The 284,520-nt window shown below is 36.3% G+C and overlaps 7 protein-coding genes and 3 long non-coding RNA genes across 20 annotated transcripts; 4 read left to right on the forward strand and 6 right to left on the reverse strand.

Annotated features, from left to right (window-relative positions):
• Positions 1 to 5,799: 5,799 nt before the first annotated feature.
• On the reverse strand, positions 5,800 to 29,573 carry LOC117314824. 2 transcript variants are annotated; one of them, XR_004529612.1, is made up of 4 exons: positions 29,439 to 29,552; positions 11,074 to 11,161; positions 9,012 to 9,168; positions 5,800 to 6,803 (listed from the first exon to the last, which is right to left on the reverse strand). It is a non-coding gene; the product is annotated as an uncharacterized LOC117314824 (long non-coding RNA). The 2 variants fall into 2 exon arrangements; XR_004529611.1 differs by lacking the exon at positions 5,800 to 6,803 and having other exon boundaries at positions 8,642 to 9,168; positions 29,439 to 29,573.
• A 2,342-nt stretch (positions 29,574 to 31,915) lies between these two features.
• On the reverse strand, positions 31,916 to 101,767 carry LOC117314825 (nucleolar complex protein 2 homolog). Its single transcript, XM_033868932.1, has 18 exons — positions 101,709 to 101,767; positions 100,249 to 100,359; positions 99,602 to 99,789; positions 98,722 to 98,879; positions 98,203 to 98,349; positions 96,467 to 96,578; positions 93,789 to 93,961; positions 93,044 to 93,154; positions 92,175 to 92,288; positions 91,412 to 91,600; positions 90,629 to 90,768; positions 88,535 to 88,646; positions 36,622 to 36,735; positions 34,902 to 35,003; positions 34,451 to 34,594; positions 33,697 to 33,810; positions 33,360 to 33,556; positions 31,916 to 32,168 (listed from the first exon to the last, which is right to left on the reverse strand). Exons 1-18 carry the CDS (start codon positions 101,747 to 101,749, stop codon positions 31,982 to 31,984), a joined length of 2,454 nt encoding a protein of 817 aa, XP_033724823.1. The 5' UTR covers positions 101,750 to 101,767; the 3' UTR covers positions 31,916 to 31,981.
• Positions 101,768 to 101,775: 8 nt separating this feature from the next.
• Positions 101,776 to 120,298, forward strand: LOC117314826 (cytidine deaminase-like). Its single transcript, XM_033868933.1, has 5 exons — positions 101,776 to 101,957; positions 112,164 to 112,280; positions 115,380 to 115,491; positions 116,051 to 116,108; positions 116,691 to 120,298. Exons 1-5 carry the CDS (start codon positions 101,945 to 101,947, stop codon positions 116,820 to 116,822), a joined length of 432 nt encoding a protein of 143 aa, XP_033724824.1. The 5' UTR covers positions 101,776 to 101,944; the 3' UTR covers positions 116,823 to 120,298.
• Positions 120,299 to 127,149: 6,851 nt separating this feature from the next.
• On the reverse strand, positions 127,150 to 188,383 carry LOC117344441 (NAD kinase-like). Of its 8 annotated transcripts, XM_033907169.1 has the most exons (12): positions 187,986 to 188,383; positions 180,938 to 180,961; positions 176,038 to 176,124; positions 138,252 to 138,381; positions 137,661 to 137,769; positions 137,086 to 137,171; positions 134,936 to 135,038; positions 134,620 to 134,729; positions 132,930 to 133,029; positions 131,678 to 131,835; positions 131,156 to 131,238; positions 127,150 to 130,366 (listed from the first exon to the last, which is right to left on the reverse strand). In XM_033907169.1, exons 1-12 carry the CDS (start codon positions 188,093 to 188,095, stop codon positions 130,192 to 130,194), a joined length of 1,275 nt encoding a protein of 424 aa, XP_033763060.1. In that variant the 5' UTR covers positions 188,096 to 188,383; the 3' UTR covers positions 127,150 to 130,191. The 8 variants fall into 8 exon arrangements, 6 of the variants coding, with proteins under 6 accessions (XP_033763060.1, XP_033763061.1, XP_033763059.1 ...); XR_004536186.1 differs by lacking the exons at positions 176,038 to 176,124; positions 180,938 to 180,961; positions 187,986 to 188,383 and adding an exon at positions 141,882 to 144,004 and having other exon boundaries at positions 127,150 to 128,218; positions 128,257 to 130,366; XR_004536187.1 differs by lacking the exons at positions 176,038 to 176,124; positions 180,938 to 180,961; positions 187,986 to 188,383 and adding an exon at positions 141,882 to 144,004 and having other exon boundaries at positions 127,150 to 127,389; positions 127,428 to 130,366.
• Positions 161,497 to 167,045, reverse strand: LOC117344443 (alpha-L-iduronidase-like). The gene has a single exon (XM_033907174.1). It carries the CDS (start codon positions 166,818 to 166,820, stop codon positions 164,685 to 164,687), a length of 2,136 nt encoding a protein of 711 aa, XP_033763065.1. The 5' UTR covers positions 166,821 to 167,045; the 3' UTR covers positions 161,497 to 164,684.
• Positions 188,384 to 190,712: 2,329 nt separating the features above from the next.
• On the forward strand, positions 190,713 to 263,838 carry LOC117345166 (espin-like). 2 transcript variants are annotated; one of them, XM_033908169.1, is made up of 11 exons: positions 190,713 to 191,279; positions 194,083 to 194,266; positions 199,102 to 199,287; positions 225,952 to 226,074; positions 246,754 to 246,916; positions 248,613 to 248,660; positions 249,404 to 250,181; positions 254,389 to 254,743; positions 255,218 to 255,571; positions 256,384 to 256,463; positions 259,686 to 263,838. In XM_033908169.1, exons 1-11 carry the CDS (start codon positions 190,798 to 190,800, stop codon positions 259,807 to 259,809), a joined length of 2,877 nt encoding a protein of 958 aa, XP_033764060.1. In that variant the 5' UTR covers positions 190,713 to 190,797; the 3' UTR covers positions 259,810 to 263,838. The 2 variants fall into 2 exon arrangements, with proteins under 2 accessions (XP_033764060.1, XP_033764061.1); XM_033908170.1 differs by having other exon boundaries at positions 190,714 to 191,279; positions 249,404 to 250,028.
• On the forward strand, positions 236,914 to 240,932 carry LOC117345168. 2 transcript variants are annotated; one of them, XR_004536369.1, is made up of 2 exons: positions 236,914 to 239,875; positions 239,965 to 240,932. It is a non-coding gene; the product is annotated as an uncharacterized LOC117345168 (long non-coding RNA). The 2 variants fall into 2 exon arrangements; XR_004536370.1 differs by having other exon boundaries at positions 236,914 to 239,671.
• LOC117345169 lies at positions 239,772 to 240,023 on the reverse strand. The gene is made up of 2 exons (XR_004536371.1): positions 239,931 to 240,023; positions 239,772 to 239,892 (listed from the first exon to the last, which is right to left on the reverse strand). It is a non-coding gene; the product is annotated as an uncharacterized LOC117345169 (long non-coding RNA).
• Positions 263,839 to 264,426: 588 nt separating the features above from the next.
• On the forward strand, positions 264,427 to 265,248 carry LOC117344685 (nuclear pore complex protein Nup98-Nup96-like). The gene has a single exon (XM_033907513.1). The coding sequence runs from the start codon at positions 264,427 to 264,429 to the stop codon at positions 265,246 to 265,248; it is 822 nt and encodes a 273-aa protein (XP_033763404.1).
• An 881-nt stretch (positions 265,249 to 266,129) lies between these two features.
• LOC117345167 (alkaline phosphatase-like) lies at positions 266,130 to 276,492 on the reverse strand. The gene is made up of 10 exons (XM_033908172.1): positions 276,225 to 276,492; positions 275,286 to 275,506; positions 273,304 to 273,478; positions 272,492 to 272,661; positions 270,686 to 270,796; positions 269,954 to 270,056; positions 268,795 to 268,935; positions 268,323 to 268,514; positions 266,832 to 266,957; positions 266,130 to 266,445 (listed from the first exon to the last, which is right to left on the reverse strand). Exons 1-10 carry the CDS (start codon positions 276,295 to 276,297, stop codon positions 266,162 to 266,164), a joined length of 1,596 nt encoding a protein of 531 aa, XP_033764063.1. The 5' UTR covers positions 276,298 to 276,492; the 3' UTR covers positions 266,130 to 266,161.
• Between the last annotated feature and the right edge of the window lie 8,028 nt (positions 276,493 to 284,520).

Raw genomic sequence — 284,520 nt, forward strand, 5'->3', positions numbered from 1 at the left:
GAAAACTGACATAGACCCCGTGGTAGGATGACACAGGATCAATAGGTGTGTGACGAAATGTCTAGAAATTGCCAGGTCCGAATGACACGGAACAGCATGACCAGGGAATCAGCTATTTCATCAGCTTAGTTGGGTGGAAAACGTTAGGCATCACGCTGAAATTTTAAATTGCCTTATATTGAGAGATGAAGATGACCCAGATTCTGAGTCACATGACCAACGACCTAAGACGGAGTGTGTAAACAAAGTTCTATATATAGCCGTGATCAAGGGTCGATTTGTCACACGACAAAAGTCGGTAACACACGTGTTTTCACGTGAACGTATTGTGTCATAGATAGTTAACTATTGTTGTAAATACATATATATTGTTATCTGAAGAACATTATAGATTAAATAAACAGAATAAACTGAACTGATGTAGTGTATGAAATAAACATTGTAGTCGCGAATACTTTATATACAAACTTTCTATTTAGTGTATGAAATAAACATTGTAGTCGTGAATACGTATATACAAACCTCTATATAGTGTATAAAATAACATTGTAGTCGTGAATACTTATATACAAACTTTTATATAGTGTATTAAATAACATTGTAGTCGTGAATACTTATATACAAACTTTTATATAGTGTATAAAATAACATTGTAGTCGAAATACTTATATACAAACTTTTATATAGTGTATTAAATAACATTGTAGTCGAAATACTTATATACAAACTTTTATATAGTGTATTAAATAACATTGTAGTCGAAATACTTATATACAAACTTTTATATAGTGTATGAAATAACATTGTAGTCGTGAATACTTATATACAAACTTTTATATAGTGTATGAAATAACATTGTAGTCTTGAATACTTATATACAAACTTTTATATAGTGTATGAAATAAACATTGTAGTCGTGAATACTTATATACAAACTTTTATATAGTGTATTAAATAACATTGTAGTCGTGAATACTTTTTATACAAACTTCTATACAATGTAGAAATAAACATTGTAGCCAATAAATTACTTGTAACAAATTAATGTAGTCGGGAATACTTCCCACATACAGCTAAATATAAAACCCCTTAAAATCTGAAAAAAAATCAGCAAATCTATCTATTAAGCATCAAACATTGTGTATCTAGTATGGACGTCGTTTTGGCTTATTATATAAGAACATTTGCAAACATTATTAAAACTTAATCCTAGAAAAGAGGAGCTCCCTCATAACAATTTGATGTATTTATTTACACAGCCGAGACATAAAACAGAACCTAAAATAACGTCTACACATGAGAGCGTGGAGGTATTCCAGATATATTGAGGTGGATACATATATAAATCATTTTGTATCATGAAAACAGGAAATAGTTCTACACCGATGAAATCTAATTGTTCCGAAAATAGATACAATGTTTATGAAATAAAACCAGACCTCTATCAGACAACACCCCCCCCCCCCCCCCCCCCCCCCCCTCCCGACTCCCTCCCTTCCCAGATATGATGATGATATGTACTAAAACTGAATATCAGTCTATAGGGAACTTTCGATTGATTATGCAAATCAACAAATATATTTTTAAAATCATAAAATTGAAAAAACTCTTTTGGAATCCGAGGAATTGAAACCGATCGTAAATATAGTGGGGAAATATGTTTACAATGTATTCGAGTGGAAAATTTTACTTTCGTTTTCAAAATTAGATCAGCACCATGAGAACATTACAACCTCTAAAAATAGCTTGGTATTTCTATTTTCATTTTCGTATTTTGTAAACAACATTGTTATGTAAACATGTCGGGTTCACAGAGTGTTAGTTTCACTTTACAAGTGTTTACAAATAATGCTCTACATGTCTAATTGAAAATGGTTAGCATATATTAACATCTAAATAACGATAGGGGAACTATAACACAGAGCACCTGGTCATGTTTCACTGTAGTATTCCCTAACATTAGGAAATTCCTTTAGTTTAAAATTTTCCATAGGAAAACAGAAGTAAAATTCCTTATCAACTATAAAATTGGTTTTCTTTCAGAAAATTTCCTTGACTATAAAGAATGTTTCCTTCAATGCAATAATGCTTTTCTGTGCAAAAAAATCAACAAGGAAACACTTTCTTTGGTTATGGGATATTCATGAAACTGGGGCCATATCTTGTCTATTTTGCTTTGCATCTACACAGAGAACTATATGCTAACTAGTATATAGGTCTCTGATCTACATTTATCGAAAAAGATTATAATATTCTATAATTAATATATTCTTATAATATTAAATAAAATGTCCCTGTTTTCTAGTCTGAATAATTGAATGATAAACATAAACAAATAAATTCTTGAATGGAACACTTACGATATTTACTTACAACTACATATGTATTGTAACTTATACACATAACTATCCTTTATCATAAAGGTGTCGCTTATCTATATACGAGAAGGATAAGTACGATCTATTTGTATACATACAACGGTGTTTGTTTCTGTTTAAAGTGCTCACGACACACTTAGGTCATTTAAGGACTAAAGGTTGTTTTTTTACGTCTCCTCCGAAATGGGTCATTTGTGTTCCCTTACGATCGACAATGTAAGTCCCCCCGGTCACCCGGAATGGGTCATTTGTGTTCCCTTACGACTTACAGATCGGGTATGTAACTCTCCCAGAGTTCCCTTACGCATGCCTTTCAGTCCTGAGCGCAGGAAACAACGAGAACCATTTAACGGAGCCCTTCAGGGACATGAAGGAAAATGTCATTTAGAATGAAGAGGTGCTGATATAACAGAATAAGTCCCTTATTGTGGATCGCGGAATGGGGACAGCAGGCCCTATTCTTGCGTCTTTTCTACGTGGACGTACGAACAATGGGAACAAACTTGCATATATATATTTTAATAAAAGGTGGACTCCTATTATGTTTTACTGAGAGGACAGACAGCGGTTGGAAACCTCATTAATAAGATTCCAACACCTGAGAAGAGGAACTTCATATTGGACTTTTTGTACAGTTTAACTTTCACTGTTTAGTGCATATGTCCTGTAATTATATAAGGTTTCAGATCTTATGTTGTTCAATTACATGTTCAAAGTTGTTATGCATGCAGCGCGTTTTCATTATCTACCGTGACGTCAAACGTATAATTGTACTTCATTATAGATCGATTTTCTGTAGGCAAGGGTATCCATCAGCCGTGTGGCTCTTTTATCCTGAAATTTAAATTCAATATCTGATAGCACGCTATAATTACGAACATATTGACGTTTCATCATGAATATGAATTAAGGTCTTGAAAGGAACGTGCGTCACCGAATTCTCACCTTTATAACTACCCAAACAATGATCTTTACCGTGGTCTGAATCAACATGACAACACAACGATTAGAATTCCCAACTGATAAAGACGCGGAACGCTCCAAACAGTCATATTACATACCCAGTAAAAAGGCTCTAGACGACGATGAGGTTTACAATTTTATTTTTATTTCTTTAAGATTTCAATGCAAGCAACGATCATCACAATATATAAATACCACCACCACCACCACCACAATCACCACCACCACCACAATCATCACCACCGCCACCACCACCACCACAATCATCATCACCACCACCGCCACCACAATCATCATCATCACCACCGCCACCACCACCACCACCACCACCACCATCATCACCACCACCACCACTACCACCACCACAATCATCATCATCACCACCACCACCACCACCACCACTATCATCATCATCACCACCACCACCACCACCACCACCACCACAATCACCACCACCATCATCATCACCACCATCATCATCATCATCTAGAGAAAAATCATTAAACAATCGGCAATCATCACATTTTTCCCCTGGTTACGTCTGTACAGTGAAGCTAAGGGGCAATACGCTAGTGTAAAATATCAACGATGGCTGATAATTTCTATAAATATTTGAGAGATGTAAAATAAAGTGCCTTTAATCAAAACTTTATTGAAATGAAGCTGTTAATAAGATAAATACAAGGGGAGGAGAGTGAATGGATTTCATTATGCTACGTACCAACTTGTCGATAATAAGACAAAATATATTTGGGGAATACCTGACTTTATAAGTCGTGTTATGACAAAACTTTTTATCGGATATTATATCATATACTTCCGTAGACAGTGACACAAACAAGGAATAATGATTTGTTCGGTCACAACATTCACACAAGGAAGTTATTTATGGGAAAACATGATGGGAAGCCTGACGGTAGACGATCTGTCAAATGAAACAAGCGATGATCTATACAATGTCTCAAGTTTCACAGCGGAAGTAAAGAGACGTATCAATAGATCATCATGTGACTGGGTACGTTTAACTCGACATGGATTGTTTGTAAATAAACCCTGTACCTGCCGGGAAAACCTCAAGATTTCATAAATCATGGTCTCGTGCGTGTTTGTTCGTGTTGGTTGTATAACGCATTGGGCAGTCTCCCGTTAAACACTTTCAAATCAAGTCACAACACGTGCACAACAAAATGAGTAAATGCTTGAAACACTCAATAAAATCAAAAGATAGTACATTTATATAGTTGTACAGAAATGATTGTAATTATGGGATTAAATAGGACTTTTACACTGTATTTCTACAGTATACATAGATTAGTATACATGTGGCAAAAATACTTTAAATTCAAATACATGTGTACAATGTATATAATATATTGACTTACAACCAGTAAGGGACTATAGATGTTCGTGTATACATATGAAGAAAAACAAAAGATTTTAGAATTTTTTATTGAAAGTTTATAGGTGGACATGAAATTTAGCTGACAAAGACGAAGATAGGAGAGAAACGTACACGTCATCACTCTAAATGATTAGACGTGCATGCTGTTAGTGACGATAGACTAAACTACGTTCTCAAACATCACGTGTAACTGAAACATCAATCTTAGATGTATTGTATTGTAACTGAATAAATAAAGATTGTTTAACTTATAAACCGCTAAATGTCACTAGTTTCCTTCCCAATGGGAAACTACACCACATAAAGAAGCATTCGGCCTCATCATACAGTTCCGACTTGTATACTCTACTATGTAATTGTTAGTACGGTCATTTAAAATGCCCTCAGTGGAAACATTGCTTCTATGTTTAGAAATGTGTCTAATTAACACCAGAGAACTAAGATGATAATAACAACGTTTTAATAATGATTGTTTAAAAGACCGAAACCATCGAGGTGAAGCACGATAGAACTTGTTCGGGATCCAACTAATTATTTATCAATTTCTTAAGCTCAAAATTTTGGAAGATGTTAATAGATTAAAAGTGAGTAACTTTGATATTGTATAAAATATATAGAGGATATCTAACAGTGTTTTCAGTAATACCAAATAGATTTCACAAGTGGGGCTAATATTTTGATATTTTTCACGAGTGCGCAGCACGAATGAAAAATATCAAAACATTAGCCACACGAGTGAAATATATTTGGTATTACTGAAGACACTTAGATATTCTGTTTATTACATTTTTTTATCAACGAAAAACCTACCCCGCATGCTAACTAGGACTACAGCGAAAGTTTGCATACAAAAAAAGTAGTTCCCCCTGTCCAGGTACTGACATATATGTCGGGCTTTCTGATTGGTCAATTATTTTGGTATTTTCTAATCATTAATTTGATTGGTCAAATCAGCAAAAGTGATATTTTTCACTAGTGAAAAATATGATATTCTTCACTAGTGAAAAATATCACTTTTATAGAATGAATAATTTTTGATATTTCACTGGTAAAAATGTAATAAAGAACAATATATTGCTGCTTGCGATCGAGCTTACTTTTTAGAGTACTTTTATGTGAGAATACAGTTAAGAAAATCACAAATTAATCGAGATTTTACCAAAGCTTAGTTATGGAAAATAAAAAAACTATTCAGCTAATTTCCCCACCAACTTAGAATAATTTGGAAATATCAGTGTGTAACATTAAAGTCTACTCTAGGTCGTATCTATGCATTAGGATATAGGTGTCCGTTAAAATTTATCGGGGGACAAAACTTGTACAGTTATTTTCCGTTGGGAAGATTTATGTGTGTTGGTGTTTACATTTGAGTTTCAATGTAAATAAATTGGCAATAAATAATGAGTTTGAATGTTATACTGGACTTGTCCAACCCCCACAAACTGTCCCCGTTACTGTACAGTTGTCCTCTGTATTAAACAAGATAAAGACACCGCGTGTTTACTAAACTCAAACGTAGACCGGTAGAGCGACAGACAAATGCCCCAGTGACGTCACAGCTTTTATGAATGAACACGTTTATAGTTATAAATACTTTCCACCTGACGGTTAAGTAAGGATATACGTATATAGAGGTCACCTTTTAGACCACAGGTACACATTCTGCCCTCTTCTGGGAGTGGCGAGATATCTCGCCTAGCTACGTGGGGTTCCAGTACATTTCCCATAACCACGTGGAGCCTAAGGGATCTCAAAACCACGTGGAGCTTAGGGATTGTCGGTATAACCTCAGAAATGTACATCTGTGAACTAGCAAAAAACATCACATAAAAGTTAATGAATAATAAAAAGAAATGACACAGGTCAATCCTTGAAACCAGACAATAATATTATGATTTTCCATATGTTGTTTGTTCTTTTCACATACATACAAGGTTGAACAATAGACTAACAAGATATTATCACCTTTTCATTATGATAATTGGAATATCAGATAGAGAAGAGCACAAAAATGGATTTAAATGCTTTATATACGTACCTGCTTCGATGTTTATTGTAGACTGAAAAAGAAGAGTAAGCTATTGTCAAGTAGATTTGATGTTTATATTGTTTAGCGTCCCATTGACAACAAGAGCAAGGTTCGACGACGACTATAGGAGGAGGAGGAGAGGAGGAGGAGGAGGAATCACACATATTTAAACAAAAATGTTTTCCTAAAAGCAGGAAGAAACAATTAATAAAACATTGATATTATCTAACCTACTTAGATGATAAATTTTTATTTAGACTTTCTATAGAAAAAAATATAAATGAAACCGGTCCGTGCCACAAGTATGTAAGTGACATTCCTCGCGTTACAATAGACTAGAAACCACCAGGTTGACATTAGCCACCACATGACAGATAGGTATGGAAGTTACAGCCAAGCTACCAACAGCGGAAAAATGTAAAATGTTGGAATCTTCGTGAATCATCATTGCCAAATTCTACATGATACAAAAGAGCCTATACAGCTTAGGGCAAAGAATAGATTCGGATTGCTAAAAGAAGAATTTGTTTAAAAAAATACACCATAAACAATATTAATGCATTTATCTTACTAATATACGTATGTTGTGTACATGTTGTAAACATGTTTATGGAATCATTATAAAGACCTTAATTTCATTCATGTTCATGCCCCAAATACAAAAACTGGGACATACTTACGTCATTTTTCGAAATAGATATTGTCTAAAATAAATCTTGCCTGATTTAGAATTCGGCTGATAAACTGTTCTTACCACATAGACGTTGTAGTTTGACTCATGAACGAATCTACTACTACGAGATAACAAGATTAAGACGCACCTCTGCGTCTAGATAGCTCATGTACATGTATTAGCATCACCATTGGGTCCCTTTTGATATGTGTAACATGATGCCATATTTTCATTTGCCTACTTTCGTTCAAGATCATAACGCCATGCTTTTCAATGCTCTTTCTCCTTGTTACAACACCTTAAAGGGCACTTATATTGGCCTTACTTTCGTTCTGGAACATGATTTTTCAACGAACCTTCTCACTATAATACCTTGTAAGAATATGTTTTAGAACACTTTTCCATTTGTTGAAGGGGCATTCCTTTGTTCGGACATCAGAAACGTGCACAATTTCTATTGATGAATTATATGTCAGAACAATGAGGGTCTGTGCCAACATGGAATGAATTAACGTCGAAATGAATACCATATGTCTTTGTGGTAATTCGTGACACTTAGGGTCGAAGTAAGAATTTTCAGTACTTCATACTCGAAGAACTTTGGTTTATGTTGAGAGTAATACTGCCTTATTAATGGAAAGATTGTAACTTTTTATTACTTGGAAAAATAAGTATTTTCCAGGAAGTACAATTTTGACGATCTAAACTTTATTCAAACGAAGGAAAGCCCCTTTAACTTTCGTTCAGGAACATGATGTCATGTTTTTTAATTATCCTTCTCCTCCTGTTAATAGGACGTTAGACAATACAAAAACTAACCAATGTTATAACATCACTTAGAGCCATTTTTCTTTGACCAACTTTCGCTCAGGAACATGGCGACATGTTTTTTTCAATGCACATCCCCTTCCATATAAGGCCTTGTTAAATTGTCCTGACATGTCTTCTGAAATTGCAAACATTTTGCCCCTAGGTATCACAAGCGAGTCCTAAAAGGACGAAATAACAGTTAAGTTTTGAATTTTATTTTATTTATTTATTGAGATGTACTGTTGTGTTTTGTATAATCCCTTATATTCGTGTGATAAATCATAAATAGGATATTTTGAAAACAAAGAAACGTTTACCAAATGTCAAATCCTGAGCAGATAAATCGACCAACACTGTCTGTTTCTCACAAAATCATGACAATGACTTGTATATATAATATCACAAACAAGCACGGCCTGTCTCGCGCAGCAAGATTAATTAGTTTAATTACTTAGTAGTTGATATAACTTCCAATTGAAGTACAGTGGGATCCAAATCGGACCCCATTGGGACTATATAATCTGGCCGGTTTGTAGAGAGTTAAGGAATTTAGAGAGTCTGCTTTCATATCATTAAATGTTCGACTAAATTATAACGTAAAATCAAATGTACAGTAGTTTATAGACTTATGTAATGAATACATCTAGCTTTTTCAAACGAAAATAAATAAATAGAATGAAGGAACAGGTAAGATTTATTTATAGCGTGTCAAAAAACTTAAATCTACCGAAAGAATGGGAAACATATGCTGGCTACCTATATGCCCTTGTCATCGGAGGACACCTGTACTGGACACTCATTTGCATATATCGGGAACACCCTGCTTTCATCTTCAGAGGCTCCGTTTGTGGGATGAATATGAACAAATCTATCACGCTCGCTTCGTAGTCAGGATGAAACGGAATAGTCAAATCTGAAAATAATTGAAGGAAATATAGTGAAATGCCGAGAACTTAACATGAGTATTTGTAAATGTGTTGTAAGATGAAAAGGCACATTACCATAAAATCTGTATTAATTATTTTCTTCGCAAAACATAGATCAAGATAAAATGTAGGCAAAATAATTATACGCCTGAGTTCGACAGTGGTTTGTGGAAACCTGTTAAAAATGTGTCAAAAAGCTTAAATTTCACTGAGGGAAGGGAAAGTTTACGCAAACTTGATTGCAGTTAAGTTTATTTCTCATCATAATGTACAGTTGGTAAACTTCGCTGGAGATTTAATTTCGCTAAATTCGCGATCACAGGACGTAGCGCGAAAATACGTACCAGGCGAATATTTTTCAAATGTACACAAATGTACAGAAATAGTTACTGCATTATATTTATATTTGTTGCGAGAAATGTCATGCCTACGAACTAGGTCCGACTGAGATAACCGCAAAATATTCGCCCCGCGAAAATTAACAACTATACAGTATGTAAACATAAGGAAAGCCTGACCCGATGTTTACCCTTCCGGAAGACCTGAGCATTTTACTATTTCAAGGGTTTCCATGGCAATCTTTATTTTGTACATATTTTGCTCTTGTTTAATTGATTTTGAGTTATAATTGTGGTTTTATTTGTTTCTCAGTATTGTCTGTTTATGAACGGAGTACTGGTATTCAGAGAAAATGATACGTACTGTCATTACAGATGGACTAGGGATGCTTTCAATTAAGCGTTGCCTTGCCGGAAACGTTTCCTGGTAACGACGGCAATAATGGAACGCGATTTGCCGTGACCCATAGCGACGTTGTCGACAACGTATGGCGTAAAGGAATGGTCGGTTACGTCAGCAACAGCATCACGTCGCGGAGGGGGACGTAGTCACGTTATTTAAAAAATTAACGCCTGTTTCTCTGCATAGATGAGTTATCTTAAAGAAATTGAATTACTATTATTTTCAATTTTCATATCTTATCAAGGATGTATTCATAGTTTGTAATAGTGTCTTCAACGTATACCTTCCATATAGAAAAATACAGAAAAATAGACGGAATTCGTAAATCAAAAACTGGCCCAAGAATGCATACTGTGAAAGCGTAACTCCTACTTTTGTCGATAAAAAGATCGTCAAAAGGTGACCGAGACGGATTAACCACTGGCCCGGTTTATAATCGCCAGAATTAGGACAATTACGTATTGGAACTATTCTATAACAGGCGACCTAAATACCGAGCCAGACAAAGCATATTGTTCCGGAATTGGACCACGGATATGTCCATTATGAAAAGGAAATCCAAATTTTCTTCAGAAACGGAGAATACAAGAGGACATAATATCAAGTATTAACAGATAAAGACTATTGTTATGTGTTAGATAAAGACGGAAACGATCTTACACTTTCTATTCAATCAGTTGCCATACTACAATGACACACTTGCAAGATTTTATTTATCTTAGTATAAGAGAATTAGAGAAAGCTCTCAATAAATTTACCCAAAAGACACATGGATTTTGCTTATAGCACTGTCACAAATGTAAGTCCTATTTATCGAATACCCATATTCATAGCAGAACATGCGAAAAGGCAGGTGCAATTTCGCTACGACGGTACCTGTTTTATAATTGAAGCAATTACGTGACGTCATTCGTTCATGACGTCATAATGGCACATATGTTTCACGGTATCTAAGATAATGACATGTTACATGGTGGCGAATGTATGTTTTCTCATAAATCTGGTAAAATATTGTCTTGAAAAAACCGAGACACGCCTACTTCTGAATGCTTGACACTTCAAGTGTCGCTGTGTCAGTTAGGGAAACATTGTCAATGAGTTGTAATAATCCTAAATTTCGACACAGAAGATGACATTATACCTGTACCTACCTACGGATGCGTGGATACGTAACACCCTACTAACACGGCTACCTGTAATATCATAGTGTCGTCAGTTGTGGGTGCCGTCTCATACAACCTGGATGTAAGAAAGAAAAACAGATAATGTGTTATGATATGAAACTGAAAATTCTTCGTCTGTATTTGCCTTCCTTGTACTTCATTTTCTTTCTGTTTTTCTTTTTTCTTTTCCTCCTGAATTATTTCATTTATTGACTATATAATGTATATAAAGATCTATTGCTGCGGTCACAATGTTGATTATTTGTTTGGGAGAGGGAATCAATAAGTTGCCATAGCTTGTGCCCGATCAATAAAATATATTAAAAACAAGAAAAAACATATCTATTTTAAACATACATGTATATACATCTATTTATATCGTGTTGTTGTAAACAGAAAACCAGACCGAGCACGAGACAGGGGCATGGGTGGTACTCAAACATCTACTTTGACCCTGTGATTTCTTTATATTCAAGTATGCGTAAAATAGCCTATATATATAAAGGCGTGGGAATCGCGACATTTGGCCCAGGACGGCTGTTTGTGGGCTCTGACAGGGGTGAAACTGATTTCAAACACAATGATAAGATAGTTATATAAACAATGTCGACGTTTTGTAATCACAAGAGACCTATGTAATGCATTTTCTTATAATAAACTTCGACTTGCTAAATATGGTCCACGTCACAGATTTTAAAATGAATGGTTACGATCTATCCGTATATTTTAAAACACTGAAACACGTTTTACATTGTTTTAATTAGATTGTATTGATGTTTAACCGCACCTCGACCTCCACTCCCTTACAATAATTCTGAAAATCGGGTTTACAAGCTAAATCATAAGATCACGCACAAGAAATCAACACCTTTCCTAATTCTAAAGTGAGAGAAACAGAAGATATAGAAATAGAATAAAAAAAACAATAAACTTTCCATATACAGCCGACGTTAATGTACTCCAGTGTTGATACCTAGGAGGCAACAGAAAAACAACTCAAAATAGATCGAAAGAAATGTCAAAATCTGGACGAGGGGTTCAATAGCCTATCGATTCAACTCGCGATGTTTGAACCTTTTACTTATTTAACTATTTATACCATGCATCTGTACACCACACCTAAGATGATTTCTAATAGGCCCTCGGCGAATTAATTATCGACCGAGTGGATAGTTTTCACAAGCATAACGATATTTTTAGTTGTTTACCTACTTTTGTTTAGTTTGTAATTTACCTTTGTCTTGATAAAGGGGCAGATCGTCTCGAAAATTCGACAATTTACTTGTCTGTACTGTCGTTATTACTACTTGACACATTATATAAAGAAAAAGAAAAACTCGACCACTCGTCTTTAGCGTTTTCGTCGCATCTCGGCGATTCTTCAAAGTTCATTGCGACGTCATAAGTGATGACGTCACTTCCATATATGTATATAATATTTACATCTCTCCTTTCTTCAGCTTAGTAAACTCTGATTGCGAATAAATTAGCGTATACGCAGTGAAAAAAGGCTCACCGGATTGATAAGCGCTAACCACAGGCATAGGAAATGTTCGTTACCAACTGCGGACATACTACCGTATACGCAGTCAAAATGAGGTACAATCCTTAAATATACCCATGACAGACATTACGCTTATCGTGTAATGAGGTGATTGCTATATTAAGTCGTGGGAGGTCTCCATGTTATAAAACTCACAACTGCGGTTTAGAACACGCTAGTATCACTACCGCGCGGAATCTTCGATCGGTTCTTGGATTGTCACGTGTTTTGGGTATCAGCTCCGTTGTCCAATGGTATAGCTTTATAACACGGTGACTCAGCTACCTGTTGTATTCATCTGATAATTACAATGAAGCAAAAAGTCAAAAATTAAAGAAAATCTATAATAAATATTTGTTTGCATTCCTTAGTTACAAATTCAGAAGGCCAAAGTTATGATCGGAACAAAAAGAGGACATGTCTTATTTAATTTCGTTAACTCCATCAAAAGTCTGTGATGGTGTCAAATATTCACCTTGTAGAAGACGGTTCTGAGTTCTGGGTGTACTAGCCTGAACTTATTCGCCTGTACCTCTAAATAATGACTTGACTGTAAGTAGATATTACACAGAAATGTAATATTACAATAGACACACTGAACATTTGTTTAGTATACGACTCGTAGAAAGTAACACAGCAACGCTATGAGTAATGTTGTTTGGGTACCTCTGATCCATATCGCCTACTGCCCAACCCAATGACATGCAGTTTACACGCTACAGGAGACACGAGGAAAGAAAACGTAATTTTATGTATTGTTATTGGTTCACGTGCTAGTACACAGACTCCCTAGGGATCAGTTTAGATTATCGACGCCGTTTTATCATTTATTGGTATTGCAAGGTTCACGGTATGAATGGCGAACTGAAAATTTTATGAACCTACGTCAAACGTCAATGGAATTTCTGGAGACTGCCTGAAGATAGATGGTATAAGCTGAAGTACAGCCATGTCAGCTGTATAAAAAAATAAGATAAATGATAATGGCTGTCGTATTGATCTTCTGAAATTCTAAGGCTGTAAAATATGGAAAGATATTAATAATAATCATTATTAGTTTATTAAGTTCTTATATATCTCGGTTCATTAATTATCATCCATGGTTACCTGGCTTTTATCTGTCTTTAAGTATGTAAACTTTATTTATTTTATAACAATTAAGAAACAAGTTACATCAACTGTTACATTGGTCACGTTTGTTGTCCCGGATGGAAGAGTCGAGAGGTCGTGAGAGGAAACTGGAGTACCCGGAGAAATCTAGGTGAAAGGCAGGTGTGTTACCACTGTGCCAACGACGACGACGACGACGAAAACGACAACAGTTGAATAACTTTTTTAAGTTGTTGAACGCATTATCTATATATAGGCATAGGATAATCCCATCATTTCGTGTGATTGTAGATATTTTGATTTGGCAAGCATATAGAAAATACTGTACTCGGTAATTAAAAACTGAAATAGAAAATCGGGAAATATTTTCTGAAAATTAAATGTAGATCATACTTAATAATTGGCTTTGTTCAAGTTACAGGATAATGAAACTTTATTTTGAGTCGTGTGTTTTGACATTGACTCTGTACCTGAATACGACCATTTCAACATTTAGTGTAAGTAACGACTATATGTTGATAAAGCGTTCTTAGTCCGGATGTTTCTATAATGGCGGTATCCTGTAAAATGACTTGACCTTTTAATGACCTCAATGGTCTCGGCAGACAACTACATGTAGATACATTGGTCCCTATAATTTAACTACTAATATCTAACAGCTTTCTAATGTCCCCAACACATCCTGCCGTTCCCAACTCATGGCCGGATATTGTTATAAACCTTTCTGTGTGAAATTTATTTTCAGTTGAACTAATCTAATATTCAAATAAGTTCTATTTTTAGATTGAACCGAAACCGTTAAGGAGTCACTTAAGTCAAAAATATTGCTTAATATCTTATAAAGAATCTCCCGCTTTTATATTGCTGACATGATTAGCTTTCCTACCAAATAAACAACCACGCTCATAATCATCTAGTTTATCTAATGTTTTATTCCCTACCCCTCAAGTCAGTAATACCCCTTACCTACCCCCCCCCCCCCGGGTCAGTGATAAGCCTCCCCCCCCCCCCCCCCGGGTCAGTAATACCCCTTCCCTACCCATTAAGTCAGTAATACCCCTTACCTACCCCTTGAGTCAGAAACACCTCTTCCATACCAATTGAATCAGTGAACAATAACCCTTCCCTACCACTCGTGTTGGTGAACAATAACCCTTCCCTTACCCTCGTGTTGGTGGACAATAACCCTCCCCTTCCCCTCGTGTTGGTGAACAATAACCCTTCCCTTACCCTCGTGTTGGTGGACAATAACCCTCCCCTTACCCTCGTGTTGGTGAACAATAACCCTCCCCTTACCCTCGTGTTGGTGAACAATAACCCTTCCCTACCACTCGTGTTGGTGAACAATAACCCTTCTCTTACCCTCATGTCGGAGAACAATAACCCTTCCCTACCACTCGTGTTGGTGAACAATAACCCTTCCCTTACCCTCATGTCGGAGAACAATAACCCTTCCCTACCACTCGTGTTGGTGAACAATAACCCTCCCCTTCCCCTCGTGTTGGTGAACAATAACCCTCCCCTTACCCTCGTGTTGGTAAACAATAACACTCCCTTTACCCTCGTGTTGGTGAACAATAACCCTCCCCTTACCCTCGTGTTGGTGAACAATAACCCTTCCCTTACCCTCGTGTTGGTGAACAATAACCCTTCCCTTACCCTCGTGTTGGTGAACAATAACCCTTCCCTTACCCTCGTGTTGGTGGACAATAACCCTCCCCTTACCCTCGTGTTGGTGAACAATAACCCTCCCCTTCCCCTCGTGTTGGTGAACAATAACCCTTCCCTACCCTCGTGTTGGTGAACAATAACCCTTCCCTACCACTCGTGTCAGTAAACGCGTCCGAGTCCTTCCCATAGTGAGTACTCCGTGGGCTGCCTCCCCCCTCCCCCCCCCCCCCCCCCCCGTCCTTTTCTTGTCCTCCAACTCTGCGGTCATGCACTGGGCCCTCCCTCGGTCTCGACGATCCCCAATAAACATGATAAAGCCGTCTATATCCTTGTTCCCATCAGTTCCTTTTGACCTGCGGTTGACTGCTTTGCTTGACTGCCCCGGTCCCTCTCGGTCAGTAGCCCACTGACCCCTTCCTCTCCCCCTCCTCCTCCTCCTCCCCAGTCGGTGGGTCAAGCACCGCGCTTGAACGTAAAAATGCATTTAAATAAAACAGCTCGTGTTTCATGTCCCAATCGATTCAAAGTCGTACATTAAAGGACACTAGTCGAGGATCGCCTGGTTGGTTGCCCCTCAAATATTTACCGATCGAAAATTAAACTGACATCTGCTCATTTTAGGCGGGATAAGGATTCTCCGCTATTATTAAATGGAAATGAAGTGATATTTAGCATGCATATATATATAATAAATGGTTGTGTAAAAACTAATTTAAATTCTTAATAAAAAGAAAGATACTGGGTGATATCAGAGACTTGTATATCAGGTACGTCTCTGGTGATATATATAGCGTGGGAAATAATAGAAATGGGAAAATCTAATTGCTATATGCTGTGTTTTTTAAATATTTTTTTTTTGCAAATACACCTGTATGCATGTATGTAAACAAAACTAGTTTTAAACAATAAACAAAAGTATATAATTGAATTATGAAAATAAACAAAAACTACTGTATCGTGGGAAATAGTGAACACCTAATATATTATAGATTTCTGCACTCATTAAAGACCCGCCAAATCGATCTCGTTTCACAAACGGCTTGTCCCGTGTTTGTATACACTAGTGACTCAGTAATGTTTTCAAACAAACCCTTTCGTGGAAACCAGGCCACGTGTGTATATACTATTATCAACATTTCCTCGTACTATCTCGAGGCTTCTGATCGCTGATTGGTCAATTTCCCTAGCAATCCTACTGGCATTCCATTCATGCTGATAAGGACATAGGGTAATTCTAATGGATACGAAGGGTAGAACAGATTTTACCTGTGCTAAAGTACTATTTTCCTGTAAATATTTTTGCAAAAGTAAATATGTCCAAAAACGTATTTGGATGTTTGAAATGAATTTGTGCAGCCAGTTTGTGGCCAAAATTTACGGACCTTCTAAACAGGCACAAAACATGATTCTATTTTCCCCGCTCGAGTAGCTGTCATTCATTCTTCAATAGACACGCCCACTGGCTTTACACGAGGGCGCGAAGGAGAAATTGGAAAGCTGCCAACAAGCGGATTGCAACGTGTAGGCCGCTGGAAACTCAAATATTTCAGGGGTGTACTCGTGTAACAAGAACATGTTTCGTGACTTTTCTTAAAAATCGTACAAAATTTCACAAAATTTGTACCAGAAGTGTTTTTCTATAAGTGAATGGAACTAATTTGTATATAAATTTGCCGGAACTCGCGATTAATTCTACTGTGTTTTGTGTATTTTTGTGTAGCTCTGTTGTCTACAAATTGAAATGGACTCGTCGACAACCAGACAGACGTCAATTGAATCGTTGCCAACTTTGGTCTATTGGCCCAGTTTGGCAAGCTAGATAACTACACGACGCAGACGTTAGGCTCAGTATTTGTTGATTAGCGGAGCTGTACAGTCGAGAAGATTTCAGCATTTTCTATAACAACAACAAAACGTTTGTTTATAATCAAGCGATATAAAAATGGCGATGTTTCCAAACGCAAGTCGTGGATATATGCCTTTTGCACCAGGCCACAACGGACACAAAAAGTCTCATGGTGTTAGATTCCCAGCTAAACACGGGAAAAATGAACATAAACGTTTGAAGGCAGGGAAGACTTACCAAGTCACACTTAAGGACAAAAATGGATTCACATACACATACATCGTGAAGACGGACAACAATTCCAAATCTCTTCCAATTTTGTGTGATTCAATGGTCAGTGGACTTGGAAGTACCGATTCACTTACAAATATTGGACTTAAAACTCCAAGCAAGAGAGTGTTGACTAGTTCCATGAACCTGCCTTTAGATACCAAGGACGACGGCGAGAAAAAGGAAGGATTGTTCAGTACTCTTATACGATTTCTGAAAGAAAAGACAGGCAAAAGTAAAAGCGGAAAGTCTAAACGAAAGCCAAAGCCCCAGGTTCAAAGAAAGAGACAGAGAACTGTGTCGGCTATGTCTAACCTGGACCCCATCCAGGAGAGCCCAGACGAGGACGAATATGAAGATGACGACTGTGATTCATATACCCATGATTGCAGTAGTGTTAGTGACTCTGATATTGGCAGTATTGTGTCGACAGAAGAGACAATAGATAAAGAAAACGAGGACAAAAATGTACCTTGACCATAGATGAAACTTTTAGGGTTTCATTTAAGTCGAAAGTGCCAAAATCACTCCCATAATACTTATGGGTCGTTCCTGATCCGGGAAACCAGCCCTCGGACGTTCCCAGTCCGAGAAACCGAAGACGGACCGAGACCACGAAACACCACGTGGTCAAAAACCCAAGAGGCAGCAGAAGTCTTGTGACCTGGGCTTGTAAAGCCGTAACGAAGGACTATTCTGGTTGTGAAGTTATCTTCCGTTGTTCAATGAACAACACGAGAACTTTCCATACTCTGGCCACATGTGAGTGGGACGAGCTCTCCTCGCGAGCTCGCGCATTGAAACGAGTAACAGATGGGTCAATCCTAAGAGAATGTGATGGAGCGGTTTATACCTGGCAACATCTGTACCATTGACAAACTTTCAGATCGAATTCGATACTGGAGAACTGATTATAAATTCATTATTGAAAAAGGAAATTAATGACTGAAAATTCTAGGGAGTTTTTGTGCACTATTTGAACTTTTAGATACAATTTCAAAATGGAACTTATTAGTGACTAAACACATTTAACCTAGTTCGAAGGGACCAAAATTTCAGTTTAAAGTTTAAAGTAAGTTTTTTTGGCGAATGTTTGGTTTTCAATATGCTTAAAAAATCGGTGCTTATAGTAAATATGTGGGCAGCTTTGATGACCGTTAATTATGTATTTGCTAGCTTCAAGATCAGAGATCAATGTGTTCCGAGTATAGGTGTTATCTGGCTTTGTTTAATTATTTATTGAAAATTGTTACGTCAAACGTGTTAAGGTTTTTGTTAGCTAAATTATTTCCACTAGTGAGCTAGAAAGGTGTTGAATCGTGTTATAACCGTGTTGTTGAGAGTGAAAGAAAAAACCGTTACAATGGCGGTGTGCTTATGTTGTCGGACGGTCGGATATGTAGTGGGGAGGATTTCATCATCTTCAGTGTTTGCAGTGAGCGAGTTGTGTATATGATTATTTATTGGTACGAAAGCTAGTGTGTTAAAATCATGTTGTGTAAGTTTTCATATTTAAATATGTAATTTTTGAAAGTGAAAATATGGGTTAAATGCGATACAGATCAGTTCAACCGAGTTCACCTCAGTAGAACCCAGACAGGTCACGTATTGGATCGATATACCAGCACTCGACTTGGCGGTAAAATTCCCATATACATATTCATGAAGTCACGAGGAATCTAAATATAGATCCACGCTACATGATCATGTTTTGTACAAGTTCGGAGAAACCAAACCAAATTGTACCTTTCTTTTCAAACGAAACTTATTTTCGATGTATGTTACATCTTATTTGGACACATTTTATCAAATTTTGTTGTTTGAATTCTTATTCTGGCCATTTTTCCCCGTCTTCATTGATAGCTCGTGACGTAGACGAGGCGGGAAGCCAACCTTACCTTATATGGCACAGCGCTCACCATTGGCAACGAATAAATAGTATTGAATGGATACGACCATGTTTACATTCGTTTTAGACTATTGGGTTTTAGAATAGTGACTCGATATTAACTGATGCTGTTATTATGTGAGGTGTGTTAATGTGTGTACTTGGGCTAATGTGTTCAAGTGTGTAACATGCACAATGCAATGCAATGCTACATTCCCGAACTTGAGAAAAGGGGGGATATGTTGTTGAATATTTAATGAAAAAACAAACTTTGCATCAATTCTTACCGAAAGGTTTGATAAATGCAACTTGTTGAAAAATAAAATTATTAAAATTTATTTACGAATTTTGTTGTATTTTTCCGCCACTTGAAATTAATTTGTGTACCATATGGAGATATTACAATTCATCTTTGACTTAAAGACAGACGTAACAGAAGTTGACTTGTCGGACCAAAGACATAATGACCTTAACTACATCGACATCAATTTAATAACGACGTTTACTTCGATAATGAAAACAAATTACTCTGAGAATCAACAGAAATTAATGCCGGACTTCCCAATGCTGTAAGAGATGGCCAACATTTATAGAATTTTTAATATTTTTTTTTGGGGGTCGAGTCATGATACATGTTTACATTAAAATGTTGGCGCTATATTTGGCTGCGTGTGTATATTTGTAAATACTATTTTCACGCGCACACAGACCGGAGGGGCGGCGATATCCGCTCGTGACTCAACACTTACTCGCGTGGGATATGTAGACTAGAGAAACTACATAACCTGCTGGTGATACACCTCGTGAAGAGGAGCTTGTAGTTTACAGTGTTCAGTTTGTTTACACTAGATCTGTAAACAAAACAAATGATGTGCGGGTTGAAGTTATCCGGAATTGATGCGCATTAAACTTGCATCTCAATGTTCTCAACAATAATGAACACGAAGTGTTGATCATCATGAACGTCATAATCATAAACGCTACCAAAAGACGAGATTACTGATTTCGTTTCAAATAAGAAAATAGATTATTATTCTCACTCCAGGGGTTTTGTACAAATTATTCCAAACACTGTCCTCATTGTACCAAGTCCCTATGATTCTCACCGAAAAATATGGTTAAAACTGAAAATTTCATTTCGAAATCTAGCCAAAGTTTCTTCCGCCTCAACACCAGACATTTTGACGGACAAAATGTCTGGTATCCGGCAATATTCAAAATGTCTAACGTTTGGTGTTGGGTCCAGTTGAAAATCGGACTATTTTGTAATCTTGTAGAGATTCGGATAAAGCTTATACACTTTTAGTCTAATAATGCTTGTTTACTCTATGGACACGTGCCATCCTTTTCAATTTTTTTTTTTTTAAGTATTTGAGGAAATCTTGTTTTCAAACAGGAAGGAAGTTTTAAGCATATTATAAGTATGTAGGACCAACACCACTTACAGGAGGATGTATACAAATAATTGTTCCGAGAAATTCTAGATAGAAATAACAATCTTGTGTAAGTGATAAGGTTCAATTGAGTATTGTCCTAATTCTCCGAAAGAAAGTCAACAGCTTTTTTTTCGAAAACGAGGAGTTTGCTTAAAAATGCGTCTGTTCAAGTTATCGTTTATTAATTTTATGCATACTACAAAATGAAAGAAAGACTTTTAGAGACATTTTCACTAAGAATTGCCTAAAGTGAACTTTAAAAGACGTTTTCTTTTCAGGTCAACCAGTAGTGAAATGGAGCTGTTGATACGGTAACTAGATAAAAATGACCTGTCTAGAAGTTTCGAGCGCAACATGTAATTATGCATAGACATGTATTGCGGTGCATGAAAAACACCAGTATATATTATATAATGCACTGCGACTCTAACACAGGGACCTGGCATGAATTCAAAACCTACGGTCCATATACATGTATATTTATGCCAAGTCCCTGTGGATTCGAGCTGTCGTGCAGGGTACCGGACAAAAGAGCAATAAAGATATGGAAATGAGCGAGACGTATGGTACTAGTCGACCTTAGCACACCGGGATAGTTAATGTTCTCCACGCTCTGTAGCTGTCGCTAACTAATTAATGATTAATCATGTCAGCATGGGATGATAACAGGATTAAGTCAAGTCTATGGTATATAATGCGTGAAAAAATAGTCCAATTCAGAAAACATGTTTATTTTTGTCACATAAATACCGACATGCGAATTGTCATTCTAACTCGAAATCGATAAAAAGAGGGTAAAATATAAAGACAATATAGATCTACGTGGGGCTGTATGGAAAGGATACGACGACCAGGTGTTCCGGCAGGGAAATTTTCAATCGGAACATCTCGCCTCCGTCTGCGAACGAGAAAATGACGAGGGGTTCCGATTGAGCGTTTTCTTCTTCATTGACGACAACTACCACGTAAACCTAGGGCAAACGAGGATGATGTGATGTTCTCAAAGTAATATCAGGGGCAGGAATCGCATGCCATGCAATACAATATCGAATATGACTAATATTTCTTCTTAATTTTACTCTTCACTTTATCCTTTTCTCATTTTAAGATATCTGCGTTCGTTGTAACTAGCCCGAATTAATACATCACCACTACTGATATGGCAGGAAACAACCTTCGAACATTGTGTATACGAGGTTATCATCAGAAATGGGTGTACTGTTGTTCGATATATAATTATCTGTATTAATTATCACCGGGTATCCGGTACTTACGGCATTATTTTACTTGGAAATTACTTAAATGTCTCGCCAATGTATTTGTGTAGATATTGCTTTTATAAGATGAAACAGGAGAAAGGTGACATTTACTTGGGATTAATTATAAATCAGGCGTTAATATATCCACCTCCCGCGGCCAGCGAAAAAGAAATGTATACATACTACGAATTCCCGGCATATCTCTCTTAACGATAACGTTTCTAAATGGATCATGGTGGTAATTATAGACATTTCCTTTCTATTTTCGGGAAAAAAACACAAACTCTAGACTGAAATTAGCATAAGAGATACCAGTATGTGTGTTTCACTCTAATTTGTCAATGTAATAAAAATATCCGAATAACATTTAATTAGAAAAATAATGTGACATATGCCATATGTCATTTCAATGGGGGGAAAAAAAAGGGGGGGGGGGGGGGGGGGGGGGTTGATTGTGTTAAAGATTCAGGAAATACCATATAAATAACTCTTTAGATGATAAATTCAGGGAAAATTATTTAATAATTCTGTGGACGATAATTCTAAGACCACAAATTGACGACGAACTCAAACCGAAGATTTGTCCTCAGAAGAACCTTGACACGCGAGCCACAGACAAACAAGCGTCGTATTGATTTGGATGGCTGTCTTTTAATGAAAAGGGATACTGCAGCAGTGTTCGCAGACATGGCCCCGTGGCTCTCAGACTCTCCCGCCTAATTGATTCAGTATTAGCATCTCTTGGCGGGAAATTGTGCACGAGACAATATCGATCTGGTGACCATGGTTACGCCCGAGGAATTGTTGTTATACACAGTATCGATCTTTATTTACTACGTCGTAGTAACACAGGGCAGTAAAGGCACGCGCTAAATAGTCAGCAGTCACAATAGTTTGGAGTTCTGGAATCCTCCATGTACATACAGTAAATGATGTGTTCCAATGCAGATAGATATGATCTCGCGAATTTTAGCAAACAAGCAAGCCCATGACAAGACAATTTGTTGTTTGATACGGTGTGATAAGCATAATCGACAACACTAAATCAATTTGTAAGAGATAATTTAAAATGATTTTAATTTTTTTTTCCAGATATATTTCATTAATGTGTCAAAAAAACATCTATGTTACGTTAGCACTCATTGATTTAAATTCTACGTTTTACATACATATTGTACACATGTACAGACACCTGTTTATGTTGACATAAATACAGATTTAATACTCGCTATTCCGAGGAATTGTTCCGAAAGCCCTGTACTCTGAAAAACCATCATGCAGCCGTGTCAGTTATCACGATTCGCTAATATTGGGAACTGATAAATATGTCAACCGTGACACATTAAACGAATGCTCAATCGAAAACCATTTCCATTTATAAATAATTTAGTCAAAATCTATCGACACCGCCAAGTTAAAATTAAGATGCATAACTAATACGGATATGATTTTTTTTCAGCACAAACAATAACCAATGGGATTCCAGCATGCTTATTGGTACTTCAGCCAATCAAAACCCAGACGGAAGTACTTGCATCGATAAGGGTTTTATTTCACAGCTGCAGCTCCAAACCTGCAACAATAACTGTTTTCCCGGTCAGTGACGTACGGGATGCTATATTTACGTCAACGTCAACACCGACCGTCTTATCCAGAGCCTCCTATTTCCGGCTTTCCTTACGTTACTTCCGGAATTCCTCTTATACCGGTTGTGGTTTGTCGTAATATATTCCCATCGCTCTACTTTCCACAACCGAACGTAAAAAGTTACTACACCTAAAATACATTCCCGCCGAGTGGCTCATATTAATATTAATAATTGATGGCTCCGTTTTTTTTAAATAACAAGACCAGGATATAACACTACTCAAATTCCGATCCATATTTTTGTTTACAGGATATGAAATTAAAATAACAACTCATCGTACACGGATGTAAAAAGCCCGTGTAAATACCGGTTCTTGTGTGGTGGTTGGAGTTAGCGTGAGAGATTCTGGCAGAATTTGGTAATACTAAAACTGCATCCATGATATTTGGGAAATTACCAAACAAAGTGAATAATATCTCTGTTGCATCGATCTGGTACCAATACGCTTAACATCACTTGGCACTGTAAACTTTTATGAATTTCCATTTTGTAACTTCATTGGGTAAGGAAACGCGTACTGATAGAAAAGAAATAATCTGACATTTTCTAATTTACCAGTCATTCCTTCACGCCGAGCGTCTCCCAATTAAACTTACAGAATCTAGCGAGAAATGTATTGTTAATAACTATGATGGGTTTTATTTGTACTTTTGTAGATATCAATACATGATAAAAGTCTCAAGCCAGAAAATAAATTCGTAGATTTGTAATTAACATTCATAATATCATTCGTTAACCCTACATCCTTCACTAAAATCATTAAAATTTTGTTCTGTAAAAAATGTACGCGAAACTCAAAGCTAATTGTATGTTTTCTCTGTATATCATTAAAGATACATTTAATCAAATTCAAATTAAATTCATTTTAATCCCATTGGTCTAACCGCAAATCAGATTTGTACAAACATGATACATACTACATCAAATTGTACAAAATACAATTGATTTAATTTGAAATACAATTAATTGATTTAATAACATACGAGTTCAAATTTCGACTCCGTTAAAAATCTCTAGTCCTGCAGAAAATGTGTTTTTTTGTTTGTAAGCAATTTTTGATAACAATGTATTATCCACGTCTCTAGTCATAACATTTGTATACACTTGTAAACAACATTTAACTATTAAATGGGTCTCTGTGATCACATTATGTTACGTGTATAACAATTTTGCCCGAAGTATAAAATCCCTGGTCCTGTGGAACAGTCTGGATTATGACTGATTAACACCGTGTTAGGGACGTAATCACTATGCCGACCTCAGCCGAGCAACTACTATTTGACCCGTTACAACAGACCGCCAAAAATTCCTTCCATTGAAAACCATACCATGGTTCTACTTGAAAGGAGCGGCTCTCGCAAAGGAATTCACGCTGCGCGCTGCTGACACACTGGGCATTTTGCCAAAACTTCGATTTTTTAAGAACTTGGCTAAGCTCCAACAATATTTTTATTTTAATCGTGTTATTGATTCCATTGTGTTGTGCATATACGTCTCTGGCGAATTATCGTAGCTACGGAAATTAAAATTAGCAGATATTTTAGCGGTAAAATCGTCTGCAGAATTTGTTATAGACGAAAGGCAGCTCAAATTTTCATAACTTAGGTATTTGACCGACATAATTTCTGTTTAAAATAATCAAAACCGTACTTCATGATGATTTTATACCATATGGGAGGAATGGGGAGGGGGTATCACGCGAGGCCGCGGTAGAGGGGGAGGGGGTGAATTAATTACATAACCTGCTGCATTGCGGTGCTCTCTTGCAGACACATTAGCTCACGTGTCTGGACCCGAGGTGTGATGTTAATGGCGTACACAGGATCTGAGAGAGAAAATCAAACATCAGTCTGGAGGAATGAGCCAACTACCAAGGTGCCCTCACGAGATTAACTTTTACCTGTAAATAAGGTTAAGTCTGCATTTATTTAGGTAATAGCAGATACGTAGATATCACGTATTAGAGGTCGCCCAAAATAAAGGCATCTTTATCTACGATATGGGAAGTATCCCCGACCTTTAGGACGCACAAAGAACAAAACAACTCTCTATATATAGGTCTCTGAAAAGGAAAAACAGCTTTCAGAATTTAGATAAGAAAAGACAGGCATGGTCTTAGTCGGACAGAGGGCAGGCACATACAGCCTGAATCTAGACTAAAAGGTCTACATCGGATGTAGGACAGCCATACAGCCTAAGTAAGACAAACAGTCTAAATCGGATGTAGGACAGCCATACAGCCTTAAGTAGGACAGACATAGTCATAATAGGAAGTCGGGCAGACATACAACCATAGGTATGACCTACAGTCTAAGTTGGGTGTAGGACAGACATACAGCCTTAAGTAGGGCAGTCTAAATAAGATGTAGGACAGACATACAACAGTCTTAAGTAGGACAGACAGTCTAAATCGGATGAAGGACAGACATACAGCCTTAATTAAGACAGACAGTCTAAATAAGATGTAGGACGGACATACAACAGTCTTAAGTAGGACAGACAGTCTAAATCGGATGAAAGACAGACAAACAGCCTTAATTAAGACAGACATAGTCATTAGGACAGACAGTCTAAATCGGATGAAAGACAGACAAACAGCCTTAATTAAGACAGACATAGTCATTAGGACAGACAGTCTAAATCGGATGAAAGACAGACATACAGCCTTAATTAAGACAGACATGGTCATATAGGAAGTCGGACAGACATACAGCCATAGGTATGACCTACAGTCTAAATTGGATGTAGGACAGACGTACTCATTTTAAGACCTGATATATATATATAAAGATCACCGCGTGTGTTGATATATATAATATTGTATTACGGTTAATAAAGAATTTTCTATGGAAATCAAAGATAAAGCAAAGGATAAGTAATACTTAATTCTCATCTCGACCGTCTCATTTCCCGCAGTGTTTGTATATAGAATTTCATTACATAAAATACCAGCTATTTGAGACGTTTTATAAGTTGAGCTGAGGGGAGACAGAGGTCACTTATGTGGTCATCGGCACAAATAAAGCGAAGGCCATACTGGTAGTCAAAAGGTCAGGCGAATAAAACTTAATGAGAAAAGTTAGTAACGTAACGGATACTGGCATTTGTGTCGACGATATGAATGTCAACCTCCTCCCCCTCTCCAGCCTAAAGCTGCTACTTCCCGGCCGTCAAAGTCCGACAAACTAGCGGTCACACCGGACATTTGCACATCACAAACCTCGAGTCGCAGGTGGAATTCAGCACGTGTGATCACAGGCGCCTGTGCGTGTGATCAGAGACGAGCCATACAAAGAACGAAAATAAAGTGTTTTATACGAACATTATCAATCTGATTACAATACAAATCATCATTAAAGTAATCAGATTGGTACATCATATACTATTAATTTATTGGCGTCTTTTTAACACACTGTTTTAGCTCCGGGGTAACAGGTGTTCGGGGATAATTATAAATTGTAAATTGGAAAATTGACCTTTGTAGACCGACGGCCTGTCAAGTTGCAATATAGTTTTGCATAAATGTTTGTTTCAGGGAAATTGTGTCACTGTTTATTTCAACATTTTAGATTACCGAAAATATGTGCCATTTCGTTATTTCCCAAACAATGATTAACATGTTCCATCCATGCGGAGTCGCGTCTTTTTGCAGATAACACGAAAGTAAACGCCATACCTAACATTTCGTCCTTAGTTTTGTATGACTCTGGTTCTGTCGGACCTGTCTTCATTCTGTTACACCACGGGTCGAAATAACGATAGATAAAGTTCGCTGTGATACGCACACAATAACGATAAGTTATTATCGGACGAAATAACGAAAATAATCGTCATTTCACTGCGACAGAATTTGTATATTTATTGTCGCAATCGTCTTGCTGCAGAACGGCGAATATAAAAGATATGGCGAGCTGCTCTAAAAAGCTTTCTTCGTTATTTCGCGACCATAGAAAGAAAAAACTTGGCTTTTGCAGTGAAAAAACCCCCACAAAAAAACCCCACATGTTCAAAGGCGGTTGCCAAGTCTGCGGTTACCTTGACAACCAGAAACGACAATGGTAAACAAATTAGTGAATTACGAAGGTGATCTCTCCAGGAATCAACATCCCATGTACATTTCTCTTATCTTCAAATAATGATAAAAATAGAAGAGTATTTCCTCTAGTATTTTTATTACCTCTTTGCATTAGTCTAGCTTTAGCTTTTCTCTGTGTTAAATGACTTCTTCTCCAAAACCAGAAGACACAGAATCAATAAGTTCCGAGGACTACATACTACTTCTCTTCCAACACACCTGTACATTTGGTTAGGTATTTGGCATACCAGGGAACACGGTTTTGTGTGGGGGAGGGAAGTATGTAAAGTTGTGTGTGTTGGTGGGGGAGGTGTGTAAGAGGAGGGAAGATGTGTGTTTGTGTGTAAGGTGGGGGTGATGTGTGTGTTTGTGTGTAAGGGGAGGGGATGGACATCAAGGTGTTTGTGTGTGTGTAAGTAGGGGTGGGGTGGGGGTGGACATCAATGTTTGTGTTTGAGTGTAAGTAGGGGGTGGGGTGAGGGGTGGGCATCAATGTCTGTGTTTGGAGGAGGGATTGAGTAGCAGGCATAGATCAGGAGACCATGACTGGAGAGGTAGATTTAAAGGTGCTATGACAGAGATATAGAGTATAGGAACAGTGATGATATACTGGAGAATATTGTATTGGTTTTAGAGTCGGTGGGGGATACATTACATACACTGTAATAACATACAGGTGATATTGTACATATTTATGCCAAGCTCTGCCAAGGTCACCTATACCATCCATTACTCCACTACAGTTTGTTGTGGATGGTTAAATTACTAACTCTTTGTTATTACAGACAATTGATAGAATGGTCACCCCCGCACCTCCTTGGTGGAGATACATTACATACACGTGTAATAACATACAGGTGATATTGTACATATTTATGCCAAGCTCTGCCAAGGTCACCTATACCATCCATTACTCCACTACAGTTTGTTGTGGATGGCTAAATTACTAACTCTTTGTTATTACAGACAATTGATAGAATGGTCTAATCACCCCCGCACCTCCTTGGTGGGGATACATTGCAACATATTTATGCCAAGCTCTGCCAAGGTCAGGTATATCATCCATTACTGTTTGTTGTGGTGTGGACAGTTAACCTACCAACTCTGTGTTATTATAGACAATTGATAGGCTTGTCTCATCACTCCTACACACCCCCGCACCTCCGACGACCTCCTCTGACCTTCTCTGACCGATCTTCTCTGACCTATACCAGCCATCCCCATAAGACTGGCCACCAGTCGCTAAATTCCAATACTAGATTATCTCCCCCCTAGTTTGAAACATGATCGACAGGGAGCCATTCTACATCCCCATGCCTACCAGTCACTGGTCCTTTTTGAAAGTTCTCTGTCCCAATAAAAGGTCATTATGTTTGAATAGAATCGAGAAAATGTCAAGGTGACTTAATGTTCTTCTAGTTTGAAACACAAGTCTGAATAAAGAAATTCAAAATCATACTAGAAAATTCTTATGCTTTGTAAACTCAAATTTCTTTTTGAAAATTATTTCAGAGTTGACCTTTAAAGTGAAATGAGGTTTTGTGAAGGAAAACTTTAAAATATAAGACAGATCAACAAAATATATATTACAGAAGAGATATATTTACCTTGATCAAGAATAATATAATTAGTCCAACAACATTTTGTAATAATCCAAGGCAAATTAGTCCCAGATATTCCAGAAGAAAATATAGCTGTACGTCTTTCACATCAAATTTAAGTTGTTTTGAAAAAGACTTTCTGATGATTGCATCATTCTCTTACATATATAAAGACTTAAGCAATATTAACCGGTCCTTATAGTATTGCATCATCATGACCAACCCAGTCACGTCATCAAAATACAAAAACTCAAAACACTGATTCAGTTTCTTAAACTTTTTGGTTTAGTGAGAAAATGGTTAGCAGGAAGGAGGCAGTTGCTTTGATTTTTTGCCTTGTCACTCAAAGCACTCCAAATTTGGTGGTTAGTTTATTTGATTGGTAATGTGTTTATCCATAAAAGGAGGAGCTGGTCTGGTCTAACTTATTGTCAGAGGGGTTAGAAGGGAGTTTGTCTGGTTTGTCCATAGGCGGGTATTTGACTAGTTTATCCATAGCAGAAAATTGGGGTTATTACAAAAGTTATTGCATGGAAACAGATTTTCTATTTATAATAACAGTACCCTTGACTTTTGACCAAAGCAAGGTTTTTGAAGCACAGAACAAAGCATTTCCATGACATTGATCAAAGGAGTAATACTCAAGTCATGTGATATTGACCGCATTATATGCAGCTCAGATTAACATTGAGGCAATGGGAGACTGTGGCGCTAAATGTTAATATTATCGGACAAAAGCAACTGACCAATGGAAAAAAAACCTCTTGGATACATAATCAAGGATGCATTATCCCCATAAAACACACAGAGAAAATCTCAGTAACATGTAGGCAGAAACAGAGGTGGTAGGGATGTGGTGAGGGTTTGTGAGGGTGTGTGGGTACCACCAACACAACCCTCAAAAGTTTTGTTGTGCTGGAAATATGCAGCAAAATAAGATGTCTGTATTGTCTATTTAACGGGAAAGGTGACTTAAATAAATATATCTTCCAGAAGTAGCAGTCGTTAAAAAAAAAAAAAAAAATCAGAATCAAAATATCCTAAAAATAGGTAAATTGTACATGTAAATAACAAGGGGAGGAATAGTGTTACACTTCTGGTGAACTCAGGTACACCAATTCAAATCTAAATGTCTTTTTTTCCTAAGTCGGTCAATTTGTAATATATAGGCCTACACTATTACAGAAAACTTAGCCAATCCCTCCCAGGTAAGAAATTCTTTGTATTTGAATTTCAAGTATTTAGGAAATAAAGGAGACTATGATAAAGATAAAGCATATGATTGGGGTGTTCCTTCAACCATACAATGTTCTATAGCAAAACCAAGACGGTTTTTCCAAGTAAGGCTCAAGGTCACCACCGGTTTTTCCAGTTTGATTCTATAGAAACCTAGAGAGGAGTCGGTATATAAGTTCCTAAAGATATGTGGTGATTTATGAATGAAGCTCAGTGTTGTATCTCTAAGCCCTTGCACGCCTTTATTTACACGCTTGATAATCTTTATGTAATGCAGAATATCTAACATCATTCAAAACATACTAAAAATACCAAAAACTCAATAGAAGAAATATTAGATGATAAGATCAGATAAAATTTCAAAAAAATGTTATCAATTAAATACATTTAAGTAAAATAAGTTTAGCGAAGCTAACAAATCCTAAAAGGTTAGGGTGTCCCTGTAGGGAGTACATGGTACATCCTGACACAGCCATGACTACCTAGGGACTGGTTGTAAACCTGTACACAGAGTGAGTGGGTGTACCTTAATCCCCCTGTGACCGATATAGACCAGGAGTGGAATATTTGTTAAGTACCCATCCTCAAGTGTTCGTACACAAAACTGGTTTACTTTATCTCAGCTAAAACAGCAATCTATGGCCCCTTTTGTCAACGGCCAATAATAGCTTCCAAATCATCTTCATTCATTTTATTTTACAGATGTACGGATCCGAAGAATTAAATTATAATCTGGGATCATACTCAATGCTACTTACCGAAGAAGAGAACACAAACTGTTGTTGTCACATAGTCAATATGGTTTATTTTATCAGTTTACTTAGTTTATTGTTTGTTGAACAGCAAAGATAATTTTTGAGCAGGTTCTCCTTGTAGTAGCTGGTGGCTACCTCACTGAACAAGAAAAAAAAAAAGACCAAATGCAAAATACCCACAGCAACTGGGGAAGCCTCCACCACAACAGCATAGGCAGATCTGTGATTTCAGCTTCCTCAGAGATCCAAAGCAACCTGAGCACTGACCAAACCACAAGATCAAACCACACCCGTCAAATTTTAATTTGATTTTGTATCGTCTGAAGCTCTATTAACTGAGCTTTCATAGCCCTCAGTCAAGAACTGGTCCCACTTTCATCAATTTCACTTAATATGGAAAGTGCATTAAGTTATTGATGAAACTCGGGCCAGAACACCCCAAAATAAAATAGTCAAAATTCCAAAAGTAGACAAAAAACGAAACTGCATGTGTCATATTTTGTATGATAAAACAGATATTTTAATAATATTCGATGCATTTTAATCATTCAATGCATTTTAATCAGAGTCTGACATTTCAAAGTCCTCCACAACATCATCTACATCTGGGATGTCTTCATCATCATCTGAATTACTAGGATTACTCTCATCATGCTCTTCCTCCTGTTCCTCTTCTTCATCACTGTCTTCATCATCCTCATCTGCAGACTGAGCCAACTGTTCCAATTCATCACTGTCAAAGTCACTATCAAAGAAAAATAAGAACAAATTTATGAAGGGTAGAAACAGAAATGATTTCACTAGCTTTTAGGACATGATGTAATACAAACTATTTCTGTATCCATTGTGTAATGATTTTGTAATAGCTAATCTAGCCGACTTCCAAGTCATAGGTTACAACATGAGCATGTTACAAGCAATTTTGTTTATGTGTTTGTAATTTATATTAGTATAAATGCATGTCCATTCATCTGTACCTCTTTGTGATTGCATTTCCTATATTGCCCCATGTGGGCCGGAATTCGATAATAAAGAATTGTATTCCATTGTATAAAGAGAAATATGATATTAAGAGTAATATTAATAAGAGTAATATTATGAAAGAAATATGAAGTTTATATGTTAATAAGATAAATATAATACTAAGAAAAATATAACGTAATGTTAAGAGGAACATGATATCAAGGGGAGCATGACATTAAGGGGAAAATTATATTACCGGGGAACATGATATTATTGGGAACATGACTTTAAGAGGAAAGTGATATTATGGGGAACATGACATTAAGAGGAAAGTTATATTATGGGGAACATGACATTAAGGGGAAACTGATATTACAGGGGAACATGATATTATGGGGAACATGACATTAAGAGGAAAGTGATATTACAGGGGAACATGATATCATTGGGAACATGACATTAAGGGGAAACTGATATTACAGGGGAACATGCTATTATGGGGAGCATGACATTAAGGGGAAACTGATATTACGGGGGAACATGATATTATGGGGAAAATGATGTTTAGATTATTATGATATTGAAGTATAAAAGGATATATTAAGAGAAGTATACAATTGATTGAAATATGATATCAACGAAAGATGTGTCTAAACTGAGAAGTGATTCTGTATGAAACATTTCTGTATGTAACATTTCTTATAAAGAAATTATAAACAGTCTGCTGATAGAATATCTGTCTTCTGGAACTTGAAAGAAAGATTCTTACAATTTTTTAACATATTCGACCCCCATGACTTTCCCGACCAAATATCAGTATCCACTTGCTTTTTAGAAGTTTAATGTTGACAGATAGAAGGAAAGACAAACCACAGATCCTTCACCATAACATAATCATCTGGAAAACAGCCTTCTTGAGGTTTTATTCTTTGTAAAAGATTGACAAACAGCCGCCTGAAAAATATCTCTTTACCTGTAATCATCGCTATCGGAGCCAGCTTTTTTGGCCTTTGTTGTTCGCTCAGACTTGGGAAGAAATCTCATCTCATCGTCAGATTCATCGCTGTCATTGTCAAAGAGTGCAGCGAAGTCCATTTTGTCCTCCTCTGTGGCCTTCTGTGGACCCTTGGGTCTGACAACCACAGGAAGGCCGTCATCAACATCCAAGATCTGAAATCAATCGTATACATTAGGTATCGCAGACTTTTTCCTATTATCCACTTTGTCTATTGACCTTACATAAGCATTATTTCTGAATTTGACATGACCCATATATCTGAATATAAGGTTTACTATTTCAGACTTTGTACCTGTTCTTTAGCTGAAATCTCATGCTGGAGTTCGCGGTCCCTGAGTTTTCTCCAGGTCTTGTAATATTTCCCCAGTGGAGTTCCAGCCTCTTCACATTTTTTCTCCCATGCTTCCTGTAAAAATACAAAGGATTGGTGTAAGAATCAAATGTTTTTAGTTTTTTTTTTTGGTTATACAAATATGGATATGACTTAGAGGCGAAGGCCTATCACTCTCTGGGGTAACAAAATTATGGTAAGAAGGCAAATTGCAATTACATCTTATGCAGTTCAGTAGAAACAAGAATGCTGGGTAATAGGTACTAAAACAATGCATGTCCCCTATTGGCCCCTGCTAAAAATAGTAACAGTAACCTTGACCTTGACCTAAAAACCCTGAAACTTGAACTTGATATGTAGCTATTCATACTGTAGTTACATACCAACTTTCACCAACATACCTTGAAGCATGGCTGAGAAAAATGTGGAAAACAGACAAACAGACGGACGAACAGACGAACGTGGAGGAAACCTAAAGTTCCCTTGGTTCACCGGTAGGGGACTTATAAGAACAACTACAGTTTCACTACCCTGTAATTAGCCCATGTCTTCTTTGAGTCAGTGATTATGCGTCCTGGGCCCCTATTGCAGGATAAATATGTTTATGAGTGAATCTAATGTAAGCTGAATGCAAATTGATGGAAAGGAAGACACTTTGACTGATTTGTATTTAAATAAATTTCCTTTATCAAAGTGTACATTGAAACACACTTACAATGCTTTTGGTGTCGGCAAGATTTACGTTGAAGCTCTTGCGTCGATTGGTGATGAATTTTGAATTCTCCTCCACCTTATCCACGATCTGGCGTATCTGTTTGCAGTAGTTAGCTATCTTACACTTCTTCAGGAAGTCCTTGAGCTAAAAGATTACATAAAAACATTCTTTCTGAGTTTTGCATTTTTAATAACAAATAGTCAATGCCCTTCACCAGGAAAATTTAATGTACATGTACTTTAACAAAAACCACCATTTTGTTTGTATGTTATGTTCTTAATATTTTTTTCTCGAAATGTTAATATTCGGGGAAATATGAACATAGCCGTGATGATAAGGGCTGACACGTGGAAAACGTGAGTGGAAACAGTAAGGATCATTATTCTGAACTTTGACCTCTAATTTCCATAATATCTGGACGATTCCTATTGATTAATGGTAGGAGATTGACCTGTAAAATGGCGGGTAAGGCAAGCTCCGGGAACCCGACAGAACTCTGGTGGACATGTAGCTGGTCGAGGAGCAACTCATAAAGCTGGTCTATTACTCCGTCCTACAGAAAACAAAACATAATAGTTTGACATCATAGCACATGACATCTGTCCTACAGAAAACAAAAAATTAACAGTGTAATTGACATCACAGAACATGTCATCCGTCCAACAGAAACCAAAACTTTAACGGTGTGAAATTATGTGAAATTATGTGAAATTTATATTACCGGAAATAAACATGAAAATTATCATAAATTTACGCATATAGCGCACAGGTACATTAATTTTTTATGTTTTATTTTCAGGAGAAAAGATTCTGATTTTTTTTTTTTTTTTTTTAAACTTTTTAGCATGGTAGCTGAATACTTCAGCATATAAGGCAGTACAAACCTGTAATTTATCAAAGCTACATTATTGACAGCTTAATTGAAATCCATCAACTGTTAGAACCAATATCTTAATATATTATTATCATTATTATTAATAATATCTCTTAATAAGAAAATTTGAAATTGTTGACTAATATGTGCCATTGACAAAGGTAATGTCTCCGAGTCCGAGGTTTGTAGGAGAGTGTTAGGTAATGTCTCCGAGTCCGAGGTTTGTAGGAGAGTGTTAGGTAATGTCTGCGAGTCCGAGGTTTGTAGGAGAGTGTTAGGTAATGTCTCCGAGTCCGAAGTTTGTAGGAGAGTGTTAGGTAATGTCTGCGAGTCCGAGGTTTGTAGGAGAGTGTTAGGTAATGTCTGCGAGTCCGAGGTTTGTAGGAGAGTGTTAGGTAATGTCTGCGAGTCCGAGGTTTGTAGGAGAGTGTTAGGTAATGTCTCCGAGTCCGAGGTTTGTAGGAGAGTGTTAGGTAATGTCTCCGAGTCCGAAGTTTGTAGGAGAGTGTTAGGTAATGTCTGCGAGTCCGAGGTTTGTAGGAGAGTGTTAGGTAATGTCTGCGAGTCCGAGGTTTGTAGGAGAGTGTTAGGTAATGTCTGCGAGTCCGAGGTTTGTAGGAGAGTGTTAGGTAATGTCTGCGAGTCCGAGGTTTGTAGGAGAGTGTTAGGTAATGTCTGCGAGTCCGAGGTTTGTAGGAGAGTGTTAGGTAATGTCTCCGAGTCCGAGGTTTGTAGGAGAGTGTTAGGTAATGTCTGCGAGTCCGAGGTTTGTAGGAGAGTGTTAGGTAATGTCTGCGAGTCCGAGGTTTGTAGGAGAGTGTAAGGTAATGTCTCCGAGTCCGAGGTTTGTAGGAGAGTGTTAGGTAATGTCTCCGAGTCCGAGGTTTGTAGGAGAGTGTTAGGTAATGTCTCCGAGTCCGAGGTTTGTAGGAGAGTGTTAGGTAATGTCTCCGAGTCCGAGGTTTGTAGGAGAGTGTTAGGTAATGTCTCCGAGTCCGAGGTTTGTAGGAGAGTGTTAGGTAATGTCTGCGAGTCCGAGGTTTGTAGGAGAGTGTTAGGTAATGTCTGCGAGTCCGAGGTTTGTAGGAGAGTGTTAGGTAATGTCTCCGAGTCCGAGGTTTGTAGGAGAGTGTTAGGTAATGTCTCCGAGTCCGAGGTTTGTAGGAGAGTGTTAGGTAATGTCTCCGAGTCCGAGGTTTGTAGGAGAGTGTTAGGTAATGTCTCCGAGTCCGAGGTTTGTAGGAGAGTGTTAGGTAATGTCTCCGAGTCAGAGGTTTGTAGGAGAGTGCTTCTGTACCTTGAAGGACTTTTCCACCAACTGAGACTTCGATAGTTTGAGGATGCATGCAAAGTTAAACGGCTTGAAGCTTGGATTCTTGTGTTGCTTATTGAAGTCAATTTGTTCAAATACCTGCAAAGACAAACAATTTCTGAGCATGAGAAACAATAGCAGATCATCATGGAGGACCAACCAACCGATACAATTATACAACATCTACCTGCGGAAACATCTGAATCAAATGTAGATATCTTTGGCATAAAAATCATTTGCTATCAAACCCCCAAACTCCTATGTGTGTGTGATTGTTTGTATGTATATTATATTAGATATATATATATAGATATACGGGTATAAATCATGTGTATAAACTTCAAAACATTGTTTTGATTTCAAACTACCGGCACACATTTTAAATTGATGTTGTTATATTGTATAAGACAGTTTTATTATTCTTTCTTTAATTATTCTCTACAATGAGCGAATTTAACTTAACTATTGATTATTTTTTTATCATTTTGTATTAAGAGAATCAGAATGAACATGAATTATCAGTTAAAATTAAAGTATTATATATATAAAAGGTTGATTGAAATTATACACAACAACACATAATGACCAGAAATGTATTTTTTAATTTTGTACGTGCAGATGTATTTTGTTTTGTTTATCAAAATGAAAATTGAATAAAAAATCATTCAAAAACTTTAATTCACAACAAGGTATAATATATATAGGTTAGTAGCACTTGTTGAGAAAAAAGACAGTTGTATCGCGAGGTCAAATAGAGGTCATCAAACAATGTTTGTACTGTCATTACGTCAAAGGTTTTAAAGGTCTAGAGAGTACAGCGCCTCTGTATCCCTTACATCAGCACAGCTGCATGTAACTAACAATAACCCAGATAACAGAGGTCATTAGGTTACATCTGATGTTCCAGTAAAGGTCAAGGTCACTCCCAAACTGTATCAGTTGTATAAACACAGGTGGGACTTATAATGTTTACAATTAAAACGAGTATCTCTCCCACATAGGGGAACTTTTCAGTTTGAAATTACAAAAAATGTAGTTTTTTTTTTATATTGGGAAATTATATAAAAAAAACCCCATTATAGAGTGCATACTGACTTGTTCAAACCAAATTCAAAGCCATATCAAGGCCTTAATTAAAGGTCAAAGACCCAAGACTCAAGGCAGAAAGTAAATTCAAGGACTTTTCAAGGTCAAAGAACCAAGACTCAAGGCTGAGAGTAAATTCAAGGACATTTCAAGGTCAAAGACCCAAGACTCAAGGCTGAAAGTAAATACAAGGACTTTTCAAGGTCAAAGGAAAAGACTCAAGGCTGAAATAACTCAAGGACCTTTATCGACATGAGAAATACAGACATTGAATTATACATCAGGTTTACCTACCCTGGTCAAAACTCAACCTGTTTAGGAGTCAAATTGTTGTATGATCTCTAAATTAATGTTTTTAGTTGTAAGAGGTATTTAAGCTCATTTATTTGCTGTAAAAGGTGTCCAAACTTACTTTTAGGGAGTAGGGGATTTCTTAATTCAATTTTTGGTTTTAAAAGTATCTTGATTAATTTTTTTTGGTTGTAAGGAGTCTCTAAATTCAAATTTTGGTTGTAAGAAGTCTCTAAATTCAATTTTCAGGTTTTAAGAGGTCTCTAAATTCACTTTTTTGGGGGTTGTAAAGGGTTTCCCAATTTACTTTATTTGAAAGGGATATTTATTCAGTCTAACATTCAATGTGACATGGATTTGTAGATAACACATCCATATCAGAAACGAGAATGAATACACGTAGCTACACATGGAAAAATACTGTCAAATCAAGTGTTATCATGTCGAGTCTCACTGAGTGCATGTTTAAGTTTATAAACAGGAGTTGTTTGGAAACAACTAAACACATCAATCACACAGTGTACTAAATTGTAAGTGTATTTTGTTAAATTATATGTAATGGAAATAATGGTGTCCTTTTTTATTGTAATTTGTGACAATAGGAATGCCATCCTTGTTTAACTGAAAGTTCAAGAACTTTGAAGAGTGTCCTCGTTTAATTAAAAGTTCAGGCACTTTGAGAGTGATTATGTTTTATTTTAAGTTATGACACTTTGGAGAGCGTCCTGGTTTATATGTAAGACACTTTGAAGAGCGTCTTAGTTTAGATGTAAGACACTTTGAAGAGCGTCTTAGTTTATATGTAAGACAATTTGCAGTGCATCCTTTTTCAAATGTAAGAAATGCTAAAATGTGTACTTGTTTCAGCTGAAGAAATATTTAATGGTGTTCTTGTTGAAGTGTAAGTGTGTTTCAATGTAGATTTTAGAGAAAGTAAAACAACGTGAAGGACATCCATATTTCAGTTTAAGTAGTGTATGTATGGTTATGGCACACCTTAATTTGTTGCGGTAAATCCTTGGTCCTTGCCATCTGTTTATATAATACCTGTGCATACTTTGGTCTAGCTCCATGTAAATATTTAACACTTTTATTCTATTCACAATGGCTAACCTCTACAAACTAGTTTTGGAACAGGCCATGTATTAGACAGAAAGAACCACAACAAAGAGTCCATTTACATTGTGGGGATGTCAGCTTATATTTTACAGTCAGTGGGTCACTGTGACAGCTTGTGCATACTACCGAATACCTTATTAGCATACAGGTAAGTTATAACCTTGTCTGGGCGCTTGCTTGCTTTAACACTGAACTGCTCAACCTCATTCATTCATTCATTCATTCACTCATTCATTTAAATGCTCCACCACTCTGATAGGCTTTTGAATAAATCAGTGAGCTGAATTAAACATGACCCGATGTAAAGGATCCTATTATGACAAACTCAAAAACTCCTTCACAAAAATATAACACATTATGATGTCTTTGTTCTTCACCTTTACTGGCCAGTCTCATGAATACCTGAGGTAAAAACCTGAATAAAACTACCATTTACCTGACAGAGCATGTAGACCTATAGGGTATTACTCAAATAGGTATAATAATGCTGTCCCTTTGAATTAGAAAACCAGAGTAGACATGAAATATGGAAGTATGACGTCAATCAGACAACATGTCAGCACAGGTGTACCTGTTAATTATAATAACAGACTGAATGATGTCCTTTTTAAAGTGTAGATACGACACACTGAAGGGTGTACTTGTTTTAGTGTAGATAAGACACACTGAAGGGCGTCCTTGTTTTAGTGTAGATAAGACACATTGTAGGGCGTCCTTGTTTTAGTGTAGATAAGACACACTGAAGGGCGTCCTTGTTTTAGTGTAGATAAGACACACTGAAGGGCGTACTTGTTTTAGTGTAGATAAGACACACTGAAGGGCGTCCCTTGTTTTAGTGTAGATAAGACACACTGAAGGGCGTCCTTGTTTTAGTGTAGATAAGACACACTGTAGGGCGTACTTGTTTTAGTGTAGATAAGACACACTGTAGGGCGTACTTGTTTTAGTGTAGATAAGACACACTGAAGGGTGTCCTTGTTTTAGTGTAGATAAGACACACTGAAGGGTGTCCTTGTTTTAGTGTAGATAAGACACACTGTAGGGCGTACTTGTTTTAGTGTAGATAAGACACACTGAAGGGTGTCCTTGTTTTAGTGTAGATAAGACACACTGAAGGGTGTCCCTGTTTTAGTGTAGATAAGACACTGAAGGGCGTCCTTGTTTTAGTGTAGATAAGACACACTGAAGGGCGTACTTTTTTTAGTGTAGATAAGACATACTGAAGGGCGTACTTGTTTTAGTGTAGATAAGACACACTGAAGGGCGTACTTGTTTTAGTGTAGATAAGACACACTGAAGGGCGTCCTTGTTTTAGTGTAGATAAGACACATTGAAGGGCATCCTTGTTTTAGTGTAGATAAGACACACTGAAGGGCGTCCTTGTTTTAGTGTAGATAAGACATATTGAAGGGCATCCTTGTTTTAGTGTAGATAAGACACACTGAAGGGCGTCCTTGTTTTAGTGTAGATAAGACACACTGAAGGGCGTCCTTGTTTTAGTGTAGATAAGACACACTGAAGGGCGTACTTGTTTTAGTGTAGATAAGACATATTGAAGGGCGTCCTTGTTTTAGTGTAGATAAGACACACTGAAGGGCGTCCTTGTTTTAGTGTAGATAAGACACACTGAAGGGCGTCCTTGTTTTAGTGTAGATAAGACACACTGAAAGGCGTCCTTGTTTTAGTGTAGATAAGACACACTGAAGGGCGTACTTGTTTTAGTGTAGATAAGACATATTGAAGGGCGTACTTGTTTTAGTGTAGATAAGACACACTGAAGGGTGTACTTGTTTTAGTGTAGATAAGACACACTGAAGGGTGTACTTGTTTTAGTGTAGATAAGACATATTGAAGGGCGTCCTTGTTTTAGTGTAGATAAGACACACTGAAGGGCGTCCTTGTTTTAGTGTAGATAAGACACACTGAAGGGCGTACTTGTTTTAGTGTAGATAAGACATATTGAAGGGCGTACTTGTTTTAGTGTAGATAAGACACACTGAAGGGCGTACTTGTTTTAGTGTAGATAAGACATATTGAAGGGCGTCCTTGTTTTAGTGTAGATAAGACACACTGAAGGGCGTCCTTGGTTTAGTGTAGATAAGACACACTGAAGGGCGTCCTTGTTTTAGTGTAGATAAGACACACTGAAGGGTGTCCTTGTTTTAGTGTAGATAAGACACACTGAAGGGCGTACTTGTTTTAGTGTAGATAAGACACACTGAAGGGCGTACTTGTTTTAGTGTAGATAAGACACACTGAAAGGCGTCCTTGTTTTAGTGTAGATAAGACATACTGAAGGGCGTCCTTGTTTTAGTGTAGATAAGACACACTGAAGGGCGTCCCTGTTTTAGTGTAGATAAGACACACTGAAGGGCGTCCTTGTTTTAGTGTAGATAAGACACATTGAAGGGCGTCCCTGTTTTAGTGTAGATAAGACACACTGAAGGGCGTCCTTGTTTTAGTGTAGATAAGACACACTGAAGGGCGTCCCTGTTTTAGTGTAGATAAGACACACTGAAGGGCGTACTTTTTTTAGTGTAGATAAGACACAATGAAGGGCGTCCTTGTTTTAGTGTAGATAAGACACACTGAAGGGCGTCCCTGTTTTAGTGTAGATAAGACACATTGAAGGGCGTCCCTGTTTTAGTGTAGATAAGACACATTGAAGGGCGTCCCTGTTTTAGTGTAGATAAGACACACTGAAGGGCGTCCTTGTTTTAGTGTAGATAAGACACACTGAAGGGCGTACTTGTTTTAGTGTAGATAAGACACTGAAGGGCGTCCTTGTTTTAGTGTAGATAAGACACACTGAAGGGCGTACTTTTTTTAGTGTAGATAAGACATACTGAAGGGCGTACTTGTTTTAGTGTAGATAAGACACACTGAAGGGCGTACTTGTTTTAGTGTAGATAAGACACACTGAAGGGCGTCCTTGTTTTAGTGTAGATAAGACACATTGAAGGGCATCCTTGTTTTAGTGTAGATAAGACACACTGAAGGGCGTCCTTGTTTTAGTGTAGATAAGACATATTGAAGGGCATCCTTGTTTTAGTGTAGATAAGACACACTGAAGGGCGTCCTTGTTTTAGTGTAGATAAGACACACTGAAGGGCGTCCTTGTTTTAGTGTAGATAAGACACACTGAAGGGCGTACTTGTTTTAGTGTAGATAAGACATATTGAAGGGCGTCCTTGTTTTAGTGTAGATAAGACACACTGTAGGGCGTCCTTGTTTTAGTGTAGATAAGACACACTGAAGGGCGTCCTTGTTTTAGTGTAGATAAGACACACTGAAAGGCGTCCTTGTTTTAGTGTAGATAAGACACACTGAAGGGCGTACTTGTTTTAGTGTAGATAAGACATATTGAAGGGCGTACTTGTTTTAGTGTAGATAAGACACACTGAAGGGTGTACTTGTTTTAGTGTAGATAAGACACACTGAAGGGTGTACTTGTTTTAGTGTAGATAAGACATATTGAAGGGCGTCCTTGTTTTAGTGTAGATAAGACACACTGAAGGGCGTCCTTGTTTTAGTGTAGATAAGACACACTGAAGGGCGTACTTGTTTTAGTGTAGATAAGACATATTGAAGGGCGTACTTGTTTTAGTGTAGATAAGACACACTGAAGGGTGTACTTGTTTTAGTGTAGATAAGACATATTGAAGGGCGTCCTTGTTTTAGTGTAGATAAGACACACTGAAGGGCGTCCTTGGTTTAGTGTAGATAAGACACACTGAAGGGCGTCCTTGTTTTAGTGTAGATAAGACACACTGAAGGGCGTACTTGTTTTAGTGTAGATAAGACACACTGAAGGGCGTACTTGTTTTAGTGTAGATAAGACACACTGAAAGGCGTCCTTGTTTTAGTGTAGATAAGACATACTGAAGGGCGTCCTTGTTTTAGTGTAGATAAGACACACTGAAGGGCGTCCCTGTTTTAGTGTAGATAAGACACACTGAAGGGCGTCCTTGTTTTAGTGTAGATAAGACACATTGAAGGGCGTCCCTGTTTTAGTGTAGATAAGACACACTGAAGGGCGTCCTTGTTTTAGTGTAGATAAGACACACTGAAGGGCGTCCCTGTTTTAGTGTAGATAAGACACACTGAAGGGCGTACTTGTTTTAGTGTAGATAAGACACAATGAAGGGCGTCCTTGTTTTAGTGTAGATAAGACACACTGAAGGGCGTCCCTGTTTTAGTGTAGATAAGACACATTGAAGGGCGTCCCTGTTTTAGTGTAGATAAGACACATTGAAGGGCGTCCCTGTTTTAGTGTAGATAAGACACACTGAAGGGCGTCCTTGTTTTAGTGTAGATAAGACACACTGAAGGGCGTACTTGTTTTAGTGTAGATAAGACACATTGTAGGGCGTCCTTGTTTTAGTGTAGATAAGACACACTGTAGGGCGTCCTTGTTTTAGTGTAGATAAGACACACTGAAGGGCGTCCTTGTTTTAGTGTAGATAAGACACACTGTAGGGCGTCCTTGTTTTAGTGTAGATAAGACACACTGAAGGGCGTCCTTGTTTTAGTGTAGATAAGACACACTGAAGGGCGTCCTTGTTTTAGTGTAGATAAGACACACTGAAGGGCGTCCTTGTTTTAGTGTAGATAAGACACACTGAAGGGCGTACTTGTTTTAGTGTGGATAAGACACACTGAAGGGCGTCCTTGTTTTAGTGTAGATAAGACATATTGAAGGGCATCTCTGTTTTAGTGTAAGACTCACTGCAAGGTGTTGTAGAATTCAAACTTTTAACTATTGTGTACTTGACAACATACTCAGAAGGACCTTTAATTTAAGCCCTGGATACCAGCCAATACTCAAATAAACTGAAGAAGAAATTCAACAGACTTTTGAATGGACTTCTGTTGTAAGGATGTGTCTGACGTAGATTCTACGTTTATTTGCTCATTTTACAAAGCCCTTTTACTAACATACCTATTTAATACTACTAGAGAGTACTTTTATATATTTAATCATTTGAACAGCGGATGTCATGAGTGACCTTTCAGAATGCCCACGATTTTCCCAGACACGATTTCCTCTCAGGCACATTTGTAATCCTGTGTATAAATAAAGTTCTCCCAACCGAAAAAATTGTGGTAATTTAAAACTAATTATATTTATATATATATATATTATTAGTAGTAAAGTAGTCACGTCTCCCACCAATGGTTCTATAAATAACCAGAGATCCAATCCTGAAATGTCGGCAATGTTAAAAATGTGTAACAGTTAGTATAATTAGCGTTGTTGGGTAAATATTTGTATTTTCTAAGGTCAGGGGAGCAGACCTTTACACTAAGTCCTCACACAAACACCACTTCAATACCAGGAACGTATTTACAATTTTACCTTTTGACACAGCACTGTAATAATGTTGTTTTTAGTGTTTCATACTTCATACAAAAGTGAAAAAAAGATGAACCTTTGAAAATAAAATTATTTAAATTTTAAATCTGTTTTGTTTTATACATCAGGTAAAGTCATAAAAAATTGAACTCTTGGTACAGTTAATTTGAACAAGTACTGATTTATCTACAAATAAGCCACTGCCCACAAATAAGCCCTCTTCTTCATTTTTGCATAACCATCAATTTCAAAATTCTCATAGTAAGCTAAACTTTGTTCACAAATAAGCCCATCCAAACCTTTATACATTTTTTTTTCATTTGGAAAGGGAGCTAATTTTAAAGTAAATGTGTTAAGATATTCTTCATAAAACTTTCATTAAAAAGAAGTCCTTAGTTACAGTACTTTTATCACTCTGAACAATTCCCTTTTTTCATTGTAATATTCCATAACCCTACTTGTGGTTTAATTTGAGTCTTCTGGTTGTCCTATATGATCTATAGGCCCTTAGCATCAGTGACAAATCCTAGAAGGACAAATTTCATCTGTAGGATGTCTCTAATGCTACTGACGAGTCCTAGAAGGACGAAATTCAGCTATATGATGTCCCTAATGTTACTGACAAGTTCTAGAAGGACTAAACACTGTATGATGTCCCTAATGCTACTGCCGAGTCCTAGAAGGACGAAATTCAGCTGTATGATGTCCCTAATGCTACTGACGAGTCCTAGGACAAAACACTGTATGATGTCCCTAATGCTACTGACGAGTCCTAGAAGGACAAAATTCAGCTGTATGATGTCCCTAATGCTACTGACAAATCCTAGAAGGACAAAATTCAGCTGTATGATGTCCCTAATGCTACTGCCGAGCCTAGAGGACAAAATTTGTCAGGTATAGTATCTACTGACAAGCCCTGAAGACAAATTCAGCTGTATGATGTCACTAACTAAACAAATTCACTGAGTCCAATCACTGCAGTCCTAGAAGGACAAAACACTGTATGATGTCCCTAATGCTACTGACAAGCCCTAGAAGGACAAATTCATCTGTAGGATATCTCTAATGCTACTGACGAGTCCTAGAAGGACGAAATTCAGCTGTATGATGTCTCTAATGCTACTGACGAAGTCCTAGAAGGACAAAATTCAGCTGTATGATGTCCTTATGCTACTGACGAGTCCTAGAAGGACAAAATTCAGCTGTATGATGTCCATATCATCACTGACGAGTCAGAGAAGGAGTAAATAGCTGTATGGTCATTTTGGCCATATTATATTTAACTATCAATTTGTATAGAACAGTGCTTAATATCTTGTGTGTTTTTTGTACTTTTCTTTGAGTCATAACTAAAACATGTTCTGGAATCTCTTCTGTCCTACAAGTAGAGCGATCCTTATACTTTCAGTCATGGCCAATGATTATTCCTAAAATTAATTGAATGTGACGACATTTATGGCTGGTCGTTATATTTGTGAGTGGGAGTAGGAATGTGTTGATGGGATTAGAGAGTAGTCCTATTTGTAGTTGGACTCGTGATAAAACACTCTATTGACCACGTTAAAAGCCACAATGGCGGGCTATCAATAAATACCTACGTAAATTACAAATGACATCCACAAGGTCGCATGGACTTAAAGAATCAATTTCACATACACAGCTTCCTGACATGTTTGGTAGAATCTATGTCTGAAAATTCTGCAATGCTTTCCTACAAGAAAATAAGTTGAAACTGAAGTCTGCCTCTGTACGGAATGGCAACTCCTTCAAAAGGAACAACATTTTGTGTGTCAATTCTTTTTTAAGTTACTGGTATAAGAAGCATGCCTGATTGTTACTTTTTTTTCTGATCAAGATTTAAAGTGTTAGAATCTACACAATACTATCTTAATAATCTTCACTACTTCCATCTCTCTGATGATGGTTTGAAAAAAAAGTTTTGAGTATCATTTAAAAGTTTTGTTTAATGTTTTTAGTCAATGGAAATAAAAATTCATTTGACTGACACTAGTAACAGACTGATATGATTTAGAGGATTACAACCAGGGCCCAGTTGTTCAAAAGGTGATTAGCTTCATCAATTAATTAGTGAAAATCTCATTTCTCATTTACTTCAAAATCTAGGTGTGGGTGGGTGTATTCCTTAAAACAGGCAGGTAGAAAGGGAAACAGGCAGGTAGTCAGAGAAACAGGCAGGTAGCTAGGGAAACAGGCAGGTAGCTAGGGAAACAGGCAGGTAGCTAGAGAAACAGGCAGGTAGCTAGGGAAACAGGCAGGTAGTCAGAGAAACAGGCAGGTAGTCAGGGAAACAGGCAGGTAGCTAGAGAAACAGGCAGGTAGCTAGGGAAACAAGTAGGTAGCTAGGGAAACAGGCATGTAGCTAGAGAAACAGGCAGGTAGCTAGGGAAACGGGCAGGTAGCTAGAGAAACAGGCAGGTAGCTAGGGAAACAGGCAGGTATTCAGAGAAACAGGCAGGTAGTCAGGGAAACAGGCAGGTAGCTAGAGAAACAGGCAGGTAGCTAGAGAAACAGGCAGGTAGCTAGAGAAACAGGCAAGTAGCTAGGGAAACAGGCAGGTAGTCAGAGAAACAGGCAGGTAGCTAGAGAAACAGGCAGGTAGCTAGGGAAACAGGCAGATAGATAGAGAAACAGGCAGGTAGTCAGGGAAACAGGCAGGTAGTCAGGGAAACAGGCAGGTAGCTAGAGAAACAGGCAGGTAGCTAGGGAAACAGGCAGGTATCTAGAGAAACAGGCAGATAGCTAGAGACTGACAAGTGCTACAGTTTCATTAAATTTTGTCAAGTTAGTTTTACCAGAAATGATTTTATCATGATTTTGAAATCTTTAACTTTTTGAACAACTGAGCCCTGAAGATAAATGGTGATACACTCAAAATCTCTTGTCCTAGTTCTCATCATTACTTCCACCTATCTGTCTATAATAAAGGAATCAGACATCTTGATGTTCACATGCTTGTATGCACATGTCCCACTTTACTGTTTGAAAACACTCCTTTGAGATCACGGTCCGAATCCCCCCATCTATATATGGGTCAGCAGACATTTTGAAAGTACAAAGCGTTTCCGCATTTCAGGAATGTCTTTGTTGGGTAATTAAAGGGCAGATAACCCACTGACCCATATACCAATTCAGGCTCCTCCTATACCTTTTTAAGTATCAGTCAGTTGTGAGAAACTTGAAATTTTTTGGTACACATAGTACAGCTTTTAAACATATATCTTAGTGGTATTTGTTTAGATAAAAAAAACCCCCAAAAACTAGATAATGTAAATATTTAAACAGAGATATATGTGAATGAAGCTACGGAGACTTTGTCTGGATTAGAGATGAGAACATGTCCCCCATTCTTGTGTGAATGTTATCAATGATTTAACCAGTGGAGAAAAACAGTAGGCTATTGTGTGTCAGAATCAAAACCGTCTATGAGAAAAATACTAAAAGACGTCATTGCTAAACCATCGCTAACTGTTGTAAGACATAGTTAATTGTAGTCCAAGGAAGGGATATATGCAATGAAATTGAAGTACAATAGTGATTTTAAAGAAAATATTCATAATGAATGGAATTTAACAGTACATGTAAAAAAACCCACAAAAAACACATAAAGTGATGGACATTCTAGAAAGAGGTGATTGGCATTATATAGAGGTGATGGGACATTATAGAGAGGTGATGGGACATTATAGAGAGGTGATGGACATTATAGAGAGGTGATGGGACCTTATAGAGGTGATGGGACATTATAGAGGTGATGGGCATTATAGAGAGGTGATGGGACATTATAGAGAGGTGATGGACATTATAGAGGTGATGGGACATTATAGAGGTGATGGGACATTATAGAGGTGATGGGACCTTATAGAGAGGTGATGGACATTATAGAGAGGTGATGGGACATTATAGAGAGGTGATGGGACATTATAGAGAAGTGATGGGACATAATAGAGAAGTGATGGACATTATAGAGAAGTGATGGACATTATAGAGAAGTGATGGACATTATAGAGAGGTGACGGACATTATAGAGAGGTGACAGACATTATAGAGAGGTGGACATTATAGAGAGATGATGGACATTATAGAGAGGTGATGGACATTATAGAGAGGTGATGGACATTATAGAGAGGTGATGGACATTATAGAGAGGTGATGGGACATTATAGAGAAGTGATGGGACTTCATAGAGAGGTGTTGGACATTATAGAGAAGTGACGGACATTATAGAGAGGTGATGACATTATAGAGGTGACGGACATTATAGAGATGTGATGGGACCTTATAGAGAGGTGATGGGACTTCATAGAGAGGTGTTGGACATTATAGAGAAGTGACGGACATTATAGAGAGGTGATGACATTATAGAGGTGACGGACATTATAGAGAGGTGATGGGACATTATAGAGAGGTGATGGGACTTCATAGAGAGGTGATGTACATTATAGAGATGTGATTGACATTATAGAGAGGTGATGGGACATTATAGAGGTGATGGACATTATAGAGAGGTGATGGGACATTATAGAGAGGTGATGGGACATAATAGAGAGGTGATGACATTATAGAGAAGTGACGGACATTATAGAGAGGTGATGACATTATAGAGGTGACGGACATTATAGAGATGTGATGGGACCTTATAGAGAGGTGATGGGACATTATAGAGAGGTGATGGGACATTATAGAGAGGTGATGGGACATTATAGAGAAGTGATGGACATTATAGAGAGGTGATGGACATTATAGAGAAGTGACAGACATTATAGAGAGGTGATGGACATTATAGAGAAGTGACAGACAGTATAGAGAGGTGATGGACATTATAGAGAGGTGATGGACATTATAGAGAGGTGATGGACATTATAGAGAGGTGATGGACATTATAGAGAAGTGACAGACATTATAGAGAAGTGATGGACATTATAGAGAGGTGATGGACATTATAGAGAGGTGATGGACATTATAGAGAGGTGATGGACATTATAGAGAGGTGATGGGACATTATAGAGAAGTGATGGACATTATAGAGAGGTGATGGGACATTATAGAGAAGTGATGGACATTATAGAGAGGTGATGGACATTATAGAGAAGTGACAGACATTATAGAGAGGTGATGGACATTATAGAGAGGTGATGGACATTATAGAGAGGTGATGGGACATTATAGAGAAGTGACAGACATTATAGAGAAGTGACAGACATTATAGAGAGGTGATGGACATTATAGAGAGGTGATGGACATTATAGAGAGGTGATGGACATTATAGAGAGGTGATGGGACATTATAGAGGTGATGGGACATTATAGAGAGGTGATGGGACATTATAGAGAGGTGATGGGACATTATAGAGAGGTGATGGACATTATAGAGAGGTGATGGGACATTATAGAGAAGTGATGGGACATTATAGAGAGGTGATGGACATTATAGAGAAGTGATGGGACATTATAGAGAGGTGATGGACATTATAGAGAAGTGACGGACATTATAGAGAGGTGATGGACATTATAGAGAGGTGATGGGACATTATAGAGAGGTGATGGACATTATAGAGAGGTGATGGACATTATAGAGAGGTGATGGGCATTATAGAGAGGTGATGGGACATTATAGAGAAGTGATGGGACATTATAGAGAGGTGATGGACATTATAGAGAAGTGACGGACATTATAGAGAGGTGATGGACATTATAGAGAGGTGATGGGACATTATAGAGGTGATGGACATTATAGAGAAGTGATGGGACATTATAGAGAGGTGATGGGACATTATAGAGAAGTGACGGACATTATAGAGAGGTGATGGACATTATAGAGAGGTGATGGACATTATAGAGAGGTGATGGGACATTATAGAGAGGTGATGGGACATTATAGAGAGGTGATGGACATTATAGAGAGGTGATGGGCATTATAGAGAGGTGATGGGACATTATAGAGAAGTGATGGACATTATAGAGAGGTGATGGACATTATAGAGAAGTGATGGACATTATAGAGAGGTGATGGACATTATAGAGAAGTGATGGACATTATAGAGAGGTGATGGACATTATAGAGGTGATGGACATAATAGAGAGGTGATGGACCTGATAGAGATGTGATGGGACCTTATAGAGAAGTGATGGACATTATAGATGATCGTTGAGAGTATTGTTTACAGCAGTTTGTTTACAAATTGTCTTTGATCTTCTGATATACACCTGTGTCAGTAAGTATTGAAGTGACACTGTTAACAGTGAGGAGATATGCTATCAGTATCTAGATAGGAACCTCTGATCACCTGATGACATCAAATACTCACCTAATCTACACCAAAGGTAGCTTATCTGACCTTTGTGACCTTCATATCAGCCTCCACAACATCAAACAGTCAAATGTACAGAGCTACCAAATAACTGTCTAACCTTGGGAGACTACTGCAACTAAGCCCTCTAGGGTATTTTCTTCAATAAAGTTCCCTGCTTCAAAGCCTTCAAAGGGGAAATCCTTCAATAAAAGCTTTAAAAGGATTCCTTAACTCCACATTCTTTGCTCCCTGAGTGAGTCTACCAAATAATCCCCCACAAAAATTATGATATTTACAGTAGCTACAGAGTGGTTTCTCAGTGGCTCTGTGGAATGATCTCCGACTAAAATAACATGTTTCACAGATACAAGTATCCCAAAGATTGACACTGTCCAACTATCAGTGATTCAAATAGTCTCCCTAAAAAAATAAATATTTACTGCATAATACAAGTACATGTACAAGTACACTGTCAAACTCTCAGTAATTAAAATAATTTCCAACAAAAATGATAATATTTACAGTAAAATACAAGTCTCCCAAAGACTGACATTTGCAGACTCTCAGTGACTCTGTCAAATAATCTCCCACAATAATAATGTGATTTACAGTGTAATACAGAGACATTGCCAGACTAACCAACAGTGACTTCAGGTATATATCTATACATTCTTAAACTAGATCTTCATTATCATTATACATCAAGAGTCTTGAAGAGAAGAAAGGAACTTTAAGAGAAATCCTTCTATTATACACTTAAAACTGTTAAGCATATGTGAGAAATTCTGTTAACAACAGAACATCTGTAGAGAGGAGTCCTGGGTAAGAAAGTCTGTATCAGCTCTCTGAGGTTGGAATACATCGCATGTCTTTGGCACAGAGAGATGTACATCTTGTTCTTAATCATCCAGAAATACACACTGTCTTAGCTAGCTGTGCTATACGTGTCACATGTCTACAAGGTCGTCTATATGCATGGTATTACTTGGAGAATTGTCCTTGGCTGATGGATATGGATATCAGAGATCTATACTGACCCTGGCCTAGAAGTAAGAGTACAGGTCTCCCCTGTAACCCTAACAGTTAGAGTGGAGATCTCCCTGTGACCCTGACCTTGAGGTAACCCTAACAGTTAGAGTGGAGATCTCCCTGTGACCCTGACCTTGAGGTTACCCTAACAGTTAGAGTGGAGATCTCCCTGTGACCCTGACCTTGAGGTAACCCTTACAGTAAGAGTGGAGATTTCCCTGTGACCCTGACCTTGAGGTTACCCTAACAGTTAGAGTGGAGATCTCCCTGTGTCCCTGACCTTGAGGAAACCCTAACAGTAAGAGTGGAAATCTCCCTGTGACCCTGACCTTGAGGAAACCCTAACAGTAAGAGTGGAAATCTCCCTGTGACCCTGACCTTGAGGTAACCCTAACAGTAAGAGTAGAAATCTCCCCGTGTCCCCGGTTTTCCAGGTAATGCTATCAGTACAATACAACATGAGATATGACCTTTGTGGTTTAATCCACATGTTTAGTAGAATATTGGAAATATAGGAAAGAAGACACTTCTAGTTTAAAATCAGTTTCATAGGCAGAAAAAACAGAACCTGTGAATTTGTTTCTATAGAGACAGGACCGCCAGGTATTTGTTACCACAGACGTCATCCAGCCTTGTACCATATGGCCGCTTTTGTGAACAAATAGCTTAATGACGTAGGTGGAGATATGGATTCACTACGGAGATAAATACTACGTAAATATTGACATTTTTTTTACATCAAGGTATACGTGTATCTATCGGAGCATACCTCATCAGATAATGATGATTACAGCTCGGTTACAAACATTCAAACTTAGAAAATATCGAAACACCTTTTTATTTATTTTTAGAAATTGCCATATTTTTACAAAACAATTTGTTATTGACAAACAGATGGAAAATGTTATAAACTGACAATATTGAGAAATACGTTTATTAGGAAACTTATAATACTATATTACTCAAACATATTGCATTTTGATAGAAAATTGCTTGCATATGAAAATATTTGTATTTATGAATTCAGAAAACACCACTATAAGCTACAGTGTCATTACATGAGGTAAATAAACCTACAAGCTGTTGTCGGTTGACAGCCTATCTCTCCAACAGTAGTGGGTGTAATATCTCACGGAACAGCTGCAGCGCTCTAAAGGTCACAGTGACGGTGTGTGAATAAAGAACTTTTATTTTTCTAACCAGTGTATGCTTGTTTTAAAGTTAAATCATCATATTTAATTTAATTTTACCAGCTAATTCATTATTAAGGTAGTAATTTGATGGTTATAAACTTATAAACAAATCTACTAATTAAAGATAGGATGACATGTTATCACATGGGATACTGTAAACGGTGCAAGCCAATCTTCCTCAGCTCAAGTGACTTACACATTTGGAATCCCTCCTAAACTAAAATTATTTCACACACAATTTGTCTGATCTATCGTATTCATCAGACAATAAGGCCATGTCTGGTAATAAGCCATTTCCCCTTTTACCATATTTATGAGACAATAAGCCAATGCCTGTTAATAAGCCATTTCCCTATTTACTGTATTTATCAGACAATAAGCCAATGCCTGTTAATAAGCCATTTCCCTATTTACTGTATTTATCAGACAATAAGCCCATGCCTGGTAATAAGCCATTTCCCTATTTACTGTATTTATCAGACAATAAGCCCATGCCTGGTAATAAGCCATTTCCCTTTTTACCAAATTTATCAGCCAATAAGCCATGTCTGGTATAAACCCATCCATGTCTATTGCAGCTCCATATAAATGCAACCAAATACAATAAACGGTGTCTTTCAATCAGCTCATCCTCAACTTTGAGTCAAGTTTTAAAAGGTGATATTCACACCTGGTATATGTACAGTTTACAGGTGTTAAAAGTTTATCAGGTGTGTGCAATATACACAAGAATTAACAATGCCAATACATGTCAGGACCCTAATGTACCCAAAATCAATTTAATCCATGCGATTTTTAAGATCCTGGGCTACCAGGATACAATTAATTTCACTTTAATCCAGACAGATTATATTTTCAAACAGTTTGAAGTAAGCTCAATGTGCACTGGTCAACCTTGTAAGTGGTGGTCTGGGGCTACAGATCATTAATCTTTACATTTAAATCAACAACCAATGAAATCTTCATTAATATTCAGGGATTTGACATTCAATGAAGCCGATTTCTATTTTCGGATATTTAGGGAAAGATTTAGACAAACTAACAATGAAATGTAGATAAACCTGGATTTTATCTAACTATATTGACTTCAATGAATATAAACGCCAGGAGGATATCAGCAGTGGGCTTACTAAATATGGCATTAGTTGTCAAGGTCACGACCTCTGACCCCACTCAGACAGAATGTGCACTTACAAGGTCTGGTGAGGAGATAAATTTATTGATCTGAATAACACTAAAATATTGTATAACCTTTTTCTAAATGGAATTATACTAGATTGCTAGCTACCACATTTCAGCTCAGATACAGCTTTTCGTTTTATGAAATACTGGTAAATGTGTTTGTGAAACATATTAACAAGGACATATTATTAAGGAGAATCAAACTTAACACTAAAAGCATTCTGTGCCCTTTGGTTGGTGATGTAAAACTCCTAATTTATACCATAATAAATGAGTTTTGGAAATTGCTGAATCTGATGGCGGATATGCTATACTAATCAAAATATCTAACAGTCTCCTTTTAAATGTCACATTTACATATAAACATGTTTTTGGTGTTAATGAAAATTCCTGTCATACTTGAGACAGGAGCAGACTGTACAGCACACCTTGGAAATTTACATAATCCGACAGATTATGTATACACAAATGTTTACTTACGATATGGACACGACTTATGTGCACTTTTTTCTCAGATCTTTTTTCTGTTTTATATGTGGTGACTTTAATGGGTTTTTGATTTAAACATATTTTATTTGTAATTTACAATTTGTTACAAAGGGATTGGGCACAAGTTTTCCAACTTATATTAAGCCCTCTCCCGATACAATTTTACATTGAGAGAAAATTCACATGATGGCAGTTTTATTTACATATTTACAATCTAATTTTATAAGAAATAGAGAGAAAGAGAGAGAGAGAGACAGAAGGAGAGGGAGACGGAGACGGAGAGAGTGACGGAGAGAAAGGGGAAGAGAGGGGGAGTTGGAGGGGGGAAAGAAGAGAGAGACAGAAAGAGATTTTATAAGATATTGATACAAATAATCTTATATATATGGGATATACATGTATATCTAAATACTTCAAAAAGACAAATAGTTTTGTGGTAGACCTAAGCGGACTCGGGCAACAATCATGGGTTAATGTTATATACAGTAAGAAATGGTGTTTATGAGAAGTCAGTGTTTATGTATGCGTATTATTTACTAATTATTCATACATACAATCGTAATTTAAAATGTTTTTAAACCTTTTTTCTGAATTTTCAATTAAATCTGTATTTCACACTAACAGGATACTATGCAAGAATACTCATTAATTTTTTTTTTTGTCATTTTCATTTCTGATATAAACATGATTTGTGACAACTGATTTTCATTACTGATATAAACATGATTTGTGGCAGTTGATTTTCATTTCCGATATAAACAATTTGTGACATTTGATTTTCATTTCTGATATAAACATGATTTATGACATTTGATTTTCATTTCCGATATAAACATTATTTGTGGCAGTTGATTTTCATTTCCGATATAAACATGATTTGTGACATTTTCATTTCATGACATAGTCAGATTAATTTGTAATGTTTAAATCTAAATCTATATTACTGGTTTTAAAAATTAATTGTTTGAGGTACGATTCAATCCATAAATTGACTAAATTAATCAAAATTTGAAAAAAATATAATTATTATATATATATATATATAAGTTTCAACAAACTTTGACCATTAAACTTCATGATGACTCCCTGTCGGCCATCTTGGTTTCCAGACAGTTCCGAAAAGTTATATATCATTATGCATAATAACATATGGAACCATGGGGAACTAACATATGTAGTTGGAGAAAGATCCCTCAAAAATATTCTGAAAAAACATTAACAAACTTAACTATTACTCTTTAAAATAACAGTTAAAAAAACATCACATGTACAATAAAGTCTAAACAAACCAGAAACCATTCTTTTACATAACAAGGGCCCAATGGGCCCAAATCGCTCACCTGTAATGCAGTGATCTTTTCATATATGGATCCTGCAGTTATTTGAAAGCATGCTACAGGACCAATATAATGTCTCTCTGCACTTTGGCTTTTCACTAAAAGTCATTTAAAGATTTAAGCATACTTGATCGACGTGACCTTGAATGTGAGTCAAGGTCATTCATTTGAACAAACTTGGTAGCCCTTTACCGCAGCATGCTACAGTCCCAATATCAACTCCCTGGGACTCTTGGTTATTGAGAAGAAGTCGTTTAAAGATTTTAGCCTTTTGACCCCTGTGACCTTGAATGAAAGTCAAGGTCATTCATTTGAACAAACTTGGTAGCCCTTCACCCCAGCATGCTACAGGCCAAATATTAGGTCTCTGGGACTGTTGGTTATCGAGAAGAAGTCGTTTAAAGATTTGAGCCTTTTTGGCCCCTGTGACCTTGAATGAAGGTCAAGGTCATTCATTTGAACAAACTTGGTAGCCCTTCACTCCAGCATGCTACAGACCCAATATCAACTCCCTGGGACTCTTGGTTATTGAGAAGAAGTTGTTTAAAGATTTTAGCCTTTTTGACCCCTGTGACCTTGAATGAAGGTCAAGGTCATTCATTTGAACAAACTTGGTAGCCCTTTACCCCAGCATGCTACAGACCCAATATCAACTCCCTGAGACTCTTGGTTATTGAGAAGAAGTCGTTTAAAGATTTTAGCCTTTTTGACTCCTGTGACCTTGAATGAAAGTCAAGGTCATTCATTTGAACAAACTTGGTAGCCCTTCACCCCAGCATGCTACAGGCCAAATATTAGGTCTCTGGGACTCTTGGTTATTGAGAAGAAGTCGTTTAAAGATTTTAGCCTTTTTGACTCCTGTGACCTTGAATGAAAGTCAAGGTCATTCATTTGAACAAACTTGGTAGCCCTTTACCCCAGCATGCTACAGGCCAAATATTAGGTCTCTGGGACTGTTGGTTATCGAGAAGAAGTCGTTTAAAGATTTTAGCCTTTTTGGCCCCTGTGACCTTGAATGAAGGTCAAGGCCATTCATTTGAACAAACTAGGTAGCCCTTCACCCCAGCATGCTACAGACCCAATATCAACTCCCTGGGACTCTTGGTTATTGAGAAGAAGTCGTTTAAAGATTTTAGCCTTTTTGATCCCTGTGACCTTGAATGAAAGTCAAGGTCATTCATTTGAACAAACTTGGTAGCCCTTCACCTGAGCATGCTACAGACCCAATACCAACTCCCTGGGACTCTTGGTTATTGAGAAGAAGTCGTTTAAAGATTTTAGCCTTTTTGACTCCTGTGACCTTGAATGAAGGTCAAGGTCATTCATTTGAACAAACTTGGTAGCCCTTCACCCCAGCATGCTACAGACCCAATATCAAGTCCCTGGGACTCTTGGTTATTGAGAAGAAGTCGTTTAAAGATTTTAGCCTTTTTGACTCCTGTGACCTTGAATGAAAGTCAAGGTCATTCATTTGAACAAACTTGGTAGCCCTTCACCCCAGCATGCTACAGGCCAAATATTAGGTCTCTGGGACTCTTGGTTATTGAGAAGAAGTCGTTTAAAGATTTTAGCCTTTTTGACTCCTGTGACCTTGAATGAAAGTCAAGGTCATTCATTTGAACAAACTTGGTAGCCCTTTACCCCAGCATGCTACAGGCCAAATATTAGGTCTCTGGGACTGTTGGTTATCGAGAAGAAGTCGTTTAAAGATTTTAGCCTTTTTGGCCCCTGTGACCTTGAATGAAGGTCAAGGCCATTCATTTGAACAAACTAGGTAGCCCTTCACCCCAGCATGCTACAGACCCAATATCAACTCCCTGGGACTCTTGGTTATTGAGAAGAAGTCGTTTAAAGATTTTAGCCTTTTTGATCCCTGTGACCTTGAATGAAAGTCAAGGTCATTCATTTGAACAAACTTGGTAGCCCTTCACCTGAGCATGCTACAGACCCAATACCAACTCCCTGGGACTCTTGGTTATTGAGAAGAAGTCGTTTAAAGATTTTAGCCTTTTTGACTCCTGTGACCTTGAATGAAGGTCAAGGTCATTCATTTGAACAAACTTGGTAGCCCTTCACCCCAGCATGCTACAGACCCAATATCAAGTCCCTGGGACTCTTGGTTATTGAGAAGAAGTCGTTTAAAGATTTTAGCCTTTTTGACTCCTGTGACCTTGAATGAAAGTCAAGGTCATTCATTTGAACAAACTTGGTAGCCCTTCACCCCAGCATGCTACAGACCCAATATCAAGTCCCTGGGTCTTTTGGCTATTTAGAAGAAGTCGTCTAATTTTTTTTTAGCATATTTGACTCCTGTGACCTTGAATGAAAGTCAAGGTCATTCATTTGAACAAACTTGGTAGCCCTTTACCCCAGCATGCTACAGACCCAATATCAACTCCCTGAGACTCTTGGTTATTGAGAAGAAGTTGTTTAAAGATTTTAGCCTTTTTGACCCCTGTGACCTTGAATGAAGGTCAACGTTATTCATTTGAACAAACTTGGTAGCCCTTCACCCCAGCATGCTACAGGCCCAATATTAGGTCTCTAGGCCTTTTGGTTATTGAGAAGAAGTTGCTTGAATGGAAAGTTGACGCCGGACGGACGACGGACGCCGCGCCACGGCATAAGCTCACTTGCCCTTCGGGCAGGTGAGCTAAAAAGTGTATACAAAAGCCCAGATGCTCGAGTTCAGATAACTCCAGGGACCAATCCAAGTTTGTTTAAAAAAAAAAAAATCCCCATTTCCTGCTTTAAATTTCCCTTTTGCTCACTAATATTTTTTCAGTTCCCCTTATCAGAATTTAATCTATTATTGTCCTATCAAACTCAATCTTTTTTATGCTCATTGTGTAATTACTGCAAATAATATCACCAAATGCTCCCAGAATGTACTTTATTCTGCATCTTATTGTCATAAAAATTCCAGTAGGGTTTGTACACAGCTAGACTTTCCTAACATTCATGAATTGGTTTAATCCACACACCTTAGCTCAGACTTCCTGTTTTCCCCTATATTTCTGCAGTGGATTACCTCCCTTAAATTCTACATTATTCCTTTAAATGCATACATTAATGAAAGATTAATAAAATTACATTGTATGTTAGAAACTATAGGAGTTGAGAGAACGTGATTATGTCTACAGAGGACAGACAGCCCAATTCACCCCTAACTTTGTGTGGGACGTGATTGTGTCTACAGAGTACAGACAGCCCAATTCACCCCTAACTTTGTGTGGGACGTGATTGTGTCTACAGAGTACAGACAGCCCAATTCACCCCTAACTTTGTGTGGGACGTGATTGTGTCTACAGACGACAGACAGCCCAATTCACCCCTAACTTTGTGTGGGACGTGATTGTGTCTACAGAGTACAGACAGCCCAATTCACCCCTAACTTTGTGTGGGACGTGATTGTGTCCACAGAGGACAGACAGCCCAATTCACCCCTAACTTTGTGTGGGACGTGATTGTGTCCACAGAGGACAGACAGCCCAATTCACCCCTAACTTTGTGTGGGACGTGATTGTGTCCACAGAGGACAGACAGCCCAATTCACCCCTAACTTTGTGTGGGACGTGATTGTGTCTACAGAGTACAGACAGCCCAATTCACCCCTAACTTTGTGTGGGACGTGATTGTGTCTACAGACGACAGACAGCCCAATTCACCCCTAACTTTGTGTGGGACGTGATTGTGTCCACAGAGGACAGACAGCCCAATTCACCCCTAACTTTGTGTGGGACATGATTGTGTCCACAGAGGACAGACAGCCCAATTCACCCCTAACTTTGTGTGGGACGTGGCAGAGGACAGACAGCCCAATTCACCCCTAACTTTGTGTGGGACGTGATGGTGTCTACAGAGGACAGACAGCCTAATTCACCCCTAACTTTGTGTGGGACGTGACAGAGGACAGACAGCCCAATTCACCCCTAACTTTGTGTGGGACGTGATGGTGTCCACAGAGGACAGACAGCCTAATTCACCCCTAACTTTGATGTATAGGTATTATTTCATTTCCAAAGAAATGGGTAGATTGACAACATTGTGTAATCTTTACACCTATAACTAGTATATGTCAACACAAAATCTACTGCCTCTCAACCCGTGTACAGAAACGTGATAGTCTCCGTGATAGTCTCGGTAGGTCTCTTCCTGGTAGGTAGCTTGTCTTGGTGTGGTAGATGTCCAAAAAAACTTCGTATTCACAACCACATTAAAATATTACAAACTTAAATTAATTTTGTTTTGTTAATGAAAAGCAATATTATTAGAAGCTTTTGGGAGAATTATTTTTCCATTTTTCTGTTTGATATTGCTAGAAAATTCTATGATGATTGTTTCTCAAGCAATCTGGCCTTCCAATGGATATTACTGGATAGTTTCTGTGAACAGTAATTTTTTTCAGGTATTTTGGCCCGAGCTGCTAGACATTACTTGAGGATAGCTACCACTGTCCTTGAAGAAGGTCTTATACATTCCTGGCGTGACGCCCATGCAAATATTTCATCTGTACCAATATGTACCAGTTGCCAACTTAATAACAAAAAGATCAGGTATACATAGTGCAGGGCTATAAATATCAGAATAGACCCGTATGGGACAAATTAATTTACAACACATTCAATCTTGGGTGTTCAGACATCTTGTTTAAATCTCTGACGTAATTTGTGTCAATGCTACAAACTAGGATTAACATATAAATTGACAACATTGTTCACCGATTTCTTGAAGCTAAAAAAAATATACATACTTAATTGCTATTATCTGGTGTAATACCCTGATCTTTCACCTATTTCTGGAAACTAAGACAAATATACCCTGTTTAAACAGTGCTTTATAACTACTACCTGGCGCAAAACCCTGATCTTTCACCGATTTCTGGAAATTAAGACAAATATACCTTGTTGAAACAGTGCTTTATAACTACTACCTGGGTGTCCATCTCCAATCTACCAATATTGACAATAATTTCAACTGATTTTTGGAATCTAAGACAACATTGCTACTAACTTGGTGTCCAACCGGACCTACCAATATGTAAATTGACAATAATTTTCACTGATTTCATGAAACAGACACAATAAACCCTGTTTTCAAGTATCTTTTACACTCTTTTACCTGTACCAACCCCAGCTTTGACACTAGTTTATATGGCAAATCCACCACTAACACTATGAATATCTTTTCTCTCCGACTGTTTTTGTCTGTCTGCTATAAGACTGTATCGTGACTTCACCATCAACATATATATATATATACTCATGACAAGATATAACAAAATCTCAAATAAAATGCAATGGTTCGACTGAGTTCTAGTTTCATTTCTTTACAAAATCAAGCAAGATTTACATTTCTTGAAAGCACCACTCTTTCACCACAATACACATGCTCTTAACATCCTCCTCCCATTCTTTATAGAATATTTCATCATACTGAAAATTAACGAAGGGATATGTCTACGAATATATATGAAAACAAAATTACAGCCGAACTCACACAGGTGTTTATAACCCGTGGTCTCACTGAACGAGACATACACATGCATTGTATCTGCTTGCCCTCTCGGAAAGGCTCGCCACTTTTCGCTACCCAATACTCGGGCGCCATAGGGCATCCCTCTCCAAGAAAGGAGAAAAAAAATTTCATTCTTATTCATTCCATTCAGATGCTTGAAATTATATTTCTTGGATTCTCAATCTTCCTCATTTGATTTAATTTGAAGTTCCAATGATTTTTTTTTATCCAATTTTTTTTCCCACTGGCTTGTGATAGGGCCTTTTTGCCTCATTTTGAGAAGGAAATTGGAAATTTGGGAAGAAAATTTTCAGGAGTAAACTGCAAATATTAGGAATTTAGTTTAAATATGAAATAATTTTAATTTGGAATGGGGCCCATTATTTAACAAGGGCCTTGTGTAAAGTTATAGTTGTATGGTAAACATAAGACAAATCTCCACCTGGTACAGCCGGACCAAATCCTCTTTGACTGCCGGACCAAATCCTCTTTGACTGGATAGACTGCACCCCTCACACTATTCCTGGGAGTCGGCCAAATTACTTAGAACACATTTACATAATACAGAGATTAATATGTGATTAATATGAATTACTCGGGATCACGGGACTTTGGATCGAGCCCAAGTTGGTGAGACTTTATAGATTAACCTATAAGTACTCATTGTTTCTAATCTGGCAAACAAAACGTAAACAGTAGTGACCTCTCCAGGTCTTCAAATACAATACCTTAAACTGAAGTAGGTCAACTTCTGACGAAATCCCAAATTTTCCACATAAATATAAACATGATCAACAATACTCATGTGACGGTTTGTTTTGATGATGAAATTTCAACTATTATAGACTAGAATACATTATTGTCCAAATGTGAGAAATCATTAAAAAAAATCCTTTTTGGAACTTTTTTCTGAGGGTAACAACAGAAAACTTTTATAATACTCCAAACATGTGCATGGACCATTCAATTTCACAAAGACCATTAAATTTCCATCTTGGTCGCCATTAAAGTATTGACCCTCGACCCCAGAACAGCATTAACGGTTAATGTCATACAAATTAATGATTATGACCATATTTGGAGATTTATACAATGGATTTATACCTGTACCAAACAAACCTGGCTAAATTGTTGATAAAGTCTTCATCTTATCACTGAATAACCCAGATTGAGTAATTTACATGGATAAAATTCATAATCATTTCAAATAGCTATTACAAATGAAAATTAAAAATTGTGAGATGTCATGGTCGTATTTGAATGTACACATTTTGATATTTTTGCCTAGCCTAGAAAATTCTATAATAAAAACAAGCATTTGTAGGATATATACATTCATAATATCTACTGAACGTTTATTGATTTTTTGATAAGACTTCAGCCTGATATAACTGGGCCATCAAAACAAAACCACCTCAGCCATAACAGAAGTGATATACCGGCCTGGAACAGTGCCAGAATATCTGCAGTACTTTCATCATGTGACTTCATTTAAATACAGGTAAAAACAATGCCATATATGGACAACTGTCTAATTTTTGCATTAAGACATCCCGTTTTTCCTCATTCCAGGATTACATGTGACCGACTATAACAGATTTACCAGGGTCATTTCTGTATTTCCTGTCTCAGAGGAGGGTTGACACAGCGATTATGTCATTTTTGAGTTAATAAACCTTGTTTTGTCAGACAGTAAATACTGGGCCCAGACACTAATATCAATCTTCCTCGACAGACAACGGTCGCCAGACAACGGTGTATCCTGTCGTCACCAGGTACCCATTAAGTACACCAAGCTATCACTAAAATATATATCTAAATAGATATTTCCATTTTAATAATTTTTAAAAGTTAATTCAAATTCACTGGTAAATTCAAATTAATTACAGAACACAGAAATCTACAACTACACTATTTTGGGTTGTAACTGTTATAAGAATACTCTATGACAAGATTCTTTCTGATATAACATATCTATTTGATAAAAAAATATTTACAAATTACCATTACATGTATATACATCAGCAGTGAATTTAATCGATACATGTATTTTGATACTAGATTTAAAAAAAACCATTACAAGATTTTTCATCAATAAATTTGAAATAACATTTACTGTCTGGATTAAGTTATTAATTTACAGGAATTTTGGGACATTTACCACACAGATGATCTTAATAATTGACAGCGAATTGTAGGGCATTTACTACACTGACAACCAGCTCTAACTTAACTTGAATTGTAGGGCATTTACTACACTGACAACCAGCTCTAACTTAACTCGAATTGTAGGGCATTTACTACACTGACAACCAGCTCTAACTTAACTCGAATTGTAGGGCATTTACTACACTGACAACCAGCTCTAGCTTAACTCGAATTGTAGGGCATTTACTACACTGACAACCAGCTCTAACTTAACTCGAATTGTAGGGCATTTACTACACTGACAACCAGCTCTAACTTAACTCAAGTCCAGTCACTCTATTATAAAGGTACATTCCAAAATAAACACACTGTGTGGAATTTTCTGTGAAACAATAACAAACGTCAAAACCGGAACCATCACAACAATGAGAATTCAGTGAAGTATAGGAACATTTAGGTGACTGAAATGTTCCGCTAATCAACCTAATTCTTTGCCATGTACTTTATAGATAATACATGACAGACACACGATGTTAATCTGTTTTGAAATTTAAACTAGATCTAATTGCAATATCACTCTGTCAACTTTATAAGGAAAAAATTGTGGACTGATGTCACATCACAATGTAGCTAAATAAATAGGAATTTATATTTTTCTATATTAATTAATGAGTGAATTTTGTAATTAATATTAGTACCATACTTTTGGAACATTTCTTTATTAGTATTTCTTAAACAAAATGAAACGCTTGTTTACAAACTGTCATTGCAATAACCAATATTAAAATCTTGTGTGTTTTCTCCAAGATGTTGTGCGCTAGTTTCTATACTATATAGGTACTGTGCCAAGATCTACATTAACAATACCCATTTGTCCCATGACCTACTGTTTTAGGATATGACAAATTACTATCTATCAAATGAACAATATTTATAAATAGAAAATTTTGTCAACAAACCCACTTATGAAATAATGACCTAGTGCAGACTGTTTACAAAACAGTAAAGATACAAAATAATATTTCATGTTCAGAAATCAAAAATATATTTCATGTTCCCAAATCATTAGAGATACAAACTAATTTTCAAATTCCCAAATCAGTAGATACAAAATAATGTTTCATATTTACAAATCAAAATAATATTTCATATTTACAAATCAAAATAATATTCATATTTACAAATCAAAATAATGTTTCATATTTACAAATCAAAATAATATTCATATTTACAAATCAAAATAATATTTCATATTTACAAATCAAAATAATATTTCATATTTACAAATCAAAATAATATTTCATTTTTACAATTCAAAATAATATTTCATATTTACAAATCAAAATAATATTTCATATTTACAAATCAAAATAATATTTCCTGTTTCCAAATCAAAGACTAAAGCTGGTTATATTAATTAACCCTAAGTAAGAATTCTATACAAATTATACTCTGTTATTTTGAATACTTGGATACCTAAACACTTGAAACAGGAAAAGTATGAAATATTACTGTACGTTTATGGATTAATTTTTTTTTACATGGAATCCCAAAATGTCCTTTAAAAGATAAGCACATCTTCTGAAATGTGAAATAAGAAAACTTTTATTTCTGAGTTGAAACGTTTACAAAACATTCTGCCACTGGTATTAAGATTAAATGTATTAACATTTTAGAGGGTAACTTCATAACATGAAATTAACGCATTCTACATGAACTTGTCATGAACTTTTTATCGTAAGGCATTCAAGAGGAATTTGGGGTATAATACCAAAACACAGCCACTGCCAAGTTTAATTGTCAAAATTCCAGAACTGTTTGGCACCTCTATACATTCTCTAGTACTACTGACCCAAACAATGCTACACCTATATTTATCTACAAACAAAAGGTGGCTATCTGTAACGGACTACATCCTGACCAGACTACTTAACAATTCACTGTCCATATCACTGGTCTTTACTCTTCACCCTGGTAGCTATACACATAAATACCGCCCATTAAGTCACCATTTGACCATTCACTCAATCACCCTAGTAACCATACACATAAATACCGCCCATTAAGTCACCATTTGACCATTCATTCTACCACCCTTGTAACCATACACATAAATACTGCCCAGTAAGTCATTACTTTACCATTCACTCAATCACCCTAGTAACCATACACATAAATACCGCCCATTAAGTAATTACTTTACAATTCACGCAATCACCCTGGTAACCATACACATAAATACAGCCCATTTAGTCATTATTTGACCATTCATTCTATCACCCTGGTAGCTATACACATAAATACCGCCCTTTAAGTCATTATTTTACCATTCACTCAATCACCCTAGTAACAATCTATACACCATGGTAACCACACATCTATACACCATGGTAACCACACATCTATACACCATGGTAACCACACATCTAGACACCATGGTAACCATACATCTAGACACCATGGTAACCATACATCTAGACACCATGGTAACCATACATCTAGACACCATGGTAACCACACATCTAGACACCATGGTAACCACACATCTAGACACCATGGTAACCACACATCTAGACACCATGGTAACCACACATCTAGACACCATGGTAACCACACATCTAGACACCATGGTAACCACACATCTAGACACCATGGTAACCACACATCTAGACACCATGGTAACCACACATCTAGACACCATGGTAACCATACATCTAAACACCATGGTAACCACACATCTAGACACCATGGTAACCACACATCTAAACACCATAGTAACCACACATCTAGACACCATGGTAACCACACATCTAGACACCATGGTAACCACACATCTATACACCATGGTAACCATACATCTATACACCATGGTAACCACACATCTAGACACCATGGTAACCATACATCTAGACACCATGGTAACCACACATCTAGACACCATGGTAACCACACATCTAGACACCATGGTAACCACACATCTAGACACCACGGTAATCACACATCTAGACACCATGGTAATCACACATCTATACACCATGGTAACTACACATCTAAACACCATGGTAATCACAAACTTGAACTGTCACCAGGATGGCTGACTAATCCCCCCCCCCCCCCCCCCCCCCCCCGCAATCTGCATGAGTCGATGATGAATTGGAACTGTTAATTAGAGGCTAACTAAGATAACCCAGCAATATAGTGACCAGTTGCCATAACAACCATAATTTTGAGAAAAAGAAAGTGGCATGCACATCTACCCATGGTCCTCTATGTTTGTGTGAAGTTTCATTGAAATCGGCCCTTCGGTTTAGGAGAAGTTGTCCGGACAAACTTTAAAGTTATGGTTCTTATCGGAAAACCTGTTTATAGTGACCAGTTGCCATAGCAATCATAATTTTGAAAAAAAAGAAAGTGGCATGCACATCTACACATGGTCCTCTATATTTGTGTGAAGTTTCATTGAAATCGGCCCTTTGGTTTAGGAGGAGTTGTCCGGACAAACTTAAAGTTATGGTTCTTATCAAAAAACCTGTTTATAGCGACCAGTTGCCATAGCAACCATAATTTTGAGAAAAATAAAGCGGCATGCACATTTACACATGATAATTAATATTTGTGTGAAGTTTCATTGGAATTGGCCTATCGGTTTAGGAGGAGTTGTCCGGACAAAATGCGTCTACAGACAGACGGACGGATGGACAGACAACCTGATTCCAGTATACCCCCCCTAACTTCGTTGCGGGGGGGGGGGGGGGGGGGGTGTATAATGAACACCATGGTTGCCACACTTAATCCATCTAGCTGACCAGTTGTACTGCCCACCTTGACCCATTGTCTGGACATCATGTTTACCACAATCTCCTGTCAGGTATACAAGGTATAAATTGTATTTAATCTGTGTTCAAGGTTTTCTCTGTGGACAAGTTGGAACCTTCACCTTGACTTTAAAATGACTTCTGAAGCCGCTTATCACTGAACTTTCTACTGTCTCCACTATATAAAGGTCATCTTTGTTGATGTATAGGATGTACGAGTTGTTGTGCTGTAAAATTTATTTTTAGGATACGAGTTGTCGTGCTGTAAAATTTATTTTTCGGAAACAAGTTGTTGTGCTGTAAAATGTATTTTTGAGAAACGAGTTGTCGTGCTGTAAAATGTATTTTTGAGATACGAGTTGTCGTGCTGTCAAAATGTATTTTTAGGAGCTATCATTCAAGACTATAAATTACCTGAAGTTTCAGGTCAAATGAGCAGTGCAACCCTAGTCTTTCTGAATCTTGTAAAACAAATGAAGCCTCTGGCTACCAGTTTGTATAATAACATCCCTCAATGTATGAATCAATCATGTAAAATTCCCACATTTACGTTTATGCTGTCAATTCAAACAATTTACCTGTACAGGTAGCAATATACAGGTAAGAAAACGGAGGACAAATATATTTAAACATAACAATGATAATTTTACTCAACATATGACATGTTGTTTCCTAAAGGAAATGACAACACCTTTTTTTATACATGAAATAGTTTTTATTTTCATGGCAATTTTCAGGTAAAAATGCACTCAAATAACATGTTATAAATGTACGTGTCTTGTCAAAGACTCCATTGAAAAGAATTCAAAATAATCAAATAACCTAAGAAAAGAAAAGAAAAAAATAATAATATGATCTTCATGTAAGGTATCATGATGGTATTGTTGTCTTTTTATTGATCATTATTTTGATTAGAACGTAATCATGTGACATCCTCATCTGAGTGTATCTATATACTTGCAATGTCTCTTACCATACCTAGTAAACAGTGATGGCAGAAAAAAAGAAGGCCTCCCTAAATTTGGTGTTTGTGTTAATGTCCTCACCAGACAAAATCAGGATGAAATGTGGGATTCTAGAAAGTCAGCTCTAGATCCGATCCTATTAGATATCTCTTGTCCAAACATTCCAGTGGCAATGTTACATATTTTCTTTTTACAGATTTTCTAAAGACTCTCTATACAAGCCTTGTCTCCACTCTTGACACAGCACTGATTTTTTGTTACTATATATGGAGCTGTGCCACGTCGTTCAATCACATATATAGAAACATTTGAGCACTAAAGTCGTGATATCTGTCATATGGTTTCTTTTGTTTCATGCCCTCTCCTCATGCATATTAATGAGGGTCCAGATATTAGCATTCAGCTGTATCTGTACATATATTGCAGTCACCCAACCTGTCACATCAGACATACTCACTGATTAACATGTACATAATGTAGATAAAATATACCAAATTCTTAAATTCATTTTGCAGTAAAAGTTCAATACAATCAAAATGACTTTCATGTTAATGCGCTGACGATGACTCAAAAACACACACAAATATCTGTGTATTGAAATACAATAAAATTTTTCCACCAGTTATTCAATTTACTCACATTCGAGTAGGCTTATTACCGGGCATGTGCTTATTACCAGGCATGGACTTATTACCAGGCATGTGCTTATTACCAGACATGTGCTTATTACAGGGCATGTGCTTATTACCATTCATGGGCTTATTACCATTCATGTGCTTATTACCGGGCATGTGCTTATTACCGGGCATGTGCTTATTACCGGGCATGTGCTTATTACCGGGCATGGGCTTATTACCAGGCATGTGCTTATTACCAGGCATGTGCTTATTACCAGGCATGTGCTTATTACCAGGCATGTGCTTATTACCAGACATGGGCTTATTACCAGGCATGTGCTTATTACCGGGCATGTGCTTATTACCATTCATGTGCTTATTACCGGGCATGTGATTATTACCGGGCATGTGATTATTACCGGGCATGTGCTTATTACCAGGCATGTGCTTATTACCAGGCATGTGCTTATTACCAGACATGGACTTATTGTCAGACATAGGCTTATTACCAGACATAGGCCTATTACCAGACATGGGCTTATTACCAGGCATGTGCCTATTACCAGGCATAGGCTTATTACCAGACATGGGCTTATTACCGGGCATGTGCCTATTACCAGGCATAGGCTTATTACCAGGCATGGGCTTATTACCAGACATGTGCTTATTACCAGGCATGTGCTTATTACCAGGCATGTGCTTATTACCATTCATGTGCTTATTACCATTCATGTGCTTATTACCGGGCATGTGATTATTACCGGGCATGTGATTATTACCGGGCATGTGCTTATTACCGGGCATGTGCTTATTACCAGGCATGTGCTTATTACCAGGCATGTGCTTATTACCAGACATGGACTTATTGTCAGACATAGGCTTATTACCAGACATAGGCCTATTACCAGACATGGGCTTATTACCAGGCATGTGCTTATTACCGGGCATGTGCCTATTACCAGGCATAGGCTTATTACCAGGCATGGGCTTATTACCAGACATGGGCTTATTACCAGGCATAGGCTTATTACCAGACATGGGCTTATTACCAGACATTGGCTTATTACCAGACATGGGCTTATTACCAGACATAGGCCTATTACCGGGCATGGGCCTATTACCAGACATGGGCTTATTACCAGGCATAGGCTTATTACCAGACATGGGCTTATTACCAGACATTGGCTTATTACCAGACATGGGCTTATTACCAGACATAGGCCTATTACCGGGCATGGGCCTATTACCAGGCATAGGCTTATTACCAGACATAGGCTTATTACCAGGCATAGGCTTATTATCAGACAATGACGTAATACCAGGCATGGGCTTATTACCAGGCATGGGCTTATTACCAGATATGGGCCTATTACCAGGCATGGGCTTATTAACAGACATGGGCCTATTACCAGGCATGGGCTTATTACCAGACATAGGCTTAATACCAGGCATGGGCTTATTAACAAACATGGAAATATTACCAGACATGGACTTATTACCAGATAAATATCATAGACTGCCCACCTGCCAGTGATGTGACAAAAGGATTGATGGCTGTCTCGAAGATTTCCTATATCAGAGGGATGGGACAGACATGATACAAGTAATTAAGCCACCTCCGTGTTTGTGATGTTAACTTTGTAATTCTGCCCTTCCATTAATACTATGGCGTAATCTCAATAATGTATGCCTTAAATGTATCTAATACCTACAGCCTCTGTTTTAACAAGATAGATATTCTCTGAAGACCCCACAGCTCTAGTGTTTCAGGGATATCAGGCTTTACCAGACTTTTTAAGGGTTTAAATATTTGATCAGTTGAGGTGTTACATCCAGTTACAGACCCTGTGTATCGATATCTGTTGCCTTGATTACGTATATCTATAAAGAAGGAACAATAGAGAGTTTCTATTGGTCATGATTTCAAGCCTTACATACACCTTGATATTTTTGCAGTCTTTATTAGATCACCCTGACATCACATAGTCTGCGACATGAACTAGCTACAGAATTTGTTTTTTATTGAAAAAGCCAGGTGTTCAAACGAAATGTTGATTCCAGCTGAGGCCATTTAAAACTGACTGGAGGTTTACTGTTATGACTATGGAAAGTTAAATCTGATGAATGAACTTCATACAAATATATACTGTCATGACTTGCTAATAAGTGACAATGAGACGTACATTGAAAGTATCACATCAGCTTATTAACATACAGACTAGGACACCATGAACAATATCTAATTTAAATAAACGTGTTGATATCACAGGAATATAGATTCTACATGCACACATGGTGCCCGATTTACATAATATCAAACACAGAATTGTAGCACATTCTCATGGACACAGTAACAAATGTACTTGGCTCAAGGTAAGGGCACTGGTTCCCTGAGGAAAGATCTTTGTGTAATGTGACATAGCCTAGTTCTGAAGATCTACAATGACTTCATTCACAAAATATATATCTACTCATACACAATTCACTACAGACAATGGCGGTGTGGCAGTTGGCTTCAAACTAGGTCCCTAGTCCGCTGAGGACAGATGGTCCATTTATAGCGTGGCCCTATAGTCCGCTGGGGACAGATGGTCCATTTATAGCGTGGACCTATAGTTCGCTGGGGACAGACTGGCCATTTACAGCCTGGCCCTATAGTCCTCTGAGGACAGATGGTCCATTTATAGCCTGGCCCTATAGTCCGCTGGGGACAGATGGGCCTTTTATAGCCTGGCCCTATAGTCCGCTGGGGACAGATGGGCCTTTTATAGCCTGGCCCTAAAGGCCTCTGAGGACAGATGGTCCATTTATAGCCTGGTCTTGAAGTCCTCTGAGGACAGATGGTCCATTTATAGCCTGGCCCTATAGGCCTCTGAGGAAAGATGGTCCATTTATAGCCTGGTCTTGAAGTCCTCTGAGGACAGATGGTCCATTTATAGCCTGGCCCTATAGGCCTCTGAGGACTGGTGGGGCCATTTATAGCCTGGCCCTATAGACCTCTGAGGACTGGTGGGCCATTTATAGCCTGGTCTTGAAGTCCTCTGAGGACTGATGGGGCCATTTATAGCCTGGCCCTATAGGCCTCTGAGGACTGGTGGGCCATTTATAGCCTGGTCTTGAAGTCCTCTGAGGACTGATGGGGCCATTTATAGCCTGGCCCTATAGGCCTCTGAGGACTGGTGGGCCATTTATAGCCTGGTCTTGAAGTCCTCTGAGGACTGATGGGTCATTTATAGCCTGGCCCTATAGTCCGCTGGGGACAGATGGGTCATTTATAGTTTGGCCCTATAGTCCTCTGAGGACTGATAGGCCATTTATAGCCTGGTCTTGAAGTCCTCTGAGGACTGATGGGTCATTTATAGCCTGGCCCTATAGTCCTCTGAGGACAGATAGGCCATTTATAGCCTGGTCTTGAAGTCCTCTGAGGACTGATGGGTCATTTATAGTTTGGCCCTATAGTCCTCTGAGGACTGATGGGGCCATTTATAGCCTGGTCTTGAAGTCCTCTGAGGACTGATGGGTCATTTATAGCCTGGCCCTATAGTCCTCTGAGGACTGATAGGCCATTTATAGCCTGGTCTTGAAGTCCTCTGAGGACTGATGGGTCATTTATAGCCTGGCCCTATAGTCCTCTGAGGACAGATGGTCCATTTATAGCCTGGTCTTGAAGTCCTCTGAGGACAGATGGGCCATTTATAGCCTGGCCCTATAGTCCGCTGGGGACAGATGGGTCATTTATAGTTTGGCCCTATAGGCCTCTGAGGACTGATGGGGCCATTTATAGCCTGGTCTTGAAGTCCTCTGAGGACTGATGGGCCATTTATAATGTGGCCCTTGATTGCTGAGGACAGAGAGACCATTTTCTGTCTGATATTTCAATGATATGCGATGACTTCATTCACAAATGATCTTTTCATTGATAATTTCCATCATGCTATGATTACTATACAAACAGAATTATATATGTATGTCGTGGTTAGAGTAATGAGGCTATCCGGGAGACTCATAGGCCTTACCAAACATGGTATGTGTACAATAGATGTTCTGAACAGGTAAATATTTCAACATTTGCACCTATTACATATACATATACATATACATAAGACTCAGTAAATAAGTATAATCTTTGAAAATAAAGGTTTCTCAGCATCCAAAAATAGTTAAGTCTTTAATTTGAAAATTATGCTCACCACATAGTAAGGATTTCTGTTGAATACTATATTGAATTCTGTTGAAGATATCTCCCTCCAGGAACATTACCGCTATTTTAAATGACAGGAATGTTGGTTCTTGTATCTTTTCTAGTATAGGACCAGGGACCCAGGAATCCAGTACTCCAGCCACTAATAAACTCCACGGTGTTGGCTCTACACCCCTTTTCACTTTTCTAGTATATAATACATTGATACTTGATGAATATTTTCCGCCACATTAGAAAAGTTCCTGTATCGCTCACCTGGATATTTCAGTGATCAACAGAAAACCTTTATTTCCCCTAATGGGTCCCATCCCTTCAGCCCCAGGGGGACCAAAGTCACCATTTATGTGAAATTTGTTCCCCCTCTCCCAAGCATCCTTCTGATCAAAATCCATTCAGTCGTTCATGACTAGTAGCGATTTAAAGAAAGCTGACAGAAGATGGATGGACAGACAATGGATGCTACACCATGGCAACATACCCTGTAACATTTACACATAATCAGGACCCTGGATTGTGACATCCAGCATCTTTGAAAAGGTGAAATGATGTTTATTGAACTCGGTAAATGTCAAGATTATCCACTTTTGTAACATTCCTCTCTTTGGTTTACTGTCCTTGTATATGGACAGTAGTTTTATAATTACCATACCAAATGTTGCTATAATACAGTCTACCATTAGTAACTCAATATAAGTGGTCTACTAAATATGTTAATACAGAGGCTTGACGTCATCACTCAAGTTTATATCTATTAAACATTTCGGGTCTTTCCTGATCTCTGACCTTAATACAAATACATAACATAACGATACGCACAACAAAATTTCTGATGTTAACTGTGAACCAGCCAGACAACCTACGAACCAACCTCAGGGCAATATGAACAGCCTATCGTTTGTGGAGAAAAAACATTAGTGGGGAAAAGATAACAAAAACCTTGTTTACGTCACACAAAATGTTCGGTACGATCATCTCATTATGATTCCCAGCTCTGAGCTCTATAGAACTTGGCCATACATATGATGGACATGAAGATTTCACAGGGTATACTTCAGTGTCGAGGGATATTTTGCTCATTAGTTAATCAATTATGAAGAATCTCTATATCTGTAAATTAAGATGCATACTACCTTACCATATTTAATGTAAAAAAGGTGCCAGTCATTGATAATTCACAAGAGGCCCAGAGGGCCTGTGTCATTCACCAGACAGGGATAAATCACAAGAGGCTCAGAGGGCCTGTGTCACTCACCAGACAGGGATAAATCACAAGAGGCTCAGAGGGCCTGTATCATTCACCAGACAGGGATAAATCACAAGAGGCTCAGAGGGCCTCTATCATTCACCAGACAGGGATAAATCACAAGAGGCTCAGAGGGCCTGTGTCACTCACCAGACAGGGATAAATCACAAGAGGCTCAGAGGGCCTGTATCATTCACCAGACAGGGATAAATCACAAAACACTCACCAGCTATTGATAAATCACAATAAAAGACTCATCACCAACCCCAAAAATGTTGGAAAGAATTATTACCCAGCCAACATTTTACTCTAGAAATCTCTCTCCCCCCCCCCATGACATATCAGGCATATCTAAGAGGCCAAAATTATAAAACTCAATTTGATTTAGAAGTATATCTTTCTAGAAGTAGTAGTGAGAAATATACAAATAATCAACCAATCAGAGAACAGCTAGGAATTATTTTGAAAGAAAAACAATCAACTCCTCAGTAAACAGTGTGAAAAATAGAATCATTAAACAGGATTAAGTGTGAAAAAAACAAGTGATCAAACAGTGAGAAGGACTTACTGGGTAGCGTGAAAAATAACTGAGTGGATAACATCTTAATATCAAGACATGTTTTCTTGATGAAAAATGTTAACAGTTAGGCTTCATGTTTTTCACTCATAATACAAACAATGAATGGAAACTGTCATTTATCAAGAAATTAGGAATATGGCAACATGCTGTGATCGTGGTAAATCTCTTAAACTCTTAAACACCTGGCTATCTGGTTAGACATTAAATGTCACAAAAATAGCACAACACAGGACTGTCAGCATCCTTTGACATTTATCAAAGATACCACCATCCTTGTATAAAGCAGCATCTGCTTGGATTAATACCGAAAATAAAACATGGTTCAAAAGTTCAACGCATGATGACAGTATTTGTTTTTAGACAGATGTTAAAGGCACATCCATATCATCATGGTATAAATCCTTTTACAACATTTAATAATCATCATAAAAACCTTGTTTCCTGTCCATGTAATGGGAGATACTCTCTGGCCGAGTCATATACCAATTCTACTCCATCAGTCCATATTAAAATAGTACAAATAAAATAATAATACAAATAAAAGTTATACGAGTGAAGAATGTACCTTCGACTGGATAAAATGTCGCTATAGGTATGCAATATTATGATCACATAATCTTGACAGGCTATCATAAATGCTGTATTCATGTATCAATTTCAGATTTTTATCTACAATAAAATACTGGTGTCATGATCAAGTACACACAAGGCAAAAGTCGCAAATTGTACCAGGTATCTGTGAACTTTTAATTACGTCTATTTACTGAGCCTTGTAGACATTGAACTTGTCATTCAGTCAATACTGAACTTTGTCCAATATCTATACCTTTTAATTCCATCAGCAATGAACCTTTTTAATTTTCCAATATCTGAAGTTTTAATTGTGTCAGTACCGAACTTCGTCCAATATCTTTACCTTTTATTTCAATCACTACTGAACCTTTTTAATTTTCTATTTATCTGAACTTTTTAATTGTGTCAGTATTGAACCTTGTCCAATATCTGAACCTTTCAATTCTGTAAGTACTGAACTTTGTCCAATATCTTTACCTTTTAATTCCATCGCTACTGAACCTTTTTAATTTTCCAATATCTAAACTTTTTAATTTTCCAATATAAAATTTTTGATTTTCCAAAAAAATATATCTGAACTTTTTAATTCCAATAGTACTGAACCTTGTCCAATATCTGAACCTTTTAATTCCAATAGTACTGAACCCTGTCAGAAATCAGTAAACTTTTTGATTTCCTCAGTAGCTTGTGTTAAATCTATGAACTATTAAATCGGCCCATACCTTATGGAGTATATATTGATAGCTGTGAAATTGTCATTAAAACAAATAGTTCTTGTGATCTCCTTTTATTGTAAACACAATTCAAATGACATCGACACTAATGAGATAACATATATGTAGTTTTTACACAAAACAGTATTATGATCAAAGCACTGATTCCATACCACAAGATCATCTTCTGTCCGGATATTGGAAAAAATATCCATAAATGTCAGAGTGTGTGTAAACAAAACTAGAGTCTTCCCAAAATAGTTTCCTGAAAATAGCTCGCAGCTGTTTCAATTTGAGATAAGTCACTGCACCCTGCGGTAGTGTGCAGAAGATAGAATTCTGGTGAAGGATCAGATTTGGTGAACTCTTGCCGTAAAATCCCTCCATTAAATCTCGAAAGTTATGTAAGGAATGCTAGATATCCATTCAGAGTTTTTATAAGCATTTTTTCTACAACACGTAGGTCTCTTGTTAGTTGTAAAAGCTGAATTTTGACATTATTTGGTTACATTGAGGAAGTCCTACATACTGACCCTTCTGAGGGTGTATTGTGTAGATGCATAAAACACAAATATTGTTCACTGATACATCAGCAGAACTTTTTTTATCTGTAAGATGTCTGATTTCAACTTATAGATTTTTTCCATTAAGAAATGGGAGAGATAAGGCTAATAGCAACATATATCATACCATCAACATCAGTTTCTCAACTAAGATTATCCATTTAAGTTTATCCAATGAAACTTTATCCCCATAGAAGCTATCCAATTACGGTTTATCAAATTATGGTTTATTCAATTAAGTTTATTCCATAAAGGCTATCCAATTGAAGTTTATCCCATAAAGAAATTCAATTAAGTTTATCCAATTAAAGTTTATCCATTTAAGGTTTATCAAAATAAGGTTTATCCAATTAAGTTTATCCAATTATGGTTTATCGAATTAAGGTTTATCAAATTAAGGTTTATCAAATTAAGGTTTATCAAAATAAAGTTTATCAAAATAAAGTTTATCAAACTAAGTTTACAAATTAGAGTTATCCAATTTAGGTTTATCCTATAAAAGTCTATCCAATTAAAAGCTTATCCAAGATAAAAACAGGTTTCTGTTGCACACATTTCTGAGAATTTTTAAGAACAGGAAAACACAATTAACCAGCTTATTGTATAAACAAACAACATGTTTACAAATGTCTGACAACACTAATTACTACATTGACCAAATAACATCAACATGTTTATAACCTACACATATGGCAGTAATCCAATTATCACCTCACAAATTCTTGTTAATTCTAATAATACGTTTCCGTGTATTGTGAGATTATTGTATATTTCAGTCTTTTTTGTTGTTGTAATTTTGTAAGATTTCAATAGCATTATAAAGACATAACTTTGACAGCAAATGTGATTAAAGGGAGGTAACTCAGAATAACATGTAATAATAAAAATTAAAAAAAATTATAATTATGCTGATGAGAATTAATAGTGACAGTGCATACAGATATATTGTACATTTTTTGAGGCAACAAATCCCTTTATCAATTAAGACAAAGATATTTTAGAACAAGAGGCCCATGGGGCCTGTATCGCTCACCTGGTTGGATTAGACCAAATGTCAAAATAATGTTCATATTCAATTTGTTTTATTTGTAAATCTCTCTAACAATGCTATATATGGTTATAGTGTGGGAATCTGAACTGCTTTAAAGATTAATGAAGTCCAGACTCTCTAAGGTCTGAAAGACCTCAAGAATTGTTTTTAGAACATGCATGCATTCATCACTTTATGACTAGTAGCGATTTAAAGGAATTACCTCGATTTCCCCTATTGGGCCCCACCCTTTTGGCCCCTCAGGGGTCAGAGTCACTATTTATGCAAAATCTGTTCCCCTTCCCCCAAGGATGTTTCTGACTCAATTGGGTTCAAATCCATTCATAACTTTATGACTAGTAGCGATTTAAAGGAATTACCTCTATTTCCCCTATTGGGCCCCACCCCTTTGGCCCCTTTGGAGTCACTATTTATGCAAAATCTGTTCCCCTTCTGCCAAGGATGTTTCTGACCAACTTGGGTTCAAATCCATTGATTACTTAATAACTAGTAGCGATTTAAAGGAATTACCTCTATTTCCATTATTGGGCCCCGCCCCTTTGGCCCTAGGGGGTCAGAGTCACCATTTATGCAAAATCAATCTGTTCCCCTTCTGCCAAGGATGTTTCTGACCAAATTGGGTTCAAATCCATTCATAACTTTATGACTAGAAGCGATTTAAAGGAATGACCTCTATTTCCCCTATTGGGCCCCGCCCCTTTGGCCCCTTTCGGGTCAGAGTCACCATTTATGCAAAATCTGTTCCCCTTTCCCTAAGGATGTTTCTGACTCAATTGGGTTCAATCCATTCATAACTTTATGACAAGTAGCGATTTAAAGGAATTACCTCTATTTCCCCTATTGGGCCCCGCCCTTTTGGCCCATTTGGGGTCAGAACCACCATTTATGCAAAATCTGTTCCCCTTCCCCCAAGGATGTCTCTGACCAAATTGGGTTCAAATCCATTCATAACTTTATGACTAGTAGCGATTTAAAGGAATTACCTCAATTCCCCTATTGGGCCCCACCCCTTTGGCCCCTTTGGGGTCAGAGTCACCATTAATGCAAAATCTGTTCCCCTTCTGCCAAGGATGTTTCTGACCAAATTGGGTTCAAATCCATTCATAACTTTATGACTAGTAGCGATTTAAAGGAATTACCTCTATTTCCCCTATTGGGCCCCACCCCTTTGGCCCCTTTGGGGTCAGAGTCACCATTAATGCAAAATCTGTTCCCCTTCTGCCATGGAAGTTTCTGACCAAATTGGGTTCAAATCCATTCATAACTTTATGACTAGTAGCGATTTAAAGGAATTACATCTATTTCCCCTATTGGGCCCCGCCCCTTTGGCCTCTTTGGGGTCAGAGTCACAATTTATGCAAAATCTGTTCCCCTTCCCCCAAGGATGTCTCTGACCAAATTGGGTTAAAATCCATTCATAACTTTATGACTAGTAGCGATTTAAAGGAATTGCCTCTATTTCCCCTATTGGGCCCGCCCCTCCGGCCCCTGGGGGGTCAGAGCCACCATTTATGCAAATTCTGATCCCCTTCTGCCAAGGATGTTTCTGACCAAATTTGGTAAAAATCCAATAAGAACTTTTTGACTAGTAGCGATTTGAAGCAAATGTTGACGGACGGACGACGGACGGACGGACGGACGGACGACGAAGCTGCGCCATGACATAAGCTCACCGGACCTTCGGTCCAGGTGAGCTAAAAAGTAACAATACATATCACAAAGCAAAGTTACATAATTTATATATCGACCAGTAACGCTGATCGCTCTTGGCAGATGGATGGTATTCATGTATATGTGGATTTAAAATTATCAATATATATCTATATATTATAAAGTTTAAAAAATCCTGCATGCTATATATGACAGTTTTATTTTTTTCAAAATCTCAAATTTTTGAAAATTGTTAAAGTTCCATGGAGAATTCCAGGTCTTTAGAATACACTGCCAACTTGAAGTGTAAATGATTATGTACGACATTTAAATTCCTTTAATGTCAGGTGGGATTGAGTTGGCTTGAAATGCACTGTATGATAAGCTTGAATCAGATCAAAAATTCAGAAAAGCCTTCCAACAATTCTACTTCTTTGTAAGTAAAATCAAATTGTATTAATTCCTGTATATAAACATGCCATCCCCACGGAGCTTTTCTACAGCGAGAAATGCTATAAAGTGCCCGGAGAAATGATAAGATAATATCACCATGATAAAACAAAATGACGGCATTACCAATCTGTCAAATCCTTACAGACTTCTCGATGCGACAGGCACTGCACATGCTAGCCCTAACAGATCAATACACAAACTTTAGGATCCTGTTTCGCCCAATCAAAATCTATCTCTGAGGGATAAAATTTCCATCACGCATAGAACAAGCAAGTATTCCAAAGGTTAGAGAAAAAGAGTTTCATGAAAAATGATACAGACACTTACATCTCTAGTTTGTACTATAGGGAGCATTGGCTACCATACACAACATTAATTAAATTAAAACATAGAAACTATTAAATTAAAACATAGAAACTATTAAATTAAAACATAGAAAGCATTAAATTAAAACATAGAAACTATTAAATTAAAACATAGAAACTATTAAATTAAAACAGAGAAACTATTAAATTAAAACATAGAAACTATTAAATTAAAACATGGAAACTATTAAATCAAATTAGAGAAACTATTAAATCAAATTAGAGAAACTATTAAATTAAAACATTTATGTTACCATCAGGCACTCAGAAAATGTTTACAGACAAGTAGACCCTAAGGCCAGGGCAGGTGGGTCCATGGTGGCAGAGTGGTTAAGGTGTTCTAGACACTTTATCACTAGCCCTCCACCTCTGGGTTGTGAGTTCGAAACCCACGTGGGGCAGTTGCCAGGTACTGACTGTAGGTCGGTGGTTTTTCTCCAGGTATTCCGGCTTTCCTTCACCTTCAAAACCTGGCACGTCCGTAAATGACCCTGGCTGTTAATAGGACATTAAACAAAAACAAACAAACAAACCAGGGCAGCATGTTCAAGTTTGTCTAATGGAGATATGATGTGCTTACAAACATTCCAATGGGATGACCTAAATGAAAACATTTTCAAGGATATTTTTCCATATGAAATGTGGATAATGTCTACCGACTTCTCTTAAACAAGTTTTTGTAAAGAGTTATCAGATCATGTTGATCAGTGAAGACTGTCAATTAAAGATTAAATTGATCTATTGTCCCCGATTCACACCCCTTGTGTATAGAAACCTGTAAATCTTCACCTATTTGGCTCCAATCTTCAGTTCCAAGAAGCTCCAAACATGCAATATAGCAAACTTGGTTGGTATCATACTTGATAAAAATGAGGTTTTAAATGAAAAGATTCAGAGTTTACAGTCAATGGACAACCATAGAGCCATGACATACTACAATTGATAACAAGAGATCCCAGAAGGATCTTGGCACCCACCATTGAATCATTCTATGCCAGACTGATCTTCTCTCTACTTTCCTATTCCCTTCTTTCTTCCTTTCTTTTTAATAGACAAGAATAAGTGGAACCTACTTGCGAAGTTTGAAGAATATCCCTTCAGTTCTTTTCAAGAATAAAGCAAAAACAATCTTTAATTCCAAAATCAAAGATGGCCTACTGTCGGCCATTTTGTTTTTCGAACAAAAATCTGAATTGAATTGACACAACTAGGGACCAAGGGGAATCTACACATGAAGTTTGAGAAATATCCCTCCAGCGCTTCTTCAAGTAATAGCGATAACCAAGATTGTTTACAGACAGACGACGGACTATGGACGCACGGCGATTTGAGTAATTTCATGTCTAGTGATAAGTTCATGTCTGGTAACAAGCCCATATCTGGTAATAAGTCCACCATATTAACTGCAGTTCGTTTAAATGCTGACAAAAGCATTTAAGTCATGAGGTTAAGAGCCACCTTTTACAGGATAATGTCAGTCATTTGGACCATGTTAACAGGAACAAAATTTATTTTAATGAAGATTTGACATGCATTGGTTTGTGACATTATCAGCTAATAAAAACCTTCCTTGATCGATATTCCAAATTTTCCACCAGACACCAGACAGACTAGTCCTTTTACAGATACAAAATATGGTGATCACAGCTAATAAAGGAGGAGAATTAACCTACGGTTGAAATGCATTTGTACGTGGAGTAAAGAAAAGTTACTACACTGTAAAAGCACAACAGACCTGACAGAAAATAGACAGCTTAGAGTACACTGCTAGGGAACATCAATAGTATGCAAGAAAACAAGGCATGCACATTAAAAAAAATCAATACAATTCCTAGACCTACCTCTAAAGGTCGTTCAAAGGTCATTGATCTAAGACAAGCAGGCTTCCCTGCCCTTTTAGTAGTGATGCTTTTGCTGCCTTTAATTATTGAACAGTCTTTATATAAAGCATTTATAAGTGATATCAATGACACTGCATTGAAGGCTTGATTTAGTATGTTTGCCTGCAAATTTAAGCTATGTCATTCATATCAACTATAAGTGTCATATCAAAAAAAGAGGTCAAAGGCTTTGCTTGCATTCCATACAGTTTTGCATTTCAATACAGATAATGTCACAGTGACCTATTAACCAGATGCACATGTTAATCTAATTAAGATATTTATCAGTAATTTACCTCACTAATCAGAATGGTGCTGTCTAGATTAATAGCAAGTGTACTGCTCCCCACCAATCAGAATTGTGCTCTCTATTATTCCCTACCAATCAGAATGGTGCTGTCTAGATTTAATAGCAAGTGTACTACTCCCCACCAATCTGAATTGTGCTCTCTATTATTCCCTACCAATCAGAATGGTGCTCTCTATTATTCCCTACCAATCAGAATGGTGCTGTCTAGATTTAATAGCAAGTGTACTACTCCCCACCAATCAGAATGGTGCTCTCTATTATTCCCTACCAATCAGAATGGTGCTGTCTAGATTTTATAACAAGTGTCAGTATTAATAGCTCAACAAAGCTAATGTTATATTGTTTTTACCATGTACCAATATTAAAAAAATCTTGATTTAATTAGAAGTACTTTCCACCAATCAGAATAGCGCTATATATTCCATACACTGAAATCTGCCATATTGATCATCACGGCTACATACACTGCAGGTTTCATTTAAACACACACTTAATTCTTGAGACAACAGCAGAAAACAGAAGAACTTTTTGTTGAGCAGCCATTCCAAATGGCACAGTTTTGCTGTTACATGTGACTTTATTACAGTGCAATGTTAAAAGCTATGATAAAACATTAAAAATGTATTGTTTACTCTGAAAATGAAATAATGAGAAAATTGAATGATTTCCCCATTGAATATCATAAATAATTCACATGCACTTCACCAATGATCTTTTTGTCTTTTTCCCCAGAAGTGCCTATATCCTTTTTGTTATTTGTAATTGTATTGAGTAAAAAGTAGATACTGTGAATTTTATGAAACATGAATCCATAAAATCAATGAAATCTGGGTACTTTACTGTATGGTATTGTTCTATGAAATATGATGTGTGATTTAATATTAACTTATTGTCAGTGTGTTCATGTGCTGAAATTAAGATAAAAAAATGATTTTATGAAGGCTTAGCATTCATATGATACATCTGTCATACCTATCAGGATAAAACTAGGAAAACTTGTGATATTTCACTAGCAGTAAATCATGGCCGAAAAAAAAACACTGCAACACCCTCGTGAAAGATAAAGTCATTCTATCATATTCATAAAATATATATGATATTTAGACAGGAAATCATTCAATCATATCCTCTATATACCAATCAGTCTTTTATATAACAATCTCTAGCCCATTTTCCCTTGGTACCCTTTACAGGTCCAAAACATGTGAAATCCCCTTATATAAATTCATAAAGATTGTATTAGTATGATCTGTTTTTCCATTACTTCATTAAACATTCATAGCCATATAGCAAATATTCCCCATTCTCCCCGAACAGGATAGAAGAACAGGACATTTTGAGCCGTCAAAACATCAACTGAAACAGCCTGACGGCAACACAATGAAATAAGTGCTCTCCTATTGAGCAGAATAATTGGATAATCTTTCCTGTGTCAGATATAATGGTATTTATGATAAATAGCTGACATTTGTTATGGCCATGCTTCTGACGCTGGTACAGTGTGGGGGAGGAGGTGGGAGGAAGGGGGAGGAAGGGGAGTGGGAGGGGAGGAAAGGGGAGGGGATGGGAGGGGGAGGGGAGTGTGAGAGAGGCCTATTAGGGGGAACTATCATCAACACCACAGGCAACCATCACAGTTCACCATCAAATCTTGGACATTTTTTGCCAAAATTAAAATTACATTTAGCTCTGTTATCTTCTTATTTTCCAATGTGTTGTCAATAATTTCAATTCATATCAAAACCTGTGTTGTCAATAATTTCAATTCATATCAAAACCTGTGTTGTCAATAATTTCAATTTATATCAAAACCTGTTGTCAATAATTTCAATTTATATCAAAACCTGTGTTGTCAATAATTTCAATTCATATCAAAACCTGTGTTGTCAATAATTTCAATTCATTTCAAAACCTGTGTTGTCAATAATTTTAATTCATATAAAAACTTGTGTTGTCAATAATTTCAATTCATATCTAAACTTGTGTTGTCAATAATTTCAATTAATTTCATATCTTAACTTGTGTTGTCAATAATTTCAATTCATATCTGAACTTACAGCATGTTTGTGTTAAATTGAGTTAAGTGAATATTTGAGAAAAGAGTTAATGGGTGTAAAACTTAGGTAATTATCATCATTAATTATGTCATCAACAAATTTAAGTGACTTCATTACCTATCATAATATAATAGTTTATGTTCTGTTATAACACAATCACAGCAATATAGTCGTCTCAAAGTGGGTCACCAAATTTATCCTTTGTAATTGGTCTTTAGCAACCAGCCAATGTCTTTCTTAACTCCCTCGGGAGATCACACACAGAGCTGCCATTTTGGTGCTAACAACTTACAAACAACATTTCTTGCACTGCCCTAGCTACCAAGTACTCATTTACAAGGGAGAAGTTTCCATGTGAAATGAGGTTTGAAAAAAGAAAGATTCTTTTTTAGAAATTCACTGGGTTTTTTTTATTTCTCAAGAAACTGGGTTAAAAGACTGAAGACTGTACCATTGACAGATCAGTGAGGAAAGCACCCAGTTTAATTACAAACACTATCCTCTCTCCGAGAAAAAATATGGTTGATCTTACAGGGACAGGTGTACTTATTTGGTTGACTCAGTTCCACAGCTTTTGTTTCTTTCCAGTATTTTTGTCTCATTTTGAGAGGGAAATTGGTAAATTCAACAGATAATATTTGAAAAGTCAACTGCAAATTTTAGAAATTCAATGCAACATTTGGGAATGGGGTCCATTATCGGTCCATGAGAAGCAAGATGTTTAAGTTGCAACTATGATAACTGTCAAATATTGATCATGGTCAATGTAATGTTTCCATTGTGACTGCAGTAACATTAATCATGGTCAATCTGATGCTTATATAATGAGGGCTGTTATGTTAATCTTGGTCAATGTGATGTTTGTGATGGTCATAACAATCAATAAAATAATTGTGAGGTAAAGAGTTTCCTTGAGCATGATCTATAAGTGAAATTCATGCAGACTCCTTTGACATTACCGAATACACAGTATAACAACTAATGATTATGCGCCTACATATCTTGTTGCCATATTATTTCATTTTATTTTGAGCATTTGCATTTCCGTGCTATAGATGGACTGCCAACATCATTACCATTCCACTTATCAATTAGGAGGTTCTCTGCATAAAATCCAATATCGATACAGACAAATATAACCTAATGGCTTTATGTGACGTCAACCAGAGAACAAAGGAAAAAGAAAAGAAAATTAGTGTCTAAAAATAAAACAATTTCAGTATATGCGTTTTACACACCGAGGAGGACGGAATCTCTAGGCCTTGAGTCTCGTATAACATTATGTCAAAGTGAGGAGGACGGAAGTCTCTATAGGCCTGGAGTCTCGTATTACATAATGTGTATTGATTTTAGCAGTAGGTCTTCACCCACAGTTACATGTAGGTATCAAAACAATTATCTTCAAAATATTCATCTCAACTGTTTGAAAATTGAGTAAAGGGCACAGTGATGTTTTGAGAACATAAAGAAGTAATTTCCTGTCAACAAAACAAAACCCTAACATACTACAACCCGCAATAATAGTGAGGCTATCTACAGTTCTGTTCTAAGGGAAACAACTCTTATTGTGATTTTTTTATTGCTTCAACTGCTTTGTGTAATTTTCTAAAAATAGAGGTTGGCAAGTTTTTATTTTTTATTTTTATTTTTTCAAGTTAATCATTATCCATTTTCATATTTACTTCTTCAAAATGTGGGAAACAATGAATTATTATGGTTCTTTGTCTTTATTTCACATTAATGAACATGTGCTCTAATTTCATGGTTAAATATGATGGATATTACAGGAGAAAGGCTTGTGATGCTTTCATCCAAATAATCCTCTCTCAACCAGTAAATCAAAGTGCCAATTAGCTCACTCATAGGTACTGTGTGTGAGGGATTGAATAAAGGAGAAAAACAAGTAGTTTGTAAATATAAAATGGCAGGAAATAAGAAGATAATAAAACATTTTTTTTAAAAGTGCATTCCTGAATGTTTTACTGATGATTATCCTATGTCATTTTAAGGAATTTTATCGACTTCAAAAAGGCTGTGGTTGTGTTAACGTTTGCTGAAAGATGCAGAATTACTTTTTTAAAGCTCACTTGAATTGGCATACCATGATTAAGTCAAATTCTTAGATCTATTAATCTTGAGTTGTCTGTCATGTTTCTTGATAATCCACATCGTGATTCCCTAGATTCCTGTGACATACTATCAAAGTATATTTTGGTTCCTATGTTTTTTTAAAGTGTACTCAATTTACTGCTTTTTTCTCTCTCCATATAATATATATGTATATTATCTTTCATAACTTTTGTTAGAAGAAACTTGTCTCGGATATTTATTGTTTGTTACTGATGAATGGGCCTATCTTATCTGTTGGTTCTGTTGATTTGTTGAATCGAAAGTTCATGTTATATACATTGTACAAGCATTTCATTATCGACTGATTTAAATCATACCACTTCTTTATTGCTATCGGAATCTCCATAGTGCGAACAAGCGAACGATAGGTTTTGCCTCATAATTACTTATGGAATATATTATGCTTATATTACCATTTATGTAGGCCTCTTTTATGGAAATGACGCCAGAACCAATCAGAAGTATTCTACTTTCATTTTAAGCATCAAATGTAGAAACAATCGGAAATTTCACTTATCAATTGTCAACTAGAAAATCAATCTAAGACTAAAAACAGTATTCGACACTGAGGGCCATTTTATCTACCCAAGAGGTGACTTTTCGATGTTGCATAAACTAGAGTGTGTATGAGTTACCTCCCCTTGTACACACTAGACAGTATGCATAATAACTTAATAATAAAGCAGGTCATTGTGTATGATTTTAATGCTTTTTCTATAATTTATCTTTAACAGATGTCTTCAAATATATAGAAGTGTGAATCATATTACTACATTACAAACAAATACTTCGCAGAAGGAGATAGTCTTTTGTTAGTTTTTTTTGGAGAAGAATATTTCCCTGTCCCATCCTAAGCTCAACTGGATTTATCATAGAAATAAGTGACATTTTTATTCCCCCAAGAGTTCTGAATGAATTTGTCCAAAGTCAGCGATGATAGCTATAGGTGGCTGTTCAACAGCACCTAAAAACATATGAGATAAGTGGCTTTTTCTTTTTTACTTCAAAGCCTAAACAAGTAATTATTTTTTGGGCCTTAATTAGTTAAAAAAAAACAAAAAAAAAATTTATAATTACAAAATTTTTCTGAACAATTGAAAATATCACAGATATCCACTACCATTACTGGAGACATAAGTATAAATATGGAATTAACTTTTTAGGCAGTGTTAGAAACAGGAGACTTTATATGTAGACTTTGTTACTCTATTGTCTATAAAATTTAACATCAAACTTGTCACCATCTGTTAAATATTACTATTTAAAAAAAAAAGAAAGCATAATCTCATGTGGACTCTCATAACAGAAGATTTCAGAGGAAACAGCTGATAACATTGTCAGTTGACAGTCGAACAACAAAGTGCAACCTCAGGTGCATGTCAGAGGTGTGCTGTTCGGTCCCAACCTAAGCGCTTTACTTTTCTCATAAACATAAGATCACTAACTACCATGTAATGTTGTGATTCTGTCTTTGGGCAAAATGCTTCACCACAGTTGCTCTCAATAGCATAACATGGCTTGCCTTAGTTTAGTGTGGTATCCACAAGCTACAGCAAAGATAGCCACCAGCTACTACCAAGACAGCAATCTCAAAACGATCATGTCTGCTTCCAGGATGATAAAAACTCAGCAAACAAACAAATCAAACTCTGTTACAATGAATTGGTTGACTTACCTCGAGCAGAAATGGCAACACTGGGATAAATGTGGAGGTTGCTTGGGACAAAGTTGTCATCAGTCGGACACAGTGAAATCGCAATGGATAATACCTGGAGTTTGGAAGCAGTCTAAAAACAAAAACATATTATTATTAGTACAATAGATTATTAGTCACAATAAAACCAGAAGAAGTCATTAATATCAATATTGCCAAATGGACCCCTTTTGGCCAAGCACCTAAGGCCCCTGGGCCGTCTATCCCATCATTTGTATAAATTTGAATCCCAGCCACATAGGGATACTTACTACCAAATTCAGTTAAATTCAGTTTGAATGGCAGTTAAGAAGAAGTCAGATCAGGTGAGCTGACAAAGAGATGAAGTACAGTTAATTGGTGTGTTTGGAGTTTAATAGCAAAGCAACAATTAAGGTCACATGAAAACAGACTCCTTGAATGATGGGGAGACTCATATACAACTTTATAGTGCTATCCCACCGAAACATCATAGCCTATTGATAAAAGTTCATATAGCACCGAAACATCATAGCCTATTGATAAAAGTTCATATAGCGCCGAAACATCATAGCCTATTGACAAAAGTTTATCAGTCTAACAGCCAAATAATTTAAACGTCATAGATCTCAGTCTGTCCAGGACAAAAATTACTTAATTGCTAACACATTGATTTCCATATCCTTATTTTACAGGGGCCTGTACCTTTTCCATTGGGGAATAGGTTTGTATTTTGGCTAAATGGGAAAATATTATCAACAGATCTTTGTTTTATATTTAGTTAAGCTTATGTAAATAGAAACTATATACATATAGTAGAATTAATACATCTGCTTGTAAAAACATGGTGAAATATATTCTGATTGACATTTCTTCATACAAAATGACGTACACGGACACTTATGATGAACATGAAATTGGGAAAATACAACAAAATATCTCTAGGAGAAGAGGCCTAAAATCAGCCCCCAAATAAAAGTACCAATATAACTGATTTTGGTTTGTCTGAGAGCTTGGGTAGATATACCACATATGGCTAAATGATTCTGATAATGATGACACCTTAGAAAATAGAACAATAAAACCAACAAAACACAGATGCTGTTTTCCCACTCCCCCCGCCAAAATATAAAAAAAATAAAATAAATAAATATATAAAAATGAAAAAAAAAAAAAAAAAAAAATCCCAATTTTTCGACATGGTCACATTCCCAAAATCACTGGAATGTTAATCAGATGCTAACAATATGGAATCTGATGTGAAAATACTGGCTATATATGTATAGACATACGGACATATACACGTGATGTGAGCAGAGCTTCATGTATATACTAAGAAAGATAACTCTGTCAAACTTACCAAGATATCACCGACAAAATGATAAATGATAAAATAAGCAAAAACTGAAATGACATGAATTTACATAGACTTTTGACACAATTATGTAACTATCTTTGTTGAACTCTTGGTATGGTAAAAACTGAAGGCTTCTCATATGATTGGCTGAGTTTACAGGTATTCTGAGCAATCTTCAGGCTAATACCAAGAGCTTCAATGATGAAACATGACATTTAAATCAAAGTGGTTAATATACTGCAATTATTTTCCTTCTATATTTTTTAACTTACTTGATGTTACCAATGAGTATTTGTGTAAGGGGGTAGATAATGGGCTCCAGTACAGGGTTACAAAGGTAAGAAGAACTGAACCCTTGGACTTTGAGGATGGAGAATAATTGATACTTACTTGATGGTACCTATGAGTGTCTGTGTAAGGGGGTAGATAAGGGGCTCCAGTACAGGGTTATAAAGGTAAAAAAAATCTGAACCCTTGGACTTTAACGAGAGAATAATTCATACTTTCTTGATGGTACTTATGAGTGTTAGTGTAAGGGGGTAGATAAGGGGCTCCAGTAAAGGGTTAAAAAGGTAGAAACAACTGAACCCTCGGACTTTGACGATGGAGAATAATTGATACTTACTTGGTACCTATGAGTGTCTGTGTAAGAGGGTAGATAATGGGCTCCAGTAAAGGGTTAAAAAGGTAGAAACAACTGAACCCTTGGACATAGAAGATGGAGAATAATTGATACTTACTTGATGGTACCTATGAGTGTCTGTGTAAGGGGGTAGATAAGGGGCTCCAGTACAGGGTTGGGGTGTGTAGCACTGAGTAGTCTCACCCACAGTCCGAGACTGTGTATAAACTGCCAGTTATACACCGCCTGACAGTTCTCCTAAAACATAAAACACACACTGTAGGTATAAATATTACCCTTTCAAGTTGTCCATATGTACATTTGATAAGATATTTATTTATTCATCCATTGCCATTGTCAGCTCTACAAAATTTGCAGCTAAGAGGAAGGGGACAAAACAACCATTACACATGTATGAGGAATCAGTAAATTCCTGACATTGACATAGAATTTCACTGTGTCCTAAACATTCTCATTTACTGCATGTAAATAGAGAATGCATGGTCAGTGCCTTAAAATATAAGCTGTATATTGGCAAGGCTTAAGAAAGAAGAAGTGTTGAGCCATGGCAAGCCACTTTTGTCTTTCTGTCTCAAGCAAAAAATACAGCTGATATTTTAAGACACTGACCTTGTATTCTATCTATCATGCCACAGTCTTCAAAAATAAGCATTTTTAAGTGAAACGTTGTTTCACTTGGAATTAGGTCAGTGGAATTGACACACATGCTAAGATTCTAAAAAACAGTTGTTTTCCATCACTGCTGAATACAGCAAGACTATATGTGGTAGGTAAATTTCTGCAATGCAGATGCCAGTTGCAGGACAAAATGACATATTAATCTTTTTAAGTAAAATGAAATTAATTATTAACAAACAAGAAGACGAGGTCTGAGGTGTACCTGTTTTTTGGTTGTTATTGCGTTCCTTAAGTGTATTGCAAGCTGTCGAACATAAACAAAAGTGTACTGGTATGCCCGTACAACATCGATGGCGAAGATCTCGACCATGGAGCGCTGCATGAAGTTGATCATCGGGAGTGTGGTTGGGGAAGTAAATTTACAGTTCTTCACGTAAGCAATGTACATTTGCTGAAACAAAAATATACAGAGGTTTTAATACTTCAATAAAAGAATTATTCAAGACTGTAGATATACTTGTAGTTAAATTGAGTCTTGGAATTATAGAGGTTCTATAACAACAACTTCTGAGGTTACCTTGACATTTACTTATGGGAGATAACTCTAACATTGAGAGGTTACCTTGACATTTACTTATGAGGAGATAACTCTAACATTGAGAGGTAACCTTGACATTTACTGATGGGAGATAACTCTAACATTGAGAGGTTACCTTGACATTTACTTATGGGAGATAACTCTAACATTGAGAGGTTACCTTGACATTTACTTATGGGAGATAACTCTAACATTGAGAGGTTACCTTGACATTTACTTATGGGAGATAACTCTAACATTGAGAGGTTACCTTGACATTTACTTATGGGGAGATAACTCTTACATTGAGAGGTTACCTTGACATTTACTTATGAGGAGATAACTCTAACATTGAGAGGTTACCTTGACATTTACTTATGGGGAGATAACTCTAACTTGTGAATTTACATTTACTTATGGGAAGATAACTCTAACTTGCAGACATTACCTTGACACACATGTCATAGAGAGTGGTCTGCAAGATGTGGACGAGTCGGATTATGCAGAAGAAGGCCATGACACGAGTAGCCTCCTCCGCGGTACTCCACAGCGAGATCATTTTCTGTAACAAATTTTTTACATCATTGAATGGTTTGAAAATTTTCTAAAAATGAAAAACAATCATACTTACAATAAATTTCATATAAAAAAATAAAAATTGGAACGTTTAAACCAGGGCTTTCAGTTCCTGGACAGTATGTTGTGACACTCAAGAAGAACTAGTTTTAGTTCTTGTGTTTGTAAGAATATCTCTATTTGAAATATATGTTGACCATTCAGATTTGCTATTGAATTTCCAAAGGTTAATGTCAAAGGTCAACAGAAAGTATATAGTGTAAATCTATTATGAATATAGTCTGTATCTTGTACGTATATAGTCTTTATCTTGTATGTATATAGTCTGTATCTTGTATGCATATAGTCCATATCTTGTATGTATATAGTCTTTATCTGATATGTATATAGTCTGTATCTTGTATGTATATAGTCTTTATCTTGTATGTATATAGTCTGTATCTTGTATGTATATAGTCTTTATCTTGTATGTATATAGTCTTTATCTGATATGTATATAGTCTGTATCTTGTATGCAGAAAAGTCTGTATCTTGTATGTATATAGTCTTTATCTGATAGTGAGTATCTTGTTTGAATATAGTCTTTATCTGATATGTATATATCTAGTATGTATGTATATAGTCTGTATCTAGTATATAAAGTCTAGAAAATCACATTGATATATACTGCAGAGTGAATTGCTATAATTAGACTATACTAAACACAAATATTTGTGTAGGACTCCAGAGATAAAATCTAACCTTCAGCATGACCTTGGCTATTTTTGGAAAACAGGAATAAAAGGCGACCAGCTTGTGTATATGTTTCAGGATCACATTGATCATGGTCGGCTCTGATAACTCGCTCACCAGCTGCAACACAAATTGTAAGTTCATAATTAATAAACAACATACAATTTTTGTTGTCTGTAGGTTTTGAAAAGCGACAAATATATATAATAATACATTTTGAAACATCAAAATTGTATATATCACAACAAGTATTCTATTCATGAAGTTTCTGTGACTTCACACTGTCACCTTTATCAGACAAATGACCTGTCACCTTTATCAGACAAATGACCATTAAAACAAAGTCCCAGGAGGTGTGACATATATAAAATTGTATGTTGTAAAATGTGTAAAACTTGATCTTTGGATAAAGTCTGACCAAATCTGTTAAAGAATGAAGTTGCAAAACGTTTACATTGAATCAAGAAGGGAATCAACAGGATGCGACAATATGTAACAGGAAGCAACGCGACGGGACGGACATGGGCAACACTATATTCCATCTCATTTTATAGTAGGGGCATCAAACCAATATATATAGTGGTGAAGCTTTGGGTTATATATGATCCCTTCCTCTGTATTTTCAGTATACTGGCTCCCTGGGTTTACAACAGGTAGAAAATGGTATGTCTGGCCAAAAATTTGTAATATGCAATCACATCCTCTCATTCCAGCAAAAACTAGATAGTGACAATATACTATGTACAATACATACCTTCAATAAATATGTCAGATAGGTTTTGACATCCACACGAATTTTCACCCACTTTTTGTTGTTATTGGCAGGTACAATAGGTTTCTGTAAGTCTGTTAAAGGTGGCAGTCCGATCACCTGGTGTAGCGCTGGCGCCACCTGGGTCAGACAAACTCGTACGATGTCATTGAACACTGAAAAGGAGATAGCTCAATAGTAATATACTGTCATTGTATGGATTCTGACTCATAGCTAAATCAGTGAGTCAGTGACACGATAAACTCAACTTTTGTCAGTACCGCAATAAACAAATTGTCTATATTTCAACTAAAAGACCTGCTAGAGAACTTTGCCCACAACCAATTAAACACATCTGGGTGCTATCTGTCACAATCTGTAGGTCTGTTACAGGGAGCTGTCCGTGTAGGTCTGTTACAGGGAGCAGTCCGTGTAGGTCTGTTACAGGGAGCTGTCCGTGTAGGTCTGTTACAGGGAGCTGTCCTGTAGGTCTGTTACAGGGAGCTGTCCGTGTAGGTCTGTTACAGGGAGCTGTCCATGTAGGTCTATTACAGAGAGCTGTCCGTGTAGGTCCATTACAGGGAGCAGTCCGTGTAGGTCCGTTACAGGGAGCTGTCCGTGTAGGTCCGTTACAGAGAGCTGTCCGTGTAGGTCTGTTACAGAGAGCTGTCCGTGTAGGTCTGTTACAGGGAGCTGTCCGTGTAGGTCAGTTACAGGGAGCTGTCCGTGTAGGTCTGTTACAGGGAGCAGTCCGTGTAGGTCTGTTACAGGGAGCAGTCCGTGTAGGTCTGTTACAGGGAGCAGTCCGTGTAGGTCTGTTACAGGGAGCTGTCCGTGTAGGTCCGTTACAGGGAGCAGTCCGTGTAGGTCCGTTTCAGGGAGCTGTCCGTGTAGGTCTGTTACAGGGAGCTGTCCGTGTAGGTCTGTTACAGGGAGCAGTCCGTGTAGGTCTGTTACAGGGAGCAGTCTGTGTAGGTCTGTTACAGGGAGCTGTCCGTGAAGGTCTGTTACAGGGAGCTGTCCGTGTAGGTCTGTTACAGAGAGCTGTCCGTGTAGGTCTGTTACAGGGAGCTGTCCGTGTAGGTCTGTTACAGGGAGCAGTCTGTGTAGGTCTGTTACAGGGAGCTGTCCGTGTAGGTCTGTTACAGGGAGCTGTCCGTGTAGGTCCGTTACAGGGAGCTGTCCGTGTAGGTCCGTTACAGGGAGCTGTCCGTGTAGGTCCGTTACAGGAAGCAGTCTGTGTAGGTCTGTTACAGGGAGCTGTCCGTGTAGGTCTGTTACAGAGAGCTGTCTGTGTAGGTCTGTTTCAGGGAGCTGTCCGTGTAGGTCTGTTACAGGGAGCTGTCCGTGTAGGTCTGTTACAGGGAGCAGTCCGTGTAGGTCTGTTACAGGGAGCAGTCTGTGTAGGTCTGTTACAGGGAGCTGTCCGTGAAGGTCTGTTACAGGGAGCTGTCCGTGTAGGTCTGTTACAGAGAGCTGTCCGTGTAGGTCTGTTACAGGGAGCAGTCTGTGTAGGTCTGTTACAGGGAGCAGTCTGTGTAGGTCTGTTACAGGGAGCTGTCCGTGTAGGTCTGTTACAGGGAGCTGTCCGTGTAGGTCCGTTACAGGGAGCTGTCCGTGTAGGTCCGTTACAGGGAGCTGTCCGTGTAGGTCCGTTACAGGGAGCTGTCCGTGTAGGTCTGTTACAGGAAGCAGTCTGTGTAGGTCTGTTACAGGGAGCTGTCCGTGTAGGTCTGTTACAGAGAGCTGTCTGTGTAGGTCTGTTACAGGGAGCTGTCTGTGTAGGTCTGTTACAGAGAGCTGTCCGTGTAGGTCTGTTACAGAGAGCTGTCCGTGTAGGTCCATTACAGGGAGCTGTCCGTGTAGGTTTGTTACAGGGAGCTGTCCGTGTAGGTCTGTTACAGGGAGCTGTCCGTGTAGGTCCGTTACAGGGAGCAGTCCGTGTAGGTTTGTTAATGAGAGCAGTCCCATACAACCCATCAGGTGTATTTCTGAGTCATTATACCTTAGGGCTTTTCCAGTAAAACATCTACCCCATCCCAGGACTCCAGGTTTGGTTAAGGGGTACCACCTATAGAATTTATTTAATAAATTACATAGAAGTAATAGGAAGTCAATCTAACCATGGATAGAAGCAATTTTTTTGTGGAGCCCTGGGGTCAGGTAGATATTTTAATGGAATAGCCCTTACTTTTTTAGAATATATGATTCTACAGTAAAAAAAGAAGATCAGAACAATATGCCTGTCCCATGCCAAAAAGAAAATGCATTAATGCATTAAGTGAATACAAATATTGAATTGCAACGTTAATAGTCAAATTAAAGTGTTTCGCAGGAAAACACAACTAAATATCGTGATTATAAAGCCTACTTATTACAAAGATATTTGCTGAAAGAAGATTTCCAGACAAAAATCACAAATACTTTTGACAAAGAAAGGGCAATACTTTAAAAAAAAAAATTAGTTGAATCAAAATGCTGTTTAGGGAAACATTATATATCATGATTATACAGCATACTTAAGTCTCAAGGAGATCTGTCTAAAAATGTAGGAGATCTTCGGATAACAGAAGTTTATGCCAGAAGGACAGACAGACAACTCCATAACAAAACACATCCGTCAAATTGGTATATAAAAATTCAAAAGGCCCAAGGGGCCTGTACTACCACCTGTAACTTACCTGCACTACCCTTGACAACATATTTATCAGTCTTCCCCTCTCCACCTGCCTGTAGAACTGCGGCCCGAAGTGCAGCTATAACTTCCTTTAGTACGGCCATAGTTGGCTTTGTCTGGAAAACATTGCATGCTAATATCAAAATCACATATAAGGTAAAATCGTAATTGTAGCTTCATTACCACTTCTGCTGCAATAGGTTTTGGATGATTACTGGTGTAATGTGTATTTTATTAACAGTTATGTGTATTTTATAATTTTTTGTGTATTTCTTCAGTGATAATTTTACCCTGTTTTACAGTTGTTTTCAAAAGCTGTTTTCCCTAATGAGGAACTGAATATCTTCTCTCAAGTTTTCATAAAATATATTTTATCAAATAAGCAGACATAGGCTCTTGTAAATTTCATACAGAAATAACACTGATTTCGATAAAGTTCTATTCCCGTTTTCGATCTCATCTCTGATGGAAAAGGACTTTTCAGTCTGTATTTCAGACTATTTCTTCTATTGGGCTGTATATTCCTTTTCATCGAGGTAAAGGTTGATCCCCTATGATTGAATAATGTTTCCTAGAATTACTGATCCTCCAAATCAAGTTGATACATAACTCACTGGATTGTTATGTTATCGCATCCCCCTTGTCTGATGTTACATGGCTGGCTTTCTATCCGACTGAGTTATTGAGGGCCCCTTGTCTGAGGTTACATGGCCGTCACTCTAACAGACTGAGTTATAGCAGCCCCCTTGTCTGATGTTACATGGCTGACGCTCTAACTGACTGAGTTATCGAGGCCTCCTTGTCTGAGGTTACGTGGCCGTCACTCTCACCGACTGAGTTATCGAGGCCCCCTTGTCTGAGGTTACGTGGCCGTCACTCTAACTAATTGAGTTATCGAGGCCCCCTTGTCTGATGTTACATGGCTGGCACTCTAACAGACTGAGTTATCGCGACCCCCTTGTCTGATATTACATGGCCATCATTCTAACAGACTGAGTTATCGCGACCCCCTTGTTTGAGGTTACGTGGCCATCACTCTAACAGACTGAGTTATCGAGGCCCCCTTGTTTGAGGTTACGTGGCTGGCACTCTAACAGACTGAGTTATCACGACCCCCTTGTCTGATGTTACGTGGCTGGCACTCTAACAGACTGAGTTATCGAGGCCCCCTTGTCTGATGTTACGTGGCTGGCACTCTAACAGACTGAGTTATCGAGGCCCCCTTGTTTGAGGTTACATGGCCGTCACTCTAACAGACTGAGTTATCGAGGCCCCCCTTGTTTGAGGTTACATGGCCGTCACTCTAACAGACTGAGTTATCGCGACCCCCTTGTCTGATGTTATGTGGCCATCACTCTAACAGACTGAGTTATCGCGACCCCCTTGTTTGAGGTTACATGGCCGTCACTCTAACAGACTGAGTTATCGAGGCCCCCTTGTTTGAGGTTATGTGGCCATCACTCTCACCCACTGAGTTATCGAGGCCCCCTTGTCTGATGTTACGTGGCCGTCACTCTAACCGACTGAGTTATCGCGACCCCCTTGTCTGATGTTACGTGGCCGTCACTCTAACAGACTGAGTTATCGCGACCCCCTTGTCCGAGGTTATGTGGCCGTCACTCTATCCGACTGAGTTATCGAGGCCCTGGTTAGATGGATGCAGCACTATAAGTATCAACTCACCTGATGGTGAACTAACAAAGAAAAGAATACACTATTTGGACAATATCAGACAGTTACCTCTAAATTTCTGGACCAGTTTTTTATCATCCTCGGTGTCAATAGTGTTCCTTTTCTTCGTTTCTTTCCACTCAATGCTGTATCTGTTGGATCTTCTTCCTTTTCTTCTTCATCATCATCAGACTCCTCACTACCATCACTAGCAACCTGATGGACAAGAAGGCAATTTCAATAACAGCAAATATGAATATAAAAGTCATAAAAGATGACCTCATCACAAATGATCTCGGTGTCAAAGAATTTCATATATAAATTCTTACAATATGTCTGAGTCTTTGTAAGATGACTACCCATCATGCCATGATCACAAATGAGAAGATATAGAATTGATCATTGTACATTTGATGTTTGACCTTGACCAAGCCTTGAAATAACACAGGACCAAATAAAATGTCACCCAGTGTACAAAGCTATAAATTCATCCAGTACAAAAAACCCAACAACAATTTTTTGTCAAGATGGAATATTCCCAGCAAAATCTGAAAGTTTGGTTATTACTATATGAAACACAGTGTATACCTCTAGTTTTTTTGGTAGTTTGTGCACTCGTCCCTTCCCAGAATCCTCCTCATCACTAGATTCCTCGTCCTCTTCATCTGTACTGTAATCATCAAGGTCAGCGAGGTCAAGCTTGCCTTTGGAATTCTTTCCATTCTTTACATCTTCTTCTGATGTATCTAAATCATTAAGAGTATATGATAAAGATTTACCAGCCATACCAATTAGATGTATTAAATACAATGAACACTAATTATTTTCCCTGTGATAGGCACATAATCTTCAAACTTTGGATTAGAGATTATGTGTTACAGGGCTTCCAGTCGATCCTTGACTTTTAGCAATTTCAGAATTCAAATTTTTATTTCTCCAAAATTCATATGGTTGAAACATCAAATACACATGTCTCTTCAATCCCAAGTTAAATTAATCAATACTTCATGTATGTGACAGCAACTAAGCTTCAACTGACATTTTTAATTTATAATCTTTAAGTGTCTCAAAGATGTTTTTGATAAATAAATCATTCGGACTAATATATGTCGGGCATCCTGTTAGATGTTGTATCTTGATTATCCTAAGAGCCAAATCTGATTTTTTGGAATAAAGAGTTACTCTCAAGGGAATACTAGTGTTGTTCTAGTAATGATTATGAAATCCCATAGAAAAATGATTTCTGAATTAATGAAATTCTAACAGAAATATCCCTACCTATATCTCAGAATACTTGACAAACTAAGCTTTTACCACATATTAATCAGAAAACCATTTAATATAAATCCCAGAAAAGAATGTTCTATACATTCTGGTTGAACACAATCACAAACCAGACAGGGGATTTGGAGAATATCAGTAGAAATTGTATCAGGTGATGATGAGTATGAAATTAAAGATAAGTTACCTTCATCATCTTCATCGTCCTCCTCATCTTCTTCATCATCCTCTTCATCATCACCAACATCATCATCAGCAAAATTGAGTAGTGACTTGTCTTCATTTTTTAAAAACTTATAAAACTCTGGGTCTAATTTTTCAAGTTTTTCTAGAGATTTTTTGTGTATGGTGGCTGCTGTCATGTCAGATTTTTTACTGAAATCATATTCAAAACAAATAAACATTGATGTTTTTCATTCATAAAAAGGGTCTGTAAAATCACATCAGCAGTCTTGAAAATAGTACTAATCTTGATTATAGTACTAATCCTCAGAGACAACATATATCTAGTGTTCAGGGACATGTGGAATAACTTTCATGGATAACCTCATTAAAACATTACTAACCTCCACTTAAATGCTTTGGTTGAAAGAAGTAAATTTTCTGCTGACTGAGAACGACATACTTAGAAATATTTTCAAAATTGAAAATATCCTCTTCCTGGTTTTTACCTAAGGAAGTGTATTTTATGTTACTTGGTTTTCCTTTGAAACTACTAAACAATACTCATCTCAATACTTATAATCAGTACATAATGTATCTAATTTCCAAAAGAAAGAGTGACTGCCACACAATAATGACAAATTATCTATATACAATGTATACTACACCAACCTCTTTGCTGCTTTTTTCTTTTTGGGAATTTCTGGCTCAGAGCTATCACCATCACTGTCTGAATCAAATGCACTATTCATGAATTCATCGACACTCATGTCTTTTAGTTTTCTGAAATAAAAACATTTATATATATATATCTTGATGGAGAGAATAATTGGAAAATGTACATACAAAAGAGTGTAAAATTAACTTCAGAATTGTATAGAATACCACATCCAACTTGCTCAATGGACATCACTGTTGTCATCATCTTAATTCTCAATTTGATAAATTACGCCAGGACTTGACCGAGATGTTGTTGATGAAGCTGAAGACGCTTACCCTTCTGGAACACCTGGTCTTATTTTCCTTGTACTCTTTCAATGGTCTCAAATCTACAGTTTTGTTTGTATTCTTGTAGTTAGAATGAAGGTTTTGTTAATTATGTCAGTATATTTGCTGTTGTTTCTCTACACTTTAGATACAATATATTTTATAGTCCTTGTGTTCTATACCTTCCCATGTATATGTAATGCCTTAAAATTAACAGACTCATGGACATATCCAGCACTTTGGATGCTGTGCCCTTGACTGTTCCAGGGAGCTGGCCCTCGAGATCATGTCAAAATATGATAATAGGAGACAGTATCCAACCCAACAATTGTAACAGCAGTCGCCAGACAATGTCCATGACAGTTTCAGACTAAAATTGCAATGATTTCCATACATAGACAGATATATGTAAATATATGTGTTTTAAAGATTTGCACATATACCTAAACATTCTTCCACATCAGAAATTCACATATTCTGCATGAAAAAAAAATTGTCCAAATATAAATGGTATATTGTGTTTTACATCTGTAATGCTCAAATTAACTTTATTAGGATGAATTATATGAACGCAGGCTTATAAATATAGCCTCTTCATGTCAATATTTTCATGGGGTTTTAAACATTGTGGATTTATTTAAAGTCACGATTAGGACGACCACATACATAGATATGTATAGTTTATTCTTACGAAATCACGCACGTTATATAGTCTGGTGATAGACGATGAAGCTATAGTAAATCGGTCAGTCGTTTGGGACTTAGACGTACTTTAATGGTACAGTGGAACTTTAAATGTACGTATATTAGGCGTGTCATTTACAATAAGGACTGAATACATTTAAAAGTAAACGGGAAGACAGTTCCATTTAGGACTCATCTCAGGATAGTTTAACATGTTTTGAAATGTACAGAAAGTCAAGATACATTCGGAGGACACGTTTCTGCTACAAGGAAATTTAGGATGTCAACAATACCATGTGGACGAATTGTCAACGATTTTGTAAATCACGAACAGGTTTTGCTGCAGTGGCACTGACACGTGGTTGTTGCAATCAATCACATCCATTTTACAATATAACACATCGATTGTTGCTTGACTCGTTTATGTAAATCGTCAAAACTGAAGATATATATAAGACTACCTTTTCTTCGGTGCCATGCTTTTCGCCATGTGCGCTGCCATTGCTGGTGATGACGAAACTTATTTTGCTAAATATGATTGGTTGAACAATTTCTATCGGAATCAGACGAAGCGCACTCGGGTGTTTCCGGCATTTAACCAAAAAAATCTGGTTAGCAGACAGCTCAAAGTTATACGGACAGTCATTGACTATACTGTACATGTATTGAGTACACAGGAGCAGCCATACACACAAACATGGAAGATTCAGGTAAGTCTTGTATTACTTTGTAGATTGATTTACTCTCAAACTTAACATATCTTTTAAAGCATCAAACCAAATCCTTTAGTGCACCACTCGCTCATTATAATTAATGATAATTACATACATGTACTTGAATAGTAATTGCCATTGCTGTAGGTATAAGTAGCTATTAATATTGAACTGCTCATTCTTTTCTTAAAAACATTTTTTCTTTTATTTGAGAACTTTGACATCAGTTTTTAGATGAATAATTTTCTTTTTTTTCAATGTTTTGTCTCATATGTGCAATTAATTATAACCTTGCCTTGATATGTTTTACTCATAAATGTTTTTTTTAACTAATGCAGGGCAAGATTTGCAGCTGTAAATCTTCCTTTTAAGTTGTGATAAACTAGTAGGGTGTATTCACTTAATTTGTTGAGATGCTGCAAATTTTCAGTTAATTTGTTAATTAGCACACCCATATTGAATTGCTACAGAAATTACAGTATATGTAATATATGTAATTATAAAGTGTAATTAAAATTTGACAAAACTCAACTTACCACTAAAAAGGTGTACATTTAATATAAAGTATATTAACAAATTTGATGTATATTTTCTAGTCTTTCTATTCATAAAAATGAAAAAAAAAATGTTGAAATTGGTATACTGAAACATATTTGTAGTTAATGTAGATCCCAATGACATACTTAAATAATTCACACAAGTTTGAAGCATCATATCATATTTACTTGTTTTAATTAATTAGCCCACCCATGGTTCAGTGAAACTGAAGAAGATGCAATTCAATAACCTGCAATGAGCCAACCCTCTGCTATGAGTAAAAAAAATAAGTGTTGTCCACCCCCTGAATGGTCTCTGGTATCTTTAGAATTAGAATTAGGAATAAATTTGAGCGATAATTTTGGTCTCTAGAATGTGTCTGATCCCAATGCAAGTCTCAAACTAGGGGGAGATAATCTAGTATTATAATTCAGCTAGGCTTTAAAAAAAAACTGTGGGACTGGTGGCCAGTCTACCCAACCCCTGTTCACTCAAGATAAATGTGATATTATATGTTCATGCATGCATGTAATGAATATCAGTAGGTGTATTCTTGACTTTTCTTGATTTCCCAACCTGTAGACTGTGATATATATATATGGACAAACACTTGATGTCATTGTAGCTAAAGTGGGGTATAAAATTATTTACACTGTTATCTCTACCTGAAATTTACAACAGGCTGTGTATGCCTTTTCCTTTAAATTGAGATGATATCCATGTTGATATCTTCATTTTGGTAAAAATCACAACCCTAATCTTGGTCTTATTTTGCTAACCAAAATAGATAGACATGTCAAATCTAATTTGCAATCTTATTGAAGGATTATACATTGAAAAAAATGAGGGAAATCAGAGAAAAACAGTTCCTATATAAAAAATTATATGAAATTTCGAATCATGTTGAAACATTAACTGATTAGGAAAACTACATGCAACCAAATCATATAGTCGGATACCCATGGTTGATTGTACCACACTTCGTATGCTACACTTATCACCCCCGGGGTCAACTCAGTGAAAAATCCTCGATTCAATGACGTCACTCTATACGAAACCAATCAACAAAACCCTATAAGTGTAGCGTGTAGTGCAATCAATCATGGGAATCCGAGGATGACCAAATCCATCAAAACAGTCTATCTAATGCTAATTCAGTAAATCCAGTATGGTAGTAACTAATTATCATTAAAGATATTCATAAGATGTGATGAATTAATCCTGATTGCTTTTTCAGGTGAGATTTATAATTATAGCCCTCGCTAGATGGAGCTAAATACTGTAACAATTTCTTCTTGACTATTTCATAGGAAAGAGAGCTCATTGAAAATCCCATTTACAGTATATTATCATTGGGAAAAACATTTTTTTCTGTATATAATTTACATGTATTTAATTTCTCTAACTTTAACATATTCTTCTTTGCTTGTAACAATGTGACTGAAGCAAAGAGAAAGTGCTGATTGCTATGTAAATGTTCTCCACTCAGGACTACATGTACATTGTACTTTTAAAATTATGTTACTAACCAGCGTTACACATTGTTCCATAGTTAAGACTTAAAGCAACTAGTTCTGTAGATTTCATACTCATTATACAGTGATTTCTTCTTATAAATAGTAAAATGGGCCTAAGAAATAGCAATACCTGGGCTTATACCATAAAAAATATTCTATAAATGTATGTCCACGAGTTTAAAACACAGTTTACTTGTTGATCTTTGTAAAGATTACTACATGGACAAAGCTGAATGGAGTCACATGGGTGCAAAAAAGAGTCCATTCAATCCGTGCAAACCGCATTCTGTTTACGAGCAGTAACATATGTATTCTTGTAGGACCATATTGTAATGTTATTGTTTCACACGGATTTATAGGATTAACAAAATGCAGTTGCGGCACTTAAAACTTTTGTAATTAAGTCTTACTTCTATAAAATATTTTAAAAATATTATATACATGCCTGATAACATTTTCTAACAGTGGTATGTTTACAGTTATTGTCGCTTTTACAATTATATTGAATATTTATTGGGATGTTAAATGTGTCTACCAGATGTTGTATATATATCTTACACACAAATATACTGCATATTGTCTAGAGGTGGACAGGATGTCCTTGGTATATCTCATATGGCTAGTACACAGTTGATTTACAGAGTCCTTGGGAACTGTATCAAGTAAAAATGTATATATATCATTTATAAGCTGCATAAATAAAAACATGTCTGTACACATAACAGATAATCAGTAAGTGTTTATTCAAGGTGCAATCTAGAAGACACATTGGTTCAGGGTACAATCTAGAAGACACGTTGGACTTCTATCCCACCGCACCCACCAATTCTGCAAGCTTCACACATAAGTCACCTCATATAATCATTTAGTGGATAACTGCAGGTCTCTGTTTTTCTTTCATTTCCTCTTAAACTTGTAAATGAAAATTGCATCAAATGTGTTTTTCGTCTAAATTAATCTTCAATATTGTGTTTCCACAAGGCATGCCTCAAAGATACAACTTGATATTCTGAGCTATAGATACCATTAAGTTGAAAACTTTCCTTGCTTGCCATTTTTGCACTCATACACCTTGTACCTGGTGTCTGAGATTCATAGGACATCTGCGTATGCCTGTGTGTACATACATATATTCAGTTCTGTCATCATAGACTTCTGGCATGTTTACCCTACCTTTGAGATAGTTTTAACCCATATCATATACTGTATATATATATACATCACACAAAACGAATACATCATACCCTGTCAGCCTTGTCATGGACTCGTCTCTTAACAGTACTGATATTCTGATGGTACCTTTCTATTTTATATGATGTATTATTACGGGGATATGTATTACTATAGTGATGAGTGTGTACTGTCAACATTTTAGAGAGACGATGATGATTACAAGTCTTGCTTATTGGAATATGTATGTTTGTGTGTCGATCTGTGTGGAATTTATATGTAATAAAAATGTTTTTCACAACAACAACAACAACAACAACAACAAAAAAATGTTTTAAAAAATCTGCATAATCAAAAATATTCTGAAATAAAAAAATCTGTATGCTGTAGTCATTTCATCATCATCATGCAGCATTGACATGATTACATATACAGGTATGAAACAAAATGTCAACTTCAAAAAGACTTCTATTGTTCTTTCCCGCATTTTTAGCATATTTTTGCAGAAATCACAACAAGCTATATTGTGTTGTTACACAAAATCTTGTCCGCTTTGTCATAGACAAAAACTGCTTTATCAGCAATATCTATGATGTTGTCAGAGATTAAGGTCAGGGTAGGTCAGTTTGGATTTGAGAAGTAGACCAGAAAGTTATTTGGTAATTAAAGGTATAAGACATTAACGTTACAGGTTGACTTACTGCTGTTTACATTTAAAATTTGTTTACCAACCACAGAAATGACAGTGTAATTATAAAGTTCTGCTCTGAAAACTTCAAAATATGTCAAATCAGGTAACAAGACTTACTCAGTGGTCAAATCTCAATATTAGTACAAGTGTGTTATATTTCAATTGCCTATTCTTACTGCATGTTTGTACACCGTTCCAGAACAAACACAAGACAAATTATTTTTTCAGCTAAAGAATCCACATTTATCTCCTTTAAAATGGTAATATTATGCAGAACAAACAATGTCAAAAACAATGGTATAGTTGTAAGTTTTAAAATTAGCCTCAGCCAACAATAAAACTAGGGGCCGTGGTGGCTGAGTAGTGTAAGTGTCCCAACACTTTATCACTAGCCCTCCGCTTCTGGGTTGCTAATTCGAAAACCCACGTGGGGCAGTTGCCTGGTAAGTGGTAATGACCGTAGACAGGTGGTTTTTCTCCTGTACTCTGGCTTTCCTCCATCTCCAAGACCTGGCACATACTTAAATGACACCGGCTGTTAATAGGACTTTTTTTCCCCTAAAATTCTATAATAAATTAACGTTTAGGACCAGCTTTCTTTAACAAGTTATATTGTATCGGCTGAATCACCTCATTTCTTTGGTGAAGTTTATCATATTACTGACAAACCAGTCATAGTGGACACCTGTCCATAATGGACACCCTTATATAGTGGACACCTGTCCATAAGGGACACCCTTATATAATGGACACCTGTCCATAATGGACACCCTTATATAGCGGACACTTGTCCATAATGGACAGTAGCAGATTTTTTTCCTGCTATTGTTTGTTAATGTGAAGAATCATTTTGAAGCTGCTACAGTCAACTAATGCCGTCTCTCATAAAATTTACCTGGTGTATGTAAAAATGATTCTATAAATCAAGAGATTATATAGAGTACTATAATAAAACTTTATTCACACTTGTTTCTTCGTTTATAAAGGATATAACTTGTTGAACCTCGATATAAAGATTCCTCTTTATAAGGGATATAACTTGTTGACCCTCTATATGAAGGACACCTCTCTATGAAGGACATAACTTGTTGACCCTCTATATGAAGGACACCTCTCTATGAAGGACATAACTTGTTGAACCTCGATATAAAGATTCCTCTTTATAAAGGACATAACTTGTTGAACCTCGATATAAAGATTCCTCTTTATAAGGGGCATAACTTGTTGAACCTCTATATAAAGATGCCTTTTTGTAAAGGACATAACTTGTTGACCCTCTATATAAAGGACACCTCTCTATAAAGGACATAACTTGTTGACCCTCTATATGAAGGACACCTCTCTATGAAGGACATAACTTGTTGACCCTCTATATGAAGGACACCTCTCTATGAAGGACATAACTTGTTGAACCTCGATATAAAGATTCCTCTTTATAAAGGACATAACTTGTTGAACCTCGATATAAAGATTCCTCTTTATAAGGGGCATAACTTGTTGAACCTCTATATAAAGATGCCTTTTTGTAAAGGACATAACTTGTTGACCCTCTATATAAAGGACACCTCTCTATAAAGGACATAACTTGTTGACCCTCTATATAAAGGACACCTCTCTATGAAGGACATAACTTGTTGACCCTCTATATAAAGGACACCTCTCTATGAAGGACATAACTTGTTGACCCTCTATATAAAGGACACCTGTCTATAAAGGACACTATTGCTTTGTCCCTTCAGTGTCTTTTATACAAAGGATTGACTGTAGTTGATTAATATTAAAGCTGTTATATCTATAGATTTTATACTCATCAAATGGTGATATTTTCTTATAAATTGTAAAATAGGCTTTTAAAAGAAATAGGGATACCCTAATGAGCGTACTGTAAAAAACAATGTTCTATAAATGCATATCTGTTTACGAGTTTTAAAACACAGTTTATCTCGGTTGATGTTCTTATATAATTCTATATGGACAAAGCTGAATGGAGTCCAGGGGTGTGAGTAACAAGTCCATTCACACCACATTCTGTTTATGAGCAATTACAAATGCATTCTCGTAGGACCATATTGTAATGTTGTAGGACCTAATGAATTGTAATGTTATTGTTTTGCAATGACTAGATATTTACAAACATGGATGTTGACCCTTTTTATTTTCATAATTAAGGAAAGTCTTAGTTATATGAGATAATTTTCAAAAAAATTATACCTAATAACATTTTCCAACAGTGATTTTTACATTTATGGAGTCAATCTTTAAAGATTGCTGTTTTTATATACCACGACCAGCGTACAACACTACTAGTCACCAAATGCAATATATGAAACCCATAGTGAAAACTTTATCTACCGTAATTAACACCAACGTAGAAAAGAATATTAACGGGTTCCTAAAAACAAATGATAATTATCATATACAGAGGCAGAGTACAAGAATTTGTTCTGGTGATATCGGTAATCAATAATTTATTCACAAATAGAAGATCAAATTGTTTTTGGTGGTAATATCTTGAAATATGTAACATTTAGAATGATATAAATATATACAACAGTCTGATTTCTTGCAATTACTCTGAATTGAGTATCAGAGATAACAGTTCAAAATCAGTAAAATGAATTTTCTACACAAATCTACAGTCAAACCTGTCTTAGTGACCACCTGGATTAAGCGATTTCCTCTCATATGTAAATTTCTCCCTTACAATGCTATTTACACTATACTAACTACATAAACCTGGATTAAGCGATTCCCTCTCATTTTTGTGATAGTATTTTCTCTTCACAATGCCATTTGCTATAGCTAACTTCCTGAACTTAGATTAAGAGACCACCTGTCATTTGTGACCTTTTTATTGTCTCCCTTGGAAGGTCACATGGCAGGTTTGACTGTCCTTATTACTTATAGGATGTAAAACATATAAAAAATCAAACTAAACCATAGAAAATCATTTTAGAATTTACAAGTTAGATTTTGTTTATTCGTACTGCCGGTTCAGACAAAGTTCAAGGTCACGGAATTGGTGTATTGAAAGTTGCAGGTCTTTGATATGTTTTATTTATTGGTCAATGGAAAAATATCTTGAGGATAAATTGAAGGTAAATATTGACTCCCCTAAATGATCAACTTCTGAAGTAAGCGATTGAGAATTAGGTAATAGTTAGGATAAAGGTGTGTGTTGTGGATACGTTTAACTGTGCCAGGTATACATAGGTTTGGCATGAGTAGATTACAGTATCAGGTCCTATAGTCTCATTTATCAATATACGTACCACGTACATTTGAATATGTACCTACATTTAGGTCGGGAAACAGTTCCATGCTTGGTTACCAAATAGTGATTGGTTGTCAACCCAATACATTCATTCAATTTTTGTTTTGTTGTGATTTAAGTTTGGAAATTGTTTCTTCTGAAATGTTGTAATTCAAATCTATATTGATGGAAATACCTAGATTGATGGAAATACCTAGAGAAATGGTTAACAAAATATACATGCACCATTTATTGAAAATGTAACCTTCAGGTAAATTTTGTAGGAAATATTATCATCAAGTTTGCCACTGTATGTAGAATGCTTTTGAGACATGAACAATTTTTGCAATTTTGAAATGAAAAGATTCAGCTATTTAAATTATGGTTATCAACATTTTTCGCATTGCCCTACATGTATATCTGTGGACCATCTGTCCGTGGTCCGGATCCGTTTGTCCATGGTGTCTGTAAACAATCCTTGTTACTGCTGTTTCTTGAGAAGGACTGGAAGGATATTTCTCAAGCTTAAAATGTAGGTTTCCTTTGGTCCTTAGTTGTGCCTGTCCAATTTTGGGTCTGACTGGGAACGAAAAAAGGGCCATCAGGCAGCCGGCCATCTTGGATTTTGATTGCTGAACTTCATTATGACCAATCCTAGAGAAGTACTGGAGGGATAGTTCTCAAACTTAATATTTAGGTCCCCTATATGGTCCTTAGTCGTGTTGATTCAATTTTGAATATTATCGAAGACTGTCCTATTGGGTTGTGCTTTTCTTAGCAACATTTAAATTAGATTGTTTTTTATTCGGGGCTGCGGTGGCCAAGTGGTTAAGGTGTCCCGACACTTTATCACTAGCCCTCCACCTCTGGGTTGTGAGTTCCAAACCCACGTGGGGCAGTTGCCTGGTACTGAACATAGATTGGTGGTTTTTCTCCAGGTACTCCGGCTTTCCTCCACCTACAAAACCAGGCACGTCCAGTAGGGTCCAGTAAGGAAATAGAGAGGTATTTTCTATACTAGTGTGTTCAGTTGAGCAATGCATGCAGACCCATTGGGTCTCTTGTTTTGTTAAGGGATTTTAATAGAAGAATATGTATATCTCTTTGGCATAAGACAGACATATATACTCTTCCACCCAACATGATTGATCTTGCGATATATCTACATGCATATATCAATTATGGTCTTCCTTTTTTCCTAGCCATCCATTTGCCTGTTCAGCCTTTTGGATATCAGCTCCATTATTTTAATGGAATGGACATTATATACACACATGTCACAGTGATCAATAATCTATCTATATTTCTGTTTTAAATTGATTTTATTAGTCAGTATGATAATAAAGAAATAAATTCCAATATTTATGCAAAAACAATTTATTATTGCCATATCATCATGAATAAAGAAATTGACACTTTACTTTTTCATCTGTCAGGCAAGTAGTTGCTGTGTAAGCACATAAGCCTGTGCTAATTAGGTAGCTTGCACCCTATTTTTCTAAGTATGAATACAGTGTACATGTATTAAAGTACAGAATTCAATTGTAAAAAATTTGACGTTTGTTCTGAATACAGAATGTACTTTAAACCTTTTGAGTTGTCTATATCTTACTGACATTTTCAGTGTACATGTGGACCATTTTGATGTTAATGATTTGCATACTGTAATTTCATATCATGCAAGGACCATCCAAATATGACAAAATGGTACTATTTGAAGTCCAAATTTCAAAAATTATAAAAATACAGTGCTTGTGGGCCGAGACTGCTTACCAGTGCTTACACACCAATAACCCGTCCAGCTACACGGTCCAGTATTCCTCATCCTCTACGAGATTGGCCATATCCACATCATGGCATTGTGGATTAGTGTCCCTTATCAAATTAAGGGCCTTATGGTGCTTCATTCTCATTTACCAGAGTTACTTCCCTTTGTTTTGTTCAATCAAATCGTAGTGATAAGCAGGACAGTCAATTGGAAAATGATGGCTCCTTTAATTACCTAAAGAGTTATACTGCTTTGTTGATTAATAAGTGTATTAGGACTAGGAGAGATGACTACTTTTGACCAGAGTTAATTAGCTCAGTCTGATAGTGTGTCCTTGAAATTGCTCATTTTCTGTTTTGATATCAAGTGCTGTACACAAACAGTCATTTATTTATACGAATTACAACAAATTTGTTTATATCACCAATATTTTCACTCTCTAGTAATTACTAGATCTCACCTGGCTGAAGGCTATGTCCATCTTCCATCTGTTCCCCTACCCATAATATTTGATATAGGCGATTTTAATTTATATAATTGAATAAATTAACTTAGCCTACTCTGATATTTGAATAAAGTGGTAATCAGCTTAGTACCCCCATAAATGACCTAGATCAACTTCAAATTTGCATTAGATAGAAGCAGATGAGTGATACAGGACCATCAGGCCTCTTGTTTTAATCTTTTAGTATACACGGTAATGTCATGTGTTGAACATGAAATGCTTTTCCAACTGCATTGTCGACCTGTACCTCTACTTTGTATAGACCTCATGTTGTCCTTCTCATTCTTTTCCATCTATTCCTTCTATTGTACAAGGCCTATCAATCACTACTCCAGTGCAAACAGAAGTATCTTAATCAATTAATATGTATCAGGGCTAACCATGTTACTTACTTATAAGTGATTTCTGTGGGCCTGAGTAGCAATTTGATACTTATACAGTAGATGATCCTTTATCCTTCACCTAGATTTCTTTTGGTTATGCATCAGAAACAGTAACAATTCATTATAAATCACCGTTAATTTTAAAAGTCCACCCTCATGTTTGATTTGAGTTTAACAAAGTCTTTTTAAATGTTGTCCTAGATATTCTGATGTAATCTTGTTTGATGTTTTATGTTCCTTTCTGCGTGGTGCCTTTTTATTATAGTATATAATTATGTTGAAGAAAGGGGTTTGTGGAGAGTGTTTTGACAATTTAACTATGTACTATTGCTTTTATAACTCACAGTTCACATGTTTATATATATTTTCTGTATTGTAGAGGATATCAAGAAAATGCTGCAGATGAGTGCTAGTAGTAAGAAGCAATCCTATAGCCCTTACAGTAAATTCCGAGTAGGAGCAGCTCTCCTATGTGAGGACGGAACCATCATTACAGGTAACTCACAAGTTAGAAACCATCATTACAGGTAACTCATAAGTTAGAAACCATCATTACAGGTAACTCACAAGTTAGTAACCATCATTACAGGTAACTCACAAGTTAGAAACCATCATTACAGGTAACTCACAAGTTAGTAACCATCATTACAGGTAACACAACAAGTTAGTGACCATCATTACAGGTAACACAGCAAGTTAGAAACCATCATTACAGGTAACTCAACAAGTTAGTAACCATCATTACAGGTAACACAGGAAGTTAGTAACCATCATTACAGGTAACACAGAAAGTTAGAAACCATCATTACAGGTAACACAACATGTTATTAACCATCATTACAGGTAACACAACATGTTAGTAACCATCATTACAGGTAACACAACATGTTAGTAACCATCATTACATGTAACTCACAAGTTAGAAACCATCATTACAGGTAACACAACATGTTAGTAACCATCATTACAGGTAACACAACAAGTTAGTAACCATCATTACAGGTAACACAACAAGTTAGTAACCATCATTACAGGTAACACAACAAGTTAGTAACCATCATTACAGGTAACTCACAAGTTAGAAACCATCATTACAGGTAACTCATAAGTTAGAAACCATCATTACAGGTAACTCACAAGTTAGAAACCATCATTACAGGTAACTCACAAGTTAGAAACCATCATTACAGGTAACACAGAAAGTTAGTAACCATCATTACAGGTAACACAACAAGTTAGTGACCATCATTACAGGTAACACAACATGTTAGTGACCATCATTACAGGTAACACAACATGTTAGTAACCATCATTACAGGTAACACAGAAAGTTAGAAACCATCATTACAGGTAACACAACAAGTTAGTAACCATCATTACAGGTAACTCAACAAGTTAGTAACCATCATTACAGGTAACACAGGAAGTTAGTAACCATCATTACAGGTAACACAACAAGTTAGTAACCATCATTACAGGTAACACAACATGTTAGTGACCATCATTACAGGTAACACAGCAAGTTGGTAACCATCATCACAGGTAACACAACAAGTTAGTGACCATCATTACAGGTAACACAACATGTTAGTGACCATCATTACAGGTAACACAACAAGTTAGTGACCATCATTACAGGTAACACAACAAGTTAGTGACCATTATTACAGGTAACACAACAAGTTAGTAACCATCATTACAGGTAACACAGCAAGTTAGTGACCGTCATTACAGGTAGCACAACAAGTTAGTGACCATCATTACAGGTAACACAACATGTTAGTAACCATCATTACAGGTAACACAACAAGTTAGTGACCATCATTACAGGTAACACACAAGTTAGTAACCATCATTACAGGTAACTCAACATGTTAGTGACCATCATTACAGGTAACACAACATGTTAGTGACCATCATTACAGGTAACACAACAAGTTAGTGACCATCATTACAGGTAACACAACATGTTAGTGACCATCATTACAGGTAACACAACATGTTAGTAACCATCATTACAGGTAACACAACAAGTTAGTGACCATCATTACAGGTAACACAGGAAGTAGGAACCATCATTACAGGTAACACAACAAGTTAGTGACCATTATTACAGGTAACACAACAAGTTAGTAACCATCATTACAGGTAGCACAACAAGTTAGTGACCATCATTACAGGTAACACAGCAAGTTAGTAACCATCATTACAGGTAACACAGCAAGTTAGTGACCATCATTACAGGTAGCACAACAAGTTAGTGACCATCATTACAGGTAACACAACAAGTTAGTGACCATCATTACAGGTAACACAGGAAGTAGGAACCATCATTACAGGTAACACAACAAGTTAGTGACCATTATTACAGGTAACACAACAAGTTAGTAACCATCATTACAGGTAACACAACATGTTAGTAACCATCATTACAGGTAACACAACAAGTTAGTGACCATCATTACAGGTAACACAACAAGTTAGTAACCATCATTACAGGTAACACAACAAGTTAGTGACCATCATTACAGGTAACACAACAAGTTAGTAACCATCATCACAGGTAACACAGCAAGTTAGAAACCATCATTACAGGTAACACAACATGTTAGTAACCATCATTACAGGTAGCACAACAAGTTAGTAACCAACATTACAGGTAACACAACAAGTTAGTGACCATCATTACAGGTAACACAACGAGTTAGTGACCATCATTACAGGTAACACAACAAATAAGTGACCATCATTACAGGTAACACAACAAATTAGTAAAAAAAAACATCATTACAGGTAACACAACATGTTAGTAACCATCATTACAGGTAACACAACAAGTTAGTAACTATAGTTACAGGTAACACAGGAAGTTAGTAACCATCATTACAGGTAACACAACAAGTTAGTGACCATCATTACAGGTAACACAACGAGTTAGTGACCATCATTACAGGTAACACAACAAATAAGTGACCATCATTACAGGTAACACAACAAATTAGTAAAAAAAACATCATTACAGGTAACACAACATGTTAGTAACCATCATTACAGGTAACACAACAAGTTAGTAACCATCATTACAGGTAACACAACAAGTTAGTGACCATCATTACAGGTAACACAACGAGTTAGTGACCATCATTACAGGTAACACAACGAGTTAGTGACCATCATTACAGGTAACACAACAAGTTAGTAACCATCATTACAGGTAACACGACAAGTTAGTAACCATCATTACAGGTAACACGACAAGTTAGTGACCATCATTACAGGTAACACGACAAGTTAGTGACCATCATTACAGGTAACACGACAAGTTAGTAACCATCATTACAGGTAACACGACAAGTTAGTAACCATCATTACAGGTAGCACAAGTTAGTGACCATCATTACAGGTAACACAAATTAGAACCATCAGCACAATTACAGAAAATTCTGAGTAAAAAAAATTTCATTGATAATACAGAACCAGCACTACAGTTAAAGACCTTACACATCAAGCAATCTTTCGTTCATGATTTCCCTTGGGACGTACAGTACTTTGATTTAAAGCCTCTAACAACTGAAGCATCAAAATTATTTTATAGGCTGTAATGTGGAAAATGCTTCGTATGGATTGAGTATATGTGCAGAGAGGACAGCACTTGTCAAGGCCGTTTCCATGGGCCATAGGTCATTCAAGGCTATTGCTATTTCAAGGTAACTTCAAGGTCAATTCCTAAACGTCGTCATGCAGCTGTAAGTGATACAAAATGTTGTTAATGAAGAAAGTATTTAGTTGTGGAGACATGATACTTTGGTATATTTTGAAGACTATAAACCTGCATATCTTTACCTAATGTACATGTGTATTATGTGGGTATCAAAGGTCAGTCTTCGTAGCTGGACAAGGTCAAATGTCCACGTAAATAATTACAAATGTACTTTTAAATGGTTTTTAAATATTCTTGTCAATTTTGAGCGATTATTGTCATGTGATATTTTGACAGGAGTAACCTGTATCAGACATACTATTTTTACTTAGTTTTTTATAAATGAATGACCTTGACATGGTAGACAAGGTGCTAAATCTTAATCATGTGTGTTAAAACTGTAGTAGTTGCAGCTAAAAGACCACTCATTATAGTTTTGCTTTATTTGCACCTGAACAGAAATCAGCAGAGACAAATAAGGTAATATCAATAGATAATTTCTGATATTTCACTGGTGAAAATACAATAAATACCAGGTACTACTTGGTAGGATCTTGATATTTCAGTGACCTGAAGTCGTCCTTCATCGTCCCATGTGGTGCCTGTCGGCAGTTCCTACTGGAGGTAATTATATCCAAATTCTGTATTTATTTTGTCGGATTGAATCTTTATTAATAAAATCTGGGAATATCATCCATGAAATCTGGGAATATAATCTGTGAAATCTGGGAATATTATCTGTGAAATCTGGGAATATTGTCAGTGAAATCTGAGAATAAATTCCATAAAATCTGGGGATATTATTTATGAAATCTGTGAATATAATCTGTGAAATCTGGGAATATAATCCATGAAATCTGGGAATATAATCTGTGAAATCTGGGAATATTATCTGTGAAATCTGGGAATATTGTCAGTGAAATCTGGGAATATTATCAGTGAAATCTGAGAATAAATTCCATAAAATCTAGGGATATTATCTGTGAAATCTGGGAATATAATCTGTGAAATCTGGGGATATTATCTGTGAAATCTGGGAATATCATCCATGAAATCTGGAGATATTATCAATGAAATCTGGAAATATTGATCTACAAGCCAAATATCCCAGTTAAAAAAAGTCTCCTGACAAATGTATCTCGAAACTAAAACATTTAATTATACAGTATCCGATATTTAGAAGTAACATTTAATTTCTGTGCACAGTTTGGGAAGAACTGGGATGTTTATATGACCAAACCTGACAATACCTACAAGGTGATGAAGACAGGAGAGCTGTTGCCATTAGGTTTTGCTCCTGAGGCTCTAGAGGAGGAGCGGATCAGCCAAACAGCTTAAATATGGTGCTTTACCCTGAGGGTCCAGACCCTCAATTTAATGTGGAAAGTTGGAGCCAAACATGGTGATTCAGTGTCTACAGAATATCTTTCCTTGTAGTCAGAATTATAAAAAAAATAAAATCATATTTAGGAACCATGAGCTAGTATGTCAAACCATTTGATAAAAAACTCTTGTTATAATGATCAAAATATATTCTGTCTTAATTGTTATATAACTTTTAGGTAGTTGACACCAGTTTGGCATGTTGGATTGGTTTGTTTGTTTGCTGGATTTATTGCCCTGTGAACAGACATGGTCATTTTGAGGATTGGGCTCCTTGTAGTAGTTTGTGACTACCAAACTGAACATGTAAAGTGTCTTGCCCATGGACACGACCATGACAGCACCAACTGGTCCATTTCTCAGATTTCTGAGTAACAAAACGACTTTGGTAGGGAGTGATGAACCATGCACCTCCGATCTTTACCAGAGGTTACGTGGCCGGCACTCTAATGGACTGCATGAGCTACAACGGTCCCTGTTGAATGGCTTAAAGTTGTTAATATTAGAACTACTGCCTAATATACCTATCCACTTTTTACCAGTTGCTATACTGCCTGATCGTTTATTAAAGGTCGAAAAGTTTACAAATACATACAGTAGCTGATGGACAAATCACAACAGTAGCTAGTGAATCTCATTTGAGTTGTCGACTCAGGCAACCTAAAAATCAGAATTTAATACAGCATTTACATTTTTAAATTGGGGCATATGATTCTTTTCTCGTTTCCTCATGCATGCAGTTGATTACAAAAAAAAGAATCATATACAAAAAAACTTTCATATATATACATGAATATATAATGTATAATAAGTACCGTGAACCTGAATATTTCAAGGGGTTTTGTGATTATAATCCAGAGGTTTTGCAAGGATGATTTTTACATTACATTTGAATGTATAAGTTTTGACTGCGATATATATTATAAAGAACCATTGTGATTGATTAATGTACCAGTATTTTGTACACAGATTCATGCACACATTCAGTGAGCTGTTTTTAATTTGATTCACTGATATACCAATATATTTACCAAGAGATCGTAGGGGCACAGGGGGCCGCAGTGGACGAGTGGTTAATGTGTCCCGACACTTTATCACTAGCCCTCCATCTCTGGGTTTGGGGTTTCGAAACCCAGGTGGGGCAGTTCTCCGGGTACTCCGGCTGTCCTCCACCTCTAAAACCTAGGCATGTCCTTGAATGACCCTGGCTATTAATAGGATGTTAAACAAAATAAACCAAATAGTCACAGGGGGTCCAACCAATTCACTTATTGAGACGTGGAAAGATATGGGAGTCAACGCTTGGTTTTCTCCACAGGGGCCTGACATGTTCCTATGGGCCAGGCTGCAAAATCTATGCACCGGATTGACAATAAGTGATCTAGGGTTTGGACCATAGTGTTAATTTTGTATTCTGGGTCATATGTATTTGTCAAGCTCCTGTGGTTTTATCTTGGTCCTCTGCTTTTATTTCATTGGTTGATCTAACCTCTGCTTTTATTTCATTGGTTGATCTAATGGAACACAAAATTCCCTACTAAAAATGTTCAGGTTTGCTGTATGGAAATTAAGCTATTTTACTTTTGTTTGAATAAGTGTGAAATATTAATCTTGACAATATACAAATATTTCATAAATTCTGCAGGTGTTAGTCTTAATTTTAAGTTCCCTACTGATGAAACTAGAGAAATTTAGGTTTCCTACCTGTCTGTCTTTCAGTCCGTCCACTCAGTTTTCCGCAAATTTGTCAGCCATGCTTCAAGGTATGTTGGTGAAAGTCGGTATAAAACTTCAGTACGAGTAGCTACAGATAAAGTTCAAGTTTTATGGTTTTTGGGTCAAGGTCACTGTTACTATTTTTAGCGAGGGCAGTAGGGGACATGTATTGCTTTAGCAATATCCAGCATACTTGTTTATTATACATTTGTTGGTAATATTTTATTAATTAATGAAAAAATTACCTCATGATATATATCAGGTGAAAAAAACAGAGATGCATATACATAATGTACACAGAATATTTTGTAGATAAACAGATATTTGTATTGGAGTGATTTCTGAAGATTTATTATCATAGATATTTGTTGGATAATGTAATTATGTGTTCATGTGTTGAAATACACACTACTTAGCTGAATGCACTGCTTGTTGAATTACAAATATTGTAATCAAATTATCATGTGTTGAATTATACATTATTTGATTGAATACATTGTGTTGGTTTACACATCATGTAGTTGAATGTACTGTGTTGAACTACACATTACATATCATTTATATTCTAGTTTTACCATGTTTTGTATTTATATCTTAGTGACAGCTATTTTACATGTCTGAGTTATATCTTATATATGAGCATGTCTTAACAGCAGAGACTTACTGTATAGTTGTTAAATTTCATGGGGCGAATATTTTGCAGTTATCCAAATCAAAACTAGTTCATGGTATTAAATTTCATGCAACAGCACCTTGTTAACATTCTGCAGTAAACACTTACCGGGTACAGTAACAATTATTCTCCATCCTCAAAGTCCAAGGGTTCAGTTCTTTTTACCTTTGTAACCCTGTACTGGAGCCCCTAATCTATTCCCTTTCACAGATACTCATAGGCACCAAGTAAGTATCAATTATTCTCCATCTCCAAAGTTCAAGGGTTCAGAGCTCTTTACCTTTGTAACCCTGTACTGGAGCCCCTCATATATCCCCTTACACAGACACTCATAGGCACCAAGTAATATAAGTATCAATTATTCTCCATCTCCAAAGTTCAAGGGTTCTATCTCTATATGCCTTCATTATCCTGGAATTCTGTAATTTACTGCCTCAGCTGAAGAGAACTTCACTTTTGATCGATTGGTTGAGAGTAAGACTGTAGGGACTAAGGGTTCTCTCTTAGAATAAGTCCTAACAAAATCAAAAGCTTTATAAATAATAGCTTGCTGATGTTGACAATAAGTTTACTTCATAGCTTTGATCTTTTTTATAAAAAAAAAACAAAAAAAAAACAGAAGGAATAAAATGTCAGCATAATAACCACTTTGATTTAAATGAAGTTGTCTTTCATGATCAAAGTTCTAGATAAAGAAAAAAAACCAACAATTAGCCTATAGATTAAGATAACGTCTTTATGCCTGTAACATCCGCCAATCTTATTTTTTTGAGTATTTATTTTCATGCGAAATTTAATGATTGCAAATACAGCAAAATGAAATCCACCATGAACATTACCAGCTATACAGTATATATATTATACGTAGATGTTAGTATTTTTCAATCACTACCCGTATAATTATTTTGTGCCTGAACACAGATGGAGCTTGTATCAATATATTTTCAGGTGTGTAATATAGTATTGTCACACTGAAATCACCTGTCAATTTTACATTTACATGGAGTATTTATATTCAGCAAATAAACTTTTTTCATGTATGTTCTCCTGTTTGTGTTTTAAATGACAAAACTATCCTTCAATTATAGCTATAGACATTGAGCAAAAGTATTCACATGATTATATATCACATTATGACAGGTTAAAAACAATTTAATTGTGCAAATACTTTTGTCTGATGTCTGTACCTCGATCACACTCTCAAAACATACACCCTTTAATTACAGGTCAGAGGGAACCTCTTGCTCTGAATGAATATGCCCAACAATTACAGGTCAGAGGGAACCTCCCACCCTCAAGGTATATGCCCAACAATTACAGGTCAGAGGGAACCTCCCACCCTCAAGGTATATATGTGCAACAATTACAGGCTCAGAGGGAACCTCCCACTCTCAAGGTATATATGTGCAACAATTACAGGTCAGAGGGAATATCCCACTCTCAAGGTATATGTGCAACAATTACAGGTCAGAGGGAATATCCCACTCTCAAGGTATATGCCCAACAATTACAGGTCAGAGGGAACCTCCCACCCTCAAGGTATATGCCCAACAATTACAGGTCAGAGGGAACCTCCCACCCTCAAGGTATATGCCCAACAATTACAGGTCAGAGGGAACCTCCCACCCTCAAGGTATATGCCCAACAATTACAGGTCAGTGGGAATCTCCCACTCTCAAGGTATATGCCCAACAATTACAGGTCAGAGGGAACCTCCCACCCTCAAGGTATATGCCCAACAATTACAGGTCAGAGGGAACCTCCCACTCTCAAGGTATATATGCCCAACAATTATAGGTCAGAGGGAATCTCCCATCCTCCAGGTATATGCCCACCAATTATGGGTCAGAGGGAATCTTCCACTCTCAAGGTATATATGCCCAACAATTACAGGTCAGAGGGAACAACTGGCTCTGAAGGTATATGCCCAGCAATTAAAGATCAGAGGGAACAACTTGCTCTGAAAGCATTATTCCCTACATTTTGAGGTTGAAGGGAGACACTAATCATCCAGAGCTTAGAAAAAAAAATCAAAAAAAAATACCGCTAGGAATAAAGTGCATCAGGATTTGTTGACATAAAGCGGGCTCATTATATCACTAAGAATCAGTTGAAAACCCAGTCAATAAACAACAATAAACATGTCAACATCAAGATCCTGCATTTTGGGTATTAAAAGATTTCATTGAAAGATTTTAACATATTAGATCCTTGTGACCTTGGAAGTAGGTCAAGGATGTTCATTTGAACACACTTGGCAGCTCTTATCATTCCAGAATTCTACTAGCCCAATACCATGATACTGGGCTTTTTGGTTGTTGGGAAGTTATTAAAACAGAAAAAGGTAACACCAGAAGGACACCCGTCAGATGAGTGAAGAATTGGATAAACAATCAATTTCAACTTAAAACTAAAAATCTTTTCACGTATGAATATACTTTTTCATCAAATTATGATGCCTTAAATGTTGAAAATACTGTCACATTTAGTAATCTACCTCATAGTATTTTACTACGCTGTTTGTAGTAAGAACATCCAAACAAAATGTGTTTACATAACAGAGCCATCAAGGCATGTTCCTATTCCTGGTATGTTGGGATGTTATCTTTTACTGTATCTCAGTAAACCCAATGTCTGCCACTTCTACTACAGCCACACGGTAACTCCTGTTATCTGTTGACATGTCCAGATTCACTACATACTAATGAAGTCACTGTACATGTGTGTACCATAATTATTCTAATATACCATAATAATTCTGATAAAATTTGTACATGTGTGTACCATAATTATTCTAATAAAGTCTGTACATGTGTGTACCATAATTATTCTAATATACCATAATAATTCTGATAAAATTTGTACATGTGTGTACCATAATTATTCTAATAAAGTCTGTACATGTGTGTACCATAATCAATCTAATAAAGTCTGTACATGTGTGTACCATAACTATTCTAATATACCGTAGCTATTCTAATAAATTTGCTGTACTGTACATTGTGTGTACCATAATTATTCTAATAAAGACTGTACATGTGTGTATCATAATTATTCAAATATACCATAATTATTCTAATATATTCTGTACATGTGTAGACCATTATTATTCTAATATACCATAATAATTCTAATAAAGTATATTATGTGTGTACCATAATCATTCTAATAAAGTGTACATGTGTGTACCGTAATTATTCTAATAAAGTCTGTATATGTGTGTACCATAATCATTCTTATAAATACCAGTCTCTACACACATGTATATACCTTAATCATTCTATAAAATACCAGTCTCTACACACATGTATATACTGTAATCATTCTATAAAATACCAGTCTCTACACACATGTATATACCGTAATCATTCTATAAAATACCAGTCTCATACCATAACCATTCTTTTAAGTACCAGTCACTACACACATGTATATAATGTAATCATACAAATTAATATTATTCTCTACACACATTTGTACCATTATCATTCTAATAAATGGTCACATTAATCCTATACCCTCCCCCAACTCCCAAGTGAGACAGTATTTCCTTTTATTGTGCACATTGTTCAACCTGGATTATCTCCCTTTGACTATTATACTGCACACAATAAAATGCACCGGGGACATAAAACGAACACATATGTCCTGTGTGACTTTGAATATTTCATCAGTTTTGTTGGGAGATTTCAGATATGGAACATCATGAACTGTAGACTTTAGACCTTGTAATGTTTTAAAGTCAATGATATCTATACATTGATGGGGCCGTGGTGGCCGAATGGTTAAGGTGTCCCGACACTTTATCACTAGCCCTCCACCTCTGGATCGCAGATTCAAATCTCACGTGGGGCAGTTGCTGGTACTGACTGTAGGGCATTAGTTTTTCTCCTGGGTACTCCGGCTTTTTGTCCACCTCAAAAACCTGGCACGTCCTTAAATGACCCTGGCTGTTAATAGGATGTTAAACAAAATAAACACTGATAGACTCCAAGCTAGGTTAGATAGACTCAAACAAGTGGAATAGCTCTTTTAGATATTTTTTTCTAAAATTGATGTAATTCTCATGGGAGAATTTTTTCATCAGGAAATTTTACAATGGAGTGTACTCTGTGTAAAGCAACAAAGTTTTTGAGTTAAATTAACATCTTAGCATATTTTGTATTTGTTATAAGCAACTTTTGTTTAAACAGTTTTAGGTTTTGACAAACTATTTGTTTTCATTAGCTATGAAAAAAAAAAAATGCTATCTGAAGCCATAAAGGTACATAGTTGTATAAGATCGTAAAAACAAAAAGTTGCAAACATCAATCATCGCTCCTGAAATCCCAAAATATGATAGTTTCTATACGGTGCTTTCAGAATGGCAAAATGTAGACGCCTCACAGAATTCAGATCTGAATTTCCCAACCTGTTCCAGGTTTACAGCCTACATGACTTCACCTTTTGCTAGGTTTCATGTTTACTATAGTCAGTGTTCTGTGCCCAGTTGTTCAAAAGGTGATTAGGCTAATCACAGTTTTACCACAATCTTAAAATCCTGATAAGTCATTGTATAAAAATAATTTAATTTTGCTTGTAACAAGCATTTAAATTGGCTCAAAAAATTATGTTATCTCATAACATAAAAAAAATAAACTGTGACGTCAGCGGAGTAATCGTTGTTCACAGGATTTTGTATTTATCGATGCGTTTTTAAATATCTGGAGCAAAATAAACATATTAAACTTAATGAAAATGTTTCTTATCGTTGTTAATTAAATTATAAGGTTTAACTGTAATATTTTTTTTACGTTATTGAGCAACAACACAAAAAACTGGGGTGTACTCTTTTCATAAACCGCTTCGCGGTTTTAGCGTTTATTCAGAGTACACCCCAGTTTTTTTGTGTTATTGCTCAATAACGTAAAAAAAATATTACAGTTAACCCTTAACTAACTGGACAAAATATAATGAAAAATCAACACTTGTCAGTCTCTTCCTACCTGCCTATTACACACATTTTAATGTAAAGAAATGAGATTTTCACTAATCAAGTGATTAAGCTAATCACCTTTAGAACAACTGGGCCCAGTCAGAATTCTCAGCCTATTAAAATGCTGAATTATAATATCTGAATAACTTTATCATGTATAGAATTACTGTTTATCTATGATGAATTTATTTCAAGTTGAGCAATATTGTTTAATATAAACTGATATTTTTTCACATTTTCCGATTGGCTAAAATAGTGACATGTGATTCCTGATATATGTACAGGATCCTACAGGCAGACTGCCTTTAGTAATAACATGGAGTAAATCAATCTTCTCCTATAATCAAATGAAAATGAAGACAAGACTATGTAAAAAAGTCATTTTAATATGTCAAAGTATTTGATACATTTCATTAGATATGATACGTAGACCTACCATATTGTGTATGATACGTAGACCTACCATATTGTGTATGATACCTATAGATCTACCATATTGTGTATGATACGTAGACCTACCATATTGTGTATGATACCTATAGACCTACCATATTGTGTATGATACCTATAGATCTACCATATTGTGTATGATACGTAGACCTACCATATTGTGTATGATACGTAGACCTACCATATTGTGTATGATAGGTAGATCTACCATATTGTGTATGATACGTAGACCTACCATATTGTGTATGATACGTAGATCTACCATATTGTGTATGATACGTAGATCTACCATATTGTGTACGATACGTAGATCTACCGTATTGTGTATGATACGTAGACCTACCGTATTGTGTACGATACGTAGATCTACCGTATTGTGTATGATACGTAGACCTACCATATTGTGTATGATACGTAGACCTACCATATTGTGTATGATACGTAGACCTACCATATTGTGTATGATACGTAGACCTACCATATTGTGTATGATACGTAGACCTACCATATTGTGTATGATACGTAGACCTACCATATTGTGTATGATACGTAGACCTACCATATTGTGTATGATACGTAGACCTACCATATTGTGTATGATACGTAGACCTACCATATTGTGTATGATACGTAGACCTACCATACTGTGTATGATACGTAGACCTACCATATTGTGTATGATACATAGACCTACCATATTGTGTATGATACGTAGACCTACCATATTGTAACAGATTACCTATAACGCTACGACTTACGAGGTCTACATATGTATACTACAAAGGGTGTAAATAAACCAGAATAACAAATTTAACAAAACAAACAAATTTCCTCTTCTCCCACCCATCTAATCACTTTTCAGCGTTTATATTTTTAAACTGTCACTGATTATAAATTTTGAAGGACAGAAATTAAAGGACCCATGTTATGGTTAAAAACTCCATTCAACCTATACAAGACCAATTTAATCTGAAAGGACCATTTTTATAAAATACCCAGTGAAACCATATTGTGTATGATACGTAGACCTACCGTATTGTAACAGATTACCTATAACTCTACGACTTACGAGGTACATATGTATATTACAAAGGGTGTAAATAAACCAGAATAACAAAGTTAACAAAACAAACAAATTTCCTTTTCTCCCACCCATCCAATCACTTTTCAGCGTTTATATTTTTAAACTGTCACTGATAATAAATTTTAAAGGACAGAAATTAAAGGACCCATGTTATGGTTAGAAACTCCATTCAACCTATACAAGACCAATTTAATCTGAAAGGACCGTTTTTATAAAATACCCAGTGAAACTTTGCTGGTTACGCTATGAGACTTTGCTACAGAGGTTAAAGACTGCTCACTCGTCAATGCGTGTCTTAGGGTTCGAGATCTGTTCTCCCTATCAAACAAGAGGCCAAATGAGCCGTTTACTGCTAACTGATTAAAGCTGTCCTACAATGAACTTACTTGACCCCTTTTCAAGTTTCCAAATGTCCTTAAATTCTATTACGAATCAATGAAGAAAATTTCTTACAAAATGAAGGTGGTTGGACCTTTTTCAAGTTTACAAATGTCCTAAATTCTATTACTGATCCTATGAAGAACTTTTTTCCAACATGGATGATCCTTGTTACCATGGTTACCCTTTAATAAGGACAGAGGCCAACACAGACCTGTATGGATTCAATGTAGGAAGTGTTGCAGGGAAATGAAATAGCATTTCTTTCCTTTTTTACTGCAAGACATGGTCAGGTTTCTTGTTTGGAAGCTATGACAAGTTACCCTCTTCACCTAATTCCATCTTCTGGAATACTGTTCTCCCTTATCTATCTAACTGACAAAGACAATTCTCTAAGGTTCATGTCCAGAAAATCAATACTTTCATTACACAATTTCAATGTTACAGAATTAAATCAAACTGCCTCAACCAAGAGTGTTACCCATGTTCATATTTAACCGAACACATTTTGGATATCAATAAATGAACTTGATATTAGATTTATTTATAATGATCAATCTGAAAATACTGTGGTGATATATTTTATATTTACCGAGTTGTCTATTGCATGGCATATGTGGTTTATTACATGTGTGGTGTATCACACACGTGGTATATTATCATGTGTGGTCACTGGTGTATCACACACATACATGAATTTTGGCAGGGGAATACCCAAATATTGTTACACTTTGAGTAAATAATCTATACATGTATAGTTAAGCATGGCGTGTACATGCAGCACTTCATATGTAATTAACCATGTAAACTTTCATTTGTAGCAATGCATTTTCTGTATCAGTTCAATTTTAAAGCCCTTAGTTGACTAAATTGTCCCTTAAAAACGTCCCCCATTCCCCATTGAGAGATACAACTCAATCCCTCAGCCCCTAATTTTTGTAAATTATTTAATAGGTACATAAAAAAATCTTTTGAACACACATCAAAATATAACAAACATTCAATAAAAGGTTTTTGGCGTATTTTACTTCACTGATTACAAAACGGACATCACCAGTGAACGTATCTTACAGAGAACATGGAAATAAACATATTTTCATAAAATAAACTCTTTCATTAAAACAAGATATATACTCATTCATAAATTCATTAAACATAATTCTATAAAACAGAATCACTGTACATAAAACACTTACAGGAGACCATATTGATATAACATCAACACATTGACACAAGAATGGGTCACCTTGTCCAGACAATAGGTCAGGTCAGGAATAAGGTCACCCTGTCCAGACAATAGGTCAGGTCAGGTTAAGAATAAGGTCACCTTGTCCAGAAAATAGGTCAGGTCAGGTTAGGAATAAGGTCATCTTGTCCAGACACAATGTCAGGTCAGGGCAGAAATGTGTCATCTTGTCCAGACACAAAGTCAGGTTAGGAATAAGGTCACCTTGTCCAGACACAAGGTCAGGTCAGTAATTAGGTCATCTTGTCCAGACAAAAGGTCAGGTCAGGAATTAGATGTCCAGACACAAGGTCAGGTCAGGAATGAGATCAACTTGTCCAGACAAAAGGTCAGGTCAGGAATTAAGTCACCATGTCCAGACACAAAGTCAAGTCGGGTCAGGTCAGAAATATGTCATCTTGTCCAGAGACATGGTCAGGTCAGGAATTAGGTCATCTTGTCTAGACACAAGGTCAAGTCAGATTAGAAGTAAGTCATGATCTTGTCCAGACACAAGGTCAGGTCAGGAATAAGGTCACTTTGTCCTGACAAAAGGTCATGTCAGTAATTAGGTCATCTTGTCCAGACAAAAGGTCAGGTCAGGAATTAGATGTCCAGACACAAGGTCAGGTCAGGTCAGTAATTAGGTCATCATGTCCAGACACAAAGTCAAGTCGGGTCAGGTCAGAAATATGTCATCTTGTCCAGAGAAATGGTCAGGTCAGGAATTAGGTCATCTTGTTCAGACACAAGGTCAGATCAGGAATTAGGTCACCTATATACACACAAGGTCAGGCCAGGAATAAGGTCACCTTGTTAAGACATAAGGTCAGGTCAGGAATTAGGTCACCTTGTTAAGACATAAGGTCAGGTCAGGAATTAGGTCACCTCTATACACACAAAGTCAGGTCAGGAATTAGGTCACCTTGTAAAGACACAATCCCAATAACTAATATTGTTTTCAGTGAAATCAGTTGAGATCGCATAGACATTTGGTACTAAACAGCATGATATAGAATGATCACTATCTGTAAATGTTGATGTTACTTAGACAAAATATAACTTAAAGGCACATGTTTCACAAAACTGATTAATTGGCCTGAACAACAAATAAATTGATCAGATTGTCATTGAGTATAATCAACTTTAAATTTTTTTTCCAAAATCCACAAAGTCAATTAAATATTTCTTTTTCAAATCTCATGTGGATAAATTTGGACCTTTTCCCACTTGTTTTTTAAATAAACAATCCGAGTCATTTGTTTACTGATCGACCAACCTGTATTGAAACCTTGATTAAGCCAAGACGGAAAACAGACTGAGACCATTCTGTCATCATAAAAGACTGTTCCAGTATATAAGAGTATATAAGATGTCAATAAAATGCCCCGTTAAAAAAAAAAACCACTTAATAATAAAACTAGTTAGTATCTATACATGGTTAGAAGGTTTTTAAACAAAATAATTGACATTTAGTTAAATGCTAATGGTTGAAATATACTGTAGGTGCATTCTAAATGCTAATGGTTGAAATATACTGTAGGTGCATTCTAAGTAAAGCAAGACCTATATATTCCTCTATCTAACTATAGAATCATTCATACATCTATAAAACAGTGTTATATTCATCTGGACTTAATCTATATACCAAGTAAATAAAATTATTAGTGCTCACTGTTCTGTTGAAAACATTGAAAAAATGTTTTTGGTTATGCATTAGTTTATTCTGTCTTCACATCCTCAGATGCTCTACAGCTAGGTATATAAAATTGTGGCTGGTTGGGTACCACAGTGGTAATACACTTGCATTTCACCTCAGCTGCTGAGGTTCGATTACTGGATCAGACCTGAAAATATATGGGGTCACCTGCCCAACCACGCAGGTTTTTCCTGGGTACTCCGGTTTCCTCCCACATTAAGACCCCATAACAAACTTTTTATATTGATATGACGTTTTCCCTGCTGGAATTACAGTATAAACACAGTTTTTTTTTACTCCTTTACCTGTAATTGGCATGTCCTTGTGTTCTGTGAAGAATTACACACAGTCAAGTTTTCGGAGGGAAAAATTAGCCTGAATAATGCGGAAATGGTCTGATGTAAAGTATACCAAATGAAGTTCTGATTGTAGTGTGTACCTTGTGGCAAACATCGTCTCTAACGAAGATCTTTAAGGAGAGAGACAATTATTTTCATCTACAACATAACCCTGAAATGCCATACAATACGTAATATCTATGAGCAACAAGAGATGTGAGGGCACCCTGGCCAAGGATCTCCAGACTGGATAGTGATCCTGGCCTCCAGATGGACAGCAGACAGAAAGCGGTCATTTTCTCTCAACTCAAGCATCACATAATAAGATATTCAACATTGGTGAAATACAATCTACAGCAGTGTACTAAAATCCTATGTAGATGTTACACGGAACAATTACAAAATTACAAAATCTACAGTGTTTTATGATCTCAAGGCCATATTTGATTATCTGGGCCAAAATGACGTCTTTTCATCTCATTACGGGTCCTCAAGGAATGCTTGTACTTCAGTCAGGGAATCTTTGATGGCAGAAAATGTTTGTTGTTTAAATCAGAGTTGACAAATCCTAATGTGAAGCTCTGTGGAGACTCGGACGTTTGTGTAGATCAGAGAGGTGTAAAGTCTTGATGAGTAAAAATCGGGAGAAGCTGTCAACAGCCAATGTTTTAGCACCAATTAGTCACATAGATATTGCCAGCAATAAGTTGATTGGTCAACGGTTGGTCAAATTTCCGGGTTGACTGAAGGTTAAAGGTCAACCCATGGTCAGAGATTATTGGAATGCTAATTACTTAGGTCTATAGAGTCCAGACTGGTCACACTTGGGGTTGAGGCCAGAGGTTTTTGTTGTTTGCGGACATTCCAGTGTAAACATTCGGCTAAACTTTCAAACCAATCGTCCATTTGATCTTTAAAACACACAGAAGGTACTGGATATTGAGCCGTTGTTATGATCACACTGAAACCAAATGGGATAATATTTTACTTTTTTTAATATAAATTTTAAAAACGTTTCTGTAAAAGTATCAAATAATGTTTGTATTATTGTTTTTAAGGCTATTAATCATCTCAGTTTAAATTATAAAACTGGCATACCACATGCAAACTATTCAAATGTGTGAACAGATAAATATCAATTTTTGATTAGCCTTGACAATGCTGGTGTAATATACAACTGATATGCAAATAAAATAAGGTGTGTACAGCCCGATACACATATTGCGCACATAGGTAACCTACAGACTTAAGCCTTAACGACAATCATACCAAACTCGAAGTTAGGTAGCACACAGCCTTATTGACAATCATACCAAACTCACACTTAGGTAGCATACAGCCGTAATGACAACATACCAAACTCACACTTAGGTAGCATACAGCCGTAATGACAACATACCAAACTTGTAGTTAGGTAGGATATAGCCTTAACGACAAACATACCAAACTCACAGGTAGCATACAGCCTTAATGATAAACATACCAAACTTATAGTTAGGTAGAATAGTCTTACAACAAACATACCACACTTGCACTTAATAAAGTAGCATACAGCCGTTATGACAAACATACTGCACTTGCACTTAGGTAGCATACAGCCTTAAATGTAATTGATCAACTAGAATCTTTATTCAAAAGTAATTACTTCCTATTTGTAGAAAAAGTGTTAAGATTGTCTTTCTAATTGTATTTAAGCTATGGATCTACAAATTGTGAAACTCCTCTCCCTGACAGAAGCAGTCAACCTTACCTGTCGCCCTGGGTAATCTCCTGGCGATCACGCCCGTCAAATGATGCTGATGCAGGATTTCGTGAATCAGGAGCTACACTCACCTGTAAATGTGAGAACAGATGTATAATGAATGATATTTATTAATTTCAACCCATTTTTGTATAAATACGATTGTTCTCACCTCATCTTCAACCTCTCGTCTATTTTGACCCCGGCCCTACCGGCACCAAAATCTCTCTAAATACAGTTGTCCTCACTTTATTTCATCCCCTGTGGGCACCACTATCAGACTCAATGCAGTAGTCCTCAAATCTCTTTTGACCTCACCTTTATTTCAACCCCTGCGGGCACCACTATCAGACTCAATACAGTTGTCCTCAAATCTCTTTTGACCTCACCTTTATTTCAACCCATAAAGGTACCACTATCAGACTCAATACAGTTGTCCTCAAATCTCTTTTGACCTCACCTTTATTTCAACCCCTGCGGGCACCACTATCAGACTGAATACAATTGTCCTCAAATCTCTTTTGACCTCACCTTTATTTCAACCCCTGCGGGCACCACTATCGGTCTAAAAGACAAGGAATGTGGACAGATTGGGGTGATGACGATGGCGGGCACACTTGGATGGACCATAGAGGCTCCAGCTGCCATGGCGTACGCTGTGCTTCCTGTTGGAGTGGATATGATGATACCTGGGAGTAGAAATATCCTTGTTACAAAACTTGTTAAGATCTGTTAATGCATCACAGGCCAGAAATAATCCACGTCTGATGGGTCTGATTAGATTTTATCTGTGGACAAGTTAATATTGGTGTCTACTTGTCAGATAGGGAAGTGAAAAATACTTTTTTCTTTCAATAATTTATCATGCTACCAATGCAGTCATATTGAGGAGGATTCATGCTACCAATTCAGTTATACTGAACCCATCATGCTACCAATTCAGTTATATCTAACCCATCATGCTACCTATTCAGTTATATCTAAACCATCATACTACCAATTCAGTTATATTGAACCCATCATGCTACCAATTCAGTTATATTGAACCCATCATGCTACCAATTCAGTTATATTGAACCCATCATGTTACCAATTCAGTTATATTGAACCCATCATACTACCAATTTAGTAATATTCAACTACTATCTGAACAAGAACTTGCCCAATAGACCAGTCATACTGAAAACTCATTCATTGCCCTGTATTTTAGTAAAAGGTAGTAATAGGTATGTAAACAACATTATTTTTATAGATAAGAAGAATAACATAAACCATGTCTATTTCCCTACCATTTTATTATGCAGTAATAATTCTATGTCTCACTTCTGTTGTTGCAGGATTACCATTACATATTATTCTCTGTAATTGGCCCACTGAGTGACCGTGAGTCAAAGGGCCGACTGAGTGACCGTGAGTCAAAGGGCCGACTGAGTGACCGTGAGTCAAAGGGCTGACTGAGTGACCGTGAGTCAAAGGGCCGACTGAGAGTGACCGAGTCAAAGAGCTAACTGAGTTGACCTCATGGGCTTATTGCAGGATAAGTACCGTATATAATTCCTCAATGTATTACATATTAAACTAGTACTGAGTGACCTTGAGTCACAGGGCCCACTGAGTGACCTTGAGTCACAGGGCCCACTGAGTAACCGTGAGTCAATGAGCCAACTGGGTTGACCCCATGGGCTTATTACAGGATAAATACTGTATATAATTCCTCAATGTAAGACATACAGGTCTCTTATGTGAAACAGCTCATACCTGATCTTACTTCTTCAAAACTTACCGTCACCCTGTGCTGTGGTGACAAGGCGACCTTCAACATAGAGGTCAAGGTTGGTGAGATATGATGATTGCCCCCGATCTATAACCACCTCGTTAAAAACCTGAGGACAGAAAAAAAAAAACATATCAGGAGGCCGATTTATAAAAATGTAAAAATTGAATTCAAATTATGTTTTATAATTTATGTGACTTTCCCAACACTGTATGGAAATCTATCTGACTTTACTGCCACTGTATGAGACTGAGTCAATGTGTCGGATATGACAATGTGTCTATAAAGTCCGTATTGGCAATGATAATGGATACAGGATGTCGATAAAGCCAGTGGATGGTTAAGTCAGGCTAATAATGGGGCCAAAGGGAGGTGATTAAGGTATAGAAATAGCCAACCAATAGGTCATGGGGCCAAAGGGAGGTAATTAAGACGAGCTCCTCTGCCCGATTAGGTCATGGGGCCAAAGGGAGGTAATTAAGACGAGCTCCTCTGCCTGATATACTAACTCAATGTAAATCAACAAACTTATTTAGTTATAGTTACAGGTTTACCACCTACATGACTCCGCCAAACCCACACACACTCCAATGTTATTAACTTTTACAAAAATCATTACCAACAAACTTAAATTTTTCAAAGTTGGAAAATATAAACTTTCCAGAGAAGAGCAATATGAAATAGCTTAAACTTGTCTGAAATGGTGAATATGAGATAATTACAACCGTAAGTTTACTGTACCCTGAGGTGTGAAGGACAAAATGAAAATACTTTTGACAGAATTTCAAATATATCACCCCCTAGAGAAAGAGGACTTCATATTGTATAACTTCAGGTAGGGTTCCTTTTTGTAATAAACTTGTACCTTTAATTTTAGAACATCCATTAGATGATTTCTAAATAATAGGCCCTATTGGTCTTGATCACATATAATATAAATATATTTATATTCCAGTAAATTTAGTAAGTGAACTTGTGTATGGGAAATTAATGGGACGAAAGGGAGGTAATTATTATGAACAGCCAACCAATAGACAATGGGGCTAAAGGGAGGTAATTAAGGTATAGAAATAGCCAACCAATAGGTATTTGGGCCAAAGGGAGGTAATTAAAGTATAGAAATGGCCAACCAATAGGTACATTGTATTTGGGCCAAAGGGCGGTAATTAAGGTATAGAAATAGCCAACCAATAGGTATTTGGGCTAAAGGGAGGTAATTAAGGTATAGAAATAGCCAACCAATAGGTATTTGGGCTAAAGGGCGGAAATTAAGGTATAGAAATAGCCAACCAATAGGTATTTGGGCTAAAGGGAGGTAATTAAGGTATAGAAATAGCCAACCAATAGGTATTGGGGCCAAAGGGAGGTAATTAAGGTATAGAAATAGCCAACCAATAGGTATTGGGGCCAAAGGGAGGTAATTAAAGTATAGAAATAGCCAACCAATAGGTATTTGGGCTAAAGGGCGGAAATTCAGGTATAGAAATAGCCAACCAATAGGTATTTGGGCTAAAGGGAGGTAATTAAGGTATAGAAATGGCCAACCAAAAGGTATTGGAGCCAAGGGAGGTAATTAAAGTATAGAAATAGCCCAAAAATGGATAATGGGGCAAAGAGGTGGAAGTAAGTTGTAGAAATAGGCCACCAATATTTAATGGGGGCACACGGATAGGTAATTAAGATAAAAAAAAGAACCCACCAATATTTTTGCCCCTATCCGGGATGGTATGAGGTTTTTGGTTGGTGAAGAGGCATCTCTCTTGCTGACTATGCACTTCAGGCGATATCTCAGCAGTAAACTTGCATTCCCTGTAAAACAATTTAACACCTGTCATCTAGCAACACTAAAATAACCATATTTTCCATAAGTGGAATTTTATTACAACTGTAATTGTAATTTAACATTGTTTTTGTTCCAAAAAGTTGTTGTCTCCCCTTCTTCAAAACATATCTTGAACAGGTTTTTGATTCTAATATTTGCAATAATGCCCAAGATGTATGGCATCAGTACCTACCTTCTAACACACAGGAGACATGATCCTTGAAGTTGTTGAAATGGAAAGGTGTTAAGAATCCCAAAGATCCAAGGTTAAATGCCATCACTGGTGGTACACTAGACTGGAAACATAAATACACATTTATGTATATACAATAGAGAATTCAACATGGAATATGTATATATATATATACATTGTATATATATATACTTAATACAGAGGCATTTTGTTCTGTGCTGAATATATCAAGCAGGAGCAACAACTCTAGTTAGGCTGTTGGATTTTCTCTCTCGCCTCTGGTTTATTAATAAAGTAAACCCTCTGAAAAATGAATATCCTGGTTTGTGGGTATTTCTCATAATACAAGGTAAAACTTGAACTGTCACCAGGATGGCTGACTAATACCCCCGCAATCTGCACGAGTCAATGGTGAATTGGAACTGTTAATTAGAGGCTAACTAAGATAACCCAGTAATATATTGACCAATTGCCATAGCAACCATAATTTTGTGGCATGCACATCTACACATGGTCCTCTATAATTGTGTGAAGTTTCATTGAAATTGGCCATTTAGTTTAGGAGGAGTTGTCCAGACAAACTTAAAGTTATGGTTCTTATCAGAAAACCTGTTTATATATGTTTAAAGTGACATGCACATCTACACATGATCATTAATATTTGTGTGAAGTTTCATCGGAATTGGCCAGTCGTTTTAGGAGGAGTTGTCCGGACAAAATGCGTCTACAGAAAGACGGACGGACAGACAACCTTATTCCAGTATACCCCCCTAACTTCGTTGCGGGGGTATAATAACAAGAGTTACTGCCCCTGTTTGTGGGTATATTACATGAATAAATTAACTAGAGTTACTGCCCCTGTTTGTGAGTATTTCTAACATAACAAGGTAGATTAACTAGAGTTACTGCCCCTGTTTGTGGGTATTTCTAACATTATAAGGTATATTAACAAGAGTTATTGCCCCTGTTTGTGAGTATTTCTAACATAACAAGGAAGATTAACTAGAGTTACTGCCTCTGTTTGTGGGTATTTCTAACATTACAAGGTAGATCAACCAAAGTTACTGCCTCTGTTTGTGGGTATTTCTAACATTACAAGGTAGATCAACCAAAGTTACTGCCACTGTTTGTGGGTATTTCTAACATTTCATGGTAGATTAAAGAGGCTTACCCGCAGATGGACCGGTAAACGGGCACATCTCCGATCACTAAATAAACTTCAGTACACGTTTCTATGTGACAAAATCAGAGGCTTTCCGACTTTATTTCTTGAAAACAATTACAGAATATGTATTTAAAAGACGTTTTAAAACTCAACCTGAGAGGGAAATGTATGGAATATAACGGCAAATCTTCTTTGTAAATCGCCGCTGCCTTTGAAGTTATCACTGTGCGGCACAGTGCACGTGCTTGTTTCTTTGATGTGTCAATCAAATTAGACTCCACTTTATAGCGGGGACTTATTGCGGGTTGCGATTAAATAAATTATATTTAAAATATGAGGTTTAATATCACTTTTCAGCGTTTTATAAGGAAAATAAAATGAAAAACTCAACAATTCCAACAATCTGTCATGTGTAAAAAATCTTTTTCTATTAGCCAATTTTTCTGATCTCTCTGCGGGCAAGCCTCTTTAACTATAGTTACTTCCCCTGTCTATGTGTATTTCTCACATTACAAGGTAGATTAACTAGAGTTACCGCCCCTGTTTGTGAGTATTTCTCACATTACAATGTCAGCAAACACTAAGGTAGCTAGGGACACTTGCTGTATCCATAAACAGGGGCAGTTCAAGTGAGGACAGATTCTCAAAGATAAGATTATACAACTGCTTTTCTCTTGTTGCAATATTTCTTCAGAAGCAATATACAATACTATCCCTCACAGCTGGTTACCTCACAATGGCGTTAGTATGTATGCTCACAATGGCGTTAGTATGTATGCTCACAGTGGTGTCAGTATGTGTAACTGTGCGTGATCACTCCTCTATTAATCAGAGGATAACATTATCTGTACTACTAACTCCCTTTAAGTACATAAAACCTGTTTTATAATTGGATAGATGTTCTAGCTTGTGACCCTCATTGACTGTTTACCTGGATATTGACACTTACCTGGATATTGACACTTACCTGGATATAGACACTTACCTGGAATAATGACGAGGCGTACAGTAGAGTACCATCCCCTCCGAGACATATGATGAAGTCCACTTTGTTGGTTAGATCATCCTTTTCTAGAATGTCAACAATACCTGGGTTCTAACAAGTTTTCAATTCATTAAACAGAACTTTTCCCTACCCCCTTTTTTTGCCTAAAGGTGTATATGAAAGTATTACAGCATCAAAGATGTATGATAAGCACATCTTTACCTTGTACACAATCTCTGACGTACACTTCACTGTGTTCTGGGGTACAGCAATGTAAATTTTAAAAGTCAGGTTAATTAAATACTCAGTACTTGTCAATCCTTTCTGTTAGTATTTTTTTTAACTAAATTACCTCCTACTGTTTTATCTCAGAGTTTTCTTTTAAGTTGTATCTATAGCTCCGTGAAAAGGACCGCTATTTATTTTCAAGAATTCTAATTAAACTACAGAGATATACCTCATTAAATGTTAATCTCTATAGGAAACCACTTATGAAATACCCAGGGCAGTTATCTAGTAAGTCCTCAGCTACTTTAAAACAAATCTGTTGGTAACTAATTTACTGGTATATATACCTCCATTAAAGATCTGAAGTTTATTCTGTATTTCCTTGAATTTCTCGTCCATCAGCAGTATGGAATCTTCAAGCACCGATGACTCACAATACACCAACATGTTCTTGGTCTGAAAACCAAAAGAAACTCGTCAAACCTTTATAATAAAATCTTACCTTCTAATGCTAAACCATATTCTCAGAGGACAATGTCCAGGCTTAAAGAGGCCTAATAGACAATGATGATCAAAACAAACTAAGGGAAGATGTAGTTAGTCAAGGAAATATTTATAAACATATAAGTAATTAGTGTTGTTCTGATTAATCAATTTAATCAATGATTCTTTGTTTTACCTCTGACTAAGAATAATCGATCATGACTATTTGTGACTGATCATGGTTTGACTATAACATGGAAATTTCCTAGATTTACAGCTGATTCAACAATTAATAAATAACTGGTAAATTGAAATAAAATGCATTAAAACAACATTTTAAATGAAGTTACACTCATATTTATCTGTAAAAGACAACTGTACTTATAAAGTAAGGTACAGTCCGTCTTTATAGATACCAGTGCAACTTCATCTGTTGACAACTGTTTCTATGTTACCTTGATAAGCCATAAGACAAGGCTAAGGAAAGCTGATAGGGCGCCATCATCAAATAGTTTCTTGACCACAAGGACCGTTAATGGGGGTTTTTTCCATGTCAGCTTTTGATTACGAGGGTCTGGTATTGTCCTGGAAATAGAATTATCATGTCGTAGTCACGTAAAATATAGACACTGCTGTAATAAAATTAAACTGGTCAGATTTATCACACATGTACATTAATCAATGTTTGAAATTGATATTACATTCGAATACAAAATTATATCAACTACTTCAGAAAATTGCAACAGTTAGGGGTACATGTCTTGCCAAAATATTTTTCTAGTTTATAGTCCAAAATTAAACAGGCATAACTAGGGTCTGAAGAAAACCTTTATATGAAAATTGAGAGTTATCCTTCCAAATCTTATTTAATATACAAGAAATAGCCATGTAAAAAATTGTTTACTAATGGACAACGATTGGATGACGGACAGATGATGGACAGATGAGGGACCACATAAGAATTTAAACGAAGATTTGAACGACCAATAATTAAATGATGGTGGCCTACATGTATAAATAAACAGTACTTTTCCAGGATTAATTTTTTTCTGGTCAGGATGGCATGATATTGAAGAACAGGTATATTACTGTGTTAAACACCATATTGATTGGAAACCGAAAATAATCCCCCACCACCAGTTCCTGTCTGGTAGGTTAGCTGTATAATTCATGGCTGAAACATCTCTAACATCTTTTACCGAACACATTTATAAGGTATTTACAGTCTGATTCGGTGTTAGGAAACAGGATAAATCTCTGATCGATACTGACGAGAGCTGAACATCTCCTCGGCCACCTGTGTGTATACTTAGGTGACCGCTTTATTGCGATTACTGTCTGATGATAGTCTTTTGTCACATCACAAGTCCGATTCTGTGGCTGAAGTTTTCATGTTATATGTCTGTACATAAGATGTGAATCTAACACATGATCTATTGTCTTTAGCACCACATCAATTTTATGGCAAAATTCTCAATTTCATCATTTTCTGCCACTTAATGATGAAATATGTGTGATTATTCCACCTATCACATGACTTACAGCAGGTTCTATCTGAGACACCCCAGTAGAACCAAACGACCAATTTACAGACAGTACAGGGTTAGATTTTAGATGACATTCCTAATTTGACAATATAAGGTAAATGACCTTTTGCTCTCTTACAGCTGTTTTAGTAGCAAATATATTCTAAACCACCATATAGATGTAAATTGACCAGGTAGAACAGTGGTATTATGACCATTCGCCTTTTATTTAGGGATCTGGGTTCAATTCCCTCATTAGATGTGATAAAATACGGGGTCACCTGCCCTATCATAAGGTTTCCTCTCATAGTAAGCCCCTACATGCACTTCCATTCTGCAGCACCAACAGGTGTTTAGTAATAATTGATATAACTTGTTTTGTGAATTCTAAGAAATGAATTTAAAGTTTATACCTATATATACACAAACTTAACAAGATAACTGACACATCAGTCAGAAAGCCTTGCAATGTCTCTAAACCTGAACTTGGCAAATGTATCATTGATATTTAATAACGACTTATATACAAACTAAAACATATACATTATTTTGATATCAAGAAACTATGGTGAAGGATTGAGGGGTTCATGATGTATCTTGTTTAAACTTTTTTTCATTTTTAGAGTGGTCAAGTGTGACCTTTTATCCTTGAAGGATGCCTACCCAAAATTTACAAAAATGAGCCTGACCAAAGGAACTTTTTAAATCCTTATATAGCACAAACTGCATTTCATGGTGTATCATCACGTAAAATTTCAGAAAATTTGGTTTTCTTTAAAGATCTTACATGATGTATAGTAACAATATAATATTGGTTCTATTTTTAGAATCAGCAACCTCGAACTCATTAAATATCTCTTTAAATCCCTATTGAGCTTCTGCATTTCACAGTTTATCATGTAAAATTTCAGAAAGTTTGGCCTTCTGTAAGGGTCTTATATAGTGTATTGATGGCAGTTATACTCAGTTCTATTTTAAGTAACAACAACCTTGACCTTGTTATAAGAAACTCTTTAAATCCTGACTGAGCATCTGCATTTACAGTTAATCATAAAGTAACATTTCAGAAAGTTTGGCCTTCTGTAATGTATGATGTATTTTTGACAGTGAACATTTACACTCAGTTCTATTTTTAGTAAGATGCATCAGAAGCCTTGACCTTGACTATAGAAAATTTAAAACCCTTTCTGTACTGGATATATCTGTATTTCACAGTGTAATACCAAATTTAGTTTTAGAAAGTTTGAGGTTCTGGATTCTGAAATAATCTCTAGTAGCGAAAGTTCCTGACAGACAGATGGACATACATACACTTTGGGTACTAAAGGTTACTAGTGATGCTGGACCCTTGTTATAACTGGATACAGTTACACCTTTAAAGGATGTATGTCATTGGATGAAATGAAGTTTTAGCACAAATTAAGTGTGTCACAGTTTTGAATTTCGTCTTGTCTTGTTTACATTCATATTTGACATTAAGTTGTCACTGACCCTTAACCTCTCTCCTTGTATTTGTATTTTTAAGACTTGTTGGTTTAACTAGGGCAACTTTTTAATATATCATTGACTATTTTGATAAATTTTGATGCAACTTTGAGAATATGATGAATTTACCAGACAATTGGTATGCTAATAGTGTAAACATTTTTACTGCACTATAACAAACCTGCATACATGTATATAACTGCTTTGATCTTTTGACAACAGGCCTCCGTATTCATCAGGTTTATTACTACTGCCTAACATCCAGATCACTATATATTCCTATTTTCACTATGATGTGTCTGACAACTACACGGCTATATAACTAGTCACTTTATTCCACTAGCCCTGACTTATCCCTATTACCTGTTTGTAAATATTTGTTTACCTGCTGATATTTTAAAAATGTAAACTTTATCTATTTAAGATAGAGGTAAGCAATCGCAACAGGCTCGGGATATTGGGTTCTTTTCTGTATTATGCGTTGACTGGTTTCCCCCGTACAGTCGGCTTCAGTACCTAAAATGTGGGCATATCCTGCATATCTAGTGTCGCTTTATGATGTAATACAATTGATCACGAGTCATGTGACCCAATCGGCACATACTGCATTTCTACTGTCACCTTATGATGTAATACAATTGAGTCATGTGACCCAATCGGCAAATGCTGCATATATCTATTATCATCTTATGACATACTACAAGTGGGTCATGTGACCCACTATATAGAGTTCAGATAGGTGACCCCATACCTTATCGCGTCCGATCGGGGAATCCAACCCCGGCCGTATAGGTGAAAGGTAAGTGTGTTACCACTGTGCCAACTGTCAACCCTGATATTTTACATTAGTTACCAATGCAACATTGAAGTAACATCTTTCACACAAGATGATATTTCAACTTTCAAATTTTTCGCAGTGATGAAATCGTGATATAATTGTGTATTCAAAAGTAGACGAAGATTAGCTGTGTTGGTCAAATAATACTAGAACTGATTATAACTGATCACTGATCAGACAACCAAGTCTCAACATTATTACAGATATATTAAAGTATAAACATAAAGTGGGCCTACCAGAATGAGTAACAGAAGCTTCCATTCGTACAGTTAGTTTCGTATTTCGGACACAATGAGCCTTCCCCAGTTTTTCCACTTGTCCGTCCCTGACAGCAACCATTTGGACTTGAGGGCATGCCATAGTTTTCAATTCCATCTTTACTACTGGGTTTAGGGACACTGCTTACACTGGCGAATTCTTTGTTTTTTGTGCATGCCAGAGTTTGTACAGTTAAATCACAGTTTTCCTGTTTTGCTGAATTTTTGGTACTCTGAATACCAGAACGAATACTCACATTGATATCTGATCCAGTTTTATCACATACAAGATATGACTTACACGTCAATTCACTAACATTGTTATTTTGTTCCTGTTTTCCACAAGATGCATCCTGTTCAACGACAGATTGATCCCGTTCAACAACAGATTGACCCCGTTCAACGACAGATTTCCTACGATCCTGTGTATTCGTCGTATCAATGTCATGACCTGATACACACTGTGAACCTTTACAGTTACATATCTTTCTCTGTCTTACACCCGTATAAAGTCCACCATAACAGTCATTTACATTTCTCCTCGACTCCACAACAACTCCACTGAACTTTGAAGCATTTGAGAGTTCTGAACTTTGTATTTTTGAGCAATTGCATTGAAGTAATAGTTCAGTACAGTGTAAACTTGAAGGGTTTTCTGTTTGTGTAGAATTGCTAGTCATAGACAGCATACCTGTACAACCAGAATGGTATAAACTTCCATGATCTGCTAACTCCTGGACAGTTTTATGACACTCACTGTTCACAGAACTTAATCGAGTATTGCAGTCATTCTCCAAAATAAAATTTTCACTCGAAATTTCAGAACCACATGATGAAGTATTTTGCTCGGTTGGAAGATGACAATTGTTTATAGGTGGTATCCATGGTAACGTCCTTGGATTAACAAATCCATTTTGTGAGCGACAGACTTGGTACGGTGTGTGATTGGATTTGTTTTGCTGGTTTATCAAGACGTCGGAAAAATTCAAATCCTGGTTAGTTTGCTGCATCATGGAGTCAAATGACGGGATGAAATCATCCGACATTTTGTGAGTTTTCTCCATCAACTGGTTCCTGTAGAGTGTTGCTAGCCCAGGATCCAGAGGAGATTGCTGAGAACATTCCCCACCATCTCCAATCCTCATTTTCTCTCCAATATTTCTACAGATTCCTTACAGATCACTTGAGTCTTTTTCGCCGATTCCAGCTCTGATAACATATGCCTTATCATGCTGCACCATATCACAGGTATAAACTGTGACAGTCTATCCATCATTACACGGTGTCCCAGTATACCTATCAGGTTACCATTGTCATTGTATAAATATCCAAGGCCCTATATAATTCAAGAAATTATACAAGACTTTGTAAACATGCATCTCATTTACTAACATTACATCTAAGCAATAACACTTATATGTAAGCTTTGTCATCATTAGAAGGGTTAAAAAACAGTTATGAATACGATAGGAATGTTGAATCATGTCTACAATTGATGCTATACATATATATGAAAGTTAAAATCATACCTATATACTTACATACCACTACAGTACAGTGTGTATCCAGATTTGATTCTTTAGAACATAAAACGAAACAGAAACTACAGATACCAAGTGTAGGTCTCAAAGCTTCCTTCCTCTTTGACCAGTATTAAAGGCATTAGATCAAAACTACAGACTTCCTGATTGGTGAACAACCATTATACCATTACACAACGAGAAACACTGAAGGAATGTTGGACCAATATGTAGGTAAACAAGGCTGTACCACCAGCTCCATAAGATCCTTCCTCTCTCTTCACCTGTGTATACTCGTTACGACATACAAACAGCCGACTGGTGAAACTTATTGACAGCTTGGCCAATCAACATCTTCACTTGTTCAGCTAGGCATCATATCAATAATACCAGTTTACAAATTAAATTTACTCAATAAACCTAATGATACACAGTGGTGTCCCAAGGGCTGTCGCAGTAAATAGAACGAAAATGTGCATTGAACCGATTCTGCATGGTACACTGACTGCAGTTTAAATATCAACTGTCTTCTTACACAAATAAACTCTTTTTCATAAATAACGAAATCATTTAATATAATCTAAAGGTACATTAATGTCTATACATTCTAAACTGAGGTGTACATCACAAAACGTCTTGGTGAAAGTAAAGTGGCGTACTTTTTAAAACCCAATATTGAACCAATCCTTCATAATTCACCTATCTAAAGAAAATATCCCCTACTTCATAATTATCTAGCCAATGGGTATAGCTCCTAATTCATAATTTACCCAGCTAGTGAAAATATATAATTCATAATTAGCTAGGACGGTGGAGATATCTCCTACTTCATAATTCACCAAGCCAGTGGAGATATCTCCTAATTCATAATTACCTAGCCAGTGGAGATATCTCCTAATTCATAATCACCTAGACAGTGGAGATATCTCCTCATTCATAATCACTTAGCCAGTGGAGATATCTCCTAATACATTATTACCTAGACAGTGGAGATATCTCCTAATTCATAATTACCTAGACAGTGGAGATATCTCCTAATTCATAATTACCTAGACAGTGGAGATATCTCCTAATTTATAATTACCTAGCCAGTGGAGATATCTCCTAATTCATAATTACCTAGCAAGTGGAGATATCTCCTAATTCATAATTACCTAGACAGTGGAGATATCTCCTAATTTATAATTACCTAGACAGTGGAGATATCTCCTAATTTATAATTACCTAGCCAGTGGAGATATCTCCTAATTTATAATTACCTAGCCAGTGGAGTTATCTCCTAATTTAAAATTACCTAGACAGTGGAGATATCTCCTAATACATAATGACCTAGCCAGTTAAGATACAATGTATCTTCTAATTCATAATTACCTAGCCAGTTAAGATATCTCTTAATTCATTTTTTGATAATAAATATGATATCAGCATGAAAATTTTTTAAAAAGGGTTGTAAGAAGTTTTGCTACATTATTTCACATTCTATTTCTGGCCAAATTTGATAGTGTCCAGTGGATTGGACAGTATCACCTCTTAGTACCCATGTGTGTAGCCAATGGGAAGTCAGTATTATGTCATGTGATATACTAATGAATCAAACCTTTTATGATGCAAGTTTGCTAGTTTTACTGGTAATCTCGTTATTATGTTTTCTATTGTATTATTGACCTATTTATAAAATGTAGATTTCATTTAACCACAATATTTAATTGTTCTCGTCTCCAATTTCACAGCTTACTTTGTGCTGTTATTGAATCACTTAACAGCTGAAGTAAACAAGTTTGATGTCTGGGTTACCTATTTTAGTGGTCCTGTCTGCAGTGTGTAATATAGGCAAGCACCTAAAAAGATTATAATTAACATTTCTCCATTAAAACTATTTAGTCCTGACAAGGCAACCTGATTATTTAAAATAAATATTTCTCCATTAAACCTACAGATTATATAAAATAAATATTTCTCCATTAAAATGTTTTAGTCCTGACAAGACAACTACAGATTATATACAATTAATATTTCTCCAGTAAATGTGTGTCATCATCCTAGCATCCTATTGAAATTCACATACTGGTATGTGTAGCATCCAACACAGTTTGTCCTCACCTTTGTCCACATGTAACGGCATCCTCTACTAGAACATGTACAATTGTCTCACCTGTATGCACATGTCTTCACCTGTGTAAAATGTCCTCTACCTTTTTACCTTAAATACTGACAGTCAACCATCTGTTTGTTTATATTTAGGCTCATGTGGTGTCATAATACCCATAATACCGATCATGTTCAAAGTATTATTTACCACTGCATGGGACAGCAACAGGTGTTAATATTACATGTTAGAGTATTACTTATCACTGCATGGGACAGCGACAGGTGTTAATATTACATGTTAGAGTATTACTTATCACTGCATGGGACAGCGACAGGTGTTAATATTACATGTTAGAGTATTACTTATCACTGCATGGGACAGCGACAGGTGTTAATATTACATGTTAGAGTATTACTTATCACTGCATGGGACAGCGACAGGTGTTAATATTACATGTTAGAGTATTACTTATCACTGCATGGGACAGCGACAGGTGTTAATATTACATGTTAGAGTATTACTTATCACTGCATGGGACAGCGACAGGTGTTAATATTACATGTTAGAGTATTACTTATCACTGCATGGGACAGCAACAGGTGTTAATAGTACATGTTAGAGTATTACTTATCACTGCATGGGACAGCAACAGGTGTTAATAGTACATGTTAGAGTATAACTTATCACTGCATGGGACAGCGACAGGTGTTAATATTACATGTTAGAGTATTACTTATCACTGCATGGGACAGCGACAGGTGTTAATATTACATGTGAGAGTATTACTTATCACTGCATGGGACAGCGACAGGTGTTAATATTACATGTTAGAGTATTACTTATCACTGCATTGGACAGCGACAGGTGTTAATATTACATGTTAGAGTATTACTTATCACTGCATGGGACAGCGACAGGTGTTAATATTACATGTTAGAGTATTACTTATCACTGCATTGGACAGCAACAGGTGTTAATATTACATGTTAGAGTATTACTTATCACTGCATGGGACAGCAACAGGTGTTAATATTACATGTTAGAGTATTACTTATCACTGCATGGGACAGCAACAGGTGTTAATATCACATGGGAGAGTACTACTTATCACTGCATGGGACAGCGACAGGTGTTAATATCACATGTCAGAGTATTACTTATCACTGCATGGGACAGCAACAGGTGTTAATATTACATGTTAGAGTATCACTTATCACTGCATGGGACAGCAACAGGTGTATTTACATGTAAGAGTATCACTTATCACTGCATGGGACAGCAACAACCGTTTATGTATTTCAGTAGATCAAAACTGATTATATTACTTGCATTTTACGTTAGATTGTTAACATCACAGTTTAGTCAAATTCCAGATCACATTAGTTTGATTGGAACCATAAACATTTAAATTTTCTGGTGTTATGTTCAATCCTTGTAGTAACTGGTGGCTACCTCGCTAAACAAAATGCGGGACACCTGTTCTATGCTATATCCCAAGTAAATGTGTTCAAGTTCCCAAATCAACACAACCATGAATGACAGTATAGGACAGTCTGTGTTCACAAAACTTCTTGAGAAGCACAAACTATCCAATAGCTAAGATATAATCCCAATACATAGCTAGAAGTGTCATTTGAAGTAGCTGACTTGATGAGTTCAGATAATTTTCTTTTTAAACTTTTGGTTACAGCCATTTATAGTCTGCTGGGACGGGAAGGATCCTATAAGCCTACTCTATCTAGTATAAAATAACAGTTTGAAAGGAGACTCCCAACATCTTATCATCATGTATATTTGACCATGACAAGAATTAAATTAATGTACTTGTTTAAATTCTACTCACCAGATGTTACCTAAAATTTAATGTCAACAAACTTAAAGAGTTTTGTCTGGAATTCTACAGCCCATTATCTGTTGGTTGTGATCCCCTGTATAGACATTCTGGACTATATACCTATTAATATTTAGTCTGATACCAAGTTCCTGTCGGTGTCCTGTCTGGGGAAACCACCAATGCTCTTAGTCGTGCTTGTAAAGGTTTCATCAGCTACATTACACCAGCTACATAACACTTAAATATCATTTTTGAAATCCTTACAAAAATATTTTTCATTTCATAACACTAACAAATCGGTGAATTTGTTTGTTTGTTTGTTTGCTGATCATGAGTTCATCGTCCCATGAACAGCCAGTATCATTTTGAGGCGGGGTCTCCTTGTAGTAGTTAGTGACTACCTCACGGAACAACATACGGAAGGACTGTTAAATGCCATCCAAGGCGATATGTAATAACAAATATAAAATATGTTCAAATGACAATCAGGTTGCAATACTTTGTGTATAACACAAATGTTTAAGCATTGAACGGTTAACATATGCTTTAGTATACAGTCGATATTAATACAGTTTTGATGATGGATAAATATTCATGTCGTCTGCCTGTGATGGTGAGATTCTGTTTGTATCTGTCACCCAAATTGTAATATATGTTTAATGCTTTTAAAGGGCGACATGCATATTGTATTCACATTGACTCTATACCTGCATGTACTAACATCTGGTACAATAGCTTTATCTACATCTCTACAGCTGTTTTTTGCAAATGAAGCAAAAATGCGTTTGAATGTCCCGCTTACCAATCACCAACATCAGTATTATTTACTACAACAGCTGATTTTTCCAGAAGAAATAATCAAGTTGCCTTCATTATCATTAACACGCGCATTTAATGGTTTTGATTTAACAAAAAAATTTATTAGGTAATATTTGTGTATATGTATAATATAGTGTATATGTCAGAAAATTGTTTGGAATTCAAGCCATTTATGGAACATTGATATATGATTAAGAAGTTATATGGCATTTAACTTATTACATGGACAGACTCGAACGATTCCTCGAAAACACTTAAACTTAAAAATATCCACTCAGAAATTCTAAATGAAAGACATCATCTCCGAGTGGGACCTTTTTTCAAGATCAGAGTCTCACTTCAGATGACACTATCACAAACACTTTCATACTACCTTTGGGTAACTTTCATATTACCTTCGGGTAACTTTCTTACTACCTTTCAGGTAACTTTCATATTACCTTTGGGTAACTTTCATATTACCTTTGGGTAACTTTCATATTACCTTTGGGTAACTTTCATATTACCTTCGGGTAACTTTCATATAACCTTCGGGTAACTTTCATACAACCTTCGGGTAACTTTCATATAACCTTCGGGTAACTTTCATACAACCTTCGGGTAACTTTCATATTACCTTTGGGTAACTTTCATACAACCTTCGGGTAACTTTCATATAACCTTCGGGTAACTTTCATATTACCTTTGGGTAACTTTCATACAACCTTCGGGTAACTTTCATATTACCTTTGGGTAACTTTCATATTACCTTCGGGTAACTTTCATATTACCTTTGGGTAACTTTCATACAACCTTCGGGTAATTTTCATACTACTTTCGGGTAACTTTCATACTACATTTGGGTAACTTTCATATTACCTTTGGGTAACTTTCATACTACCTTCGGGTAACTTTCATATAACCTTTGGGTAACTTTCATATAACCTTTGGGTAACTTTCATATAACCTTTGGGTAACTTTCATATAACCTTAATTGGGTAACTTTCATATAACCTTCGGGTACCTTTCATATTACCTTTGGTTAACTTTCATATTACCTTCAGGTAACTTTCATACTACATTCGGGTAACTTTTATATAACCTTCCGGGTATTTTTTATACTACATTCGGGTAACTTTCATATAACCTTTGGGTAACTTTCATATAACCTTCGGGTAACTTTCATACTACATTCGGGTAACTTTCCTATTACCCTGCAACCTGGGCCATAAATGCATATAGTATACAGTATCATATACTGTAACCTTGGCCTACTACAACAGGACATGTAGGTTAAAAGCATCACAGACAGTAATTGTATACAGATGTATCATATAACCAGTACTGTACTCATGTAACCTTAGTCAGATGAACAGCTGGTGTGGTAGCTAGAACACTGTCAACCAAGCATGAAAATGGAGACAGATCAAGTGACTATTGCAGAAATCACTTATGTTTAAATTTACATAAACTTTTCTGTTCGAGAGACAAATCCTTCCAAACACCATCCTGTGCTGTTATGGTTGTCGAGATCTCCTTGGGGAAGACACTTTGTCTCAATAGTGCTTGCAAAAAACCTTCTGCATGCTGTTCAGTGAGGTAGCCACAAGCTACTACAAGAAGACTCTGTCTATTAATGACCTTGGCTGGTCATCAGGACTTAATTTTAAACCAATAAATACACTTGTTTAACTCTTTCCGTTGTCAACTATAGTCAACCAAATAATGTGCTCTTTTTTCCCCCGTTTTTGACTAATTGGGAAAGTCAACAAAATTCTGTGCTCCCTCTAACCATAAATGTTGATTAGTTGGGAAAGCAGGCGATGCATAGGATTATCAAATTAAATCCTGTATAAATACTCAAGAATTTCGAAAAAAAAGATTTCTTTAATCAATTTCTTTCTTTTCAGCTGATGGACCCTGATTTTCCATCAGTGTACAGGTGATGGAGTCTTTGTATAAAGATTGCTAGTGTAACAAATATCGCCGCTTGTTCTACTTTTCGCTTTGAAGAATGCTGTCTGCAACACCACATAGTCCACAATTTTCTCTGAACCAGGGAAGGGGGAGCCTATACACTACATCCAAATCGAAAAGACAGAATAAATTTGAAGTACAGTAAGATATAAGATGAAGACGAGAGTGCAGTTTAATGAAATTTATGGGCAACATCTCATCTGAGAAATGTTCTACTGTATATGTGAGTTTCGAGGGGTGTTAATTTCGTGATTTTGATATATAATAAACAATACACATTAGGGTAATTTTCGCGATTGATCCACCTTCTTTGGTAGTCTGAGATAACGCAATATGATATCAATATTATACACGTAGGGAAAATTTTTGTGATAAAAAAGAGTCCGCGTAATTAGTGTAAATTTCCCCTTTGCATAAATTTCCATGTTTATAGTAATTCCTTGCGCCATATGTATGAAGTATGATTTGTAAATTTGTTGATGTGCCTGGTGGTGACCTTCGCATTCTGAAGATGTGACTGGTTATTTACCCCTGGCTTGACCTATTCATATCTTACCATAAAAGTTTCATCAATATTGAGTAAGAATTAGTTTTTTGCTTGCATGTCGCTTAAATAAAATCTTTGTCACTTTTAAAAATGATCTCTAACTATCCTGACCATAGACTCATACTAGTAGTCAGTAATCCTTCAGCACCCTATACAATCTAAATCTTACATACATTTCAAGAACTTTATATATATTGTGAATATTCCTTTTAATATCCCAGCAACATACATGAGTCACTTTCCTTATTCAATAAGAAATGGGTAAAGTCGGCATTTGTTAAATCTATAATTTCTATGTCATGTATTTGAACTTTACCGACTGTATGTAGGTTTTATCAATACTTACCATTGATCAGTACGTTTGAAACACTCCCACACTTGATTGCACTTGTAATTAACTTTAGTACGTGAGAAAAAACACAGATGTTCCGAATTAAATTTGTAACATAAATACAAATAAGACATATTTAAATGTATTTGACTTTAAATGTCTGTAATACTGGTGAGGATAGGGGACCGACAACCATCCTTAAGTTAATGAAACAACTCATCAACACTTGTTTTCTTAAGTCCTGATGAAGTTTCAATTTGGAACAAATACCTTCTTGTCCATTATATTTATAATAGATGTTGTAAGGTTAATGAGTATCATTAAAATTGGGGAATTTTTAAAATGATTAAACAATTACCAAAACATGTATATCACAAAAATATTCCATTTGTCCTACTTTTATTAATGTTTGTAATTAATTTCTTAATTTGTAATCAAACTCTTGTAATCTGGAGGTCCCTCAATGTAACCAGGGTCCCTCCTGAAATAAGGGTCCCTCTTGTTACCAAGGTCCCTCAATGTAACCAGGGTCCCTCCTCAAATAAGGGTCCCTCTTGTTACCAAGGTCCCTCATGTCACCAGGGTCCCTCCTGAAATAGGGGTTCCTCTTGTTACCAAGGTCCCTCATGTCACCAGGATCCCTCCTGAAATAGGGGTTCCTCTTGTTACCAAGGTCCCTCATGTCACCAGGGGCCCTCCTGAAATATGGGTACCAATTGTAATATGTGTTCCTCTTGTCAGCAGGGTTCCACATGTAACCAAGGTCCCTCATGTTACCAGGGTCCCTTTTGTAACCAGGGTCCCTTTTGTAAACAGGGTCTCTTTTGTAACCAAGGTCCCTCATGTTATCAGGGTCTCTTTTGTAACCAGGGTCTCTTTTGTAACCAGGGTCCCTCCTGTAACCAAGGTCCCTCATGTAACCAGGGTCCCTCATGTTACCATGGCCCCTCATGTAACCAGGGTCCCTCATGTAACCAGGGTCTCTCCTGTAACCAAGGTCCCTTTTGTAACCAGGGTCCCTCATTTAACCAAAGTCCCTCGTGTAACCAGGGTCTCTCTTGTAACTAGGGTCCCTCATGTAACCAGGGTCTCTCTTGTAACCAGGGTCCCTCATGCAACCAGGGCCCCCTCATGTAACCAGGGTCCCTCATGTAACCAGGATTCTTTTTGTCTCCAGGGTAACTAGAGATCCTCTTGTAACCAATTCCTTTTGTAATCCAGGTTCTCCTTGTACTCGTGGTCAATTTTTGTTAAGAAAGGTAACCACAGATCAGGAACCCTCCAATAACCATGCAGGATACCAGGCTAACCAAGGTTACCAGAGTAGTCAGGGTAACTGGGGGGGTTACCAGAGTAGCCAGGGTAACTAGAGTTACCAAGGGTCCTCAGTTACCAGGTAAAACATCCTGATCAATCCCAGTAAAATTACATGTATCATGTATAGATTTATGTTGTAAAAACTTACCAGAAATCCTTTAGGGCTGACCTTGGTCTTGACTTGAATTCATATGAATCTATTTTTGTTTTGATAACAGGCATTTAGATAGCTGTGCTAATATATGACTACACAACAACTGAACCAGTTTTAAGATGGCTATATCTATATCCTGTTGGTCAGACAACATCTGAGGTCAAATGTCATAAAGGTCATGTCATTTGATATCAACTGGAATTTCCTTTTAGAGAGCTTTTCCCTGTCAACATTTAGCCAATGACAAAGTTATGTATACAGGCATGGCAACAGATCGGCTGATAAATAAGGAGTTCCGTATCCTTCATTTCCCGGTAATTGTGAGCCAGACATTGACTAAGTATACATCATTTACTTACCTGTACGACAGTATATATTACTTATATCATCAGTCCTTTTTTTATGTCACTTCTTAAACAGGATGTTTTGTTAAACTGATCTACTAACACTATCAATATTTACTTTTGAGATATATTTAATTACTTTTTACTTTTAATTAACTTTTAATTTCCCCATGTATTAGATTTATGAAAATGGTAATCTAAAAACTTATTATCTTCTATGTTGAGGAATCAATGTAAAACATTATCCACTGTGTATATTTTTTACCTTGGTCCCTGACAATAATTCGCTAAAACTTTTACTCTTAGATATGTTTTGCTATATGGCCATAAGCAAGACAAGAGGCAGAGAGGGCCTGAATTGCTCATATAAGGCTAGTGAAGAATGATGGCATAAAACTTCCCAGGTTAAATTTTCCAGGGTGGTACCTCAAAGCTCGACTCAGGCCTGATTTAAAGGTGTATAGTGTTGTTGTACTAACTAAGGACGATATTGATGGGAGAGGATTCCATGTGTCCACAACTCGGTTCAAGGCGCATCCTGGTAGTCTGGGGATCGTGTTCTCTTCTAGAAGAGTTTCCTACTATGTCCCGAGTGTTGTGGAGATTCTGGCCCTCTGGGATTACATGTATGACCACATAGGTTTTCTCTAAATACTCTGGTTTCCTCCAACAGTAATTAAGACTCCCTGCGAACTTCCATCAGGGCCAACAAGAAGGATCAATATAAGTTTGTAGAACTTGTTTCACAATTGTAGTAAAAAATTAAGTTTAATTATTTTAAATATCAGGTCTCCAGGTCTTATGAAACCTGAGAAGATTCTCAAAGTATTTGTGACCTATTTGACCACTGTGACCTTGAAAATAGGTCAAGGTCAATTATTTAAGGAAATTTTATAGCACTCTGTACTATGTACCTGCTAGTAAAATAATAGACATCTGGGCATGAGTCTTCTGGAATTTCAAAAGAAGATTCTTGACATTTTTAACATATTTCACCACTGTGACCTTGAGAATAGGACAAGGTCATTTATATGAGGAAACTCTTAACAAACTCTACCCCATATATAGGTACCTCGAGACTAAATATCAGTTCTCAGTTGCTTATAATTTTCAAGAAGAATTAGTTAAAAGCTGATGGATGGACAGCCAATCAGCTGACATCAAGGATACAAATGTGACACTAAAAACTGTCATTAATTATATGATTTCCCAGTGGTCACAGTACATGTAAATAATGCCAATTAGTAATTGACTTTTAATTGAGGTTCACATGCAAGCAACTTAACATTAATACTTACATATAAGATGTTTACACTATACATGTACACAATATCTGTGATTTAAACAAGGATGTAAATCATTTTCAGTACGTTATACACACCCAGTATATTCTCATTAGCTGACGTATTCCAGGTAAAACGTGTAGTCGAGGGCCTGGTATTATCTCTAACAGGATATGTAAAATTGTGTTTATCAGCAAAACACTACTATATCAATGTACAGCTCAAACATTGTTGTATTTACTTTATAAGACATCAAAAAACACACCAGGAACATAACTCAAAAGCCCCAAAAGGCCTGAAATGTTCTCAAGGAATAAATACAAGTATTGCTGATATTTGTCTTTCAACATCAATGAAAATACACATGATTCTCTAGTCCCGAAAAATGCTTCACTAAAACTGAATGATAGTTATCATACATTTATTTTACATGGTTAAGGGTCATGATAACCCATGAGAGGATCCAGACCCTTATCCCTTTATAATCCTGGAAGCATGATTGTGTCCATCACTTCATCACCATCAAGTATCAAGTAGGATTCTCCTGAAGTACCATACATGACTATGTCAGTGGTGACCTTGACCATTCTCCTATAAGTACCATACATGACTATGTCAGTGGTGACCTTGACCATTCCTCTGTAAGTACCATACATGTCTATGTCAGTGGTGACCTTGACCATTCTCCTGTAAGTACCATACATGTCTATGTCAGTGGTGACCTTGACCATTCCTCTGTAAGTACCATAGATGACAATGTCAGTGGTGACCTTGACCATTCTCCTGTAAGTACCATACATGTCTATGTCAGTGGTGACCTTGACCATTCCTCTGTAAGTACCATACATGTCTATGTCAGTGGTGACCTTGACCATTCTCCTATAAGTACCATACATGTCTATGTCAGTGGTGACCTTGACCATTCCTCTGTAAGTACCATACATGTCTATGTCAGTGGTGACCTTGACCATTCTCCTATAAGTACCATACATGTCTATGTCAGTGGTGACCTTGACCATTCCTCTGTAAGTACCATAGATGACAATGTCAGTGGTGACCTTGACCATTCCTCTGTAAGTACCATACATGACTATGTCGGTGGTGATCTTGACCATTCCTCTGTAAGTACCTGATACATGATTATGTCAGTGGTGACCTTGACCATTCTTCTGTAAGTACCATACATGACAATGTCAGTGGTGACCTTGACCATTCCTCTGTAAGTACCATACATGACTATGTCGGGGTGATCTTGACCATTCCTCTGTAAGTACCATATATGTCTATGTCAGTGGTGACCTTGACCATTACTGTGTTAGTACCATACATGACAATGTCAGTGGTGACCTTGACCATTCCTCTGTAAGTACCATACATGTCTATGTCAGTGGTGACCTTGACCATTCCTCTGTAAGTACCATACATGACTATGTCGGGGTGATCTTGACCATTACTCTGTAAGTACCATACATGTCTGTGTCAGTGGTGACCTTGACCATTACTCTGTAAGTACCATACATGTCTATGTCAGTGGTGACCTTGACCATTCCTCTGTAAGTACCATACATGACTAAGTCGGGGTGATCTTGACCATTCCTCTGTAAGTACCATACATGTCTATGTCAGTGGTGACCTTGACCATTCCTCTGTAAGTACCATACATGTCTATGTCAGTAGTGACCTTGACCATTACTCTGTAAGTACCATACATGACTATATCGGTGGTGACCTTGACCATTCTCCTATAAGTACCATACATGACAATGTCAGCGATGACCTTGACCATTCTCCTATTAGTACCATACATGTCTATGTCCCTTCAATGTGAAATTAAGGACCCTGCTATAAGCATTATTAGAAACTTAAATGTATCATTTGTCTCCTTACCTTACATTCAGCTATTGTTTACATACCTAGTTTTTGCTAGATGCACAGATTTCACAGCCCTATAGGGACAAAGAATCTAGGTACATTCCATACTTAACAATAGCCTTAATTTGCCCTCTTAAAATTGAAAAATGTGGTAATTATAACCACTTCATTAAAACTGGTAAAAACTGTGTCCTCTTCTGACAGTACATTAGTGTATGTATATGTTTTAAAAGAAGGTGGTATGTTTGTGTTCATCTTCTTGTAATAGCATGAATCTGATGCTGACTTTATAGTGCTATCTCACTGAAGTATACTGCTGAAGACATCCAGCAGTAACACCTCACCTGGTCACATTATACTGACAATGGGGAAACCTGTTGCCCAACTTCCTAAATGCTCAGCATTAAACAGGAGTAGCAACTACCATTGTCATAGACTCTGGTATGTGTCGACCAGGGGACAGAACCCAAAGCCTTCCTCACAGGAGCGAACGCTCAACTAAGGCTAAAAGTGAGGCAGTGTCAAGGGAGACATTAGGGAGAAGAAAGTTGTTTGGAAAGAAGAGAAAACATAAGATCTCACCTCTTAAAATCCTGCAATTGAGCCGGCAGGTACAATTCTTATGCCCTACCTGAGGCCAACAGGTACAATCATTACGCCCTACCTGGGGCCAACAGGTACAATCATTACACCCTACCTGGGGCCAGCAGGTACAATTCTTACATCCTACCTGGGGCCAGCTGGTACAATTCTTACATCCTACCTGGGGCCAGCAGGTACAATCATTACGCCCTACCTGGGGCCAGCAGGTACAATCATTACGCCCTACCTGGGGCCAACAGGTACAATCAATACGCCCTACCTGGGGCCAGCAGGTACAATCATTACGCCCTAACTGGGGCCAACAGATACAATTATTACACCCCACCTGGGGCCAGCAGGTACAATCATTACGCCCTACCTGGGGCCAGCAGGTACAATCATTACGCCCTACCTGGGGCCAACAGGTACAATCAATACGCCCTACCTGGGGCCAGCAGGTACAATCATTACGCCCTACCTGGGGCCAACAGATACAATTATTACACCCCACCTGGGGCCAGCAGGTACAATCATTACGCCCTACCTGGGGCCAGCAGGTACAATTCTTAAGCCCTACCTGGGGCCAGCAGATACAATTATTACATCCCACCTGGGGCCAACAAGTACAATCATTACGCCCCACCTGGGGCCAGCAGGTACAATTCTTAAGCCCTACCTGGGGCCAGCAGGTACAATCATTACGCCCTACCTGGGGCCAGCAGGTACAATTATTACACCCCACCTGGGGCCAACAGGTACAATTCTTACGTCCTACCTGGGGCCAGCAGGTACAATTCTTATGCCCTACCTGCGGCCAGCAGGTACAATTATTACACCCTACCTGGGGCCAACAGGTACAATTCTTACGCCCTACCCACAGGACACTAACTGTAGGTAAAACTGCTCTTGCATGTTTTGTTGTATTACTAAAGTTGAGTATATAATTATCAGGCATAGGCTTACTGATGGATACAGTAAAGGATAACATCCATTCAATATATGTATGTAACATACTGTAACTTGTAACATACTCCGTTTGACTGATATGGTAAAGGATAACATCCATTCAATATATGTATGTAACATACTGTAACTTGTAACATACTCCGTTTGACTGATATGATAATGGATAACCTCCATTCAATATATGTATGTAACATACTGTAACTTGTAACATACTCCGTTTGACTGATATGGTAATGGATAACATCCATTCAATATATGTATGTAACATACTGTAACTTGTAACATACTCCGTTTGACTGATATGGTAATGGATAACATCCATTCAATATATGTATGTAACATACTGTAACTTGTAACATACTCCGTTTGACTGATATGGTAATGGATAACATCCATTCAATATATGTATGTAACATACTGTAACTTGTAACATACTCCGTTTGACTGATATGGTAATGGATAACATCCATTCAATATATGTATGTAACATACTGTAACTTGTAACATACTCTGTTTGACTGATACAGTAAGACTAGACATAACTGAAAACGAACTGAATATCAAATTGACTTCTTATTGATCTATAGTGTTACAGAATATGTAAATTTAAAGTTTGAAATAATATTAGATTATACAAATATAATTTCGAACTTTAAATTTACATATTCTCATTAAAATTGAATAAATATTAAAGGCTTAAAATTCTGAAATTGCAGAGGCAGACCTATATATCTCTAAATATTAGGAATGGATTTTGGAATTTTATAATCAAGACGATCGACCTGTCTATAAAGACTGCTATCTATATACAAACAATCCTAAATATGGCCAAAGTGATGTTTTATAATTATAACCTGTCTCTAAAGATTAGTCTGTTTATAAAAACTATCCTAAATATGGCCAAATTGGTATTTTAAGATTAATACCTATAAGAAACATTTGTCTATTAAACAATGGTCTGAAAAATGGTCTTAGAGGTGTTTTGTAATTAAAACCTGCCTATAAAGACTATTTGTCCACGAAGACCCTTAATCCTAAGAATGGCCTATAAAGTGGTGTTTTATACCAAACTGAAATTGAATTTTTTATTTATTACAATGCCATATTCAAGAACAAGATACCAGGTAACAGTCTAATAATCTAGCTAAGGAAAAACTGTCTTAATATCTCACTATGTCTGGCTAGGATTCTCTTATAGTATAAGATTGTGAGTTTGAGGTCTCAGGTCAGGGTACATTGTCCTGATCATCCTTTTCATTTCCATATTAATATCAAATCAGTCATGGTTGGAACAATTAAAGCTTTCGTTTGACAGGCAGTTTTAGGACACCTGTTTGTATAGAAAGCATAAAAATGGATTTGTTAGCAAAACTGACTTCATCCTTAAAAACACACATATTTTATGAGTAAAGTGTGCACCATATGCATTAGCTAAGAAAATTAGACATACAGACATTGGATGAAGTATCTTCATGATAACCTGGATTAAAAACAATGTAATCATACAAATACATTTGCTTTGGTTTTGTTTTCACATTTATGGATGAAAGCTTAGAAATATTTACTCTTTAGATAACAAAAATCAAGTTTGACAATACCTCAGGACAGGTATATTCTACAATCAGAGCATGAAGTCCATTATATTAAGCTCGTACTTTTTAGGTATCTGAACAAGAACAATACAGCAATTGTTACATGTTTTTGAGCTTCTGTAGCATAACCAATTTCATCGTCTATAACTTCATTAAATGGAAGGAAATTGCTACCTGGTGATGTCAACAGGCACAGTGATAATGGGTAGACATCACAGGTTACTGGATTCCTCTAACAAGAGATCCGGGAGGATCTTCGTCTGTGTCTACCATTGAATGATCTTTATCAGTCATACGAAAGACTGATGTTTTCTCTACTTTTCCCTTCTTTCCATCTTAATTATTTCATAACATGGGGAACCTACATATAAAAACTAATAAAGATCTTAAGAACTTAATATCCGAGATATAGCTAGCTAAAAAGGATGAAACAGCTTATGATGTCTCTACCATCATTGACGACTCCTAAAAGGAAAAAAACAGCTTCCTTTTACCTTGAAAACTGGTAGCTACTTATTATCAGTATGATAATAATTTTATAATAGTGCATTGGTAAAAAACAATAATCAATATATTTTAATGACAATTATGACAGTGAAAACAAAACCATGCAATGTATTTTTCAACTGATTTATTCAACTTAAGAGCAATTTCCCTGAAAGTTGGACATATCTATTTACATAAATATTGTTGATCGTATCACTGTAATTAAACAGAAGCAGCATCTCTGTACTTATCCAATGCCCTGGAGATAGTCTGAGTTTTGATTACCCTAAAGACTTATTAATTAAACTCAATTATTTAGATATTCTACAAACCAGAAAGATCAGTTTAAAATGTTGTATCAAAGATAATATTTTGGCAAAAGGAGGTCTGTAATGTACCTTGAAATTGTAATTTCTCCCTAAATTTTTAGCGTATATGTATAGTCAAGATTTTTTTTCTTCTATTTGGTTCGACAAAAAAAAGACTCCATCTACAACCAGAAATATTTCTTTAGCTACCATATTAATTTGAATCTATTTGATTTATAATGAAAACATCAACTCTTCATGTATTCAAATGTTTTTTGTCACTAGGGAAAAATATTCACTTTATTTTCACTGTAAAAACCTAATATTTCATGGTAAAATTGTAATAAATTTCTACTGTCTAATTCAGGTACTTGTTTTTTATCCCTATGATTACATTGAAAGTTTGGAGTTTCAATATTTTCTGAAATGTACTTGACAGAAGGATTTAATTTTCATTAGCATGTCCTTCAGTTCCCATGCTGAATCAGACATGATATCTATCTTTCAAATGGTGCAGTATAAACTCTGTGAAAAACGACTGACTACAGACATTTGTTAGCATCATATACAAATACTCTAGATGACGTACAAAATATACCAATATAGTTTTACATAGTCTCAGTTATAGCGGCATTTGCCATGAAATATATAGTTATCAACTCACAATCATAATATGCTCTAGTTGTTTTCTATATGTTAGCTGCTGAGCAGGTGTGTGTTCTAATTTTTCCCAAACACATCTCTCCTTTCCTACAAGGTTAGCAGTGACACAGACTGTCTTAAAGTGTCCCCTAACAAATCTCCCATAGCTTACAAGGTTAGTAGTGACACAGACTGTTCTAAAGTGTCCCCTAACAAATCTCCCATAGCTTACAAGGTTAGCAGTGACACAGACTTATCTGTTATAATGCATGTGTCCCCTAACAAATCTCCCATTGCTTACAAGGTTAGCAGTGACACAGACTTATTTAAAGTTTCCCCTAACAAATCTCCCATAGCTTACAAGGTTAGCAGTGACACAGACTGTTTTAAAGTGTCCTCTAACAAATCTCCCATAGCTTACAAGGTTAGCAGTGACACAGACTTATCTGTTCTAATGTGTCCCCTAACAAATCTCCCATAGCTTACAAGGTTAGCAGTGACACAGACTTATCTGTTCTAAAGTGTCCCCTAGAAAACAAATCTCCCATAGCTTACAAGGTTAGCAGTGACACAGATTTATCTGTTCTAAAGTGTCCCCAAACAAATCTTCAATTGCTTATTTACAAGGTTACCAGTGACACAGACTTGTCTGTTTTAAAGTGTCTCCAAGCAAATCTTCCTATATATATATATATATTTATATATAGGGTGTAGTAAGTAATAATGACGGTATAAACCAATATAGGTACTGGATCCTAACAAACAAATGTTGGATGCGTATTACTAGAAATAGATATATGTCAAGTAGTAATAACGACAGTACAGACAAGTAAATTGTCGAATTTTCGAGGCAATCTGCCCCTTTATCAAGACACAGGTAAATTACATATGATCACATATAGACATAGAACATGAAACAGTTACACAAATATAGTAGGTATAAACAACAAAAAATATCGTAATGTTGTAAAAACGATCCCCCTCGGCCGATAATTAATTCGCCGAGGGCCTATTATGTTTAATTAGGAAACATATATATATAGCTTACAAGGTTAGCAGTGAGACAGACTAGTGTCCCCTAACAAATATCCCATTGCTTACAAGGTTAGCAGTGACACAGACTAATCTTTTCTAAAATGTCCCCTAACAAATCTCCCATTCCCAAGGTTAGGACCTCTAAACTCTCTAGTGGGAATGTGTTGAGTTACCAGGTTTGGTAAAGTAATGTATCATATAAATGCTCATTCTGCTCGAAAGATTAATCAAGTTATTTTAGATACTATACACTGTGACATAATTAATCCCCTCCACATACATACAAATCAAAACTCAGCTAAAAATTATACATAATCCTCTCAAATCACAGAAATCCACAGGTAGTAATTATTCCTATATATACATAAAGCTTTTTTTAATAAGCAATCTGTTTGCCAATAAACGTTCTGTTTTTAATATTTCAATGTATTGTACATAAACTCATGATCTCAAAATGAAATGCCAGCATGAGTGGTTAAGTATCCAGCTACAGGTTCCAAGATCCCACTGACTTCTCATTAGTACATGATAGAAACAGATATATGTTTGTGAAATTGAATTAAGGTATGTAATGAAAAATTGGAATATATATTGTGAATTCAACACAGAGAAACTTGTTATCTAAAAAGACATTTTCTATTTACATCATATATACAATATATGCTGAAAACATAACTGCATTTGAAATTGTGGGAATTAAAATAGCAATTGTCAATACCATATTATTTTCATCAGCTTCTGTGAGCATCATTCTGATTGGTCAATAAGATATATTAAAGAGAAAGCATCATTCTGATTGGTCAATATGTCAACAAATAAAAGCATCATTCTAATTGGTCATTAAGTCAATGAAGAGAAAACACCATTCTGTTTGGTCAATAATCAATGAATAGAAATCTTCATTCTGATTGGTCAATAATATATAAGTCAATGAATAGAAAACCTCATTCTGATTGGTCAATAATAAACTGATATGTCCTCAAGTCAAGAGCATATATATCTTAGATTTTCACTCCAGTAAGTAGTTGTTGACACGTAATTGAATCCATACTCATTTAAGCATTAAAATACAAATAATGACGTACATGAATTGAAACTGATATAAGGTGATTTTGAAAGACCCTCAGGCAAATCCTGGTAGCATGATATTTTTTATGACTCCATAAACAGCAAGAAGGCAATTAATTATAAGACATACATGTTCTGAGATTTCAAATGATATATTTTCAAATGATAATTTGAAATCAAGAAACAAAAAAAAATTGATACACATTAATATTTCTCAAAAAGATGCAAACATTTACCATAGAATACATGTCAGTAAGTCAATAAGAGTTAGGCTATATTACATGATTTCTGATCAGCTGAGTTGAGCTATTGATTATCAAATAAACAATTTCACGTACTCTTGACGATCATAATCACACAAAGAGTCCCATTAAAAGGCCTTACAGCTCAATATTTGTACACTCTCTGACCAACAATAAAGTCATTCTGATTAGAAAACAATTCAATATTGATATGAGTTTGAAGTTGAACAATACTTTATTATTGATTATTAATTATGGACTTCAATCAACTTATCAAGAGCACCAATCTCTTCTGGATAAAATTGGGAATGTGGTAGAGATGGAGCAAAGGGTCTCAAACATGGTAATAAGTTAATATATATCCAATAGTCAGTCAATATGAAGTATTAACAGATTATCAATACTTTATCCAATCTACACAAATATACTGCTGGACTTACATAATGGACACAATTAAGTCAACAGAACAAAATGGACACGAGTCAATAAAGAAGTTTATATAACACCTTGAGAAATTCCCTGAGCCTACCAGGTGATGTTTTTGTTTACACCTGTTTACTTGTGTTCATGTTTACAATCCGATAAACTCAAAAATCCCATTTCCACTGAATTACACAAAGTTACGAAACCTAAAACCATTTAAATACAGTAAAGCTACATCTAACGTACGCGTATTAAAACTAACATCGTGACCAGTAATATTGTAGCGTGACAAAACATTTTTATTTCTTTACAGTAGGTTGACTTTCCAACATAATAATAACATATTGTTGTGATAAGTTGTAAGCAAAGTAATCATAATACAGCCATCTTTTATCCCGTCTGAGAGATGTTTTGATCGGCATATAATTCTCACTACTAGACTATAAGGACTCACAAAACTAAATCAGCCAATTGGCAGTCAGCTGTTGTTTCTCTTGGACCAGGTCCCTAACGAAAATATATTTCTGAGGCTTGTAGCTATTTTCTTAAGTAATTAACGTGAAGAATAGATACACTACTCCCTATATAAGTGAATAAAGAGTTATGTCTTAAGACATGAAAAACAAAAATGTACATTCCTATTGCTACTAACAAGAGATCCCTGAGGGATCTTGGCACTCGTGATCACCATTGAATGATCTATATCAGTCAAATGAAAGACTGGTCTTTTCTCTTGTTTTCCTTTCTTTCACTCTTCTTTCAAAACATTTAACAACTTGATATAATATAGCAGGAGCAACCTGCAATTGGCAAAGTACAAGATGGCCGCCAGTCAGCCATGTTGTTTTCTGATTGGTCCCAAAATGCAATATGCATAACTAGGGACCAAACAGAACCTAAATGTGAAATTGAGAAAGATTCTTTTAGAATTTCTGAGGAATAATGATAACAAGAACTGTTTACGGAGGGACGGCCAGACAGACAGACCATGGACGGACCACGGATAGACCACGGACCACAGACGCAGGGCGATTTGAATAGTCCACCATCTGACAATGGTGGGTTAAAAAAAAATAGAGTAAAGTAAGACTACTGGTGAAAAAAGTCAGGAATTCCCCCAGGAGGGGATATGGTAAATTATAGCAAAAATATTAAGCTGAGTCCTATATATATACTGGAAAAACAGTGGGTTTGCTGAGTTACGTAGATGCTTGGATTGACCGTTCTTCCATACCAAACCTGTCCCTCTTTATCAGAATGAATTTTCTGCAATTAATAAGTGCTCTTCCCAATCCAATCCAAGAACAACTCAAGATATTTAACTGCAAATTTAAACCAATCCAAAAACAATCTTTGAATTCAGTATCTGATATCAACTAGGATACTTGACAGGGATGGAATATTTTCCCCCTCGCTGCCAGTAATCAACAGCTCGTACACGATAATATCCCATCACACACTGATCCTCGAATGATAGTGACGGCGCAAAGACAAAAGCAGTCACTATAACGTCATAATTATTCACGCGAATGTAAGGGCCATACAAGTTCCGATGTGAAAACTCCACTTCATATGTTAAAATACATTTTGTGGTCACATGAGTGTCAGCCCAGCTAATCAGCACTTGTCCTGAAGTTATATTATATAAAATTACGGAGGTGACTTGTCCTGGTGACTCCCGCGGCTTTGCACAGATATGTAAAACTTTTACAGAAGGTTGTGGTAAGGAGATGTCTATTGATTCCAATGGCATGACAGCTGAATTATATTTCGTCAACAAGAAACGATGCGGTCCTTCATGTTGTCGCAGCACTAGGAACTGTTGGGGACTGGGGTATTTAGGTTTACCAAACTGACTCCACATCAGATATACATTCCCTGTTTTAATAGCATTATCTACAGTATATCCTACTATCATTGTCTCATCTAAATCAAATATGTTCCCAATGACCCGAACAGAAATTGAAACGGTCTGATTAGCCGACGACCGTGTATCATCACTGTTATACAGAACAACAGTAATCTGTCTACTATCCCTGTCGTCCGTCGATTCGGGGCGATGACACGATGCGATCACACCAACAAAACTGTCATTTTTAACATGCTTTCCTCCCAGAATGCTTTCAGAGAAATTAACATGAAGTTGGTGGTTGCCAAGGAGAGAGAGAAGCACCATGGCGGAGTGGACAGGTTTCCGTAGGAACTGTGTATGTGGTGGGTGGGTATTGTTGATCTGAAATCTTGCATTTAATGTTCGCTGTGTAAACTGGAATGGATACCAGCTTAGGAAGCCATTGTCATTACTCAGAAGTGAAAAGTTAAACATCTGTTCCCGCTGAGCTCCCCCTCTCAAAACAATATTTTGGTGCTGACCTATGACCTTTGTTACCATGGCAGCGTAGGTAGCATCAGCTCTCCAAACTTCCGGCCTACTCCATCCAACAAGAGGATCGCCTTCATCATTATAAAATGGCTTCCTGGCCAGAGACGGATAATTCTTCCTTATTTTTGCTACAGTTTTAATTTCCCCATTGATTATATTGTTTGTTTGCCTGTTTCCTTTTCTATGGTAGGACAGGAAATTTAATCTCACTCCCACCTCACCTGTGAAATAATTTCGGCCGCGGACAATATGGTCAAGGAATCCATCAGAGTATTTAGTACGACCCTTGCGGTCACATCCATCGCCCGGTCCGCCTAACACTAGTTCAGAGCTTGCTGCAAGCAGGCCTTCAGAACAAGCATCATAGTAATTCAAATATCCCTGCACAGACATGGAAATATTATCAAAATCACCGCAATCTGGCTCATTCCAAGTCTCAAAATTCCAACTTTTAACATAAGAAATGCCAAACATTTGTATATATCGTTCTGCTGTTTGAAATACTAAATTCTTCCATAAAACAACTTGAGTGTGGTTTTCAAAATCAGTGAAAAAGTTTGAAGGTGACCCCATCAGTTCAAATCCTGGTTTTAAATTATTTTGAAACAAAATCAACAGCAGTTTATCCAGCATTGAGAAATCATACACAGGATTATCTCCCTTGGGGTGTTCAATAACAGAGTTACTTCCCCTGGAGTCCTTCACTGGTTTTCCAGCATATCCTCTTCTCTGAAATCCTACTACTTTCACAAGGTCAAACAACCAGTGAATTCTCACCTGCTTCATCCCCTTATTAGGCACGGAGGCAACCAGAGCTAAATTTAGCCTCATATCGTGACTTAAATCAAACTTGTCAGCTGATTGGTGAGGCGCCGGAGGACAGAACCCAGTGCTTCGCCAGAAATGGTCAAGATCGCCACTAACCTGTGTACTGTTTACCACCAGGGAGAATGACAGAGTAGTCCCCCTTGGCACACAACTGACACACAAGGTCATCCCAGTCACACACATGATAATTGACAGAGTATATATAGTCCCCCTTGACACACAACTGACACACATGATAATTCCTACAGCCGAGGTCAGCACACAACTCGTCTGTGATAGGGTCATTCTGTGACACATCAAACATTCACTTCAATGTAACGCTCTGTTGTTTATCAAAAACAAAGCAATTCCTCCAAGATAAGCATTTCTTACTCGTGTCTTTCTGATCCCAACATGGCCAAATATCCAATCAATTTCTGAGAGCTCAATGACTGTTCATCATATGCAACAATGTCCATTGGTCAAACATAAATCGTCGATTGTAGTCAATCTGTGATCCAGAGAGTCAGTCTGCGATCCAGAGCTATTCCACATCTGACCTGGTTGGTGAGAAAGTAGTTTTCTGTCAGACGATATTGTGTTACAGTACAAGGCACCTTACAAGTTATATAGAATACATGTGTAAACAAACGGTAATCATCGTAACCTGAAAAAAGAGAACACAAGAGCTCCGCAAGCAGGAGTATGATACGACGTCATGTCAATAACACGAGCCAAAAACCCTTAATATGTGTTAAACATAAATCCTTGCAGTTGTATAGTGCAAAATTGAAATTGAATAAAAAATAGAAAACTTTGCATTTTGTATATAATGGCCATATTTGGTAATAAAAGGGGCTTAACCCTGCCAAAGATATTTGGGGAAATCAGGAACACAAATTCGCTTAAGCTATTGTGCCATAAAATATTTGTAGCAAGTTTCATAAAAATTCTGTTGATAAATAAAGGCTAGAGAGCGCTAACAAGGAAAAGATAACGCACGGACGTATGAAAAATAAACAAAAAACTAACTTTACATTCAGAATCAATTAAAAGACATTGGACTTGAAGAAGTACAATGGACTTGAAGAAGTACAATGGCCCTGAAGTACAGGTGGCATTGTTGATACATTAGAGGATGTCACAGAAAACCTTATTTTGGGAATACATGTATCTATATGGAGTTTTGGGTTCTGATAAAATATTCACTAAGAAGCAAAAGCAGACAGCCCAATCACCAACACAAATGTCCTCCCTGGTTTTAGAGGTGTGGCAGTTTTCAATACCAGCTACTATAATTTTGTGTTGTTTAATAAAACGATTGTGAATTCTTCTGGAAAATTGGAAATTTATTAAAGTTGTCTTAATAAAGTTTTATTTCATTTTCAACCAAGCCTATAAACTTCCACATCATTTCATATGAAATGGAAACTCATTAATTATAAAGAACCTATCATAAAATAATTAATCATTGTAATTTATAATTATTATTATAGTATTAATTTCTCTGACTTATCAAAAATACATGTTGAATAAGTATATACAACAAAAATCAGATTTCATGTTTCTATGTTTGTCACCTTTAATGACAAATCCATTTAAAGTCTGCAGGGACTATGATACTCTCTAAGTTAAAAATCTTTTTAATGATGAAATATTTTTAATATAAATACATTGTATGTCTCGTATTAAAAGTGAAAATGAGAAAATAGTAATATGAATTTCAATAATTTCTGAAACACAGTCCATTTATAATTTAGCACTATACTTTTTTCATATCTACTCATTTCCATTAATATGATTACCAAATACAGGCAATACTAGAAAAGTTTGATGAAATGTATTACATTATTTTAGATATATTAACATTTGTTTGCTACAAAATATTCTTTTTTTAAGTTTTTGTTATTTTTCAGCAAACCTACAGTCAGATTATTAATGGTATCTGTATAAATGATACACAGTGAAATGGTCATAGGATAAGCGTAGTTATCTCCCTTTGTATAATGAAAAAAAATCCTTTCAGTTCAAATGGGCATACCAACACTATCAGTTATAACTATAATTTATTACCAATTATAAATGGTAAGATAAAACAACATTTCAATATATTTCTGTTTGATGAAATGCTTATTGTGATGCATTTATTTATTAATCTTTGATATGACGTTTTTTTTTGTCAACAATGCATGTGGACATCTTAAAAAGTTGACATTAGTTGGTCAACCTATGCACTACAATGGAATGTTCACAGAAACCCCATGTATACAGTATATATAGACATCTTAGAACAGCGTTATAGAAACTAAAATACTTTATATGTACCTATTCTGCAGTACATAAGCCTGTCTGGGAATTAATATTTTGGCCTACCATATGCTTCAGTGCTATTCCATTAGGCTGCAGTTAGTCCATCCCCAACTTTGAATCAAAGTCCATGTTTTGGCCCTAGACTTATAACAAGGAAATATATAAGGCCAGTCCCTTAAACTAAACTGTACTTTGATAATAAAATGTTTATGTTGATGACTCAAAGTAGGTCTGTTAACTAAAATTTTATATACAGTTTCACCAAGTATATCACGTTGTTTAAACTGCTGTTTTACTTTGTTCAATCTAACTCTGGCATGATTTGAACCTGAATGAGTTTCTCCTGAACACATACAAAGCATCAAAATCATGCTGATATATTTACTGCTATTTTTTATCAGCTTTTATGAATATTATGTGTTTGTACTTAGCCAACACCAATTAAAACTTCAGAGTACCGTAATAAAAATTTCATTTTAGCCCATTTTTCCTATTACATATGCTCTTTTACTCTCCATTAAATATAAATATGACAGAGATAATTTGTCTCATAAACATAATTGTAACCTCTAAGGTCGTTAGCTTACAAAACTGATCCTTTCTCGTACATCTACTTCACAGAAGACTTTCATGTCAGTATATTTGAGAAAGGCTGTTTTCTAGAGCTCATCATAAATGATATTGGTTAAAGATGAATAGAAAGAAGAAGAAAATGTTAATAACATGTAATTATATGTTCTATCTGCCCTGCTTTTGTTTGTCAGTATATACGTGTATATAAGTTTTAAGCAAACTCCAAAATTCACTAAAACTTACTTTTTCCAAAATCAACCAAAAAAACCTCCACTTGACAGTATATATTGAAGCACTGCACATGCATATACAGACATGAGTAAATATTCATAGATTGCAAAACAAATTCCAGTCTTAATCAATCTCCTCAATCGTGTAGTTACAGGTGACTATACATACAGGTGTTACTTAACATGATTAGGATCTATTTGAACATACCTGATAATATTGAGATTTTAAACTTGATAGTAACATATTGACAAATACTATCCCTGATCATATATCAGATTTGAGACAGCATTAATCTTTCATTACTAAGTTTTATTATTTCTTTATTTCCCATGATTTCTGCTGAGCTGAGAGAGAAACTTTCATGTGAAGTAGATGAGAATCCCTGATCGCTTTGTGGGGAAAGACTGCACAGTAGAATTCTCCAATTGTGTCAAATTAATTTATAACGACCTCATTAAATGATGATGACTTCTTATAAATATTGGAATAGGTATATGATGTAGCGATAGCTGAGAATATACTGCAAAATGTTCTGAAAATAGATCTTTTGGGGTTTAAAACACTTCCTTGAATAATGTTTGAAAACAATATACTACATAGAGAAAACTGAGCATGAGGGAGCGAGTGCAAGTCCACAACGCGTTCTGCTTACGAGAGGTAACATATGCATTCTTGTAGGAACTGTAATGTTATTGTTTTGCACTGATTTAGGTATTCAAAAAACTTGATTGCAGAGATTTTAATTTTCGTAATTAATTTATAAGGGACAGTCTTGATCAGTTTTATGACACATGACTTTATAATATTACGCCTGATTACATTTTCCAACACTGATTTTTACAGTTATAAGTCTCTCTATAAACTAGCTGGTATGTTGGTCTGACAAACCTTTTGCAGAAAGTTATTTTTTGTATTGCCAGCAGCCACAAAGACTTGAAGCAAGACAGTATTACCATTCTGTATAAGATCTTTATTGCTTCTCCAATTGATTTAAAATTTAGTTTATAGCCAAATTGAAATGAATTTAATAGTATATGTAAGATATGTATTTTCGTCTTGTTCTTCTGAAAGAGAGATTTTTGGGGTAAAAATGACATTATTAAAGTAAATTTTAAGAATGAGTGATTCCACTAATTATTGAAAATTTGATAATCATGCAGAAATTCATGAACAGTTCCAGAGAGATCTCCTATCAGGTCAACAGTGCACCATATCTATCTGGAATTAAGCCGCTACCCCAACTAAATCCCCTCTTCATTTTCGCAGAATCATGCATCAATCATAAAATAGTAAGCTATGAGAGTGGTTCACAAATAAGCTCCCAAACCCCCATCCCTTACCCGCCTACCCCTCAACCTTTAATACCAAACCCCCATCCCTTACCCGCCTACCCCTCAACCTTTAATACCAAACCCCCATCCCTTACCCACCTACCCCTCAACCTTTAATACCAAACCCCATCCCTTACCCCCCTACCCCTCAACCTTTAATACCAACCCCCATCCCTTACCCGCCTACCCCTCAACCTTTAATACCAAACCCCCATCCCTTACCCGCCTACCCCTCAACCTTTAATACCAAACCCCCATCCCTTACCCGCCTACCCCTCAACCTTTAATACCAAACCCCCATCCCTTACCCGCCTACCCCACAACCTTTAATACCAAACCCCCATCCCTTACCCACCTACCCCTCAACCTTTAATACCAAACCCCCATCCCTTACCCGCCTACCCCACAACCTTTAATACCAAACCCCCATCCCTTACCCACCTACCCCTCAACCTTTAATACCAAACCCCCATCCCTTACCCCCCTATCCCTCAAACTTTAATACTAAACCCCCATCCCTTACCCGCCTACCCCTCAACCTTTAATACCAAACCCCCATCCCTTACCCGCCTACCCCACAACCTTTAATACCAAACCCCCATCCCTTACCTGCCTACCCCTCAACCTTTAATACCAAACCCCCATCCCTTACCCGCCTACCCCACAACCTTTAATACCAAACCCCCATCCCTTACCCGCCTACCCCACAACCTTTAATACCAAACCCCCATCCCTTACCCGCCTACCCCACAACCTTTAATACTCAGCTCTACAGAAGAAAGGGCTTGTTTAGGGTTAAATACGGTACAAATTACTATGGTATGTTCATTAGACCGAGTACGGTATCCTGTGTACTTTATCTGTCAGTATATTATGTCAGTCAATATGACTGTCAGTATATTAACAGTAACAACCCTTTATAATCCTATTTAGGGTTAAATACGGTACAAATTGCTATTGTATGTTCATTAGACCGAGTACGGTATCACGTGTACTTTATCTATGTTAGTATATTAACAGTTACAACCCTTTATAATCCTATTTAGTCACGATACATAACTCCTGACAACTGTCTGATGGAGACAATTAACTATGATCATTGCTACCAAACAGTTACTGTATTCATCATTTCTCCTAACACGTTTTAGCTCACCTTACCAAAAGGCAAGTGAACATGAGATATGCTGTGGTGCAGTGCATGTCATCCATCTGACATCAACCTTTTCCTTGATATGAAATCTTCGAATCCCCAAACATGGTCTAGAATCAAGATATCTGGCTGGTATATATAGATGCCTGGGTTACTTTGTTTGCAAACAGGAATGATACTGATCCATGTTAAATCATTCAATTGATTTCTAATTAACCAAGATACCAGGGATGATGGCAGACAAAATTTGCAAAAAGAGATGACCTTAATCCATATTCAAGGTCAAAGGGCAGAGGTGAAATTAATAAAAAAAACTTTCAAACGTCTTTTGATTACCAAATGTGCTTATTAAGAATCCTTATATATGTGGTATGAAAATTGCTGGGATGACACCTGACAAAGTTTGCAAAAAGGATTGAGCTTGACCTATACTCATGATTATAGAAAGGAACATAAAAACACTCACACTACATGTACAGGTCGTTTGATCACTGAAACACAGAGATTCCTCAAAACAGTAAATACCAGCTGGGTAATCACTGAATATCAGTCTGTTTTGATTATTGCCATGCAATGTTACCTCCAGCCCTATTAGCATTTTATTGGATGACCTTCGAATCTTCATGACAGCATTCCCTCACCATGAATGAGTCACCAATTACACAGATACCTCCAATGGCTATAATGTTATTATGCAAAATGTTTGGCATTCTTAAATCAATATGGATTTTTTTTTTTATTATTCCAGATAAATTGTGGCTGAACACAGAAACAACATGTACCAATGGAACTGCTTTGTGAATCGAAACTAAAATCTTCCCCATAGACAGAACAGCCACACCATCATGCTCACACACATATATCTCTCTCTAGACTTGCTCACTCAAATATTACTATCTCTAGACATGCTCACACACATATATCTCTCTCTAGACTTGCTCACTCAAATTAATCTCTCTCTAGTCATGCTCAAACAAATACATCACCTTGTAGGCTTGCTTACTCATACACATCTCTCTGCAGGCATGCTCACTCAAATACATCACCTTGTAGGCTTGCTCACTCATATACATCTCCCTGTAAGCCTTGCTCACTCAAATACATGTCTCTCTAGACATGCTCACTCAGATTAATCTCCCTGTAGGCATGCTCACACACATATGTCTATCTCTAGACATGCTCACTCAGATTAATCTCCCTGTAGGCATGCTCACACACATATGTCTATCTCTAGACATGTTCACTGAGATACATCTCTCTCTCTAGACAGGCTCACTCAAATACATCTCTCAATAGACATGCTCACTCAAATATATCTTCCTGTAGGCATGCTTACTGATATACATCTCTCTCTAGACATGTTCACTGATATACATCTCTCTCTAGACATGTTCACTGATATACATCTCTCTCTAGACATGTTCACTGAGATACATCTCTCTCTCTAGACAGGCTCACTCAAATACATCTTATTGTAGCCATGCTCACTCAGATACATCTCCCTGTAGTCATGCTCACTCAGATACATCTCCCTGTAGTCATGCTCACTCAGATACATCTCCCTGTAGGCATGCTCACTCAGATACATCTCCCTGTAGGCATGCTCACTCATATACATCTCCCTGCAGGCATGCTCACTCAGATACACTCAGATGCATCTGTCTGTAAGCATGTTTATTCCAACATATCTCTCTCTAAGCATGCTCACTGAAATACACACTATCTCTTTACTTAGCTCTGTCTAAACTTCCTTAATCTCTTACAATCTAATCTTCAACTTGTTGAAGCCAGTTATTAAAATATAGAGAGGAATTAGTAACAACACAATAGATGTGACATGATTGGTGGGCCATTAGTGGGGTGTCTATATGACAATATGATAATCATACAATGGTGTATTTTATGCAGGTAATCAAGTCTTTATAGATTTATTGTTCAGGGTGAAATAATGATCTTCCCTAACACTCTATTGTTTGTTTACTATATTGATCACTGCTTTATCATCCCAGCTGTTTATTGTTCTAATGAATCACAATGTCGCATGTCCACCCCGGTAATTGTTTGTATAACACTTGAGATGGAGTATTCCACTGTTTGGAAAAGTCATGGTCAGTCTGGTTTGTCAATTAAGTTCTGCAAAATATTGTCAGGGCTTTTTCTCACTGGTTTGGGAAAGGGCCTTTTTGTCTCATTTTGGGAAGAAAATTGATGAATTGGTAAAGATTTTTTCTGGAGTGAACGGCAAATTTTGGGAATTTGGCTTAAATACGAAATAATTTCCATTGGGAATGGGGCCCATTATATATTAACGACCCCAAAAAGCCCTGATTGTAGTAAAGTTTCAGCCCTTTTATCATTCGGGTTGTGGTGGAGTAATTATTACAGGTCCTACAGGAAGTAACACTTACACATCAGTGTTAAACAGTTGTTATGTCTATCCTGATTAAAGCGGGTCCTTCTGTACAGTCTAAGTCAATTTCCTGAAAAATAAGTAGGGTCCTTTTCAATCTCTATGCTTCAAAAGGCTACAGGGATGACTTCAAGGCACTGCTTAACATCATTTAACTTGGTGACCATGATTGCTAATAGTAGTAGCCATATATATAATGCTGTCATAATGAATGGAGCCAAATGTGAGTTTCAGACCACTCTCCTGTAGAACATGGGTACAAGATTGGAAGTCGGCAGGGGATGCTGTCATTTGGGTTAGTTGTTTCCCAACTGATGGCACGTTGTTTTTCCGCATAGGTTTTCCTCCAACATCCAAAACAAAATTTGTTCCCTTGGCAGTGATGTAATAAAAGCTCTACAGGGTTGACAGTGTGTGATGAACTTATTAATGACACTAAGTAAAGGTTCAATTAATTTTTTTTTTTTTTTTCATTTCAGGTATATGATCAAACTCCACAGGTAGTAACAAATTAACAATGTCTCATTGTTCAACATTTACATAACCACCTCACAAATTTCTAATATAGGCGAGACAACAGCATGCATGTATGTATGAAGTATTCTGCCCACTCTACAGTTGTTTCATACCTAATCATGATCAGTCAACAGTCAAAATTAATTCCCAGAGGTGATGGTCCCAACACCTGGCGAAATAATTTTGACTGTTGACCAATATGTTAAAGGCATGGACAACTGTTTTGTTACCTAAATAATTCCAAAAAATCAAATATGGGCCATTTCAGAAGATCGTCGTCCGCAGCTGCTATACAAGTATCCTCAAACCCTCCTGAAGCACGCCTACAGCTGTTACCATGATAATTGCGATCAGAAAGATGCTTCATCATAATCATTGAATGCCTAGTCACGTTCAGATGATTCACAATTGGTAACATATATTTCCATATGAATGAAAACAGCAGTGTTTCAATAGGTATATTTCATAGATTACATGAGTGACATGTCAGGGTCCCTTTCTGGGTCAAGAATTTTGTTAAAACTTCTGTATTTTGACATCTGAAGTCAGTGACAATCCTTTGTCATGTAATGTTTTAGACTTTCTGAGCATAAAGACTCTTTTTCATTTGTGCTTGTGGTTTAAAATGTAAATGTTTGAAACTTAAATGCTAGTCGATAGAAAAGACAAAATTATCATATTTGACCTAATAAGCATACCGGTATGTGCTCTCACAAACAGGAGTGTGCTTATATAATTAATAAAATCATATTCAGGAAAATATTTCCAAATTTAATTCAGGTTGAAAAAAGACATTTAGTATCTTGCGGATCTCAACAGTTTTACCCAAATTGTAATCAGAGATCATATATATACATTGTATATTGAGTTTATTGACATATCTCTGAATTAAAGTAAACAACAACAAGGTACAAGCACCATTTCCCCAGAAAAATTGGGGTGCCTAGTTATATAGGTCAAATATGGTAATTCAGAGAAGAAATAAGATGATAAATATACAGAAATACTACTTACAGTACACAGCCCTCTCTGCTCTCTAAGATGCATCCCTTGGGGCCAAACTTGCAGTTGGGACTCACACCATAAAGAGACTTAGTCCTCCTGGAATAGCAAAACAACTCATGACTCCAGTCTTATAATTATACGGATTTATTACAAAACAACTCATGACTCCAGTCTTATAATTACGGATTTATAACATAACAAAGTCAATTACTGATTCAGATGTTAAACTTTGACTAGATTCTATAAATAAACAGAGGCAATGAATGTGATTAAAGACTTTTAATTAATTACAGGTAAGATGTCAAATATTAAACTTCATATACCCTTAATTTTTATAATTAACAAAAAACCCTGACAAGAGGTAGTTACAAGTTTGGATAGATGAAGTCTATATATCATTTTTTTTTTTTTCTGAGGTTTGAAATTTTAAACACCTACACACACTCCCCCATGGAAATTTCCGGAAGTGATTGATCATGAGACATTATTTAAGGTTCATTTTTATCATAAACCACTATAGGGTACTTGGAATGTTTAAACTATTGGACTGGGGTTAAAATTATGTGGTCAAGGCCTCGGACTGGGGTTATCATTATGTGGTCAAGGCCTCGGACTGGGGTTATCATTATGTGGTCAAGGCCTCGGACTGGGGTTATAATTATGTGGTCAAGGCCTCGATGTACACATAAAAGGGGAGTTAATCCTTATAATCTAATTTACTATACACAATCCCTAAGGTACGGAAGTCGAATAGGTCCAATGAAAACAATAAACTTAGTTGGTATAAGTTGTACATTGTATATACCAGTTTCTTTCTCGTATATACGAGTTTATTTCTCGTATATACGAGTTTATATCTTGTATATACGAGATTATTTCTCATATATACGAGTTTATTTCTGGTATATACAATACTATTTCTCGTATATACGGGATTCTTTCTCATATACAATGTATATGAGAAATAAACTTGTATGTACAAGAAATAATTTTGTATATACGAGATATAAACTTGTTATTACAAGAAATAAACTCGTATATACGAGAAAGAAACTGGTATATACGAGAAATAAACTTGTATATACGAGAAAGAAACTGGTATATACAATGTACAAGATTTTTTATTTATACCAACTAAGTTTAATGTTTTCATTGGTCCTATTCAGCTTCCGTACTTAGGAAATCCATTTTTATTAATGAATTTCTTTCTCTTATAAATTATCACGCCACTGTATCAGCCAATCAAAAGCAAGGTTTCAAATGGTGATGTCCTATTTTAAGTATAATTGGCTGATGACATCAATTTTAGGCCAATGAAAATGCTTCGATCAGCTTAAATAACAAGCAAAATTAAATACATAATAAATTAAATCATAACATAACATAAAAGTAAAACATGTTTCATGTATATAGCTTCTTTTGATCAAATAATAAAGATGTCTTTGTTGAGTTTATCGCCCCGTGAACAGCAGGGTCTCCTTGAGGTAGTTGGTGACTACCAGCATGCAGCTGTCATATGCCATCCAGAGCAATTACAAGGGTAAAATGGCTTGCCCAATGCAAGGACACAACGTTAACCATGACCGCACAGACCGGCCTGTTTCTCAGTTCTCAAAAAACACACCCCGACAAAGGTAGGGAGTGTCGAACCATGCACTTTAGATCTCCAACTCAGGTTATAACTATACATGGCTGCACTAGTACTCTAACCAACTCAGGTTATAACTATACATGTCTGTACTAGTACTCTAACCAACTCAGGTTATAACTATACATGGCTGTACTAGTACCCTAACCAACTCGGGTTATAACTATACATGGCTGTACTAGTACTCTAACCAACTCAGGTTATAACTATACATGGCTGCACTAGTACTCTAACCAACTCAGGTTATAACTATACATGGCTGTACTAGTACTCTAACCAACTCAGGTTATAACTATATATGGCTGCACTAGTACTCTAACCAACTCAGGTTATAACTATACATGGCTGTACTAGTACTCTAACCAACTCAGGTTATAACTATACATGGCTGCACTAGTACTCTAACCAACTCAGGTTATAACTATACATGGCTGCACTAGTACTCTAACCAACTCAGGTTATAACTATACATGGCTGTACTAGTACTCTAACCAACTCAGGTTATAACTATACATGGCTGTACTAGTACTCTAACCAACTCAGCTCATATTTCATTTCTGATCAACAGGATTTGTGTGGACCTTTCCCTGGGGTATTATGTTTCTAAGGAAGACATTCTGAGACCTGTCTCTCAGAAGCATTGGGTCAACATCTACACCTCTTAATGAAACACTGGGGCCATTAATCCTCCAGTTATACATGTACTACCAATTTCATCATAATCATGGTAGAAACAGACAGATATCCGGGGTTTGAACAGAAAACAACAGGAAAAGAGTACTTATCACTTCATTTCACAGATACAGGAAACTCTCTAACTGGGGAAGTGCGAATCACTTTTAATAAGCTATACATCTACCTCTAGCTACTAGCCACAATATTCTGCTATAGCTACTTCTCTTTAGCTTTATTGGTTGAACATAAGATTAGTATTAAAGCCAGAGGTCCTGAGTTTGATCCATAGTGGAGTCATCAAATCAAATAATTATAACAACTCATTATATACATCACCATATAAAATAAGTTTGAAATCAAGCTTCCAAATGGTACAAACAATCAGGGATACAAGTTCACCATTTGTAAACAAAGTTAAAACCGAAAACAAAATAATAAAAAAATATTAAGCATCAACATTATAATCATGGGTAAAAAGTGTTGCGGCCTTCCCTCTATGTGACTTTAGCATTCTGGTTTGTAAGTTCGGACTGAAAATACATCGTAGATCAGATGGAAATCACAATGTCATAATGACATCATTTTGGTACCATATGATTTCATTATATGCCATGGCCACATGAAGTAAATGTCAATTCTAAATGTCTGTCAACATCAAACATGTGCCAGAAAATGTTTGATAGGCTGGTATCAAGTGCTTGCATTTTTGAAAGAAGAGGGGTAAAATTCTGTAATGGCTGACACTTGGTCATGGGAGTGAGGCTTTTTTTTAATTACTGGTATGTAAAAGGTATATAAACATGTTATATATGAAAACTCATAACAACAATGTCATGCCATTCAAATATTATAACTATTACACATTCACACAAATTTTGAGGGTATTTGACAAATTTTAATGGGTTTTTCGCACATGTAAGCAGCATACATGGAGGACTGATCATGATAAAGCTTAGCTTTGTGTCAATCATTGAGATGACTATGATTTTCATGAAGATCTTAAATGTACAAGTAAAACATTTATAACTTGATCAAATAAAATACTTTAACTTTTTCTGAGATATTAACTATTAAATTATAAACAAGCATGCTGGGTATTGCTTAAAAGCAAAGTACATGTCTCCTACCAGCCCTAGCTAAAAATAGTAACAGTGACCTTGACCCAAACATCCTGAAACGCGAACTTGATCTGGAGCTAGCTACTCATACTGAAGTTACATACCAACTTTTACCAACAAAGTGTGGAAATATGAGTGGATGCCGGACGGACAGCGAATTTGATAGAGAGTCGGGGGAGGAAACCTAAGAGCCCCCAGGTTTCACTGTTAGGGTATAATCATTTGACAAAGAATTATGCGGAACTAATAAAGCAGATCTATATTGCTAAGCCATTCTTAGACAAGGTACAGTCACAAACAAATTGAACATGGTGCTGAATATGATAAAATAGCAAAGTGTTGTCCTTGTTTTATAAAAATAATCAGCGTACCAGCCATTTCTATTAGGGGCACTAGTATTGTTGTTACACATGTGTATGACAATCGTCTTTCGATACATAATACCGACTATACAAAATATGAGTTTTTAAACTAAAGGTTTAAAGGACTCACACAACTTAATCAACAGGCAGCCATATGTATCTGAAAATGGTGGGCTAAAAAAGCAGACAAGAACGTTAACTGCAGGTGAAAAAAGCGGGAATATACCCCAGGTGGGGATTCCCCCATCCACTGTAAATGTCAGGGTTACTGTCTTTTCAGTACCTGTATATATGTGGTCTTATTTGCCATTAAATATAAGCCTACATAATAACATCAATTCTCAAGTAGCGAAAACTTAATTTAATTTCATATAAATTTAACGTCATTTGAACAAATAAGTGCTTGAGGGGATGGAGTGATCTCATTAGTAATAACATTGTAAAAATGTTTAGTTGTGCGAGTCCTTAGGAGAATAAAAGAGTTTGAAATCATATGATTTTTACATTAAGATAGTGATCAACTTTTAAAACAAGAACTAGAGATAGCTAGGGGAGAAGATGGGAATGGTCAGAAAAATCTAATTCAAAATTTTGTAAGGTCTTCACAAACTTTATAATATATAATATTTGACAAAATTCCGATACAATGTTGCTCCATTAATATTCCATTGCTAAGCTTGGGAATTATGCAAAACTCCAAGTTAACAATCTGAAGCGAAAATTAGGCGCAGTCATCAATAAGTCAAGCTATAGGAAGGTAATTATTGATACACATAACATTTAGTTCCATATATTAGTATCAGTGGAATATTAATATCTATAGCCTATATTACAAAACACCCATGGCTAAATCTATGAACATGGCTACAGACACGTACGCGAACACTTGAAATTTGTGTGTCTTATAACTTATGCTGCAATAAGCCCAGGGATGAAGAGACAGCACAACGTTGACTACAATTAGGGGGTCAGTATAGGCTTACTGATGGATAAACAAGGTATACATTGGGGATGGGATGTGATGTGAGTGGAGGGACATGTGACACACAATGACAGAATCTCTATAACTAACACTACAACACTGACAGACCTATGATCAACGTTACCTTCTGCCATGCTCGTCACGCTGGCTTTATTAGGGAGAAAACAAACAATAAATTAGTTGTGCACACCTATTTCAATTGTGTTAACATCACAGTGTATTTATAGTCTGATTAGAATGACCTGTCACTTTGACCTTTCATGCAAAATGAAAAGTAGGAGATCCCATTTGTTTATCTATATATCCCAACTTCCTCTAATCATATATATACACCATGTATATATATATACAACGGACCATAAAACAATACAATACCCTGTGGGATCTGTGGTTCACCTTAACCTCTGTAGCCATGGTAACCTATCCATTTAGTCCTCGTAACTAATTAGCAATATCAATGTTAATAGAAATTGAATGTATTCAACATTTTAAACCGATGCATCCCTATATAAATATTGTTCAACATTAATCATTACAGACCATTCTCAGACGAGATCAGACAGCTGGTCATTCTCAGATTAGACTGGTAATTCTCAGATCAGACAGCTGGTCATTCTCTAATCAGACTGGTCATTCTCAGATTAGACTGGTCATTCTCAGATTAAACTGGTCATTCTCTAATCAGACTGGTCATTCTCAGATTAGACAGACTATTATCAGATCAGACAGGTCATTCTCAGATCAGACAGGTCATTCTCAGATTAGACTGGTCATTCTCAGATTAAACTGGTCATTCTCAGATTAGACTGGTCATTCTCAGATCAGACTGGTCATTCTCAGATTAGACAGACTATTATCAGATCAGACAGGTCATTCTTAGATTAGACTGGTCATTCTCTAATCAGACTGGTCATTCTTAGATCAGACTGGTCATTCTCTGATTAGACTGGTCATTCTCTGATTAGAATGGTCATTCTCTGATTAGACTGCAGGTCATTCTCAGATCAGACCGGTCATTCTTACATCAGACAGGTCATTCTCAGATTAAACTGGTCATTCTCAGATTAAACTGGTCATTCTCAGATTAGACTGGTCATTCTCAGATTAAACTGGTCATTCTCAGATCAGACTGGTCATTCTCAGATCAGACAGGTCATTCTCAGATCAGACAGGTCATTCTCAGATCAGACAGGTCATTCTCAGATCAGACAGGTCATTCTAAGATCAGACTGGTCATTCTCAGATCAGACAGATCATTCTCAGATCAGACAGATCATTCTCAGATTAGACTGGTCATTCTCAGATCAGACAGGTCATTCTCAGATCAGACAGGTCATTCTCTGATTAGACAGGTGATTCTCAGATTAGACTGGTCATTCTCAGATCAGACAGACCATTCTCAGATAAGACAGGTCATTCTCTGATATTAGACAGGTCATTCTCGGATCAGACTAGTCTTTTCAGATCAGACTAGCTATAGCCATTCTGAGATAAGACGGGTCATTTGCAGATCACACTTAGCTCATTAAGATGAGAAGTCTGCAAACATTGCAATGGCTTCCTGAGAAAAACAGGACACTTATAGTGTGAAGTGCATATATAGGCCTAAAAAAATACATGTGTTTCCGCTAACATATGCCAGAAAAAAATAGGGTAGGTAGGTGGAAAAATCGTCTTATTTTAAGATAATTTTACCAAAGTAATAAAGACAATGCACACAATCTTGAGTTAGTCTTTCCTTAAAAATGGCCAAATAATCCTCAGTGTAGACACAAACATACAGGGTTGGTAAATATAACTGGCCAGAATTAGCAGTAACACAAGTATTTTTTTTATTTCAGACCATATTACTTAGAGAATGAGATAATTGTTAGAGGGGTCAGTGCAAGGCTGCCATGTTATTGATTTTAGACTGGATTCCAGATCTGAAAATTTAAAGATAAGAAAACACTTGACAATTACTAAAATCAATGATGAAATTATAGACCAAAAAAACAAATGTCTGTTAGGTTTCATCTTTACATGAGCCAGGGAGACAGGGTTTTGGAAAAAATATTCAAATTTCATATTTTGGAAATGCCTCCAAAAGAAATCTTACTTGTATGTAAATATTTTCAATAAAACAGGATTCAAATTCACTCTGTAATATAACCACTTACACTTTGAAAAATTACTTTTTTTTCTGAAAACAATTCTATTTATTTCAGAAAGTTAGCATGGAAAGGCATAGTAATATTTTGCAGCAAAATAAATTGTGGCACAAAGATCACTACTGCCAATTTTTATGATGATCGGCTCATTATTTTCTGATCGTGTCATATCCCTTTAGGGTGAATCGGTTTAATGATCTTCTTCCATTGCATATATCAGTACAAAACACCATCTGTGGATGACACAGTTATGTGTATAAAGTTTTCTTAAGATAACTTTAAAAGTTCCATATTCAAAAGCCTTAATTGACAATATTGTATTAGAAAACCACCAACAAGGTCTTAGGATCGGACTAATATACCCTAAGAAGCTTATATTTATTGTAATCAGCAAACAGTTCTATCATGAAGTCTCCTTAACTATTGTGTCCCAGAATTAATTACAAAATAAATTAATAAGTAGAACCAGGACATTGTTTATTCTATTTATGGTAACAGTGACCTCCTTTTTCATCCAAATTGGTTGATATGGAAAATTGCATGAGAGTGAGTCAATGGATGTGAACAAATATAAGAATAAGTTTATAATTATATATTTACATTTGTCTGGCATTGTCACTATATAGTCTGTTTGAGAGCTCTGGCGTTGATGTACGTTTAAATGCCATCCATCACGTATGCGCTACACTTATCGGCGTATTAATACAGCACAAACCAGAACTACAATATCCAGGATAATTAAGTTTAACGACTTAATTATTTTGTCTACATTATTTGTTATGAAAAATATGCCATTTGCGCATTAGGTTGATAATAAAATGATTAACAAAATTGAGCTTTTTTAAAAAATTTTCATGAACTATTTTGTTTGCCAAAAAAAAATGCAACCATGTTCCGGCTGTTCCAACAACTGACAAAAAATCTGCTGACGTCGATAAGGCGGGAATTCTGAATTCTAAATATGAATTATAGCATTTAAAAATGAAAAAAGTTAAAGGAATGTAAATATAAGCGTTGAACTGTTTTTATATGGTATTTATGATCTATTTGAATGACATAGCTTTGCAAGCAAACAAATCATATTGTGCTAATGCACATTATGTTGTTTGCTTGCAAAGCTCTGGCATTCAAATAGATCATAAATACCATACAAAAACAGTTCATTGCTTAAATAAATGCCAATCAGATTTGAAAGGGAACAGCTAGAGCAAGAACATAATGAATTGAATTAAAAATGAATTTGGTGGAGTCAAAGTCTAGTGTTGTCTTAAGGATCAAAATCAGAAATAATTCACACAAAATGTTTCTTCATTCAATATATTTCAAATTATAATGAAAAAATCATATATATGTTTATATACATGTATACCTATAATCTGTATTCTTGCTATAGAAGATAATGACTGCCAAAACTTAAATCTATTTTGTAATCTGGATTCAATTTTACTTAAATAAATTTGTTTTAAATCAATTAGTTTCAAGTACATGTACTTACAATATTTCTGTATCCATGCCTACAATACTGCTATACCCACAAGTATGTATTATACATTGACAAATTCAAACATATGGTGCTTTTCTCAGATCTTATGTAACATCAGCTTACACTATAAGGGTCTTTGATGTGAGAGGATATTAAGGAGACCTACATCAAACTACCAATTTTGTCTGTGTCCCATCTGTTTGATCAATACACTTTAATAGGTAGGAAATTGCCATGGCAAATTTAAATCAGCTTACAGCTTACTACATTTCACACAGCTACACGTCACTTGACATATCATACATGACATCTATACAGTTTAAGGATGTATGCTAGCTTACACATGTACACTATACCTGTTAACTGATGCTAGTTATCTCCCTTTAAGATGATTTGTGGTATAGAATCACACAACCAGTAAGGATATGCATGTTATAACATCCCATATTAAACATAATTTCATTTTAATTCAAATGTTTCATGTTGTATTCGATAAGTCACAGGGTATTCATTAGACCCTTAAGAGTTTGTTTTGACTCCCCAAAATCAGATTTGACTCTTGGGTTTGAAGGAACGTATGTTTATATATATGACATATGTACATGTTTTGACCTTCAGATTTCTGAGAAATGGTGATTTGACTTCCGAAATCGCTTAAAGTAATTGCAATGGTCAACTGCAGTTAGATGCCCAGAGTCATTAGCACAGGTATATATATACACCTTCAATAGGTTAATGGACTTAAATTTTAATTATCTCTAAAACATTTAAATGGTTATATACATACCACATTATCATTAATATGATACCTATATTTTCAACAAGAATATTCTACCATGTTCTTATGAATATATAATACAACTGTACACTAGTTTACAAAAATAATGTACACAACCATTATCATGATGTTAGCAATATCAATAGCCTGCTACAATGTATGATGTGGTACAATTTTTCAAATACATTTACTGGGAATTTTTATGTTTAGAAGCTTTCATATAAAGATCTAAAATTACAAGATCCTTTAATTTGTAATACATTGTATATCTCATTGTATAGCTTCAACAATCATATATCAAATCAAACACTAAATTTCATATACTGGATTATTATATTGTAAATTCGTAGTATGTGCATATTGAGTATCATCTTCGCTAGCCATTAAAGGCTTCTGATTACGTTACACTCCACGAACCCTTGGCGGATATAGTCGTGTTCAAACCGTCGCGCCCTGGAATCCCAGGGCACCTAATCAAATCGCGTTTTACATTCTGGCTTGGTTTCGCAGTAAACAAAAAATGCGGCACCCAGTACAGAGCTACATTGCCGACTATGTCATGGCATTTTACCTAAATACAAAAATCACAATCTTTGGGGGAACATTCGCAGTGTTTGATCAATTCATATAATTCATTGATCACATATCTCATCGAAATGACACCAAACCTCGATGTGTGTTTGTAAACATCACCGATGAAGTAAACCGGTAATGCTTGTTTTGATTGGTCGAAAAATTTCATGCGTGAAGGGTGGTAATTTCGAATCATCGCTAGAGGGCCAGAACTGACGCCTATATCTGCCAAGGGTTCGTGGAGTGTAACATAATCAGAAGCCTTGGCTAGCGAAGATGATTGAGTACTGGAAGAACTGAAGGCTGGTTTTTTTTAAGTTGCGATAACTTGTGTCCTATTCCTGTTGTTATATTTAACAATAAAAAAAAGTTTAAATCAATCATACATGTAAATTAATGTATACATGAAACTTCTCATTTTATGATATCGACAAAACAACACTGTAACATGTATTGCTAGATTTCTTCTTCTGGAAAATGTCATAACCTAGGTGAATATGTTTGTACTTGAAAAGATAGCACAGAAATAAATAATTCTATAAAACATTTTTTCACAACCATCACCAGTAATCAAAGAAAAACTTGTATAAACCACACAAGCACTATTATATTATGAATTACCTCTTTTCTTCCTTCCTTTTTTCAGGATCTTCCAGATTTACTAACTATATATATAAATATGTATTACTATATATGTGTAGATTTTTAAGTGAATACATGGTGCGTTAAGAATTTTCCAAAACAACCTTCAAATCATTATTTTTTAAGCCATTTCAGGGATAGACACTAAGTTAAAAGTCCTAGTAGCCTGCAGCTAGCGCTACTAAAAATGAATTATTGGTAGCCCGGATAAAGTAGTAGTAGCCCGAACAACGAGCGCCGAAAGACCTAGGGGGGTCCGGGGGTCATTCCCTAAGGTGTTTAAAATATCTTGTAGCCTGCCTGGCTACCGCTATTAAAGCCACTGGTAGCCCATCCCTTATTGTGGTAGCCCCAGGGCTACCGTTAGTGTCGACCACTGCATTTTCATAATGATTAGTGTTGTTTCGATTAATTGATTTAATCAATGATTAGTCGTTTCACCTCTGATATGACTATCAATCATGATTTTTTTTATGATAGATCACGGTTTGACTATAACATGGACATTTTCAAGACTTTAGAGCTGACTTCAACAATTAATAGATAAACAATGTCACTGGTAATTAGAAATAAAAATGCATTAAATCAACATTTAAGAACATAGCTTCTTGTCTTAAACATGCCCACAACATTTTCCTCTATTTTGGTTAATGTTTTTGCAAATATTTCCCTTAATATTCATGATCGATCAATAATTGATCATCGATCATTTTATAGTGATGATGGATTATGATATTTATAATGATTCCCAACACTATTAATGATAATGGAACACATGCAGTCATTAACATTTTAATGGAAAGGTTTAAAACTGGAGTCAAAAACAGTAAGAAAATTTAGATTTAGAACGAGACAATTATTTATCAATATACATAGAAAACAAAAATTGTGGAAAGATAATTCAACTCTTTGGATTAGTATACACCAAAATATAACACATGTACAGTATGGTTTGTTTTTTACAGTAAAAGGTAAGTACACAAAAACACCTACATTTTAGATGTTATCTTTATACTCGTCGTCTTCATTGCAGGTATATAAATAAACATCTCTGTATTAACTGTCTTTTCTTCTTATTAGCATCCATGTTGTCTTTGCTACTGTCTGTGATATTTCATATATGTTTATGATAACAATAGCTCTCCAGAGTTTATTATCTATGAATACAACACTAATTAAATTTCTTGCGGGGAATATTGAACCCATTTATAACCCAATTTAAAGTACCTTTTCAGTTCACCATTTTACCCATCAAACTTCGCTCTTGTGTACCATTTTACCGATCAAACTTCGCTCTTGTGTATACTGATCAAACTTCGCTCTTGTGTAAAGTAAACTTATACATGAGGCAAAGCCCTAGACCGCCTACAGGTGTATTTAATTCTTATGCAACATATAGTGTACATTTGTGTACTATAATTATTCCACAGATTCATGTGCAACATTTGCAATGTGTCAAATCAGATCATCATCAATAACATCAGATGAATTGACTTAATGTTTAAATACACTGTTGACAAAAATGAAATACTATAGGACTAATCACCTGTTCCTCTGCAGAGCGCGAGGTTGTCGGCGTTTTAATGATTCTGTGGCTGTATCATCCGAGTCTTCGTTTCCGTTCTCTAGGTTTAACTGTTGTAACTGTTCATCCATTTTGAAAACGACAGAATGAGATCCATCGTTATTTGTGGTGGTCGACCTTTTGTGTCGGATCCGCCATGTGTAACCTATTTTCAATTACCTATAGGTCCTATAACTCTAGGTAGTCCACAACTATGATCAACGAGAGAGCATCTCGCATTGCAACACGAGATTGTTTTCGTGTTGTCGAGGTTAATGAAACGCTTAATCTATTTTTATATTCGGACACAGCTTAAGATAAAGTTTGGAAATGACACCAACATTTAGAACGATCCACCTTTTCCAAATTTGATGTATGATGTTTTATAATATGGTTTAGTTATTTAACGCACTTACAACACATTCCTTTTAGCAGTAACAGGTGATCGCTTCCAAGCGTTGATAGAACGTAGAATGCGTTGAGTCAAATTCCAAACTTATTATATGGATTAATGGAACGAAACGAAACTAGATATAAATCGTACGATTCAGTTGACGCTGGATACCCATGGATGATTGCATAGCACTACGCTGTACTTGTGATAAGTGTAGCGTAGCATAGTGCAAGCAACGTTCAGATGGAAAATTTTCTAATCTTGATGAGAAATTATGGACAAAGGCACTTGTAGTTGCTGTTGACACATCATTAAATGCTATAATGACAATTTAATACAAATTGAGAGTTAATTAGAGCAGAGCCTTTATCTCCTGTCTTTTCTAATTTTTAAAATTAACTAGATATATCAGAGACCTATATTAAAGTATATAGGTCTCTGGATATATCAACTGGAGTTAGATAAACATGATAAGTAACCTTAGTTGGAGAACCTTTATTTCACTATATTTTATAGGGGGAACATATTGAAATGAAAAAAATTCGGATTTATTTAATATTAAAAAATTATTCTTGATATTCAAAAGCAAGTACATATATGCAAAACTTAATGGCCTGTAGCTTAATGGCCTGAATAATCAGCAAAGATAAATATAATGTAATATCAAGAAATCGATTTTTGATATCAGAAAAAAAAAGACTTCAATTTTTATATCAAAATTCGAATGAAAAAAAATGAAGAGGCACCTAATAAATTTATGATATCGAAAAATAGTAAAATATACTTTTTTTATTGAGGAAATGATTGTTTGATATAGATAAAATAAATTTGCTAGAAAAATATCAGCATTTGGATCCCCCGTTCCCCTTTTGAAAACGTGACATATAAAACCCCTTTTACACGGCGAGTGTCTGCGATAAATTCTGAAGACCCTTATCCTCCCCGAACACCTGGTCTTATGGAACGCCAAATTAACATATATTCAATTAATTGAACCTATCTTCAAATAATTGAAGATAGGTTTAATTCAATTAGAGATAGGTTCAATTCAATTAGAGATAGGTTCAATTCAATTAGAGATAGGTTTAATTCAATTAGAGATAGGTTCAATTAAATTGAAGATAGATACAATTCTATTAAAGATAGGTTTAAATAAGACTAATTGAACCTATCTTCAATTGAACATATCTTCAATTTCGAACAAATAGGGAAAAGGGACGAATTAAATATAGGTTCAATTGATATAAAGATAGGCCAATTGAATTGAAGATAGGTTTAATTTGATTAAGGATATATTGTATTTGAAGATAGGTTTAATTAAATTAGAGATAGGTTCAATTCAATTAGAGATAGGTTCAATTAAATTAGAGATAGGTTCAATTCAATTGAAGATAGGTTCAATAAATTGAATATATGTTAATTTGGCGTTCCATAATATGGTCTTAATCTCCATATACTTTTCCAAGTTTGGGGGCCTGATACATTTTTACAGTTTCTTTCGTTTTAGAATAGTTAAATATCATGGTCGGACATACATGTATGTCTCTCTCAATACATATATCGGTATTATGTAACCCGCGCTGTATTGATGAAAGTACAACATAATTTGTTGACCCTGTAGGTCTCTGTTCCATTTTTTCTATTTTTAATATGGTTTGCGTCCATTAAATCATTTTTTTTTCAGATTTGTTGTATTAGAGTCATCATTAAGAAGTGAGTATATAAGACGATTCTGACGTGATCATATCATTTAGATAGAATATACATATGTGTTCCTGAACAATTGTATTAATCATATGAACTTCAATATTCCATTTATATTTTCTGTTTTAGCCACAGACGTCTGCTTCTAATTGATATAGTAGGAGTCAACTTCGTTGAGTTGGAGTAGGAGCTAACACTTTTTTCTATTAATACCACTAACCAGAAGCAGACGCCTGTGGTTTTAGCCTACCCAGAAACATGGCATAGAAAAAGATTTATCGTGAGAATTAAGCTTTTCATTCCAAATCTTTATTTAGAAATGAAAAATAAACATTTTAACAGGAAAGGAAAGAGTAAAAATCATATCTTCATTTTTGGGCGGTAGTTTAGTTCCACTGTAAGTGAAATCTCCTATTTCAGTACAAGTCATGCATTATCTTAATTCAGGAAATCGATTGTTTAAAATATCCAAATTATCAGTGAAATTGTCAATATTGGGTAAAAATATCAATTTCAAATAGATTTGCGGTCGTACACTGTACTATGTGTTGAATCGTTCGTTTCGTTTACTAGAAATTTTGCTATTTATATTGACCGTTCTCACCTGTGTGTTTGGCAGACGAAGTTTTGTTGGGGAGCCAAGATGGGAGAGGTGTGCCAGGTAACGAAGTGAAAGAAACCAAATAAGTGTCGAGAATGACGAACGATAGACTTTTCGAGGCTGCTAAACAAGGAGATTTGACTTATTTACAATCTGTGAGTTCAAACTTTGACGAGAATACCTGCGATGAAAACGGAGCGAATTGTTTACATTACGCTGCCAGAGGAGGACGTCTTGATGTGGTTGAATATTTAATTAAGAAACGTAACTTCAGTGCAAAGAAAAGAACAAGAGTTGGAGCGACTGCCGCTCACGATGCATCTGCAACAGGTAAAACAGCGGTATTACAGTGGTTGTTGAAACACGCTAATTGTGTGGTGAATGACCAGGATGGCACAGGTGCAACAGTCGCACACCTGGCGGCCAGGTATGGTCATGGAGTGCTCATTGAGTGGCTCATGGACGAAACTGATGCTGATATTATGATGAAGTCTGCAAGTGGTGCTCTACCAATTCATTTTGCTGTGTCCGGAGGCAATAAAGAAGTCGTTGATATAATTGTCAAGGAAACGCCCAGGTATAAAATAATACCCTACATGTATATTGACCTAATAAAATGTTTACAAGTACACCTTCATTTTTCTAGAAAAGAGAGATGGATGAGCTGAAATATTTCTTACCTCGCTGATCTACCTAGCTTTGTATAACCTTCATTATTAACCAAAGACTGAACATTATTTCAGAAAAAAATAATAAATGATTTTTTTTTTTTGTTCAGTGTTGATTTCTTATGAAAACTTCCATGTGTATAATCATCATTTTCCATGCCGACAGTCACAACGTGTGCTTATTAATTATATATTTATCCTGGAACAAACTTCTGCCCATATATAATATATCATCAATTTGAAAAATAGTAAATACCCGATAATAAGCTTGCTTATATGGTTCACATATAAAGTCGACCTGCCAAATCTTTGATAAAAACACATTTACAATTGTGTTAGGAGGCTTATTGGAGGATATATGGTACTAGCCTATATAGCTACATGTACATGTAGTACTTAATCAGTTTACTTATGTGATATACACATATGGTGAATGTATGTTTTATCATAATTCTGTAGCATGCATTCCCATCAACTGTGGGATTTGTTAAAACCTCACATTCACAGCTCGTTCTCATATCCAGCAAATGATGAATATGTCTAATTATACTTATAATTGTAGTTTGAATATGTCTATATATATATACATATGTAGTTTGAATAAATTCATCACCAACTGCAACAGTTGTAGCAGAAAATCATTAAAGGTTATGGATTATAGGTATTCATTTCATAAGTATACAAAAGTGGTATACATGATATTTGATATATTTAAAAAAAAAAGATTTCCAAGTATGATTATCAAAATGAAAATATTACAATGACATAGATATTATGTTGCAATAGAAAGCCTAAGAAAAATGAAATTTTCCAAATGAGTGACCTTTACTTAATATTTAAAGGTTCAGGATCATATCTAAATGTATTGAAAACTTTACATATTTCTTCTCAATAAAGACGTTGAAAGACATGCAATTTGGCTTCAGAGTTAAGTTCTAGTGTGTTCAGATATGATTGAAAATTTGACCTTAATTACCTTTAAAGGTCATAGGGATTAAGTGTTTTAATTGAACAAGTTTGGTCTGATGACAAGGCTAGCTAGCCAATGATACCTTTCTATATAGATTTAGGGTCATGGTATTTGGTCTGTGACAATGATCCAATGTGTCTTATACATGTGAAATGAATGACATTTACTTGGCATAAACTTGAATGTCATCTAGACCTGTTGATGTAATTTAACTGTTTAGGAATTGCCAAAAAGCCTATGATGGTAATATTCAACCTGTAGCCTGCTGAGATGAAGATCTTCACAAAATACAATTAAGCTGTATCAATTAGTGAAGATAGCCTTTATTACATGGCTTCATTAATTCTTTAAATCACTTTTGAAAAAAAAAAATCTAAATGTAATGAGATAAATTTCTATCAGATAATTTGTTCAAATGAATAACCTTGATCTACTTTTTTTGGTTGGAGGACATAGACATGTAAATGTCTGAAAAACTAATATTGTTCTTAATGCTTGACATAACTCTAAAGCCAGCTTGATCTCTTTAAAAACCATTCATAGACTGATATAATATATATACTAAATCATTGTCCTGCAATGTCATATGCTTACTGTAACAGTAGTAAATACTAGCCACAATATAGAACAACTTGACTCCAGAGAACTTCTCTTTGGCTCCATCATGTTGAGCATGAATTAGACTAATTATTCTGAGGTCCTGTGTTCGATCGGCCCTAAAGGGGAGGCCGTGATTTAAATTGAATTAATCTTGTGCTGGGTCACATTTGTGTCTATTGTCAATGTTTGAGTCAGAACTTTAATTGGTTATAGGATTCTGGCAATCATCTTTATTTGGTACAATGTTGATATCTTTAATTGAAGTCATGATATCTTTCATGAAATTTTTTGTAACCTTGGCCTCATTAAGATTCTGCATTTAGGTCTGTTAATATGACAAAGATTAAAAAGCAGAACAAATTACTTAGCTTATTTGCCAGTATATATAGGCCTATAGCTACAGGACAGCAGTGTATGTTGAATGCCATTTTGGTGACCTTGACCTTCACTTTTGCCCCCGAGACTGAACCAGATTTATGTATCTTTGCAAATTAAATTGTAATCTGGCCTATATGGATATTGATATGCAGAGCTTCAAGAAATGTTTTACAGATACAGTCCTGTTTTGTAACTGTGCTGTTAGGCCTGAACTCTTTAATAACATACTGCCAATTATATTACAGAAAAGCTTGCCGATATAACATTCTCACTTATAAGTAATGATTTGTTTATGAAATTATGATAAATGGTATGTGAAAAAGAAATCATAAACAAAATATAGTTTCACTTAAAGAGTAATAATGTGTCATAGCATTAACATTTTATGGTAAAAGATTTCAAACTTGTTTAAAACATGAGTGCATCATAATGAATAAAACAAATTTATCTACAGAAGTCAAAAAGATATGCACTTGGACTAGAGAGAATTTTACTTTAGCTCGTTCTGTAGAGTGTCAGTCTAGTAAGTCAGGGGTCCCAGGTTTGATCGCCAGTGGAGGCATTGCAATATATAATGACCATTCTTACAGACATGTTGTTTGTTTAAATTAAAATATCAATTATCAAAATATTTTGGTCTTTTCTAATTCAAGAACTCTTAGATTAAAATATCAATTATTGAAATATTTTTGTCTTTTCTAATTCCAGAACTGTTGAAATTAAGATATCAATTATAAGAATATTTTTGTCTTTTCTAATTCCAGAACGGTGAACCTACAAATGATAAATGGAGTAACACCTGTCTATTTTGCCTGTCAGGGAGGATACCTTGATATCCTCAAACTTCTGGTGCAGAAAGGAGGCTCCTTAAAAATGAAGGCTTTTGATGGAATGTCTGGATTGCATGCAGCTGCTCAACTTGGGAGGCTAGAGTGCATCAAATGGCTGGTGAATAATTTTATTATAAGATTATCATATCCAAGGATTGATTAACTTATGTAATTTTTACACTTTATACGTACAGCAATTTATAACTCAGTGACACATGAAGCAATTATACTGTTTGCACATGCACTGTACTTGGCTGATATCAAAGGTATGTGTATGCTGTATTGTTTTTCAAATAAATAAATACATTACAGGGCTTTTTCTCAGTGGTTTTGGATGGGGCCTTTTTGACTCATTTGGGAAGAAAATCCATGAATTGGGAAAGATGTTTTCAGGAGTAAACTGCAAATTTTGGGAATTCCCAAAATTTGCAGTTTACCCCTGAAAACATCTTTCCCAATTCAAATTCCCAATATGAAATAATTTCTATTGGGAATTTGGCCCATTAATGACCCCAAAATGCCCTCAGAAAATGCCCTTTATTATCATTATATAGAGATATTTAACATATTTAGGAGATATACCATGGCCAGGTAAGTGTAAGATAAAATTAAAGGCATTGCAACATGTCGTTCACTAATTGTACACAGAAGTTATTTTACACTTTCTTTTTACCATGCATTCATCATGAGTCTCAATATAATGTAATCTGGCAAATTCATAATATCATTATTTGTGACACAATTAATTTTGATATTATAACATAGCACTGTTTTTTCTTCTATATCTTGACACCTGTAAATGTTTTGTCACATACATGTATACTTTTATTGAGTTATGCCCCTTACATTGCAAGACAAAGTTGGGCATGTATATTGTTATTAAATTTGTCTTAATCTATGTAAGAACAGATTTTCAGTTGTTAAATCATGAAAGAAAAAAAAAAGAACAAATTTGGAGGAGTTTGTCAATGTTGTTATTGAATACAATGTAATCAACCATACACATTTGAAGATAATCAATAAAAAAACCCAGTAAAATTGATATTGATGATCATACCTTTTCAAGTTATTTGAGAAATCAATACAATATCATTTATACAACAGGATATCAGATTTAATATTGATGTAGTGAGTGGATTCTTGTGTCAATTTATTATGCCATCGAGCTCTGTAATGAAAATTAACATGTACCATGACTGGGGGTATATATATAGTGATCATACACAATGCTTTCATTAATAAGTCTCTCAGTGTGGTATATATAGGCCTGTATCATTCATTGGGGAGTGATTGATTAAATAATTTTTACCTACTTTATACAAACTGAATATTTGCTTTTGCTCGGCATGACAACTTACAGGGCTGTAAATTAAATCTGGTGTGGTGATTATATCATAATGCTAATTATAAATGTGGCATCTGATGTATAAGTGGCAGCTGTTGAATTTTATCTGCAATCATCTCGGATCTTCAAGAAAAAAAGAAGATTTTTTTGTTGATTTATTGATGAAATATAAATGGAAACGATTTGTTGGTAACCAGCCATTGGTTATACATACACAAGTCACATTGTAGTAGAATGGTGTCTTCCCTTCTATTGTCATTTTATGAATTTTCTTTATTATTTGTACTGGATGCATGTATAAATGCACAAATGTTAATTATATGACAGTAACTCAACAGAGTATCTGAACCTAATGCAGTTTATAAATCTGAAAGGCTGGGGACACACAACATTGACATCATCTTTTGTAGATACAAATAAAACTTCTATAGGGATTAATATTCATACTTTCAGGGATTGTCTCTCAATTTGGGAAGAAAATGTATGAAGGAAGTTTTAAGGAGAAATCATCAATATTTGGGAATTTTGCTTACATAAAATATGCAGTACATTCAAATGGAAATAAGTCTTGAAAAAGTAATTTCTCTGTAATATCTCTGTAAAGTCAGAAATCAATATGAGATGTTTTCCAAAACATTATTATTTGTGCAAGGACTGAACTAATTGATCACTTCATTTATTAATGACATAGCATGTCTAGGCCCAATGATTATGTACCAGAGACTTGACCAGTGTAGTTAAGTTGCTTGAAAGCATGAAAGAAATTTGGAAGTACTGGTCCATGGAAACTCAATCAGGCTTCCAACCCTCATTTTAAGTACATAGATATCTATAAACTTTGGTTGTAAATAGAGTTGGTCTTCATAGATAACATGAAGAAAAAAGACGGAGGAATATAGTAGATCAGGACTAGGTCAATTGATGATGACCAGGAAACTTTAAAGGTTGAAAACTCTAACTGGATTAGCTACAAGGATCTTACTGGAATTCAAATACATTAACATACAAAATCCAGTTAGAAGTTTGGTGAATTTTGACCAGGGGAGTTAACCCAGAAGTCCCTATATTGAGCTGTATTTTAATGAATGTACATTGTACAAACATTTTGAATAATGTATGGATTTTATATCAATCAATTAATTATTCAATAAATAAAAAATAATTAGTTACATAAAGGGAGATAATCATTATCTGTTCTGAAGAGTAAATAAAGATAAATAATACAAGACCAAAATAAATAATAGATGAACTTGTTATTTACCTTTTATATATGTGTATACATATAGGTGACCAGTGCTGTATCTGATAATTTTATTGGGTCAATTATGAAGGTGATAATGCTATAAAGATGGGGCAGATATAATGTGTACTTTGGATGTATACATATGATAACGTTCATCACTGATACAGTAACAGTACAGGGTATTTTCACTTATGTATATTTATGTTGAAATAATTTTTGATTACTTCAACAATTATAATTTTTGTCATCCTTTCGCCTCTAATGACATTTGAGGCAAAAGGATGACAAAAATTATAATTGTTGAAGTAATCAAAAATTATTTCATGTATTTTGATTCTCTCTTAATTATACATGATGGTTCAGGAGGCATAAAGCGAACATTAGCTGAAATGTTTACTTGCCTGGAGAACAAGAGTTCGCTAGTCCAAGCCCCATCATGGGCAGGGTATTTTTCACTTCTCATTCCTATATCAAATAGAAAGTCTCATCGGGCAAAAACGGTACACGTATACCATATTAGACAGTCAAAATTATGCCCTCCTCTAATTAAAGTTTTGGTAGACTTTTTCTATTCTAAAAATGATGATTCTGAAGATGGTGGCTTATCTGCAGATAAGTTAATACATAAAATCATCAACTTATTTGATATATGGAGTAAATAAGGTATAGGTATAAGGATTTAAGAGGGAGTGATTTCCTTGAATATTTTATACCCTTGATTTTGGTTGGAGTTATCTCCCTTGCAGAATTATACACCTGTGATTGATCTGGGAAATATTCCACTTACAATTGAATTATAGGATTTTACCTGAACTTTAACTTGTAATACATATTTCAGCTGTGTCCTAATGAAGTATCGTTCATTCTGTCAAAGATTAAAATATCTATTGAATAGCGCCATTTTTCTCCTCCATATTCATATTGAAGTTACAACCATGTATTATTATTCTTCCTTTCACAATAAAGGCAATTCCCTATCAAAGGTCATTACTATTTAATAAAACATAGTATTAGCACCTGTAAAGGTAATTTGTTGCCACAGATCAATTGATGAAGAAAATATTTTTATAAAGTTTGAATTAGCATTGGTTGAAATAAAAAAGATGGTAATATTGGTTAACGTAAGCTTTTGATAGAAGTTAGAAGAAAGCTTATAAAAGAAAAAGGACTTTTTCAGTTTTACATCTAGGAACTCTTCCTGTGTTGATATCTAGTTACAGGATGGTGGCTCCATATTGATCAATAATAAATATGTCTACAATGCTAACAGGTAATTCTACAGCAGGTAATCAGGAATTAATGGCATTGGCGTGGCGCAGTGCATTATTGATGGTACATTTGTCCAGGCATACTTGCTCGAGGTCTACATCAGGAATACCTGTATATATATACTGATGTGGAATAGATCTAGATACAAGACATTCTGTTGGTGGTAGAGATTTCACTGGGGTAGAGATATTATTATAAGGAAAGTCCAGACATTTGTCTGGGGGTCTGAGTGATAAGGAAGTTGGAATTAATTTTGTTGGGGGGTAGAGATATCATTATCAGGAAAGTCAAGTATTAGTGATATTTGTCTGGGGGTCTGAGTGATGGGGAAGTTTGAATTACTTTGCTTGAGATATAATTATCAGAAAAGTCAAGTATAAGTGATAAGACATTTGTCTTGGGGTCTGAGTGATGAGGAAGTTGGAATGAATTTTATCTTCGTTGGAGAAAATATATTATCTGGAAAATCAATTATTAATGATAAGACATTTGTCTCTGAGACTTCGTGATGAGGAAGTTGGAATGACCGTTGTTGGCGGTATATATTTTATTATCAGGAAAGTATTAGTGATATTTGTCTGTGGGTCTGGGCGATGATGAAGTTGGAAGGACTTTTGTAAGGGGTAGATATTTTATTAACAATCAAGACATTTGTCTCTGAGTGATGATGATTCGTTAAAAATCAGTGGTTGAACATTTGTGTATGTTTGGGGGGGGGGGGGGGGGGGGGGGGGGGGGGGGGGTCAGTGATGAGAAGTTGTCTGGAGTAGGGGTCTTGACAACAAATCGAAGGTCAGTGATGAGAAGTTGTCTGGAGTAGGGGTCTTGATTCACAGGGTAGGGGATTTTGGTGACAATTAAGGAAGGTTGTAGGAATTTAAAGGTCTTGGAAGACAGAAGTGAAGCAACAGTTATTTTGCCTTGGCTATCTTTAAAATATGTGTTTTCAAGCTTTTTTTTGGGATATCAGTAAAAAGAAAGGTTATCAAGATATTTTTTTTTGTCTTGAGAGGGAAATCATTAATCATGAAATATCTAACAAACTTTTAATGTAGATATACTGATATAATAATGACTATATTATATTTCTTTGAAGATAAACGATCAGAAGTGCAACCCTAATGATAGGGACTTTGATGGAGCAAGTCCTCTCCATTTCGCTGCCAGCAGAGGTCACTACAAGGTCATTGATTGGCTAATGAAGGAAGGAGGGGCCAAGGTCACACTGGACAACCTTGGGGGAAGTCCATTACATAATGCTGCAGAACTTGGTCAATTACAGGTAAATTTATTCCGTCTTGCTATGTTATTTCATTGCATGTTGACACCAGCCACACAAATACACAAAATCTGTGTTTAAGTCACATCCTTCAAGTGAGGGCTAGGGCAGTAACAATGGAGCCAGTGCCAGGCATTGGTACAAAAGCCAATTAAATAAGTAATTGCTATAAATAGAACCTTATAGTATGTAATTTTAGTTATGTCACGTCATTACCCGTTGCCAGGTACCGACCATAGGCCGGTGGTTTTTCTCCGGGTACTCCGGCTTTCCTCTACTTTCAAAACCTGGCACGTCCTTAAATGACCCTGGCTGTTAATAGGACATTAAACAAAATAAACCAAACCAAATTACCCGGTCAGGTCATAATGAGGAAAATGGTAAAAAAAAAATTTATGGGAATGTATATTTGCTGTGCCTTTCCAGCCTTTTGTTAGGGATATATTTTCACCCTTTGAGACATGAAGGAAGTAGAGAGTGACAAAGGATATTTTTATTCATTTTTTTTCTGAATTCAGATAATTGTGAACGGCTTAGTATTTCTTCATTGAAATTAAAAAGAAGGAAGATATAGTGTGATTGACGTGCAATTCAAAGTAAACATTTGATAAAAATGAAAAAAAAAGCAATGGCTTAAAAGTGTATGACTGCATGAACATGATGGTTATTTATACGTTAGACATTGTGATTGTATCAAAATCTATTCAAAGCACTACAGGAAGAGTGGAATAAGTTTGTTTATTCAGCCTGTTATCAAGGACATGATTTCACGCTTGTATACATGTTCACAGAAGGATGTTTTTTCTCTTTTCTTGAATTCAATTTCGCTTTGAATGGCTTTGTATGTTAATTAAGATCTACATGAAATTTTGATAGCAGATAAAAATCAGGAAGAATTATTAGGTACAATTTAACATTAAACATTCAATGAAATTTGATAAAAGTTTCTTGAGAAACACAAACCGACAAAGGTGTAGGGAGTGTCAAACCATGCACCTCGGATTGTCACCTGAGATTACGGGACTGGCGCTCTAACCAACTGAGCTGTCGTGCACCCCCGCTCCCTATTTAGAAAAACACAGTGTCCTATTGGAAGGAACTGTCTGTGTCTGTCTGTCTCACCATTTAGTACTATATGTGTCTCACCATCTGACCAGTATAAACATATTATTAGCAATAGAAACCTAAATAATTCAAAGAAAACAACCTTGGGACCAAATTAAGAGGAATTTGATCATAGCCTTTTGTATTACATACCTACTATCGATGTACCTGATTGTCTATATTACATACCTACCAGTTATACTATCGATGTACCTGATTGTCTATATTACATACATACCAGTTATACTATCGATGTACCTGATTGTCTATATTACATACATACCAGTTATACTATCGATGTACCTGATTGTCTATATTACATACATACCAGTTATACTATCGATGTACCTGATTGTCTATATTACATACCTACCAGTTATACTATCGATGTACCTGATTGTCTATATTACATACCTACCAGTTATACTATCGATGTACCTGATTGTCTATATTACATACCTACCAGTTATACTATCGATGTACCTGATTGTCTATATTACATACATACCAGTTATACTATCGATGTACCTGATTGTCTATATTACATACCTACCAGTTATACTATCGATGTACCTGATTGTCTATATTACATACCTACCAGTTATACTATCGATGTACCTGATTGTCTATATTACATACCTACCAGTTATACTATCGATGTACCTGATTGTCTATATTACATACCTACCAGTTATACTATCGATGTACCTGATTGTCCTATATTACATACCTACCAGTTATACTATCGATGTACCTGATTGTCTATATTACATACCTACCAGTTATACTATCGATGTACCTGATTGTCTATATTACATACCTACCAGTTATACTATCGATGTACCTGATTGTCTATATTACATACCTACCAGTTATACTATCGATGTACCTGATTGGCTATATTACATACCTACCAGTTATACTATCGATGTACCTGATTGTCTATATTACATACCTACCAGTTATACTATCGATGTACCTGATTGTCTATATTACATACCTACCAGTTATACTATCGATGTACCTGATTGTCTATATTACATACCTACCAGTTATACTATCGATGTACCTGATTGTCTATATTACATACCTACCAGTTATACTATCGATGTACCTGATTGTCTATATTACATACCTACCAGTTATACTATCGATGTACCTGATTGTCTATATTACATACCTACCAGTTATACTATCGATGTACCTGATTGTCTATATTACATACCTACCAGTTATACTATCGATGTACCTGATTGTCTATATTACATACCTACCAGTTATACTATCGATGTACCTGATTGTCTATATTACATACCTACCAGTTATACTATCGATGTACCTGATTGTCTATATTACATACCTACCAGTTATACTATCGATGTACCTGATTGTCTATATTACATACCTACCAGTTATACTATCGATGTACCTGATTGTCTATATTACATACCTACCAGTTATACTATCGATGTACCTGATTGTCTATATTACATACCTACCAGTTATACTATCGATGTACCTGATTGTCTATATTACATACCTACCAGTTATACTGTCGATGTACCTGATTGTCTATATTACATACCTACCAGTTATACTGTCGATGTACCTGATTGTCTATATTACATACCTACCAGTTATACTGTCGATGTACCTGATTGTCTATATTACATACCTACCAGTTATACTGTCGATGTACCTGATTGTCTATATTACATACCTACCAGTTATACTGTCGATGTACCTGATTGTCTATATTACATACCTACCAGTTATACTATCGATGTACCTGATTGTCTATATTACATACATACCAGTTATACTATCGATGTACCTGATTGTCTATATTACATACCTACCAGTTATACTATCGATGTACCTGATTGTCTATATTACATACCTACCAGTTATACTGTCGATGTACCTGATTGTCTATATTACATACATACCAGTTATACTGTCGATGTACCTGATTGTTTATCTGATCAAACAAGGAAGTGGTAAGATATGGGGACCAGTACTATAACATCTGTAATATCTGTTAATCTATTGGTCGCGGTCTTTAGTGGTGGACAATTTATAGAACCAGACTACCTGGAGCAGTATAATAACAATACAATACCGATCAATCTGTTGTACATGTGATGTGTATATCAAATGTTTATAGAACAGTATTTCCTGTGTGTTGGAATGTTTTTAAATAGAAATTACCAGTAGGATAGAGAGCTGATCACATAGGTAAGTCACAGGTAGAAATTAGTATTTCATTTTAATTAAACAATTGAATCAATTAACTAGAGTGTCTACTGAATCAATCGATGAGTAAAATTATTTATATTACATAACTGGCCTATCTTGTTCCGTGTAATACAGGTGTGTAATGAATATCGCAAGACGTGTAATAACACTATTGTGACAGTAAATGTATGACATCACACTATTGTTTTTGTGTCTTGTATATCACAAGACACATGTCTTTTGACATCATAAGTAATTTATAACGTCAAAATTATGTCATATTGTTAGAGTTTGTCAGTCCTGTATATGAAATTAATTATTTATATTGTCACGATTATGTCATATTATTTTCTCTGTAAAGAAAAATATAAATGTCAGAGTTGAAAATTGCCAGTCCTGCATATAAAATTAATCATTTGTAATATCACAATTATGTCATATTATTGTTTTTGTAAAGAAAAATGTAGATGTCAGAGTTGATATTGCCAGTCTAATATATCAGACTAAATTCATATTCCGTCCCGTCCCGTCCCGTCCCGTCCCGTCCCGATGCACTGTAACTAGCTACCTGGTAATCTCAGGAACTGCTGATGTAATCCTGATCACCAAACTGTTTTTCGGGGTGTCAAGTGGCAGCGGGGGTATTTATGTCTTTCAGACATTTTCTATTTTTATCAATATGTCCAGTTATGTGACACTGATATGGCTAAGGCATATAGAATTTATTAATCTCATAAATGAGTGATAATGATTATAAGCATTGTGAAAAAAATGAAGGAAAAACAATTAGTGTATAAAGTGCTAGCAGATAGCCTGCTTCATTCTTGCAGGTTCCCTGGGGAAGTTTGATGTTTGGTCGTAATCAGAAAATGGCCAGTGGAGATAGCCTGGTTGTTGATAGCTGTCACAGTTCAATGTTAAAAGCTTTCATTATATATATAAACACTTTAATAGAATGTTGCAGCCAACTTTCAACACTTTCATTAAATGTTGGGTGAATTACTATAAATGTATTAAAACTGGTCTGAGAGGTTGATTTAGGGTGATAAATCATCTCGGTACTAACTGGGTATTATTGATCTAATGTATTTGGTACAGGTCAGTAATTCAGACCTGACCCTCTGGCCTGACGAACAGGAAGGTTTATATATATAAATGTAAAATGTTGGTAGACATTAAAATATATCGTAACCCTGGTCTGATGGTCCCTTCTGTGGCCTTTATAGACAGGTTTGACTGGCTCTATATCAACATTTATATAACAGCCATCTGACTGTTGAGGTCACTGATCTCTGCTTCTTTGAGTGGTCTTTTTAGACAGGTTTGACTTATTCTGTATGAACATCTATATAAAGGTCATCTGTCAATGAAGGTCACCTGTCTTTGCTCCCTTCAGTGGCCATTGTAGACAGGGTTGACTGACTCTGTATGGGCGTCTATATAACGACCATCTAGTAACTATCAAGGTCACTGATATCTTTTCCTTTGAGTGGCCTTTATAGACAGGTTTGACTGATTCTGTATGAATGACTGTCACTTGTCTCTGCTTCCTTCAGTGGCCTTTATCGACATGTTTTACTGGCTCTATATGAACATTTATATAACGGCCATCTATCTGTCATGTAATCTCAGTCCTTTGAGTGGCCTTTATAGACAGGTTTGGCTTACTGTATATGAATAAAAATGCACTGACCTGCCTACAAAGGTCATCTTTCCTCTGCTCCTTTGAGTGTTTTTTATAAACAAGTATGCAAATTCATTGAATTTTTTAAAGTGTAATAATCTGAAATCATGTTTTGCCTCCTTACATGGGATTATAAAACAATTAATTTAAAAGCAGTTAAGGCAGGGATTTCCCTTTAACCAATGGGTTAGATGTTTGCTTAGATATTGTGAGGTTGCTAGTTTCAGGCCCAGGGCAGATATTTTTCATTACTCCTTCCTATTACATATTAGGTGTCATTAACTACTCCAAGTGTAAGCTATAGGAGATGGTGAGGCTTCTTTGAGTCAAACAACATGGATCGTGGCTGTCCTTGGGGGTAAAGACATTGTGAAGGAGGGAGAAGTGTTAAAAGTTGAGAGTATAGCAAGTTTGAGCCCCAGAGACGGCAGGGTATTTTTAGCCCACCATCAGCAGATGGTTTGTTATCGCTATTTCTGAGAAAGTACTGAAGGGATCTTTCTCAAATTTCATATGAAGGTTCCCCTTGGTGCCTAGTTATGCATATTGCATTTTGAGACCAATCTGAAAATAACATGGCCGACAGGCAGCCATCTTGGATTTTGACAATTGAAGTTTGTTATCGCTATTTCTGAGAAAGTACTGAAGGAATCTTTCTCAAATTTCATATGAAGGGGCCCCTTGGTGCCTAGTTATGCATATTGCGTTTTGAGACCAATCTGAAAATAACATGGCCGACAGGCAGCCATCTTGGATTTTGACAATTGAAGTTTGTTATCGCTATTTCTCAGAAAGTACTGAAGGGATCTTTCTCAAATTTCATATGTAGGTTCCCCTTGGTGCCTCTTTATGCATATTGCGTTTTGAGACCAATCGGAAAACAACATGGCCGACAGGCAGCCATCTTGGATTTGACAATTGAAGTTTGTTATCACTATTTCTGAGAAAGTATTTAAGGGATCTTTCTCAAATTTCATATGTAAGTTTCCCTTGGTGCCTAGTTATGCATATTGCGTTTTGAGACCAATCTGAAAACAACATGGCCGACAGGCAGCCATCTTGGATTTTGACAACTGAAGTTTGTTATCGCTATTTCTGAGAAAGTACTGAAGGGATCTTTCTCAAATTTCATATGGAGATTCCCCTTGGTGCCTCATTATGCTTATTGCATTTTGAGATCAATTGGAAAACAATATGGCAGACAGACCGCCATCTTGGATTTTGACAATTTAAGTTTGTTATCTCTATTTCTCAAAGTACTGAAGGGATCTTTCTCAAATTTCATATGTAGGTTCCCCTTGGTCCCTTGTATTGCATTTTTGGACCAGTCTGTCCTGAAAACAACCTGGCAAACAAACAGCCATTATCGTTAAATCTCAAATTTCTTATATAGCTAGGATTCCCTTGTTTGAAAAGTACTGGAGGGATATCTCAATTTGCACAGATTAGTAAAAGGAAGGGAAAAATAGAGAGAAGATCAATCTGACATAGAACCTATAAAGATCATTCAATGGTGGGCGCCAAGATCCCTCTGGGATCTCTTGTTCACTACTCCTTCCTATTACAGATTTAATTTCTGAATGGTTTGTACTTACAACTGCTGTACATGGCGTGGTACTTTAAGGTCGACAGGTACAGGTCTATCTGTCACTGTCTTCGTCTGATGCCTCCAGACTGCGGTCTCCACACCTTATCACCTGTAATTAGCAGGTAAAAACCCAGAGGCCCTTGTCTCACACCATGTGCCGACAAATTTTGAATTATCTTTGTAAAAAGTATTAATGGCCCAAGGGTAGCATCTGGTGTATCTTGTATTTGACCAGAGTGGTAAAATCTTGTTTTACTTTCCTTGTCTGGATATAAGAAATTCTAAGTCAGTTAAGCCAAATTTTTGTTGAAGTTTGTAAGTCAAAATTTTAGTGGCAGGGACTGTAAAGACATGTGAGTCAGAACTTGTGGGATGGCAATAGTATCGGTAATCTGTATGTTATTAACTTTTGTTTCATAGGCCTTCTGCTCATATGTGGTTCCAGGGATTATCACATAATTTGGTTTAAATGATCTCCAGGGTGCTCATTTCAAAGTTTTAATGCAGATTGTACCCACTCAGGGGGCAGTAGTGTCAGATGGAATATGAAATGGATATGGTGCAGTGGTATAAGCTGCAGGTATTTCTATCTAGGTGATTAAGTGCCGTGGATCATGAGTTTGAGGCCCTGTCAGGGCACGATAAAATTGTCTTCATCCTTCATTTGTGTTACTCTGTTATATACTTAATGGATATCATGATACAAATACACTCAGGCTACTACATAGGTCAAGAGACATGTAAAGATATATGTAAAATATCACAACACTATGTCTACAAGAGCACAATTAGTATAAAGTATGATATTGAAGACCTGATGATGGTTATAGGGAAAATTTCATACAAGTCTGACACAATTTATGACAAAATTTCATTTATCTTGTAGATTAACGTAAAAGAACGTGTCTCATGCATCTCATATGAAAAAGAAATCTTACATACACCCTTTTAGGTACATAGTATGTACAGTATACTAAACAGTGAAACAAACAACTTAAAGCTACTGTAACATTTTAGTACAGAATGTCACACCTGTGGTTTATCACCTGTAATTAGTACAGGTGAGCAAGTAGTGGGAACTGGACAAATGACATTTAATGCAAATGCACCTGAGAGTGATAAAGCACCTGATGATGGTCATTATCACCCTGACTCCTGTTTTTGTGTTCCCAGCTGGCATTAGATATCTGTCATTACGCTGTCTTATCCCAGATTGATCAAGGAGCAAGTTTGGCTCAACTGATCACATACTAATTGTTATCGTCTTGTTCTAAAAAAAAACACTGTTTCCATTTTTAGCCCACCATCATCAGATGGTGGGCTATTCAAATCGCCCTGCGTCCGTGGTCCGTGGTCCGTGGTCCGTCCGTCCGTCCGTCCCTCCGTCCGTCCGTAAACAATTCTTGTTATCGCTATTTCTCAGAAAGTACTGAAGGGATCTTTCTCAAATTTCATATGAAGGTTCCCCTTGGTGCCTAGTTATGCATATTGCATTTTGAGACCAATCCGAAAACAACATGGCCAACAGGCAGCCATCTTGGATTTTGACAATTGAAGTTTGTTATCGCTATTTCTCAGAAAGTACTGAAGGGATCTTTCTCAAATTTCATATGTAGGTTCCCCTTGGTGCCTAGTTATGCATATTGCATTTTGAGACCAATCAGAAAACAACATGGCCGACAGGTAGCCATCTTGGATATTGACAATTTAAGTTTGTTATCGCTATTTCGGAGATAGTACTGAAAGGATCTTTCTCAAATTTCATATGAAGGTTCCCCTTGGTGCCTAGTTATGCATATTGCATTTTGAGACCAATCGGAAAACAACATGGCCGACAGGCAGCCATCTTGGATTTTGACAATTGAAGTTTGTTATCGCTATTTTTCAGAAAGTAATGAAGGGATCTTTCTCAAATTTCATATGTAGGTTCCCCTTGGTGCCTAGTTATGCATATTGAATTTTGAGACCAATCGGAAAACAACATGGCCGACAGGCAGCCATCTTGGATTTTGACAATTGAAGTTTGTTATCGCTATTTCTGAGAAAGTACAGAAGGGATCTTTCTCAAATTTCATATGTAGGTTCCCCTTGGTGCTTAGTTATGCATATTGCATTTTGAGACCAATCAGAAAACAACATGGCCGACAGGTAGCCATCTTGGATATTGACAATTGAAGTTTGTTATCGCTATTTCTCAGAAAGTACTGAAGGGATCTTTCTCAAATTTCATATGAAGGTTCCCCTTGGTGCCTAGTTATGCATATTGCATTTTGAGACCAATCCGAAAACAACATGGCCGACAGGCAGCCATCTTGGATTTTGACAATTTAAGTTAGTTATCGCTATTTTTCAGAAAGTAATGAAGGGATCTTTCTCAAATTTCATATGTAGGTTTCCCTCGGTGCCTATAGCTATGCATATTGCATTTTGAGACCAATCGGAAAACAACATGGCCGACAGGCAGCCATCTTGGATTTTGACAATTGAAGTTTGTTATCGCTATTTCTCAGAAAGTACTGAAGGGATCTTTCTCAAATTTCATATGTAGGTTCCCCTTGGTGCCTAGTTATGCATATTGCATTTTGAGACCAATCAGAAAACAACATGGCCGACAGGTAGCCATCTTGGATATTGACAATTTAAGTTTGTTATCGCTATTTCTCAGAAAGTACTGAAGGGATCTTTCTCAAATTTCATATGTAAGGTTCCCCTTGGTGCCTAGTTATGCATATTGCATTTTGAGACCAATCCGGAAAACAACATGGCCGACAGGCAGCCATCTTGGATTTTGACAATTGAAGTTTGTTATCGCTATTTCTCAGAAAGTACTGAAGGGATCTTTCTCAAATTTCATATGTAGGTTCCCCTTGGTGCCTAGTTATGCATATTGCATTTTGAGACCAATCGGAAAACAACATGGCCGACAGGCAGCCATCTTGGATTTTGACAATTGAAGTTTGTTATCGCTATTTCTCAGAAAGTACTGAAGGGATCTTTCTCAAATTTCATACACAGGTTCCCCTCGGTGCCTAGTTATGCATATTGCATTTTGAGACCAATCGGAAAACAACATGGCCGACAGGCAGCCATCTTGGATTTTGACAATTGAAGTTTGTTATCGCTATTTCTCAGAAAGCACTGAAGTGATCTTTCTCAAATTTCATATGTAGGTTCCCATTGGTGCCTAGTTATGCATATTGAATTTTGAGACCAATCGGAAAACAACATGGCCGACAGGCAGCCATCTTGGATTTTGACAATTGAAGTTTGTTATCGCTATTTCTCAGAAAGTACTGAAGGGATCTTTCTCAAATTTCATACGCAGGTTCCCCTTGGTGCCTTGTTATGCATATTGCATTTTGAGACTAATCAGAAAACAACATGGCCGACAGGTAGCCATCTTGGATTTTGACAATTTAAGTTTGTTATCGCTATTTTTCAGAAAGTAATGAAGGGATCTTTCTCAAATTTCATATGTAGGTTTCCCTCGGTGCCTATAGTTATGCATATTGCATTTTGAGACCAATCGGAAAACAACATGGCCAACAGGCAGCCATCTTGGATTTCGACAATTGAAGTTTGTTATTGCTATTTCTCAGAAAGTACTGAAGGGATCTTTCTCAAATTTCATACGCAGGTTCCCTTTGGTGCCTAGTTATGCATATTGCATTTTGAGACCAATCGGAAAACAACATGGCCGACAGGCAGCCATCTTAGATTTTGACAATTGGAGTTTGTTATCGCTATTACGGAGATAGTACTGAAAGGATCTTTCTCAAATTTCATATGTAGGTTCTCCTTGGTGCCTAGTTATGCATATTGCATTTTGAGACCAATCGGAAAACAACATGGCCGACAGGCAGCCATCATAGATTTTGACAATTGAAGTTTGTTATCGCTATTACGGAGATAGTACTGAAAGGATCTTTCTCAAATTTCATATGTAGGTTCTCCTTGGTGCCTAGTTATGCATATTGCATTTTGAGACCAATCGGAAAACAATATGGCCAACAGGCAGCCATCTTGGATATTGACAATTGAAGTTTGTTATCGCTATTTCTCAGAAAGTACTGAAGGGATCTTTCTCAAATTTCATATGTAGGCTCCCCTTGATGCCTAGTTATGCATATTGCATTTTGAGACCAATCGGGAAACAACATGGCCGACAGGCAGCCATCTTGGATTTTGACAATTGAAGTTTGTTATCGCTATTTCTCAGAAAGTACTGAAAGGATCTTTCTCAAATTTCATATGTAGGTTCCCCTCAGTGCCTAGCTATATATAGTTTTGCATATTGGGACCAATCGGAAAACAACATGGCCGACAGACAGCCAGGGCTGTTTCTGAATTTACACAGATTAGTAAGACTTAGAGGAAGGGAAAAGTAGAGAAAAGATCAATCTGACATAGAACCTATAAAGATCATTCAATGGTGGGCGCCAAGATCCCTCTGGGATCTCTTGTTGTAGTATTCAATGAATTTTGTCTTTTCTCTTTTATTTCAGCAAATCGTATTACATATATCATAGTTATCATATGTGGTACATTTATACTGTATAACACATCTTTGTGAATTGCATGTCATTATTAAAGGAGGAATATGATTCTGTCTGTCTGTTTGTTTGCTGAGTTTTTTGCACCATGAACAGACATAGTCTTTTTGAGGTTGGGTCATCTTGTAGTAGTTGGTGACCACTTCACTGAACAACATATGGGAGGCCCATTGCATGCCATCAAGAGATATTAGGATAAAGTGTTTTGCCTAAAGACATGTACCGTATTTGACCTAATAAGGGCGCCTGCTCTAATAAGGGCGCCCCTACCTTTTTTCAAGGAAATAAATCTTTGACCGAGTGTCAAAATGGTGTTCAAAAGTAATAATTCATGTGAAATGTTTTGCTTCTTTATGTGTTCAATTTTCTTCAGCAAATTAAGTAACTGGAATACAGTTTTCGCCACATTTTGTCTATTCCTACAGATGACATGTCAGTGCAAAGGGCACCCGAAACTAAACACACATACAAATAATAACTTACCATCTTTATTTGAAGATAAAGTAAAAGACTTCATCCTTGTTGATAAATAACTTTTGTTCAGAACAGAAAGCTAGTAAAAGACATTGTAAATCAATTATTAGATCAAAGAAAACGATGTCTGATATGATCTGGGAAATCACCTGTGTCTATAAATAGAACACAAAAGTGGAACACACGTTCTCTGGTCTAAAGATCAGCTGGCATGGTTTACAAGTTTACAGGAATATTCAAGTGATGTTTAAGCTTAATATATGATAATGAATAGATATCTTCATCTGGAAATTTTTTATGACTCAATATTTTACCGTTTCCACAGCCTTGGGTATTCTGCTATAAGGTATAGTCTGTTTCATAAAACTTCAGAATAGCTAATCTTAATAAGGGCGCCCCCACTGTCAATTACCCGCGCCCTTATTAGGTCAAATACGGTAGGTTGAGTTCAGGCTGAGAGACAGGCACTTTTTGAGGTCCTCACTGACATGTCCATAATCTAGTTTTTGTTTCTACTTAATTTTGAGTTTTGATATGATTATTGTAATTGTTATTCAATTAGAGCATCTGTCTGTGGTTTGGAGGACTTGGGTTCAAATTCCAGTCTGGCCCTTATATGGCATTGAAGTACATTAAGACCATGCACGCTAAGACCACGTCGTGTGTTGATATCAGGGTGTTATTACATCATACGTGACTGAGATCAGATAGCACAGCGTGCATCTCCAAACTTAAGTGGTACCAGGAATTAAGTCATCACATTGGACTTCTGTACATAGCAGTTCTCCTTTCAAGGATGTTTATTTCAGTGTTTGTATTTATCTTAAACGCTTCTGTTTAAAGTGTGATCTTTATTTGTAATAGACCAAGAGGACACAAACACAAATATTAAATCAGTGGGTGGTAGGATTATTGCAGGACAAAAAACATTTTCTAGCATTTTTTCTCAACTTTAATTGGACACAGTGTTAAATACGGTCTCTGTTACTCAGTTGGTCAAGCATATGATTCAGCTCAGGAGGTAAGTTGGGGATAATCACGCTGAAGACCTGGGTTCGATTCCAGTTGGGGCACTACGTAGGTATGTGTTTTTCCATGTTCTTTCACTCATAAGCTATAGTAAAAGTAAATATAACACTGTACTAGCCCGTTAATATGTGGGACACCGGGTCGTATTACCTGTCCAGATTCAATAAACTGAAATATTAGCCATAAACACCAGACTCATAGTGGGGCTCTGCCTAAAAAGTCAACATAGTCATCTGCTGTTCTAAAGATAGGCGTTCCATCACATGATCAAGCTTCCTGTTACTGTAGTACGCCTGGTCTACCTGTTATTACCTGTGTGTTACTTGTGCAGTCGTTAAAGGTGTCCACTTCCTGTGTATAGGGTGGACGGCACACTGTCTCGTTACAGCTTCACTATCAGTGTGATTCTGTTGGATACTTATAAGCCTTCTATACAGGTAAATCTTGTTCAATTTTAAATCAGTTGTTATAGGTATTACAAGGAATATGTAATGTTAGACTTTACCAATATTATATCTGTCTTTAGATGCCTTGTGAGCTGGGATTTTAAAGGTGCATGTTGAGATCAATAATTTGCATTGCTGAAGTATGTCATTTGGTGCATTAGATAGAAGAATATGTACTTATAAGTCTAATTTATAAATACAAGCATGAGAACAGAAAATTACATTTGTGCTTCAAATATTTGTTAATATTCAATATTTTAAATGTTTTATATCTTTATGGTAATTTTGTTTTGAAATGTATATTATAATTGTCTCACTCTTTTAAGTTAACTATGAATCATCAGATCTGATGTCAAAAATAAAAATAATGCTTTGGCTGCTACAAATGATCAACAGCCAGATATTTGTATCAGGCATATATTGCTGCTTTCTGTAATGTAATAACATGTTCAAATGATAATCAGCTCTTTCTGATTAATCATATCTGCCCACATATAGCATGTCACCATGTTGAAATCATGTAAAAATGTTATCATTAAGCTGGTTGATATACCTTGATGTACTATTCCTCCCACAAGATTGATATCATTCCCTATAGGTCTACTTAGTATAGGATAGTCATTGGGGTATAAAGGTATGAAATGAAAATTTCTGTCTAACCTGTCAGTCAGCTAGCACCTGCTTTTGCATCAGGATATAAATGCATGAGTTAATATTGATTTAAGTTCTGCTTGCTTTCTTCAGTCTGCTTGCCACCTGTAAGGCAGACTGAAATTGTTTCACACAAATCTAATAAATAATACATTTGTGTCAAGTCTATTTTTCCTACACCAAGAATAATCTCCCTTGAAGGAGAAAACATATCAGCTTCTTTCTTTCCGAAAATGTTGACAAAACAATCCTCCAGACCACAGATCTTCCTTTTACAAGAATTTCTGTCTTCATACAATGTTCATAGATATTTTATTATAAATTTAACATGGTCTAGATAATTTCTGTGGCAATATATAAGTTGTCATGAAATTTCAAACAAGCTGGTTGAACACTTCTGAATATGATTTAAATGTTTGTGTTGTTAATCTGGACTCCGTACAGTTACCAGACATAGTTTCTTTAGAGAGAGTGACCGTTGGTTGGTCTTGACCGCAGTAACCAAAGTTAGTTTCTCTAGAGAGGGGACCCATTGCTGGTATGGACACTAATCACCAAACTTAGTTTCTCTAGAAAGAGGGACCCATTGCTGGTCTGGACACTAATCACCAAACTTAGCTTCTCTAGAAAGAGGGACCCATTGCTGGTCTGGACACTAATCACCAAACTTAGTTTCTCTAGAAAGAGGGGACCCATTGCTGGTCTGGACACTAATCACCAAACTTAGTTTCTCTAGAGAGAGGGACCCATTGCTGGTATGGACACTAATCACCAAACTTAGTTTCTCTAGAGAGAGGGACCCATTGCTGGTCTGGACACTAATCACCAAACTTAGTTTCTCTAGAGAGAGGGACCCATTGCTGGTCTGGACACTAATCACCAAACTTAGTTTCTCTAGAGAGAGGGGCCAATTGCTGGTATGGACACTAATCACCAAACTTAGTTTCTCTAGAGAGAGGGACCCATTGATGGTATGGACACTAATCACCAAACTTAGTTTCTCTAGAGAGGGACCCATTGCTGGTCGGAACCCTTGTCTGCTGTCTAGAGAGAGGGACCCATTGCTGGTCGGAACCCTTGTCTGCTGTCAGTAAAGCCTTTGCCAGAGCAACACATTTCTCTCATGAATTTCCATTCCAGTATGCATAGATTATATATGAAATGGGAATTACATGTACATCTGAATTTGAGTAGTGTTGTGATTTATGTCTCTTCTTAACCATATCATTTCATAATAAATTATGAAATATATTTTGCAGAGTGATAATGCACACTTTAGGCTGCAGTGTATATATATAGATATTTCTGATTTATGTATCAAGTTTTTGTCATCTGAATGTCCTTGTGTGATGTAATACTTGTAATTAAATGCTACTCAACAGTCTAAAACCGAAAATTCTTAAAAAAAACTAATGTTAAGTATGAATATTCAGGAAGTAATATGAATTCCATTTTATCAGGCTATATAATAATCTTGATGTGAATCACAAGTCTGTCAAAACATTGCTTTTAGTTTGTAATGGTCTCCCCTTTATATTGTTTAACATCCTATCAACAGCTAGGGTCATTTAAGGACAGCCTCCATTTAAGAATGGCCTAAACCCTGTGTATTGTTTAATTCCATATCAACAGCTATGGTCATTTAAAGACAATATTGCTATTTGGAGAGTCTCTCTAATTTTCAACCCAATAATTCTGTATGCCCCCGCCATGAAATGGGGAGGCATATACCCATGTCTGTCCTGTCCTGATGCAATGTAACTGGCTATTCTCAGGAACTGTTGGGGTTTCGGGGTGTGTCAAGTGGCAGCGGGGGCGTTTATGTCTTACAGATATTTTCTGGTTTTTTTTTTTCATTTCTTTGTACTTCTAAAATTGAAATAACATTTGTATATAGTCAAGAACATCTTGAATTTATCAGCAATTCTGCACACATATCTGAAATGTAAAGTTAAAGAAAGACATCATTACTTCCATATATGTATATTCCTCCTGTTTCAATGACTATTGATCTGTCAAATATCTGACATTTCCACTATCTATTAACATAATGTGCATACGTTCAAAATAGGTGCTGTATTCAGTAAAACAATGCACATGTCTTCAACCATATACAAATGCCTGAACTAGATGTAAGTGGTACTAGATTATGTAGTACATTATAATCATAATGACAATGACAATTGTCTGAACAGGATTTAGGATATACAGGGATTTGGGTACCCCATTTCTATTGTTCTATTAGATTAGCACTCAGTGTTGAATTTGCAGTTCCAAGATTGTATATATATAGCGTTATAATTACTTGAAAATTGATCTTTCCAATCGAAATGATAAATATATTAAAGAACAAAACAAAAACAAAAATAAAAAGTACTTTTAGTTAATCAAATAGTTGTTAATTCAACCACCTGAATTCATGACAGATATCCTGATAAAAGTTATGTAGGGCAAATTGGTGACTTAATGTGTACTTGATCTTCTATAAATAGCATTTGTGGGAGATAACAGAATTTGAGATAATGCAATGATGATTGAGTGCACAACTCTTGCTGTCAATGTTTAGGTAAGTTACATAGGTAGTTTACTTTTAAGACTTCTGAGATAACTAGGATTATTTTGAGTTGCCTCTAGCTGTGACAGAACTCCTGGGTATCAACACTTTAGGCCCTTTAAGAATTTATTATGAGTCCTTCAACGACGAAACAGTTGTATGATGTCCCTAACATCACTGACGAGTCGTAGAAGGACAAAACAGCTGTATGATGTCCCTAACATCACTGACGAGTCGTAGAAGGACAAAACAGCTGTATGATGTCCCTAACATCACTGATGAGTCTTTGAAGGACAAAACAGCTGTATGATGTCCCTAACATCACTGATGAGTCCTTGAAGGACTATACAGCTGTATGATGTCTCTAACATCACTGATGAGTCTTTGAAGGACTATACAACTGTATGTCGTCCCTAACATCACTGATGAATCCTTGAAGGACGATACAGCTGTATGTCGTCCCTAACATCACTGATGAATCCTTGAAGGACGATACAGCTGTATGATGTCTCTAACATCACTGACGAGTCCTTGAAGGACGATACAGCTGATTCATGTTTGGCTCTACTGTATCTTACTCTCAATTTGTATTGAAAGGTGCTAATATAGTGTGTGTTGTACAATCCTTTGTCATTACAATATGAAATGTAATACACTGGTAATATATTAATGTCTTGTCAAGGAAACCTAGGTTCACATTGATGAGAGGGAGCTAAAGAAGGGCTGAACTGATCGAGTAACCAGTTATGTTGAGTTTTGCCACTTTTGTTGTAACTCTTTTTAGCATCAGCATTTTTGACATGAAGTCTTAAGATAATGGACTGAATATATGTCCAACATAGACCAACACACAAATAAGGTAATAATATAATATGTCTATGTTATTGGCAAAAGTAGCACTAACTTAATATAATTCATGAAAATTTAATGAGTGACAGATCTGATGGGATCAATAATCTGTAGTATCAGGGCAGTTATGATTGTTATACTGATAATCTGGTCGGTAGTCCAATCTAATGCTTTACTTTCTTGATACTTTTAATAAACTTCCTAGTTTCCTAGATTATGATGGTCTCTATTGAGGTATATGTTAATTTGAGTAATTTGAGAAAATGTGAGGAAATTTCATGCTTTTAGAGTAAATAGCAAAAAAGTAACATGTATGCATTTGCATATATAATCAAGGTGTTTCAATGGTGTGACACAAACCTATAAGTTCTATAATAATGACATGAAAACAAAATGGATTCAGACCAGAATACTGACAAAATAGTTACTGGGATTTACAACAGATTTTCAACTTAATACAAAGAGGACAGGGCAGATTAACAAGAGACAAAACTCTGGGACGGTAGAGAGGAAGTGACATCATATGAAGAGGATGCACCATCATTACGGAGGGACCAGACCGAAGTGTCAGGGGCAGTAGATAGAGAGGAAGTGACATCATACAAAGAGGTCGGACCATCATTACGGAGGGACCAGACTGAAGTGTCTGGATCAGTTAGAGAGGAAGTGACATCATATGAAGAGGTCGGACCATCATTACGGAGGGACCAGACCAATGTGTCTGGGTCAGTAGAGAGGAAGTGACATCATACAAAGAGGTCGGACCATCATTACGGAGGGTCCAGACCGAAGTGGCCGTGTCAGTAGAGAAAAAGTGACGTAATACAAAGAGGTTGGACCACCATTTGGTTTGGTTTATTTTGTTTAACGTCCTATTAACAGCCAGGGTCATTTAAGGACGTGCCAGGTTTTGGAGGTGGAGGAAAGCCGGAGTACCCGGAGAAAAAACACAGGCCTATGGTCAGTACCTAGTAACTGCCCCACATAGGTTTCGAACTCGCAACCTAGAGGTGGCGGGCTAGTGATAAAGTGTCAGGACACCTAAACCACTTGGCCACCATGGCCCCTGGGACTGGGACAGTAGAGAGGAAGTAACGCAATACAAAGAGGTTAGACCATCATTACTGAGGGACCAGATCAAAGTGTCTGTGACTGCAGATATACAGTGGCATAACATAAAGTCATTGAACCAGGATTCTGTTTGTTTTCTTGGTTAATTGCTCTGTGAACAGCCACTGTCATTTTAAGGTGGGAGTCTCCTTGTAGTAGTTGGTGTCTACCTCACTGAACAACAAATGGTAGACCCATTAATAGGAATTTAAGTAAAGTGTTTTGCCCAAGGACACAACCACGACAGCACAGACCTGACCTGAGGTTATGTTTTCGGCGCTCTAACCTACTGAACTTGAACAAGGAATAGTGCTGTGGCTTCACCAGATGTTGTAGTGTAGGAACTAGAAATGGTGAGGATGTTACTTAGGAATTCTTTGGACAAGAAATATTAGTGACTGTTGAGTGCATATTTGGAGGAGGCTAAGAAGGTTTTGGGATAAACTGTTTGTAAAGCTTACAAGGAGACTCTTCACAACAAGGATTACACGGGGGGACAAGCATCATCCAAGGATTACACGGGGGGACAAGCATCATCCAAGGATTACATGTACATTAGCTATATAAATGAAAGCACCCTATATAGCTATATATGCCCCATTGCTGGCTAAGGTATGAACCTGTCTGCATAAAGAGTAAAAAAAAACACAAGCAGTTTATTATATATAAGATCTTAAATGAGTTTTCCTTTCATGAATTTTTATGAAACAAGCCTTAGAATTTTTTTTTAGATTAGTTTCATAAAATCTCAAATGAAACTAAAACAAATTTAAGATGCTTTATATCACATGATTAGGAAAACTAACATTTTAATGTTTTGAAGTAGAAATGTGGGGGACAAAATAAAATTGAGGAAGCCATTTTGTTGCACCATTTTCAATTTAGGACATAATGTTATTGTCCGTATTATGACGTCACCATCGATTGTTAAGTCATGATGTAACGCTATTGTCCGTATTATGACGTCATCATTGATTGTTAAATCATGATGTAACTTTATTGTCTATTTATGACGTCACCATTGATTGTTAAGTCATAATGTAACTTCATTGTCTATATTATGACGTCATCATCGATTGTTTAGTCATGATGTAAAATTATTGTACATATTATGATGTCACAATCAATTTTTGATTGTCGCATCTAATGAAAAACACTCAAGGGTATATATTACACTAGTGACATATACAAAAATATTACATGGATGATTCACACTGGATAACGGGCCAATTATGTGATAAAATCGAATACAGTGAATTCAAAGAAGAAAAAAAAAATGAAAATAAAAACAGGCACTTGAATTACGTAAACAAGTCATAGGAAAATTAAGTAAACATGTGTTGACTAGCTGAATGTCACTACAGCAAAGAAGCCAATATTGGCAATTGGAGATGTGTGGCTAATACTTCTCTGACTCAAAGAGACAGACATTACCAGGAGTATAAAAGCAGTGTAAACAATTGCAGCAAAATGTTCAAAGCAAGTGGGGAAGATGGAAATTAAGTCGTAGAATAGCTGAGGAAAAACTGAACCACTTCATTTGTCTGAACTGCGGCACAATAATGAGTTAAACGAAACATTAGATGCTATAGCATAAAGTGAAGGGGATGTCATGTAATTTGAGAGTTTGTTCGTGCTGATGAGAGAAGGTAGATAGGATTATATGAAATCCTTTGTTTTGTGGACACAAAGAAAAGTAATGACAATGAAGATATTCACCACTTCTCTAGCACATCCTTATTTAAAGGTACTTCGTATATCTCCGACAAAGTAACCAAGTAATTGTAAAAAAGTAATTTTCTTAATCATTACATTGATTGTCATGTATACAGTTTATATGATACTAAAACACCCCATCGATATTTACATTACCAATATAAATCACCTACTTCCTCATTTCAACCACAGGAGATGTAAACATACCAAAATCCAAGTTAATAAAGGACAGTGTCATATTGGAGGTCATTGAATAGTAATTCATTGTAATAAATTGGTGTTAGTAGGCCTCCCTGTGTATGGGTATGGGTAGATCTATAATCCGACGTGTTATCTAGTACATGTGATATGAGCTTTGTGATGACAAGGCTCTTTGTAGTGATATTGATTCTGGGGTGAACTGTTATGTTATATGGATACGCCCTTCTTTACAGACAATTTTTTCAGCTTTTGACATTTCCTTACAATTATTTGGCCATAGCATCCCTGGTATGTGGCTTATGTATAATGAACATACCCAAACGTGTGTGGTTCGACACTCCCTGTGGTGGTTTGCGTTTCTCGATAATCTGAGAAACGAGCTGATCTGTGCTGTCATGGTAATGGTCAAGACACTTTACCTTAATTGCTCTGGGTGCCATGCGATAGGCCTCCTATATGATCAGTGAAGAAGTCACCGACTACTACAAGGAGACCCTGCCGCAAAATGACCCTGGCTGTTCACAGAGCGATAAACCCAGCAAACAGACAAACAAACCAATGTTTCAATATGTGTCTGTCAACATAAATCATTAGTTAGATAATACCTGTAACTGTATTTATGCTGAAATAAGTCTATAGTGTAAAAGTTTAGTATCAAAACTTTGGGAGGGCTTACTTGTGAACCAATCTTAGCTTACCGTTTTGAGAATTCTGCGAAAATGAAGTATGCTAAATTATCTAAAAGACTTCTTCTCATAATGCAAGAGCCCCAAAGACCTGATATTTGGCTTATTGCATGCTGGGTTGAGGGGCTATCAAGATTGTTCAAATGAATGACCTTGACCTTCTTATTTGTAGATGGGAACTTGCTTGCAGATAAATATGGTACCGACGTCACTGTAGCAAGTTTCTCTCCTTCCAAACAGGGATAATTGTGAATACCTTATATTATAATAAGAAATTCTGTTTAAGACCATCTGATAGAAAAAGCTAAAAACATATTATAGATAGAAAAATATTACAGGTATACCTGCTATTAATGTGATGAATGAATCGGTTAAGGATTGTTTAAATGACATTAGAAGAATAAGGTATAAACAGTTAACAGGTAAAGAGAGGTGGTAATTATAGACAGGTGGTAGTTATAGACAGGTGGTAGTTATAGACAGATGGTAAAGAGAGGTGGTAGTTATAGACAGGTGGTAAAGAGAGGTGGTAGTTATAGACAGGTGGTAGTTATAGACAGGTGGTAAAGAGAGGTGGTAGTTATAGACAGGTGGTAAAGAGAGGTGGTAGTTATAGACAGGTGGTAAAGAGAGGTGGTAATTATAGACAGATGGTAAAGAAAGGTGGTAGTTATAGACAGGTGGTAGTTATAGACAGATGGTAAAGAGAGGTGGTTGTTATAGACAGGTGGTAAAGAAAGGTGGTAGTTATAGACAGGTGGTAGTTATAGACATGTGGTAGTTATAGACAGGTGGTAATTATAGACAGGTGGTAGCTATAGACAGGTGGTAGTTATAGACATGTGGTAATTATAGACAGGTGGTAGTTATAGACAGGTGGTAGTTATAGATATGTGGTAGTTATGGACAGGTGGTAGAGAGAGGTGGTAGTTATAGACATGTGGTAAAGAGAGGTGGTAGTTATAGACAGGTGGTAAAGAGAGGTGGTAGTTATAGACAGGTGGTAAAGAGAGGTGGTAGTTGTAGACATGTGGTAAAGACAGGTGGTAGTTATAGACAGGTGGTAAAGAGAGGTGGTAGTTATAGACAGGTGGTAGTTATAGACAGATGGTAAAGAAAGGTGGTAGTTATAGACAGGTGGTAAAGAGAGGTGGTAGTTATAGACAGGTGGTAGTTATAGACAGGTGGTAAAGAGAGATGGTAGTTATAGACAGGTGGTAAAGAAAGGTGGTAGTTATAGACAGGTGGTAAAGAGAGGTGGTAGTTATAGACAGGTGGTAAAGAGAGGTGGTAGATATAGACAGGTGGTAAAGAGAGGTGGTAGTTATAGACAGGTGGTAGTTATAGACAGATGGTAAAGAGAGATGGTAGTTATAGACAGGTGGTAAAGAAAGGTGGTAGTTATAGACAGGTGGTTAAGAGAGGTGGTAGTTATAGACAGATGGTAAAGAAAGGTGGTAGTTATAGACAGGTGGTAAAGAAAGGTGGTAGTTATAGACAGGTGGTAAAGAGAGGTGGTAGTTATAGACGGGTGGTAAAGAAAGCTGGTAGTTATAGACAGGTGGTAAAGAGAGGTGGTAGTTATAGACGGGTGGTAAAGAAAGGTGGTAGTTATAGACAGGTGGTAAAGAGAGGTGGTAGTTATAGACGGGTGGTAAAGAAAGGTGGTAGTTATAGACAGGTGGTAGTTATAGACAGGTGGTAGTTATAGACAGGTGGTAAAGAAAGGTGGTAGTTATAGACGGGTGGTAAAGAAAGGTGGTAGTTATAGACAGGTGGTAGTTATAGACGGGTGGTAAAGAAAGGTGGTAGTTATAGACAGGTGGTAGTTATAGACAGGTGGTAGTTATAGACATGTGGTAATTATAGACAGGTGGTAGTTATAGACAGGTGGTAGTTATAGACAGGTGGTAAAGAGAGATGGTAGTTATAGACAGGTGGTAGTTATAGACAGGTGGTAAAGAGAGGTGGTAGTTATAGACAGGTGGTAGTTATAGACATGTGGTAATTATAGACAGGTGGTAGTTATAGACAGGTGGTAGTTATAGACAGGTGGTAGAGAGTGGTGGTAGTTATAGACAGGTGGTAGAGAGTGGTGGTAGTTATAGACAGGTGGTAGTTATAGACAGGTGGTAGTTATAGACAGGTGGTAGTTATAGACAGGTGGTATAGACAGGTGGTAGTTATAGACAGGTGGTAGTTATAGACAGGTGGTAGTTATAGACAGGTGGTAGTTATAGACAGGTGGTATAGACAGGTGGTAGTTATAGACGGGTGGTATAGATTGGAGTTATCAAACAAACATTGGTAGAATAAGTGGTATATACAGTTAACAGATAAAGAGAGGTGGTAGTTATAGACAGGTGGTATAGATTGGAGTCAAATTCAAATCTGTTGGTTTTCTGTGGACATAATACAGAATCCAGACCATCCAAGTCTGTCCATCATATCTTGGTCAAAGTTTTGAAAGTATTGAAAAAGGCAAAATGGCCTGTAGGACTTAAGTTTAACTGTTGGCCATAGATCAGCTGGTGATTTAATGCTTTCTGTAGTTGAGTCAGTACATGTTCTGTCTGCTATGACAAACTTGCTTCAGGGAATGATCCTATCTATACAATACCCCGGTCTCTATATATGGACACTAATGTAGTCAAGGTCATGACTGTCACCTCTAGGTGTTGATCCTGTATGTAATTAATGTACTTAGTGCAGTGCTCTTCATATGCATAAAATGAATATTTATATATGATAACAATTCTAACACTTAATCTTGAGTCTTCTTGGATCTCTGCTGTAACTACAGAAACACAGAGACGTATGTCAAGAAATCGTTTTTATCACAGCCTCCGTTATTTTCACATATTTTTCTTAAGGTTTGTGTTTGTAGAAAAAAGGTATTTCAGTGTTTGAACAATTTGTGAGGTGTCTATGTTCTAGGGATTTTAAAATATTTACCAACTGCAGTGGATCAGCATTCAAAACAATTGCTTAACCCAGGTATGTAAATGTCAGTGAGAGCTACATGTTCCTTCAATCCAGACTAATTTTGGGTGTGAGAAAACTAAAAACATTGGACAGAATACCATCCTCACTAGCATGTGGGCGGTACATGTTGTGGGTGGTGCATGTCATTTTGATATTTTCTATCACGTACCTACAATACATCTGTGTGGTAAATATCTACAAATCATGAGAGAGAAAATTTCTGTTTTATCACAATATTTGGTAGGGGCCAACAGGGGGCACTTGGCTATATTGTTATAAATGTCTTTTTCTCTAGAACAATACAATGGATATCATTCATATTTGACTGGATTGAGGCATTTTTAGGTAGTGAGGATTCTAAATTATACAAATACATGTAGTATAGTGTTGATTCCCCCGGGGCCAGAGGGATGGGGTCCAATAAGGGAAACACAGAAATCCTTTGAAACCCTTTTTTTTTGGCTATAGTTTGGTCCATTTTTGGTCTGAAGCATCCTGGATAAAAGGGAATTCATGTTATATAAATGGTGAGGCTGCACCTTCAGGGGCCTTGGGGTGGTCCATGCATAGTCTTAAACTTAAAAATCATTCTATTTGAATGGTAGGAGTCGGTCCAAAGGTCTGAACCATCCTCAGGTTAAAGGAAATCAATTTCCTATAAAGTGTTTCTGGGACCAAATATATACCATCAAACCTCCATCACCTCTATCATAATAGGAGCATTAGTGCTGACTGTGTGGTGTCCCTTTAACTCCACCATCTCTACAGTAATGCTTGCATCAGTGCTATATCATACAAGGTGTTAATTATATACCATCAAACCTCCACCACCTCTACCGTAATAGGTGTATCAGTGCTGTACTGTACAAGGTGTTAATTATATACCATCAAATCTCCACCACCTCTACCGTAATAGGTGTATCAGTGCTGTACTGTACAAGGTGTTAATTATATACCATCAAATCTCCACCACCTCTACCATAATAGGTGTACCAGTGCTGTACTGTACAAGGTGTTAATTATATACCATCAAATCTCCACCACCTCTACTGTAATAGGTGTGCTGTACCATACAAGGTGTTAATTATATACCATCAAATCTCCACCACCTCTACCGTAATAGGTGTACCAGTGCTGTACTGTACAAGGTGTTAATTATATACCATCAAATCTCCACCACCTCTACTGTAATAGGTGTGCTGTACTGTACAAGGTGTTAATTATATACCATCAAATCTCCACCACCTCTACTGTAATAGGTGTATCAGTGCTGTACTGTACAAGGTATTAATTATATACCATCAAATCTCCACCACCTCTACCATAATAGGTGTATCAGTGCTGTACTGTACAAGGTATTAATTATATACCATCAAATCTCCACCACCTCTACTGTAATAGGTGTATCAGTGCTGTACTGTACAAGGTGTTAATTATATACCATCAAATCTCCACCAACTCTACCGTAATAGGTGTATCAGTGCTGTACTGTACAAGGTGTTAATTATATACCATCAAATCTCCACCACCTCTACCGTAATAGGTGTATCAGTGCTGTACTGTACAAGGTGTTAATTATATACCATCAAATCTCCACCAACTCTACTGTAATAGGTGTATCAGTGCTGTACTGTACAAGGTGTTAATTATATACCATCAAATCTCCACCAACTCTACCGTAATAGGTGTACCAGTGCTGTACTGTACAAGGTGTTAATTATATACCATCAAATCTCCACCACCTCTACCGTAATAGGTGTATCAGTGCTGTACTGTACAAGGTGTTAATTATATACCATCAAATCTCCACCACCTCTACCGTAATAGGTGTATCAGTGCTGTACTGTACAAGGTGTTAATTATATACCATCAAATCTCCACCACCTCTACCGTAATAGGTGTATCAGTGCTGTACTGTACAAGGTGTTAATTATATACCATCAAACCTCCACCACCTCTACCGTAATAGGTGTATCAGTGCTGTACTGTACAAGGTGTTAATTATATACCATCAAGCCTCCACCACCTCTACCGTAATAGGTGTATCAGTGCTGTACTGTACCAGGTGTTAATTATATACCATTAAACCTCAACCACCTCTACCGTAATAGGTGTGTCAGTACTGTACTGTACAAGGTGTTAATTATATACCATCAAATCTCCACCACCTCTACCGTAATAGGTGTGCTGTACCATACAAGGTGTTAATTATATACCATCAAATCTCCACCACCTCTACCGTAATAGGTGTATCAGTGCTGTACTGTACAAGGTGTTAATTATATACCATCAAATCTCCACCACCTCTACCGTAATAGGTGTATCAGTGCTGTACTGTACAAGGTGTTAATTATATACCATTAAACCTCAACCACCTCTACTGTAATAGGTGTATCAGTGCTGTACTGTACAAGGTGTTAATTATATACCATCAAACCTCCACCACCTCTACCGTAATAGGTGTATCAGTGCTGTACTGTACAAGGTGTTAATTATATACCATTAAATCTCCACCAACTCTACTGTAATAGGTGTGCTGTACCATACAAGGTGTTAATTATATACCATCAAATCTCCACCACCTCTACCGTAATAGGTGCATCATTGCAGACTGTGTGTTGTCCTTTTAATACTGTACCATACAAGGTGTTAATTACAAAACATTAAACCTCAACCACCTCTACTGTAATAGGTGTATCAGTGCTGTACCATACAAGGTGTTAATTATATACCATCAAACCTCCACCACCTCTACCGTAATAGGTGCATCATTGCTGACTGTGTGTTGTCCTTTTACAGTGTGTACAGACCCTACTAGCCAATGGTTGTAGTGCTGATATCACAGACAACAACGGCCTGACAGCTGCAGACCTTGCTGACAAGTGCTATCACACCGAATGTGCTAACAAGATAAAAGCTCAGGTAAGTTCACACAATATTATACATAACATATTACAAAATTCAAACAAAAAAGGGACATAGTGATGGATTTTTTACTCCTAGTATCAGAAAAGTGTTAGGTAATATATCTTTGTAAAATGACAGAAATAAAAATATACATGGAAGATTAGGTAATATATCTTAGTAAAATGACAGAAATAAAAATACACATGGCAGATCAGGTAAGAGATATGCTATCCTTGAATTAAAAGTAAATTTTAAATCTTCAAATGAATTCACAACAAGTTGAACAGTGTGAAAGGTGGAATAAGATCTCTTTGAAAGCATATTAAAGTTAAGTTGATGGCCGTGAAGGTTTTTAGTATACATGTATATCTCCTATACTATGAAGAGTTCCAGTGTTATTGAAGGTGTAAAATCAAATCTATTGATCTCTATATTTACCTGTACTCATCTTATACAAGAGTACATACATTATGTATTCTTAATCATGTATACATGATTTCACATAGAGGTAATATAGATTAATCAAGGAATTAATGGTCATCACAATTCTTTAATTTTGGTGTTAGAGCAGTGATATACACTAACGTAATCCATTCTAGTTCAGTTACAAATGTCAATCTTCTAGTGACTTACTAAACATATTATTATCAAATATTATACCTTAACCCTTTCACCCCTACTGACCATATTGGACTTCAAATGATGATTGTATGGAAGAGTCCACAAAAGTTGTTTAGGGTTGAAAGGGTTAAGGTTTTGTACATGCCAGGATAACCTCTAAGTTCATACACTACAACAGTCAAGGTCAATACATCACCTCTGATCAAATTTCCATAGTTTTAACATTAAATGAGCAAGTGATTAGGCAGTATCTCAATTTTATGTCTATAATTTTTGTGTTCAATGAACAAGGTTCCCCCTGGAGTTAAATATTCCAATTCACCACAATTTTATAATTTTCATATTATTAACGATAGCTGAGCTCGCGGTATAACTAGTCATCACAATTTTATGATTTCTATCATTCTAATGCTAATAAATTAGACATTTGATGTAGGACTGTATAAATAGGTATACAGATATGGAGGTTTACATATAAGTGTAAAGATGACACTTGTTATATGGTTAATGCTATAAAACTGATGATACTGGTACTCCACCTAAAACTAATTAGCACTATACTTATAAACACAATACTTCACGTTTATTTGTACACACAGCGTTTCATAAACACAATATTTCACAGGCTTATACCACATAGTAAGATAAAGGCTTGTTTTTTTTCAGCTGTTAAAATTAAATTTGATTACGCCTTAGTCATGCAGGGCAAATTAAAATGTAATGCATTTCAATTCTGTCCGTACATCTTGTCTGAAGTGTCAATCTTCTACTGACTCGGTGAACATATCAAATTTTATTCCTAGATTTAGCTCATGGTTATGTACATTACCTCAAACAAGTTTGTGTTATTAAGTTCCATGGCCAAAGTCATTATACAATAGAAATTCAGACAATTCGTTGATAACCCTTGAGCAATTTTGAACAGATTTAATCAAACTTGATATGAAGGTCAAGACTGTCAATAGACAAACATCAATAGAACCTTGAATATGTTCATATCATTAAACTAAACCAATAAGATAGCTGAGAATGTAGGGATATTATTTATAATAATTTGGATATCTTAAGTTTTTTTTATTTGGAATAAAAGACAAATCACATGAACACGATGCACAAATGTACAGTATATTTTGCTTGCCTCACCTTCACAGGTAATTATCAATTAGTCGAATCACTGACACAAACAAATCAAGGTTAACAGGAAAGCATGTGACTTCACTATCACATTCAACACTTAGAGTCTAGCTGTCTAAAACCAACTTAAAGAACCTAAATAATCTGTAACAAATAGAACTTAAAGCTGACTCTACATGTCTGTGACACTGGGCAGGGCACCTGTATGATATAATGTTTAATGTGTGATCCCACTTGCTTCTGAGTCTGGTTAGAAATTTGTTGATATATGATATTTTCTAAGTCTTTGATTATTCCTCACTTCATACTTTAATTTACAATTTGCTATAGAAATAGTACAAAAAGTTAATACAAAAACAAAGCTCCCTCTAAATCCAATTCACCAAATATAAACGTGTTTTAGGTGGATTTCGTGGGCATAGATACGGAGACCATTTTTTTGCTGCATATATTTCATGATTTTCATTTTCAGATTTTTTTCTGCATTATCAAATGTATTTGTATGATAAATTAAACATCTACATATATATGAATATGCATATGATATACATAAACTTACATGTATATCTTCAAAAGTACTAAATTCAACATGCCCATATATGGTTGCAAAAACTTTGAAAATTTATATATGTTGTGTTTAATGAAAGATTTCATTTGTGTGCGTATTCTGTGCTCGAGCTGTAGCACATTCGTTGATTTTACCGATTTTTTCTGATTTTGTGTGTTGTCACCATTTTGACAGATAAAGGCACCGGTCTACTACTAAGGTAAAGTTATCACTAACCAAGGATATGCATGGGAGAGTGGAGAACGACAACTTAAATATACTCCTATTTCCTCATTACCCAGGTGTTCTGTGTGAATGTTTCCCTATACTATATAATTCCCATTAATGTCAATATCTATAGAAACATCCTTATTGGGTATTTCATTAACTGAAAGTGTAAAACATTGGTGTATTTGGTGTTTTTTCATAAATAGAGAAACTTCAGCTTCCTGGTTTTCAAACTTCCTGTTTTCTTAACCTGGCTTTAATCTATTGCTCATGAGATACATTTATATAAAAATCATACCTTACTCTGAATTTATTTACAGTATTTTTGTTACTTTCTCAGTTTTATGTGTGGTATACAATTTGTACTTTTGTAATTTTTACATGTGAAACTTCAAATCTTCATTTATATATCTGTTTAATACTTGTATATACTTATACACTTGTGAAAGATGAACTGTTGATTTTTTTCTTAACTCCAATTTCATTGTCAAAGATTCATCATTTGCACTTAAATTTTTCTGATATTTACCTTATATCAAATTTAGCCTATCCTGATACATTTGCTATGGTATTTTTATATAATACACACACCCATTCATTTCATATTAAATCTGAAAGTGACATTTAAGGAACACACCAAGCTGACAGCGCTAGTTAAGAACCATGAACCACATTGACATACATATATAGATAAGAACCATGCACCACATTGACATACATATATAGTTAAGAACCATGCACCACATTGACATACATATATAGTTAAGAACCATGCACCACATTGACATACATATATAGCTAAGAACCATGCACCACATTGATATACACATATGGTTAAAAACCATGCACCACATTGACTTACATATATAGTTAAGAACCATGCACCACATTCACATACATCTATAGTTAAGAACCATGCACCACATAATTGACATGCATATATAGTTAAGAACCATGCACAACATTGACATACATATATAGTTTAAAAAGAACCATGCACCACATTCACATACATATATAGTTAAGAACCATGCACCACATTCACATACATATAATGTTCTTCAACATTGCTGATACAGAGTACTGCACTGTAAAACCTCATTTCAATACAGATTAGTAGAGTTAAAATTCCAAAGTTTGAAATGACAGACTGTTTGTATTATATTATTTTATATGATAATGGTTCTTACCAACACTGTCAGCTGTTAACCGTTAGAGATTTATAACAGAGACTATAGGAACAGTTAGATTTCTACCTGTCTGGCATGTAGCCGATCGAGTATGATATAAATATTTCATTATATTCTGTTTTCACCTGTCTGCGTGTATGTAGCAGTGTGATACAGATTACGTTATATACAGGTTTTCCATTTTTGATATGTTTCCATAACAACCTGACTGATTTTAACTGTTGTAAAATTTCCTCAGCTCTGAGACACAGAGATGGATCATATCTCATTCCAGGTCTGATAGAACACTGATCAGTTTACATTGGGAAAGAATTTGGCCATAATTTCAAATTGTTTCTTTTGTATGAATTATTTATTTAAAATTGATTCAGTGAAATCTAAATTGGGCATATAATATATATAATTTCAAACTGTTTCACATAAAATATTTATCTAAAATTGATTCATTGATCCGGTAGTTGTTTTTCCATAATTGGTTCATGCAGTTAAGAAGCAGTGTTCTGATTGGTTGACATTTACTGTTTGTGTCTCTAAGAATAAAAATTTCTCTATGCATGTGACTAATTGCGTTTGTGGGATTTGATTGTAATTCTATATAATCTCTGCTGGAATATTAAGAATTTTTGCTTGAATGGTGGGAAATTTTGAAAAACCTGAAAAATTCAATAAATCAAACGTTTTATCAAACTGTATGACTGAATGATGAATACTCAATATACATTGTGTAGAGAGGTGTCCTGCTTAGGGGTGCAACGGATGAAACTGTCATAATTATAAGTGGTTTTATAAAAGCTTGGTGATTGGTTTGATTTAGACTTAGCATGTGTGTTTGCTGCTTGTTATCATTACCTGGTAATATCAAGGTATTTTTATTGCATTTTGATTAAATTTGAAATCTGATTTAAAAAAAAATATTTTTATAATGAGTTGCAATCTTTATTCCATACAAATTCACTACAGCTAGAGCTTGAGCTTTTCTAGTTTTTCAGATTGATCTGTTCATGTATTTATGTGCTAAATTCTGTCCAGATTACTTGATTCTTTTACTGACAAATAGATGTGATTTATATATTCACAAAATCTGAGTTGGTACATATTATGTAGATATTATATTATCAGGGTGAAAACATTGTGAAACATTGTCCTGATGAAGCCTTGACTTATTTTTAAAAAAGGTGAAACTAATCGACAAATAAAGTGAAGTAACAAACTTTGTGGTGACACTTGTGATTAATTTCCTCAATATAGATATCATATTGCACTATACATTTTAAATTGATGTGTTGTTGCAGATTTAAAGTCTTTTTTTCCCTGTCTTATTTCAATACCAGTTTACCTCTGTTATTTCTGTCAACTGTATTACAAAAAGAAAATTACCCTGGGTATCTTAAAACAAATATTCCCCTGAAGGCTTGTAATGAATATTGGCTTTTATGCTGTTATCTTGAATATCTTATGTAAATATACCTGCTTTATGTTGTTATTAATTAAATAAATTTTTCTCAATATCGTTAAATTGTTTTAAATTAATTTTTAGGCCACCATCATCAGATAGTGGGCTATTCAAATCGCCCTTCATCCGGCGTCCATCCATCCTTCAAAAATATGTTCTGGTTATCGATATTTCTGGAGAAGGACTGGATCGGTCATCGTCTAATTTCCCCCTGTCCCTTATTGTGCAAACTGATTGGAAAACAAGATTTTCAACAGGAGGCCATTTTGAATTTAGACAGTTGATGTTTGTTATAACTTTTTCTTAGAAAGTTCTTCATGGATAAATTGTTATCGTTATTTCTTAGAAAGTTTTTCTTTGATGTTTCTTTAGTTTCATTTAGCTTCCTCTTGTATTAGTTACAGTTTGGTAACCATATTTCTCAGGAATTTCTTGCCTTTCATTTAGATTTCTCTTCTAATAATCGAAGTTAAATGTTAACCACATTTCTCATAGAGATCTTGATGGATCTTTTTTCAGATTTAATATGTAGGTTCCTTTTGTTTTGAAATGATTAAGAGGAAGAAGAGAAGAGTAGAGAAAAGATCAATCTTCCAGAGATCCAACATAAGGTCAATGGGTGGTGGGTGTCAACGGCCCTCTGGGATCTCTTGTTATAATAAAATACAACTTAGACACATATAATCAAAAATATTGCTGATGTATATTTACTTTATTTCTCAAAGAAAATATTAATCTAATTTATGGTACATATACATTTATGATCTTCTATAAGTAATGTCAATAATAAGTTGTACAAGTACCCCCTGCTTCGGTCTGATATGATATATACCAGAGCTTGCTTGGATATAATGCAATGGGCAAGAGAAAGGTATATCCTAGTTATGGTTACACCTGTCTTATCAGCTATTTTATATTGTGTTTTTGACCTGAATGAGGAAGTGATGTATACCACTTATAAAGGAGGGAATGACCCAGATATGAAACATATATTGAAGTGACTTATAAGATGCAATTATGACACAGATGTAGAAAAGCTGTCATATCATGTAGAAAAACATGTGATGTCATGTAGAAAAAGCTGTCATATCATGTAGAAAAACATGTGATGTCATGTAGAAAAAATGTCATGTCTTGTCGAAAAAATGTCATGTCATGTAGAAAAACTACAATGTCATGTAGAAAAACTGTCATGTCATGTAGAAAAACTCATCTAGAAAAACTGCAATGTCTTGTAGAAATACTCATCTAGAAAAACTGCAATGTCTTGTAGAAAAACTGTCATGTCATGCAGAAAAACTGCAATGTCATGTAGAAAAACTACGTCACGTAGAAAAACTCATATCATGTAGAAAAACTGCAATGTCATGTAGAAAAACTGTCATGTCGTGTAGAAAAAAATGTCATGTCATGTAGAAAAACTGCAATGTCGTGTAGAAAAACTGCAATGTTATGTAGAAAAACTGTCATATCATGTAGGAAAACTCTCATGTAGAAAAACTCATAGTGAAAGACTGTCATGTCATGTAGAAAAACTATCATGTTTTCTTGTCATTGTTCTACTGTGCAGTATTGAGGGCACCGAGCTTAGGATGAAATAATTAGTAAATGGGTAAGATCATACTGTAATGTATCAGTATTTAAATGTTGGCATTTTGGTGTATATATAATCATGATTTAACAGAAGGGATTATTTCCTTTAGATAGTTGATACCCATGGCTAGGATACAGCTCCACCATTACATTCCAGCAGGCTAGATAAACCATATTTAATATAGCTATTAACTGTATATGATAATGTTATTTATGAAAATATTAATTAGCATATTCAGGTTAAGATGTTTGAAGATTTCTCAAGGCCCAATTAGTATGACTCAGACTGATATTAGCAAGTTTGGTGATTGATTTGAGAACATTTGTGTAATTGATATTATTGTGGTGACATAGTGTTATACCACCTCACAGCTGAGCTCTGTACATATTTCGTAATTAAAAGCTTCAGGTATGATGTGATGGGATTAAAATGTGATGTAAAGTTCTATTGCTAGACTGGCCACCAGACCCTAAGTTTTTTTGTTGAGAATTGCCAAGCTAAATTCTAATACTAGATTATCTCCCCCTAGTTTGAAATTTAGGAATCTAGAATCAGACATATCCTAGGGATCAAAATCATAAAGTTCAATTTTATTTATAATTTCAATATTTTAGAAACAGGGGGCCAGTCTATTCTATTGCATGTGTTATCAACCATTCATTGTAACTAGAATATTAACATCTCGACAGTGTGAAGTTACTGAATTGTAAAGTCTGTGATCCTTCAGTATTTATATAACCAGAGAGGGAAATGTAAGGGACCCGATCCGGATTTTATAACCTAGGACTTCCAAACTTCTCTGCAGTTGCTTGAACTGAGCTTAGTATAGTCACCCATGCTTGACCCAGTTCTGCCATATTTCTATTGCCTTTTATAAGCTTCTGCAAGACCATGCAATATTACCACAGAGAAATTTTGCATTCGCATGCTACAGATTGAGTTAAGTTCACTATTGCCCTTTCTGATAGAGCTGAAGGTATTAATGGTTCTTACAGTGTAGGGAGTTTGGGAGCTGGTAGGAGACGGTTGTTTATACTCAGTATGTTTGATTACTCTGTATAGTATGATTATTTTATATATATTTTATCATGTCTGACTTTTGTGAAAGGAAACATTTCATTATTCATGTTTACACCTACAGATAGGTAAAAATATACATATGATATAAACCATATTTAACTTAGCTATGACTTACTGTATGATTTATACTGAGAGAAATACCCATAGATTTCAAATAGATTTGCTGATACAGCGGTTTATTCAAATAAGCAATATGCAAATAAGTGCGCTCCTCTGTACTTTGAAATAAAATAAATTGAACAATTTGAAATTTGATTTCCCATACTTTAAACATTCTTCCGGAGTTTAAAACTGACTAATTATGATGATGGATTCACAGGATATTGTGATCCTAATCAAATAACTGTAATTTTATGGATTATTGCATTTAATTTACACTTTCAAAGATTTTGATAATGTGTCATAATTAAACAGGGAAGTGATTCAGCTTGATTTGAAAAAAATTAATCCACTTTTTTTTGACAGGAATATATAACTTTCCAACTTCCTAGTTATACTTTTATATCTAGTCAGACTAACAGTATTTATAGTTTGTTGTATTACTACAATGGTATTAAGAGCAGAAAAGATTTTCAAAAAATATTTTATTTGTTAGTTTTGACATGTATGCTTCTTACAAACTTGAAGAAAGAAAGCAGGTATTTGCTGGTTCGGCGTATGCTTCTTTGAAAAATTTGGTGAAGAAGCAGGTCCTGGAGTAACCATTATGTAGGGAAAAACTAATTTCATGTAGAAAAACTCATGTCATGTAGAAATACTCATGACGTGTAGAAAAGTGTCATGTCATGTAGAAAAACTGTCATGTCTGATGATGTAGAAATACTCATGTAGAAAAACTGCAATGTCATGTAGAAAAACTGCAATGTCATTTAGAAATACTGTCATTCGTGTAAAAAATCATTTGAAAAATAATGGTACAACATGAAAAAACTCATAATGAGAATCTCAGAAAATAATCATGTAGAAAAACTATCATGTTTAGTATTGAGGGCACCGAGCTTAGGATGAAATAATTAGTAAATTGGTAAGATTACTGTAATGTATCAGTATTTAAATGTTGGCCTTTGGGTGTATATATAATCATGATTTTTAGCTCACCTGCCCGAAGGGCAAGTGAGCTTATGCCGTGGCGCGGCGTCCGTCGTCCGTCCGTCGTCTGTCCGGCCGTCCGGCCGTCCGGCCGTCCGTCCGGCGTCAACTTTCCATTCAAGCAACTTCTTCTCAATAACCAAAAGGCCTAGAGACCTAATATTGGGCCTGTAGCATGCTGGGGTGAAGGGCTACCAAGTTTGTTCAAATGAATGACCTTGACCTTCATTCAAGGTCACAGGAGTCAAAAAGGCTAAAATCTTCAAACGACTTCTTCTCAACAACCAACAGTCCCAGGGAGTTGATATTGGGTCTGTAGCATGCTGGGGTAAAGGGCTACCAAGTTTGTTCAAATGAATGACCTTGACTTTCATTCAAGGTCACAGGAGTCAAAAAGGCTAAAAAAAAATTAGACGACTTCTTCTAAATAGCCAAAAGACCCAGGGACTTGATATTGGGTCTGTAGCATGCTGGGGTGAAGGGCTACCAAGTTTGTTCAAATGAATGACCTTGACCTTCATTCAAGGTCACAGGAGTCAAAAAGGCTAAAATCTTTAAACGACTTCTTCTCAATAACCAAGAGTCCCAGGGACTTGATATTGGGTCTGTAGCATGCTGGGGTGAAGGGCTACCAAGTTTGTTCAAATGAATGACCTTGACTTTCATTCAAGGTCACAGGAGTCAAAAAGGCTAAAATCTTTAATCGACTTCTTCTCAATAACCAAGAGTCCCAGGGACTTGATATTGGGTCTGTAGCATGCTCGGGTGAAGGGCTACCAAGTTTGTTCAAATGAATGACCTTGACTGTCATTCAAGGTCACAGGAGTCAAAAAGGCTAAAATCTTTAAACGACTTCTTCTCAATAACCAAGAGTCCCAGAGGCCTAATATTTGGCCTGTAGCATGCTGGGGTGAAGGGCTACCAAGTTTGTTCAAATGAATGACCTTGACTTTCATTCAAGGTCACAGGAGTCAAAAAGGCTAAAATCTTTAAATGACTTCTTCTCAATAACAAAGAGTCCCAGAGACCTAATATTTGGCCTGTAGCATGCTGGGGTGAAGGGCTACCAAGTTTGTTCAAATGAATGACCTTGACCTTCATTCAAGGTCACAGGGGTCAAAAAGGCTAAAATCTTCAAACGACTTCTTCTCAATAACCAACAGTTCCAGGGAGTTGATATTGGGTCTGTAGCATGCTGGGATGAAGGGCTACCTAGTTTGTTCAAATGAATGGCTTTGACCTTCATTCAAGGTCACAGTGGCCAAAAAGGCTAAAATCTTTAAACAACTTCTTCTCGATAACCAACAGTCCCAGAGACCTAATATTTGGCCTGTAGCATGCTGGGGTAAAGAGCTACCAAGTTTGTTCAAATGAATGACCTTGACTTTCATTCAAGGTCACAGGAGTCAAAAAGGCTAAAATCTTTAAACGACTTCTTCTCAATAACCAAGAGTCCCAGAGACCTAATATTTGGCCTGTAGCATGCTGGGGTGAAGGGCTACCAAGTTTGTTCAAATGAATGACCTTGACTTTCATTCAAGGTCACAGGAGTCAAAAAGGCTAAAATCTTTAAACGACTTCTTCTCAATAACCAAGAGTCCCAGAGAGTTGATATTGGGTCTGTAGCATGCTGGGGTAAAGGGCTACCAAGTTTGTTCAAATGAATGACCTTGACCTTCATTCAAGGTTACAGGGGTCAAAAAGGCTAAAATCTTTAAACAACTTCTTCTCAATAACCTTCATTCAAGGTCACGTCGATCAAGTATGCTTAAATCTTTAAATGACTTTTAGTGAAAAGCCAAAGTGCAGAGAGACATTATATTGGTCCTGTAGCATGCTTTCAAATAACTGCAGGATCCATATATGAAAAGATCACTGCATTGCAGGTGAGCGATTTGGGCCCATTGGGCCCTTGTTTAACAGAAGGGATTATTTCCAGTAGATAGTCGATACCCATGGCTAGGATACAGCTCCACCATTACATTCCAGCAGGCTAGATAAACCATATTTAATATAGCTATTAACTGTATGATAATGTTATTTATGAAAATATTAGCATATTCAGGTTAAGATGTTTGAAGATTTCTCAAGGCCCAATTAGTATGACTCGGACTGATATTAGCAAGTTTGGTGATTGATTTGAGAACATTTGTGTAATTGGTATCATTGTGGTGACATAGTGTTATACCACCTCACAGCTCTGTACATATTTCGTAATTAAAAGCTTCAGGTATGATGTGATGGGATTAGAATGTGCTGTAAAGTTCTATTGCTAGACTAGCCACCAGACCCGAAGTTTTGCCAATCTAAATTCTAATACTAGATTATCTGCCCCTAGTTTGAAATTTAGGAATATAGAATCAGACATATCCTAGGGACCAAAATCATTAAGCTCAAATTTATTTATAATTTCAATATTTTAGAGACAGGGGGCCAGTCTATTCTATTGCATGTGCCATACCTGTATCAACCATAATTGTAACTAGAATATTAACATCTCGACAGTGTGAAATTACTGAATTGTAAAGTCTGCGATCCTTCAGTATTTACATAATATGAGAGGGAAATGTAAGGGACCCGATCCGGATTTTATAACCTAGGACTTCCAAACTTCTCCGCAGTTGCTTGATCTGAGCTTAGTATAGTCACCCATGCTTGACCCAATTCTGCCATATTTCTATTGCCTTTCAAAAAAGCTCCTGCAAGACCAATATAACCACAGGGAAATTTTGCATTCGCATGCTACAGATTGAGTTTAAGTTCGCTATTGCCCTTTCTGACCGAGCTGCAGGTATTAATGGTCGTTACGGTGTAAGGAGTTTGGGAGCTGGTAGGAGGCGGTTATTTATACTCAGTATGTTTGATTACTCTGTATAGTATGATTATTTTATATATATTTTATCATGTCTGACTTTTGTGAAAGGAAACATTTCATTATTCATGTTTACACCTACAGATAGGTAAAAATATACATACGATATAAACCATATTTAACTTAGCTATGACTTACTGTATGATTTATACTGAGAGAAATACCCATAGATTTCAAATAGATTTGCTGATACAGCGGTTTATTCAAATAAGCAATATGCAAATAAGTGCACTCCTGTGTACTTTGAAATAAAATAAATTGAACAATTTGAAATTTGATTTCCCATACTTTAAACATTCTTCCGGAGTTTAAAACTGACTAATTATGATGATGGATTCACAGGATATTGTGATCCTAATCAAATAACTGTAATTTTATGGATTATTGCATTTAATTTACACTTTCAAAGATTTTGATAATGTGTCATAATTAAACAGGGAAGTGATTCAGCTTGATTTGAAAAAAATTAATCCACTTTTTTTTGACAGGAATATATAACTTTCCAACTTCCTAGTTATACTTTTATATCTAGTCAGACTAACAGTATTTATAGTTTGTTGTATTACTACAATGGTATTAAGAGCAGAAAAGATTTTCAAAAAATATTTTATTTGTTAGTTTTGACATGTATGCTTCTTACAAACTTGAAGAAAGAAAGCAAGGTATTTGCTGGTTTCGGCGTATGCTTCTTTGAAAAATTTGGTGAAAGAAAGCAAGGTTCCATGGAGTAATCCAATTATAAGTTTATAGAATAGATAAAACTAGTCTAGAATATACTGCCCTTCCCTAGTCGAGTTATCATCATCATCATCATGTTTATTTCGTTACATTGGAGGTTATAGACAACAATAGTATGAGAATAAGCAAAATTTACGTCAGAAAAAATAATGAAGTCTTTTTTTTTGTGCCCAGGACTTTTATCATTTTGAATAATGATTGTATAGTTTAGTTTCAACATTTAAGTCTCAGGAAGGAAATCTCCAGCAAAATAGTTAATCATGACTTAATTAGGAGTCAGCTAGGAGTCAGTTTACCTTCAAGTCGTCTGTTGTCTAACCTCGGTAATGTTTCAGGAGTCAGTTTACCTTCAGGTCACCTGTTGTCTAACCTCGGTAATGTTTCAGGAGTCAGTTTACCTCCAGGTCGTCTGTTGTCTAACCTTGGTAATGTTTCAGGAGTCAGTTTACCTCCAGGTCGTCTGTTGTCTAACCTTGGTAATGTTTCAGGAGTCAGTTTACCTCCAGGTCGTCTGTTGTCTAACCTCGGTAATGTTTCTGGAGTCAGTTTACCTCCAGGTCGTCTGTTGTCTAACCTCGGTAATGTTTCAGGAGTCAGTTTACCTTGAGGTGGTCTGTTGTCTAACCTCGGTAATGTTTCAGGAGTCAGTTTACCTTGAGGTGGTCTGTTGTCTAACCTCGGTAATGTTTCAGGAGTCAGTTTACCTTCAGGTCGTCTGTTGTCTAACCTCGGTTATGTTTCAGGAGTCAGTTTACCTTCAGGTCGTCTGTTGTCTAACCTCGGTAATGTTTCAGGAGTCAGTTTACCTTGAGGTCGTCTGTTGTCTAACCTCGGTAATGTTTCAGGAGTCAGTTTACCTTGAGGTCGTCTGTTGTCTAACCTCGGTAATGTTTAGGAGTCAGTTTACCTTCAGGTCGTCTGTTGTCTAACCTCGGTAATGTTTCAGGAGTCAGTTTACCTTCAGGCCGTCTGTTGTCTAACCTCGGTAATGTTTCAGGAGTCAGTTGACCTTCAGGTCGTCTGTTGTCTAACCTTGGTAATGTTTCAGGAGTCAGTTTACCTTCAGGTCACCTGTTGTCTAACATCTGTAATGTTTCAGGAGTCAGTTTACCTTCAGGTCGTCTGTTGTCTAACCTTGGTAATGTTTCAGGAGTCAGTTTACCTCCAGGTCGTCTGTTGTCTAACCTCGGTAATGTTTCAGGAGTCAGTTTACCTTCAGGTCGTCTGTTGTCTAACCTCGGTAATGTTTCAGGAGTCAGTTTACCTTCAAGTCGTCTGTTGTCTAACCTCGGTAAAGTTTACCTTCAAGTCGTCTGTTGTCTAACCTCGGTAATGTTTCAGGAGTCAGTTTACCTTGAGGTCGTCTGTTGTCTAACCTCGGTAATGTTTCAGGAGTCAGTTTACCTTGAGGTCGTCTGTTGTCTAACCTCGGTAATGTTTTAGGTGTCAGTTTACCTTCAGGTCACCTGTTGTCTAACCTCGGTAATGTTTCAGGAGTCAGTTTACCTTCAGGTCGTCTGTTGTCTAACCTCGGTAATGTTTCAGGCGGGAAAAACATAAAAAAAAGTTCTGAGAGTTCATAAAAGACATCTAAAGAGCTTCCCAAATATGTCTAACTATAGGTGCCATATCTATATGTTTTTATACAATGTCAGGGCATCCAATAGACCCTTAGAAAAATGTTTTGACTCTCCAAAATCAGATTTGACTCTTGGGTTTTAAAGCGCATGTCTATTTGTCATATGTTTTGACCCTTCAGGTTTCTGAGAAATGGTGATTTGACTTCTGAAATTACCAAAAATTAAGGTTCAACATAGTACTGAATACCCTGAATATGACATGCCTGATTATAATCCCAGGGTCAAAGTTCCGAGAGCTCATGATAGACATCTTAACAGAATATTCATTAACAACATCTGATAAGCCCAGAAAACATAGAAAGCCAATTGGATATTATTTCATCATGTCCTGTAACAACCCATTGGATATTATTTCATCATGTCCTGTAACAACCCACCTATATATTTATTACAGTTGTGTTTAAAAGCTAACAAAAACACTCCATTGTCCACTAAGAAGTCCATCTAGCTTGAGTGGTGTTGGTCTCTGTGGGCTAATTTATTGATGGACACATATTCTGTGTCGTATGTCAAAATGAATTTCGTGTCATATCACTGCCAACCACAGGCGTCTTATTTGTTTCTCTTTGTCTAATTAACATTTGATGTACGTGTTATAGATCAAATGATCATGAAAATCTGATGTACTATGATGCCATGTTAACCGGTTATATGTAATAAATATTAAAACAAGACTTGTTATTGCCGTTGGTGTGGTTTTTAAAATTTTACATTAGACTAAAAGTAAGTTGCCTTGAAATCTGAGAAAGTGATATCTTTAGCTTGGTAAATGAACCTGTTGACACCATAGCTGATCATGTACAGTCAATATATTTGATGATGAACCCTGTTGGTTCTAATTAGCCGATATTCTAAAGTAAAAGTATTTGGTAATGAACCTGTCAATTCCATAGCTCATGATTATCATGTAACAGTATTTTAAGCCCATCATCATTAGATGATGGGCTATTCTATCAAATCGCTCTGCATCCCTGGTCTATCGTCCATCCGTAAACAATCCTTGCTATCGCTATTTCTTGAAAAGTACTTGAGGGATATTCTTCAAACTTATGTAGGTTCCCCTTTGTCCCTAGTTGTGCCATTTAGATTTTCAATCAGAAACACAAAATGGTCGATAGGTGACCATCTCGGATTTTGAGAATTGAAGTTTGTTATCACTATTTCTCGAAAAGCACTGGAGGGATATTCCTCAAACTTCACATGTAGGTTCCACTTGTTCATGTTACAGATTATAGTAAGAAGAAAAAAGGAAAGAAGGGAAAAGTAAAGAAAAGATCAGTCTGTCATAGAACCAATAAAGATCATTCAATGGTTGGCGCCAAGATCCCTCTGTGATCTCTTGTTTCCCTAGTCACATTTTTCCATGGTTGACTCGGTCCAATCAATAAACAATTCTAGCTGTTACAACATCTTAGTCTCCGGGGTAAGTTTCTCCATGTACATTTGTACAAGGTCAATTTTGGTAGCTCCTTTAATATCAGTAGGTTATTATAATTAATATAAGTTGATTCTAATCACTGTCATATAACCTAATGCTGAAATGTCCTCAGGTTTAGATTGTTTGTTTATTGACTTCCATGGTAGGGTCACGGACATGCATATAGAAAGACATACAAGCTTCCAACCAACCTTGATTGACCTTCACAGATACAAGCATGAGGCCCTAAAGATAAGGGTATTGTTTATCAAGGTATTAAAATGTGTTGTCAATGATTTGTCAAAAGTCCTTCCAGTCTTACACTATGACCATGCCATTTTCTGACTGAGTTTTCTCAATGGCCATATAGCTGTTTAGAGGATATTAAACAATATAAAACCAATCAAGATTTAAATGAAGCAGGAGAGGAAATATATAACGACTAGACTGGGACTCTGACCAGGACCTCCAAACTCTTGGACAGACACCCTAATGATTTGCGGTACCTGGCCATCAGCATTTTAGCCCAGTTCAGTTCTGCTACAATCCTCCTTCTTTTAACAAAGTCTTCAACCACAAAGATTCACAAAACAACATGCCACTCACCGTAGGTATTTAGTCCTGTGCCAGATGTAACAGGAAAGAGAATATGCAACGACCAGACTAGGACTTAAACTGGGGTCTTCAAACTCTAGACAGACACTCTAACCATTGAGCTACTTGGCTACCTGGCCATTGGTGGTCAGCCCCGTCCAGTTCTGCTACATTCCTCAATCCCTCCTTCAACAAAGTCTTCAACCCCGAAGACACATTCAAAACAATATATCACCCTCTGTGTGTATTTTGTTGGGGCATCAAATGTAACAGGAGAGGGAAAATGCAACAACCAGACTGGGACTCGAACCCAGGGACCTCTGAGCTCTAGACGGACCTTCTAAACTTTTGAGGTACGATGGCCACCAGTATTTGGCCCTGTCCAGTTCTGCTGCATAAAGAAAACTGCACTATATGAATGAAAAACCAGCCATGTCTATCTTATTTAGTATCTACAGTCAGAGATAGTCACTTCTCAACCATATACATCTATTAACAACACATGAACATACAATAATACACTTCACTATACCTACTTCACTGAGCTTCTAAAGGGAAATTGACAACAGCAATGAAATCTTTGCTATTTAAATATTTTACTGTGGGGACTTAGACATCTGCGAGCAAAACAAGGACAAAATACCACAAACTAACCTGTCATACAGTATGTTTTTCTCAAGATTCATATTCCAGATTCAAGTTTTATTAGATACAGAAGATGAACATTAAAAAAAAATCTGTAATTGGAAATTGCCTTAATTGGCAACATAGTCTTCTTTACTTCTCATGGAGTTAAGAAAACTCTGCTCCAATCTCTGATGTTACAGAGCACTTTTGATATCAATATATATAAAAAATTACACAGAAACGGAACTTTAAACTATGTTGTGATTGTCAAAACGTTTGATTCTTTGTCTACACATGAATCACACATTTACTCGGGTAAATCTGAGTTTAGTGCTGTCTGGGTTAGCCATGTACATACACCTTAGATCTGGTTTATAGAGGTTGGATAGATTAACATGTGACAGTTATATGATAACTACTGGTCCAGTGGTGTTCATTACATATTTAATGCCGATTGACTTCATCACCAAGTTATTCATATTTCAGACAAGCTACATACACTCATTAGGTGATGACGAGTTTGATATGCCACAGCCTATAAATTAATATTCCAAACACAATCAGCTTGTTCAGATCAAAATTAGAGATTTTACCTGCATTAAAATTTCTGTGTAAGACATCAACATAGGTATGTTTACATATCACCATCAAGACATATTAGTAACCATGGTGACAGAAACAGATGTCATAACCATTGAGAAAATTAATGGATTTTTCTCGTCAGTCTATACCAGCTGATGTTCAGTGTATGGTCCGTAACCAGTGATGGTTGTACAAGCTGTTTCAGCTCAAGATGGAGAACATTTATACAAGGAATATTGTCTACCTGTGATAACGATGCGTCTTCACCTTACTTGTTGTCTTTCAGGTGAAATGGCGGAACTCTATATTAGTTAATTGCAGGTAAACTAATGCTTATAATTATGTGTGAGTGACTTAATTACTTGTGAGAGTTGAATTAATTTTAGATTATGTATTGTCACTGTCATTTTCATAGTATAATTTGTTTATACAGCAGCCAGGCATGTTAATTTACCATATTTATCTGACAATAAGCCCAGTCTGACAATAAGCCCATGTCTGACAATAAACCCATACCTGACAATAAGCCCATGTCTGACAACAAGCCCACCCATGTCTTTTGCAGTTCAATAGAAATGTCAACAAATTGGATTTTCATTTTCATATAAATTCAGACCCTACCTCAAGTCAAATGTTATGTATGGTCTGGGCTTTACCATTTCAGGATAAATATGGTATTTATAAAAGTTTAAAGTAACACCTGTAAAAACAACACCTGCGGGAACTAACATATATATTTTTTTCACCATATGTTGTTTATAAACATGAACCGGGAGTATATCATGTTGTAAGGGTGATGTTTGTGTCAAACTTTGTGTGTGGTGGAGTAGCAGGTTTGACTGTGATAGTCTGTATATCTTATGTATCTATGTATCAATGAGTACTAGCTAGTACAGTAGATAAAATGTAGTTTTTCCTTGTATACTTATTTTCCTGATTGTTTTCCCAGTAATGTGTATGTGTAAGGATTTAGATTGAAAAATCTATCAAAAACATGATATCACTGTACTTTAACTCCTACTGCGCCTATGTGTACCATACCGTTCTGTTACATTACTAGTGGTTATATAACACAGGTTGTTGATGCTGTATATCTTTGCTATGCCCCGGCCATGTAATGGGGTGGGGGTGGGGGCATATAGTGTTACCCATCTTTGTTCCGTCCTGTCACGTCTTGTGGTGTTGCATCCTGTCCCGTCCTGTCCAGTCCAGTCCCGTCCCAATGCAATGTAACTCTGTCCTGTCCCATCCCGTCCTAATGCAATGTAACTAGCTAATCTCAGGAACTGCTAATGCGATCCTCACCAAACTGTGTTTCCGGGTGTTAAGTGGCAGCGGGGACATTTATGTCTTACAGAGATTTTCTAGTTTATGATAAATGGTGTCTAATACCTGATGAATTTACAAGAATATTTTATATAAATAGTATCACTGACAGGTTTACTAAGACAGCAACCTAAAACAACATTTTTTCCAATATACAATCAATGCTGCGACTATGGAGCATGTTTTACTGTAATGGACACTATTATTGTATTTACTTATATATATATTCATAAGTTGCATGCAATATGAAATTGGCCTGCAAATTAGCTCCGTCATTTATAACAACTACAAATACCATAGCGAGACAGATCATTGCTTAGCTATTAGTAAATGTCTACTTTTATAATGACTATAGCAACTTATATGATATTTATTACAGGTAAATCAATGTATTTTCATCTGGATGAAATAAAGCTTAATATGATTCTCATTTACTGAATCTCTGAAAATAGATAGCAATTAATGTCTGATTTTTCCGTGTTAATTGTCTACAGTTTAAAAAATTAAGATTTAATGCACGCTTCAATTATTCAAGATTCTCTACAGCTACTGGGCTCTGATAATGCTTTTGCTTCATTTGCTGCTACCCAACAATAGACAGTGCAATATGTGATAAGTTGACAGACACAGCTGTTGTCTATTTGACAATGGAGTATTTATTTTCAGTCGGGAGGTATTGTGACCCGCTATATTGGTATTTGGACAGCTGTCGAATAAGTCCAATGACAGTTACCTGAAGTCTGAAGAAAGCATCGAATTTTTCCTTGACTTGTTATTTGCCTTTTCTCTGTGGCATTGTTTAAGTACAAGTCAAAGACCATAATAGCACTTTTTACAATGATTAGATGATGAGATTATCAGTACTATAAAATCATATCATAACGACTATAAATGCCATCAAAGCAAGGCAGTTCTTTGATTAAAAATTTGTAAATTACTTATATTTATAGGGATTTTTGGTTTTCATAATTTCATCATTTTTATTCTGAACATTTTTTCTTATCTGTAAAATAAAAAGCAACATAAAGGATTATTTTCCTAGTTTAAGAGTTATTTCCCTTGGTCAATAATCGGTCTTTCATTTTGATACTGTGCATTTCAATTATGTAAGGATAGAAACATTAAAAAAGTTAAGCATCGGCTGTGGAAAGGTTCCACCTCAAAATTTATTTAAATTCAAATGTAAAATTTTACTATGTAGATTTTGTTATGAATTTTCAATTTACAAACAACTGTACAGTATGTAACCTTTGAAAAAAAGTTTTTATATGGAATTTAATTTGAAAATGTATGTCAAAGGAACATAGATAATGTCATTGGTGATTTATAATACGCCTTTCCTTTTGTATACATTTAACATTATAGTCTACTAATAAAAATTGACCAGGTATGAACCAATATATGTATGGTAAGTACTCAGGCGGAATTCTTTCATGTATATTGAACATTATTTGTGGCATTGGGTAACCACATTGTGATTTAATCCTGGTGTAAATTGGCGTCAAATGCCTTCTTACTAAATATATTAAATAGAACAAATATCTCTAATCTTATTAAAACCACCAGTTCCTCGATTCATTTACTACATATCATACTTGCACCATGAACTGAGGATTTTAACAAGATTCATATATCTCTGTTTTGTCTTCTCTAGGTTATATTTATTTTAGTTCATGTCATAAAATATTTTCCTTAAACTTTAGTGATCAATAAATACAGATCGGACATATTCTGAACACTTAAACTAATGCTAAGGAAATTAAAGTTCAGAGAATATGATTTCTTATAATATCTTCTTTCTATGTGTATATGTTGTAGGATTTAAGTTATATCAATTGAAAAAAATCAATATTTATTATGTACAGATTCAACAAACTGTTCAAGGCTTTTAACCTTGACATTTAACAGAATCAGAATGTCCAGATCAAGGCCATACAGCTGTCAGATATCTGTGTGTTTCAGATTCACCATGACGAGGCTGGTTCTGTAGAGTCACATCCATTCAACACACCCCCATCACCCTTGACCTCAACTGGTCCTCCTGACCCTGTGACCTTGAGATTAGGTCTGCCAAACTCTGATTTCTCCGGGGTAGCCAGGAACACAGCCACCCATAGGAAAACAGGTGAGAGGTCTCCCTGGGTCAGCCTTGATGTCTATAGAGCATTTGGTGGAATTATGTGCTTCTGTACATTTTCAGGCATCAGTTATTTTTTGAGTTTAGATATTTGACTTCCGTGGATTCATTTTCTGGTAGGACACTTTCTTTAGTTTTGATAATTGTGTTGGGGATCACAAATTATTATTTTTTTTATAAAGAAAGTTTTCTGGATTTGCATGGGGAAATTCCAACAAAAATTACTGGGTCATGCATCCGATTCCTGGCATCTGGAGCAGCAGAATGTTTCAGATCACAAAATTTGGTCTAAAGAATTGTATGCTTATAGATATCTCTTGTCTTGGGTCTCAGAATGTATGAACTGTCTCTGTCAAATTAAGTTCTGTCATGCAATCTTCTAAAATCTAGAGCATGAATATAACATAGGTAACAGATCTCCATAGCAACAAAGTTCCAGGTAAGAAATCTCCATAGCAACAAAGTTCCAGGTAAGAAATCTCCATAGCAACAAAGTTCCAGGTAAAAATTCAGATATAGGAGTGGTCTACAGCCAAGACTAGAATAATGGTTTGGAGGATAATTAGACAATAGTCTGGACATATTTAGCTCAAGAGGACAAAAATAACCTGAAGATAAATAAGACATTCCCTGGGAGAGAAATAGAAATGTTAAAAGTTGGTAAAAGGAGAAAAGGCTAATGTTAGCTCGAAGTAGATAAATATATATGTAGGAGTAAAATCTTAGTTTAGATCTCGAGAGAGAGTGAAAGTGTTTCTTTTATTATGATGTATGTTTTTTTACAACCCTGTTATTTAACTGTTATAATGTTATTTCAAATTCATCATTAGTGGAACCTTTTAAGTTTATAAAGTTTATGTTTTATTACAAAAAATGATTTACTTAAAATGATTACTTGAATCACCCAGATGTTCTCAACTTTAAGTATTGATTTAACCTAAATAATGTAATAATGTAACAGAGTGTTTCAAGAGAGGTAAGAAAAAATCAAATTTATGTACTCCGGTTCACTTGAGTTCAAATTACCACTAATGCTCTCAGCTTTACATGTAGCAATAAACACAATTATTTCTGTAGTCTGATCACACTTACATACTTACCTCTTTATAGATTTCTTCACCTGTGATATACCATGCAGGTATTGACCTCTTGCTATAAAAGAGTGAGTTCACCTTGAGAGAATCAAAATTTGCCCTGAACTTGTGAAACTTCAAAACCAAAAAATTATGAACTCTTTAAAATTTCATTTTAAATTCTAATTTACATGGTCATGCTTAGATATTTTTCTTTACTAGACGGTACATCGATGTTACCACAACTGATTTTAAGTGCCAAGATCAACCTCGCAAACATCATTGTTAGAAAACTACAACTGATTCTTTTCATGCCCCCGCCATGAAACGTCTGTCCTATCTTGTCCCCTTGCGTCCTGTCGCGTCCTGTCGCATCCTGTCGCATCCCGTCCCAATACAATGTAACTTTAGTGTTTCAGGGTGTCAAGTGGCAGTGGGAGCATTTATGTCATACAGACATTTTCTAGTTATTAGAGTACATCTGTTGGTAGTCATTGAATGATATTTCACACTTCAATCAGTTGATTCAGTATTAGATTATGTTTATGTTTAAGATATTGATTGCCATCGTTCTGATCTATCATACACTAATAAGATGTTTTCCTTTTCAGACTCACTAGAGGTTTCCTTCGATGTTGAGAGTGATAATGATTATGTATGTAAGTATACTTTGACCTGAGACATGTTTTACTATTTCTGCATGACATACGTAGTTGAAACACTTGGCATTGATGTTTAAATTTTACATTATTTCAAATCATCTTTGATTTCCTGATAAAAAACCTGTAGCCTAATTAGTTTATTGACTAGTACCTGTTTTCTTCCTTTTTATTACTTTAATGAGGAATGATATTATGTTCTTTTCTAATCTATAAAACATTCACAGTTGAAGTGGGTTTACCTCCAGCTGACCAATCTGTCATAAAAGTTGTAGGAGTTACCTCCCTTTTGGTTTTAATCTCTCTGCTATCCTATAGTAACTACAAAGATTAATTCAGTATCTAAACCACTTTAGTTTGGCACTCTTTGTAACAGTAAATAACATTTTGCATATCTTGTAGGCTTGTCATTCTGTCTGTCCTTGAAACTTTGTAAGAGCTATTACACCATGTGTTAATTGATCGAGTTTCATTATCACATACTTGACATAATGATAGTACATAGCTTATGATAGAGGTGTGCATGAGGAAAGGGGTAATGGTTTGATGATTATTGTTTGATTATATTTGCAGATCATACAGTGAGTTAAGACCTCTTTAATTTATATATATTAACTTAACTCTTTCCCATAAAAATGTTAGGTAAGGAGTTGGTTTATAGATAGGTGTGATTCTTATAAGTAAAATGCCTACTAGAGTTTTAATGACATGTGTGTGTAACACTAGAATTGATGGGTTTTCAGCCTCTATAGACTTCCTCGGCCATCCTGACATACACCTCCAGTCTCAGGAGACTGGTGAATGTGAATCTAGTGTATGCTTGTCCGACAAGTCACAGGAATTCAGCGAATGTGAATCCTTATTGCATCGTCAACTCTCGCAGCCTGACCTAGAGTTATCTCCCCCTCACGATTTTCCTACTGGTGAGGCACCGTGTCATACATCGGATAGTGACATTTCTTCAGTGCCACCTCATTATCGGACAACAAGTGAGTTCTCCTGGAACTCCCTTCGACGAAGGTCAAACAGTGACCCATCGTCTCCACTACAGCACAGATCAGGTAGTGATGCCTTGTCAATTTCCAGTTCTTTGAGTTCTGTATCTCAATCAGCTTCTCAGCCAGAGGACTCTGTTGTTTCTGTGTCGGGGTCATCTTTGCGACCTCCGTCAGTCGTTAATTTTGCTATATCTCATCAAGAAGAACTATTCAAAGCCATCAGAGCCAGAAGGATGGAGTCGGAAGTGAATGTATCCAGTAATGACCTTGTGATTCAAGAGAAGACAACAATAAACGGAGAATCAGACAGTACAAAGGAAAGTTCTGAATCGCGTCGTCTGTCAGACAGTGGTTTGGAGAGTGGGGCCGGGTCAGTATTACCTACAGAGATGTCCTCCACTGAAACACCTGTATATCTCGCACCACCCCTACCTCCTCCTCCCCCTCCCCCTCCACCGCCAGCTACAGCTCCACCCCCACCTAACCACGCCCGCCTCAATGGGATCCTACAGCAGCTTGAAAGGTAAGCACACAGTTGTCTCCCTTGAATCCACGTGTTATATATAGTTGTAATAACACTGTATATTTAATATAATGTATTCTTTCATGGTGGTCCAATTATCTAAACTTGATCTCAGAACCTGTTGAGAATTTTCATGTTCCATCCAAAATGTCCTGAGCAATAAAAGATATTCTGAGATTGATTTTATGTCTGCATTTGATCCATTTAAAAGAAGAGAAAAAGAGACGTCAGCATTTTAAAATTGTAGGTATTTCAATACAGGTCGATTCTTTTTATATCACATAATTTAAAAGATAAGATAAAATTCATTAGTGCATTTATCTTATCTAAGAATAAGTGACCGTTAGATTTATCATCTTATCTGAGAATGGATGACCATTAGATTTATCATCATATCTGAGAATCAGTGACCGTTGGATTTATCATCATATCTGAGAATGGATGACCATTAGATTTATCATCTTATCTGAGAATGGATGACCATTAGATTTATCATCTTATCTGAGAATGGATGACCATTAGATTTATCATCTTATCTGAGAATGGATGACCATTAGATTTATCATCTTATCTGAGAACGGATGACCATTAGATTTATCATCATATCTACATGAGAATCGATGACCATTAGATTTATCACCATATCTGAGAATCGATGACCATTAGATTTATCATCATATCTACATGAGAATCGATGACCATTAGATTTTTCACCATATCTGAGAATCGATGACCATTAGATTTATCATCTTATCTGTATGATGATTTACTTGTTTCTTTCCAGTGTGTGGTACGGTGGTAATGCACTGCTCACCATTGCTTCTGCATAAATATGTATTCCCTTATATGGAGTTGGCATATATATGTATTCCCTTATATGGAGTTGGCATAAATATGTATTACCTGATATGGAATTTGTATAGATATATACTACCTTATATGGAATTGGTATAAATATGTATTACCTTCATATGGAATTGGTATAGATATGTATTCTTAATTGGAACATGTATACATATATATTTCCTTTGATAAGACATGCATACATATGTATTTCCATATATGGAACATATATATATAAGTGAATTTGTGTTAGGTTTACAAAACAAAAATGAAAAAAAGTAGATCGAGGTGAAAAAGCTATATTTAGGTTATCAGCTGCATGTGCAAAAATTGAGATTTAATGAAGTAACAGGAAACTAATTATACATTTTTTTATTTTGCTTGTCCTTAGAATTACTTGAATATCCAAAGTTTTCTAACACTAACTTGTTGACACAGTGAGTTTATGCTTCTATTATTCCAGCTGACAGGCTTTATTCCTATACACAGTATCTATATATATATATATATATTAGTGTATGTGTTATTGACCCGTTAACAAATATGACTTAGAGCCATATTGTTTGGATATGGATCCCATACACATATCAATGTGAAAAACAGTAAGGATCTTTATGACTGCAGGTATTACATGGTTATAGAGAGTTTTAAGGTCCTGCAAGCCTTCAGATTGTTACAGTTGGCCCTTCTGACTTGATTCCTATAGTATTTCCCTGTCTGATTACACAAGACAACCAACCAAATACGCCCATATATAGGTGGTTAAGGGGTCTGGTGTGTCTTTGGGGATAAAGACTTTACGCCTATGAACAGTCAGGATCATTTAACGGAAGAAGCAATAATGCATGCAATCAATTAAGAGTTTTAAATTCTGGCAATTTATTTGGGGTCGGAATTCCAGCTTCAATGTACTGTTTTAGTTTTAAGCTTTCCATTTATTTAAAATTGTTAATGTATTGATTTGTTAATGAAATTTCACTGTGCCATGTTTTTGTCCATATCAGATGTTAATTGTTACCAATATAAATTAATGTAATATGGTATCCACTTTTAAACAATATGGCTTAAACTTACTATGATATTACAAATGTTGAACAGTTAAGTACAGACATATGGAGCACATGCTTTCTATAGTGGGGAAGTGGTATCAAAAATGAAATTAATGTGCGATAATGATATCAGTATATACATATTTTGTTTTGTGGGTAAAACTTTACTTACTGGAAGCATAATATTGGTATATTGGTTTATTACAATGTACATGTATATCATTTTGTTTGACTTTCAGAATTAATAGTCTTAATACTTGCATTTTTATTTCAAATCATTTTCTATTCCTTTGTTTATGACATAATTGTAGCAAAAAAGTTGACAAGTTACAAAACCTCACCTCTTCCTAAATGTATCTAATCCCACGGCCAAAAAAATATCTTGATGTCCTATTGTTTTTCATTAGATTGTCATTATAAAAAGTCTAAGTAGATAATTATCTTATATGGTTGAGGAAATGACATCTGTAATACATATGACTATATTTATATAATCTTTAGTATACACCATCTCCTACCTGTATAGAAGTGTATTAGATACACCTTTATGTCCAAAAACACTTGTGTTTTACCTGTATTTTTATTGACCGGTGCTCTGTCACTGTCAATAGCTGGACATGTTTTATGGATCGGACAATGATGAGTGTGAACGCAGTGTGTTAGGACAACAGTTCTTTACCACATACATCGCAATACTAGGGCTATTTTTGTCACGCAGTGTCGGTATTTTCTGACGGTTTTATTTGTTAGAGATTATGACCAATAATGTATATGAGCACATTTAGTATGGAATGGTTCTCTATCGTGTGAGAGGATTTAACAGGAGATAATACGGGATACTTCCAGTGTGAACCTTAGTTTTATTTCAATGGTGACATTCGGAAAAGTGGAAATGATACAATATGATAGTATGGACAGGTAAGTAAAGGGGAGATAACCTCTTATCAAATTCAAAATAATCATCTACTGGTATATTGTTGTTTAACTGTTAATTGACAAGAGGGTCGATTAATCTCGTATGAAATGGAACAATTAACCAAAGTAGTTTAAGTCTCATTCAAGGTTTACTTTTGATCTTTTAAAATATGTTTCCTTGCTCCTGGGGCTCGGTAAAAAGAAAAAGTTCCTAATACATGTACTTGGTTTCATAGATCTTGTATGAAAGAAAACTTGATGAAAACATGGTAGCTGATGCTTTACCCTTGAACCTTTAAAAAAATATTAACCCAGTGTTGAAATTTTACCTGAGATTTTGAATTATTGTGAATTCAATTTGCCTTAGATATTAGATTAGATGTTAGGTTTATTTCTGGTGCAGGATGGAAATCCTCTGTGCCTGCATATACAAGACATACATTTCTGTAACATAATGTTGATACTGCTTAATTATTGATATCACTGTGGTATAACACAACAACACAAAGATTAAAACAATAGAACTTTTATTGTGGAATGTTCATGATACTTCACTCATAATATACACTATGTAGCAATAATATAATGTTTTTATTTTGGTTTAATTTTTCTGAGCCTGCATTATTATCCCAAACAGAATGACTAAGGCCTTAACCTGTGAGAAATGATGTACTGTTCTTATTCTCTTTTGTCAAAGTTACAAGATGTAAATATAAATTCATTTATTTGGCAAAATGTAAGAAAAAGTTTATACAGTGTATATCCCCTTTTTAATCATCATGGCCTGGTAGCCCATGACATTTTGTAGATGTTCATTAGAATGATATTACATATATATTAGGAGATAAATAGAGGTTACACAACGAGTGGTTGTTGGATATGGAATTTATTTCACACGAGTAAGTTATTTTTTTAAAAGTTACAAAAGACACGAGCTTTAGCGAGTGTTTTTTGCAACTTTTAAAAAATAACTTACGAGTGTGAAATAAATTCCATATCCAACAATTTCGAGTCGTGTGACCTGTTTCTACCACAATAATATCGGCTTAAATTAAAGGGAAACGTGGCCAAGTATAATTTCGCGTATGCAATTAAAGTGTAACAGTGACGTCCGGGACCCGGTGATGTGATGTCATTAGATTATTGATGACGTCAATAACAATTGCAGCTTGGGTCAAAGTTCACCGTGTTAGCCAATCACAACGCGTACAGAGTTTATACCACGTGTGGTGTAAACAGATTGTTAATCAACAGCTGTAATGATTAACTGATGGTCTGAGAGTTGAATAACACAGGGTATTGTGGTAGAAGGCTAAATATATCATCATCCACATCTAAACAATCCAAAGCTAAATTTTCAAAACCATACAACTGATTTCCTTTATATTTTTGTTTTCCAGGCCAAATAGTCTGTCAATGGAAAAGTCTGCGCAATCATCAACCATGTCCAGTCCGCCCAGCTCAGTGACCAGTCCCATGACAGCCGGACCAGTCAAGCATGACCTCATAGCCGAGCTTAAGATAGCTGCAGCTAGTGGGAACTCCAACCTACGAAAAACCCGTAAACCACGGGAGGACGGTCGAATGACTTGTATATATTCGTTTGGATCAAGTGAGAAAGTCAATGGTCAAATTTCCAGTGGCCCAAAAGCTCATGGTCCATCTAATGATGCTATGAGTGGTCAGGTGACCAAAAATGGACAACATGACACTAACAGTGTGACCGATATGTCAAACGGCCAAGCTGAACCCAAGGTAAATGTTATTTTTTCTATCTTTTCTTCACCTAGCGTACAAGTTCTGCATGACTTGGTATAACCAAACTTATTTTTGTCACTGTTAATGGTGTTAATGACAACCAATGCAGAGGTGAACAAATAACGATGAAACCGAATCGGTTAATTTTCATGTCTCATGCCATTTTGTGAAAAGTCACTGACATTTATTTGATGCAATTATAATTTACTAATGTACTTATTTTCAATAATTTACTAATGTAATTTACTGAAAATCTTTTTTCTTTTCTTTTTTTCAAATTGAGAAAAAGTTCACAAATTTAACATTCTTAAATTTAGATTTTGTTAGAGACAGGATCGAAGATTATAATCAAGAAGTTAGGTAAATCTTGAAAAAAAACTTTTCATGGATTATCCATTATTTCAAAAATACAATTGATGATATTCCTAACTAATTTTTTCATAAAAATCTATATTTTCCGATTTCATTCAGAAATCACAGCCTCCTCCAGAAAAATCCATGGTCATAATTGAAGCAACGACACCTCCAAAAAGTGTCACTCCCCCTCAAAATCTGTCAAAAGGGAACGTTCCTCCAAAGACATCAAATGGGGTCACTTCTTCTTCAAAGACTTCAAATGGGGTCACATCTTCTTCAAAGACCCCCAACGGGACTTCTACAAGCCCAGAACCAGTCAAAGGGACAGACACCTCAAATGGGACAGATCCGTTTGATCCTAAGAATTTTCTAGACAAAGTGGATCCTACTGTACCAGACTGGCGGAGACACATGTTGGCCAGAAAGATGGCTGAATCTGCTAAAAAACAGGCCGTGGAACAGAAGAAGGTGAATATTTATAGTAACACTCAAATAACTCACCTAGATAACTTCAAGGGTGGAAATCTATTTATTTCGAAATGTGTGAAGGGGCAAAAGAATATGCCTTCAAAGATCTGTAAATGCATTGCAAGAGCTGTATTTCTTTGTCGTATGTGGAAAGGTCTAGATCTCAAGACTGTTAATATTTTGTGTGAAATCCCTCAAATTTTAAACTTAGCTCCCAATATGGAGCCAAATATTCTGTTTGGTTTATAGTTTTGTGGAGAAAATGACATTCAGTGTATATAGGGTAATCTTTCTGCCCAGTTTTCAGAGTTACCTCAGACAATATTTACTGTAGCTACTTGAGAATATTACCAATAGATGCAGCGTCAGTTATAGTTTTTATACCTGTACCACAGGGACTTGGTACAAAATTCAACACAAGATACATATACATAAATGTATGGGTTGGGAACTTGTGCCAAGTACCTGTGACCTGTACTAAAGTATAGGATGCTACCTGTAGGTAACTTCAGCAGTGAAATTAATATCTATTTCAAAAACTAGGACCAACAGTGATGGTGTAACTTCATGTTTACTTACCCTGGTTACTTAAACCTACATTGTATATATATCTTTATACATATACATACTGATAAATACTATACATGAAGAGCCCAGCAAAGGGTGAAAGCTGGAAGCAAGTCAGTTGTTAAACTTTGTAATTTATTTCTTATAATACCCACTCCATGTGGATACAAACTTGGTTATACAAATGTATATTTACCTGCGTACACTAAATATTCTTGTGCTGACATATGTTATGTGTCTTACAGATTGAAGAGGAGGAAAATAAATACAAACATTTGCCTGCATGGAAACGTCAGCTAATGGAAAAGAGGGAAGCTGAGGCTAAGTGAGTGCTACCATTTTTATTTATTAGGTCATCTGACCCAAAGGGTCAGGATGACCTATAGTCATCGTGCTTCGTCCGTCGTCGTCCGCCGTCCGCCGTGCGCCGTGCGCCGTCCGTAAACTTTTTCTTTCAAAACGCTACTCCTCCTTAACGCTTGGGTGGATTACTTCCAAATTTGGTTTGAAGCATCATTGGGGGAGGGCAATCATATTTTATATAAATGAGGCTGGTCTGACCCCTGGGGCCAGAAGGGCGGGGCCCCAAAAAGGGAACTTAGGTGAATATTGCTATAAAATCCTACTCCTCCTTTACCCTTGGGTGGATTACAACTAAATTTGGTGTGAAACATCATTGGGGGAGGGCGGTCATATTTTATATAAATGAAGTTGGTGTGACCCCTGGGGCCTGAGGAGCGGGGCCCCAAAAGGGGAACTTTGATGAAATTTTGCTATAAAATCCTACTCCTCCTTAACCCTTTGGTGGATTTCAACCAGATATGTTGTGAAACATCATTTGGGGAGGGCGGTCATATTTTATATAAATGAGGCTGGTGTGACCACTAGGGCCTGAGGGGCGGGGCCCCAAATGGGGAACTTTGATGAAATTTTGCTATAAAATCCTACTCCTCCTTAACCCTTTAGTGGATTTCAACCAGATATGTTGTGAAACATCATTTGGGGAGGGCGGTCATATTTTATATAAATGAGGCTGGTGTGAGCCCTGGGGCCAGAGTGACGGGCCCAAAAAAGGGAACTTTGATGAAATTTTGCTATAAAATCCTACTCGTCCTGAACCCTTTGGTGGATTTCAACCAGATATTGTGTGAAACATCATTGGTGGAGGGTGGTCATATTTTATATAAATGAGGCTGGTGTGAGCCCTGGGGCCAGAGTGACGGGCCCAAAAAAGGGAACTTTGATGAAATTTTGCTATAAAATCCTACTCGTCCTTAACCCTTTGGTGGATTTCAACCAGATATGTTGTGAAACATCATTTGGGGAGGGCGGTCATATTTTATATAAATGAGGCTGGTGTGACCACTAGGGCCTGAGGGGCGGGGCCCCAAATGGGGAACTTTGATGAAATTTTGCTATAAAATCCTACTCCTCCTTAACCCTTTAGTGGATTTCAACCAGATATGTTGTGAAACATCATTTGGGGAGGGCGGTCATATTTTATATAAATGAGGCTGGTGTGAGCCCTGGGGCCAGAGTGACGGGCCCAAAAAAGGGAACTTTGATGAAATTTTGCTATAAAATCCTACTCGTCCTTAACCCTTTGGTGGATTTCAACCAGATATTGTGTGAAACATCATTGGTGGAGGGTGGTCATATTTTATATAAATGAGGCTGGTGTGGCCCCTGGGGCCAGAGGGGCGGGGCCCCAAAAGGGGAACTTTGATGAAATTTTGCTATAAAATCCTACTCCTCCTAACACCCATAGTGAATTATTACCAAATTTGGTGTGAAACACCATTTGGGGAGGGCGGCCATATTTTATATAAATGAGGCTGGTGTGACCATTAGGGCCTGAGGGGCGGGGCCCCAAATGGGGAACTTTGATGAAATTTTGCTATAAAATCCTACTCCTCCTTAACCCTTTAGTGGATTTCAACCAGATATGTTGTGAAACATCATTTGGGGAGGGCGGTCATATTTTATATAAATGAGGCTAGTGTGACCCCTGGGGCCTGAGGGGTGGGGCCCCAAATGGGGAACTTTGATGAAATTTTGCTATAAAATCCTACTCCTCCTTAACCCTTTAGTAGATTTCAACCAGATATGTTGTGAAACATCATTGGGGGAGGGTGGTCATATTTTATATAAATGAGGCTGGTGTGAGCCCTGGGGCCAGAGTGACGGGCTCAAAAAAGGGAACTTTGATGAAATTTTGCTATAAAATCCTACTCGTCCTTTGGTGGATTTCAACCAGATATTGTGTGAAACATCATTGGTGGAGGGTGGTCATATTTTATATAAATGAGGCTGGTGTGGCCCCTGGGGCCAGAGGGGCGGGGCCCCAAAAGGGGAACTTTGATGAAATTTTGCTATAAAATCCTTCTCCTCCTAACACCCATAGTGAATTCTTACCAAATTTGGTGTGAAACATCATTGGAGGAGGACAATCATATTTTATATAAATGAGGCTGGTTTGACCCCTAGGGCCAGAGGGGCGGGGCCCCAAAAGGGGAACTTTGGTGAATTTTTGCTATAAATCCTACTTCTCTCTAACCCTTGGGTGGATTAATACGAAATATGGTGTGAAACATCCTTTGGGAAGGGTGGTCATATTTTATATAAACGAGGCTAGTGTGACCCCTGGGGCCTGAGGGGCAGGGCCCCAAAAGGGGAACTTTGGTGAATATTTGCTGTTAAATCCTAATCCTCCCTAACCTTTTGGTGGATTACAACCAAATTTGATGTGAAACATAAGGTGACGGCAATCATATTTTTTAATGAGACAGGTTTGACCCCTGGGGAAAAAAGATGGGGCAAAAGGAGCGCTTAGGTTAAACATTTCTTAAAAATGCAATTCCTCCTTAATGCCTGAATTGATTACAACCATATTTAGTATGAAACATCATTGGGGAAAGGCAATCCTAATTGATATAAATGAGTCTTGTCTGACCCATTGGGACAGAGGGGCATGCCCCAAAAATGGGAACTTGGCTAAAATTTTGCTTTATGATGCTGCTCTTCCTGGACAAGCTAAATGGATAAAAACCAAATTTGATCTAAAACATAACTGGCTGCGATAAATAATTTATGGTAATAATGCTGGATTGGGGTGTGTGTCCCTGCTGTAAGTGTAAGTGTTTGTCAGATGACCGTTAAGGCCCATGGGCCTCTTGTCATAAGATTGTCAATAGTCATGAAAAAAATCCTTGTAATAATTTGGTAAGAATTAAAAAGAAAAAAAAATATCTTAAGAACTCCTGAACAGATTTGGTTCATATTTACATCATAGTATCCAATCTCTCCCAGAATGCATTGCGGTTCCTTCATAGGGAACCGCAATGCAGTCTGGGAGAGATTGCATACTATCATGACATCAAATTCTACAACTGCATGTTCACCTTGTGGTGGTCATTGTTCAAGGTTAAAGGGTCAAAATTCACTTCTTAACTCATGATTTACACTCCTGGCTTATCTTGCAAAAATAAATCCTTTCTCAAGCTATGTGAATTCATATGCTAATTAATCGTATTCTTTCTTGTATCAGGGCTGCAGAGGCAAGGAAACAGGAACAAGAGGTCAGTCAGGCCAAGACAATGCCAGTCATAAACACTCATCCTGTTGGAAAATTGGCACCATGGCAACTCGAGATGAAAACGAAAAAGTTGTAACAAAATCTTTGTATCCATAGTAATGACATGCACGACACGTAAGATTTCATTATGAAGTTTCACTTGTTGTGTTGTACAAAACAGGCTGAATCGCATCCATGTCAAAAACACTTAAAGTGTTCCTGTGCAGTCGGAGCCTGACAAGAATTGGGATCATGATATAACTGACTTCCTTTGCACAGATATTGGGAATTGTGTAAATATTTATGAATAACAGAGGGAGCATTCCTCTTCCGACAAAAAAAAGATGCAATCTGTCAAAATCATGAACACTTCACATACCTAACATTGCTTACATTCCAACTTTTCATGATGTTCGCCAACTTGGGGTGTCATCATGTTAAGTTTATAAATTAATTATGTGATGTATATATTCAAATGTAAATGCAGGGAATGTGAATGGTGGTGTGAAATATGCTAAAAAATACTCCACAGTATGAATGAGGTGACTTGACTCACAGCAGCTCGAGAATGCATGAAGAGGGATAAAATATAATTATGGCTACGGATCATCAATGTAGTTAGTGTGGCCCAAACACTTTTATTTACCTCTTTACCTATTATCTAAGGCATTGATGGTTTCCATATAAATGGCTGATTTTTTAAAAGACGTATTTCTTATAACAAGCTTATTGTCAAACTGTCCATTGAGAATCCTGGTGACAACAATCGAACATTACATGTTGTAAGGTGTGTAACTGTATGAAATAGTTTCATAAAATGGGTCCATTATATCGAAACTTACAGAGCTTGACATTTCAGATTTATATTTCAAGGTTTAAAATTGCAATAAATGTTGTAAAAGGATAAACTTGTAGAAGTTTGGAAAAGGTGCAGCTAGAAACATCTTTTTTTTTAATTTAGTTATATCAGATTCAGTGGGACTGTACGCTACTAATGAACCAATTATACATGAAAAAAAAATCCCAGACAATTATTATTTGAGCTGGTGTCTCCAATTCATTTTCGTAAATTTGGCAATCTCAAGTGTGAATGAAGTTTTGGTCTACAAGTGGATATTTCTGAAGATATTTAAAATTATCTAATGTATTTTCTCTTGAGTTGATAAAAATATATTATGCTGCAATACAATGTTTAAGCAACATCAAAATAATGGTTTTTGTAACAAACCACAATCTCCAGCATCAAAAAGCTTCTGATACTGAAGAACTGTAGTTCTCCCTGTTTTTACCTCTTGACAGGTGTGGAAATGATTATTTATTTTGTATTTTTGTCTGTACAGTCTGACCATCCTATTATGATTTTTAAATATGATATTTTGTACATTATTAAACTTAATTTATAACATGTTCACTAACATTTCTCTATCATATATACTATGGTTTTATCCAATCAGAGAAGTTATTTTAGTTTTACCAATCACACACTCTTTTACAAGAAAAGACGTTTCACAACAACTCCTTATAAAGTTTTAGAGAGTTGTATATAATCGAGACACTTTGATTTTCGATATACATCAGTGGATTGCATAGCCCGAGTTTCTTCTGGTCCTGACTAGTTGTCAGGGCCAGAGGAAACTCGGGCTATGAATTGCCATGTACTTAGTCACATGCCTTTGTATAATGAAATACAGTATAACTTGATTTTCCTGTGCAATATATGATAAATATATAATATATTTATATGGTATCTGTTTTATGTTTTATAAAGGAATATTAGATTTGTATTTGGACAATCACTTCCTGTTTTATCTGTGTCATTAACATAACGTATTGGGACATTTTGATTTATCAACAGATTTTTATCAAAATTTATGTACCATCTCTTTACATAATAGCCTGGGTTGAGGAGTAGCTATTATTACCTCTAATGCCAGGTAGTATTTATAACAGTTACTACTTAAGGTAGATTTTCTATGATATGGTATATATTATGGACCAGCTGTCTCAAGACAGGTTCCTCAATACAGATGGTTTATCAAAACAAATCTTAGAAAACTTACGGATGATAGAAATGGACTACTAAGTATTTCAAAAAATAATTAAATGTCTTCCAAATATGTATTGGTTTGATGAATGGAATTCTCATACTATTTACCATTGCAGTTCTAATTGTTGAATACATTATGTATTTTACTTTGAAATACATTGTATAACTAAAGGAGACAAGAAACCATGGTGATGGGTAAGGTCATACAAAACACATCAAAAGTTTGGTATGTCGTTTAAAATTCTTGTACGCTTGCAATACAGATATCCTAAGGTCAACATTTACTTTGGTGTGCTCAAATCTTAATGTAAAACAGACAGATTAGAGCACTTGGCTAGATTGTTCAAAACTTGTTAATCTAACGACTTATCCTTATGGACAACACTAGTGGGACTTACTCGAGGCCTCCCTACATGAAATGGGCCCTTCAACATCTCCACATTGAAGATACTGGTAGATGAAGATGTGAAACTCTCACATTCTTGTATGACAGTAAAGGTTACATAACATTGTCTGGCAAAGTTCATAGGTATATCTGATGTGTTTTTATAGATATAAAAAAGAGATGAACTGTATGTACATGTGTTAGTGTGGACCATGGTATCATTAAACATGTTAATAAAGAGATACATCAATACATGAGAACAGTTTTATACAGATTGTGGTTGTGTAACGTTGTGTCCAGCTTTTAATGGGGCACACTGTTGAAAGTTTATTTTTAAATTTCTATTTTGAAATGGAAATGATACATGTATATAACTTTGAACATTACATATGAAACTTATGTATATCATTAGTTATATGACTTTAATATATAAATATATGTATTTTCTTCGTGTGCTTTACATATATAACCATGTACATTACGTGCCGATCTGTCCCAGAGTGCACCAGCGGAGTGCAATGCCCTCTGGGACAGATCGGTATGCGATGTACACAGTATTATCAGAAACTGTAACGTTATGTACAAGTATACCACTGAAACTGAGGTTACATTCCTTCATTGCTGCCTCTAACGACTTACATGTTTATCACAATATTCTGTAATATACCTGGATATGTAATAAGGGAACATAATTTAATGAAGAATTTCAGCTGTGTATTTTTATGATATCATTTTAAATTGTCAACCTCAAGTGAAAATGAATCTTAATTAGTGTGTTTGACTAAATGACAATTTTATACAGTTGTCTTTATTTGAGAATTAGGAATTATTAAGATAGCTTGTCCAATAATTATACATTGTATAAGAGATGAATACAGTCATCACTTCCTTATTGGCTAAAGACATCCATACATAGACTAAATCATACAAGAAATAATTTTAATGAGGCTTGTCAATTTTTACTGAGGCTTGTCAATTTGAGCACATGCGATCTCCACCATTGAAATTTCAAGTAGATGGAAAGCAGTAAGAATATTGAGATCCCAATTGTCTGGCATGGAGACCAGTCATTGTAGAGTCAGAATTGACACATTGTCTTGCCCAGCCTACAGGGACTCGATGTACAGTACATCATATGGATATTATATGCCTCTAATCATAGGTATAGATTGCAACTTACATCCCCTTGAACTCCAATACATTGTTACATTACATAACAATAGACAATTTTGTTTTTATATCAAACTTGTTACTTAGTAAATAAATCATGTGGAAAATGTTTTATATTTTTGTCATATCCGTAGGAAATACTGTTATGTTAATGGTATATACAATAATGTTACGTTAATGATATATCCAATATTGTTATGTTAATGGAAAACAGTGGAACTTAGTTAGTCTGAATAGTATTGATCCAGAAAGTCAACATACACACCACGTGATACTTAATCACATGTTTATATGTGTTAAATTGTTAAAATGGGTTTTGTAACAACCTCTTTTGAACAACCAAGAATCATTTGTTAGTCTATTGGTCTAGCTGATTCGTAAGATGCATGGTTATCTAGCCTGGTCAATATTTAAGTTCACAAAGGTCAAATGCGTCAAGCAACTTATAAGCAATTTTTCAGAATATCCAAAAGGGCGACAGAAAGAAATCTGACCACACATGCAAATAAAACCATATATGTCTATTTTGTTGTATGCACTAGTTTATGAATGACTCAACCATATCATCGAAAAAAGTTCAAAATTGATACTAATATGTAAAATTAAAGGCATGCGGAATCAACAGAGGAATCATATTATGGTTAAATTGAAGCATTTATGTATAACAGACAGCAACAAGTAGTCATTGTTGGAACAACCTATGTGTTGGGCAAAGTAACATCTGGCAACCTCGGGGTTCGGTCTTTGTTCGTTGTAGGCTGTCAGAAAAAGTCAACTGTATACCTATTTCCTGATGACAAGAAAATGTTTCATACTATAAAGGAAACCAAGAAATCCTTACAGGAAAATCTGCTCAGACGACGATCTCAGTGGAGAAGGACTTGGTAGCTCACGAACGATAAGAACAAATGAAAGTTCATGCACATCGGTAAGAAAACAATACTGACGAGCTTAATAAAACAACCCTGGAGAAAGTGGTAGAAGAAAGGGACATTGGAGGAAGAAATTTTATTTGACAAACATATCAGTGAAAAGAATTCGAACGTTCAAGTTTCTTGTTCTAAGTTGTTTATCCCACTTTACAAATCACCAGTGAGAACTTACCTCAGAATATGATAGCGGTGTTTGGAAACTTACCTCAGAATATGATAGCGGTGTTTGGAAACTTACCTCAGAATATGATAGCGGTGTTTGGAAACTTACCTCGGAATATGATAGCGCTGTTTGGAAACTTACTTCAGAATATCATAGCGCTGTTTGGAAACTTACTTCAGAATATGATAGCGCTGTTTGGAAACTTACTTCAGAATATGATAGCGCTGTTTGGAAACTTACCTCGGAATATGATAGCGCTGTTTGGAAACTTACTTCAGAATATGATAGCGCTGTTTGGAAACTTACTTCAGAATATGATAGCGCTGTTTGGAAACTTACTTCGGAATATGATAGCGCTGTTTGGAAACTTACCTCGGAATATGATAGCGCTGTTTGGAAACTTACCTCGGAATATGATAGCGCTGTTTGGAAACTTACCTCGAAATATGATAGCGCTGTTTGGAAACTTACCTCGGAATATGATAGCGCTGTTTGGAAACTTACCTCGGAATATGATAGCTCTGTTTGGAAACTTACCTCGGAATATGATAGCGCTGTTTGGAAACTTACCTCGGAATATGATAGCGCTGTTTGGAAACTTACCTCGGAATATGATAGCGCTGTTTGGAAACTTACCTCGGAATATGATAGCGTTGTTTGGAAACTTACCTCGGAATATGATAGCGTTGTTTGGAAACTTACCTCGGAATATGATAGCGCTGTTTGGAAACTTACCTCGGAATATGATAGCGTTGTTTGGAAACTTTACAAAAGGAAACATATTGAACTACCAAATAACAACCTGGAGTGGAAAACAAAATGCAACAGTATTGGCATGATAAGAAGAGTTCGAACGTTCAAGTTTCTTGGTTCCAAGTTATTTACCCCTCTTTACAAATCCCCAGTGAGAACCTACCCCAGAATATAATAGCGCTGGGAGGTGTACAAATGAAGGCAACCAAATACATGTAACAACCTGGAGTGGAAAATATGTCGTATCTATAAAGGCTGAAGATGCTGAAAGTCGCATCCATTAGCTACATGCGTAAACTAGATGATATGATGGAGATATACAAGACAGTGAAAGGAAAATACGATGAAGGAGCATCACAGTTTACAAGCATGTGGTCCGAGACATTGGAAAGACCAAAAACAAGGAGAAACTCCATGAAAATATTTCCTAGATACGCAAGAAATTCATTCTCCATAAGAAAAATAGCAAGTTTGGAACAATAGCAGTTTGCAACAATTTGCCTGATCAAAGTAACCACAAACTCACTTAACGGCTTCAGAAACAGGATGATTACTGGAACGGACAGTCAAGTACAACAACTACAAAGGGACAATACATGTAATTGGAAGTGAGGTATATAACTATAATAATAGTATTGATAAGTCCTGCGAAAAGGATTCTTTGTAGAAACATGCGTTTGGAAAAATATCATTAAGAATCGCTTAGTTATATTTTGTAAATTGAGTTCATTAACAATTTCCATGTAGATTATAAGCATGTTGGGCGCTGATGCCAAAATGTTTTTTTAAAAGATATGTTTTAACAGGAAATTGAATCGAAGAATTGGGGGGAAAGGGCAATATTTACACCGATAAGCCTAGTCTTAATTGTACACGGAGCATTTGACTATATATTTCTGATTTTGAGATATAAGGCATCAGCGATAAAACCAATCTTGGTTTAATGAAAATGAATCTTACACATTCATAAAAAAAATAATTTTATTGAATCTAAAGACATCAAAGACGTATGTGTAACAGAATCTGTGCTAAACAAACAATAAAGATCAGAGCTGTTTGTGATGTATGTGTTGGACCGGTGTTAATAATTGTGTAGTGGACACAGTGGCCTTTGTTGATCCCCATACAAGAGGCGTACGCCATCACGTGCGCGACGTAGTTCTGTTCGTGAACCCCATGGATGAGATGCGCCATTGGGCCTCGGGCGTACACTGCCACGTCATCAGCTCCATGCGTATCCTGGCCCAGGGGTACGGCGCTCGGGAACATGTAGTCGTTGGTAGCTACAAAAATGACAGGACTTACACAGAAAGAGGAACAAGTCCCTGCACATGAATATTTCTAGAGAAACGAGATTTTTACTAAATATCGACAAAACGAATATTGACTGAAGGTAGATTAAACGGAGCCATTGAAACGTACGAAGAACATAGACCAGGTGCTCATGAAGGTTATGCGTATTAAGCTTTATCGTCACCCATTATGTACATCTCGTTCAAATATAGGTAATTTTTTTTTTTAAATCTTTGTAAGCTACACATTATGTGAAATTAATCTGAAAATTAAAAACAAATCTTAAAGGCGCCATATTAATACATGACTTACACCTCTGTATCCACAGCTATTTGAATAGAAAATAGACAGAGAAACTACAGAGCACTGTTCTTACTAGTATCGAAAGTCCTTGGGTCCGTTCTATTGCCATTTTCATAACCAGGCCCGTTTCCGTAGGTGATGGTGGTGAACCCCTTCCGGTCTGGCGGAAGGTACTGTTCCGGGACGTCATCCACAGCACCTGGATAAGGATGTAAATACGTAGTCGTTCAGATATTAGGCGAATGTAAACCAAATTTTATTGAAATACGGAGGAAAACAAAAACCATTAAGTTATACAAATGTATGGAGGGAAATCCGATAATACCGACTTATAAACGAAATAGTAATTCTTGCTCAAAATCGATAAAACCAGGACATACTGTAAATGTACATATTTTAGTGGTGACCTTATATTTCCGCGAAGGAAGCATTGTGCTAATTTAGGATTACGCTAATTGCATTTTCGTTATACTATTTCTATGGACAGTAATTTCGGGGTTCCAATTCATTATTGCGTTAATTTGTTGAAATTTTGAAATGCGCTAAAATTTGAGATCGCTGAAATAAAATCGTTTACAATGATATCAACAAGATATAGACATCGAAATTCTTGAAAAACAAATCAAAGAGAACAACCATACTGGGCATTGCTAAAGCAACACATGTCCCCTACCGGCCCCCGATAGTAATAGTAACAGTGACCTTGACCTTAACCCCAAAATACTGAAAACTTTACCATAGTGTGAAATGTTATTAAATTCCCTCAAGGAATGAAGCCGCTTGGACGCTTAAAACCCTTTAATTGGCGTTACGTACTACGTACGTGACAGACGGAGATGAACCCTATAGTACCAGTAGGTAAGGTAAGGTGTAATAATATTGTAACTAAAACTATGGCATACATTAACAATGTTAACGGTTACTACTGCAAAATTATCATTTTTATAACGGAGAAATAATCTCTGCCTATCATCACTAATAAAGAAATTGCCTATTATCGCATAAACTCGTATAGTTCTTACACCGGAATCGTTCTTAAATAACAAAAAAAAAAGACAAAAAAATCATAAACATAAAAAATGTAAAACGTCAACTAAAGTACCATAAAACATAAATCGCTATCAGTATCGGATTTATACCATCATCTTCATCAGACCAATCAAATGAAGCTGACGAAGTGTAGTTACTTAAATACGCCAGTCACGAATAATCCTGATATTGGTTGTTAAACAAAGAATATATATTTCCATGCCAAAATGAAGAAAACAATACGATAAAATACATGGTCCTTTCAACCACATCCAAAAACTGTAAACATACTTTATTTGGCGTACTCACATATTAGCGAATTTTTAATTCCCAAATTTCAACAGATTATCGCATTTATTAATTGGCTCGCCAAAATCGTTTTATATAGAAACAGAATATAGAAATGGCTGTTAGCACAATCTTAAGTTAACGCATTGCTTCCAACAAGAAAAGTGTTATAATAAGATTACTGCTAAAATATATAGTGGCAGTAAACTGTCTATAGGAAACCACAAACGTCGTTTTAGGAGTATACCTAGGATGTCATTTCCCCTGCTCGGGTACCCGCCCAGCGAAAACACGTGCGAGTGGTCGGCGGTCACCACGAGGAGTGTGTCCTCTTCGTCAGTCAGTCTGACAGCCTCTCTAACGGCGTCCTCTAGTGCCAGGGTCTCGTGGAGGGCTTTTTTGGCCTTGTTGTCATGGTGAGCGTGGTCGATACGACCCCCTGTTTATAAAAAGAATATATATATATGTCGAAAAGGAATTACACTTAAATATCAGAATTTACATTATACAGATAAAACGTTAAGGAAATAGTAATCCCCTACCTGGGGGCCAATATTTACCCTTTACCTGGGGGCCAATATTTACCCTTTACCTGGGGGCCAATATTTACCCTTTACCTGAAGAACAATATTTACCCTTTACCTGAAGGACAAATCCTTTGTTGATATCGGAAGGGAATCAGAAAAAAACTAGTCAGAAATACGTTAAACAATACTTACCCTCTACCAAGAGGAAAAATCCTTTGTCGTTTTTCTGTAAAATCTGTATTGCTTTCGACGTCATTTCCGCTAGTGAAGGTTCACCTAGTGGTCCATCGTCTCTCTCAATCTCGTACTGCATGTGGCTTGGAGCAAACAGTCCTTGATATACAAAGGGTTAGATACACACGGTTAGTCACTCTCTCTTGATTCACTTTATCTTGTTATGTCTATCAGCAGACAGTTTGGGTGTAGCATATTAAGACTATTATCTGAAATCGACAACTGTGCAATAAGTTTAAATATTGGATGTATCACTGATGAGTCCTAGAGCAGCGAAGCAATTGTATAATGAGCTCAAAACAGTATTTATTTTGATACAATCTTGAATATTTATTTTGATACAATCTTGAATATATATAAGTATTACCTAATATAGTTGGATTAAGGATTTTAAAACAAATTTAAAGTTTCATATAGTGAAAACGTTAATAACAAAAAGAAAGTGGCTGTCAGTAGTGTCGGTTAAGAACATTGGTGGAATACACTATACGCAATTGCAGTTGTATAATGTAGAACTTTATATACTTCATAATCACATTCATGGTTGGTGGCAATCTGTAAGTGAATGTAAGGAATGACAACTCTGGATAGAGATGGAGCCAGTGGTGCTATTCACTTGTCTTTTTTCTGTACAACACAGAATACCGACATAATAAAGAAACCATAATTCAAAATTATAATCGAAAAAACAACAAAGAATACCGACATAATAACGCAACCATAATTCAAATTCGATAAAACGAGGGGGAAAACCCCCCAAAAATACTGACATATTAACGAACCCATAATTCAAAATTAAAATAGATAAAACGAGTGCAAAATAGCAAAATATAAACAAAAATATAGGTTTCCCCTTGAGACTTATTGTAGTTAGAAGGGATCAGATGGTCCAATCAAAGTAGAAATGTATATCCAAGTATTTCCCCGTAACATTTTATATAGTAGCTCCCTTTGGTTGTGGTTATCTTTAGAAACTAACAGTGAATCTAACACATAAGAAGTATGGAATATCAAGGACAAGAGATTTTCCTGCCAAACATAGAAATAATAATGCGACCAGTAGTTTCGGAAGGATAAGCGTCTTCTGATCTATTAACAGTCCCCGCTGTATACGTACCTAGGACAGTATCAGTATGGTCGGGATCTATAGCATCAAACTGTTGTTTGTTCCATACGTACTTGTAGCGTTTCCCTTCCTTACGGCGCTGTTGTTGCCAGTACTGCACATCACCAATTGCACGTGATTAGTGACATGATACATTTATATGTGATATACCAAATAAACTATTCTTAAGGTAAACGGAAAATCCTGCAATCTAATTAGTAAATGAATAATATGATACTGACTTACCAAATCAAAAATAAATAATATTGATAAAATGAAGCCTACTTACTTAAGCAAAAATTAATCTTATTCATAAATTAATAAAAGGGATCTGACTTGCTAAATAAGAAAATAATCTTATTAATAAATGAATAAAATGATAATGACTTACCAAATCAAAAACAAATCAAGCACTTCTCTCAGAATGTACAAGTATTAAATAGAATAAGACGTAGTTTATACAATGTAATGCAATCACGTCTTAAACGAAAAAGAAAAAGATTTTACACGCCCTGACATGCGACTGTTGTAAAGGATGTTTAAGTGAACTGATATCATCAATATAAATTCAACTTGTTAGAAAAATATTAATACCTTCGTTCCATTTTCTTTTTCGACTGAATTTGTTTAACAATAACTGTTGTGATTGTCGGTGCATTAATACTAACGATACATTATTAGCGTGACCAGTAATCATAGTTAGATTCTACTATTTCTATACGACCCGGAACAGTAAAAACTTACATCGAGTAGATTAAGATTATCCCGTCTCTGGTATTTTGCGTAGGTGAAGTTTGCCTCTGGATCCGCAACATTTTGGGGGATGAAATGTCTCCTTCCTCCAGCAAAAGCTACCTGTAACAAAAATAAACTCTTCGAGTGATTCTCTGTTATTAGGCCCCGTCTCTGTACTAACAGAAATTACTAGTGTTTCTCTGGGAATTAGATGTATCTTCCTTACCAGAACCAGACCATCGCCTCCATCTGTACCAATATACTAGTGTTTCTCTGGGAATTAGATGAACATTCCTTACCACAATTTGGTCACTGCCTCCATCTATACCAATATACTAGTGTTTCACTAGGAATTAGATGAACATTCCTTACCAGAATTTGGTCACTGCCTCCATCTTTACAAATTTACTAGTGTTTCTCTAGGAATATATTTCCTTGTCGTCTATATAATTCCCCTCATGATCAATTCGGATCTTGTTCCCATCATCACGATTTCCGTGACAGGTGGCGACTACTTACGGAGAAATTAACAATTCCTTATGCGATATGAAGTCAGACGTGTTAAATGCTTGCTGGGATGCCTAGCTGTTGCGTTGTCAGCATCCTAACTGTCATTTGAAATTGTGGCTTCTTTTTTTTATATATTTTATTACATCAAACATAATTTTACAGCATACCAATGATCAAATCATTCTCCTAAGTAATCCCTTCCGTTACTCTTCACACTATGTGCAAACAGTTAATCCACAACATTTAATCTGATTAAAAGGACATTGAAGAAGAAAATATTGTTTTCTATTATTGTCACTTAAAGCTTATCAAGTATATATCACATGCCCATGGGTTTACCATACATTATAATTTCTCTCATTACATAGGCTAGTGGATCTACAGCAAAGTCATTTATCGATTATTGTCACAAATATTTCAATTTGAAAAAACAAAAATTTGTAAATAATCAATTATCCATTTGATAGTTCATCATTTATTTAAATTAGTTGTGTTTGTTTCCAATCTACTTCCCTTGTTTGACGTATATGTGCCGTACTTATTAAAGCAGGTCTTACTGAGACTGTGGCTTAACCCGGATTTGACCTAGATTTACATGGCGGGTGTCGTCGATGAAGTAGGAGACGCTTACTCAACCGGAACACCTGGTCTTATTCTTGTACTTTTTTAAGAATCTCCCTTCAAATCTATCTTTATGTTTTGCCTTCGTTTAAGCGATTTTGAGTTTGATTGATGGTTTCCTTATTATGTCGGTATCCTTTGTTATCTTGCTGACCCGGGTTTCGACTCGTTCTGGTTTGACTATTTTTTTCTACAAAAATCCAGGTTTCAATGTTTATTTCAACAGTGATTCGGTGGTTACTTATTGATTTGTTTTTTTAGTGAAGTAAAGCCCTCCATGTCGTGCTGGTTAAGGTAGAAATATATATACGACAATATCATTGTAGAGAATTGTGTTACAGGTGTCGTCAACCTTGTGGTAACAGTGTGATAGTCAAATGAGCACTGTGACGTCATCTTTGGCGGAAGAGCAGTTCAATACACATATCAACCGTGAAGCTCGTCAACTCTTATTACATTCTACCCACAACATTTATAGAAACGAAATCAGCAGGAGAAACTGATTTATTGAGGAATTGGCGTGTCAGATGGACATGTGTAAAATTACAGACACAGCTGTACGGCGAAATATAAGCTAATAAGGGATTTGGCTTTGAACAAGTAAATCAATTTTCGTTGTTTGTTGTCTATTAAGGAAAGGGCCAAGGTGTTCCTATCTTCAATTCGGCGCGTTGTTTGACTTACCTCTATATGTCCGTTTTCGTAGACAAACTGGTGAGCAATGTCTCGACAGTTTCCTGTGACATCAGCCATGTTGACGTCACCCTCCCAGTCCCGTTCCACCGAGTGGGCGTAGGCCGAGCTGGGAGTAGCGTGTGTCAGTCGTGTTGTGGTTACTATACCTGTCGACTTTCCTATAGGTTACACAACGAGAGAACAAAAATTATCAACTTTATCTATTCGTATGTACTTCTTTAACACATGACGATTATCGCTAAGCTTAAATTAAGCATTTATATATAACAAATACCGTAATGTCTAAACTTAAAACTCATCGATAAAATCCCATTATTTTAAAACAACAAAAGATGTAACGCAATGTATATGAAGAGCCAGTGACTGGAAACAACAATGTGGTTCTTTCCTGAAACCAATACACTGTATCCCTATTTGATATTCCATATACTATCTTTTCTGTGTAAAAAGATCCTCCCACAAAAAGACAAAAACTGTAATCCTAACTCAATGTCAATAAAACGAGGGCAACATACAGATTTGCACCCATAAAAAGTACGAGAGAAAAAAATAGACCAGGTGCTCGATAAGGGTAGGCGTCTCCTGCTTCATCGACGACACCTGCCATACATATCTAGGTCAAATCCAGGATTAAGAAACATTTTCTTCACATTGGTAAGGATAAATATCCATAGAATAAGTACTGTATATCACAAGAAATATTGGATTTTATGCGTTTCGGCGACTATTAATTTACATTTATCTGGCAAATGGAACATCCCGGTCATATCCCTAATAAACTAACCTTATAGAATACGTACCTTCCTGTTCGGCCCAGTCCACCATTGTTTTAAGTCTGGCACCCTTGGACGAAGCACAGTCCCCACGTTTTGCCGTGGCGTCTAGTCCTACAAGGTAGTACTTTGTCTTTACGCCCGACAGTAGTGCTGTAGCCGTGGACGCTGAATCGGCCGTCTGTCGATCAACTGGATACGTCTGGAAGGGGAAGACATAGCTTCATTCTGACTGGTGATCATCAGGAATGAGTTCCTTAAAAACAGCGGAGTTTCATCAATGACTGCATTTCAATATATATATATATATTTATATATTATTCAGTTGACAGTTCCTCCATAGAACCGAGTTAGAGTGGTGAGCTAGAAACACTTCGAGATTCTCTAGATCATGAAAAGTATTACATAACGGAAATACAAAGGGGAAGATTAACGGGACCGAGCATCTTTTCGATTCAAAAATAATACGACTATCAACAAGTTTTAAAATGATGTTGAATTACTGAGAATATCTAGTAATCAACATCTTTGTTGCGTTTGATGGACTCTCGGCAGATACATGGGAACCTTCTGTTCCCTCGCTTGACCGGGTTGTATTTTCATACGAGATGTGTTCCACGAAAACCTTATCAGGACGGGTAGCAAAGACCTTTCTAACTCCTTTAATTTCTCATCTAGATGTATTGATAATGCTTTGAAACAATTGACATAATTTCGAAGTTGCTCGAATATACAAAGTGTACAGGAAATTAAAAAAAAACTTGTTTAAAGAACGGTTCGTTTCAGCAAACTGATATTACAATGGACAAGGACATCTCACAAAATGTCTGATATTCTTATATATATTCACTATTAATAATTCCCATTTCTAGATAGTAACATGTTTTGCTTTTTTTTTACCTTTACTGGTTTACATATCACAGTATGTTCGATATCCATATGTTTGTTCTTAATGCCACGATATCTATAGCCCCAACACCAACTACTGCCTGTTGTATTTAAGATATATATATACAGTTTGTGTACGTAAGTGTGTGAAAGCTGTCTTTGTTTCTTACTGTATCACGTGAATACTTTATGTGGAAAATCTGAATAAAAATGTCAAAAGTGAGAAAAAAAATTAAACACTGTGGTATTATACAGGGTGATGAAGACCATTGGGGAAGTTTGTTATTGTCGGCATCGCGATCGTCCATGTGCGATTGGAACTTAGATCCATGTGATGTGTCTGATGCTCCCTTGTCAGTTCCCCGTTCTTCTTTGACAAGACATTGTCTGGCTTTGGCTTAGAGTAAAATGGCAGTTGTCGTCGATGTCTATATTTCCCTTTAAATCTGAATGTGTTTAGTACATGTATAAAGATAACAAAGCCAATTTAAATAGCATCGTTGTGGGCAATTTTGAACAATGGATATTGATTTTAAACTTTAACGACCCCAAATAGTTTCGGGGAGTTTCACGTGTTCAGATTGGGATGCACTTTGGCCTACAACAGGCATCTGTCAGAAATCGTGACAAGTCAATTTATTCAAATTGTGTTCTTGTCACGAGCTTCAATGTCGCAGCTAAGGATCTGCATGTGGAAAAAAAACAAGTTAAAAGACTCTTCCCATATGTTTCGACATAGCTCTACCATCTATGGTGTTCCGTTAGGACCAAATTTCCAATATCGCTCCTTCGCTCCTTCGACCTAAAAGCGAAGGACTAAGGAGCGAAGAAGCAAAGGAGCGAAAAATACGATGGCGAAGGAGCGAAAACACGATGGCGAAGGAGCGAAAACTCGATGGCGAAGGAGCGAAGTTCGCGTTTAGGTCGAAGGAACGATATTTCAAATATGGTCCTAACGGAACACCATACCCATCAGACTTATTCAATAACACAAGTATACATACCTTCAAGAAATCCACGCGTGGTATCACTGCATACTTGATACTAGTTTATTGAGCAACACAAAACTACCTACCTTCGGGTAAATACAATATTTCCTTATGCATATAATTTGTACCTACCTTCAGAAGTCCTACATGTGGGAACTCCTCAAACTTTAGGATTGTTTCCTCGCCAGTATGTCCCTGGATCTGGCCTCGTCGTATCCGGGCAGCTGTGGTAGATGATATACTCATGCCGTCCCCGATGAAGAGGATGACGTTTTTGGCGACGTTATTATTTGGCAGCATTTGCAGAGCCTTCCTCATGTCGTTCTGAGCCATGTTATTCCAAAATTTCGGAGCTAGAAAATACACACCACCTCAAATAAGCATATGAACTCTATATATGATTATAATGAAGAGTAAATTGAGTTGATATCGGCATATTTACGTCAATCGGAAAAAAAGAACGTTGAGCGAGGAAAACTCTTCATTAAATTATCAAATTTAAGCTGGATTCAAAAACTTAAATACATAGTTTACTGAAGCATTATATATCAGCTCCTGGTTTAATGCAATTGTATGTCTTGTATCTATTTTTGAAGAGAATCCGGAAAAGGCCGTCCGGATCCCTTCTGATCATTATACATTTTCAAAATGGCGGCATCTTTACTGTTTTTAAAACATATAAAACTATCTACATATGTTCATTACCAATACTAATCATATGTATGAAGTGGTAGTCATTGAAGTTAAATTGTACATGGTTAGGTCCTGATTACATATTTGATAATAATTTATTACATTTGTAAAAATACATTTGCACTTCATTTATACTGCTACAAGCCCACCATTGAAGTATTTACACTAGACCTACACCATTTAGTTGAATTGAGTAGGCCGAGGCGATAGAGCTCGCTCCTAAGATTATCAGTAAATTTCCATTGTGCCTACACATGACCTTGGATATTACACAACTAACGTCACAAACATGTGGCATTGCGTCAGTGAGTACACAATGCTTTCCACTGTAGACCTAGCTAGGCCTCTGTGGTCTACTAAGTCCTAGGTACAACTTACTGTCATCACGTTGTGAATTACAACTCGACATCATTAGACACGTCAATACAATGCTTAAATCAATTAAATCCATCAGGAAACCTCGAATCTGTATAAATTACACAACCGAATAAAAACACGATTCACAATGTCCTGTTTTCCAATACGGATTAATCTCGTGTTCATAAGTACACTGCTATATATAAATAACGTCTAGGTGTGCTTGATGAACCACAGTACACTACACACATGTATTGGTTCAACAACTAAACACTAACCGGAATCAAAGACGGTTTGTAATGAAAATCACTCATGCATAGCTTAAAGCTGATGAAATACTAGTGTTAAGATGTTATCATCCAAACCGAGACTATTTTGTCCTTTCAGCGATCCGTATCTGATAACAGAGCCATCTGTATCTACTAGAACTGTTGAAAGCTTAGAAAATGCATATTTCTGTTTTTAGAATGTTAATTTCAAGTAAGTACATATTAGGATAAAAAAAACCGTTGGATGTTAAAGACTGTTTCATGAACTACACACAAAAAGACACAAATATATAAGTACCTTTCTTTTCAAATTGAGAACTAGATACAGTATACCAAAAATTGATTTAATCTTCAACATACAGCTGTTTCGTCCTTCTACTACTCGTCAGTGAAAATTGTCATAGGAGAGGAGACGACCAAAACACGAAATAGGTGAGAAGAAATGTCAAAATCTAGATTGTGGGTATACAACATCCATGATTTTAACACATTGCATAATGTTTATTATTGGATTACAAACGAACGTTAATAACATAACATATATTCTGAACCGTACCACTATTTAAATGAATTAAAACGTGACAAGCAGGTTATGATAAACCTCGGGGACTGAAACATCCACCATCAGTGTCTACCACCTGTATGATAAACCTCGGAGACTAAAACATCCACCAGCAGTGTCTACCACGTGTATGATAAACCTCGGGGACTGAAACATCCACCATCAGTGTCTACCACCTGTATGATAAACCTCGGGGACTGAAACATCCACCAGCAGTGTCTACCACCTGTATGATAAACCTCGGGGACTGAAACATCCACCATCAGTGTCTACCACCTGTATGATAAACCTCGGGGACTGAAACATCCACCAGCAGTGTCTACCACCTGTATGATAAACCTCGGGGACTGAAACATCCACCATCAGTGTCTACCACCTGTATGATAAACCTCGGAGACTGAAACATCCACCAGCAGTGTCTACCACCTGTATGATAAACCTCGGGGACTGAAACATCCACCAGCAGTGTCTACCACCTGTATGATAAACCTCGGAGACTGAAACATCCACCAGCAGTGTCTACCACCTGTATGATAAACCTCGGGGACTGAAACATCCACCATCAGTGTCTACCACCTGTATGATAAACCTCGGGGACTGAAACATCCACCAGCAGTGTCTACCACCTGTATGATAAACCTCGGGGACTGAAACATCCACCATCAGTGTCTACCACCTGTATGATAAACCTCGGAGACTGAAACATCCACCATCAGTGTCTACCACCTGTATGATAAACCTCGGGGACTGAAACATCCACCATCAGTGTCTACCACCTGTATGATAAACCTCGGAGACTGAAACATCCACCAGCAGTGTCTACCACCTGTATGATAAACCTCGGGGACTGAAACATCCACCATCAGTGTCTACCACCTGTATGATAAACCTCGGAGACTGAAACATCCACCAGCAGTGTCTACCACCTGTATGATAAACCTCGGGGACTGAAACATCCACCATCAGTGTCTACCACCTGTATGATAAACCTCGGAGACTGAAACATCCACCAGCAGTGTCTACCACCTGTATGATAAACCTCGGGGACTGAAACATCCACCATCAGTGTCTACCACCTGTATGATAAACCTCGGGGACTGAAACATCCACCAGCAGTGTCTACCACCTGTATGATAAACCTCGGGGACTGAAACATCCACCATCAGTGTCTACCACCTGTATGATAAACCTCGGGGACTGAAACATCCACCATCAGTGTCTACCACCTGTATGATAAACCTCGGGGACTGAAACATCCACCATCAGTGTCTACCACCTGTATGATAAACCTCGGGGACTGAAACATCCACCAGCAGTGTCTACCACCTGTATGATAAACCTCGGGGACTGAAACATCCACCATCAGTGTCTACCACCTGTATGATAAACCTCGGAGACTGAAACATCCACCATCAGTGTCTACCACCTGTATGATAAACCTCGGGGACTGAAACATCCACCATCAGTGTCTACCACCTGTATGATAAACCTCGGGGACTGAAATATCCACCATCAGTGTCTACCACCTGCAATCTCAAAGGATTGTACAAAAGACACACCATACATTACTCATTTTATACAACTTAAGAGTTAGATACACTTTAACACTAGCCCTCCACCTCTGGATTGCGAGTTCGAAACCTACCTGGGGCAGTTGCCAGGTACTGACCGTAGGCCGGTGGTTTTTCTCCGGGTTCTCCGGCTTTTCCTCCACCTCCAAAACCTGGCACGTCCTTAAATGACCCTGACTGTTAATAGGACGTTAAACAAAACAAAACCAAACAGTAAAACAAATAATTAAGTGCATCATGCAGCTGTTGCGTCCGTCGAGGACCTGTCAGTGATGGCGAGGGCCTAAGTAAGAATCCTTGCAATTATGGTTAAAAAGAACACTTCAATTATTTGGTAAAATAATTTTGGCAATATTCCCAAAGCCATAATGTTAAAAGCTAAGAGGAAGGACGAGGAAACGTCATCAGGTAAAGAAGTGATGGTTGCGAGCAAGTGTGTGGAACTCTTTGCTATACAATAAAATAGATCAGCTATATATAGAAATCAAGCTCTGACCTAATTAATTATGACATCAGTAGGTCGAGATGTCAACAAATTGATGACGATTAGCGTTTTATATACTAAGTAAATAAATAGTTTTGGTTGAGACCAATTAAGATAATCAAGTTTTATGAATACTACTAACATAAAAGAAGAAACCATGTCCTTTTATCAGAATAATCAATAACAGTATTTGTCCTCCTTGATACAAATGTGCATTTATCATGGAAGACTATTGTGCAATACTGACTACATACAAACAACACAACTGCTATATATAGAATTGTGAATACGTCCCTCTATACATTGTATCGTGAAAGAGAATAACGTTGAATTGAGTCGTGCAAGAGTGGGTGACAATGAGGAAGTATGTTAAGACACCATTAGGTTATACATACGTAAACTCTATTTATCTAACTGAACCAGGTTTGACTATATAGGAAGTTGAGGCAAGAGCTCATACAAGAGGTGATGCCTTGTGATCAAGTTAAATGGTCGGTAGAAGACGTCATTGTTAGCGGGTAGATCCCTTTATCACATCGAGAGGGTAGCGAATGGTCAAATGTCAGTGATATGCCTCTGTTGTTTTCGATCAATATATACCTTGTACTGTATAAATTGATCATTTCTCGTTGGCATGTAGCCAACACATATCTACGTTTTGTATCGATTACATAATCACCCTAAAACATAGGCCACTCTGTATGGTGTCAGTCGAACAGATACAACAGGTTACGTAAATACACATTTACTTTATCAAAATAATTTTAGATAAAGTTTTATTTTGTTGAATAACAATGTAAGTTCAATTCAGCGATGCTTGATGTTTCAGAACAACAATGGCTTAGTGACTGTATGCCTGGAAATAACATAACGGACATCCTGGAAGGCGGTAACATTTGACCTTCAGGCCTATCACCAAGTCTGTCATCCGTCCAGTTTATACACTCGTGTTTGATGCTACTACACAATGGATTGATTATGAATTTTGTACATGTTTCCTACTACATTTTTGTATGTTTTAGCCTTACCGTCTTGATTTCCTCATTTTTGATCCATCACTGACGATTTACAGAATGATAAAGTATGTTAGCATACTCAAATACAGATTGAGAATTGGAACAGTAGTCAAAAGGGATTTAAACTTCATCATATAGCTGTGACTCGTCAATGACGAAAAGGAGCTAAATTGCTGATACCTAAAGGGGAAGGATTTTGCTTAAACATTGTCAGAGTATGAAAATGATATATGGTGCAGTTTTACATAAATTGTTATTCGGTACTGTTTCAAAAATTGTTAATTGCATCCTCTGTACACGCAAACAATTTTATTTCAGAAAAAAAAAATAGGAAAATTCTGGTTTTATTTAGCATTTTGCTAGTGTGTAGTTACATAAATGATGTTTTGTGGTTTTGTCAAATATTCTTAAAGCCAATATAACGCAAAATAGACCTTTAGAATATACACCAATTTGAAAGTAAGGATGATGTATGTGACTATGACAATATGATATACATGTGATAATATGAAGAAGAAATTCAGTATTAAATAATGTTATACCTTATTCTAAAAATGTCATACCTGGTAATAATCCATAATGTAACAGTGATTGAAGTGTTCACATAAAACGTTTATGTTCTCCATTAACGCAAATAATGATAATGATATATTATGTAAGGGAATAAGCAAAATTGCTGATATTTTAATGTATTTTTGTATGTTGCATGTTTTTATTCCCTTACATCCAGAGGCAAAGGTATTGCAACTGTTCTTTATTAAATTTTATATTAGATATACTCTTACTAGATGATACAGCAGAAAAGACTATGAGGTGTTCTTTGCACATTTAAGATACAATAACACTTTTATAACAATACAATGTACAACATGTATGTGTATTTAAATATTTCCCGGCAAGCCAGACTCGGTTATGGTGTGATTTGTTTGACAGCGACAGGATTCCTGTGAATCTACATGTCCTACCTGTGATTGGTGAGTACTTACAGTGTTGCAGCACGTACCCACTGTACGTTTGCCAGCTGGACACTGAAAGTAATGATCTGCGATAGGTCGTCCTTGTTGTCCACATTGAACTCAATTCAAACATTGCATTTCGTCTGGGATTTCGGACGAGAAGGTATTTTCCTACCATGAAATCACCAACATTGATCAGGTTTCTGCAATGTTCCCCGAGACTTGCTTCAGGTATTCCATATCAAGCTCCGGAAAAGCTATCACAGCACGCATCAACTTCCTCCACTCTGATCTTGCCCTTCGACTTAGATACGATTCATTAAGAACTATGTCAAAGAATTCTCCAATGAGAACATTTTGCTAGCAAGTTGGCGATCATTGTATAAGTGGCCATAGATAACATTGAGGAAGACAGTAGTAATTCCAGCAAGCTCTTCAAGTATTTCAATAAAAATCATATAAATGCTCTTTAAAAAGTCTCCATTGTTTAGATGGTCCTTGGTAACTTTCTACGACCAAGTGTTTTTGTACATTGTCTGTTATTGCTGTCCTCGTGGCATGCTGTGATTTACCTGATTGTAAGTTTGAAGTTTGTTTTGTTTTTGTTTAACGTCCTATTAACAGCCAGGGTCATTTAAGGACGTGCCAGGTTTGGAGGTGGAGGAAAGCCGGAGTACCCGGAGAAAATTCACCGGCCTACGGTCAGTACCTGGCAACTGCCCAACGTAGGTTTCGAACTCGCAACCCAGAGGTGGAGGGCTAGTGTTAAAGTGTCGGGACACCTTAACCACTCGGCCACCGCGGCCCCGTAAGTTTGAAGACATGGGTGATTCCAAACCAGATGACTTCATGAGGACAAGAACATCCCTGAATCCTCTGTCAATGATATTGTTATCGTGTAGCCATTCTTTCAGGTTTTCCGCAGACTCGTTATCTTGTCGTCGTTTTCAATACATTAAAATGGTCCTATTGTGTCATGAACATAACCATCTGGAGGACGAAACTCATAAACTTTAGATAATTCCACTTTTTTTGACGAAATGTGATGACCTTTGTTTTTACATTATCTATACATTTCTGGACATATTAATGTGTCATCCAAGATAACTGAAACTGTATCACCATAGAATGCTTTTGTGGAAGAGGTGTTGTGTGAAACGTATGGTGTTAGGTCGAATGAGATATTGGAAATTTGGCCCTAATTGAACATCACAGAAACGACTTCCTCTCTCTTTCTATCTCATATAACAAGGTATTTGGATGTGATAGTCTTGTTCAGTGTTGAAGGAGACATTTAGAACGTTTTGGAAACATCAGACTTCCTAATACCATACACTGCACCCAGCTCTGGCCAAGATAATTTGTTTCAAGTTAAACCGAAAACAAGATTATTAAAATGTTGAACTACGTTTTGTGTTAGTGATGTTGCCGACCCGTAACAATCTTATCTATGTCGTCAAAGGACCAAACTGCCCATGCCTTACATTCCACGTCGGAGAGGGACCTTCGCTTGTCCTTTCCAAAATCACTTCTTGAGCTTTCTTTTTTATGTGGAAACAAACCCTAGTCGTATTTCTGCCATAAAATAATAGTTATTAATAAAATTAATGTAATGATTATTAAATAAAGCGTTGTTATTACATGTTTATTAAGAGTTATAACAATAATCTAATAATAATTAATAAAAAAGTTTACACAAAGAAACGAGAGAGAAATTACGACAACAATCTGTTATAGCAGCAATATTTATTTACATCTGCATGATATAGACAGTGATTAACAATTCTTTATCATTTTCACTTAAGATAAAAATATAGCATACAAAAATGTCAATTGAACTTGACTAGTTAAGGAGCTCCTACATACGTTATGATCTACCCAACGACATGACTGTTTTTAACATCCTGAGATATCAACAAGACTTTTAAGCACGATGTATTTGTGATGGTGACGGATGTGAGTTAATTTCAAACACTGTAAAATACCTTGGCAGAGGCTCCATGTTCACTGGATAAGATCGAAACCGGATATTGGTACTAGTTTACGAGGATATGAGGTCAGCCTTCCCAATATTTCACATGTTCTTGTATACAGAAGATAATCTTCACGTGTGTATCAGGAATCTTACTTCGTTACATGTAAGCATGCCATGACCAGCCAATATCGGTGAAAATCGACGCCGCTTACTTCATTCCTTTGTACCAATTTAACATTCTAAGTAATACCGATATTATAACGGGTCGTTATTTTAACTCAGATTCGATAAAACGACGGCAAAACAGGAACAAAAATGAACAGATTTGTATGTATAGGCTCCGCCATCAACCTAGTTCTATTCGCCGTTTATTGTTTGTATGTTGTTGCGATGGTGACAGCAGACAGGTGTCTAGATGTCGTTCTCAAGTAACGTTAACGTGACACTGCTCAAACTATGAATGTTTTGTTACAAGGAAGCTTATTTATTTTGTGCATTTTTCGGGGACGTGAAATCCCGACGGTGATGTTCAGTCGTGCGTTACCGCAATCAGTGTTGTTTAGACAGGTCAAGCTTGTATACGAATACTGCGCTAGCGTGATCGTAGACCACAGGGATCTGAGAATATTTGTTAGAGTCTACGTGTATTTCAGACGTTCACTGTAGAAGGTGCCATTTTTACTGAACGGTAATCTAGCCCGAAACGTCTGAAAATGTGCTACAGTCGAAACATACGTAGGCTGTAACAAATTATCAGGTCCAGAGAAGGTCCAAATGTACACGTAGGCTGTAACAAATTACCAGGTTCTGTGTATACGTACACAACAGAGAAGGTCCTAATACAATGTACACATAGGCTGTAACAAATCATGTGGTCCCTGTACACACACCAGAGAAGGTCCAAATACACGTAGACTGTAACAAATTATCGGGTCCAGAGAAGGTCCAAATACACGTAGACTGTAACAAATTATCAGGTCCAGAGAAGGTCCAAATACACGTAGGCTGTAACAAATCATGTGGTCCCTGTACACACACCAGAGAAGGTCCAAATACACGTAGACTGTAACAAATTATCAGGTCCAGAGAAGGTCCAAATACACGTAGACTGTAACAAATTATCAGGTCCTGTGTACACACCAAAGAAGGTCCAAATTTCTTTCTTTCGGTACATAAGTTAAAATAACAACATACAGATATACATGTACACATACTTACAAATACATGAAAAAATGGAGAGCGAGTACCATACTAGTATGTCAGCATATTGTTAATGTCGTACATTTTTTTATGCAACGATATTTACCGAATCAATTGGTTAGTCCTTAAATGTGTAAATTTGCCAGTATCATTTTATTATTAAACATTGCTTATGCTTAACATTTGTACTGATTTATGTAATCTCACTTTCCTTAAATACAGTAGCATGCATTCTGTACAACTCCAAACCCGTTGAGGATAACCGTATAGTAGAAGTAGGGGCT

Source organism: Pecten maximus, chromosome 16 (genome assembly GCF_902652985.1).
Source record: "Pecten maximus chromosome 16, xPecMax1.1, whole genome shotgun sequence".
In the NCBI taxonomy this organism is placed as follows: domain Eukaryota; kingdom Metazoa; phylum Mollusca; class Bivalvia; order Pectinida; family Pectinidae; genus Pecten; species Pecten maximus.

What these genes read in the sequence shown, in the direction of transcription:
- LOC117345167 (XM_033908172.1), bottom strand. Translation starts at nt 276,297, where the DNA reads ATGGATTTAATTGATTTAAGCATTGTATTGACGTGTCTAATGATGTCG. An exon ending in CAGGGGAAATGACATCCTAG is followed by an intron (nt 266,958 to 268,322) that starts GTATACTCCTAA and finishes ATCCTTATCCAG; the next exon opens with GTGCTGTGGATGACGTCCCG. An exon ending in CCCAAGGACTTTCGATACTA is followed by an intron (nt 266,446 to 266,831) that starts GTAAGAACAGTG and finishes TCATTTTTGTAG; the next exon opens with CTACCAACGACTACATGTTC.
- LOC117344685 (XM_033907513.1), top strand. Translation starts at nt 264,427, where the DNA reads ATGATAGCGGTGTTTGGAAACTTACCTCAGAATATGATAGCGGTGTTT.
- LOC117344443 (XM_033907174.1), bottom strand. Translation starts at nt 166,820, where the DNA reads ATGTGTCACAGAATGACCCTATCACAGACGAGTTGTGTGCTGACCTCG.
- LOC117314825 (XM_033868932.1), bottom strand. Translation starts at nt 101,749, where the DNA reads ATGGCAGCGCACATGGCGAAAAGCATGGCACCGAAGAAAAG. An exon ending in GGACGATGAAGATGATGAAG is followed by an intron (nt 98,880 to 99,601) that starts GTAACTTATCTT and finishes TTAATGATTTAG; the next exon opens with ATACATCAGAAGAAGATGTA. An exon ending in AACTACCAAAAAAACTAGAG is followed by an intron (nt 98,350 to 98,721) that starts GTATACACTGTG and finishes CTTGTCCATCAG; the next exon opens with GTTGCTAGTGATGGTAGTGA.
- LOC117344441 (XM_033907168.1), bottom strand. Translation starts at nt 143,047, where the DNA reads ATGAGGATTGGAGATGGTGGGGAATGTTCTCAGCAATCTCCTCTGGAT. An exon ending in AGCTTCTGTTACTCATTCTG is followed by an intron (nt 138,382 to 141,881) that starts GTAGGCCCACTT and finishes TTCTATTTCCAG; the next exon opens with GACAATACCAGACCCTCGTA. An exon ending in GGATAGGGGCAAAAATATTG is followed by an intron (nt 133,030 to 134,619) that starts GTGGGTTCTTTT and finishes TTCTGTCCTCAG; the next exon opens with GTTTTTAACGAGGTGGTTAT.
- LOC117345166 (XM_033908169.1), top strand. Translation starts at nt 190,798, where the DNA reads ATGACGAACGATAGACTTTTCGAGGCTGCTAAACAAGGAGATTTGACT. An exon ending in TAGAGTGCATCAAATGGCTG is followed by an intron (nt 194,267 to 199,101) that starts GTGAATAATTTT and finishes ATTTCTTTGAAG; the next exon opens with ATAAACGATCAGAAGTGCAA. An exon ending in ACGGCCAAGCTGAACCCAAG is followed by an intron (nt 254,744 to 255,217) that starts GTAAATGTTATT and finishes GATTTCATTCAG; the next exon opens with AAATCACAGCCTCCTCCAGA.
- LOC117314826 (XM_033868933.1), top strand. An exon ending in GGACGGAACCATCATTACAG is followed by an intron (nt 112,281 to 115,379) that starts GTAACTCACAAG and finishes ATTATTTTATAG; the next exon opens with GCTGTAATGTGGAAAATGCT. An exon ending in AAGGCTATTGCTATTTCAAG is followed by an intron (nt 115,492 to 116,050) that starts GTAACTTCAAGG and finishes TTGATATTTCAG; the next exon opens with TGACCTGAAGTCGTCCTTCA.